At 41.7% G+C, this 288358-nt stretch overlaps 8 protein-coding genes and 2 long non-coding RNA genes across 16 annotated transcripts in view; 4 read left to right on the top strand and 6 right to left on the bottom strand.

Moving 5' to 3' along the window:
• LOC144071149 (A disintegrin and metalloproteinase with thrombospondin motifs 20) overlaps window positions 1-14948 on the bottom strand; it is a 99612-nt gene extending 84664 nt beyond the window's left edge. Inside the window, exons 1-3 of the mRNA XM_077596006.1 lie at window positions 14613-14948; window positions 14156-14520; window positions 5153-5321 (exon numbers count right to left, since the gene is read on the bottom strand). Coding sequence (XP_077452132.1) covers window positions 5153-5321; window positions 14156-14520; window positions 14613-14703 — 625 coding nt within the window. The 5' untranslated portion in view covers window positions 14704-14948. The remainder of the gene's footprint in view (window positions 1-5152; window positions 5322-14155; window positions 14521-14612) is intronic.
• A 12554-nt stretch (window positions 14949-27502) lies between these two features.
• On the bottom strand, window positions 27503-41162 carry LOC144071151 (uncharacterized). Its single transcript, XR_013299563.1, has 3 exons — window positions 41033-41162; window positions 40906-40957; window positions 27503-28128 (listed from the first exon to the last, which is right to left on the bottom strand). It is a non-coding gene; the product is annotated as an uncharacterized LOC144071151 (long non-coding RNA).
• On the top strand, window positions 40791-47584 carry irak4 (interleukin-1 receptor-associated kinase 4). The gene is made up of 11 exons (XM_077596007.1): window positions 40791-41163; window positions 42127-42272; window positions 42373-42540; window positions 43558-43703; window positions 43772-43836; window positions 43897-44011; window positions 44079-44188; window positions 45956-46142; window positions 46255-46317; window positions 47181-47345; window positions 47429-47584. The coding sequence occupies exons 1-11, from the start codon at window positions 41003-41005 to the stop codon at window positions 47483-47485; spliced, it is 1383 nt and encodes a 460-aa protein (XP_077452133.1). The 5' UTR covers window positions 40791-41002; the 3' UTR covers window positions 47486-47584.
• Window positions 47585-48219: 635 nt separating this feature from the next.
• Window positions 48220-62791, bottom strand: twf1a (twinfilin actin-binding protein 1a). 2 transcript variants are annotated; one of them, XM_077596005.1, is made up of 11 exons: window positions 62741-62791; window positions 60288-60474; window positions 59807-59916; window positions 57953-58033; window positions 57691-57869; window positions 56285-56380; window positions 56106-56210; window positions 51987-52112; window positions 50822-50972; window positions 50611-50732; window positions 48220-49215 (listed from the first exon to the last, which is right to left on the bottom strand). In XM_077596005.1, exons 3-11 carry the CDS (start codon window positions 59829-59831, stop codon window positions 49045-49047), a joined length of 1056 nt encoding a protein of 351 aa, XP_077452131.1. In that variant the 5' UTR covers window positions 59832-59916; window positions 60288-60474; window positions 62741-62791; the 3' UTR covers window positions 48220-49044. The 2 variants fall into 2 exon arrangements, with proteins under 2 accessions (XP_077452131.1, XP_077452130.1); XM_077596004.1 differs by lacking the exons at window positions 60288-60474; window positions 62741-62791 and having other exon boundaries at window positions 59807-59935.
• On the top strand, window positions 60716-96931 carry tmem117 (transmembrane protein 117). Its single transcript, XM_077596003.1, has 8 exons — window positions 60716-61078; window positions 62773-63091; window positions 69432-69564; window positions 82327-82426; window positions 85721-85821; window positions 87343-87502; window positions 93322-93451; window positions 96023-96931. Exons 1-8 carry the CDS (start codon window positions 61004-61006, stop codon window positions 96664-96666), a joined length of 1662 nt encoding a protein of 553 aa, XP_077452129.1. The 5' UTR covers window positions 60716-61003; the 3' UTR covers window positions 96667-96931.
• A 2407-nt stretch (window positions 96932-99338) lies between these two features.
• nell2a (neural EGFL like 2a) lies at window positions 99339-184552 on the bottom strand. Its single transcript, XM_077596002.1, has 20 exons — window positions 184100-184552; window positions 183824-183952; window positions 171350-171500; window positions 169945-170118; window positions 168341-168437; window positions 164497-164569; window positions 163152-163234; window positions 161639-161767; window positions 157941-158043; window positions 154572-154663; window positions 151829-151934; window positions 150128-150256; window positions 130099-130224; window positions 118000-118122; window positions 116628-116723; window positions 105886-106026; window positions 104574-104767; window positions 102590-102766; window positions 101360-101584; window positions 99339-99972 (listed from the first exon to the last, which is right to left on the bottom strand). Exons 1-20 carry the CDS (start codon window positions 184149-184151, stop codon window positions 99931-99933), a joined length of 2442 nt encoding a protein of 813 aa, XP_077452128.1. The 5' UTR covers window positions 184152-184552; the 3' UTR covers window positions 99339-99930.
• A 3013-nt stretch (window positions 184553-187565) lies between these two features.
• On the bottom strand, window positions 187566-190065 carry szl (sizzled). Its single transcript, XM_077597021.1, has 4 exons — window positions 189543-190065; window positions 188822-188988; window positions 188603-188695; window positions 187566-187881 (listed from the first exon to the last, which is right to left on the bottom strand). The coding sequence occupies exons 1-4, from the start codon at window positions 189842-189844 to the stop codon at window positions 187571-187573; spliced, it is 873 nt and encodes a 290-aa protein (XP_077453147.1). The 5' UTR covers window positions 189845-190065; the 3' UTR covers window positions 187566-187570.
• Window positions 190066-193110: 3045 nt separating this feature from the next.
• mov10l1 (Mov10 like RNA helicase 1) lies at window positions 193111-204942 on the bottom strand. Of its 4 annotated transcripts, none has more exons than XM_077596457.1 (27): window positions 204742-204942; window positions 204548-204671; window positions 204280-204467; window positions 203294-203453; window positions 203073-203185; window positions 202793-202980; window positions 201570-201710; window positions 201189-201446; window positions 200910-201107; window positions 200230-200344; window positions 199983-200160; window positions 199828-199898; window positions 199632-199723; window positions 199515-199570; window positions 198458-198531; window positions 198142-198220; window positions 197887-198062; window positions 197466-197618; window positions 196870-196991; window positions 196687-196786; window positions 196419-196565; window positions 195911-196084; window positions 195689-195838; window positions 194967-195074; window positions 194600-194740; window positions 194431-194522; window positions 193111-193275 (listed from the first exon to the last, which is right to left on the bottom strand). In XM_077596457.1, the coding sequence occupies exons 2-27, from the start codon at window positions 204633-204635 to the stop codon at window positions 193248-193250; spliced, it is 3390 nt and encodes a 1129-aa protein (XP_077452583.1). In that variant the 5' UTR covers window positions 204636-204671; window positions 204742-204942; the 3' UTR covers window positions 193111-193247. The 4 variants fall into 4 exon arrangements, with proteins under 4 accessions (XP_077452583.1, XP_077452582.1, XP_077452584.1 ...); XM_077596456.1 differs by having other exon boundaries at window positions 204548-204668; XM_077596458.1 differs by having other exon boundaries at window positions 198142-198217; window positions 204548-204668.
• A 23-nt stretch (window positions 204943-204965) lies between these two features.
• On the top strand, window positions 204966-228035 carry nuak1b (NUAK family, SNF1-like kinase, 1b). 3 transcript variants are annotated; one of them, XM_077596461.1, is made up of 8 exons: window positions 204966-205014; window positions 205418-205499; window positions 217131-217251; window positions 221431-221582; window positions 223206-223271; window positions 223352-223471; window positions 225777-225909; window positions 226299-228035. In XM_077596461.1, exons 3-8 carry the CDS (start codon window positions 217179-217181, stop codon window positions 227372-227374), a joined length of 1620 nt encoding a protein of 539 aa, XP_077452587.1. In that variant the 5' UTR covers window positions 204966-205014; window positions 205418-205499; window positions 217131-217178; the 3' UTR covers window positions 227375-228035. The 3 variants fall into 3 exon arrangements, with proteins under 3 accessions (XP_077452587.1, XP_077452588.1, XP_077452586.1); XM_077596462.1 differs by lacking the exon at window positions 204966-205014 and adding an exon at window positions 205062-205077; XM_077596460.1 differs by lacking the exons at window positions 204966-205014; window positions 205418-205499 and adding an exon at window positions 206894-208049 and having other exon boundaries at window positions 226299-228034.
• Window positions 228036-232596: 4561 nt separating this feature from the next.
• On the top strand, window positions 232597-263358 carry LOC144071937 (uncharacterized). The gene is made up of 5 exons (XR_013299776.1): window positions 232597-232724; window positions 234224-234361; window positions 250546-250674; window positions 253817-253894; window positions 263236-263358. It is a non-coding gene; the product is annotated as an uncharacterized LOC144071937 (long non-coding RNA).
• The last annotated feature ends 25000 nt before the right edge of the window (window positions 263359-288358 follow it).

The following is a 288358-nucleotide window of genomic DNA, read 5'->3' as shown; positions in this document are numbered from 1 at the left end:
GGCCATGTTCGCGCAATTTTTCAATTATCGCGGCCATGTTTGCACGATTTTTCAATTATCGCGGCCATGTTTGCACGATTTTTCAATTAGCGTGGCCATGTTTGCGCTATTTTTCAATTATTGCGGCCATGTTCGCACAATTTTTCAATTACTGTGGCCATGTTTGCGCAATTTTTCAATTATCGCGGCCATGTTTGCACGATTTTTTAATTATCACGGCCATGTTTGGTCTACATTAACCGCAATATTCAAGGGATTACCGCACCTGGAGAATACCCACGCAAGCCCGGAAAGAACAGACAAACTCCACACAGGAGGACCGAGACCAGGGATCAAACCCAGAACCCCAGACCTGTGAGTTCGACGCGCTAATCACTCAACCAACTTCTTTAAAAGTCCACCTTGAAAATAACTTCCTAATAATTTACCACTCACTTTCTCTTTTAAATCAATCTCTCAATGGGTAAATAGATTGAAGTCCACTTGAGCCGACACAAATTGAAGTCTTAAGGACTGTATTGTGCGTTGTGTAGTTGCTCAAGTTTTTATTAGTTTTTAAGCAAATAAATCATATCAAAGCCAGGTTAACGCGACCATGCACTACATAAAACACACTTGTACAATCGCTCTGGATGTCAAAGCGGCAGTTAGGACTGCCAACGGAATCGGGACTAGTTGTGTACTCTGAAGCGTCCCAAGATGAGACTCATCCGTCTTATCAGATCGGGGCCCCCCTCCAGATGTGCCGATTAAAATGAGTCCTTTGAAGGCCACACGGAGCCAAAGCGAGCAGACCGATCCCGTCTTTGTCAGCGACGGAGTGCGCTACACGCCGCCACCGTGAGCGGGGGCAATGTAAACACTGGCCCGACGGCTTGTGTCGCTCGGGATAAACAACATTACGAAGGGCGCCTGCGTCCGGTTCTGCTATTGTTGAAGAGCTCGTAGTATTTCAATCCTGAATACAGTATTTAAGCCATTAATACCTCTATTTACTGTATTTTCTCGCATATTAGCCGCCTCCACGTATAAGCCGTACCCTTAAAATTGCCTTAAAATCGTTGAATTTGACAATTTCTCTCGTATAAGCCGCCCCCTGATTCACAATTTTCACCTCCATATTCATGGTTTTAATAGTAAACAGGCTATTTAACAAAACAAATGGCTGAGTGTTAAGACCTACCGTATGCATGCATGTACATCTGTGTATGTATGTATATATGTGCTTATTTTATATATATATATACATATATATATACACATATATATATATATATACATATATATACACATATATATATACATATATATACACATATATATATATATATATATATACATATATATACATATATATATTTACATATATATACATATATATATTTACATATATATACATATATATATACATATACATATATATACATATATATACACATATATACATATATATACACATATATACACACATATATATACATATATACATATATATATATATATACATATACATATATACATATACATATATATATACATATATATATATACATATACATATATATATACATATATATATATCAGCAACACACTTATTTATTTATATATTTATTCATGTATTTATTTATTAATTAACTTACTTATTACCTATCTATTTGTGTCTAAAATGTATTTTACTGTGTCTGTATTCTCACCCTCTTGCTACTGTGACAACGAAATTTCCCGAATACGGGATGAATAGAGTTATCCAATCCAAATGTGTTACTTTGAAGGGAAAATTTTAAGATAAGTAGTATTTCAGAACTAATTTATGAATCGAAAGGATCACCTGCTGGATTGCACATTATTTGGATCAATATCACAAGGAAGTTACATTCAAAAAGGAAGTCATGTGAGCAGTACAACCAGGAAGTGTAAACGTAGCGGTCTAGTTTGTCATCCCTAGGTAAGATGGCGGCATTTTATGCAAAATACAGTTTATTCTTTTTCTTGAATTTCATTCATAGATGTCAAAATAAATTTTGCTTAGCGTTTAATCTGTTTATCTTTTCTCTATTTTGAAATAAACGACCGTATCGGCCGCATTGTCTCGCGTTATGGCTTTTCGTGCATGTCAAGTCTAATTTGTGTGCATATAAACCGTACCCTTGATTCAGTCATCATTTTTAATGACAAATACGGCATAATACGGTAGTTTTCCATCCAGATGACATCCATTGCTTCACGGTTCATTTGAAAGAAACCAATCGTACCTGTAGGAACGGCATACCCATCACCCCACCATTAAAAAACACATTTTTCTCTTCTTTTGAATGAACTTTTCAAGAAAAATTGCACACGGTGAGGCCGTGTCAGCCAACACCTTGCGGCAATTAGGGAGCGACTAGCAGAGAACCTCCACATTTCTCATCTGTGTTTACCGCAAACAGAGCGAGTAGCCGAAAAGCCCAAGCACATGACGGAGGTCAGTCGGAGTTGTTTAAATTGACAAAGCACACAAGGAGCAGCAGCGCGCAACAATGGTCCAGCTCCAGACAACAAGCCAACGAAGCAGCTTACACACACAAGATTTATGGCCTCCCTCTCACAAAGAGCGTCGAGTGAGGTCCTCCTCGCCGGCGATGAGCACGGCAACTGAACTTCCCTTTGGTCACCCTCTCTTTAAGAGTCCTTCACCACCCAAAAAGAGGTTCACGTGGCTGGAATTTGCACGTTTAATTACGCAAGTGTCTGATGAAAATCTGCCACAATGGCCGCCTTTACGTAAATAGAATTCATTATGAAAGTTAACAAAAGAAATGGCTCACTGTTAAGACAAACCATATGTATACATCTATTTGTATGTATATGTATGTGTATGTATTTGTATATGTATCTGTATCTATCTATATCTATTTCTATATGTTATATATATATATATATATTTCTATATGTATGTGTATGTATTTGTATATGTATCTGTATCTATCTATATCTATTTCTATATGTTATATATATATATATATATATATATATATTTCTATATGTATATGTGTGTATATATATATTTCTATATGTATGTGTGTGTATATATATATACAGATAGATTTATTTATACATATATATATACATATAGATTTATTTATACATGTATATATATATATATATATATATATTTCTATATGTGTGTATATATATATACATATAGATTTATTTATACGTGTATATATATACATATAGATTTATTTATACATATATACATATATATATCCCTATAGATTTATTTATACATGTGTATATATATATATATATATATTTCTATATGTATGTGTATATATATATATATATATATATATATATATATATATATACATATAGATTTATTTATACATGTATATATATATACATATAGATTTATTTATACATGTATACATATATGTATATATATTCATAAAGATTTATTTATTTATTTCAGCAACACGTGTATTTATTTATTCATATAATTATTTATTTAGTTATTTTTCAATATATTTATTTATTACCTACTTATTTATGTCTAAAATGTATTTTTCTTTGTCTGTATTTTCACCCTCTTGCTACTGTGACAGTGAAATTTCCCAAATACGGGATGAATAAAGTTATCTAATCTAATCTAAACATCATTTGTTTAGAACAGGGGAGTGGTCACACTCATTTTAGTTCCAGGGGTACATTCATGCTAACCAAAGCGATCGTGGGTCGGATCACTTTATTTTTCAAAGTAACACATTTGTACTCCCTATTAAAACCATGAATATGGAGGTGAAAATTGGAAATCGGGGGCGGCTTATGCGAGGGGAAATTGTCAAATTCAACCATTTTAAGGCCATTTTAAGGGTGCGGCTTATACGCGAGAAAATACGGTAATCAAGATTTGAAAAAGGCCGAGTACAAGGACATTGATTGGTGACAACTGATATAAGGACGAGAAGATCCCACACCTGGAAGACCTTCAAAATAAGAGCCCCCCAATGTGACCTCGGTTTGGACACAAAGTTCTTCATGTCATCCCATATCAATAGATTTTCAGATTGCCCCGAAATCGATATGCCGAACTTTGCGAGCACTTTTTACTCATTAAAGCAGGGGTCGGGAACCTTTTTGAAAGAGAGAGCCATAAACAATTACTATTTTCAAATGTTATTCCTTGAGAGCCATACTCACCATTTAAAAGTCAAAATACATGAAAATGTGCCAATTTTTTTAGCCATTTTAACACTTTTAAAGTACAAAAAGTCTTTGAATTCTTTTGACAACATTTTTACGCTGTTGCTAATCATTGAATATCAATGAGTATCAATGAGAGAATAGATGCAGAAGACTCTAATGCAGGGGTCGGGAACCTTTTTTGATGGAAAGAGCCATAAACAATTCATATTTTTTTAAATGTTAATCGTTGAGAGCCATGCTCCGAATTTAAAAGTCAACATACATGAAAATATGTGCTTTTTTTTAGTCACTTCACCACTTTTAAAGTACAAAAAGTCTCTGAATTCTTTTGACAACATTGTTACGTTGTTGCTAATCAATGAGTATCAATGAGAAAATCCATGCAAAAGAGTGAAATGAAAAACAATGGTACTCGGATGATTCGCCTAAAGACGTTTCGCCGACGGACGTTTGACAGACGGACAGGTCGCCGAATGGACGCTCCACCGAACGGTCATTCGGCCGAACGGCCGTTCGGCCGAATGACCGTTCGGTGGAACGTCCATTCGGCGACCTGTCCGTCTGTCAAACGTCCGTCGGCGAAACGTCTTTAGGCGAATCATCCGGCCACGAAAAAAAATGATTATAAGGCGCTGGGGTAGTGTCAATGCCATAATACCAACGTAACGCTCCTATTCCTGCGCTTTCCCACCAGTAGTTTCCATAGTTTACCTCACAGGTTAGTGGAGAGCCATATGCACCCATCAAAAGAGCCATATGTGGCTCCCGAGCCATAGGTTCCCTACCCCTGCATTAAAGTGATTGCGTTCCCGAAAGAATGACTCCACCCGTTCAGCGAAGTAAAATTGCAAGTGGCTATAATTTACATTTGAGGGTGAGGTCACGTCGCGGTGAGTGAGTGAGTGAGTCAGCCAGACGGCGGTTACGGGCAAGGAAGGCAATTATTCCGTCTGCCGTCTGTTACCTGAGGTCCAACATGGCTCCTTGTCGCCCTCGCTCGTGCCGTTGCGCTTCCTCTCGTGGCGGTACACCAGATGGGGTTTGTGATGCTCGTCCTCGTAGTCTTCCTCCCCGTCGGCGCTCAGGAGAGGCTCCAAGAAGTATTCGCCGTCCGCCGTGGTGAACGTGCCGATCTGGAGCGGGACGAGAAAAGATCCATTGAGTTTTGTGGAAGGTTCCAGTAGGAAATGTTTAAAAAATGTTCAGAATTCATTCATTTTCTGAACTGCTTAGAGTCACAAGGGTCGCGGGGGGTGCTGGAGCCTATCCCAGCTGACTGCAGGTGCGAGGCGGGCGACACCCTGAATTGGTGGCCAACCAATCGCGGGGCACGAGGAGACAAAGGACAACCAATCATAGGCGATTTAGAGTCTTCAACCAGCTAGTTTAGCATCTATGTTTTTGAATTGTGAAAACCCACGCAAGACCGGGGAGAGCATGCAAATCCCACACAGTGAGGACTGACCTGGGATTGAACCCACAACCCTAGAACCGATGAGTGGTTAGTGCACATGTGTCAAAGTGGCGGCCCGGGGGCCAAATCTGGCCCGCCCTATCATTTTGTGTGGCCCGGGAAAGTCAATGATGAGTGCCGACTTTCTGTTTTAGGATCGAAATAAAATGAAGAGTATAGATGGGTATTAAATTTCCTGATTTTCCCCCTTTTAAATCAATAATTGTCATTTTTAATACATTTTTTTCTGTGTTTTTAGTTCAAAAATCATTTTGTAAAATCTAAAAATATATTTAAAAAAAGCTAAAATAAACATTGTTTTAGATCTATAAAGAAATGAATATTCAGGGATTTTAATCCAGTTCTTTTAATCCATTTATATAAAAAAATCTAAATATTATATCTAAAATGGTCCGGCCCACGTGAAATGGAGTTGACGTTAACGTGGCCCGCGAACCAACCCGAGTCTGACACCCTTGGGTTAGTGAATCAGGCTCAGAGTGCTGGGGTCAAGGGTTCGATTCCATGTCGGTCCTGGATGGCTGGAGTTTGCATGTCCTCCCAGGGTTGGTGGGTTTTCTCCGGGTACTCCAGTTTCCATGTTCCAAAAACATGCATGCTAAGCTAGCTGGCTGAACACTCTAAATTGCCTGGCGCTAGCCATGATGGGTTATTTTTCTAGTTGTGCTTGCGAACGGGGTCTTCCAAAACCTCCGTGAAATCTACAAAAAGGGGATTAGAACCGAAAACCGACGTCCGCGCAGACCAGGAGAAAAGATTTGTGATCTGGCCCGGTTTTAACCGTCATTGATTTTGCAGCTCAGGCCCCCGCAAAGCTTCTTAGCTCATTGAGCCGCGAAGGCACGCCGCGAAGGCACGCCGCTGTTTGCACGGCCATTCCGTGCGCACACTTTAACAGGATATCGCACGGCGGAATGTTTCCTTAGCGGCGTTATCCCACAGCCCGGGGTGCCAATCGGATGCGGAAAAACGCCACTGTGTTTATCTTCCCGTCTTTCTAAGAGTGGAGGATTAGTGGGAGGGGGCGGGGTCAGGAACAGTGACACGAAAACCTGGAAAGCGCAGCGTGCCTCGAGTGCGACGCGTGTTGAGGACTTCTGAAAATCTGATGGAAACGAAGGCCAAGTTAACTGCAAGATCAGGGAACCTAGGGCTCGCGAGCCGTATGTGGCTATTTGCATGGGTGCATATGGCTCTTCGCAAACCTGCAAGCCAAAATGTACCTTGTCACAGTAATCCCTCGAATATCGCGGTTAACGTAGACGAGACATTGCCGTAATAATTGAAAAATCGCAAAGTAGGGTCACCCCGATTATAAGTAATAATAATTAAAAAAAATAAAATTCTTTAGTGTGGAGTCCTATAAGCAAGACTGGCTTCTGCTTACGAGTTTTCAGCTTGGATTTTCACATTTTTATGAATTAAAAAATAATAATAGCAGAAAAAAAATCACAAAGTAGTGACGTGAAGATGCGATAATCGAGGGATTACTGTAATTATCATTTTTATTTCATTAGATTCTCTTGTGAATGCATACTCTTAATAAGCAAAAGCATAACAATGTTGTTAAAATAATTCTAAGTTTTTTTTGTACTTTAAAAGTTGAAGTGATAGGAAAAAAACATATTTTTGGATATTTTGACTTTTAAATGCCGAGTATGGCTCTCAAGGAATAACATTTAAAAATAGGAATCGTTTCTGGCTCTTCCTGTCAAAAAGGTTCCCAACCCCTGTTTTCGGTAATGGTTTGGTCCGGTTTCTCCTGCCTTTGGGTCCTACCATACTCAAGAATCAGGGGGTTCAAACTCATTTTTGGCACCATTGTCTTTCCAACTAGGATGCCAAAAATAATCGATGCATAAATTGACATCTTTTTCCGATCGTACTGATCGACAGATCATTTTTGGACATTTAAATGAGTACAAATCGTCTGCAATTACTGATTTAAAATGAGGGAAAACAGAAAATATCCCCTATCTTCATTTGAATTTGATCATAAAACAGAAAGTTGACTTTCTCGGGCCACACAAAATGATGCGGCGGGCCAAATTTGGGCCGCGAGCCGCCACTTTGACACCAAGATATCCAGAAAATATGATTGGACGCTTGCTTGTGTGCAGGAATGGGCCCTGGTATTCACTCACTGTTGGACAATTTGGAATATTTAATTTACTGAATGTGAATTTTTTTTATATAATAAATAATATATAAAAAGGACAAAACTGCACTTTTCTATTGAGGCAAATGTGATACTCGAGATACAAAAAAAATACGGGTAAATTGCATCAAAAAGTTATTCGGCGTGAAGAAATAAAGTGCATTGGGAGTTTTGACGACTGCAACTTAAAGAGTATCAATGATTTATACGTAGTGAGTGCAAGTAGATGTTTACCTTTATCTTGTAAATCACTATCTCTTGCTAGTTAACTTTAATCGCAGGATTCTGTCGGTGGAAAACGGAAGCCGCTTTGTTGTGGGTTGGTTGATCAGGGTTTCAACATTTACCAGAAGAAAAGAGGAAATCATTTAGTGTGAGAAAAAGGTTGCTGTTCAAAAGTGGGTGCTGAACTGGATTGGACCGCCCAAAGGGGGAGGACCTTTGACCCTCGTTTGGGGGGTTCCATTTCAAGCTGCCTCTGTTGCTTGACCTATCAATTATATTGGTGGAAAAAGTCAATAGAGCTAAATAGAACTTTAGAGAATGATTAAAAACCCGGGGAAAACGCTCCGGTGACGAAGTGGTTAGCGTGTCGGGCTCACAGTTCTGGGATTCTGGGTTCGATCCCAGGTCGGTCCTCATTGTGTGGAGTTTGCATGTTCTCCTCAGGCTTGCGTGGGTTGTCTGTGGGTGCTGCGGTTTCCTCCCACATCCCAAAAACAGGCATGCTAGGCTAGCTGGTTGGACACTAAATCAAGGGTGTCAGACTCGGGTTGGTTTGCGGGCCGCATTGACGTCAACTCGATTCCATTTTAGATATAATATTTAGATTTTTTTTTAAATAAATGGATTAAAATAACTGGATTAAAACCCCTGAATATTCAGTTTTTTATAGATCTAAAACGATGTTTATTTTAGCTTTTTTATATATTTTTAGATTTTACAAAATGATTTTTGAACTAAAAACAGAAAAATGGATTAAAAATGTCAAATTACTGATTTAAAAGGGGGAAAATCAGGAAATGTAATATACATCTATACTCTTCATTTTAATTTCCTAAAACAGAAAGCCGGCACTCATGATTTACTTTCCCGGGCCACACAAAATGATGCGGAGGGCCAGATTTGGCCCCCGGGCCGCCACTTTGACACATATGCTCTAAATTGACAAAGCGTAGCGATCATTGGTTGTCCTTTGTATCCATGTGCCGTGCCATTGGCTGGCCACTGACCACAGTTCTAGGGTTGTGGGTTCAATCCCAGGTCGGTCCTCACTGTGTGGAGTTCTCCCCGGGCTTGCGTGGGTTTTCCCTGGGTACTCCGTTTTCCTCCCACATCCCCAAAACACGCATGCTAGGCTAGCAGGTTGAACGCACTAAACTACCTCACCCCAGCTACGATTGTTTATATTTTGTCTCCTCGTGCCCTGCGATTGGCTAGCCGCCGATTCAGGGTGTCTCCGAAGTCATCTAGCCTGGGCTCCAGCACCCCCTGCCACCCTTGTGAGGATAAACAACTCACAAAATGAATGAATGAAACCGAGATAAGTACATATGGTATTGTACTAAATCCAAAAATAGCCAATAGCAAAATAGCCCATCGGCGTTAGCACGCAAGTGAGCCGTGATCTTTACACAGCGGCCCACCGCTTAACACCCGAACGGGAACGGCCTGGTTTATCAGCGGGTTGAACTGGCCACACACTTCTTTTATAGCGAGCGGTCAGCGCCTCCCGAGACCTGGCGTTGGTTTCCCACGGTGGCGAACAAGCCGAAAGGTTTTAACTGGCCGCTTGTCTCCTCATCCTTCACGCCTTTGCTTCTCTTTTGGGGGGGGCCCATCCCGACACCCCCCGAAAAGGCCACCCCGTTTCTCAGCTTTTGAGTAACTCTGGCGAGAAAAGGCAAACCTGCTTCTTTTTCTTTTCCCCCCTCCCAGAAGCAGTCCTTTGTTTCAGGGCTTCATTATTCCTTAATGACCTCACCCCAACAACAAAAAAATGCGGGCCTCGCCATTTAACGATCAGATCGGGGACACATTTATGAGCCGATCGCCTCCGGCGGTGCCGTCTCTCCATTGTGCCGTCATTCTCGATGAGTGACGATGCGGATAACCGACAGAGATTGCTTGAAAAAGGATCCAAAGATGTTTGGATAAGCCAGCCCATTCATCAAAAGGGCTCCATTAAAAGCTGATTAGCTCGATCAATTTAGCGTAGCTCAGCTTCGCAAACACGGAAATCACTCGGTGGAGCGTCTCATTTCGCCCGGTCGACTACGATTCGTTCCTCTGTCGTTGAAGGTAATCTATTCTCGGATTCACCAAAAACGCACCACCACTGTCAGATATTTTTTTTAAAAAACAAACGGCTGAACTGGAACAATACGGTACTCGGACGTTTGGTCGCCGGACTTTTGGTCGCCGGACTTTTGGTCCCCGGACGTTTGGTCGCCCGGAAGGTTATTATTACCATTTAAAATTGTTGCTCAAATTGCCTAAATACAAACTGTGAATTATTATTTAGACATACTTAATTACTGCCCTATTAATTATTAGGCTAAAGAAAAGCTCCAAATTTCTCGGACTTTTATTGTTTTTTGTTGGAGAACTTGTTAAGACTCTGACGGACGTAGCTTCTTAAAGGGACAACGCATGCACATACAAACTCTTCTACACTCACACGTGGGCTCAGTGAAACTACTCATGGCCATTGTTGGCTTTTATTCATGCGTAGACCGTGTTGTTTTACCTTGTGTGGTCGCCGGACTTTTGGTCGCTGGACGTTTGGTCGCCGCACGTTTGGGTCCGGGCGACCAAACGTCCAGCGACCAAACATCCGGCGACCAAAAGTCCGGCGACCAAAAGTCCAGCGACCAAAAGTCCGGCGACCAAAAGTCCGGCGACCAAAAGTCCGGCGACCAAAAGTCCGGCGACCAAAAGTCCAGCGACCAAACATCCGGTCACGAACAATACTGTTAAACATGCAGATGCCACCTGAGTTGACCAAATCTTCCAACACAAAGCTCCTCCTCCACTGCAAGATTTTGCACCCAAAAATTCCAAGACATCAACAAGGGCTGGCTCTAGAGGTGACTGTGTACTTCCCTTCAAAAAGTCTGCTAAATTAGCCAAAGCACCTTTGTTACTGGAACCTGGAACTCAATATCAATTAGCATACGTGAACATCTGAACCTCATCGGCCAATCATCTTAAAGCCTGACTGTTAGACCAACAAAATTGCCAACAGAATGCTGTCTAAAACTGCAACTTTTATGAACTTTAAAAAATATAATAATATTAGTAGCAAGCAGAAGACAGGGGAGTGGCTTTTGCTTGTAAATTTCAGCGGATTTCACATTTTTATGAACTGAAAAAATATAAATATACATTTAATAGCAGAAAAAAATGAGGGCTGTTGCGTTCATGGACATTTCTTTTCTCAGGAATATACAGTAATCCCTCAATTATCACAAATTCACTACTTTGCGATAATCGAGGGATTACTGTATATTCCTGAGAAAAGAAGTGTCCATGAACGCAGCAGTCTTCCTCCGTAAAATGTCAATAAAACGAAGTAACATAGCCATTAGCCAATGTGGAGGGAATTCAAGCCTAGCACAACAGCTGAACATTTATTGGGAGTTAAAAAGAGGTGTGTCTAATGAATGAATGAATGTAAATCTCCTGGGTTATTTTCAACACATCTCCGTGCCTGGATCAGAGTCTGAACTCTGATCCTGATTACTGGTTAATCCGGATTTTTATGCTACTGTAATACTAAATATAGTCCATTACTGAAATTGGTAATACGGACATAATTGACAATTTTTCTGTATTCCTTTTTGTTCTTTCATTCAATCATTTTCTGAAAAGCTTATCCTCACAAGGATCGCGGTGGGGTGCTGGAGACGATCCCAGTTGACAACCCAAATTGCTGTCCAGCCAATCACAGGGCACGAGGAGACAAATGACAACCAATCATAGCTAGGGTTCGGAAATTTAGAGTATCCAACCAGCTAGCCTAGCATGTTTTTGGCATGTGGGAGGAAACCAGAGTACCCAGAGAAAACCCATGCAGGCCCGGGGAGAACATGAAAACTCCACACAGGAGTAATGACCTGGATTCAAAACCAAATCCCAGAACTGTGAGGCCGACGCACTAACCACTTATCCACCGAGCCGCCTCCTATTTTGTTTTTGTTTATTTATTTTAGTTTTCATTCTGGAAAAAAATAACTTTAAGTTGGATCCCCATTTCATTGCTGCGCTACGCTTGAAATGACTTTTATAGGAAATTCGGCAATTCTTTTAGTTAGTTAGCTTAGTTCCAATTAGCTTTTAGTTTCTCTTTTGCATTGAATTGATTGCTTTTATTGTCATTACACAAGTATAATAAGATTTAATGCTGACTAAATGAGGTAACCGATCGGTTATCGAGAGCTTTTAGCGCAAAGCATTCCAAATCCAAGAACCATAACTAATGTAGAAATGACAAATATGTATTCTTATTTTTTTCCGGTGCTCCCCGAAAGCGCAATCTTGGCAAAGGGCGAATGTGTGCCATTCCCTTTTCTATTCATCCCAATGCTGTTCGGGATCACTGAATTATTGGCAAAAAGCGGACAAACTTGATTTGGTCACAATGAATGGGAAGCGATCTGGCCACAGATCTCTGGACCACAACACACCCACACTGGCCCTCGATCATGCGCACCCAAAGGGGGGGGGGGGGGTCTGGAGGCTGGACTGGTACCCCCACAGTTGCTTCTGGTGGATGTGAAGACCGTGTCAAAGTGCTTTGAGGACTTCGAAGGTACAAAAGCACTTTACAAGCCCATTTAGCCCCAAAAAACTAATGATGGGATTAAGCCGGAACCTGCAGTGGTTCGTCGGACCACCAAAATACAACAAGGACCATATCATTTTATAATATTCAAGATAAATTTGAGGACAGAGCGAGAACTTTACTAGAAATAAGGCAAACTAAACAACAAAATCGACTACTATAGTCAGAACATTTTACCAATGTCGCGAGTAAGTTGGTGATTTTTACAGCTGATGGGAGAAAGACTGGTCACCGCTCAATTGTATGGCGTATATTGGCGACATCCAAGTTAGATTGGAACAATTTAATAGTTAATTTAACATGTGTTAGGAAACCACTGGAAAGCAAAGATATACAAATAGTTGGATATCATCCACCGGTTTAGGAGTACTATACATACTTTTTGTCATATATTTCTTGCGCTCTATGTTCTAAGAATAAAATTACCCCGTTCTGTGTATAAATAGTCGATGAAGCCCCCATTACACTACAACAAATTGCAACAATCTCCTCACAAAGATTTAAGCACAGAATCTCTTGACTTTGAGGCAAGCTTAAACAAGGTAAACCATCAAGGAAGGAACAACACTAAAGCACCAACAATAAAATGTAAGCCAATTCATACTTTTAGTACTTTTGCTGGTGTATTCATGCCACCCAAGTATAGTCACAAGCATTCATTTCTGAGCCGCTTATCCTCACAAGGGTCGCAGGGGTGCTGGAGCCTATCCCAGCTGACTATAGGCACCAGACAGGGGACACCCTGAATCAGTGGGGAGCCAATCGCAGGGCATGAGGAGACAAAAGGACAAACCATCATAGCTAGGGTTAAGCAATTTAACCAGCTAGCCTGGCATGCCTGTTTTTGGGGAAGTGGGAGGAAACTGGAGTACCCGGAGAAAACCCACACAGGCAATTTAGCATACAATTAGCCTAGCATGCCTGTTTTTGGGATGTGGGAGGAATCGAGAGTAATCGGAGAAAACCCACACAGGCAATTAAGCTTACAATTAGCCTAGCATGCATGTTTATAGGATGTGGGAAACCGAAGTACCCGGAGAAAACCCACAAAGGCAATTTAACATACAATTAGGCTAGCATGCATGTTTATAGTATGTGGGAGGAAACCAGAGTACCCAGAGAAATCCCACACAGGCAATTTAACATACAATTAGCCTAGCATGCATGTTTATAGGACCAGAGAAAACCCACGGCAGCCCGGGGACAACATGCAAACTCCACCCAATGAAGATCAACCTGGGATCGAACCCTCGACCCCAGAACTGCGAGCCTGACGCGCTACCACTCTTTCACCACACATTACTTGATGTCATAATTGACATTCGATTGTGGATTTCAACATATATAGTGAGCAATGTAATGTTAGTTACTTCGTTTTTTGCTCATATGTGGGTAAATAGTAGTGACAAACAACCTGTTGCAGTGCAAGTATTGCGAAACTGCAAGTTAGGAGGGGAGGGTGGGTAGCTAGTCAGTGACACTAACTCACCAAGCCGGTGCACAGGCTGAAGACAGCCGGCTGCTCCTCCCGGGAGTTGACGTGTCCTCGGAAGAAGCAGTGGCGAATATCCGCAGCGGCGTTTTCCTCCTCCTCCGAGCGACTCCCCCCGGGCGCTCCCAAGTGCGTGACCGCGTAGGCGGGCGCGATGAAGTCCGACGAGGCGCTCAGGTTCAGGTGGAAGCGTTGTCCGAACGCGTCGATCCGATAGTGGCGCCGCGGGGCCGACAAGCCGTCGTCTAAACTCCGCCGCCGGCGCCGCTTGTAGTGCGACGCGTGCGGGAAGGACTCGCCGAAGTCGTTGACCCGCAGCGGCTGGATGATTTCGTACGATGACAGCTGCCTCACCAAGACTTCTGGAAAAGCGGACGGGTTCGGTCAGGCCGGCCGGCGGTGGCTCCTCTCCAGGGGCGCACTGCCCGGGGAAATGGAACTCACGCACTCGTACCTTGTTTGGGATGCAAGCGGTACTGCGCTGCGAGCCGCAGCAGCGATGACAGATGACACGCGAGTCCCACCAGCCAGATTGCACGCTGCATGGTTCCCACGGCGCTCGCTCCTTTTGCGCGGCGGCCCCTTCGTCGAGCTCTCTCCCACCCCCCCGGGGCTCCCTCGGTCGCCAGCCAGCCAGCACCCCCGCTTCCCTCTCACCTCCGGCCGGCTTGTCAGCGGCGGCGGCGGTGGCGGCAGGTCGCCGGATCGACGACGGAGGCTCTTCGCTGCAGCGCAAGACCGGCGTCGTGCGCGCGCCTCAATCGCATGGCCGACCCCCCCCTCCTCCTCCTCCTCCACCCCCCGAAAAAAAAAGTATCAAGCCAGACTATTTATTTATGACACATGCATCGCATCCCACCCACCCCCCAAATACACGCGCGCACACACAGGCTTGTGTTATTCCCTTCTCCCCTTGCAGGGAGTTAGTTCGCCGCCCGGTGCAAGCAAACTGGAGAGTGCGCTCTTCAGTGAGGGGAGGGAGGGAGGGCTGCCAAGTATGCTCTCCCTCGGCCATCCCCTCCACGACCACCCTGTGCAAGCCCAAGGCGCACACACATACGCACACACACACATAGACAAGCCAAAAACCGGGGAAGCAACGCCCCCTCCGGCCCCACAAAGCCATTGGAGAGATAGAAGGGTGCCTGTAACCCAAGGGTGTCAGACTCGGGTTGGTTCGCGGGCCGCTTTAACGTCAACTTGATTTCACGTAGGCCGGACCATTTTAGATATAATATTTAGATTTTTTTATATAAATGGATTAAAAGAACTGGATTAAAAGCCCTGAATATTCAGTTTTTATAGATCTAAAACAATGTTTATTTTAGCTTTTTAAATATTTTTAGATTTTGGTTTAGACAAATTCATTCATTCATTTTCTGACCCAGTTATCCTCCCAAGGGTCGCAGGGGGTGCTGGAGCCTACCCCAGCTAACTACAGGCACCATAAATTGGTGGCCAGCAAATTGCAGGGCACAAGGACAACCAATCCCACACTTACCTAGGGGCAATATAGCATATATAAAGCTTAGCATGCACGTTTTAGGAAAACCGGAGCACCCAGAGAAAACCCACACAACCCCAGGAGATAACATGCAAACTCCACACAGCAGGACCCACCTGGGATCGAACCATGGGCCCCAGAACTGTGCCGCTGACGCCCTGACCCAAGGGTTCGCGGGCCGCTTTAACGTCAACCTGATTTCACATGGGCCGGACCATTTTAGATATAATATTTAGATTTTTTTTTTTATAAATGGATTAAAATAACTGGATTAAAAGCCCTGAATATTCAGTTTTTTATAGATCTAAAACAATGTTTATTTTAGTATTTTAGCTTTTTTTTAAATATATTTTTAGATTTTACAAAATGATTTTTGAACTAAAAACTGAAAAAAAATGATTAAAAAATTACAATTATTGATTTAAAAGGGGGAAAATCAGGAAATTGAATATACATCTATACTCGTCATTTTAATTTGATCCTAAAACAGAGAGTCGGCACTCATGATTGACTTTCCCGGGCCACACAAAATGATGCGGCGGGCCAGATTTGGCCCCCGGGCCGCCACTTTGACACATGTGCCCTAACCTCTCAGTTGAGTAAAAAAAAAAAAAACATTAAAGGCAAAAAAAATACAAATTTGATGCCAAGTGACTCCATTTTTTTCCAGATTCCGCTGTTTTTATAGACTGTACTCGGGCTCTTAATAATAATGAACGGTTGGGGTAGAAGGGCTGTTCCAGATGTGCAGCATGTCAAGAATAATAAGCACCGCAGGGTTGTGGACTCTTTGGATCGCATACAGCAAACAGGTGCCAAGGACTCCAAAACCATGTCTTGGGCTCTCTTCCAGTCTTTACTAACAAGTTGACATCCCCCATGGCACACTTTAAAATGAACCACGTGAGTACGCCGGAGCTCGTTTGCTTTGTTTTGACTATCGGGGACGCTTATCTGTCAATGCGCTCTTGCGTGTCGCCCCTTCTCGAGGGTCTCGACACAAGGTTTCGGAGTCGCGTCTTTATCTCGTTAAAGACTTTCTCGGAATCCTCCGATTCGGGGCGAGGTTGCGGTAGGGAAGGTTTCGCGCTGGTTTTGTGTGGATTGAAGACGAAGGGTTGGGAATTGGACTTTGTCGTTTTTCGGGTATGGCTGGAAAGAAAGATGAAATTGCCACGAGATAGAAAATAGCCTGTCATCTGTGTTTTGGTGGGCGGGGCATTCAAGGTTCTTTGGTTTTAGGATGCTCAGACTCCAATAAGCAATGTATATTTGTCCAATAAAAGGAGAATTAGTACTTCTGGAACTGTTTTTTGGGGGGACTGTTGACAATGCACACTTGGATTTGGGTTTTCCCGAAATCAAGTGACCAATCGTATGACGCAGTATTGATTGGACTGATCGCCAATCAGTCGATGAATGATAGGCAATCAAGACTTGAGCTGGTTTAGTGAAAGTTGATAGTACAAAAAAAAATGACGAATTATGTTACACTGAAAAAAATGGCTATTCTTGCTATTCTAGCAGCATTTTTGGGGGGGGTTATGTTTCTAAAATCTTATTTTGTGGTTGGCGATTTGGTTATTTTCTACAAATGGTGAACATTTACCAAAAAAGATGGATCGTGATCCTGTTTAAGGCGGTAAAGTTATTAAAAAATGGACTGCATTGATTGTAACTAGAGCTTCAACAGTCAGTATTCCAAATAGGAATGGCGTCCCAGTTTTGGGTCATCAGAGGATCGGTCGGCATGAATGGAAGTCCATGAAGTTGCTGTCACGCTGGAAGCCACCATAACAAACCATCACAATCCCATTTCTGGGCCAGTTCAGGTGGCTCTCACGGTGCAACGATCAAGGAGTTCAGCCACCTGAGACTTGTGTTGGCTTGCAATTTGGAGATGAAGCTAAAGCTAAAAACGCTTCCGCTCCCCCTCAAACCAAGACTTAATGAGCTGTAAAAAAAAAACTCCTCTGTGGTCTTGAAAACACAATCATCTGTCAACCATTTTTCCTGAGCACCATAGACAGCTGTTAAACATGATCGTCCAGCCATTTTGGTGATCAATCATTGCCAAATAAATACAAAAAAATACAATGGACAAAAACGAAGCTAATTCTATTTTGTCACCTTCAATTGACAGCAATAAAATGATGACATCATCAATCAAACAGCCAGATAATTGTGTATTTCTCAAATAATGAGCATTTTAGATGAGATTGGTCGCCGGTCTTTTGGTCGCCGGTCTTTTGGTCGCCGGTCTTTTGGTCGCCCCGACCGCGACAACGGGCGATCAAAAGATCGGCGACCAATCGACCGGCGACCAATCGACCGTGTACCAGGTAAACAACTCTAATCAAGGCAATTAAAAAAAACCTTAAACAAGCATGTACAACAACAAAAAAATTCAAAGTTAGCTTTGAATGTAGCAACCTCTCGTTGGGATGAATTAGCCCAGAATAAGCTTGCATAACATCACTCGAAATAAAAGTACAAAGGGAAACATTGCTATACTTAACAGACTTAACACAAACAAGAAACAAATGGACTACAATGTATCAAATACGATATTGAAATCAATCACCCCCGAGAGCAAAGTAGAAAATCAGCAGACCATGACCCAATCCCATGTGGACCACCGGTCGCTTGGCTCTGACTTTTTAATAACGTGTCAAGGAAGCCTCAAATGCAGAACCACATGGTCCCGTGAGCAGAACCCTGCGGGACACCACATCAGAGAAGCTCCACGTCTGACGTGAAGTGACCCACGGAGACCGCTAAAAGTTCTTCGAGACCAGAACAATTGCCACGGCAGAACACAACTGTCAACTAAGGAATGATTCAAGGAATCTCATTAAATCTATACCACCAAATAAATTCTCCCAAGCAGAGAAATATGCTTATAAAATCCCATTATTCAGATATGCGGCGTAGCCAAAGGCAGATTCGCATTTTAACGCTCGATTAAAGTTTACAGATGCTAGAAGTGTTATGTGGAGTACATTTTTGAGCTTTATAAACATGAACAAATGTATGTAGAGCACTGAAAAGATGTACCGTATTTTCTCGCATATTAGCCGCCTCTGCGTATAAGCTGCACTCTTAAAATTGCCTTAAAATCGTTGAATGTGACAATTTCTCTCGTATAAGCCGCCCTCTGATTCACAATTTTCATCTCCATATTCATGGTTTTAATAGGGAGTACAAATGTGTTACTTTGAAGGGGAAATCTTAAGAAAAATCATCGCACGTGCTATTTCTAAGATCATTTATGAATCTGTGTTCTGAAAGGGTGTTGCCTGCACGTAGACAAATTCAAAAAGGAAGTCATGTGAGCAGTACAAGCAGGAAGTTTGTCCGTAGCGGTCTAGGTTGTCATCCCTAAGTAAGATGGCGGCGCCCTGAGCGAGCCATGGCAGGCACAAGTACGTTTTTTTTTTCACGTTTTATGAAAGATACATTTTTCTTCTTGAATTTTGTTCAAAGACACCAAAATACATTTTGTTTATTGTTTTATCTGCTTATATTTTTTTCTATTTTGAAATAAATAACCGTATTAGCCGCATTGTCTTAAGTTATGGCGTTTCGTCTTAGTCACCTTGTAGTTTCGTGCATGTGAAGTCTAATTTATGCGCATATAAGCCGTACCCTCGATTCCGTTGTCATATTTTTTAGCGACAAATACGGCATAATACGGTAGTTTTACAACCATTTTTTTTCTTGAAATTTGTTCAGATGCCAAAATAAATTTTGTTTAGCGTTTTATCGGTTTATCTTTTCTCTATTTTGAAATAAATGACCGTATCGGCCGCATTGTCTTGTGTTATGGCGATTCGTGCATGTCAAGTCTAATTTGTGAGCATATAAGCCGTACCCTTGATTCCGTCATCATTTATTTTAGCGACAAATACGGCCTATATGCGAGAAAATACGGTAGTTCTGTAAAAAAGTGGAAAATTTGAGTCGGCTTTGTATCTTGGATTGAAGCATTTGAGCTTCAAGAAGCCACTCGGCGACATTGTTTGCTCAGGATTCATTAGCTGATGCCTGTTGATAGCTACTTACAAGCCACTTTGAAGCCCTTAACACCACATGTGTAGCGTCTGTCACTAAAAACTTTTAACAACATGATCCCGCATGTACGATACGCCATTACTAAGTCGTCCCTCTCGCAATTTGCGGGCTCTGAGCTCATGTTTTTTTTTTTCCCGTCCTCGTACCATATGTTGGCTATTTATATGGACTTGGCCAATAGGGACTCTCCGCCAGCGGCGTGTTTTGGTTAAAGGACAGGTTTAAAAAGGGGGACAAGACGACGCGATGTCGTAAAACGCAAAACAAATGGAAGGTATCGCGTGACGGTATCTATAACGCTGAAAAATGATCAGTCACTGTAAGGGGGTCGTACCCTAAAACCCTAAACCCTTAAAAAAAGACATCACTGTTAGGAAGAGAAGACGGTCCAAACACCGGCTTCACGCTGGGCGTTCGTATTCGCTACGATGTTTGCGCCAAGTTATGCGACGGCCTGTCAAGATTCCTTTTCACCGGGGAATTGGTCGCTCTTTGCTTCTGCAGTTGTCCATTCGGAATCTTACAGCTGTTCCCCATTGGCCGATATTAGCATGGAAGCTTTCCCGCATTGGTTAAATATAAGCGCTATGACGCTACATTTTTAGGTCGGTTATGTCTGGGAGAGGTCTCATTTGATTATGACTGATTTATTTTAGAAAGGGACAGTACATATTAATGAAAAAAACACATTCCGGTTAATGAACATATATATGTAAATATGTAAGTGTATAGCTGAAGGCTAATGACCATTTTTAGTCCCTTGTGTAGGTTGAAGATAAACGATGACACACGCTAACAAGTAGCAAAGTTTTAGACTGCGTTGTGATCGCAATTTTGTTTGTCTAACATCCAGGCTTTAAGATGATTGGCCAAGAAGTTCAGAGTTGGGAGTTGACATATGCTAATTGCTATTGTCTTCCAGGTATGTGAGCATTAATAGAGAAGGTGCTTTGACTACCGTATTTTCTCGCTGTATTTGTGGCAAATAAATGATGACTGAATCAAAAGTACGGCTTATATGCGCACAAATTAGACTTGATATGCACGAAACTGCAAGGTGACAAAATGCCATAACGCAAGACAATGCGGCCGATACGGTCATAAAAAAAAAAAAAGAGCGTATCTTGCATAAAACGTGAAAAAAACCTGACTTACTTGTGCCTGCCAGTGGACTCGGACACTCTTCCTGGTTGTACTGCTCACATGACTTCCTTTTTGAATTTGTCTACGTGCAGGCAACACCTTTTCGGAATGTACAATCCAGCAATCGATTTATTTAGTATCTCAGAAATACCTCGTGCAATGATTTTAATTAAGATTTTCCCTTCAAAGTAACACATTTGTACTCCCTATTAAAACCATGAATATGGAGGAGAAAATTGTGAATCAGGGGGCGGCTTATACGGGAGAAATTCAACAATTTTAAGGTAATTTTAAGGGTAAGGCTTATACGCGGAGGCAGCTAATATGCAAGAAAATATGGTAAATGCACACTTTCTGAAGGGAACTACACAGTCACCTCTAGAGCCAGCTCTATTGTTTTAATGTTTGCAGTGGAGGAGGAGCTATGTGATGGGAGATTTTGTAAACTAAAGTGGCATCATAATATTTAATAGATTAGATTATATAACTTCATTCATCCCGTATTCGGGAAATTTCATTGTCACAGTAGCAAGAGGGTGAGAATACAGACACAGAAAAATACATTTTAGACATAACTAGGTATTAAATAAGTGAATACATAAATTAAAAAGCCTGTTCATGCAAAAGATTTGAGGCCTTGTTTGCCAGTGTACAAAGTTTGGCTTTCCCTGTTTTGGCAGTGAAATACTAAAGATTTTAGAGGAACACTGAAGTGCTAATGTGGAAGTGGGACTGTTATGCTTTTTTTCGGGGGGGTTGGGAGGGCAGGGGGGCTTTTTCAGTGGTGTTAAATGGCATCAGCCTTGGTGTGGGCAGCTGCCTCGTGTTTGGGTTATTAACAGCTGTGAATTTTTCAACTGGCAGCTATACATAAGATTTAACAGGAGCTTCCCGCTAACTTGCTATTTTAATCGCTTCCTCCGTGCTCGGAGACGATACGAACCGTTCCAATTGGCTTGATATGACATTAACAACGTTCACATATAGTACGTTATTTGAATGAATATTTAGAAAATAATAACCTCTGTGAGCAGCAGTTAAAATAATTTAATAATGGTGAAGACGATGACTGTGTTTTTGTCAGGTTCTAATCCAACCTTTAACGTCAACTTGACCATTTTAGATATAATATATATATATATATATATTTTTTTTTTAATAAATGGATTAAAAGAACTGGATTAAAAGCCCTGAATATTCAGTTTTTATAGATCTAAAACAATGTTTATTTGAACTTTTTTATATATATTTTTAGATTTTACAAAATGATTTTTGAACTAAAAACAGAAAAAATGGATTTAAAAAAAATACAATTATTGATTTAAAAAGGGGAAAATCAGGAAATTTAATATACATCTATACTCTTCATTTTAATTTGATCCTAAAACAGAAAGTCGGCATTCATCATTTACTTTCTCGGACCACACAAAATGATGCGGCGGGCCAGATTTGGCCCCCGGGCCGCCACTTTGACACAAGTTTTCTAATCTGTTGTTGTAGTTATTTGGTTTTACGGCACGTCCTATAATATATAAAGAAATTATTATTCGATAACTAATTACTTAATATTTTGGTTCTAAACTAAATTCCTGAAGCTGTCCTCAAGAGTATTGAAATCACAAGAATAATCTTTATTTGCATTTGTGTATAAAAATCTAAATACGGTTTTTGCGGACACAGCCATTTAGTTTCACTTCATTTTCACTATCGTCGCATATTTCCGATGTAAACATTTATTTTACAGCCGCAATCCCTCGCCGTTGTTTAACTTCACCCCGTCGTCACGGCAGCGGCACAAGTCCCGCCTCTAAAAATAGTCGGCGACCCGATCAAATGTTCTCGTTCTTGATATAAACTGAAATTCTGGAGTGGACTCGGTGCTTAGGACGGACACAAAAGGACACTCTGTTCAGTCTCCAGTGAAGAGGACGCCGTCTAAGCGGGCCTTCAACGTGTCCGAGGTGTCCCGCGATGAAGACCACGGGGAAAGATGGCCGCCGTGGGTGGGAGGAGCTGATAACCTGGCCTGGCTGATAGCCAGATCCCTAAAATTAGGGTTGCGTGATAAGATGGCCTCAGACGTCACGCTACGTACACCGTGGGCAACCAATCCCGTCGGCCCGCTATTTTGCTGATCGCCAAAAGTTCGACATGGCGTCGTGATAACTGGTGGTTGTGTTCGCACCACAGATAGCGACCTGAACTGGACACAATCAGAACCTCCAGAAAAACCGTTCAGTCCATGTAAGCGTAAAGTGGCGCAACACTAAAATCTATTGTCGGCTCAACTTGGGATTCATATCAGTCCCTAACTAAATTAGACCTTATCATATTTCTATATTCTTATTTGAGTTGTAAAATATAGTACTAGGTGGCCCAGTGGACGAGTGGTTAGCGCGTCGGCCTTACAGTTTTTGGGGCGTGGGTTCGAGCCCAGCTGGGTCCTGACAGTGTGGAGTTTGCAAGTTATCCTCGGGCTTACGCAGGTTTTCTCTGGGTACTCTGGTTTCCTCCCACATTCCAAAAACATGCATGCTAGGCTAATTGTATGTTAAATTGCCTGTGTGGGTGTTCTCCGGGTACTCCAATTTGCTCCCACATCCCAAAAACATGCATGCTAGGCTAATTGTATCTTAAATTGCTGGTGTATTTCTCCAGGTACTCCGTCTTCCTCCCACATCCCAAAAACATGCATGCTAGGCTAATAGTATGTTAAATAGCCTGTGTGGGTATTCTCTGGGTACTATTTTTTGCTCCCACTTCCCAAAAACATGCATGATAGGCTAATTGTATGTAAATTTGCCTGTGTGGGTGTAATTTGGGTACTCCAATTTGCTCCCACATCCCAAAAACATGCATGCTAGGCTAATTTTATGCTAAATTGCCTGTATGGGTTTTCTCTGGGTACTCAGTTTTCCTCCCATATCCCAAAAACATGCATGCTAAGCTAATTGTATGTTAAATTGCTTCTGTGGGTTTTCTATGGGTACTTCATTTTCTTACCACATCCCAAAAACATGCATTCTAGTCTAATTGTGTTACATTCCCTGTGTGGGTATTCTTTGGGTATTCCAATTTGCTCCCACATCCTAAAAACATGCATGCTTGGCTAATTTCATGCTAAATTGTTTGTGTGGGTTTTCTCCGGGTACTCCGTTTTCCTTCCGCATCCCAAAAACATGCATGCTAGGCTAATTGTATGCTAAATTGCCTGCGTGGGTTTTCTCCGGGTACTCCGTTTTCTTCCCACATCCCAAAAACTTGCATGCTAGGCTAGCTGGTTGAACTCACTAAATTGCCTAACCCTAGCGATGATTGTCCTTTGTCTCCTCGTGCCATGCAATTGGCTGACCACCGATTCAGGGTGTTCCCAAGCCTGGTACCCGCAATTAGCTGGGATAGGCTCAAGCACCCCCTGCGAGGATAATGGGTTCAGAAAATGATTCAGTGTTCTGCTGTTCTTTTGCAGTTTTGTACAGAATAGTGGACCTTTTCTCTCCATCTGATAGCCAGGTTGTCCTAACATTTGGGCCAAATTGGAACCAAAATGGAGCGTGTCCCTACTCCAAGGCCAGGTAGCGGCCATTGTTCTCCGTGGTAGCTTGGGCGGGGAGTTGTGTCAACAGCTTGAAATGTCGGGGAAGCGGCAGAACTTCTGAGAAGAGCGCTGATCAAAGGCGCCTTGACATGAAACCTGCGTGACGCGGATTTGCACGTGTGTGTCCTACGAGGAGATGACAGACACAGATCTGTCTGCTGTGGTTGCTTCAGCGCCCCCAGCGCCCCCTGCCCCCGCCTTTGCCTTTCTATCCTTTTTTTTGGTGGCATTTTTAATGGCTGCTGTTTGCAAAACAATGAGAGCCCACCTGCCCACCTGCCCTCTCCCCTGGCCTCATCTAGCACCCCCAACTGCTCTCCTCAACTGGATACTCACACACAGAAAACTTCATTACGAGTAACAGCATGAGCATTTTTATTTTTTACACAAATGACCTAAAGAATGAAGATGTGTATTCTAGTGTAGTAGTTTTTTTACGCAAATGTGTATTCTAGTGTACATGCTGTTATTAATGAAATCAACTCAAATCACATTTACTAATTTAGCCCTCAATCATGTCTTAAAGGGATTTGTAGGCTTTTTTTAAATAAAAAAAACGTTTTATTCAGAATAATGAAATGATTTTTGCTATATATATTTGTATTAAATCTAAAAATATTGAATCTTATCTGAAATATACATCTAACATGGGCAACACGTTTATTAAATAAACAAAGGTGTTTATTTAATAAGCGTGTAGAGTAAAAAGTAGACTAAATTTTAAAAATGTTGATGATAAACTATTTTTTTTTAACAATGTCAATACATGAAAAAATAATTACATTTGTAGTTCTACTTACGAAATTAATTGGTTCCAAGACGTTTTTCCTAACTTGAAAATTTGGTAAGTAGAAGTGTACTTTATATGTAAATTCTGTAATTGGCTCCACGGTCCTCACACAACTGCCAAATAAACACTTTAAAATTGGTCCAATTTTGTATGAAAGATGTAAGGAAACGATTTATTAATGATTTTTCGATTACCGCGGCCATGTCTGGTCTCATTAATCGCGATATTCGAGGGATTACTGTACAAAAAAGCTAAGGGAGGGGCCTTGGAGGAAAAAAATGTGACAGTGAATTTGCACATTCTCCCCAAAAAAGAGGCTTTCATTGACAACACCATTCTTTTTTGGGGTTGGAAGCCCCCTTTTGACTAAAAAGACACGAGGACTAAAGTAAATGTCTATTTTCGCTTCCATCAAGTCCGATCCCGAGGTGGCGGGACCACCCGTTCGTTCTCTTGTCCTTATTCACACGCCTGCCCGGCTCACTGCTCCTGGTCAGGTTAAGGGGCGGGGGGTGGGTCGCAATGGCGACGGTGACAACGGAGGGGGGTCATTTGGAAGGGGGCTTTAGTCCCGCACTCTTTGCAGGCCACAGACTGGACCAGGTCACTTCAAAGTGGTCTCCTGCCGTGGGACGCTTTGATTCGCCACTGGGCTTCGGTGAACAATCGCGGGGCGACCGAGAACCCCCCCCCCGAGGGGGCCGGTCAGGTGGGGTGGGCTCATTGCGGGGGTGACGTTGACTTAGACAGTGACGGGAACGATGGGGGGAAGGTTTGTTGACAGGGGAGGTGACACGTGTACACCAATCTTGAAAAATCCATCACCAAAGAAGATTGGCGTATTAAACTCAGCTGTTTGTCATCATTAAGTGAGAGGTCACGCTTAATTTCTTACGCGACCGGTCGTACGTCAATATTAGGGTGCGATTGGATCAGGATTTAATGGAAATCGGGTACAATTGCGGCTTTTTTTAAGGATTTTTAATTTAAAAAATGTTTTGCTATGGTAGTTAAGCTAACAAAATGATAAGTATAATGCAAAAAATGATAGATATACAGATTATTTATACATTTATTCATGTATTTATTTATTAACTTACTTATGACCTATCTATTTATGTCTAAAATGTCTTTTGCTGTGTCTGTATTCTCACCCTCTTGCTACTGTGACAATGAAATTTCCCGAATATGGGATGAATAAAGTTATCCAATCCAATCAAATCAGTGAAGTAAAAAATATTGTATATACTGTGACTCTTTGCCCTTTTTCATTCTATATTAAAACACAAATTCATCGAGGCTCATTCAAAGCAAATACAGTCGTACCTCTACTTACAAAATTATTTGGTAAATTGAAATTTTTGTAAGTAGAACAGTACAGTAATCCCTCGATTATCGCGTCTTCACTTGTCGCAAATTCACTACTTTGCCATTTTTTCTGCTATTAATTTGCATTAATTTCAATTATCGCGGCCATGTTTGGTCTACATCACATGTGTCAAAGTGGCGGGCCGGGGGCCAAATCTGGCCCGCCGCATCATTTTGTGTGGCCCGTGAAAGTAAATGATGAGTGGCGACTTTCTGTTTTAGGATCAAATTAAAATGAAGAGTATAGATGTATATTAAATTTCCTGATTTTCCCCCTTTTAAATCAATCATTGTCATTTTTTAATCCATTTTTTCTGTGTTTTAAGTTCAAAAATCATTTTGTAAAATCTAAAAATATATATAAAAAAAGTTAAAATAAACATTGTTTTAGATCTATAAAAAACTAAATATTCAGGGCTCTTAATCCAGTTCTTTTAATCCATTTATTAAAAAAAAAATCTAAATATTATATCTAAAATGGTCCGGCCCATGTGAAATCGAGTTGACTTTAACGCGGCCCGTGAACCAACCCGAGTCTGACACCCTTGGTCAACATTAACCTCAATATGAGGGATTACTGTAGTTTATTTATAAATTCTCCATATTCGTTCCACTGTCTGTTTTGACTCACAGTTGAAAATGTTAGCTCTTTTTGTCTAAATTGTTCGCCACCCCTGGCCTATTTCTTTAAAAAAAATTGTATATAGCATACCTGTCAACCTCTGCCGATAACTGCCCTTATAAATGATTATGATTCCCCTTACAAACCCCCCAAAAACCTTACAAACACCGTACGACTCGTCGTACGGTGTTTGTAAGGTTTTGGGGGGGTTTGTAAGGGGAATCATAATCATTTATAAGGGCAGTTATCGGCAGAGGTTGACAGGTATGCATTTGTTGAGTCTTAGTTCCACTGCAAATTATCATGGTTGTCTTCAATCCACTGTACTATGTCATAGCTTTGTACATACGTCTTTGAGTTGGATACGAATCAAAGGGGGGGGCTCGTTTATAATGACTGTGATAGGATCCTGCTAAAGGACTGACTTGACAGCCCCCCCCAGCGAATGAATGAGGCCCACCTGAGCTGGCTCACTCTTCAACGTCTGCTTCGTATTAAGTGCTGACAATAAGGCTGGCGTTCTGGGAATCGCCACGTTTTGAGCGGCCAGACCGCCTATTCATTGTGTCCAATGGGATGACCTAATCACTTGGCAGCTCATCAGTCAAAGTGAAACTCATAAATGAAGCCCCCCATCGGCCCCCCACTCTTTCCTCTCGACTGCTTTATTGTATTTGGTTGTGCATCCTAAAAACGTTTGCTTTTGACAGATTGGAGGATTTTGTGTAGTTCGATTACCTGGTAGAAGGGGGGGGCGTGGCCTCAAGGGTTCCGAGAGTACCATGCGGTTTTTCGGTGGTCTTTTTTTAACGATCCGGATCGGCCAGAAAGCCATGGTCACGTGATGGGAAAATGAACCATTGAGGAGAACCTGCAAAATGATGACATGGAAAATTAAACATTGAAAGTGGTAAGCAAACTTCATAAAATAGATTTAAATTTAAATTCTAGGATGAGTGAAAATTAAAGTTGCAAAAAAACGTCGACTCAAACTTATCTTTCTTGGATAAAAGGTTCAATTAAATCATAAAAGTAAATGTCACTTCTAAGTGTTTTTTTTAGAAAATTACGTTTACCGGTGGCGGCCCGACTGTTCTGGGATCGTGGGCTCAATGCCAGGTCGGTCTTTACTGTGTGAAGATTTGCATGGGGCTTACGTGGATTTTCGATGGTACATCGACGACCAATTCCCCGCCATTCATTCATTCATTTTCTGAACCGCTTATCCTCACAAGGGTCACGAGGGGTGCTTGAGACTATCGCAGCTCACAACAGGCTGGGGGGGACGCCTTGAATCGGTCCCCAACCCATCGCGGGGCACGAGGCGACAAAGGACAACCAATCATAGCTAGGGACAATTTATCAAACAATTAGCCTAGCATGCATATTTTCAGGATGTGGGAGAAAACCGGAGTACCCGGAGAAAACCCACCAAGCCCAAGGAGAACATGCAAACTCCACAGAGTTCGGACCCACCAGGGATGGAACCCAGGACCCCAGAAGTGTGAATATACCATTAATTTCTCTAATGGACCGGCACCTGGCTCATGGTTTTCGGGGACCGCTGAATACAATTATGCGCCGGCACCCCAAATACTGACGTGGACAAATTTCATCTGCAATGGCGCGTGAATCTCCAGAAGACGTAATGTCGATAGCCAAGAAAGAATGGCGGAACCTCCTCCCAGGCCGTCCCCCTATTCACCAGAACTGGGCTTCATATTTTATTGTGGGGGTCCATTGACTTTGTCCCTTTCAGGCTCCTTCTAATCCCCGGCCGGGTCTGCGTCCTCACTGGCTAGGCTACAGAGGGGCTATTATTCGGGGCCTTATTACCGCGCCCCTCGCGGCTTATCTCCTTCCTGGTGACAGTCTTTTCAAGCCTCCCCCTAATGACCTGGGGAAACTCACATGCTCAACTTCCCAGGGCCGCGGGGGCCTCGGTAACTTTGGAGAGGGCTCCAGGGGGGGCTGGGGGGGCATGGAGACGGGTCCCGTGTCCCACTGCAGGTGACCGTGCAAAAGAAGGCATCTTCTCCCCCCAAAAAATGTCCATTTCTTTGGACATGCTCTTAAATCCCGGCCAGGAAAAAAGATCTAAAGTCGATTACTGTATTTTCTCGCATATAAGCCGCCTCCGCGTATAAGCCGGACCGTTAAAATGGCCTTAAAAATTGTTGAATTTTGCAATTTCTCGAGTATAAGACGCTCCCGGATTCACAATTTTCAGCTCCGTGTTCGTGGTTTTAATAGGGAGTACAAATATGGTATTTTGAAGGGAAAATCTTAAGAAAAATAGTATTTCTGAGATTCTTTATGGATTGAAAGGGGTACTTGGACGATTCGCCAAAAGACGTTTCGCCGACGGACAGTTCGCTGAACGGACGTTTCGCCGAAACGCTCGCCCCGCAACCCGGATCGCGCGTGTACATGTTTTTCAACCTTGGCCCGCGGGCCATTTACGGCCCGTTACAGATAACATTCATTTAGGAATAACAAGGGCATGTACTGCGCCCCGCTGGACATATTTCTAAATACAAGTACGTACTAAACTACAATGTGCTGCCAATTTTTTATATTTTTTTATTTTATCCTTGCGTTTAAAGTAGTAGCCATTTGGAGATCACGCAATGTAATTTATCAAAGCTGGGGATTGATGTCGGACACTGAGAAAAAAACAACACTAGAAGACTTATGTGAAATTCTAAGTGCCTTGGACAGACTAGAGGGCTTAGAGAAGAATACCTGAAAATGCCATGGAACTTCAACACTTTTACTTCTAGTTGAATTTTAAATAATTTCCCATTATTTTAGGAAATCTATATTCAAAATGATTTGCTGAGAACCTTAATTCAAAGATTAATCTCAACATTTTCTATGCTGGTGTAAATTTTCTGGAGTAGGATTTCTGGATTTACAATTTCATTACAGTAGTACTTACTGTTACTACTACTTTATTTACTCTATTTCTTCTGCCACATACTGTTCTGCGCGATCTCTTGTCTTGCATTATTTCGTCGTTGTCAACTTGCAGTTTTGTGCACGTCAAGTGTAATTTGTGCGCATATAAGCCGTACCCTCGATTCTGTCATCATTTTTTGGAGTGACAAATCCGGCTTATATGCGAGAAAATACGGTAAGTTAAGTCATCTGCTGGCCCCCGTCATGATCTCCTGAAAGACTTCACTATTCTTGGCTTTTTTGTTTCTTGGGGAATTGCATTTATTAGAGAGAAAGTTCATTGTGAGGCCCGACTCGGGCTTGAAAACAGCACACTCGCCGTTGGATGGCGGCCAATGGGTTGCTTTTTACGGCGGAACCTCCGATGTGGAATACTATCGGTTGATCTTGGTTGATTTCCAAGTCTTTCTCATTTCAGAACTTTGGCGAGGGGGGAGGAACGGGAATCATAAGCGTCATCAAACTGTTTTTACTCCGCAGGCAATCGGACAAGTAGCATTTCGACGTTCGTCACGGTTAGAAAAGTTCCACTTTGGTGTAATAAAACTAAAAATAACAAGTGTAAGATGGCGTCCCAGGAAGTGAGGATGGATGATCATGAGCAGCCACAAAATACACGGCAGGGGCTTGTTAATGACCTCAAAGCATTTGGGACCTCGGTAAGAAAGAAAACAGTTGCGAACGCCGCCTAATTCAGTGGTTCTCAACTATTCAGGGTTTTGACAAATGGCCAATTGCCCAACGTGGTTTTGGGGCATTTCTAGGTGACTTATTGTTGTTTTGGGCTTTTCCAAGTGGTTTACTTTTGGTTTTGGGGCAGTTCCAGGTGACTTATTGTTGGTTTTGGGCATTTCCAAGTGGTTTCCTTTTGGTTTTGGGGCAGTTCCAGGTAACATAATGTTGGTTTTGGGGCATTTCCAGGGGACTTAATGTTGGTTTGGGGCAGTTCCATGGTGACTTATTGTTGGTTTTGGGCATTTCCAAGTGGTTTACCTTTGGTTTTGGGGCATTCCAGGTGACCTAATGTTGGTTTTGGGGTATTTCCAGGTGACGTAATGTTGGTTTGGGGCATTTCAAAGTGGTTTACTTCGGTTTTGGGGCATTCCAGGTGACTTAATGTTGGTTTGGGGCAGTTCCAGGTGACGTAATGTTGGTTTTGGGGCATTTCCAGTAGACTTATTGTTGGTCTGGGCATTTCCAAGTGGTTTACTTTGGTTTGGGGGCATTGCAGGTGACCTAATGTTGGTTTGGGGCATTTCCAAGACGTTTACTTCTGTTTTTGGGGCATTCCAGGTAACGTAATTTTGGTTTTGGCCATTTCCAAGTGGTTTACTTTTGGTTTTGGGGCATTCCAGGTGACCTAATGTTGGTTTGGGGCAGTTCCAGGGGATTTAATGGTGGTGTTGGGGCATTCCAGGTGACCTAATGTTGGTTTTGGGCATTTCCAAGTGGTTAACTTTGGTTTTGGGGCATTCCAGGTGACCTAATGTTGGTTTCAGGCAGTTCCAGGTGACGTAATGTTGGTTTTGGGCATTTCCAAGTGGTTTACTTTGGTTTTGGGGCCTTGCAGGTGACCTAATGTTGTTTTTTTGGCATTTCCGAGACGTTTACGTCTGGTTTTGGGGCATTCCGGGTGACCTAATATTCGTTTGGGGCATTTCCAGGTGATGTAATCTTGGTTTTAGGTTATTTCCATGTGATTTACTGCTGGTTTGGGGCATTTCCAGTTGACTTACTGTTGCTTTTGGGGCATTTTAAAAATCCTTACTGTTGGTTTTGGGACATTTCCATGTGACTTAATGTTGCTTTTGGGGCAATTCCAGGTGAATAGGAACCAATAAATGAAGCTTGTACATTACAACATTGCTCCTTAAGAATGGACAAGAAATTGGATTGTCCTGGACAAAAGAGCTATTCTCTGTAAAGACCCCCAGGACACGTGACACAGGTGTCCGTCTGACTTCCTGCTTCCTCGCGTCACGCAGGCCTGGCGTTCCCTGAGGTCTTTTGGCGTCTCTGACTCATAAAACACAGTGAATGGCTCCTATTAAGTAATGAGTTTAGTGAGGCCGGTAAGGTCAAGCCCTGGGGGAGGTAATAAGGGTGGGAACTTGCTGAGTGATGGGAGGACTGGGAAGACATTGGTTGAAAATGTCTGCCATACGTCTGTGCCCTGTGGTTGCCGTTTCAATAGTCATTCATTCTATTTCTGAACCGCTTATACTTACAAGGGTTAAGGGGGGTGCTGGAGCCTATCCCAGCTAACCACGGGCACCAGGTGGGGACACCTGGAATCGGTGGCCGGCCAATCACAGGGCACGGGGAGACAAAGGACAACTAATTGTAGCTAGGGTTAGGCAATTCAGAGTGTTCAACCAGCTAGCCTAGCATGCATGTTTTGGGGATGTAAAGTTTAGCTGCATATATTGATATTTTTGCCTTGATATGTTTTTGCCTATGTCATTAGTGCATCATTCTTTTCATTTAATTACAAGAAAACCCGGATCCCGGTCCCTGCCGACTGCGCTTCCATCAACAAGGTTAGTAAAGTGCAAGAAAGAATGCAGAGTGAAGCGAACACGACACCCTCGAGGCGAGACAATGATGTGTTTGCCGAGAGAACGGCCGGCAAACTGGGAGCTAATCAACGGCGACCCCCCGCCAGTTCAACAAAGTTATCTGGCCGCTGCCAAACAGGCACCGGCAAAAGCAAACACGCATTTTTACACACTGGGTTTCTGGAAGCCATCAGTTTTGTGGCAATCCGGCTGGCCCGTGTAAAAAATGGAATTTATTCCGTTTTTAAAAAGAAGAATGGGATTATGTATATATTATATTGACTTGCACAATGGACAACTTTTTTTGGAGTCAACCAAATTGAAAACAATGAAAAAAGAAAAACTGGAGTAAGAGTTGCATTTTAGGGAGGGCCTTTTTTTTTTAAATTATGAACCAAGAATAAACATACGTTAAAGTATTAATAATAACACGGTGACGAAATAGGCAGCTGTGAACTCTGGTTTTCCAGAGAATTATAGCGTAACAAAACAACAACATAACAGATGGTCATTCATTGGTCAGAGAAATAAAATAAAAAAATATATATGTATATATATATACACATATTTACATTTTATTTCTCTGACCAATGACCAGCTGTTCAGTATTAGTCACAGGCCCAAATTATGGAAAAAAATTAAAAGGGTGACTTATAGTCCGGAAAATACGATCGTGATTACCTTCATAATGCTCTTCTATGCGCAACCTTCCCCAAGAAGGAAGCTTATCTCGCTAGTTGTAGCAATGCGAGCTAATACTAGGTAAGATGGTGGCGCCCAGAGTGAACAATGGCAGGCACAAGTGAGTTCACAATATGTTGTTTTTCTTGAATTTCATTCATAGACATCAAAATAAATGTTGTTTAGCGTTTTATCAGTTTATCTTTTCTTTATTTTGAAATAAATGACCGTAACGGCCACATTGTCTTGCGTTATGGCGTCATGGCTCCATAACACTATGACGCCATAATGGCTTTATATGGCGTCATGGCGTTAGGGCGTCATGGCGTTAGGGCGTCATGGCGTTAGGGCGTCATGGCGTTAGGGCGTCATGGCGTTAGGGCGTCATTGCGTTAGGGCGTCGTCATGGCGTTAGGGCGTCATGGTGTCAGGGCGTCATGGCATCATGGTGTCATGGCGTCAGGGCGTCATGGCGTCATGGCGTTAGGGCGTCATGGCGTTAGGGCGTCAGGGCGTCATGGCGTTAGGGCATCATGGCGTTAGGGCGTCATGGCGTTAGGGCGTCATGGCGTTAGGGCGTCATGGCGTTAGGGCGTCATGGCGTTAGGGCGTCATGGCGTTAGGGCGTCATGGTGTTAGGGCGTCATGGTGTTAGGGCGTCATGGTGTTAGGGCGTCATGGTGTCATGGCATCATGGCATTAGGGCGTCATGGCGTTATGGTGTTAAAGCGCCATGGTGTTATGGCATTTCGTCTTTGTCACCTTGCGGTTTTCGTGCATGTCAAGTCTAATTTGTGCGCATATTGATTCAGTCATCTTTTGCGACAAATATGGCATATATGTGAAATAATACGGTATTTACTGGTCAATGACGTGTGTTTTTTTACCCTCAAAAGTAGGTTTCCATAGTTACACCGGACCGTAAACAACGTTCAGAAGACTCCATTTCTGTCCTTGGTAAGATTTTTGGGACGTCACATGGATGGTCTCGCCGAGGCTTGATCGGGAGAACTTCCAGGCGTCTCGCAAACTATTCACAAGGCATCCTGACAAGTCGGCAGATCCGAAAGGGCTGCGGGTGCTGATTTTCCTACTCCGCAACCTCTGGCGTCAAATCCGAGGGAGGAGAAGGATGGCGGATAATAACGGAAAGTGTTTTGACATCCAGCTTTAAGTCATTATTGGATTTAGATAAGAGGGGAATTCCACCCGATGCGAGGTAAAACAAACAAAGAGACGAGATGGCCGGCGATTCCAGCGCCGACGTAGCCTCGGGCCGCAATTTCACGTGGAACGATGAAAACACGCCAGTTGTCGCGGCGCTAATTTCACCCGCCGGCCGGCCTCCCTCCCCGCGGGGTCGACGTTAGGGCACCCCGACGCGAGGCATTGATGTCAAGTACGTCTTGCGTATTTCCAGTTGATTGTTTGCTGTTGTGCGCGGCTAATGCTAGGCAATTACAAGTTCTCCTCCTTGACGCGAAACAGACTGTGACCGAACATGTTGGACATCCTGCCTCGCTCGCTCGCTCGCTCGGCTGTTGTGTTCTCTAATTTTGAAAAAGGTAACGTGTAATCACGCTTGCTTGTTTTCCGCCAAGAGGTCAATTGGAATCTTGGAGCGTGGAAAGAAAAATCGGGTTTCGGCACGTACGCCGAGAAGCGGATCCGTGGCGACGCTTATCGCTGAAGGCGGTTTATTTTGAAGACCTGCTTTATTGTGGTTTAAGGTCCGTTGGAGAGGATGCTAGCCAAGTTTGGTGCATTTTTACGTCGTCATTGGGCAATTTGTAGAGTTTTTACTCCAATGGACAACTTGAGTCTCACATATTAGATTTGGTTAGTGGTTAACGCATCGGCCTCACACCGCTAGGGTCGAAGGTTTGATCCCAGGTGGAGTTTGCAGACTTGAGTGGGTCTTCTTCAGGTCATAGTGCGTCCATTTTGGCATTGGCGTTCTGGACAATGGCGTAACGCCAATTCAGGTTTTGGATTAAGAAAATGTTGTTGTTTTGTTAAATAAAATAAGAACAGTGATTTGGTGTCTGAGTGGTTGGCGCATCGGTCTCGCAGTTCCAAGGGTCATGGTTTGATTCCAGGTCTGTCCGCAGTGTGTAGAGCACATGTGTCGAAGTGGCGGCCCGGGGGCCAAATCTGGCCCCGCTGCATCATTTTGTGTGGCCCGGGAAAGTAAATGATGAGTGCCGACTGAAGAGTATAGATGTATATTAAATTTCCTGATTTTCCCTCATTGAAATCAATAATTGTCATTTTTTAATCATTTTTTTCTGTGTTTTTAGTTCAAAAATAATTTTGTAAAATCTAAAAATATATTTAAAAAAGCTAAAATAAACATTGTTTTAGATCTATAAAAAACGGAATATTCAGGGCTTTTAATCCAGTACGTTTCATCCAATCAAAAAAATCTCAATATTATATCTAAAATGGTCCGGCCCACATGAAATCGAGTTGACGTTAAGTGGCCCGCGGACCAACCCGAGTCTGACACCCCTGGTGTCAAGTTTGAATGTTCTCTTGGGCTGGCGTGGATTTTCTCCAAGTACTCTGGTTTCCTCCCATATTACAAAAATATGCATGCTAGGCTAGCTGGTTGAATGCTCTAAATTGCCTAACCCTAGTTATGATTGGTTGTCCTTTGTCTCCTCATGCCCTGCGATTGGCTGGCCATTGATTCAGGGTTTCCCTCACCTGGTGCCCGAAGTCAGCTGGGATAGACTCCAGCACCCCCTGCAACCCTTGTTAGGATAAGCGATTCAGAAAATGAATGAATGAATGTGGCCGGTTACTAAAAATATCTACAGAAACCTCACATATGGAGAAAAAATAATCCCAACTGTTAAGCAGATAACCTAGTCAAGCACATAAAGTTTCAAACAAGTCACTGCAGAACAAAGATGGACCCTCATGATAAAAAAAGCATTTAAAATACAGGGCCACTGTTTCTTTAAATGTTTTTCCTCTGTTCTGCTTGTTCAGCAACATTTTTCACCCACGATTGACCAGGAATCGAACAGTCTTAGAGCGGCAATAACAATCACTGCCACCCTACCGTCACATGTTATTGCTTGCGTTTTAATAAATAGCCTCGAAACACACACACAAGTACACACACATACATGCAAGCTGTTTCTTTCCATCACACTTAAAATATATGAGCCATAAAAAGCCTGGCCAGTATCTCTCTCCTTCTCCATCACTTAGCTCTGGCATCTGTCCGAAACGCCCTAATTTGTCAACTTTAGCCCCCCGAGGAGAACTCGTGCGGCAGTTGTGTATTTACGGAGAGTTTTTTAGCTTTACAAGCACCCGAAGGCATTCCCCCTGATTAGGGCAGGACATCCATCACTTTTTGGAGCAAAATTGAGTGCATAAGGTTGGCTCCAGTACCCCCGCTGATTTCCATTATGATAAGATAAGGTTAAAAAGGCATGACAATGCTTCCTTAACTGGTTTCGGCTTGTTTACTGGTTTCCTTACTGGAGGTGGGTGACAGTTTAGAACATGGGTGTCAGACTCGGGTTGGTTCACGGGTCGCTTTAACGTCAACTTGATTTCACGTGGGCCGGACCATTTTAGATATATTTAGAGACTTTTTTATAAATGCATTAAAAGAACTGGATTGGTCGTCTGACAATACCTTTAAAATAATTTCAACAATAATCATAAATTGGACTCTGTATTTAGCATTGTAATCGTTATTGTAATTAACTGGTGTATATTTTGCTTTCCATGAAGTGTTTCGTATTTTTTGGGAAGCCTAACAAAGGCTAATGACTAGAGCTAAGACGCTAAAATATAATTTTAATTCTCTAATTAGCTTTTTTTAAAAATGTTTAATTATTATTTTTAATAACTATTAATTGCTGTTGTTTTTTGTCTTTTGGTCATACCAACAAGGAAAAAAACACAATAAAACCTTTCTTCGCTAAAGGGGCATTTAAATTGTTCATTCATTTTCTGAACAAATTATCCTCACAATGGTCCCAGGGGGTGCTGGAGCCTATCCCAACTAAACTCGCTAGCCTAGAAATTTAGCATACAATTAGCCTAGCATTTATGTTTTGGGACTGTGGGAGCAAAAACAACCAATAGCCTGGGAAGAACATGCAAACTCCATATAGGAGGACCGACTTGGGATCGAACCCACGACCCCAAAAGTGCATGGCCGAGGCGCTAACCACTCATCCGCCGGATCGCCATGATGGCAACTTGAGTACAACACGACAAGGAAACTCTAAAAAAGATATTTGTGTCTGCTCTAGAGACACAGATGACAAATATCATGCCCCGCCCCAAAAATTGAATGGTACATAATATACAGACCACAACTATTTGTCAATCCTAACTCATCATTCCAGTACTTTCTTTGAAGAACACATCAAGGAAATCCCATTGTGATTTCAATCTAACAATGGGCCTTCACTCATATACATGTTTTATTATATTTGAGTCAATTCTGCAGGTCGCAGAGAGGTGTATGTAGGTACTGCCCTCTATGGGTGACAGGGGTGACCTACAACCACCTTTGAATTGAATTGAATGCTTTTATTGTCATTCTAGTAGTATAAGGAGATTTAAAGCTTTCACCACAAAGTGCACAAATGACAACAACAAATAGACAAACTAATAACCAATCAAGAATAACAATAACACATTTTATCATATATTTTGATGGAAACGCAGTTATTCACACCAATGGCCAGAATGATCTCGATTAACATAAAAAATTCTAAAAATGAGCACGAGCAATAAACAAGTAGTCAACAACATCAGTAGGGATGTGCACAAATAACAACAAACAGTATTAGTCGACATTGAATAAAAGGTCGACATTGAATAAGTGGTCGACATCGAATAAGTGGTCGACATCGAATAAGTGGTCGGCATCGAAAAGTGGTCGACATCGATAAGTGGTCGACATCGATAAGTGGTCAACGTAGATAAGTGGTCAACGTAGAGAAGTGGTCAACGTAGAGAAGTGGTCAACGTAGAGAAGTGGTCAACTTAGAGAAGTAGTCAACGTAGATAAGTGGTCAACATAGATAAGTGGTCAACGTAGATAAGTGGTCAACATAGATAAGTGGTCAACATAGATAATTAGTCAACGTAGATAAGTAGTCAACATAGATAAGTAGCAAACATAGATAAGTAGTCAACATTGATAAGTAGTCAACATAGAAAGGTGGTCAATATAGATAAGTGGTCAACGTAGATAAGTTGTCAACGTAGATAAGTAGTCAACATTGATAAGTAGTCAACATTGATAAGTGGTCAACATAGATAAGTGGTCAATGCAGATAAGTGGTCAACGTAGAGAAGTGGTCAACGTAGAGAAGTGGTCAACGTAGAGAAGTGGTCAACGTAGAGAAGTGGTCAACGTAGATAAGTAGTCAACGTAGATAAGTAGTCAACATAGATAAGAAGTCAACATAGAATAAGTGGTCACATAAATAAGATAAAGTACAAAGTGACTAAAGTGGTTAGCGGTAAGTCTTGATTAAGTCCTCCTAGGTGCAGAAGTCCAGTTGAGTATGGTGGCGGCTCTGGGGAAGACAGTCTTGAGTGTGTTTGTCTTGGCTGTTATGGTCATGTAGCGCCTGCCACAGGGCAGTAGGTTGAAGAGGTTTTGTTTAAAAAAAAATATCCTAAAACTGGAATACCCATCTGCACAAAGCTGAAGGAGAGATGGACGTAAAATCAGGAAATCAGAGGGGCGATCCCGGCCTTCTTCTTCTTCTTCATCTCGGTCGAACCAACGCGCTTCTTCCTACTATCCATTTGTCCCGTTTACATTCCAAGGTGCAAGGCTGCTAATAAAGCCAGCGAGCAACCCGACTTGTAATTTATTGCCAAGTGTAAAATGTGCTTCTGAAAACTGGAGCACATTCTCCAGAGGAGTGAGTACACACATACCAACCATCAGGATGAATTTGGGCTATTTCAAAGGCTGAGGTGTGTTGGGGGTCATTTTTTTTCTCACTTTCTTCTCTAATTGGGGCCCTGCGTGATGACTGGATTGTTTGGTCCTCCTCGGTATCTTATTGCTAAGAGTGTGGAGGGGCATCACGTTACTTCCTGTGATTATTTCCTCCTGCCGGGCTCCTTGGTGCTGATTTAAGCCACTCTGGCACTTCTCCTCCCTCCGCCCTTGTTTCCGAGCTGCAGGAGATTTTCTTTTCTTCCTTTATTTCGCATTTTCACGGGCGACGTGATCGATATTTTGCGATCACGAGGCGGAAATTGATCACGTTAAACAGTTCGGAAGAGGCCCAAAAATCGGCAATTTACCTTTTTACAAATTTTATGGTGATTTTTCTGTTTGTTTCTGTGAACCGTGAGCTGTGGAGCAAGTGGTTGGCATGTCGGCCTTGCAGCTTTGGGGTCCTGGGTTCAATTTTTTTATTTTTATTTTTTCCCAAGATGACATATGTACCGCAAACGCACGTAATAACTTTCATCAAGTCACACGAGGCACACCTACGCCACTTTTATGACACCCAGCTGAGTGTTGAATGAGCTCATAAGGCCAGGTTGATGTGTTTGAAAGAAGAATAAGAGGATATGCACACTAATGACTATAATTATACTCTGAAAAAAATAGCCTAATAGCAGTTTACGTAGTGATGTCTTTGTTTCATGTAGCTTAATTCTCACCATGTGCACCTTGAGGATGTAAAAGAAAGGCTTTTAAAAGTGGGAGAGATTGGACAATTTTGGTTTAAAGCCTCATGAATGTCTTTTAAATGAGCTTTTTGTAATTGGGGACGGTGTCATTGACGACAGCATTAAAACTTTATATGAAAGACCGTTAAAAGGGGAGTGCTACATGGCATTATAACGTGGTTATATTGTTTAATGTTTTTTAGCACTTTTTTGTCAATCTGTTCATTATAAATGTTTCCTGATAAGCCTCAGTTATTTGAGTTGACTGCTGACCTATTTATTGATTTTTAAAACATTATTATCTATTGAATACTTAGCAGTTTGTTTGTTGTGGTGATTTGTGCACTTGCCAACTTATGTTGACTATTTATTCATTTGTCATTCATTATGTATGTGTTATTAGTTATTATTATTTATTAGTCTATTTGTTTGTTGCTGTTATTTGTGCCTTTCGTGGTGGAGCTTTAAATCTCAAGTTGTATATTAATGACAAAATCATTCAATTCAATTACAGATGTAGTTCTCATCTTATCCACTAGATGCCACTAAGGCACAATGTCGACCGCAACACACCGGTGCCCAATTTACAATTCCCAATCGACACAATTTCAAAGCCAAACATTTCCAAACACTGCTAAAACACCGACAACACACAAAAACGTCCTAACAGTTACTTTACGTCATCCGATCACTAAATCAGCGAGGTGATCCTTTTAAAATCGACATTTCCGTGTTAAGAACGAAAAAAGGAGGAGGCAACTCACGTGTTTGGAGGAAGTTGCTCAATATCGGAAAACACACAGTCGTCTGGCATGCCTGAAAAAAAAAACATACTCATGAAGCTCCACTTTTCGATATAAAATGAACGATTCGGTGACTCGTTCGACCTACATTCGTAAACTTGGTTATAGGACTCTTTGCCGGGTGGCTGACTTTTTAGACCCTCAAGACAGATGGAAGGACGTCATCATTTGCATCCGGAAGTCCAACGGCGACTTTCGTTACACACAAAATCATGTCAGGTGTGTCTTTTGTCACTAGCTCTGTAGTATCTATATAATCTATTATGTATTTGTCTATGTATCTGTCCACCCATTGTTTGCTCGGCTAGGATACCTCCCTATATCATAATCCATAACGTAACTTAGTCGCAAAAAGTTATTGTTTAATTCTAATATGTTCGCTCATTATAATGGGGATGATTAAAAAGAAAATTCACTCAGAGCAAATTTATTCATTCATTCATTTTCTGAACTGCTTCTCCCACAAGCTTCAGTGGCCGGCCAAAGTGGCGGCCCGGGGGCCAAATCTGGCCCGCTGCATCATTTTGTGTGGCCCGGGAAAGTAAATTATGAGTGCCAACTTTTTGTTTTAGGATCAAATTAAAATGAAGAGTATAGATGTATATTACATTTCCTGAGATTCCCCCTTTTAAATCAATAATTGTAATTTTTAATACATTTTTCTGTGTTTTTAGTTCAAAAATCATTTTGTAAAATCTAAAAATATATAAAAAAGCTAAAATAAACATTGCTTTAGATCTATAAAAAACTGAATATCCAGGGCTTTTAATCCATTTATAAAAAAAATCTAAATATATCTAAAATGGCCCACGTGAAATCAAGTTGGCGTTAACGCGGCCCGCGAACCAACCCGAGTCTAACACCCCTGGGTTAGACCATTTAGTGTTCAGTTAGCTCAGCCTACATGTTAAGGGATTGCATGCCAATTGCCAAGGACGGACCTGGGATCAAACCACATCCCCAGAACTGTGAGGCAGTCACACCAACCACTCAAACACAGAACCGCCCATAAATGGAAGTTTAAAAATATATGTATTTTCGAAAGCCTTTTAATCCAGGTACCGGAAGCCAATTGCAATAATTAGTCTACATTTGAGTTTGATGTATTTAAAGGGACAGTACATATTAATGAACATAGATGTCAATATGTTGGGTTTTTTTGTGTTGAATGTGTGCTTGCAGGCGGTTTGAGAACCTTGTCGCTCAGGGTAAGAGCCCCACGGTGGAACTTCTGCATGACTGGGGCATGCTCAACGCCACAGTGGGAGAACTGGTGGACATTCTCCTGAGTCGCCAGTTACTGGCGGCTGCAAGCGTCTTGTTACCTGGTAGGAGTCTTGGACCGCTTCTATATTAGAGAAAATCGTCATCGTTATTGGCATTTTCAGAGCAAAATTGATGTTTTTTTAAATTCCCCCAACACAATAGATGCAGTGCTTTCCATGGCGACGACTCAAGCCTTTCCTCCGACAGAACTCCACTGCAAAGGTGTAATCTGGTGCCCAGGTGAGCCAGAGAAGGTGAACGTAGCCCCCGTCGTTGATGTCCTGCAGACGCCAACTAAGCTGCAGAACGAGGAGCCGGATCATGAAAAAGGTTGGAATTGTGCATTTTTTTAAATTATTTTTTTTATGTGCGCAATGCACACTCAAGTAATGAATCTAATGCAATACATTGAGTTATGCAGTAATTTAGTAGTACGACAGACATCGTTTTGCATGAATAGTCCATTTAAATTATTATTTAATTTTAATTTGGAAATACTTGGTTTCAATTATTCAATTCATTTGAATGCTTTTATTGTCATTATACAAGTATAATGAGATTTCAAGCTTCGCCATGAAGTTCACAAATAACAACAGATAAAACAATTATCAATAAATAATAAATATTTAGTCTTAAGTACAGAAGTGCACAAAGAACAAACAAGCGGGCAAACAAACAAAATCAATAAATAATAATAATAATAATTAGTCAACACCATAAGTAGGGAGGTGCACAAATAACAACAAAGAAAACAAACTCAATAAATAATAATAAATAAGGAGGGAAGTGCACAGATAAGAACAATAAAGCAAAAAAACACAATCAATAATTAATAAAAATAAATATATAACATAAATAAGTAGGGAAAAATTTACAAAAAAGGGGTAGAATAAGTTACCAATAAGTAACAAATGTAGTCAACATAAGTAATTTGCACTGTAAAAAGTTCCTCAATGTTGGCAATAATTGCATTAATTCAATTTTTCTTTGTAAATAACCAAAAAGTTAAATACAGTCTTCCCTCACTTATCGCAAATTTTTTTTCTGCTATTTTTTTTTTTTTAAGTTCATAAAAAAGAAAATCCACGCTGAAATTCACAAGCAGAAGAAAAAAAGGTAGTTATAATAGGGGTGAGCCTCCTTTGCAATTTTTTCGCTTATCGCGGCCATGTCTGGTCTCCATTAACCGCAATATTCGAGGGATTACTGTACAATCTCAAATTAAATCTCATTATATTTGTATGACAATAAAAGCAATCAAAAAAAGATACACGAGTGCATTTTAAAAACAATTATTTGTCCATCAAAGACGCTCAAATTGTCTTCAACTCATTCCACATTTGTCAGGTTCAGGCCCAATTTTTTCCTACAATCAACTGAGGGAAATCACCGCAAACTTTGACGGCGGCGGTCGACTCGGAGAAGGAGGTTTCGGCACCGTCTACAAAGGTTTTCTGCGGGACAAACCCGTCGCTGTAAAAAAACTCAACATGGCGAGTTAAAAAAAAAAAAAAAATCTTACCTTCCAATGGCCATTCAATAATCGCAATTTTTTTTGCAGATCGATGGCATCTCTTCCGACGAGCTGCAAATTCAATTCAACCAAGAAGTCCAAACGCTGACGGCGTAAGTTCGCAAGCCCATTTCGGACCCAAGAAAATCCACCGTAATGCTATTTTTCGACAGGTTGAAACATGAGAACCTGGTGGACATGGTTGGCTTCTCCTGTGATGGACCGGTCCCGTGTTTGGTGTACGCCTTCATGGCGAACGGATCCCTGCTGGACAGGTTGGCTTGTTTTGTAAGTGTCGCCTTCTCCACGCTCTTAAACGTGAAGAATTTGTCATGTTGAGGTCTTCGTCTTTTAGGGAGGAAGTCCTCCGCTGAGCTGGCGACAGCGGTGCTTGATCGCTAACGGTACGGCGGCGGCTTTGGAATATTTGCACAGCAAGCATCATGTCCACAGAGATGTGAAAAGGTGCGTCAACTTGTTATTTTGGTTGAAGTAAAGCAACCTTGTTCATTTTACTGGATTCCTGACCAATTGCCATATTTTCTCGCATAGAAGCCGTATTTGTCGCTCGAAAAAATTGTGTGCGGTCGATTGGTCGCCGGTCTTTTGGTCGCCCTGACCGCGACAACGGGCGACCAAAAGACAGGCGACAAAACAAGGTAAAACAACACGGTCTACGCCTCAATAAAAGACAACAATGGCCATGAGCAGTTTCACTGAGCCGACATGTATAAGAGTGTAGAAGAGTTTGTATGTACATGTGTTGTCCCTTTAAGAAACTACGTCAGTTCAGTCAGGGTCGTAACAAGTTCTCCAACAAAAAACAATCAAAGTCCGAGAAATTTGGAGCTTTTCTTTAGCCTAATAATTAATAGGGCATTAAGTATTACTAAATCGTCATTCGCAGTTTGTATTTAGGGAATTTGAGCAACATTTTTAATGGTAATTATCAATAACCTTCCGGGCGACCAAAAGACCGGCGACCAATCGACCGTGTACCGAAAAAATGATGACTGAATCGAGGGTACGGCTTATATGCGAATAAATTAGACTTAACATGCACGCAAGTGCAAGGTGACAAAGACCAAACGCCATAACGCAAGACAATGTGCCGATACGGTCATTTATTTCAAAATAGAGAAAAGATAAACAGATAAAACGCTAAACAACATTTCTTTTGACGTCTATGAATGAAATTCAAGAAAAAAAACTTGCATAAAATGTTTAAAAACTTACTTGTGCCTGCCATTGCTTGCTCAGGGCACCACCATCTTATCTAGGAATGACAAACTAGACCGCTACGGACAAACTTCCTGGTTGTACTGCTCACATGACTTCCATTTTGAAAATGTCTACGTGCAGGCAATCCTTTCGATTAATACCACGTGCGATTATTTTTCTTAAGATATTCCCTTCAAAGTAACACATTTGAACTCCCTATTAAAAGCATGAATATGGAGGTGAAAATTGTGAATCAGTGCGCGGCTTATACGAGGGAAATTGTAAAATTCAACAATTTTAAGGGTATGGCTTATACGCGGAGGCGGCTTATATGCAAGAAAATACGGTACTAAGATTTAGTTTTATCCTCCCAAGAATAAACAATAAACAATAAACATTGACACTATAAAAGTATACTTACTATAAACAGTCATTGTATTTAATAGTAACGAGTACTAGAAAAAAAGAATGAAACTGTTTGTCATCCTTTGCTGATTTTCAAGTCACAAGACTGAAATTTGGAGGTTCAACTTAAAGATGACGACTGAGTTGGCGCAATGTTTCTGCCAATTTGCTTCCAGGCTCTTCACGCTCAAATAAGCAAACAATACCTAAAAATGTCAACAAAAATGGCAAAATGTCATTAAATGTGAGCTTTGCGTGAGTCAGCGATAGCACTGCTCATTCATTTTCTGAACCGCTTATCCTGACAAGGGGTTGCGGGGGGTGCTGGAGCCTATCCCAGCTGACTTCGGGACACCCTGAATCGTGTCCAGCCAATCGCAGGGCCCCTGGAGACAACAAACAACCAATCAAAGCTGGGGTTAGGCAATTTAGAGTGTTCGCTAGCTAGCCTAGGAAACTTAGCAATTAGCCTAGCATGTTTTGGGGATGTGGGAGGAAACTGGAGTACCTGGAGAAAACCCACCTAGGCCCCATTGGATCGAATCCAAGAACTGTGAGGTCAACATGCTAACCAGGTAGCTCATTCTCTCATTTTTTTCCCCGCAGTGCCAATATCCTGTTGGATGAAAACTTGGTGGCCAAAATGTCCGACTTTGGCCTGACGAGAGCCTCGGCAAAGCGGACGGCAACGACCATGATGACGGAAAGGATCGTGGGTACCTGCGCCTACATGGCGCCCGAGGCGCTGAGGGGGGAAATCACGCCCAAATCCGATGTCTTCAGTTTTGGGGTGGTAGGCTCTTGACTTTTGGACTTTTGCACCGTAAACACTAAATGTGCCAGTTTGAAATTTGACGACAACCGTTCATTGGTGTTTTGAACGTGATTGTCACTGGTTTGTACAGGTGCTGTTAGAATTATTGTCCGGGCTGTCACCTGCTGATGAAAACCGCGAGCCTCAGCTTTTGGTAAAATACATTCAGGCTATTACCGTATTTTCCGCACTAAAAGGCACAATCATTGTATGAAATTCCCTTCAGCACAGTTGATTCATAACACATCACCTAACCACTACTACTAAAGCGCCATTTAGTGGATATATAACACAATCTCCCACCACTACTACCACCACCACCACCACTACTACTACCACCACCACTACTACTACAGCTTCATTTGGTGAATGTATAACACAATCTCCCACTACTACTACCTCTACTGATGCCACTACTACTACCTCTACTGATGCCACTACTACACTACCTCTACTGATGCCACTACTACTACTACCTCTACTGATGCCACTACTACTACTACTACCTCTACTGATGCCACTACTACTACTACCTCTACTACTACTACAGATTCTTCTAGTAAATGTATAACAGAATCTCCCACCACCACTACTACTACTACTACTACCACTACAGATACCACCCCCACTAATACTACAGCTCCTTTTAGTGAATGTATAACACAATCTCCCACCACTACTACCTCTAATGATGCCACCCTCACTACTATTACCACATCTCCATTTAGTGGATATATAACAATCTCCTACTACTACTACAACAGCTCCATTTATTTAGTGGATGTATAACAATATCATACTACCATTCCCACCCACTACCGATACCACCGCCACTACTACTACAGCTTCATTTAGTGGCTGTATAACACACGACTGCACCTCATACACAAAACCAATTTTGAGATAGGCCATTCATTGAAGATGCACCTTATAAACCAGTGTGCCTCTTTGTACGGAAAATACGCTATCTTAACCGGACCGATTTGGTCCAATGACGACATTGCCACCCCGCGACAGATGGACATGAGGCACGACATCGACGACAAAGACGAAGAACTCACTCTGGAGGCCTTCGTAGACCAGAAGATGAGCGACTGGGACGGGAGCCAGGTGGCCATCGTCTACTCTCTGGCCGCCGGCTGCCTCCACGAGAGGAAGAACCGACGGCCGCTGGTCACGCAAGTAAGACGGAGCGCTTCTCAACGATTGGCCGATGCCACGATTTGCGAGAAAATATGAAATGTGGATTTTTAATTATCTTTTAGGTGCTGTCCCAGCTCAATGGTTTGGTCAAAAACCGAGCAAAGGAGTCTTACGCCTAGGACTGAAGGTGACCAAGTATATTATCAACGAGTATATGCACACAATGTACTCAGGAATGAGCTTTTATTTTGGAGGGCCACACTTTTTAAGCTTCTTAGTCCATTATTAACTTTTAGGAATCCGAGTAATTTGCCACACCTAAAAAAAAGTTTGCTTACTTGAATTGGACAAACCAACAAAAAACGTTTTTTGATCTTAGTCTCAATAAATGAAGCGATTAACCTGCAAAAACATTAATATGCCCCAAAAAATTGTTCCTGAGAAAAAAAACTAAAAAAGGTTTTAGTGTTTAGTATTTGTGGCAAAAAAACTAAATCACGAATCCTGGTATAAACAAATGTCGTTTAAATATTTAAATTCACATAAATAAACTTGTATATAAAATAATTTTGCTCATCCCATGTGAAAAATTGAATGACATCTTGGTTGTAATTTATTTTGTTTTTTGCTGTCACTGGGAATTTTCTACTTTGGAGAAAATACTAATTTTTTAATAAAAAGGTGTGATAAATTGTCTGTTTTTATAATATCTCTTTACCTCTGGATTATTTTGTCGCTTTCTCCTGATCCTAAACGTTGACATTTATAGACAGGAAATCAATTTCCACTGGAAAAACCTGCAATTTTTAAAAAAATACTTGATTTTAAGCCTCTGAAAACGACTTTTTCCAATCACGTCATCGAATCGGGACATCCCAGCTCATCTTCCATCAAAGGACATCCATAAAACACGTGCAATTGAAATATTTTATTCTTTTTAAAAAGAAAAAGCGTCTGTAAGAAAACAGATAAGAGCCAACATGATATTCTATTTCTAACAAGACGGCCTATACGAGGGAATTTCCCCCCCTCGGCTTCAAACGTGAGGTGAGCTCGGTAATTGGACAAGTAAGTGACTGTGGCAACATTTTTGGATCGATTTCAAACATTCCCTTTCCTATTGGCTCTCTCTGGAATTCCGATCCCTCGAAACGTGACTTTTTATGAATGATAAATTTCGTGAAAGTCCCCGTTACATCACCACTAAAACATACACATACACACGGCTACAAATACGTACATTTACAGCACTTGCATAGAAAAATAAGTTTCTCAGCAGATGATTTTTTTTTCCTCCTCTATCCATGTAAACCAGTTGTATAAAACAAAAACAAAGAAAAAAAATGTGATATAAAAATGCACTGTTAAAATGGTTTACTTTACATCTCTGCTTTTGGAGCACCCATAAAGTTGTGCACAGTTAGCTATGCTAAGCTAAGACTAAAAAGTGATCGACGTTGAAGGAATGCGAGTTGGGAATTTAAGGGGGCGGAGCTAAAACGTGTTATTTTGGTGCAAGATCACGCTAAGATGCTAATTTTGGGAATGTCATCGGGTGAAAAAAATGGCCGTCCATTTGGCGAGCTGCAAACGGAAAATGCCGAAATTTGTGCATAGCTGGTTTTGTGGATGGGAATGAGAGGTTGTCGTCTTTTTTTTTTCTCTTTTCCCCGCGAAAAAACAAGCAAATACGATCACCTCCGTCTGGAGAATGTTCCACCGTGGAACGGGGTCGGGTTTAGTCGTCGTCCTCGTCGCCCTCCGCGGGCGTTCGGGTGATGCGGCGCCCGCCGCGCTTCCCTTGGGGGCCTTTGGGCTTGGCGAAGGCCTGCTTGTGCGCGTGCTGCTTGGGGTGCACTTCCTCGTACATGAACTCGCTGGTGAGTTCGTCTCCGTTTTCGATTTGGAGCTGGTGGGCAAACGAGAGGGTGACGTCATCGCACGGTAACGCGCTCGTAACATAACATAAACACATTGAAATGAACTTGGATGACAATGCAGACACACTAAAATAAATTTAATCTAACTATACACTAAATTTAATTCTAATTTTTGTTTTACATTTTGATACCTTTCTTCTCCCGGGTCGCCTCCACCCTGACTTTCAGATGCAACCTATCGAGGGTTGTTTGCTTTTGTCTTCCCTTCAAAATATTCTCAAAATGATACACACAAATGTCCTCACAATAGGATAATGCACGACCACTTGCCAACGAGAAGTAGTGTATACTCCTATCGTATTAGCGATCGCTCCACCATTCGCAGTGACTAACAGGGAAAAAAATACTGAAAAAAATGCAAGGCTTCGCCCATTGCTCATAGCGACATTACATGAGGGAGTTGCGACGGGAAAGACAGTGGCCATGATGTTCTTATGAGCAGCCAATCGCGTCCACCGTCTGCTCGTATATCAAAATTTGTCTCGTCTCTCAAGATAAATATTTGCTCAAAATTTTGCTCGTATCTCAAATTGCTCGTATGTCGAGGTACCACTGTATTTAAATACTATAGCGCATCAACAAGCAATGTACCAAGACAGTCAAGCTGTCAGCGTCATATACAGAATCTTGAATTTAGTGCTTACCGATTGGGCACCCCGAGGTATTACTGTATGTCAATTCACTCGTAACTCAAATCAATCTTTCCTCTATAGAAAAAGTACCGTATTTTCTTGCATATACTCCGTATTTGTCGCTCAAAAAATGATGACTGAATGGAGGGTACGTCTTATATGCGCACAAATTAGACTTGACATGCACGAAACTGCAAGGTGACAAAGACCAAACGCCATAACGCACAGGTGTCAAAGTGGCGGCCCAGGGGCCAAATCTGGCCCACCGCATCATTTTGTGCGGCCCGAGAAAGTAAATCATGAGTGCCGACTTTCTGTTTTAGGATCAAATTAAAATGAAGAGTATAGATGTATGTTAAATTTCCTGAAATTTTCCCCTTTTAAATAAATAATTGACATTTTTAAATCCATTTTTTCTGTGTTTGTAGTTCAAAAATCATTTTGTAAAATCTAAAAATATATTAAAAATAAGCTAAACTAACATTGTTTTAGATCTATAAAAAAATGAATATTCAGGGCTTTTAATCCAGTTCTTTTAATCCATCTATATAAAAAAAATCTAAATATTATATCTAAAATGGTCCGGCCCACATGAAATCGAGTTGACGTTACCCTTGCCATAACGCAAGACAATGCGGCCGATACGATACTCGTATGTTGAGACACTTGTGTCAAGGTATTACTATACGTATTGTTGTTGTAGTGGTTCGTGAATCGTGAAATGCGGCTCACCTTTTTGTCAATTTCTATCATCAGCTGGTTTTCCACCATTTCCACCAAAGGGTTATTGCAGCTGGAATAAAGCATTCTCTCTCGGATGCTGCACTTGTAGCCGGGCATGGAATAAATAAAGACTGTATGAAAGAAAGGGGGAGGGATTTTGAGCGCGGTGGAAGGCTGGACCGGCCCGCCAGGTGGGAAAACAAAGTGAGAGTGGACCCACCCGTGGATTCCAAGCAGTCGCCTTCGTGGGAATGCTTGTAGAGGAAGAAGTGGTAGCGCGCAAAGTCCTTGGGGATCCTGGACGGCAGGTCCCGGAGTTCCGTGGCTTCCGTGCTGCATAAGCAGATCAGCTCCTGATCAAAGTCTATTCGCTGGTGGACCAGGTTTTTAAAAAAAAAAACACACAAAAAAACAGGCAGATTTGTAATATTTAAGGTTTCAGGAGAGGAGAAATGTTTTTTGTTTGATTTAAAATGATAAAGTCATTTTTTTTCAACATAGCGGACTGGTGTGGAGTGGTGAGCATGTGGGCCTCACAGTTCTGGGGTCCTGGGTTCGAACCCAGGTCCGTCATCACCGTGTGAAGTGGTGAGCAAGTGGGCCTCGCCATTCTGGGTTCGAACCCGGGTCTGTCATCACCGTGTGAAGTGGTGAGCATGTGGGCCTTGCAGTTCTGGGTTCGAACCCAGGTCCGTCATCACCAGGTGAAGTGGTGAGCAAGTGGGCCTCGCCGTTCTGGGTTCGAACCCGGGTCTGTCATCACCGTGTGAAGTGGTGAGCATGTGGGCCTTGCAGTTCTGGGTTCGAACCCGGGTCCGTCATCACCAGGTGAAGTGGTGAGCATGTGGGCCTCGCAGTTCTGGGTTCGAACCCAGGTCCGTCATCACCGTGTGGAGTTTGCATGTTCACCCCAGGCTTGCATGGGTTTTCTCCGGGTACTCTGGTTTCTTGCCACATCCCAAAAACATGCATGCTAGGCTAATTGTTTGCTAAAGCGCCTAACCCTAGCCCTGTGCCCCGCCTTGTGACCGAAATCACCTGGGATAGGGTCCAGCACCCCCCGTGACCCTTGTGAGGATGAGCGATCCTGAAAATGAATGACTTTGAGATGTGTATGGCCGTTATGAACACAATTTTCTGGCGGTGACGTGAGAAGCGATTGTTTTGCCATCAGAGAGAACAAAGCTCAAAGACACAATTAGCATTTTGTACCGGGGACTTACTCTTCTTCTCGTGACCACACGCCGCACAAAGGCCTTTTTTTGGGGAGGACCCAGTGACAAAAAACCATTGTGAGCGCCACTACACAATGTGGCCAAAGAGAAGCGGACAAAAGGCAAATCGCGTCCAACGAGAGGTCGTCGTATTCAGCGCGGAACGCTCACCAGTTGCACGTAGTTGATGTCTTTCTCCTTGAAGCGCTTGAGTGCCGCCATGGCGTCGCGGTGCATAGGGAAGGCCACACCTTGGAGGGTCTGGTGTTTGCTGTCCACGCTAATGTCCGTATCAACCTAAAAAAAAAAAGAATGAAATTTCCTGAATACAGGATGAATAAAGTTATCTAATCTAAAAAAATGAAAAAACAAATTAAAAAAAAAAAAAAATCTTAAAGTGCACACTCGATATTAAGGCCGGGCGATATGGCCTAAAATTATCATTTCTGATTTTTCAGGACTATAAAGCCCACCAGAATATAAATTGCACCATCAACATTTTTTTTTATACTTAAAGCACATCTAAGAGCATTTTGTGCGGCCCAAGTAAAAGAGTGATTATATATTTATTTATTAATCTATTTATTTGCTTATTTTTTATTCATTTATTTATTCAATTTATTTATTTTATATATTTTTTAATTATTTTATTTATTTATTACCGGACCTATACTTAAATGTATTTATGTCTAAAATGTCTTTTACTGTGTCTGTATTCTCACCCTCTTGCTACTGTGACAATGAAATTTCCCGAATACGGGATGAATAAAGTTATCCTATCAAATTCAAATAAATGTCATAGATGTCAAGGCAATATTTCCTGTGTTTCCCCTTTTTAAATCAATAATTCCAGAAGATTTGTACTAATTTGAATGTCCAAAAATGATCCATCAATGAAGCGGTCAATTCAATAATCGATTAATTTTGGCAGCCTAATTGGAAGACATAACGGCCCTCCGGATGGAATCAAAACTACGACGTGCCAAAAAAAACAGTTTGACAACCCTGATCTAAGTCATCAACAGACGACGCAATGCACCAAAAACTTCTTTCAGAATGACTGCATTGCTCCCCCCCAAAAATGAAACAGGGATTTTAATGATCTCAAAGTCCTTGCCTCGCTCACTGAAGGCCAAAAAAAGTTCACTTTAAGCCAAGTTTGCTTCTATTTTCAAATGATCGGGCAGCCAATTAAAGGAAAACGCCAGGCCAACATTATTTGAACCCCTGCTGAAGCACCCTTGCCAAGCAATGGACAGCAGGTGGTAGCATGTCCATCTGCTGAAGTTGCCAACAATCTGAATAATACAGTAATCCCCCGATTATCGCGTGTTCACTTATCGCAAATTCACTACTTTGCACTTTTTTACACTATTAATTATTATTATTTAAATTTAAGTTCATAAAAATGCGAAAATCCACGCTGAAACTCGTAAGCGGAATACACTCTTGCTACTAGGATTTAGAACTAGAAAAATAAATTAAAAAGTAGTTATATATTTTATATTTTACAAAATGTTTTTTGAACTAAAAACACAGAAAAAATAATTAAAAAATGACAATTATTGATTTAAAAGGGGGAAAATCAGAAAATGTAATATACATCTATATTCTTCATTTTAACTTGATCCTAAAACAGAAAGTTGGCACTCAGGATTTACTTTCTTGGGCCGCACAAAATGATGTGGCGGGCCAGATTTGACCCCCGGGCCACCACTTTGACACATATGGTCTACATTAACCACGTTATTCGAGGGATTATTGTACTTTGTACATCATATTTCCTATCTTTATTCAGTGGAACAAACGCAGCACTCACTTCCCAGTATGTGCTTGCTTAGCTTGATTTCGCCATGCGCTGTAAACATTTCCTTATATGGTGAAAGACAAACGTCCTCTTGTATGGGGTTTCATTTTTACGCGGGTTTTCTCCGGGTACCTCGGTTTCCTCCCACGTTCCAAAAACATGCATGGTAGGCTGATTGGACACTAAATTTCCCCTAAGTGTGAGCATGAATGGATGTTTGTCTCCTGGTGCCCTGCAATTGGCTGGCATGAATGTAGCCCGCGAACCTGACTGAGTTGGACAACCTAGAACACGTGTCAAAGTGGCGGCCCGGGGGCCAAATCTGGCCCGCCGCATCTTTTTGTGGCCCTGGAAAGTAAATCATGAGTGCCGACTTTCTGTTTTAGGATCAAGTTAAAATGAGGAATATAGATGTATATTACATTTCCTGATTTCCCCCATTTCAAATCAATAATTGTCATTTTTTAATCATTTTTTCTGTGTTTTTAGTTCAAAAAACATTTTGTAAAATCTAAAAATATTAAAAAAAAGCTAAAATAAACATTGTTTTAGATCTCTAAAAAACGGAATATTCAGGGGTTTTAATCCAGTTCTTTTAATCCATTTATTTAAAAAAATCTAAATATTATATCTAAAATGGTCCGGCCCACATGAAATTGAGTTGACGTTAACGTATATTAAATTTCCTGATGTTCCCCCTTTTAAATCAATAATTGTCATTTTTTAATCAATTTTTTCTGTCTTTTTAGTTCAAAAATCATTTTGTAAAATCTAAAAATATATTTAAAAAAGCTAAAATAAACATTGTTTTAGATCTATAAAAAACTGAATATTCAGGGCTATTAATCCAGTTCTTTTAATCCATTTATAAAAAATATATAAATATTATATCTAAAATGGTCCGGCCCACATGAAATCGAGTTGACGTCAATGCAGCCCGCGAACCAACCAGAGTCTGACACCCTTGACCTAGAAGATTCTCTCTCTCTCTCTTGCTTGCTTGCTTATTCCGCCATTCTAATGATTCAGCATTCTTTAACAATTCCTGCGGGGCAAGCACGCCACCGCCGCCGACCTTGCGCTGTTCTAGAAGGACGAGGCGCTCCTCCACTTTTGAAACACAACACCGCAGAAGTGTTTAGCGGAAATGCCGTAGGGAATCGGACCTTGGCTATTTAACAAGTGCACCACGCCTGATTTTTTTCTTTGGGGACACTGAGCTAACATTTAGGAACATCATACCCGTCAACCTCAGCCAATTACTCCACTTAATAATCGCAATTACCCTTACTAAGCGATTGAAAAAACCCATCCAAATCCATTGCGGCACATATCTACTCACATAGGGCGCACTTAAAAGTATAACATTTTCTCATAAGTGGATGGGGTGCCCAATCAGTATGCACTAAATTCAAGATTCTGTATATGACGCTGACAGCTTGACTTCCTGGGTACATTGCTTGTGATGCGCTACAGCAAGGGTGTCAGACTCGGGTTGGTTCGCGGGCCGCTTTAACGTCAACTCGATTTCATGTGGGCCGGACCATTTTAGATATAATATTTTGATTTTTTTATACATGGATTAAATCAACTGGATTAAGGGCCCTGGATATTCCGTTTTTTATGGATCTAAAACAAGGTTTGTTTTGGCTTTTTTATTTATTTTTAGATTTTACAAAATGATTTTTGAACTAAAAACTGAAAAAATGGATTTAAAAAATTACAATTATTGATTTAAATGGGGGGAAATCAGGAAATTTAATATACATCTATACTCTTCATTTTAATTTGATCCTAAAACAAAATGTCGGCACTCATGATTTACATTCTTGGGCCACACAAAATGATGCAGTGGGCCAAATTTGGCCCCCGGGCCGCCACTTTGACACCTGTGCGCTATAGTATTTGTATAGTGGTACTTCGACATACGAGTGCCCTGACATACGAGCAATTTGAGTAAAATTTATTTGTTTTTTTCCCCGTTAGTCAGTGCGAATGGCGGAGCTTATTCGCTAATTTGAGAGGAGTATACACTACTTCTCGTTGGCAAGTGGTCGTGCGTTATCCTATTGCGGGGACATTAGTGTGCATCATTGTGGGAATATTTTGAAGGGAATACAAACTCAAACAACCCTTGATAGGTTGCCTCTGAAAGTCAGGGTGGAGGCGGAGCCAATTGAGCCAACCCGGGAGAAGAAAGGTATACAAATTCAAAACAAAATTAGAATTAAATTGAGTGTAAGGTTAGATTAAACTTATTTTGGAGTGTGTCTGCATCATAATCCAAGTTCAATTAAATTTGTTTATGTTACGAGCGCGTTGCCGTGCAAAAAGTCTCTCTCAAGGTACCACTGTACTTAAAAAAAACTATTTTTCCCATACAAAAGCTGTTACATGGCGTACACAATTTGAAACGATCAAAATACGGGGAAAAAATGTATAAATTGACTGGTATGGACCATGCTGGGGGACAGAGTGATTACCTCATGTAGTTTAATCTGCCTCAACTCTTCTTCAGCTGCAGTGAGCGGCAGCGGGGCGGCCTGCGAGATCAGGTGTTTCTTGTAGCCGTTGAGATTGATCTCATCCTGTGGGACAAAAATAGGAGTTAGCAAGAGAGAGAGCTAACCCAGAAAAAAGCTAGTGACTTGTCCAATCTGACCTTTGTGGTGGCAAAAATCTCATCTTTGATGTGGCCTCCCCCAAACTCGCTCTTCAGTGTGGCTTTGGTGGCGGCGATTAGCATTTTATTCCTCACCTGTTAAAGGAACAAGTACATTTTCATTTTTAAAAGGAATTATGTCTCCAAATATTTGCATCAAGTTATGTTACGTTTGGAAATAAATATTTGTATTGAAACACCATGGGAAATTTGATAACACATTTTAACCCAAACCCCCTAACTCGAACCCTATAAAGAAAATGTACTTTGCTCAAAATATTTCAACCACGGTTAACTTAAATCTCTGCTTACTTTTCCGACCGCCAGATTACCAAACTACCGTATTTTCTCGCATGTTGACCGCCTCCACATATAAGCCGCACCCTTAAAAATGCCCTAAAATCATCAATTTTTAAGATTTCTCTCGTATAAGCCTAAGAAAGTGAGTTTTTTCACATTTTATCCGGAGATAGTTTTTTTTCTTGAATTTCATTCATAGACATCAAAATAAATTTTGTTGAGCTTTGTATCTGTTTATCTTTTCTCTATTTTGAAATAAATGACTGCATTGGCCGCATTGTCTTGCGTTATGGCGTCATGGCGTTATGGCGTCATGGCGTCGTCTTTGTCACCTGGCATTTTCGTGCATGTCAATTCTAATTTGTGCGCACATAAGCCGTACCCTGGATTCACTCATCATTTTTTAGCAAAATAAATTTTATTGAGCATTTTATCTGTTTATCGTTTCTCTTTTTTGAAATAAATGACTGCATCGGCCGCATTGTCTTGCGTTATGGCGTCATGGCGTCTCGTCTTTGTCACCTTGCATTTTCGTGCACGTCAAGTCTAATTTGTGCGCATATAAGCCTTACCCTGGATTCACCAATCATTTTTGGTGTTACAAATATGGCGTATATGCGAGAAAATACGGTACTACACCTTACTGTGATATTTTTAATGGAAAGATCCCATTTCTAAGTACAAACAGCCTATAAAATAAGAAATAAATTTATTTTTAGTTTTTTCTTTGCTTAAACTTAAAGAAAACACAGTAGAACTGCACAGTTAGACGATGTGAAATGTTTTTTTAGCGAGTTCAAACAAGCCTGAGCTTGCACTTTTTGAGCAACAACGCCAAGAATGTTAAGCTCTCCCTCGCTAAGCTAGCCGATTTGTCCTCGTAACACATTGCTCAGTCCGCTCAAACATTTTATTCATTATTCTCGGGGCTGTCCCGACTGAAACCGGTTGAGCGCCGACTCGATTAAATAACCATACGACTAATCACGGTCAAATAACACAAAAGCAAAACATTTTCCCTGGGGACATGGAACGGAAACCCCACCCCTAAATATGTTTAGGGTGGGTAAAATAAATAAATAAATAAAAAGGAATAGCGGCCTTACGTCAGAGCTGTCTGGAGACCAAGAGATGAAGATCCATTCATAACCCTGGTTGTTGCTGGAGTCCAATCGGTAGAGCAGATAGCAAGGAACGGAATCCTCCACCAGGGGCAGCACCAAGGCATCGTACTCGTGGTCCCACTTCTTCGAGGCTTTTTTGCTGGCGGCCAACGTCAGCTGCTCTGCAGAAGCAAACGTAGCTCAAACGCCGCAGTTCACGATAGTTCACGAGCGACGACTGCCGGATCTTCCATCTTGTGCTTACCATCCTCGATAATGATCTTCAAGACTCGGTACTCGTCGCCGCTTTTAGCGCTGGCAAAAATGTCCTTCACGTCATTGCCCGCTGGAAAAAACAATGTCCAAATTAACTTAAAACTAAATAACTGAGTGTCTATGCGTTGCCTGTCCGCTTGTCAAGTAAAATATTTTGAAAAAAGCATGTGACATGTTCACAAATGTAGATAGCGGCACCCCAAAATTAGATGCAATCCTAACTGTAAATGAAATTTAAAATGGCCGCCAATTTGAGCAACAATCTTCCTAATCAAATGAAAATAGAACAGTCCAGACAAATACTCTAGCCCACAGGTGTCAAAGTGCCGGCCCGGGGGCCAAGTCTGGCCCGCCGCATCATTTTGTGTGGCCCGAGAAAGTAAATCATGAGTGCCAACTTTGTTTTAAGATCAAATTCAAATGATAGATGTACATTACATTTCCTGATTTTCCCCTTTTTAAAATCAATCATTGAATTGTTTTAATCCAATATTTTTTCTTTGTTTTTTTGTACAAAAAGCATTTTGTAAAATCTAAAAATAAATATATAAATATTTTCCGTTTTCCACTTTAATATTGAACATAATTTAAAAAAATGTTTCCATTTGTAATGAAAGATCATGAAAAGAAATGTTCCATTACAAAGAAAAAAAAGCTCAAATAAACATTGCTTTAGATCTATAAAAATTGACTATTTAGGGGTTTTAATCCAATTAAAAAAATCTAAATATTACATCTAAAATGGTCCGGCCCACATGAACGTTGACGTTAATGTGGCCCGCGAACCAACCCGAGTTTGACACCCCTGCTCTAGCCTGTAAATCTAAATACAAATCGCACAAAATTAGTTCACTAAAGTGGTTTATTTGACAAAAAAGAAACCAAACTCAAATTGGTCCACAGAACAAGATTATGAGAAAATTAAGCAATTATGAAGATCAACAGCTTTATTTCAACTTACAATTGCTCGATATTGCATAAAAATAAGTACTTTCAAAAAAATAACGCACTTGTTTTCAGGCCCCCTGTTTAGACTTCAAAATTAGTGCAAATTTTGGTTGCAGAATAAAACCCATTTAAATCAACGATCAAGCTAGGTTAATTATACTTCCAGAATATGGTTATTATTTCACTTGCCACTAATTACCGGCATAAAATGATGACTTAAAAAAATAGGAATACATTTTTTCTTGTGCACATTGGTCGGGGAATCACTCAGGTACTCTAAACTTTAATTATGTAAACAATCAACTCGCTACTTCATCAAAAAGTATAAATACATGAGCTGTTTTTACCGTAATACCAGGTCCAATGACATGTCCTTCCATAGATTTAAATAGTGGTTAGACTTTGGCCCAATCAAAAGGACGAGTTTGTACAGCAAAACAAGCATGATCATGACTTATTATTATACCGGCTATATTATATATTCGTATATAAAATGTATTTAGCGAAATTTACAAGATAATTGACCTAAAAAATGTGGAACCGGCCACTAAGGCAAGAAAAGTAAATATTTGACTGCCTGTGATTCAAGGCGTCACCCGTTCAATCTGATGGAGAACCGGTCATTACATGAACCAGTTTAATCAATTCTCTAGTGGATCAAACAATATTTAAAATAAAAAAGTAGAAGCATGGGCGCCTGTTGAATCGAATTTAATTTTCCCGGAAAATGTCTCATCACACAGGAAGCTAAACTGAAGCTAGCTAGGAGGAGCTATTAGCGAACTTGGGGCTGGGATCCTCACTTCCATTACTTTTCGCCAATGGGCGAATAAACGATATAAGAATGGAATACGGTTGCTGTGGAGCAGACACGGTTAAGAGCGATGAAACGTACCTTGAATGCCCGTCTGGTGTGACATTGTGTCTGCGTCTCGCTGGGGAAAGCCTCGAGCAGCTGATCAGACGAAACCAGGGAAGCGAAGAAGCAGGAAGTGAAGGGTGGCACTGTGGACCCGCCCCAGAAATGACGTAATTTAAATCTGTTTAAAAATGCAACAAAAAATGACGCTACACCACATAGTGATACATATTACGTATTTCAAATAAGCGTGTCGAAAATTAAAAAAATAAAAGAACACTACCTTTGTTTTGGTTTTGTTTGTTAATTAAATCGAGAACTACTATAATGACGTGAGGTGGACATAAACGCAACAAACCCGAATCGAACGTCTTGTTTGAATCGGAAGTTTAACTGTCTGTGCTTTATTATTCATTCCGAGAAACCACAATGTTTGTGTGTATTTACAAACTTAAGCATAAAATAGGATGGAATGAAGTAAGTAACCAAAAGAGAGACAGGTGATGGGAAAAACTACCTGTCAAGCTGCCTTGCTGACGTCAGCACACTTCATGAATTTCACAGGACAGGATGTGAGAGAATTAACTCGAGTAAGTATATATTATGCCTGCTGAAAAACAAATATTTTAGAACAAATTCCAACATTTATAGTGTATACACGTCCAAGAACAACGACTTCAGCGGTGGCTTCAAACGTCTTCATCCTGTAAAGAGAAGCCAAATGCTTGTTAAAGCTGGATAAATGATTTAACATTGTTTATTATTATAAAATCACATTTTTTAAATTAACGCTTTGCACCATGGCATACTCAAAATAGTATTGTTTATAGTATAAACAAGTAAGTTTGGTGTGATCTTTATAACAATAACCCTATTAGTATGTTGTATTAAGTCCCAGAGGAAGTGGCTCAACGGTTGCCTTTTATTTTGCCTTCGCGTGACGGAAGTGGCAACCTGGCAAAACCTGTCCAACTTAACCTCAGCGTGTTGGCACGCAGGTTTTTGGTTACATTCCATTTCGTTGATGCTACGCTTGGTTTACGGTCCTCCAACTCTTTGCCGCATTCCCATCCCAATCCTTGCCGGGCATCAGCACCTGCCGCCGGCCTCGCCGCGAGACAAAGCACCGGTTCTTCTCCCCATGCCGGTCATGGATGCTCGGGTGCGATGGCCGGTTCGGGTATGTCGGGAGGTACGACTCCCGCTCGGAAGCCACAACAGGTCTCGAAATAGATGATCTCGAGTCTCGAGGGGGCCGCTGGAGAAGTCATGTGGCCGCCTGGGCGAGCGGGGACCGGCGTCGGTAAGGTGCGTTCAGGTGCGCGCATACATGCACCCGTCACCGGGCGCACACCGGTGCAAAGGTCAGCCATCTTATTTGATGCACTGATATTTAAAGTTGCTGGGACTAGGCTTTGTAATTGTTATAAACTATATATCAGAAATATTAGAAATATAGCTACATCTGGACTGATGTTGAAATATTGAAATAGTTTGCATGGCATACAGAATCTAATCAATTTATCAATCTACTCCGTCCATAGTCCAGAGGCCACTTTAGCAAGTCTACATGCAGAAAGTGATGACAGTGCAAAAGTCTGCCTTTACGAACATAAGCTCCGTTGTAATGACATTCATTATCTACGGGATTTCCTATTGTGCTCAGCATTGCACTGTCAAAAGTACTAAAAGTCCCACGCAGGAACATCCTTTGTATATTTTATTGTCACGGGAAAAGTTAGTCCACTGTGTGCCCGCAATAACTTGTTTTGGAAAATTATCTGGTTTTATGTATGTATAATAAATCCCACTGGTTTAAAGGAGCGCTTGACATAAACAACTTCAGCTGTCCTGTTGCAGCCGCACTAAATGGAAGAATTACCGTATTTTCTCGTATTTACGCTGTATTTGTCGCAAAAAAAATGATGACTGAATCAAGGGTACGGCTTATATGCGCACAAATTAGACTTGACACACACGAAACTGCAAGAAATGTCATAACACCAGACATTTCTTTTGACGTCTATGAATGAAATTCAAGAAAAGAAACATATTTCGCATAAAACTGTTACGATCACGCTGCGTCGCTGCGTCGTCGCGGCGCGATCGGGGGTATATGGGGGACCCAAGCGCAGGAGACGTGAGTTGACTCGAACCAGTTCACTTCAAACTACATTCTTTAATGAATAAACAAAGGTCTACAAATCCACAATGGCCAGGAACAGAACGGCAGCATACTACGCGCACGCACAAACAAAAGAGACGATCCGGCAATGGTCCTCTGACACATTGCTCCTTAAATAATAAAGCCAGGAAGCAATGAGCAGATTGACTGCAGCTGCTTCCCTGACGGCACGTCAGGAGGGACAAAACAGGCCACTCCTGACAAAAACATGAACAAAAAACTCGATTGTGCCTGCCATTGCTCGCTCAGGGCGCCGCCATCTTACGTAGGGATAACAAACCCGACTGCTACGGACACACTTTCTAGTTGTACTGCTCACCTGACTTCCTTTTTTAAATTTGTCTATGTGCAATCCAGCAGACGATCCTTTCGATTCATACAGAATCTCAGAAATTTCACGTGCAGGCAATCCTTTCGATTAATACCACGTGCGATTATTTTTCTTAAGATGTTCCCTTCAAGGTAACACATTTGTACTCCCTATAAAAACCATAAATATGGAGGTGAAAATTGTGAATCAGTGGGGCGGTTTATACGAGAGAAATTGTCAAATGCAACAATTTTAAGGGTGCGGCTTATACGCGAATGCGGCTAATATACGAGAAAATACGGTACACGACCACGTTTATTGCAGCGCATCAACGTGTCCCACTGTGTGGCACGGCTCAAGTTTCCGGCCCAGGGTTATTTTGGGAAATCAGGGTATTGGCGTGAGGTCCAATCCAGAGCAGACTGTTTTAATCTGGCGCCCCCTCGTGGCAAACCGTCAGTCTGATGTCACTCACCTGATGGCGAGATGCTCTCTCTTGCCTCCCAGGTGTGGCGCGGGTGGTGGCGGGCGGCCTGGCGCAACAGGATGGAGACCAGAAGTCGATTCCGCTACTACTTCAAGCACCCGTGGTCACGCATCGTGGTGGCTTACCTGGTCATCTTCTTCAACTTCCTCATTTTCGCCGAAGACCCCGTGTCCCACAGCCAGAAGGAGGCACGGATGGTGGTGGTGGGGAACTGCTTTTCCTTCCTTTTCAGCAAATACCCTGGAGCGGGGTGGAGTTTCCTCAAGGTGATTTGTTGGATGCTGGCCATTTTCAGCGGTCTGCTGGCCGGGAAGTTTGTGTTCCACCAACTGATTTTTGGTAAGTCATGCACGATGGAACGCGGGTTCAATGCGTAGAAGCCCCGGCTGGCTCGGTTGCTTTTCAATGACCTTTTCTTCACAGCAGTCTGTGTTGACACAGTAAAAAAAAATCCACATTTAACACATGAGTAAAGTACGAAGCCAGGACATGCGACATAAATTATACAGTAATCCCTCGAATATCGCAGCTTCAACTATCACGGTTTCACAACATCACAGTTTTTTTTTTCTGGGGGAATTTATTTTGTTAAATACATTTTTTTTGTAAGTTCATGAAAATGTAAAAATCCAAATGTGAAAATACACGAAATTCGCAAGCGGAAGCCACGCTCCTTTCCTCCGCTTGCTACTAGAACTCAGCACTGAAGAAATTTTTAAATTTTTTAAATTTATTTATCTCATCTCTTTCTGAACCGCTTTATCCTCATTAGGGTCGCGGGGGGTGCTGGAGCCTATCCTAGCTGACTCAGGGCCAGAGGCGGGGGACACCCTGAATCGGTGGCCAGCCAATTGCAGGGCACGATAAGACAAACAACCAATCACTCATAGCTGGGGACAATTTAGAGCACTGGTGTCAAAGTGGCGGCCCGGGGCCAAATCTGGCCCGCCGCATCATTTTGTGCGGCCCGTGAAAGTAAATCATGAGTGCCGACTCTCTGTTTTAGGATCAAATTAAAATGAAGAGTATAGATGTATAATACATTTCCTGATTTTCCCCCTTTTAAATCAATAATTGTCATTTTTTAATCCATTTTTTCTGTGTTTTTAGTTCAAAAATTATTTTGTAAAATCTAAAAATAGATTTTAAAAAGCTACAATAAACATTGTTTTAGATCTATAAAAAACTGAATATTCAGGGCTTTTAATCCAGTTCTTTTAATCCATTTATTAAAAAAAATCTAAATATTATATCTAAAATGGTCCGGCCCACATGAAATCGAGTTAACGTTAAAGCGGCCCGCGAACCAACCCGAATCTGACACCCTTGATTTAGAGTGTCCAATCATCCTAACATGCATGTTTATTGGAATGTGGGAGGAAACCGGAGTACCCAGAGAAAACCCACACAGGCCCGGGGAGAACATGCAAACTCCACACAGGTGGACCGACCTGGATTTGAACCCCGGTCTCTGACTGTGAGGCCGACACGCTAACTACTAAATCACCCGAGCACCAAAACATTACAGAAATTTAAAGCTATAGCCAAAAAAAGAGAATAGACTGAAAGGACAGGTAAAAAAATAATAAGGATATACATATATACATGTATTTGATACTTTGAATGATAAAACAAGCGAGTGGGATTTAGGGTCACCTTCAGTTTTTTGCTACCAGCTGTGGCCTTACTCATCTGTCACTGTTTTTGTGCGGGTGTGTGTGTGTGTGTTCATGGATCAGACCACCTCTGCCTATCTCTCACCCCCGCTTACACTCCACTCCGGAGGCAAACAACGCTACAAATAAAGACAATAAAAACTTGGCCCGACAACGCACTCTCTCAGCTGCAGGACTGCTTTTCCCGCACCAACTGGGAACTTTTTGTACACGACAACCTCCAGGACTACACGGACTCTGTTCTTTCTTACATAAAAAACTGCATCGACAACGTCACTATAGATAAACGAATACGGGTTTTTCCTAACCAAAAACATCGACAACGTCACTATAGATAAACGAATACGGGTTTTTCCTAACCAAAAACCCTGGATGACCAATGAGACACAGGCACTCATCAAATGCCGTAATTCCGCCTTTAGATCAGGGGACAAGATAAAATATAGCGCTGCCAGAGCTGAGCTGAAAAGAGGCATTAAAAAGGCCAAGGCAGCATATACCAAAAAAATTGAGGAGCACTTCACAGAAAATAACCCAAAGAAGATGTGGCAAGGAATACGACATATTACCAACTACAACAACAATACTATGTCTGTTAATGCAGATGCCTCACTAGCGGATAATTTGAACCGTTTCTTTGCCCGCTTTGAGACTGACAAATCAGGCCCAGTCTCAACACCCCCACCACCACCCTGCAGCAATACACTGACGTTCCGGGAACAGGAAGTGAGACTGGTAATGCGGTCTGTGAACACCAGGAAGGCTGCGGGCCCTGACGGAGTACCTGGGAAGGTGCTCAAAGCCTGTGCTGACCAGCTGGCTGGAGTCTTCACAAATATTTTCAATTGTTCCCTGCAACTATCCATCATTCCATCTTGTCTGAAATCTGCCACCATCATCCCTGTCCCCAAAAAGCCAACCATTGGCAGCATGAATGATTATAGGCCTGTTGCCCTCACGCCTGTGATCATGAAGTGCTTTGAAAAGTTGGTAGCCCGCCATATCAGGAATACAATCTCTCCCTCAATTGACCCTCACCAGTTTGCTTATAGGGCAAACAGGTCCACTGATGATGCTATTGCCATTGCTCTTCATACAGCACTGAGCCATCTGGAACACCCTGGGAACTACGTGAGGATGCTCTTCATTGACTACAGCTCAGCCTTCAATACCATAAAACCGGACATTCTGACTGACAAACTCTCCCACCTTGGACTATCCTCTTCAATCTGCTGCTGGATAAAGGACTTCTTGACCAACCGCCCACAGACTGTTAGACTTGGTCCCCACCTCTCTTCCTCCATTACACTAAGCACTGGCTCCCCTCAAGGCTGTGTACTGAGTCCTCTTCTGTACTCCCTGTACACCTACGACTGTGCACCCACCCACCAGTCTAACGCCATCATCAAATTCGCTGACGACACCACTGTGGTCGGACTCATCTCAGGAGGGGATGAGTCGGCTTACAGAGATGAGGTCAACAATTTGTCTTCGTGGTGCTCGGTGAACAATCTCACACTGAACACCACGAAAACTAAAGAAATAATCTTGGACTTTCGCAAACACGGCACAGATCTGGCCCCACTCCTCATAAATGGAGTATGTGTAGACAGGGTCCAGTCCTTTAAATTCCTGGGGGTCCACGTCACGGACAAGCTCTCATGGTCTACAAACACCACGGCAGTGGTGAAGAAGGCTCAGACACGACTCCATTTCCTCAGGGTACTCAGGAAGAACAACTTGGGCTCCAATCTTCTGAGAACCTTCTATAGGACCACTGTAGAGAGCATCCTGGCGTACGGCATCACAGTGTGGTACGCTGGAAGCACGGCGGCAGACAAAAAGGCCATGCAGAAAGTGATTAACACTGCCCAGAGGATTGTCGGCTGCTCTCTGCCCTCACTTGAAGACATTGCCAGCCCGCGTTACCTCAGCAGAGCCAAGCACATCATAGGGGACCCTTACCACCCTGGTCACAATCTGTTCCAGCTGCTGCCCTCTGGCCGACGCTATAGGTCCCACAAAGCTCGGACAAATAGGCTTAAGGACAGTTTTTTCCCCACATCCATCAGACATCTAAACTCGCGCTAACATACACACATTCCCTTCTGCGGCATATGAATAGATGTTTGGTTGGTGATCTGCCTCCTGCTAGCTGACTTGAAGGAAGGTAAGTGGCAGACAGTGTGCGGTAATCGAGAGGTAAGCGACCTGTATGTAATCGAGAGGTAAGCGACCTGTATCCACAACAGCGGAATGACAAATTACAAGTCCGTAACTTACACTTATTTTGGTCTCTTGCCGATTTAACGTAGCTTATGGAGAAGCACCATCAATTTCGTCACACGCAGTTCTGCGTGTGATGACAAGTAGGCTTTTTTGTGTTGTGGTAATGACGACATGGCCTATGTCCGATTATTATTATTATTATTATTATAACATCTGACACGCATAATTGCTCCCCTCTGGCTCTCCACGGTTTGTGTTATTTCCTCAATTTTTTCCTGCTAATTCGGACTAAGCTTATGTGTCATATGTGTTCCCCTTTCCCCCCCCCCAGTGGGTGGTTGCTATAAATGTCATCTCGATCACTGCACGCCATCTTGATTCCATATGTAAATGTTTGAGGAGAACATTTAGCCTCAGCGGGGAGTCTATTCGAGATTTTACACATAAATATCGGGGGTTCATGCCTATTTTGCTTCTAATTGGACGTGAATCTAAATAAACGGCCAATCCCAACACATCACACCAATATTATCAGTTTTATTCGACAGAGCTCATTGATAGATTGGATGCATTCTCTTCATCGCCACCAGGTGGAGACAATGCACTTTTATGTATCCTGGCCACAATTTAAAACGAGTTGTGTTATACCAGCCATGGGCAAACTACGGCCCGCGGGCCATATACGGCCCGTTAGGCTTTTTAATCCGGCCCGCCGACGTTGTCCAAATTATAGTAAAAATCAATGACCTCATTCATTTCCCTTTACCATGCAATACCATCGTTTCCCCGATAGATGGGACACTAACTCCAGATTTTGATGTGCTGGCAAAAAAAGGGAGAACAACAACACATTTCTTTTTGGGGGCGCCGTGACTCAAGTGCAAGCATGGGCTCACTGCCTTAACCACCCCCTCCAAACTCCACTTTTTATTATTTTTTTAAATACACATTTCTTTACTATTTATTTTTGTCGTTCACGATGGATGGATTCTGAAGATAGACAGCATTCATGCCGTTGTAAAAGCGGGACTCGCTGGCAAAGGAGGCAATTAAGTTCAGCCATGCAAGGGAATTCAATTATGCAACAGTGATGAGCCCTGAAATACCACACAGCAAGACGTATGGTCTGAATTCCACGCCGGTCATTTCTGGTTATTGGAAATTGACCCGAGGCCACGGGAATTGGGCGACGTCTATTTTTACGGCCTTCCCCCGAACGTAAATAAATTGCGGTCCAATTATGGCGTGCGGCATTCACGACGAACATCGATAGGTAAGGAAAAAAAGCCTAGGATTGGATGTCGTGGCGCTAAGAGGGAAACCGCTGAGCGTATCCGTGAGCTGCCTTGCTCGACGAGCGGGTAACCTTCAAGCCCTTGGCTGCCGTTTATTAAGTTATGGAAGGATAAATGGCAGCTTGGGTAATATCACGCCCTCCAAAACATTCACAGATGGTTCTTGTTTATAGCATCGCAAAAGTGCTCATTTTCTATCAGCGGTTTAGCATTGTTTAGTTAGCATTATTTTGTTTTTTCTAAAAGTAGCATGCCATAATGTCCATGTTATTGTTGTACAAAGGTTGGTGCTAATGCTACTAGCATGGTTTATCAACTCATTTAGTCAAATTGCTAAGTATCGTGATGCTAGCTAGCCCTTATTCATAGTTATCCCCCATAAACTCACATAATTACAGACACCAACAGAAAAACGTGACTCAAAATGGCTGCGTTATTTGTATAATAAAGAATTTTAACTTGGCGCTAATGCTACGAGCATGGTTTATCAACTCATTTAGCCAAATTGCTAACTATCATGATGCTAGCTAGCCCTTATTCATAGTTATAGCTAGTTAGAGTGTCCAATCAGCCTAGCATACATGTTTTTAGAATGTGGGAGGAAACCGGAGTACCCGGGGGAAACCCACGCTCGCCCGGGGAGAACATGCAAACTCCACACAGATGGACATGACCTGGATTTGAACCCCAGGACCCCAGAGCTGTGAGGCCCACACGCTAACCACTCGTTCCGCCCTTTATTTATTTATTTTTAAACGTTAAAAAAAAATGAAAATCCACAATGAAACGTATAAGCAGAAGCCACTCTTTCTACTAGGACTCAGCACTTAAGAAACATTTTTTATTTTATTTTATGTATTGTTTTAATAAGGGCGACCCTACTTTGCAATTTTTCAATTATCGCGGCCATGTTTGCTCCACATGAACCGTGATAATCGAGGGATTACTGTAATTACAAACAGCAACAGAAAATGATTTAAAATGACTGAATTATGTTTTTTATAATAAATCATCTATTGTTCCCACCAGAAAACGCGATTGTGCTACTACACATTCCGCTCAGCTGGTCTGGGATCAGAAACAATGTTCATTTCAGCCAGAAAAATGCTCAATTCCTCAAGTCATTTCATCCCATTGGACAAAAAATGCCACACGTCATGAACGTTTGAATGATTCTTCTAATCGACCTTAAGTCATAAAAAAAGAAGCATGCTAGCATTATTCCCAAACGTGATTTTCCCCATCAGAACTGATGAAGACACCTGGGATGTTGGAAGACAATCACTCCCGCATTGTGGAAGTGACACCTGAAAGTGGTCCTTCGTCTTCATTTCCCTCCCAAAGGCCACGTGTCCAACCGAGCGGGACATTATCGATCCTAGATAATTCATTTAGTTTCATCTCCGTGCGGCGTGTTAGTCGCTTGACGAGGTCTTTGAGCCGCCGCTGACGTTCCCGTGTTTCCCTTTTCACCTTTAGGTCGCTACCTGCGTCTGAAAGTCTTCCGCGAGGACCACGGTTCTTGGATGACCATGTTCTTCAGCACCGTCCTCTTCCTCTTCATCTTCTCGCACATCTACAACCTTTTTCTGCGGATGGCCGGCAGCATGGAGTAAGTCGTTTGAGAGTTATTTTCTTATTTTCTTAACTTGATGGAGTCAAATGTTTCATCTTAACTGGAAGGCTATTTTTTTTTAGCTGTAGCTTTTTAACTAAATGCAATTGGATTGTGAGAGATTAGCTTCCCCAACGCAAATGTATCTAGGGTGTTCCATCATCAGGCCTTGATGTCGTTGTTCGTCTAAGGTGATTGGCCGAGAGGTTCAGAGACGGGAGTTGACGTATGCTAATTGCTATTGAGTTGCTTTCAGGCACGAAAATGCTTAGGCTAATTTAGCACTAATTTAGCTAATTTGGAACAAATGAGAGAATTTACATATAAAGTACACCTCTACTTACAAAATTTTCAAGTTAGGAAAAAAGTCTTGGGACTAATTAATTTTGCAAGTAGAGGTTTGTTTGGCTAATTTAGCATTCTTTCTGAAGGGAACTACACAGTCACCTCTAGAGCCAGGCTTTGTTGATTTATTCAAATATTTGGGGGCAAAATCTTGCAGTGGAGGAGGAGCTATGTGATGGAAGATTTTGTAAACTGCAAATTTAACAGTATTGTCCCAGTTCAGGTGTTTGTGTTTTTTTTAATATCTGACAGTGGTGGTGTGTTTTTGGTTTTCGTCCAATACTTTTAGAAATTGCTTATAAACGGTTTCAATTGGTTTTAGTGTTGTCTTGCAGGCCGATGACAAACTTTTTAGACAGTAAATCATGTAATATGATCATTGTGTCTGGTGGCAGTAGCTCTGTCCACTCTTATTCGTTTTTTTTGTGTGTTTTACAGCCTTTCTATCTTTTTTTATTAGCTAGGTCTACAGTGTCTTCTGTGTCTGTGCTTGCTACTGCAAACAAGGAAATTTCCCGAATACGTAAATAAAGTAATCTAATCTAATCTAAAATACAGTTTTGTTGACTCAGGAGTTAGACAAATTGTATTTATAATTCTATTCCGAGTGTTTTTATCCGTCGTTTAAAGACAAGTTGTGAGTCAAGAGTGAATTCTTGGACTACATTGATTTTTTTTTTATGTTGGACTAAAGTCAGTCCATCTTTCTTTCCCTTTTAGCTACTCTCATCTGCTCCGAAGTGGTTTTCCTAGCGGATGAGTGTCTGTTTTTAGAAAGCTTTCTTTTAAACGCCAACTCTTTGTTTCCTTCAGGTTTGATCTGGTCTCAATTCTGGTTCTGACACTACAAAAATGCCTTTTTAAAAATAAGCGTTATCAGTTCAAAGCACATAAGGGCTCGTACTGGATAGCTGGGAATTCCTTTTTTTTGCCAGAGGGCCGGGTTTTTATAATCAGTCCATCTATCGCCCCGTTTCCTGCGGGTGACATCGGCAACCACCTTGTTTATCCAGATAACTGCAGCCTTGGGGAAGGTCCGCCAAGATACTAAACGTGGCTTGCCCGAGGAAAATCTCTCCTTCGGAGCATTCGTTTAGCGACCGCTCTCGTTCGGGGATCCGACTTCCATCCAAAAAAACACCCGCGGAAACGGGGCGTGGCTCCGACAAAGTTTGTTTTGACATTCAGGTGCTTAGATGCTTGTTGACTTCGATGCCCTTGTCTGGTTTGATGTGGAAAATATGTGTTGGACGGAGCAGGAAGGAAACGGAGTGTGAAACTGGACACCGTTTCCGCCATCTTGGCTCCTACTTTGCACCTGCGGGTGGAGAACGTTGACTCGCTTTTTCCCATTGGTCGTTTGTGTCGTTCAGACTTTTCATGGCTAGGATGGATTTTTCTAATCCCGGCGGGATCCGTTGCTATAATCAGTCCATCTGTCACCGGGGTCTTTTTTCCGCGGGTGGTATCAGCGTCCACCTTGTCGCCGAAAAGCTTGGAAAGACGGCAGCCCGGAGGCAAATCCCCATAGACGCGACGCGACACGGTTAAGGTAGATTTTTAAAGAGGATTAAAATATTGTCGAGAGAGAAGGAGGCGTTTCGGGGTTGCTAAGGTGATTTTTTTAACAGGTGGAAATATGGCGGGTTGAGTGGTTGGCATGTTGGACTCACAGCGCTGGGGTCCTGGGTTCAAATTCTCGTTTTGCTGGTTTTCCCTTGGCTTCGGTGGGTTTTCTCTGGGTACTCCGGTTTCATCCCACTTTGCAAAGACATCCAGATAGGCTGATTGGAGACTCTAAATTGCCCCTAGCTGTGATTGGTTGTCCTTTGTTTCCTCGTGCCCCGCGATTGGCAGGCCAACAATTGCCCGATGTCGGCTGGGTTAGGCTCCAGCACCCCCTGATGAATTCAGTTTCTTAGTTTTGGAATGTTACCCATGCATTCTGTTAGTTTACCTGTTTAGGAGGAGTCAAGTGGGTGGAGTCTTTTTTTGTCAGTCCTGCACAACAACATAAACAAAAACAACAACAATGAATGTTAGTTTACTCCATAAAAATTTAATGAAGTCTTCCCAGGCCTGTTTTTTAATTAGCTCTGCTGTGATTGGCTGACCACCGATTCAGGGTGTCCCCCACCTCTGGCATGAAGTCAGCTGGGATAGGCTCCAGCACCCCTAATGAGGATAAAGCGGTTCAGAAAATGAATGAATGTAAATATGGGTTGAATCACAAAAAAATGTAAGCTGAATAGAGTGCTTAAATGTACTGTATATAGCTTTAATTCAATCATTCATTTTCTGAACCGCTTATCCTCACAAGGGTCGCGGGGGTGCTGGAGCCTATCCCAGCTGACTTCGGGGACGAGGTGGGGGGAAGAAATATGCAAACTTTCACACAGTGAGGACAGAACTGGGATCAAACCCAGAATCAAACCGAGAATTGTGAGGTCGAGGCCCGAACCACTTCATCACTGGACCACTCTGTGCCTTTAATAGTTACCACAAATCCCTTGCATAAATAGATAAACAACTATTCATCATTCATTGTAAATAATTCAATTCAGGGCAATCGACACAACAACAACAACACTAATGTGCCGCAACCAATGGTGTAATTAAGAATGTTTAATATACTAGTGTAGAATGTTTAAATTAGGAAAACAATGAGATGCCTGCTTAAATATCTGCATCCATTTCACTTCTATTTATAGTTTTTAATTTTAGGCGTGTGCACATTGCACGTGCAGGGATTGTAATTCAGATATTAGCACTGATTAGCATTAGCATAACAATTTCAGACAAATTTGACCCATGTATAAAAAAGCCGCAACCAAAATAGACCACCTGCACCAATCTAACAATACAATTCCACTCATTCTTATGGAATCCTGCGCTACCTAACATGTGCCAACAGGGGGTGCTGTGGTAACGACAGTGTACCCTCCCTGCTTTTTTATCTTTCTTTCCTGGCAGTTTGTACGGCCAAAACACATTAGCGTTTTCATCTCGCTTTTGCTGTGACATGTTGGAACAGAGTTCACGCCTCACCTACGTGACCTCAAAAGACGGGGGCTGGCCTACACTGGCACGGATGCGCGAGTTTAAAAAAAAAGGTGATGGAGGCGGAGCTAAAAAGAATCAGATGAGTCGGAATGTAGTGAAAAGTTAAGTCTTTGGAACCTTATCCAAAACTGGATTTGCATCGAACGCCCCCTCCCCACCCCGCCAACGCCAACTCGTCCCCGTGCCTGCAGCGAGGCAGGCGCAGCACAAAGGAAAAGTTCGACAAAGCTTAATGCCCGTTGGCGGCGCCCGCTGCGAGAGCGGGTGTTCCTTTGCATTTATGCGCCGCGAACAAGCTGCAGAGAAGGCTTTGAAACAGAGTTGTTTTTTTGGCACCACATCATTGGCAGAACCATGATACAGGGACCGAGGGGGGGTCGACAAGTGGTCCGCACCGTGCCCACCGCTCCCTCGAGGTAGCGGTGGCGTGGGAATGGGAACGTGACCCCCAAGCCGCAAGCCACCTGTCGCCTCTGTCGTCAAGCGCCGACGGTTGTTTACAAGGGTTTTGTCGCATTAGTTCAGTCATTTTCTGAAACCGCCGCCGGGGGAGGGGGTGCCGGAGCCTATCCCAGTGGACTTTGGGCCGGAGGCTGAATCGGTGGCCGACCAATCGCAGGGCACGAGGAGACAAAGGGCAACCATTTGCTCGCACACTCATAGCTAGGGGCAATTTAGCATATAATTAGTCTAGTATCCATGTTTTTGAGATGTGGGAGGAAACCGGAGTACCCAGAGAAAACCCACGATTTCAAGGTGCGGCCTGGCGGGTGAGTGGTTAGCGCGTCAGCCTCACAGTTCTCACTCTAGCTATGATTGGTTGTCCTTTGTCTCACAATTCGGGGGTCCTGGGTTCGATCCCAGGTCAGTCCTCTGTGCACTTTGCATGTTCTGGGTTTTCTCCGGGTACTCCGGGTTCCTTGCACATTCCAAAAACATGCATGCTAGGCTAGCTGGTTGAACTCTTAATTGCCCTTAGCTATGATTGGTTATTGGTCTTCTCGTACCCTGCGATTGGCTGGCCACCAATTCAAGATGTCTCCTAGTTGGTTGGGAGCTATAAAAATAATGATTATTAATAAACGATCTGACCTTGCAGATGAGTGGATAGCGGGTTGGCCTCACAGTTCTGGGGTCCTGGGTTCAATCCCGGGTCGGTCCTCCTGTGTGGCGTTTGCTTTTTCCCTCTTGGCTTGGGTGGGTTTTCTCTGGGTACTCCAGTTTCCTCCCACATCCCCCCAAAAATGCTTGGAAACTCCAAATTGCCAAACCCTAGCTATGATTGGTTGTCCTTTGTCTCCTCGTGCCCTGCGATTGGCTGGCTAACGATTCAGGGTGTCCCCCGCCTGGTGCCCAAAGTCGGCTGGGGTAGGCTCCAGCACCCCCCGCGACCCTTGTGAGGATAAGAAGTTCAGAAAATGAATGATTGTAAGCATTCCCCATTTCCAAAGAGCTAGCTCGTAATGTATCGGCTCGCTAACGGAATAAACGGCATCCGTGGGTGTTCCAACAAAAGAACATTTTTTGTGTATTTACTCATTGCGTATGTCGAGGCAGAAGAATTAAATGGAGCGGGAATTCTCCGGGTTGCGTGTGGCGCGTCAGTCGTGTGTTAAGCGACATTATTAACAAGCACCTCTGGGTCAACAGCTATCAACTTGTTACCCGCCGTGTGTCATTTTAGGAGGCAAAAGCAGGCAGTTGTGACTCCCCGGGAAGCCAAAATCCACGTGACGGCCATTTGCATTTTAATGTAACTGTCAGATTGAGAGGTGGGAGGGAGGGAGGAAGGGAGGTATAGGCATTGGTGCGAAACCGGGCCAGCGTGACCACCACCACTTTGATGGCCCTGACAAGCATACGGTTAAATCGCTCAATCCCGTTTTTCCATTTCACAGTGCCATTATCAGCCAAAATCGGCTTCTAATTAGTCTGCGTTATTTAATTAAAACGGCCCGACGTGAGGCACACCCATTAGTCATGATTCATTTAGGGGAAGGAGGCCTACACGACAGTATTTGGGAAGGACGACAGCAGCTGTTGTGGGGAATCACTATTGTAATGCTAATTCGTATTGCCGATAAGTTACTGTATTTTCTCGCATATTAGCCGCATCCGCGAATAAGCCGCACCCCTTAAAATGGCTTTAAAATCGTTCAATTTTAGAATTTCTCTCGTATAAGCCGCCCCCTGATTCACAATTTTCACCTCTGTATTCGTGGTTTTAACAGGGAGTACTAATGTGTTATTTTGAAGGGAAAATCTTAAGAAAAATTATTACATGTGGTTTTTCTGAGATACTTTATGAATCTGTCGGAAAGGGTGTGGCCTGCACGTAGACAAATTCAGAAAAGGAAGTCATTTGGCCGAAATTGACTCAAAGCATACCTGTCAACCTCTGCCGATAACTGCCCTTATAAATGATTATGATTCCCCTTACAAACCCCCCAAAAACCTTACAAACACCGTACGAGTTGTACGTAAAGTAAATCGTGAGTGCCGACTTTCTGTTTTAGGATCAAATTAAAATGAAGCGTATAGATGGATATTCAATTTCCTGATTTTCCCCCTTTTAAATCAATAATAGTCATTTTTTAATCCATTTTTCCTGTGTTTTTAGTTCAAAAATCATTTTGTAAAATCTAAAAGTATATTTAAAAAAGCTAAAATAAACATTCTTTTAGATCTATAAAAAACTGAATATTCAAGGCTTTTAATCCAGTTCTTTCAATCAATTTATTTAAAAAAATCTAAATATATCTAAAATGGTCCGGCCCACATGAAATCAAGTTGACGTTAAAGCGGCCCGCGAACCGACCCGAGTCTGACACCCTTGATCTATACTCTTCATCTGAATTTAATCCTAAAACAGAAAGTTGGCACTCATGATTTACTTTCCAGGGCCACACAAAATGATGCAGCGGGCCAGATTTGGCCCCCGGGCCGCCACTTTGACTTTGACACGTGATATAAACTGTACCCTGGCTTTAGCCATCATTTTTTTTTGAGTGACAAATATGTAAGAAAACACGGTAAGCGCCAGTTCGAGGTGTGTTTTTTGCTTTTATCGGGCGAACGGGATAAGCAGGGCGGAAAATGATTGGGTGGGGGGGAGCGTCTGCGATGTTTGACAAGCGCGATACCCCCAGCGGGATTTAAAAGCCGTCGTGGTATTTGCTGTTGTTAAGCGCCATCCTTTTGTGTGCGTGATTGCCGTTACGGCTTTAAGCCGGGGCTAATGCGCACACAAATGAATTCAATTGGCTGAATGAATCGCACGTTTCGGAATGTCGGACTCCGCCTGTTGCGTGGAAAAAGATCCTTATCCGCCCTCCCCGTAATACTTCAAAGCTTACGAACTCAGGAATTATGGATTTTAATAAGACGCATAGGAGAGTAAAATTGTCATGGTAAAGCGGCAATGTCACGGAGACTTTGCCAGAGGACGCTGCAGTTGGATTCTTTAATGCTTTTATCATAAGCCGCTTTCATCGGGATTGGCTTTTCCTCGTATGGGCGGAGCCACAAAAATCAGGTGACCGCACGCCAATCGTTGGTTGATCTCGTCGTTGGAAGACTCGGGGGGGGGGGGAATGTTTCTGACTCTCGTAAACAAAATTCCGCCACTAAGACGGCGAAATAAAGCTCATTAAATATTAAACACGCGATTCGTTGACTTTCGAGGCATCGGCATACTCCAATGTGGGTATTCGCGTCTGGGAATACGCTGTGTTTTGAGAAGCGGCGAGGTGACACGTTTTCTTACCTTGTTATTTCTTCCTGCTGCTTTCTGGGACAGCCGAGGAGGGGGGCAGGGGGTGCCGTAGTCTGTTCCATATGTCACTGCTACATTCATGTCTAACAGGGGCAAACAATAACCATCATAACCTTGACATTTTCTTAGATTCCAGGAGAAATATTTGCTTCTATACTCATTCATTTGCCCATTCAGAGTGTTCGCTGCCTGGTGCCTGCAGTTAGCTGGGATAGGCTCCAGCACCCTCCGCAGCCCTTGTGAGGATAAGCGGTTCCGAAAATGAATAGTCATTATATAGTACAGTAACGAGGAAGCTAACATTAGCACATGTACGTAGAAACACACATCTAAAAAAACTTCTAATTATTAATTAGATTAGACTAGACTTGACTAGACTAGATTAGACTAGATTGACTGGACAGACTGGACAGACTGGACAGACTGGACAGACTGGACAGGACTGGACAGGACTGGACTGTACAGCACTGGACTGGACTACAATGGACTGGAATGGACTAGAATGGACTGGAATGGACTGGAATAGACTGGAATAGACTGGAATAGAATAGAATAGACTAGACTACTCGTTTTTTTAGGAATAACATGCATCTCATTATTTTATTTAAATATATATATATATATATCTGACGGCAACGGCGTACAAAAGAGTTTTTGTTGTTGTTGTTATGGGAGGTTCCAAGTGGGAGTAAAGCAGGCCGCAACGGTGCCGGGACAATTTCAAAATAAAATAAGCATATCTGCAGAATCTTTATCGCCAAGTAGTATCTTGTCCGCCAGCTTTCTGTCAAAGCCGAAGACTGACAAAGGTTCCCGAATGTCACATGTTTCATGTTCTTCCTTTTGTCTGTCATTCCAAAGTTACACGACTTTAAGGCGAGAGCACTGAAGCACAAAATGTCATCTTGGCACTGTCACATGTGGATATCAGATAAGAACTGCATTTGAGAATAGCAGATGGGGGGGGGAGGGACCAAAAAAATAAAAGACAGTCTCTGGTTTGGCGTGAAATGGAAATCTGTCTTTCTAATACTTAAAGCTTGATCGTTCAGAAAGGATCTTGCAGAAGTCGATTTTCTTTCAAGGTAGTCGTTACCTTCACCAAAAGTGACACGTCTACTTTCCGTCTTTGTTTCTGGATGGATGTTTCTAATGGAGAGTGAAAATTGGAAGTATGTATCTCATTCCTGTCAACTTTGACGTTTTTTGATCATTTCAAATTGTGTATGCCGTATAACAACTTTGGCACGGGATTTTTTTAAGTACATTTTTTGGTAAAATCGATCTGGTTTTACCCATTTAGATTAGATTATATTAAAATTAGATTAAAATTAGAAGATTAGATGAAGATTAGACGAAGATTAGACGAAGATTAGACGAAGATTAGATCAAGATTAGATCAAGATTAGATTAAGATTAGATCAGATCAAGATTAGATTACAATCAGATTAAGATTATATTAAAATTAGATTAAGATGAGAACAAAATTAGAATACAATTAGATTAAAATAGAATTAAAATTAGATTAAAATTAGATTAAGATTAGATTAAAATGAGATTAAGATTAGATTTAGATTAGATAACTTTATTCATCCCATATTCAGGAAATTTCATTGTCACAGTAGCCAGAGAGTGAGAATACAGACACAGAAAAAGACATTTCAGACATAAATAAATAGGTCATAAATATGTGAACAAATAAATTTCAACTAGCACCTGGATTGTCTCGGTCACTGGTAGCTGACGAAAACGTCATTGTTGATTGCTAATGTTGTCATGCTTTAAGCCCACTTTTTCACTATATAAATATAGCGCGTTAGCAAGCAATGTACCCAGACAGTCAAGCTGTCAGCGTCATACAGCGACATCTACACCATCTTGAATTTAGTGCACTGACTGATTGGGCACCCCATCCACATTGGAGATTTTTTTAAACTTTTAAGCGCCCCCTAGGTGACTAAATATGTGATGTGTGTGGTTTATCATCGCTTAATGAGGGGAATTCCAATCATTAATAAGGGGAGTAATTAGCCAAGGTTGACAGATATGACATCTTACCCCCAAAAATGATATTGTTACCCTGTCTTTGGGTTAATTGACTATTTCCTTTAGTAAGAACACACCTTGTTGATAGATTTATGTTTCTAGAGAAACATTAGTCCTCAGTGTTGTATAGCATAACAGTGTGTGTGTGTGCCAGGCTGCCAATGCATTACAAAGCAAGCGCTAGCCAAGGTCGCTAACGTTTCAAATGACTTGGGCCATTTCCAGAAGCAGCGGTAGCACGAGGTCACCAGCGTGGTCACGGTCACTGACGACCAGACTGAAAAGTCTCTTTGGTAAAAGTCAGCGAGAAGGCATTTACGTGCAAAACGGATAATAAAATAGGAATAGAAATCAAGAGTCGTTGATGACACGCTCTTGGTAGGCGCTTTCACAACCTTTGTTATTGTCAGCAATTTCATTCGCCCCTCAGACCTTGGATTTCCTCTTTAACTAATGAGAAAATTCAAGTCATCCGCAAGAGTCTTTTAAAGACGAAGGGCAGTGTGCGGGTTGTTTGATTACAGGGTGTTGTAGTACAAAAAAATTACATTTTTACATCACTGTCTCTTTGGGCTGGAGGCGAGATGCAGAACTTGGGCTCAAACTCATTATTTTTTGCTCTAATGACTTCACAAAAAATATCTAGTCAATTCTTTAAAGACAGGAATGGTCAGCCTTGCGGTTCTAGGGTCCTAGGTTCAAATCCAGCTTAGTCCACCGATGTGGAGTTTGCATGTTCTCCACTGGCCTGTGTGGGTTTTCTCCGGGTACTCCCGTTTCATTCCAAAGATGTGACATGCAAAGACATGCATGCTAGGCTAATTTTTAGGCTAAATTGCCCCTAGGTATGAATGGTTGTTTGTCTACTGGTGCCCTGCGATTGGCTGGTCACCGATTCAGGGTAACCTAAGTTTGCTCCAGTACCCCCCGCGACCCTAATGGGGATAAAGCGGTTCAGAAAATGAATGAATGAAAAATGAATGCTCCAAAAACTGGAACCCCAATCAATTATTTATTTATTTATTTACATATTTATGACCTATTTATTTATGTCTAAAATGTATTTTACTGTGTCTGTATTCTCACCCTCTTGCTACTGTGACAGTGAAATTTCCCAAATACGGGACAAATAAAGTTATCTAATCTAATCTAAGACTTTACGTTTCACAAATATAGAAGCAACCTCTGAACATATGGATGTATTTATGTATTTAAAGTAGGGAATGACAGAATTAGGAGGCAGAATTCAGAAAAGTAAATGAATAGCAACATTTGGTTGTCAAATGGTATTGGTAATGTCCGTAGCCGCCATACACATGCTAATTGCTTCAATGCGGAATGTTCAAAGCCGCTGAAATGTCCTTGAATAGAACGACGGGAGCAAGCGTGGTAAACCTGATAACATCCCGCAGAGGATCCGAACTGGCCGAGCCAACGTTGGCATCGGCGACGACCCTGGCGCAAGCCATTGAGCCGCGGGAGCCATTTTTCTGGCCGATTGTTCATAACGCTACTGTACAGTAATGTTCCATCATACTGGAATGCTATTAAATTTCAGTCAAACCCAGGAAAAAAAATTATCAACATATTTTCTCGCATATTAGCCACCTCCGCGTATAAGCCGTAGCCTTAAAATTGCCTTAAAATCGTTGACTTTTACAATTTCTCTTGTATAAGCCGCCCCCTGATTCACAATTTTCACCTCCATATTCATGGTTTTAATAGGAAGTACGAATGTGTTGGTTTGAAGGGAAAATCATTGCATGTGGTTTTTCAAAAAGGTAGTCAGGTGAGCAGTACAACCAGAAATTGTGTCCGTAGCGGTCTAATTTGTCATCTGTAGGTAAGATGGCGGCGCTCTGAGCGAGCAATGGCAGGCACAAATAAGTGAGTTTTTTCATGTTTTATGCAAGATTTTTTTTCTTGAATTTATTCATAGACATAAAATACATTTTGTTAAGCGTTTTATTGGTTTATCGTTTGAAATAAATGACCGTATCGGCCGCATTGTCTTGGTGTTTCGTGCGGTACCTTGACGTTTCGTCGAAAGACGTTTGGTCGACTGGACGTTTCGTCGAAAGACGTTTGGTCCCCGGATGTTTGGTCGACCGGACGTTTGGTAGAACGGACGTTTGGTAGAACGGACGTTTGGTCGCCAGGTTCGCGCGTAACAGTAACAACCCGGCGACCAAACGTCCGTTCTACCAAACGTCCGTTCTACCAAACGTCCGTTCTACCAAACGTCCGTTCTACCAAACGTCCGTTCTACCAAACGTCCGTCCTACCAAACGTCCGTCCTACCAAACGTCCGTCCTACCAAACGTCCGTCCTACCAAACGTCCGTCCTACCAAACGTCCGTCCTACCAAACGTCCCTTCTACCAAACGTCCGTTCGACCAAACGTCCGGTCACAATTTCGTGCAAGTAAAGTCTAATTTATGCACATATAAGCCGTACCCTTGATTGAGTCATCTTTTTTTTTTTGTTACAAATACAGCTTATATGCGAGAGAATATGGAAAATAAATAAAGACCCCAGGATGCTCAATTGAATTTGTGAAGGAGAGAAGGTTAGCGACAGGCTAGCCTTTTCAGATTTAAAGGCTCTCGGCAGCATTTCCAAGGGTATTGATTGAAATTTTGGTGCAGTTGAAAAACTCCCAATGGGATCTCAACCGTTACACAATCAGCGGCAAGGCAAGAAATAGCTTACAGGTTTAATGTCCACCCCAATCAACGTGTGTTTACGGCCCGACCCGAGAGAGATGAGATCTTTGTCTTTACGTTAAGCGAACCGGTCGGATCTGGGCAATCGCCAACACCGTGATTTACAACGGTTCCCTCACGGGTACTTTCATGGGAAAACAATCTTGTCCTGGAAAATTCATTATTTTTCCGGACCTTTAAAGGAAGTTCTGCTACACCAACAGTCACTTTCAGACACTTTTTCAGCGTCTGATTGGTGCGTAAAATATATATATATATGGCGTTAGGTGACAGTCAAGTCCAGCGTGCAGAAGAAACCATTGTTAGTGGTCTTGGTCGGGGGTAAACAGAGATGAATGGAGCTATTGACTTCAAATGCAGCCTAGCCGCTGCCCCATCCATTATTTTCATGACCTGTGGAGACTGTAAGAAGGGAAGGTACCCACCTGCCCCAGCGCAGCTCGAAGACGGCCAATGGGATTAAGAGAGGCTCCTCCTCCTCCTCACTGGCATCAAAGTGACCCATTTCATGACTGTCACCCCGCCAGCCCCTCAAAATGTTGAGTTGGCGGAGTGTAACGGCTTTTTAGCAGAATGCTTGTCATTTTGTAGCGCTGCGAGACAAGAAGTAAAAGGAAAATCATTTTAAAAGTCAATAAAAAATGTCAAATAGAATACAATACACTGGCAGGTGCTAGAGGACCATAACAGCCAAGACAAACAGACTCAAGACGACGGACTCTTTTCTTAGTTCTTCCCATCTGCTGTCTTTGATGGCCTTCTCGCACGTTCCGTCAAATTTATTAGCATTGTGTTGTGTTGCAGGTCTCACATTGTGACAGATTACATGGGCATCAGGAATGAGAGCCTGATGAAAATGGCCGCCGTGGGGACATGGATGGGGGACTTTGTTACTGCATGGATGGTGAGCTTCAACATGCTTTATATTAGATATGAAGAAATGATTATCTACGTTACTGTTCCTAGACTTTTTACGAACCACTACTACTACCACCACTACTACTACCACTATTACTACCACCACTACCACTACTACTACCACCACCACTACTACTACTACCACCACCACTACTACTACTACCACCACCACCACTACTACTACCACCACCACTACTACTACCACCACTACCACTATTACTACATCACTACCACTATTACTACCATCACTACCACCACCAATACTAATACTACCACCACCACTACTAATACTACCACCACCACTACTACTACCACCACCACTACTTCTACTACCACTACCACTATTACTACCACCACTACCACTATTACTACCACCACTACCACTATTACTACCACCACTACCACTTCTACTACCTCTACTACTACCACCACTACCACTAATACTACCACCACTACCACCACCACTACTACTACCACCACTACCATTACTACCACTACTACCACCACTACCACTACTGTTACTACTACCACCACCACCACCACTACTACTACTACTACCACCACTACTACCACCACTACCACCACTACCACCACTACCACCACTATTTTGGATCCTGCTGCATTATGTATATCATCAGCGTACGGGCAAAGTTGGCTCCTTGAAAAGTAGTTCTTTGAGCCAAAAAGTTTGTGCACCCCTGACTTATTTAATCAAACACTCTGATTGTTATGGACAATTTGGGTCATTAATCAACCTAAAAAAAAAATCAAATCCACAACATCACGCTACAACTGTGAACCACTGTTTACTATTTAAACACTTACTTGGCCTGGAAACAAGCCAACTGTGACCATAAAAAGCGAAAATGTGTTTAGGGACCAAACCCGTGTCCCCGACAAAAATGAAACCAACCAACAGCAATCAAAATAGGACCATATCCATTTAAGGTGTGAATAATAGATGTGAATGGTTTGATTCCTATTTGCGCTTGGCAGTTATTCCGCCAACTCTGCTGCCGCGTACTGTAATCATCATATTGTCTCATGAGAGAGAGGACATGAACGCAACATTAGCTTGATTAAAGTTAAGTTGAATCCGACCGTGCGGGGCTAATTGGGGAGATGAATTGGACCTGTTATGCGAGCCTCATTGAATCCCTTTTTGAATTAACGGGTTCGTACAAATGACATTCTCCCGCTCAGCCCCAACATTACATTTTTTGCCTCCCTGCCTTTTACCCATTTTAGACAATTGGCCTTTATTAAGCAATGCCGTTACGGAGAGTTAGGGAGTACTCCCAATAAATCATTGAAAGCTGTAAAAAAAAAATCACATTCACAAGCATATAAAATTGACATTGCATGTTTTAGCATAAGGCGGCCCGTTGGGCAAGTGGTTAGCGCATTGGCCTCGCTGTTCTGGGCTCGTGGGTTCGATTCCAGGTGGGTCCTGCAGTTTGCATGTTCTCCCCGGGCTTGCGTGGGTTTTTTCCGGGTATTCCGGTTTCCTCCCACATGCCGAAAAAAAATGCATGCTAGGCTAACAGGTTGAACATTAAATTGCCAAAAACCCGAGCTATGATTGGTTGTCAATTGTCTCCTCGTGCCCAATGATTGGCTGGCCACTAATTTAGGTTACCCGAAGTCAACTGGGATAGGCTCCAGCACCCCCCACAAGAATGAGCGATACAGAAAATGAATAAATAGCGTCCACTGCATCCTATGGAGACCACTTTAGTCCGATTGCAGACCCTGCGGCCAACGCGTTTTTTTTTTCATTGGGAAGAAACAAGGAAACAGCCGTCTCCTCTTTTGTCAACAAAATGGAGAATTGATTTCTTTCTCCCGTCCGCGGGAACACAGCTGAGACAAGTTGAGAAGCTCTTGGGTCGCTCTAATTAGTATTCTAGTGCGCACACTGCAGAGAAAGACAGGCCACGGAACGGGAGAGCAGATATACGAGGAAGAAGAAGAAGAAGAAGAAGAAGAGAACTTGACGTCTGGCCAGAGAGGAAGAAGAGCGCGTCAGGCCAAGTCCAAATCTTATTCTTTCCAATGTTTTATTTTTATTCTTTGGACTGCATACCATGAACTCAACTAGCCATTTTGAAGATGACATCGGCGGATTATTGCGCCTCTGCGTCACTTTATGTATCACAGTTATTATCATGCTTATACATTACGAGACTATATCGAATTGAATTGAATGCTTTTTTTGGTCATTTTACAAGTAGAAGGAGATTCAAAGCTTCAACACGAATTGCACAAATAACAACAACAAACAAACAAATAAATAATCGATTAGATTTAAATTAAATTAGATTAGACTAGATTAGACTAGATTAGACTAGATTAGACTAGACTAGATTAGACTAGACTAGATTAGACTAGACTAGATTAGACTAGACTAGACTAGACTAGACTAGACTAGACTAGATTAGACTAGACTAGACTAGACTAGACTAGACTAGACTAGACTAGACTAGACTAGACTAGATTAGACTAGATTAGACTAGATTAGACTAGATTAGACTAGATTAGACTAGATAAAACTAGATTAGACTAGATTAGACTAGATTAGACTAGATTAGACTAGATTAGACTAGATTAGACTAGATTAGACTAGATTAGACTAGATTAGACTAGATTAGACTAGATTAGACTAGATTAGACTAGATTAGACTAGATTAGACTAGATTAGACTAGATTAGACTAGATTAGACTAGATTAGACTAGATTAGACTAGATTAGACTAGATTAGACTAGATTAGACTAGATTAGACTAGATTAGACTAGATTAGACTAGATTAGACTAGATTAGACTAGATTAGACTAGATTAGACCAGATTAGACCAGATTAGACTAGACTAGATTCGACTATATTAGGCTAGATTAGATTAGGCTAGATTAGACTAGTTTAGATTAGACTAGATTATATTTTATTCATCCCATATTTGGCAAATTCACTTTTTTGCAGTTGCAAGAAGGTGAAAACAGATAAATAATAACAAATAACAACAATAGATAAGTAATAAATATACCTATATCAATAAAATATAGTACACTTAAACACACGCATGATCATAAAAACCTGATTTTAAAAAAGACAAATAGATGAAGAGTAACACTTACAGCACGGTGGAGATCCCGGGTCCTCTGGATTCTGACCATCGCGTGTGGAGTTTTCGTGTTCTTCTTCCTTTAGCAATCATGTAGCGAAGCAAAAGCTATTTCCCAAAGATCAACTGTTCCTCAAGTTTTCTTCCCATGATTCCTGCAGGTAACGGACATGATGCTTCAAGATGAGAATAGTTACCCACACTGGGGGAAAGCTGCCAGAAGCTTCTGGAAAAAGGGCAACAATAGGATTGTCCTCTTCTGGTAAGAAGCCAAATATTTTCATTCTAAAGAAGCGCTGACAGTAGGTCACGTTTGAAATTGTTGGGCAGCGGGTGTGCATGGACACGGACAGATCGTCAATAGCCGTGTTAATCATCCATCATCTGTGTCGGCACCTTTAAATTAGAAGTACACAGGGAGAAAAAAAAATCGATGGACATTACAAGGTCACTGGACAATTCTTGGTCTGTCTTTCTATTTTTTTTCTCCGCCTTCATCATGACCTTTGGGTTAGCGCTTAGCAAACACTCCAAACCTCCGGTGGCTCTGATAGTTCCAATCGAACAAGTCAAGCAGGTGAATGCTATTCTGTTGTGGTCTGGTCTGGTCTGATCTGTTCTGGTCTGTTCTGTTGTGGTCTGTTCTGTTCTGTTGTGGTCTGTTCTGTTCTGTTCTATTTTATTTTATTCAGTTCTTCCCTAGTCTGTTCTGTTGTATTCTGTTCTGTTTTGGTCTGTTCTGGTCTGGCCTGTTCTGTTCTATTTTATTTTTATTCAGTTCTGCTCTATTCTGTTCTTGTCTAGGCTGTTCTGGTCTAGCCCGTTCTGGTCTGGCCCGTTCTGGTCTGGCCCGTTCTGGTCTGGCCCGTTCTGGTCTGGCCCGTTCTGGTCTGGCCCGTTCTGGTCTGGCCCGTTCTGGTCTGGCCCGTTCTGGTCTGTTCAATTTTATTTTATTCAGTTCTGCTCTATTCTGTTCTGTTCTATTCTATTCTTTTCTGGTCTGACCTCTTCTGGTCTGGTCTGGCCTGTTCTGTTCTGGTCTGGTCTTTTCTGGTCTGTTCTGTTTTGGTCTGTTCTGGTCTGTTCAATTTTATTTTATTCAGTTCTGCTCTATTCTGCTCTATTCTGTTCTATTCTGTTCTATTCTGTTCTGCCCTGTTCTGGTCTTGTCTGTTCTGTTCTATTTTATTTTATTCTGTTCTATCCCTATTCTATTTTATTTTATTTTATTCGGTTCTATCCCTATTCTATTTTATTTTGTTCTATCCCTATTCTATCTTATTTTATTTTATTCTGTTCTATTTTATTTTATTCTGTTCTGTTCTTTTCTCTTCTATTCTATTTTATTCTAAGCTATAACGTTTAGGAGTCTTGCCCTTTTCGAGCACCAGGTTGCATCTATATTTTTGTCCTCCATGTTTTTTTCGTTTTCATGACATTGTGTTTTTACAAACACATCCATAGCGTTGCGAGTGTGCCATTTTCCACGCACAAAAAAAGAATGACTGAACATTACGATGACAACATTATCGGGGAAGCCTTCTGTGCCACTTAATGTGACGTTTATAGTCGCGCCCGTGTTTGGAAATTCAAGCCCAATTACACTTGATTCATCTCGTCAGGCGCGCTATCTACTCTACTGTACGTCGGAGCGCCTCATTCATCTTCTTAACTCGGTTGTGAGAAACGCGCATCTGGTCTCGTTTGGTTTTGGCCGGGAAATAAATGTTACTTTCAAGGTTGGCTCGCTCTCTTAATTTCATTCGCCAATCTCTTCGGGCAGGATCGTGCTGGTCTCGCTAACGTCGGTGGTGGTTTTGGTCATCGTTACCGACTGGATCTGCTGGGACAAACTGAACAGGGGTTTCCTGCCCAGCGATGAGGTCTCCAGGGCCTTCCTGGCCTCCTTCATCTTGGTCTTCGACCTTCTCATTGTCATGCAGGTAGGAGCTCTCCCCGGTGGCTAATTAAAAACAACACACACACACACACACACACACAGACACACACACCAGCACAAAAAAAAAAAAAACTGAGTCGCCGTGACGTCTCTTTTCGGCTTTTTTCTCGGCGCGATGTTCTCCCCGCCCCCTCCCCCGATTGATCAATGAGGCGCTGCCGCAAAGAGCAGACAGCCGAGTGTTTGATCATTCTCAGCTGGCGTGGATGCAAATACGGAGAAACCTCGCTACTTTGCGCTTCGGTTATCGCTGTTTAACAACATGGCAGATTTTTTTTCGGAGGGATTTTTTTTTAATCATTCATTCATCTTCCATACTGCCCGTCCTCGTAAGGATTGCCGGGGTTGCTTGAGTCTAACACAGGTGTCTTCGGGCGAATGGCAGACGACAGCCTAGATTGGTCGCAGTCATTCGTAGGGCACACAGAGACAAACATCCATCTGCACGCTTAATCATACTGAAGCCTGCGGGAATCGAGCCCGCGTCTGCCCGCAACAAAGTCAGGCGAGTGAACCTCTACACCACATGTGTCAAAGTGGCGGCCCGGGGGCCAAATCTGGCCCGCCGCATCATTTTGTGTGGCCCGGGGAAAGTAAATGATGAGTGCCGACTTTCTGTTTTAGGATCAAATTAAAATGAAGAGTATAGATGTATATTACATTTCCTGATTTTCCCCCTTTTAAATTAATAATTGTCATTTTTTAATCCATTTCTTCTGTGTTTTTAGTTCAAAAATCATTTTGTAAAATCTAAAAATATATATAAAAAAAGCTAAAATAAAATTGTTTCAGATCTATAAAAAACTGAATATTCAGGGCTTTTAATCCAGTTCTTTTAATTCATTTATAAAAAAAATTCTAAATATTATATCTAAAATGGTCCGGCCCACATGAAATCGAGTTGACGTTAACGCGGCCCGCCAACCAACCCGAGTCTGACACCCCTACTCTACACCATGAGACTTATTATTATTATTATTATTTCTTTCATAAATGTGATTATGAATAAAAATCCACGCCGAAGTGCTACTAGGACTCAGCACTGAAGAATATATTTGTTTAAAGTTCATAAAAATCCCCCCGTGAAACCCCAGAAGCCACTATTGCTACTAGGACTCAGCACTGAAGGAAAACAAAACATTAATTAATTTATTTTTTTATAGGGGTGACCCTACTTGGCGGATTTTCACTTTTCCCATTAACCACGATAATCGAGGTATTACTGTAGACGCAGACACGCAGACACGAAAAGACGGAAAGACGATTTATGGTCCAGACATCCGTGCAGGCGGCTGTTGTTTACGCCGTTGCGACTCGTCACCCGACGCGAACCCTCGGTTCTGCGCAACGAGATGAGTCGCCTTCATTTCCTTTTTATGATGACTCACAAGATTGGACACACAAAGCCACTGGGGTACACACTAACGTCTTCCTCCCATAGGAACATCAATAACGGTCTGTCTCAGTGTGGTTTATGAATATGCAAATGTGTTTGTCCGGGTAAAAACAACAATTGTGAGAAATGGCATCCAAGTGTGAATACTAAGTATTAGTATTAAGATCATCGTTACTTATGTTATTTAGTTTCCCCCCTTTTCCATTAGGCAGTACTAAAAAGCTATTTACCACATGTATATGTATAATATATATATATATATATATATATATATATATATGTATATATATATATATATATATATAATATACTACTGTGACAGTGAAATTTCCCGAATATGGCATGAATAAAGTAATCTCATCTAATATCGAATCTAGTATCGAATCTAGTATCGAATCTAGTATCGAATCTAGTATCGAATCTAGTATCGAATCTCCAATCTAATCTGTAATCAAATCTAATCTGTAATCAAATCTAATCTGTAATCAAATCTAATCTGTAATCAAATCTAATCTGTAATCAAATCTAATCTGTAATCAAATCTAATCTGTAATCAAATCTAATCTGTAAACAAATCTAATCTGTAATATAATCTAATCTGTAATATAATCTAATCTGTAATATAATCTAATCTGTAATGAAATCTAATCTGTAATCTAATCTGTAATCTAATCGGTAATCTAATCGGTAATCTAATCGGTAATCTAATCTGTAATCTAATCTGTAATCTAATCTGTAATCTAATCTGTAATCTAATCTGTAATCTAATCTGTAATCTAATCTGTAATCTAATCTAATCTGTATTCTAATCTGAAATCTATTCTCTAATCTAATCTCTAATCTAATCTCTAATCTAATCTCTAATCTAATCTATAATCTAATCTATAATCTAATCTATAATCTAATCTATAATCTAATCTCTAATCTAATCTCTAATCTAATCTCTAATCTAATCTCTAATCTAATCTCTAATCTAATCTCTAATCTAATCTCTAATCTAATCTCTAATCTAATCTCTAATCTAATCATTAATGTAATCTATAATCTAATCTAATCTATTTACTAAGAAGATGAGTGGTTACCGCGTCAGACTCACAGTTCTGAGGTCCTGGGTTCGATCCCAGATGGCTCTTCTCTATGTGGAGTTTTTGTGTTCTTCCCAGGCTTGCATGGGTTATCTCCAGGTACTTCAGTTTCCTCCCACATTCCAAAAGCATGCATGCTAGGCTAGCTGGTTGAACGCTCTAAATTGCCCCTAGCTATGATTGGTTATTATTTTTCTGGGGTCCTGAAATAGAAGTTTCAGATTTTATTCGTAAAATGGAATTTTTAAACACACTCACCAGATTGTTACGCAAACTAGCATGTTTAATTTTGTGTGTTTTTTCTCTTTTTGGATCCGATTTTATATTCTTTCTCGCACGCAGTGCTATTTTTCTTCAGGAAAACGTATCGCAAAAATGTCGTCGGTTCGGCGCTGAAGTGGATTAATGACATTTTTACTTTTTTTCTGTTGCGGAAAATGTCATAGATTGGCTAAATTGAATTTCAAGTTTGGTCACCCAACTGAAATTGAACTTATAAATCAATGTATGACTCTCAAATGAAAAATAAATATTCCTCCTCCGTGCCTCTATTTGTTCACCGAGAAAGAATTTTTCCAACTGTGTATTGCATTGACAACATGCAGAAAAAAATTAAATAAATAAAAAAATCCCATCTTTCAACACTACATTCTTCATATTTGACTAAGTTTAACGAGCAAGCATAGGCCAAACAGGGGACACGCTCTTTATTAATTACTCCCAAGAAGCCAAACACATTCCTGATTAAAGTCGATGCTAATTCACATAGCCTCTAGCGCCAGCACGCAAAATATTCACACTTTCCACTCATTAATTCCTCGTCCCGCTTCAATAAACGGCGACCCCGGCGTGATTGATTTACGGCGCCCTCCACGGCGCCCCCTAGCGTTGACCAACACGCATCTCCACGTTCCCGCCGAGCATTCGGCGGTTCATCCAAAGTTAATCCACCCTGAGAAAACACTTGCGCTGTTGTTCTCAAGCTAATTAGCGACGTGTTTGAGATTCCTGCCTTCGAGCCACGTTTTTACACTTCTAATGTTGCGGGTGCGAATTTCATGCTAAATGTCCGACTCACTTTTTCGTGTTGTGTGTCTGCACGGTCAAAAAAAAACAAAAAAAAAACTCGGTGGGTTGACTTTGGTCATCTATTGTCATTGACTACTTATTATTATGATTTTTTTTGTGGGAAGAGCTTTTAAATGCCACGCTCGTTAGCGCTTTGCATGGCACACGCTAGGCGACTGGTGGACTTAATTAATATCTTTGGGAGCATTGTGGAGTGGCGCCATGGGCGCTCGCTAGCTTGAGCTCGTTGTTGAAGGTCTCCCGAGTGTGGCCTGATTTATACAGATTGTCTTCCTATTGGCTAATCCACGTGCAGCCCAGGGTGGAAACCCATAACAATCCCCAGTGAAATATTTGGAGTATTCATTTTTGTTTGGGTGCGGCCGGCGGATGAGTGGGTTCGATTCCAGGTCGGTCCTCCTGTGGGGAGTTTGCATGTTCTCCCTAGGCTCGTGTGGGTTTTCTCCGGGTACTGTGGGTTCCTCCCACATTCCAAAAACATGCATGCTAGGCTTGCTGGTTGAACACTCTTAATTGACAAACTCTAGCTATGATTGGTTGTCCTTTGTCTTCTCCTGTGATTGGCTGGCCACCAATTCAAAATGTCTCCTAGTTGGTTGGGATAGACTGCGGCGCCCCCCGCGACCCATGTGAGGCTAAGCAATACGGAAAATTAATGTGTTTATTCATTGATAAAAAGCCATAAAAATGATTATTAAACGATCTGACATTGCGGATGAGTGGATAGTGGGTTGGGCACACAGTTCTGGGGGCCTGGGTTCGATCCCGGGTCGGTCCTCCTGTGGGGAGTTTGCATGTTCTCCCTGGGCTTGCGTGGGTTTTCTCCGGGTACTCCAGGTTCCTCCCACATTCCGAAAACATGCATGCTAGGCTAGCTGGTTGAACACTCTTAATTGACAAACTCTAGCTATGATTGGTTGTCCTTTGTCTCCTCCTGTGATTGGCTGGCCACCAATTCAAAATGTCTCCTAGTTGGTTGGGATAGACTGCGGCGCCCCCCGCGACCCATGTGAGGCTAAGCAATACGGAAAATTAATGTGTTTATTCATTGATAAAAAGCCATAAAAATGATTATTAAACGATCTGACATTGCGGATGAGTGGATAGTGGGTTGGGCACACAGTTCTGGGGGCCTGGGTTCGATCCCGGGTCGGTCCTCCTGTGGGGAGTTTGCATGTTCTCCCTGGGCTTGCGTGGGTTTTCTCCGGGTACTCCAGGTTCCTCCCACATTCCGAAAACATGCATGCTAGGCTAGCTGGTTGAACACTCTTAATTGCCGAACCCTAGCTATGATTGGTTGTCTTTTGTCTCACAGTTCTGGGGTCCTGGGTTCGATACCAGGTCAATCCTCCTCTGTGCAGTTTGCATGTTCTGGGTTTTCTCCGGGTACTCCGGGTTCCTCCCACATTCTGAAAACATTCATGCTAGGGTAGCTGGTTGAACTCGTAATTGTCCTTAGCTACGATTGGTTGTCCTGTCTCCTCGTGCCCTGTGATTGGCTGGCCACCAATTCAAGATGTCCCCTAGTTGGTTGGGATAGACTGCAGCGCCCCCCGCGACCCTTGTGAGGATAAGTGGTATGGAAAATGAATGTGTTTATTCATTAATAAAAAGCTATGAAAATAATGATTATTAATAAACGATCTGACATTGCGGATGAGTGGATAGTGGGTTGGCCTCACAATTTTGGGGGCCTGGGTTCGATCCCGGGTCGGTCCTTATTGTGTGGAGTTGCATGTTCTCCCTGGTGTTGCGTGGGTTTTTTCCGGGTACTCTAGGTTCCTCTCACATATCAAAAACATGCATGCTAGTCTAATTGGAAGCTAAAGTGCCTAACCATAGCTATGATTGGTTAATAAAATTAATAATGAGTAATAAGTGATATATTTATGGCCAAAATTGTGATGTCCACATGTGAGTGAACGCCAAGTCTATATCAAGATTTATTGTATTTATTAAATGATCAAAAATAGCCTTTGCCACTGAAAAGTAGTTGTTAGTAGTCTCTTGATGTATATTTAATAAGATAAAGTTGTAATACAAGATGTGGGATTTTAGCTTTGTAAAGTGGAGAGTATTGATTTTTCGGTAATAAGTCAGCAAAACTGCGCTTTAATGAATTAATTTTTGAATTTGAAATATGGAAATACCCCCAAGGAATGTTTTCATTGTTCTCCTAAGCCACAAAAAATATATTTATATATTTTATAACACATTCTGTGTTGTGTGCAGGACTGGGAGTTCCCTCACTTCATGGGCAATGTGGATATAAATCTGCCCGGTTTGCCCACCACCGAGTTCAATATCAGGCTTCCCTTCTGCAAAGATGTCATCAAAGAGGAGTATCGCATTCACATAACAGGTACATTCCATTTTTCTGATTTTTTTGTTTTCGATCGGCTGGTCGCCCTGCTGGAGAAACCCGGCCCCTCCCACTAAATCACATGTGTCAAAATGGCGGCCCGGGGGCCAAATCTGGCCCGCCGCATCATTTTGTGTGGCCCGGGAAAGTAAATCATGTGTTTTCTGTTTTAGGATCAAATTAAAATGAAGAGTATAGATGTATATTACATTTCCTTTTAATCCCCTTTTTAAATCAATAATTGTAATTTTTAATCCATTTTTCTGTGTTTTTAGTTCAAAAATCATTTTGTAAAATCTAAAAAGATATAAAAAAAGCTAAAATAAACATTGTTTTAGATCTCTAAAAAACGGAATATTCAGGGCTTTTAATCCATTTATAAATTTAAAAAATCTAAATATTATATCTAAAATGGTCCGGCCGGCGTGAAATCAAGTTAACGTTAAAGCGGCCCGCGAACCAACCCGAGTTTGACACCCTTGATCTAGATCACATGTGTCAAAGTGGCGGCCCGGGGGCCAAATCTGGCCCGCCGCATCATTTTGTGTGGCCCGGGAAAGTAAATGATGAGTGCCGACTTTCTGTTTTAGGATGAAATTAAAGTGGAGTATAGATGTATATTAAATTTCCTGATTTTCCCCCTTTTAAATCAATAATTGTCATTTTTAATCATTTTTTTCTGTGTTTTTAGTTCAAAAATCATTTTGTAAAATCTAAAAATATAATTAAAAAAAGCTAAAATAAACATTGTTTTAGATCTATAAAAAAACTTAATATTCAGGGCTTTTAATCCATTTATTAAAAAAATCAAAATATTATATCTATAATGGTCCGGCCCACATGAAATGGAGTTGACGTTAACGCGGCCCGCGAACCAACCCGAGTCTGACACCCCACCCACTAAATAATCACGGAGCGATTCCCGTTGGAGCCCCCGACGCAACGCTTATCTAGGAGACCCGGCGGACGAGATGTGATTGGTTTTCCTTTAAGCTCATTAGGAGAAAACCTCGGCGAGCCCCATTTACTGGCGGGAAGCCGCTGCCCGCTCGCTATCAGTCAGCGGGGCTAATCTAATGATCTTATTAAGAGGAGACGGAATAGACGGCCAACAGCTGAATCACTGCCGCCTACTTACGGCATTTCATATACAGTCGTATCTCTACTTACAAAATTAATTGGTTCCAGAACTTTTTTCGTAACTTGAACATTTCGTAAGTAGAGGTGTAATTTATATGTAAATTCTGTAAATTTGTTCCATGGTCCTCATAAAAAGCTACCAACTCCTTTTGTATAAAAGATGTGAGAAACAGACAAAAAAAATGGGAAACATTTTTATTAATGGAGTGAAATGCATGTAAACAAAAATTCATGCAGTAGTACAGTAGAGTAAGGAGGAAGCTAACGTTAGCATATGAACATGTGCGTATGAACACATCTAAACAACTTCAACTTTATGAAGGCTAAACAATTTAGATTTAAATAGCTGGCAATGCTAGTCCATATGGAATTATTCGTTGTTGTTGTTGTTGTTGTTGTGGGAGGCTTCAAGCAGGCTGCAATGTTACCGGGACCATTTCAAAATAAAATAATGGATGCCTTCACATTTTGGGCAATTTCGTAACTTGGATCTTTTTTTAGTATGTCGGGGCGGCCATTTGCACATTAAAGGGTTTCCTGACCTGAAAATTTTGTACCTAGAGGCGTCCGTAATCAAGGGTGCTGTGATTGGCTGGCAACCAGATTGGGCGTAAAGTCCCTCCTGCCCGCTCTTCGCTGGGATAGGCTCGTGAGGGGGGGTGCTGGAGTCTATCCCAGCTAACTATAGTAATCCATCGAACATCGCGGTTAATGTAGACCACATGTGTCAAAGTGTCGGCCCGGGGGCTAAATCTAGCCCGACGCATCATTTTGTGTGGCCCGGGAAAGTAAATCATGAGTGCCGACTTTCTGTTTGAGGATCAAATTAAAATGAAGAGTATAGATGTATATTAAATTTCCTGATTTTCCCCCTTTTAAATCAATAATTGTAATTTTGTAATCATTTTTTTCTGTGTTTTTAGTTCAAAAATCATTTTGTAAAATCTAAAAATATATTTAAAAAAAAAAAGCTAAAATAAAAATTGTTTTAGATCTATAAAAATCTGAATATTCCAGGTTTTTAATCCAGTTCTTTTAATCCATTTATAAAAAAAAAATCTAAATATTATATCTAAAATGGTCCAGCCCACGTGAAATCAAGTTGACGTTAAAGCGGCCTGCGAACCAACCCGAGTCTGACACCCTTGATGTAGACCAAGATGGCCGCGATCATCGAGAAAACGTGAAGTAGGGTCATTGGTGGCCAACCAATCCCAGGGCACAATGAGACAAAGGCAATTCATCAGCTAGCCTAGCGTGCATGTTTTGGGGACATGGGAGGAAACCGGAATACCCGGAGAAACCCCACGCAAGGCCGAGAGAGAACATGCCAACTCCATACAGTGACAGTCCACCCGGGGATGGAACCCACTAACCCAGAACCGTGAAGCCGACCCACTAACCCCATTTTCATCACGTGTCTCCTCGCAGGTAAATGGTTCAACTACGGCATCATCTTCTTGGTGATGATTTTGGACCTGAACATGTGGAAGAACCAGATTTTCTACCAGCCCTACGAGTACGGTCAATACGTGGGCCCCGGCGAGAAGATCTACACGGTGGAGAGACCGGAAACCCTGGACCGGTTCGACCGCGGCACGCTAACGTACGAGTGGCGGAAGTCCAACGTGGACTCGGACACCAACCGCACGTTCTTGCACGAGGACATGTTCCTGTACAGCCGTTTCGTGGGCGCCGCCATGCAGCTCAAGTGTCTGGCCATCGTCCCCAGCCTGATGGCCTTCTTCGCCTTCGGTTTCTTCGTGTGGCTTCTGGGGCGGTTCGAGGACGGTCCGACACCCGTGGAAAACCAAGACAAGAACTACGAGAGGATGAACAGGAAGTCGCCGTCCGGGTACAGCCGGCAGACGGCGACCACGCCCGAAGAAATGCCCCACGTGGAGTCGCCGTCGGGAAAAACGGCAGCGACGGACGAGACGGCGACGGCCAGGACGACCGCGATTGACGTCGAGCCGCGCCGAAAGACGAACGTCCGGCCGGATAAGCCGTTCGTCGCGTGGCTCAACGTGGAGGAAAGAGACGTCTCGCTGTACGCCGGCCATCCCTCGTCGTGACTGGGTTACATTTCTATGCATATTTTCTCACTGCAGGTTTTGAACCCAAATTTTTTGGCGGTGGATCTTTTCAAACTCCACTTGGCCACAAAGATTTGGGGAATTTTCCGTATTCGGTGCCTTAAACGAAGACCTATTTCTTGAACTGGCCGCGGGTCGTCGTAGCACATCAAAACACGTGCCTTTATCTTTTTTTACAATCATGGCGACTTAACCCGGTTGTTGCCAATGAGTGACAATCCAAAGGGAAACCTAGCATTTTACCAAAGAGAAATTGAGTTGACGTTAAAGCGGCCCGCAAACCAACCCGAGTCTGACACCCCTGGGTTAGGCAATGTAGCATCCAATTAGCCTAGCATGTGTGTTTTTGGGATGTGGGAAGAAACCGGAGTACCCGGAGAAAACCCACACAAGCCCGGGATAACATACAAGTTTCCACACAGTGAAGGCCGAACTATATATTTATTTATTTAAATTATTCTTAAGCGGCCCAGAAGCTCTGGGGTCCTGGGTTCAAATCCAGGTCGGTCCACCTGTGTGGAGTCCAAATGTTCTCCCTGGGCCTGCGCGGGTTTTCTCCGGGTACTCCGGTTTCCTCCCACATTCCAAAAACATACATGCTAGGCTAATTGAATGCAACATCGCCCCTAGCTATGATTGGTTGTCCTTTGTCTCCTCGTTCCCTGCGATAAGTCAGCTGGGATAGGCTCCAGCACCCCCCTGCGACCCTAGTGAGGATAAAGCAGTTCAAAAAATGAATGGATTTTATTCTTATGTGATGATGCAATTAACCTTCTTAACCTGACGAGTGAACCATTTTAAAATGTTAGCTCATTCATCGCCATTAACGGTGACTGGCATGAAAGGATCACGTTTCATTGGCCTAGAGGTCCAATCCAATTTGACAGGGACGTCGGCAGCGATCAAAAGGTGGATGGTCAGGGTCATTGGAAACCTTGAAAATTTCTTTTCATCTTTTTCAATCTTTTTTTGTTTTTGTTTGACAGTCTGAAGACAAGCGGCATGGAAAATGAAAAAAACAATACTTAAAGATGTCCAATTTATGAGCTGATTTGTTCTGGCCAAATATTGACATTTCACGCACCCTCCCTTAATTATTAGTTTTTACCATTATCCAAAACTAAAATACTATACGTGTGGAAAGAAATGTCATTTTTCACATGAGATGGTCTTCCTAATGCTATTGAGAAACTGTACAGGGAATATTTTGATCTAGTTAACATTGCTCAATTACAACTTAAGCAAACGTATTTTCTTAATCATTTCTCCTGTATTTATTCCATCTGAAAATATCATTGATCAAATCATTTCTTACTTTGCTTTTCCTTTTTTTTTTTACTGTCGCAAAACGGAGACGCGAGTGTCCTCTCTTTGTTCCCTGGTTTGGCGGCGCCCATTTATTTCCATTAAAAATTGTCCTTGGAAAAAAGTATTTAGTCGCTTTGTCAAACATCGCCTTGTGACTCCATTTCAATTTTTCTCCCATTTCAGCTGTGAGCGAAATTCAAATTTGAATCCATTTGTCACGACCTCCCAAAGAAAAGCGTCTAATTGAATCACAAACGTATTACTCACAGACACGAGTGCAATAATAGAATTTGCCTTTGCATTCATCCAAATGACGACACACTTTGCGTATTCTTGAAAAAGAAGTCAACAATTAACCAATCGATGGATAAAAAAACGCTTACGCCTTTCGAGGAATGCCAACGCGGCTGATTAAATATTGACTTGTGTGCTGTAAAAGCACTTTCATCATATTTTTGAAGGAGATATATTTACAAAAAAGTGCTTTAAAGGAGCATTTTCAAGGATTTGGATGCACCAATGAAAAGAGAGAATCCCGTTTACCCAAATAAAGAATAAAAACTCACTCAGATCCACATAACTTTTGAAGTTGTAGCCCAAAAAAAATCAGGTATGTGATCGACGTCATCAGCTTTCTTAAAAAAACCTAAAAAAAACAAATAATGTCATCACAATAAGTCCAGGAGCCACTAGAGGGCGTATACCTAAATCAAAACATAGTATGTAGACATTTTAGCAGTGGCGGTCCGTGCATTTCCTAGTGACGCCTTCAGCTAAAACTATTTTATGGCTATAAAACCTCTACTGCAGCTACAGCTGCGACACATAAAAAATAATCAATAATAACCTCATACAATTGAAATATTATTTAGGAATATAGCCATATTTTACTCACCAAAAATCCTTTTTACCTGTACACAAATCCATCCTCCTTTCTTTCCTTCTTTTCTATCGCCATCAAAGCTAATGCTGAAAGTCGAGCCTATCCTGTCGTATTTCTGGCATATGTTTTTATTCCATTTAGTGCTGAAAATGTTCGTTCCCAGTTTGCTTGCTTGCTTTGAAGTTGTCCTGAATGGGTGGAGAACCAATCTCAAAGCACAAGGAGAGGAAGGACGACCAACCGTAGCTAGAGTTAAGCATATTATCATACAATTAGCCTAGCATGCATGTTTTGGAGATGTGAGAGGAAACCGGAGCACCCAGAGAAAACCCATGCAAGCCCAGGGAGAACATGCAAGCCCACCTGGGATCGAACCCTCGACCCTGCGCTAACCGCTCAGCCAATTTCAGAATGAGTAATTTTTCCTGTGAAATCCAAAAGAAAAAGATAAAAGACAAGATTAATGGAAATACTTTATTTCACTATCACGCACTAACAAGCTGGGAAAGAAAGACAAATAAATAAATAAATACCCAAAGAAAAGGGCGATAAAAAGCTACAAAACACCACGTGATACAGACGACCGCTAAGTGGCTAAACGAGTGTTAGCATTTAAGAAAAAAATGTTTGGACATCAAGCACAGTCATGCCAGTTAATATTTCTATATTACAAGATTTGTGTGGATGCTCGGAACAAAGAGTGAAGGCCCTCATCATCATCATCATCATCATGTTAGTTGTCCTACACGTTTTAGTAGAAAGACGACTGTTAGTTTTCTCTTTATTATTATTATTTTTTTTTTTTATGATCGCACCAAACCTGCTGGCATTTACGATGAAACAATAACAATCAATTTCCCGCCTCCAGCCGGCCGCTCTAAAAAACAAGCTAGACGACGTCAGCGTGGAGACATTCAAAATGTGGCGGTGTGGGTGGGTGGGTGTGTATGTTAGTGTGTTTTTCCTTTTTTTTTCCCCCCTGCTTCTTTTCCCGGATTCTTTTTTTATTTTACATGGAGAAAGAATGCTGTACAGGTGCCTTTCCAAAGCCACTAGAGGCACATGGGGTCCACTGAGCAACAGGTGTGTCCATTCTGTCAAAACACAAAGACGGGAAAAAGGACACCTTGGTCGGTCAAGCGTGTCTTGGAACCAACAAAACACAATGTCGCGCGTCTATTTACAACGGTTGGAGTTCACAGAAATGGCAGCCGTTTCACATCTTGTTTCACGACTTCACAACTCATCTTAAAGACTGGCTGTTAGACGGACAAAATTGCCATCACAATACTGTCTGAAACTGTGCTACTGTGTGTAGACATCCTTCTTCCCATTAACTGTCAGACTCTAACAAAAGAAATGGCTGAATATTAATACCAACCATATGTATGTACGTATGTGTATATATATGTATGTGTATTGTATATGTATGTATGTATGTACGTACGTACATACATACATATATATATATATACACACACACACATACATACACATACGTACATATATATATATACACATACGTACATACGTATGTACACATACGTACGTATGTATGTATGTATATATATGTATATATATATATATATATATATATATATATACACACACACACACACACATTAGATAACTTTATTCATCCCGTATTCGGGAAATTTTATTGTCAGGGTGAGAATACAGACACAGTAAAAGACATTTTAGATGTAAATAAATAGGTAATAAATAAATACATTTAAAAAAAGACAAAATAAATCATTAAATAAATATATAAATAAATGAACGTGTTGCTGATATATATATATATATATATATATATATATATATATATATATATATATATATATATATATATATATATCAGCAACACGTTCATTTATTTATATATTTATTTAATGATTTATTTTGTCTATTTATTTACATCTAATATGTCTTTTACTGTGTCTGTATACTCACCCTGACCATAAAATTTCCCGAATACGGGATGAATAAAGTTATCTAATCTTATCTAATCTCATCTCAACTAATCTCATCTAATCTCAACTAATCTCATCTAATCTCATCTCAACTAATCTCATATCATCAACTAATCTCATCTCAACTAAACTAATCTCGTCTCAGCTAATCTAATCTCATCTCATCTCAACTAATCTCATCTCAACTAAACTCATCTCATCTCAAGTAATCACATCTGATCTCATCTCAACTAATCTCATCTCATCTCAACTAATCTAATCTAATCTAATCTAGGTCCTCGTTTACCTTCAACCTGCACAAGGGACTGAAGATGGAAATTAGCCCTCGGCTACAACCTTAAATATTTGCATATCTGTGTCCATTAACATGACTATGAATTGATTGTCAAGTTGTTTTTTGTCTTGTTTGGTTTAAATCGCGCGACGAGTCCTACTTAAATGCGTGCAATCTTGTATCCGCGAATGTTGTTCCTTTTCGGGTGGGTGCGTGCAATGGTGGGTGTGTCACCTTGCACTGGCACAGGGTGCACTCGGTGCCGCGTTTGACCCAGGAGGAGCCGCTGAAGCGCGACACGCCGTGCTCGTCGGCGCACGTCTTGGTGATGTCGTTGCGGACGGCGTCGGCCTGGCACGGGTCGCCCACGCAGCGCGGGCAGCACTCGCCCTCGCCCACCGCCGTGAACTCGCAGTCCGTCGGCGGGCACGGAAGAGGCCAGCAGTCCACCTGCCCCTGCTGCAAAGGGGAGGTTCGTTGTTATAACAATGCCAACTAAAACTTATTATTATCTCACCTCATCTCATTTTCTGAACCACTTTATCCTGACTAGGGTCGCGGGGGGTGCCGGAGCCTATCCCAGTTGACTTCGGGCTAGAGGCGAGGCTCTTGGGAGCAAAGTTAAGTTTTCGCCAGCCGTTTTCCAACGCGCTCTTTTCATGACGGCACCGCTAGATCCACGCAGCGGGACGCGTTTTGATCATGGGTCAATTCCTCGCCGTCCGCGCCCCCACACCGGCGAGTCTTTTCGCTCGCAAAGAACGCCGACGCGTGGGGGGTAGGGGGGCCTACCCGTTTGCCCCGCTGAGGCCAGCCGCGGTTGGCGCGGAGGTATTTGGGCTCTCTTTCTTTGACGCCTCCGCGGGAGCCGGAGCTCGCAGCGGCGTGTCTTTTCTAGAAGCGCTAGGCGACGGCGTCTTTCTTCCCCGCTCGTGTCAATGCGTACCGTTAGCGTAGCACACGGGGCTAGAGACCTTTTTTCCTAACGCCGGCAAACAATAGGGGTCTTTTAGCAGTGAATGTTTGTCTTCAAAGAGTCCTCAAAAGATGCTTTTTTTTTTGCAAAATTGGATCCATTCCCAACAAACAGGTTCATATTCATTGGATTGTCTCACTCAAAGTGCACTGAAGCAGACAGGAATGATTAACACAGTCCAAAAGATCATCAACTGCCCCTACCTACCCTGTCCAGCATCTACAAATCCCGGTGCCTTAGAAGGGCAGAGAGCATCATAAAGACAATACGCATTCCACCACTTTAAGCTGCTGCCCTCTGGAAGGCGCTACAGAGCCATAACAGCCAAGACAAACAGACTCAAGGACAGTTTCGCCATACTCAAGTTCTGCACCTAGGAGGAGGAGCTAATCAAGACTAATTGGCTGCTATTGACTTTAGTCACTTTTTGTACCGTCGGAGCACAAAATCGCACAACGGCGTGGAAGGGTACGCTATCCGTCACTCACCAGGCACTGGCACTGCTGGCAGTTCTCCACCCAGGTGTCGCCGCTGCCCAATGTCAGCGCTCCGTTTTGGTGCAGACAACGGCTGCTCAGATGCGGGTCGCACTCGGGGCAGCAGAACAGGTCGGCGTTGGGGTTGTCGCAATCGCACACCATCCTGCGACACATCACTCGGCCGGCCTGCGCCATGACAAAATAACAGAGCAAACGTAAAAGATGACATCAAATTTGGACAAGCTGGAGCAGATTGAAAAATAAATAACCCCCCAAAAAACAACATTAAAAACCTCCCACCCGCATTTCCACACAACTCCCGCCCCATCTGTTACACGTCGGCTCATTCTTGACATCTCGGTGACGTTCGACCTTGGCGCCGCATTTTGCGCTCGGGATATCCAGCTGTGTTGGCCTCTTGGCGAACAATAACATGTTTACACGGCGTGCTCGGCGCGACTAATTTTGATGGGCAGCCCGTCCGTCTTTCCAATCAATTAATACAAGTCATCATTTCAGATGGGAGCCGCTCCGTTGTCGTGGAATGAATAATTTGCTGCTTGATCATTCGCAACCGACACTAATCCCACCTTGCCGGCTTCTACTTTCGACAGACGTGGTAACATCGCAAAGTAAACACTCATTTTCGGAAATACACTCAGACCTAGCGGCAATTTAGAGTGTTCAACCAGCTAGCCTACATAACATACATACATACACACACACACATATATACATAGACATATACATAGACATATATATATACATATACATACATATACATACATATATATACATATATATACATATATACATATATATACATATATACATATATATACATATATACATATATACATATATACATATACATATATACATATATACATATTTACATATATACATATTTACATATATACATACATAAATACATACATATATACATACATATATACACATATATACACATATACACACATATACATGTATATACATACATATATATACATATATATATATATATAGATGTGTGTATATATACACACATATACACATTTACACACACACATATATACACACATATACACACATATATATATATATATATGCACATATGCATATACACACACATATATGCATATATATACACATATACATGTATATATACACATAAATACATTTAAAATATATATTTATAGCATGCTAAGCTAGCTGGTGGAATGCTCTAAATTGCCTAACCCTAGCTATGATTGGTTGTCCTTTGTCTCCTCGTGCCCTGCCATTGGCTGGCCACTAATTCTGGGTGTCCCTCACTTGTATCCCAAAGTCGACTGGGATAGGCTCCAGCAACCCTGGTGACCCTTGTGAGGATAAGCGGCTAAATGAATAAATATATATAAATAGCAATCTTTACTGCCACAGGTGATATTAAGATTTAGGGGGTTTGAACAAATCAGAAGCCGTAAAAAAAGACTTGCAAGTCTTCCGCTGTCAATGGCAGCCATTGAGGGGAACCATAAAATGTGTGGGTAAGACGTACACTTTTCCCCATGAGTTTGTCACCCATAGACGAACATTCCATTCAAAGCGAGCGGGTGGCATTACAACGCAATTCACCAACTTTGTTCTTTTGGCGCCGCACATTGTTTTAAATGTCAGCGATTGTTTCGGCGCCGAGGACAGAAAGGGACGAAACACGCTGGCATTTGCCGCTGATTGCCCCGGCGGGGGACCACAAATCATTCACGTGTCTTTGCTCACAAAGAGACCAATGTCCCCCCTTCAGCGGTTTGACACCCAGACAATAAAAGACGTAACGTCACCGCTCCAATAAGCAGACCTAATCAGGAATCCTCAAGGTCATCATTTTGACCCTCCGCCCCGCCTCCTTGCCTCCTCGGTCCAATCGGTACTTCACCTGAAGTGCGTCTTCGATACGGCGCAGGCGGACTAAAGACATTTTTGTCTCCTGTGGTCAAAAGTGAAGTCGTACCTGGCAAGAACAGACGGAGCAGCGGTCGCTGTCCAGCACCCAAATCTGGCCGCTGTGCTTGACCTTGTCGTCGTGGACGCAGTCGCCGGTGCAGTTGTGGCCGTGCGGGCAGCGGCAGTCGTAACCTCCGTCCAGGTTGAAGCAAACCGTGTCGTTGGCGCACGTGTTCCTGCCCGTCTTGCACTCGTTGATATCTGCGTGGAAGGAAAGACGTCATGACCAATGTTCCCTCTAATTTTTTTGTTTGTCTTACAATTTTTTTTCATTTTTTTTGTCTGTTTCTTGCATCTTTCATACAAAATTGGGAGACTGATCATTTTTAAAGGGTTGAGTTGGTAGTTTTTGCAGGACCGTGGAATGGATTACGGAATTTACATATAAAGTAGTGATCTACTTACTAAATATTCAAGTTACGAAAGAAGTTTTGGAACCAATTTATTTCATAAGTAGAGGTACGACTGTACTTTTATCCGAGGTACCCAGCTGGTTTTTCGGTTTTTTTTTTTATCTCCCCCTCTCGGACTCAAAGTGACTGAAGCAAGATGGGGTCAACGAGTGGCTGGGCGCCAGCGCCGTTGTTACAGGAAACGATTCCATGTCCGTCAAAAACGCTGTGCTGAGTTTTGACAGCTGACAGGGCTTTAAAAGCGGCCATTTCTGGGGTTTGGGTGAATTATTTGAAATATTTCCCAAATGGAAAATGAACGGTTTATCCTTTAGAACCAGTCAGTGTGTACTGAACATACTTGAATGTTTAACAAAACTCTGTCATGGGCGATATTTCAGTGGCGGGCCATCAGGGCCTTCAAGGCCTTCTGTGCTGGCCTAAGAAATATCTGAATCCTAAATTATATTTTGTCCATCAATACTTATTAAATAATTCCAAATGGTCTGTTAGCTTCCTTTCATTGCTTTTCCCCCTGGTTGCACTGCTTCCAGATGTGTGTTTTCATATTGAAGCATTTAACCAATCACATTTCAGCCATTATTTGTTGCCAGGGTCAGAAATCTGCCTCAAGGCCTTCACAATCACTTCTGCGGGCCCCAAATAAATGTATCGCAATTTTTAGTCGCAAATTATGGGTGCGCGCTATACACAGGTTCGACTCTACTTGAATAAATACGGTATATAATTAAGTGCTTTTTTTTAAAGACAGCTGGACCTTTTTCCCCATTTAAAGTGATGAAATTGACTCCAGAAAAGGAAAGGGGGCGCCACATGCATCTGATCTCACCACAAGCACTCGAAATGTGATCCATCCCACATTTCTAGCGCTCGCGACGCGGTCCTTGCGCGATCGGGCCTACTCACCGACGCACGACTCTCCGTTGGCAGAAAAGAAGCCGTTGTCATGGTAGCCGTCGCGGCACTCGCAGTGGTACCAGCCGGGCAAGTTGACACAAGTGGATTTGCTATCGCACTCCATGAATCCGTCCGCGCACTCGTCGATATCTGAGGAGGAAGGACGTGACGTGACGAGTTAGAGAGACAAACACGATGTTATCCCTCGCGCCGGCCGAGTGGCTTGTCCGTTGGCGTTGGGAACAGCTCTGGCGTGGTGACCGTCACCGTCCGTCAAAATTTGATAGCAAAACGTGCCTCGCATTTGACTGAATTTCAATCTATCGATTAAAGCGCCTCTCTGCTGTCGCGACGCAGATGGTGCGTATCCTAACGGACAAGATGGGAAATCATTCGCTTATACTCACAAGGGGGGGTGGGGGTGCTAGAGCCTATCCCAACGAACTACAAAAACCAGACAGGGCACAAAGGGGCAACCAATCCCAGAAAACTCAATCTTAAAAAACACCCCCTTCACATCGCCAAAGCTGCGGTCGAATGCAACAAAGTAACAAATAAATAAATAAATAAACAGACAGATCAATGCGATGCAGGCCGACATTTAATTAAACTAACGGATCCACATGAGAAGCAAAGGTGGGGAGATCAGGAGAAGCAAAGCCGGCAGGCTCAGACATTTGCGCTGATTAAATCTGTCTGCAATTCTGCTTTTTTTTTCCGTTCTAATAACTGTTCACCATGCCTGATGCCCCAACTCATTATAATAATGGCAGCGTGTGGCACGCGACCTTCCCCGGCGTGATGCCCCGCCCCCAACCCCACCCCCCACCGGTCTGGCCCGCCGCCCCACAGCTAATGGCATTAAGATCCATTGGCTAATGAGCTCCCAGGCTTTTAATAGAATTTTTTGCAGCAGATTAAGTGTTGATCAAATGTGCCGACGATTTAAAAAGTGACTCGCGTTTATTCGGGAAAGCAGCGGGAAGAGAGGAAAGGAAAAATAATGAAAAAAATACAAATTGTGCACACACCTCCAGAATAAAAGGATGCATGATCTCATCATGGGCTAATTTTAAACCGCAGCCGTGGTTAAAAATATGCTAATTGTTTTATTTCCGGCCCGTGTCGGGGTGAACGCAACTACAAAAGCGGCGCCGTTTGCTTTTTGATGGAAACTGAGTGCAAAAATGACGTAAAATTGGACTTCTTTAAATTTTTTGTAATGTTAGCTAGCGGTTAGCGACATGTCTTGACCACACAATTAATTGACTGATTGACCATTTTTACATGGTTTAAAAGTTACCTTTATTTTTTCCATTTTCTTTTTACAAATTTTGATGTCATTTTAAAATGTTCCCTTTCTACCTCAGCTGTCCGTCACTGTCAAGCCGAAGGTAAAAACATCGTCGTTACCTTTCCTGAACCCGGCGCTTAAGAATTTTTTGCCGTTTTATAGCACGCTCGCTTCTTATCTGGTCCTCTGATCGTCTCCGACACCCCGCGTCACACTTTGTCCACCTTATCCTTTCCTGGCAAAGTTAAAGATTTCCTTTCTTGCTCTCCTCTGTGGCCGTGCCTTGACTGACAGGGTTGCTCCGCAACATTTTGTGCACAAGTCATTACTGCTGCGACCGGTCGCCTTCCCTTCCACTCGCCCAATTTCCATTTCCGCAGAGAAACGCCTGATAACCCCGGCAGGGAATTGTGGGGGAAGCTTTTTCCTGGCGGCGACGTCCAACTTTGAAATAGGAAAGTTGCTGTTCTACCTGTATTTAAAATATTCATGTCGAGGTTCGGTATGGTGGATGAGTGGTTAGCGCTTCGGGCTCGCAGTTCAGGGCTCCTGGGTTCGAATCCAGGTCGGTCCACCTTTTGCTGTTCTGCCTGTATTTAAAATCTAAGTATTCATGTCGAGGTTCGGTACGGTGGTTGAGTGGTTAGCACTTCGGGCTTGCAGTTCTGGGCTCCTGGGTTCGAATCCAGGTCGGTCAACCTGTGTGGAGTTTGCATGTTCTCCCAGGGCTTGCGTGGGTTTTCTCCAGGTACTCCAGTTTCCGCCCACATTCCAAAAGCATGCATGCTAGGCTAGCTGGTTGAACAGTCGAAATCAGTGGTCCCCAACCCCCGGTCCGTGGACCGGTACAGGTGCGAGGGCTACCTAGTTCCGGTCCATCAGAGTAAAAAATATTAACGTTTTCAATCTGGCGCTCCTACTTGAAATGAGAAAAGTTGTTATTATAATAACAAGCCTGCTTGTTTAGAACCAAAAGACAATTGTTGCGCTATTTAAAAAAATATCTTTTTACACACTTAAAGAAATGCAATCACTCGTCTATTAGGATCCGACAGCAGTTTTTCACCAACATAAAAAAATTCAACTCTCTACGTTACACCGCGTAACATAAATTCTATAATTTTTATTTTTTAAAATCTTTTTTAAAGCCATTACCCATGTTGGAAAAAAATTGCAAACAATTGTTGCGCTTTTTAAAAACTACTTGTTTAGAACCAAAAGAAAATTGTTGCGCCATTAAGAAAAATCTCTTTTGAAAAATGGGTGTTTAACAAATAAAAGTTTGAGTTTACACAAGAGAAGGTGAAGAAATGCGTCTATTAGGATCCAACATCCGTGTCTGGCCACCATAAAAAAATTTAACTCTCTACGTTGCACGGTTTGGACAAACGTAGCGAGAGAATCTTAACATACACACACTCACACCCATAAATCACGCTTTTTACAAGGATTATAGATAATAATGATAAATAATTGCTTTCATGCTTGGGACTTGTTTATTGGGGTTTTTTTTTGTCGTCATATAACCGGACAAATTGAAATCCGTGAAGAACATGATCTGACTTTATGACGCATAACTGAAGAGTAGTTAGTGTGCTCCGGGAAAGGAAGTTTCTTGGAGTCAAAAAATGGAGAGCCGAGCTAAGAGTGAGAGTTGAAAATAACGACCGCGAGAAGAGCTGAAGCGGAACGGAGTAGACGGAGATGTTCGCAAAGTGACAGAATGGGAATTGTGGCGCGTGGCGGGTCGGGGGTCAGGCCAGTTTCCTCCCACCTTCGGGTGCAGCTGGCAGGAAGGGTGGCGCCGGCTGGATGAACATGGAAAAGCTTTCACTCAAAGTCCAAGTCCATCCCAAGCCTTTTTCTTCTTCTTCTTTTCAATAGCGGGACAGCTTTTAGAGGCCTCCCCAGAGACCACGGCAGACTGAAGGGGCCCGTCGTCATAAATTAGACACTCGACTACAAAAATAAAATGCTGGCCTCGGAGCAGTTTCCAATTGTTATGCGGTACTGTGTCTTTTGTCCGTCAAATTATGTCTTGAGGACGTCCAGGCTTTCGACTTGCAAAGGCTCTTGTGTGATTGTTTGATACCATTTTGTGTGGGTCTCGTGTGTGTGGCTGACAGACAAGATGTCATCGAGTGTGAGACTTTATCTATAATCCTTATTAAGTGTGATTTATGGGTGTGTGAGTGTGTATGTTAAGATTCTCTCGCTACGTTTGTCCAAACCGTGCAACGTAGAGAGTTGAATTTTTTTATCATGGCCAGAAACGTCTGTCGGATCCTAATAGAGGAGTGATTGAATTTCTCCCATAAGACACCCATTTTTCCAAAAGAGATTTTTCGTAATTGCGCAACAATTGTCTTTTGGTTGTAAACAAGCAGTTTTTAAAACGTGCAACAATTGTCTTTTGGTTGTAAACAAGCAGTTTTTAAAAAGCGCAACAATTGTCTTTTGGTTGTAAACAAGCAGTTTTTAAAAAGCGCAACAATTGTCTTTTGGTTGTAAACAAGCAGTTTTTTAAAAGCGCAACAATTGTCTTTTGGTTCTAAACAAGCAGTTTTTAAAAAGCGCAACAATTGTCTGCAATTTTTTGGAACATGGGTAATGGCTTTAAAAAAGATAAGAAAACAAAAAATATAGAATTGATGTTATGCGGTCTTTAAATCAAAACATTGAAAGAGAAACACAAAGTCAGCATTTATCTTGAATGACTGGAATTTTACAACGGCATTACAAGCTCTAGATTTGCTCCGCTTCATCAAGATAAGTGGCCTGGAGGAGCTCGTAAAAACTTGAAGTAGACTCCGCTTTATGGCCAAGGCACTTTTCAAGGTGCTTTTTTTTTCAATCGTCCAAGTTCAGTGTTAAAATTGCAGCTTGAAAGCGCTGTCCTTAGTTTGCCTCTCTCGTCTCTGACGCCTTTAATCAGCGGCTTTTTGAAAGGGGATGGCAGAGGTCGCCATATATGTCAACGACAGCTTTTTGATTTGACGGAGCTGTGTTTAGCCTACTCGCTCTCGAGCTTTGTCAGACTTTAGTTGAACTCGTCTTCAGGTGAACTCTTCGGTTTTCATAAGGATTTAAGCGACCCAGAGTGACCCGTGTGCTGAAATCAAAAGATATTTTATTTTTTGCGACTGCTCCCTCTGCATGTGTTCGTACCTGCTGAGTTCAAACCGCTTTTTTAAAGGTTTTTCACGACATCAATGCTAGTTCTGCAAAAGCGTCTAACCTTTAGTATTGGGAGTTAGCATTCTGCAGACATTCATAAGGCTACTCCTTTGCTTTGGTTAACTGCATAATGTCTAATTCTCTTGTTTTGATCTTTCATGGGGAAATAAAGGTGAATTCGGAACAACTTTTAATAGAGTTGAAAAGTGCTGCCTGTCCACAAGTTAGCTACCGCTATAGCTAGCACAAATTTGTGCAAAGAAGCTAAACAGATGTCAGATTTGTTTGCCGTCTGAGAAGCGTTGCTTGTCCACAAGGTAGCTAACCACCACAGCTAGCACAAATTTGTGCAAAGAGGCTAAAAAGATGTCAAAGATTTGTTTGCTGTCTGAGAAGCGTTGCTTGTCCACAAGTTAGCTAACCACCACAGCTAGCACAAATTTGGGCAAAGAAGCTAATAAGATGGCAGATGTTTTTATCATTTGAAAACCACTGCCTGTCCACAAGTTAGCTACTACTATAGTTAGCACAAATTTGTGCAAAGAAGCTAAAAAGAAGTCAAGGATTTGTCTACTGTTTAAAAAACACTGCTTGTCCACAAGTTAGCGTCCACCATAGCTAACACAAATTTGGGTCGAGCAAGGTGAAGTCTCTCAAGGTTTCTTCTGCAGATGTTTTCATCCTCTTTAGAAATAAATAACTCGCACGTAGGCGACTGTCTAGTCTAGTAAACGGGTAATATGAGGTCGAGATGAAAGAGGAAGGGCAAAGAAGCTAATAAGATGTTAAAAGTAAGAGGCGTTTGCAACCGTGTTAATGAGTCTTGGAGGCCTTGAGGAAAACCACGCGCAGGCTAGCATCAAAATGCCACAAACAGTTGCCCCGGGGGACGCCATTTGCATGAGAATGGTCGATCCCGAGACGACGTGAAGATTAGAAGGGCGGTTTGTCGAAAGGGAATCATATATTGTGTTCACTTTTCACATCACGTGTCGCGACAGATGAAAACGTCCCCGTTGCCACCTCCCACCTGACGCCCGGCTCGTGAATATTTCAAAGCCGCAACTCGTCGCCACCAAGGGGAGGGGGCGGCGGCTCTGACGCTTTAAGCTCAAGTGGCTTGTTTAAGCGCTGTGATTATGTATTCATTATTTATTTAGCCACGGCCTCACAAAGCGCTCCATCCATCACTCATAATTAGCGTGCCTTAATTAGAAGCCGCCAATGGCGAGAGCTGTCGTTTCGTTGAGCGAACCTGCTGCTTTTTCACTCGGCGACACGACTCTCGTAAGACGGCCATTGAATTTGGATTGGGAGGAGCCGCTAGAATAACATTGCTTGGATACTGTTCAATTTTCGTGTCCGCATACGGACATTTTGGCTCAAACTGCTTATTCTGTGCAACCGTGGAGTTTTATGGACTGGCTTTCTGGTAATAAGAAGTCTGACAGAAGGAGGTTTTACAGAGAGTACGGAGCAGAAAACAAAAATGGCAGCATTAAACTGTGTATAACTATCTTAGTTTGTGTTTTGTGTACTGTACTGTTAAAACTGTACTAAAAAAACAAGCTATATATGGAATATACCATTTCAGATTCCTATTATTACGTAGAAAATCTGGGAAAAGCTAAAAAAAAATCCTAAATATTAACCTAATACTGTCATACCTCTACTTACGAATGTCGCTAGGTACGAATGTTTCAGGTTACAATTTTTTTTTATATGCAAATGAGTGACGAGATACGAAAAAGATCCAATTTACGAAATCCCCCTTATATGTTATTTTGTTTAGAATTCCCCTTATTAAGCGATTAAAAATGGTACAATGCCACATGGCACATATTTTTACACACACATATAGGGCGCACGTAAAAATCTAAAATGTACTACAAAATGGACGGCTTTCGGCTCTGTAACGGGCTCTTGCCGCCATCTGGCGAAAAAACTAAAATGGCAACATGACTTGGCTATCAAATAATGTTGTATTTATTTTCCTTTTAAAAATGCATCCAATTGCTTTGAGCAGAATGTTTAGGGTCATTATTTAGCCATACAAGCTGTTTTGTAGAAATATAGAGCTTGGATCATATGCTTAAACTAAAAATGAAAAAAAAATGTTTTTTCATTTCTTCTCAGTGATTAAGATTTTTTTTTACCTTCTTTATGCATGATTATGTTTTTTTATTTTATTCCCCTCCTCAATTTCACTTATTCACAAATATGCAGCCCAAACACAAATAAAAAATGATTGAAAGAAAATGTCATTAATCAAATGAACGATCCATATTGGTAGGGAACTATATTTAAATAAAATGCAAATTGAAAAAAATATATAAAAAATATTTCTTGATGAAATAAAATGAAGGAAAATAGCCTTTAAAAATTCATTATTGTAATAAACTGAAAAAACATGAGTTCAAATAAATGTGGCCCATGTATATTATCCACAGAGATTTTTTTTGTTGAGTTTAGTGACTGGACGTCCAATCAATTTTTGGAACCCTAGTTGAAAATGATTGGACGTCTTTTTCTGCCAATTGGTGTTCAAGATTGAAAAAAAATCAATTATCCGAATACTGTGGCGCAGTTGATTAAATATCTTTGACTCCTAAAAGTGAGTTCCACATTTTTGAAAAACTTGAGCGTCTTCACGGGGCTTATCCGTTTTGCTTTTTTGCCGTTTTCCTTCAAATTCACTTTGTTGGTCTAAAAAAGACAAAATCGTCACATTCAATTACTGCGGTACCTTTGTAAAAAACAGTTCTACACGATGTTGAAATTACCAATTACGTGATGTATGGCTAAAAGCCTTGCTATGTAACTACATGTTAATAAAGCAGTCAAATAGAAAGCATAATATTTCCCCTTGGGAGTGCACAAGTGTAAAGTGGCTGGAAATTACCCCCTTAAAACCCAAGCGTTCTTTGTTATTTTTTATTTATTTTTTTCCTGAGTGTGAGATTTAGCTTCAAACTGTTCTGAGTGATTTATAATAAATTTAGCCTTTGCGAGGATAGAATTAACATCAACAAACTGCCCATGGCAGAATACTCGAAGGACGGCCCATCGAGCGTCAACAGTAAAAAAAAGTACAAAGACAGAATTGGCAGCGAGATAAAAAAAGGGAACGCCTGATAAAAAATAAAGAAGCGAGTGCAATCAATCCACTGCAAGATTGTGTACTAAAAAAATCCAACACGTCAACAAGGGCTGGCTCTAGAGGTGACTGTGTAGTTCCCTTCAAAAAGTTTGCAAAATTAGCCAAAGCACCTTCTCTCTTCATACCTGGAAGTCAATACCAATTAGCATACGTCAACTCCCACCTCTGAACCTCTTGGCCAATCATATTAAAGCCTGGCTGTTAGACCAACAACATTGCCATTACAACCCTGTCTAAAACTGTGCTATGTTTGTGTGTATATGTGTTCTCGTTTACCTTCAACCTACAAAAGGGACTAAAGATGGAAATTAGCCCTCGGCTACAATCTTACATATTTACATATATATGTTCATTAACATGAACATCACATAGCTCCTCCTCCTCCACTGTAAGATTTTGTACCAAAAAATTCCAAGGCATCAACAAGGGCTGGCTGGCTCTAGAGGTGAATGTGTAGTGATTGCTAAATTAGCCAAAGCACCTTCTCTCTTCATACCTGGAACTCAATAGCAATTAGCATACGTCAATTCCCGTCTCTGAACCTCTTGGCCAATCATCTTAAAGCCTGGCTTGCCATTACAACGCTGTCTAAAACTGTGCTACTTGTTAGCGTGTGTCATGGTTTATCTTCAACCTACACAAGGGTCTAAAGATGGAAATTAGCCCTCGGCTACAATTTTACATATTTCCATATGTTCATTAACATGAATATGTTCATGAAAACGTGCCGTTTCTTATTAAATAAATCAAATTCAAGCAACGAGCTGGCATCCCTTCACTCAAGTGCGGCCGGAAGCGTCACCACTCCCGACTTGACTTTCTATTAAGGCGGCCATTTGTCTTTTGAAGGACGTTCCGGCCGAGACGCGAGAAAGCCGATGATTAGACTCGGCCGGCCAAAGGAGATTTTGGCTTCCACGTGTGGCGAAAAGCACACGCTGGAGTTTCATTGGGTTGTCGGCGAGGCACCTTGGTTGGGTTGGTGGCAGCCTTTGGGTGGTCATTTTGACTGAAATTGCAGGGCTTTGCTCTCTAATAGACACGAGTGTCCACCACGTATGCTCCACTTAGTGTAAATGCCTGACCTTAAATAGACAGCTCTTTTCCTCCCCCGGCCCACTTAGTCGCACTTAATACTTCTATGGAGTGACCTGGTTTCGCAGGATACTGTACCTATTGCGCCGCAACCCGAATTTGTACACAGGAAGTCGGAATGCTTTGTCAACTATCACTAAAGCAGTAGAAAGATCATGAAGCAAATATTAGTATTTTTGAAAAAAAAACAGGCCCTAGACATTAGATAATATGTGACAAAAGTACCGGATTGACCTGAATATAAGACGACCCATTTTTTTCAATACTCGAGTTTGGAGAAAAAACCTTTTGAACACCAAATTCATTTTTTATACATAAAATGAGTACATTTGAAAGAAATGAATATAAAAATATATTCAATCAAATCATGGAAAAACTGTATCTTGAATACATTACGTCACACATTTGTCATGAGAAATGAAGTTATAATTGTTTTTCTGAACTGTTTGTCCTTAAGAGGGTCGCAGGGGTGCTGGAGTCTATCCCAGCTAACTACGGGAACCAGGCGGGGGACAACCTGAACCTGGACAGCCAATCGCAGGACACGAGGACACAAAGGACAACTATTCACGCTCACGCTCATAGCTAGGGGCAATTTAGCACACAATTAGCCTAGCATGTATGTTTAGGGGATGTGGGAGGAAACCAAAGTATCTGGAGAAAACCCACGCAAGCCCGGGAAGAACATGCAAACTACACGCATTGAGTACCGACCTGGGATCGAACCCACGACCCCTGAACAGCGAGGCCGACGTGCTAACCACTCGTCTGCCGGGACGCCACTCACAAACTCTGACTTTAGGATATGTTGGAAAGGAGATCATTACATCATTGCATTGTGTTTACATTTTACAACTTAGATTTAAAAATCAAACTTCAACAACTTGGGTTCGGAACGAATTGCTGCTACGCTAATACTTTCCGTAATTGTTTGCCACCATTGACGACTAAATTTGGGGGGATGATTGGGAATGAGATATGGTGCTGGCCCTGGCTGTCGGACTTAAGCACCCGATAAGGATGAACTCCACTTTGATTAATGTGTGATATAAAGTAATACCCATACTGCTGCATGTGCAGTACAAATCCTCCATGGTGGCAATAAAAGGGCTACGAGGCCATTACTCAGCCAAGGTGGACGCACACATACACCCACATAAATGCTGATGAATGGCCAATAAGCAGCACCTGCATTTATTCATCAACTGTTTAGTGTAGGGGTGGCTAACCTTTACCTATGCGGGTAGAATTACACTGCGGTAATTGAACTAATGTGTACCATGCTACGTTGAAAGTTTACCTTCGTTTTCGCACACCTGACTAGAAGCCGCACGGTGGGTCGCAGGGGGCGCTGGAGCCTATCCCAGCTAACTACGGGAATCGGTTGGGGGACACCCCGAATGGGTAGGCAGCTAATCGTAGGGAACGAGGAGACAAAGGACAACTAATCATAGCGAGGGTTAGGCAATTTAGAGTCTTTAATTAGCTTAGCATGCATGTTTTGGGGTTGTGGGAGGAAACAGGAGGGTGGTCATTATTTGTGGTCATTATTTGTGGTCATTATTTGTGGTCATTATTTGTGGTCATTATTTGTGGTTACTATTTGTGGTTACTATTTGTGGTTACTATTTATGGTTACTATTTATTGTCGTTATTTATTGTCGTTATTTATTGTCGTTATTTATTGTCGTTATTTATTGTCGTTATTTATTGTCGTTATTTATTGTCGTTATTTATTGTCGTTATTTATCGTCGTTATTTATTGATTACTTATGTCTCTGTTTGCTTGTTATTTGTGCACTTTGTGGTGAATCTTTAAATCTCATTCTACTTATATAATGACAATAAAAGCATTCAATTCAATATTAGCTCACAGGTTAGCGGAGAGCCATATGCGGCCATACAAAGAGCCACGTATGGCTATCGAGCCATAACTCTAACCTCGTCCAGGTGTCAAGTTAGTCAATTACTCGAAGGATTGCGGTGATGAATGTCATAGCAGAAGGTGAGTTGAACATCTCTTACCTGTCTCGCATCTCTTGCCAGTAAATCCTTGCGAGCAGGCGCAGTTGTTGGGCGAGAGGCACGTTCCGCCATTATGGCACAGCCCGTCGCACACAGCTGAAAGAACAAGCGAGAGTGGAGGAGGAAAAAGACAAGAGCCATTACTCACGGAGATGAATGGCCATTAAGTACGCAATTAGACTAGCGGCGGCACATGTACTGTATTTGCATACGCAATACGAGCTAATTCTCCGACGTGACCAACGATATTATTTCCCGTGATGAATGTCTCTCGTCAAGGTTGACGGCGAAAAGTTCATTACGCGCGCTTTGGCCGTCTGTTAATGCGCGTGAACGAGTGAGTCAATGGAAGGCGGGCGGAAAACGCAGACGGCGCGTGCCGCGAGCCCCGTTAAAAAATATATCAAAACTTCATTTGCGACGAGCTTCAAAGTGCTGCATCTTTGGAAGTTCACGCCCCCGAGCGTAGGCTGTGAAAAGTGCGTGTGCGTGAAAAACGGCGCAGGTCTTCTATAAACACATTTTTTATCATATTTATCTCAAGAGTGAGCGCGCATTTCATTAAGAGGATGCGAGAGGTTTCTGGGGACGTTGTGGTACCCCCTCTAACACGCTTCTAAGAGACCTCTCAGGCACATAAAAGACACATCCAAGACACATCCAAGACACATCCAAGACACATCCAAGACACATCCAAGACACATCCAAGACACATCCAAGACACATCCAAGACACATCCAAGACACATCCAAGACACATCCAAGACACATCCAAGACACATCCAAGACACATCCAAGACACATCCAAGACACATCCAAGACACATCCAAGACACATCCAAGACACATCCAGGACACATCCGAGACCCCCCCAAGACACATACAAAACACCTCAAGAGACATCCAAGATGCATCCAAGACCCACCCAAGACCCACCCAAGACCCATCCAAGACCCATCCAAGACCCATCCAAGACCCACCCAAGACCCACCCAAGACCCACCCAAGACCCATCCAAGACCCATCCAAGACCCATCCAAGACCCATCCAAGACCCATCCAAGACCCATCCAAGACCCACCCAAGACCCACCCAAGACACATCCAAGACACATCCAAGACCCACCCAAGACCCACCCAAGACCCACCCAAGACCCACCCAAGACCCACCCAAGACCCACCCAAGACCCACCCAAGACACACCCGAGACCCATCCGAGACCCATCCGAGACCCACCCGAGACCCACCCGAGACCCACCCGAGACCCACCCGAGACCCACCCAAGACCCACCCAAGACCCACCCAAGACCCACCCAAGACCCATCCAAGACCCACCCAAGACACCTCAACGGCGCTGATGAAAACAAAAGAGCGTACCTTTGCAGACGGTTCCATTGCCGCTGTAGCCCGGCTTGCACGAGCAGCTGTGTCCTCCCACCATGTTGAAGCACAAGGCATTCTGGTCGCAGTCGTGGAGACCGCTCAGGCACTCGTCATGCTCTGGGAAGGACAAAAAAATTGCATTTTCCTCACGCGTACAAAGCTGACAAATGTTTGCTCACATTGTTGGATGAGATGATTCCTAAGTGAGTCAACGGGCCCGGGTAACACCTGAGGATGAGTCATTTGCGGCTCCTCGCCTCGCCATCTATTTGAGAGGCGGCGCTTGGATTTGTTGTGATTGTTTGGAAGCTGACGGAATGACAAATGAGGCGTAAATGGATTTTTTAATGCGCGCTAATGTATCAATGGAGACATCTGTTCGGTTTTGTCATTTCCACGATGAGCCGATGGCTTCTAAATGCAGATGTGTTGCTACGCTGAATTTGCACCGGCTCGTAGCTGTCGAGACAAGCATTTTCAGCCAAATCACAACAGCTTACACGGCTTTACGTAAGACAATACATCCTAATTAGGATAGATCCCGCATATTTGGGCGCCAGGGCGGGCTGAGTATACAGTACGTCTATATTTAGTCCAATTCTCCAGCGCGCAGACGTCCTCAAAATGAACTGGAAAATACAACGCCATTTGCTCATACACTCCAAGTAAATGAAAACCTTCACACAAACACAAGCAGGAAGTGTGTCTGTAGCACTATAGCAGGGGTGTCAGACTCGGGTTGGTCCGTGGGCCGCGTTAACGTCAACTCGATTTCATGTGAGCCGGACCATTTTAGATATAATATTTAGATTTTTTTTAATAAATGGGTTAAAAGAACTGGATTAAAAGCCCTGTATATTCAGTTTTTCTATAGATCTAAAACAATGTTTATTTTAGCTTTTTTAAATATATTTTTAGATTTTACAAAATGATTTTTGAACTAAAAACACAGAAAATTACAATTATTGATTTAAAAGGGGGAAAAATCAGGAAATTTAATATCCATCTATACTCTTCATTTTAATTTGATCCTAAAACAGAAAGTCGGCACTCATGATTGACTTTCCCGGGCCACACAAAATGATGCGTCGGGCCAGATTTGGCCCCCGGGCCGCCACTTTGACACCTGTGCGCTAGAGTGTTCACAAAGTCTCTGGGTGCAATGATAGCATGAGATACACATTACGCAGTGACTTTTTTCACGTTTTTTCTGCTTATCTTTTCTCAGTTTTGAGATAAATGACCGTATCGTCCGCATTGTTTTGCGGTATGGCGTTTGGTCTTTGTCACCTTGTAGTTCCGTGCATGTCGTCTTTTTATGCGCATATAAGCCGTAATCTCGATTCAGTTATTGTTTTTTGTCCGAAAAATGCGGCTTATATGCGAGTGAATACGGCAAATAATAAACTTGCAGGTACCGAAGCTTGATGATCTATCAAAAGCAAGTCTTAGTAAAACTCAGGGTAGCATTTATTTTTAAGGCTTGCAGATGGCCTCATGCAAAGTAATCGTGTTTAGTCGCCGCCCGCAGCCACTTCTTGTGAATATTTTAACGATTAAAGGGGGCTCCATGTTGGATTTTTCAACAGAGAAGGAACATCATTCTGAAAGTGGCCTCCAGTGGGTTATAAATGAAACATTGAGAAGACGGACTCCAAGTCCTGGTTCTCGGATACGTACGTCTACATTCATTTGTCCGTTTATTTGCTCATCAAGTCAAACATTTGTGTCATTTCTATGTTTTACCGCAATGACTCCAATGACTATTCAGATTTAAAACAATTTTCAGTCTGTTTCCGGGCAGCTGGGAGACCTGGGAGAATAATCTGCACCCATTTAATGAACACTTATCCTTCGAGGCCTCCACCATGTTTGCTTCCAAGGTGAGCGAGATGTTTCTCTTGTCTTTTGTAATCCCCGCAGCGGCGCCGCCGTCTTTTATCTTTGGACCCAAAAGCAAAGCTTTAAAGTGATGTCAAAGCGTTTCAACCCTCTCCTCGAGCAATGAAGTCCTTTTAATGTACGTACATCCTTCACGTGCCCCTGAACGGTCGCGGACCATCGTACCTCCGAGGCGCACAAAAGCAGAAGGCGCCTCTGCTCGCCGCGGAGATTTGCACAAAAATTGCTTTTGGAGATAAGGACATGCTTGGCAAGCTGGGATGAAAGGCGAGCTTTGACCTTCCCCTTGACAAACTCTGCAAACTTTACTATTTGTTTCATTTTAGTCATCATTTGAGGAACAACAACATTTTAAAAAGTACAATCAGGTGACGGGAAACGCCGCGAGACGTTTCTGGGGACGTTGTGGTACCCCCTCTAGGACACCTCCGAGACACATAAAAGACACATCCAAGACACATCCAAAACACCTCTAAGAAGCATCCAAGACGTATCCAGGACGCATCCAAGACGCATCCTAGACGCATCCTGGACGCATCCTGGACGCATCCTGGACGCATCCTGGACGCATCCTGGACGCATCCTGGACGCATCCTGGACGCATCCAAGACGCATCCAAGACGCATCCAAGACGCATCCAAGACGCATCCAAGACGCATCCAAGACGCATCCAAGACGCATCCAAGACGCATCCAAGACGCATCCAAGACGCATCCAAGACGCATCCAAGACGCATCCAAGACGCAGCCAAGACGCATCCAAGACGCATCCAAGACGCATCCAAGACGCATCCAAGACGCATCCAAGACGCATCCAAGACGCATCCAAGACGCATCCAAGACGCATCCAAGACGCATCCAAGACGCATCCAAGACGCATCCAAGACGCATCCAAGACGCATCCAAGACGCATCCAAGACGCATCCAAGACGCATCCAAGACGCATCCAAGACGCATCCAAGACGCATCCAAGACGCATCCAAGACGCATCCAAGACGCATCCAAGACACATCCAAGACGCATCCAAGACGCATCCAAGACGCACCCAAGACGCACACAAGACGCACCCAAGACACACCCAAGACACACCCAAGACACACCCAAGACACACCCAAGACAAATCCAAGACACACCCAAGACACACCCAAGACACACCCAAGACACACCCAAGACACACCCAAGACACACCCAAGACACACCCAAGACACACCCAAGACACACCCAAGACACACCCAAGACACACCCAAGACACACCCAAGACACATCCAAGACACATCCAAGACACATCCACGACACATCCAAGACACCCCCAAGACACCTCTGAGACACACAAAAGACACAAAACACATCGATGGTATTGGTAAATTGGTGGAAGAATATTAAAGGATTTCATCACTCAAAAGTTATTTTACTCAACTTTTTATTTGGTTGGTTTATGTTTTTGTCCTTAGTTATTTCCACGTCTAAAATTAAAAAAAAAAAATCAGGCCTAGATAAATGATAAAATCGTATTTAATTAAACTCATGTTCTTTTAATTTTTAGCTAGTGTCCCACGACTCAAATGTCTTGTTTTTATGGTCACATTTTTTGGTCTAAACGACAATATAAAGTTTGTACATCTACTTACGAATAACTCTAGGTACGAAATTTCAGGTTACAAAATCGTAAATGTAAATGCATTGCCTGTATCCGTTATTTTATTTTGAAATTGTCGTGGCAAGATTATTTGCGGCTGCGTTTACTTCCGGTTGGAGCAGCTATATTTAAAATTATTGGAGCGAATGAAATAAGTAAGCAGGCCCTGTGATTCTTCTAAAAACAGAAGAGACGAAAGTGACGTATTGTTGGCGGATATTGAAAGGCAATACGACCTTTTTGCATGCTTGTTATTCATTTAATGACATTAATAAATATTTTTTTATTTCATTTTTCAGTGTTTCTCACATCTTTCATACAAAATTGGGACACTAATCATTTTTAAAGGGTTGAGTTGGTAGTTTTTTGAAGACCTATGAAGGAATTTACATATAAAGTACTGCTCTACTTACAAAATCCACAAGTTGCGAAAAAAGTTTTGGAACCAATTAATTTCCTAAGTAGAGGTTCCGACTGTATATTCTAATAACACGACTTTAGTATGTTTCACGCGGACAAAAGACATTTTTATCGTCATTTCTGAATTTTCCTTGGTTATTTTACAACTTAATTGCTTTAACTTTATCCCACCTGAGACGACATAATGTAACTTTTTCTTTGCGGTCCATTTTATTTCCAATCTGTCCCTGACTCAACCTAAGCGGGGACATGGCCACCGCGGTCTAAATTTAAGAGCGCAAGGGACAGAGGCGTTTGGACCACTGGCAAGGTCACGCCGAATGGACAATGCAAGCTAAGTCTTTCTCTTCCCTCTCTGGGGTTCAGTGTTTGACTTTAGTTGGGTATTTGACGATATTACACGCCTGCGCTGGGAGCCGGGAAGTAATTGCTCTTTTGGCTTCTGCTTCGGCTTCTCCAGGCGCCGACAGACAAACAATCAATTATGTACAGTAAGTCAGCGGGGATGCGAATTGGCCTCTTTGACTGACTCTACCCTCGGATACGTAGCGCAACCTTGAGTTACCCCGTTGACGACAGTCTTTTCTCCTTTTTAAAGAGCAGAATGACAGACGGAACGACAAAAGGAGAGTGTTCTTGGGATATCATCTATATTCAGCAGAGTAGAACTTTGAAATGTCCACTAGATCAACAAGCAGTGACCTCACCAAAAAATAGGAACCAACCAACCCATAAATGCCCCGAAACCAAGGGTGTCAAACTCGGGTTGGTTCACGGGTCACATAAACGTCAACTTGATTTCATGCAGGCCGGACGATTTTAGATTTTTTTTAATAAATGGATTAAAAGAACTGGATTAAAAGCCCTGAATATTCCGTTTTTTATAGACCTAAAACAATGTTTATTTCAGCTTTTTTATATATTTTTAAATTTTACAAAATGATTTTTGAACTAAAAACACAGAAAAAAATAATTTAAAAATGACAATTATTGATTTAAAAGGGGGAAAATCAGGAAATTTAATATACATCTATACTCTTCATTTTAATTTGACCCTAAAACAGAAAGTCGGCACTCATGATTTGACCTGGAATTGGCCTCACATCAAGAGGACCCAACCCATTAATGTCATACCTGTCAACCTCTGCCGATAACTGCCCTTATAAATGATTATGATTCCCCTTACAAACCCCCAAAAAACCTTACAAACACTGTACGACTCGTACGGTGTTTGTAAGGTTTTGGGGGGTTTGTAAGGGGAATCATAATCATTTATAAGGGCAGTTATCGGCAGAGGTTGACAGGTATGTTAATGCCCCTAAATCATCCATCAGTGACCTAACCAAAAAATAGGAACCCCCAAATCCATAAATGGCCCTAAACCAACCATAATCATTTATAAGGGCAGTTATCGGCAGAGGTTGACAGGTATGGTGACCTAACCAAAAAATAGGAACCAACCAACCCATGAATGCCCCTAAACCAAGAGGAAGTGACCTGGAATTGTCCTCACGTCAACTACTACCCCCTAAATGGCCCTAAACCAACAGGAATTGACCTACAATTGGCCTCACACCAAGAGGACCCAACCCATAAATGCCCCAAAATCAACAACCAGTGACACTGCCAAAAAGTAGGAACCAAGCAATCCATAAATGGCCCTAAACCAGCAGGAAGTGACCTGGAATTGGCCTCGCATCAACAGGACACAAAATCTATGAGGGAAATGGTAAAATTCAACGATTTTAAGGCAATTTTAAGGGTACGGCTTGTACACGGAGGCAGCTTGTATGTGAGAAAATACGGTAATTCAAAATAAAAACTTGCATTAATGTAAGTGAACTCCGGAGTAAAGAGACTGAGTGCTTTGGATTGGACGCCCGCAGACTTCCATCCACACCTCGTTCAATGCACGGAGAAGCGACCGCTCAAATTGGTATCCCGGTCCGAGTCCCCTGCGGAGCTTTTCTACCTGTTCTTAGAGGTAACAATTGGATAAAAGTAAAAGGTATTGAGCCCGACTTGGTTCCATTCCCATTTTGGATGCACCCCGGAGTGTACCGTGACCAGTCACCGTGTCCTCTGAAAGAAATGAAGAATTAAGAGCCAGCTATTCTACCCAACAAAACATCTCCGAGCGCCACTAACGAGAACTCCGGCGCCCCGCCGAAGCAGCCATTCGACTACTTTTTAATCTGCGCCGCTAGCAAATTTGATTTCCGCACCCTATTTGTATTCTTCATTCCCCAGATTCTCGATGGAGATTAATCCCCCCCCCTCCAACCCAGTGGATTAAATTGTAACTGCATTGTAGCATTCAGACTCCATTAAAAGACCTTCAAGTCGAGTTGCGCGTCTCCCGGTGAAAGTCAACGCGGGATGTGTGATTAAACCCGGCTAATACTTGGGGCTGGGTTTTGTGTCATGACTCATACACCCGCGTCGATCGTATTACCGTCGTAATCTCTGCGCCGATTTATTAAATCCGAGACATCGAGCAGCTGGCGTCGGATCGCCTGATAACAAATACGCATTCGACGGGAACAATTGGGAAAAAATGAGTGGTCGAAAATAACGATCTGAGTTTGATTTATTGAATAAAGAGGTTGAGAGACGGCAGTTGACGTATGCTAATTGCTATTGAGTTCCAGGTATGAAGAGAGAAGGTGCTTTGGCTAATTTAGCGCTCTTTTGTGGTAGCTCGACATACGAGCAATTGGAGATACGGGTAAAATTTTGAGCAAATATTTATCTTGAGATACGAGACTAGCGGCTGCGCCATTCCGCTTTGCATTTCCAAGGAATCGGACACCCTGAGAAAGACTCCAAAGGGAGCAGCGGTGCGGTGTCTCCGAATCGACTGAGGAAGAAATATTACCGCCATGAGAGTGGTGAGACAGAGAGATTAAAAACATCCTCTCCGGTTGCGTATCGACATTTTGCGTTCGCATGATTTACGAGCATTTTTTTTTTTACCATCCTCGATCGCTCGGACCAATTAGCAGATTGCAAAGTCAGCCGAAACAATGCGGCGAGCAAAGAGGATTGCGTTGACGGTAGTAGTTCATTTCGTGGATCAGTGTTTACGTACCGGATTATAGGGCCCATTGGCGGATTTAATCCCAGACCAAACGGCACGGAACCAGAGATGGCTTGTCCCGGGGTCTGGGTCTGACCCCACGGTGGGTTTTACACCAAGACGGCAGGTCGCCGGTTCACTTCCCAGCGTGATGGCGAGTCGATCGGCTAGATTTGAGTTTAGAAAAGCACCCCCGACTCTTCGGATGAAGGTCAACAATCCCCATCTTTATCTTTTACGAAAAACGGAGATTAGTAAGCAATCCATTAAAGGTCGACGCTGGATGGTAGACTCGCGGTGTGTGATCCGTAGTGCCGAATTTGTGTGTCCTTGTTCACCCGGAGATAACCCGACGTCACGCTTCCCCCCGAGGGAGGGAATTTGACGGGGCGCTTGATGGCTCGGCGAAGACGGGAAGGATGCGAGTTTGCAGTGCTTTTCAGACGACGGCGGCTTTAGAATTACGGAGTGAAATGGCGGTTTTACGGCAGAATCCGATATTTAGAGCAAGGTTATAGTTTCTCTTGAGTCTCGATTGTGACGTTGGCCCTGCTGCCTTGCTCAACGAAGGTTTTTCTCTAAAGGCATCATAAAGTGGGGCAGTTTGTGAGCCACTGCCACATTTTACGGAGTTTCTGGCCAGTTTGTGAACACACTTTTGAAACACGCCATTTGTAAAAGGGGTAAAGAAAGAACACAGTTCTGGTTTAATAGATTAAGAGCAATTAAATCCTTATAAGTGAAAACTAATGCATTTTTTGACATTAGAGGGAGCCACAAAATGAATAACAAGTGTCATTTTGTTTACAAAATGCATGTTTTTCCAAAAGTCCCATATCAGAAAGATGATTTTTTTGGGGGGGTTCCAATAATGCTGTATTTGTGTGTTAACACAAGCATCTTTTTCAAATATGGCCATTTTTTAAACTGCAGATGACAACTCGTGGAGAAATGCCAAGGTTATATACATTTAATTAAATTGGAGGGGAGCCCGCAGAGGCCACTTAAATGCTAACTTTTGGTATTTTTATGATCCTTCCATCCAGCACTTATGTTGTTCGGGGTCGTGGGATGTTGGAGTCGATTCAAGCTGAGTCAGAGGGAAGGCGGAGTCAACGTAAAACTGCTCGACCATCAGTCATATCGTAATCACGTTCAAAGTATGTTTACTCAGTGAAAATTGAACATATAGTAGGGCTTTTAAGTCATGCAGATGAACGTACGTATGAACAGTAATCCCTATATTAACGCGTCTTCACTTATTGCTAATTCACTACTTTACAAATTTTTTTTGCTATTAATTTTTTATTATTATTTTTAAAGTTCATAAAAATGTGAAAATCCAGGCTGAAACTGTACTGAAGAAAAAAAAGGTAGTTATAATAGAGGTGATCCTGCCTCGCAATTTTCCGATTATTGCGGCCATGTTTGGTCTACATTAACAGCGATATTCGAGGTATCTGTTTATCGTTTCTCTATTTTGAAATAAATGACCGTCTCGCGTTCTGGCATTTCGTCTTTGTCACCTTGCAGTTTCGTGCATGTCAGGTCAAATTTGTGCCCATATTAGCCGTACCCTGGATTCAGTCATCATTTTTTTGAGCTAATACGGCTTATATGCGAGAAAATACAGTAACTGCTTCAATTAGAGCAAGGGTGTCAGACTCGGGTTGGTTCGCGGGCCGCTTTAACGTCAACTTGATTTCACGTGAGCCGGACCGTTCTAGATATAATATTTAGATTTTTTTTTTTATAAATGGATTAAAAGAACTGGATTAAAAGCCCTGAATATTCAGTTTTTATAGATCTAAAACAATGTTTATTTTAGCTTTGTTTATATATTTTTAGATTTTACAAAATGAACTAAAAACAGAAAAATTGATTAAAAAATTACAATTATTGATTTAAAAGGGGGCAAATCAGGAAATTTAATATACATCTATACTCTTCATTTGAATTTGATCCTAAAACAGAAAGTTGGCACTCATCATTTACTTTCCTGGGCCACACAAAATGATGTGGCGGGCCAAATTTGGCCCCCGGGCCGCCACTTTGACACATGTGCCATAGAGCCTGAGAAATATGTAATTTAATTGTAATTTTATTTTAGGGGTGTCAGACTCGGGTTGGTTCGCGGGTTGCTTTAACGTCAACTTGATTTCATGTGGGCCGGACCATTTTAGATATAATATTTACTTTTTTTTTAATAAATGGATTAAAAGAACTGGATTAAAATCCTTGAAAAATCATTTTTTTATAGATCTAAAACAATGTTTGAGCTTTTTTAAATATATTTTTAGATTTTACAAAATGGTTTTGAACTAAAAACACAGAAAAAATTGACTAAAAAATTACAATTATTGATTTACAAGGGGGAAAATCAGGAAATTGAATATACATCTATACTCTTCATTTAAATTTGATCCTAAAACAGAAAGTCGGCACTCATCATTTACTTTCCCGGGCCACACAAAACGATGCGGTGGGCCAGATTTGGCCCCCGGGCCGCCACTTTGACACGTGAATTAGAGTCTGAAAGGTGATTTTTGCTGTACCTCGCCTTATAAGACATAGTTGAATTGCAGTATGCTTCCAAGGAATAGAAAGAATCTTTATAGAAAAACAAAAGTTGGGTTGACAATTTCAAGCCCTGTTGTTTGTCTTAACTCCCCCAATTGCAGTTTCCCGACCGACTTTGATCGGAAATAACTACATCGGCACGTCTCAAGTTGCCCGTCAGTTTGTCTCCTCTAATTCCACAACGCACACACCGCAGTGTTTTTCCACACACACCTGGTAAACACTTCCCGTACACAAACAACCACACTAGCAATCCTCAAAACCAATTGGAAAACACTTGAGTTTTCACAGACATTTCAAAACAAGAACGAATGCGCGATAAACTTCAGCTTCGGCGCAGGTGCTTTATTCACTTTTAGCTTGAGCATTTTCTTACTCTGTTTATTGGCACGGCCTCACGGTCCAATGTTAACTGGCATTGAGGGGGTAATTAGTTGTCCTTGTATGTGCAACGAGGGGGCCTGAATCACTAGCGGCTGGAGAGCTCTTGCATCTTAAGAGGGAATGGATTTACGCGTCGCCAGCAATTCTGCACTTCAGCCGAATTAAATTTCCGAGTGGGGAAAAACTCCCCAAAAAGGCAGCAATGGCTCACCTCGAAGCAGCGGGGGAGGGAGACTGAAATCCGACGCTGTTTGGACGCTAACAAAAATTTCTGACCAGGTGGAATCGGTGTCTCTGGTATTGACGTCTTATCAAATCTATACTAGTGATTATTACGTTCATTTACTGTATTTTCTCGCATATAAGCCGGATCCACGTATAAGCCGTACCCTTAAAATCGCTGAATTTTACAATTTCCCCTCGTATAAGATCCCCCCTGGTTCACAATTTTCACCTGCATATCCATGGTTTTAATAGGGGGTGCAAATGTGTTACTTTGAAGGGAACATTTTAAGAAAAGTAGTATTTCTGAGATACTGTATCAATCGAAAGGATCATCTGCTGGAAGGGGTGTGGCCTGCACGTAGACAAATTCAATAAGGAAGTCATGTGACCAGTACAACCAGGAAGTGTGGCTGTAGCGGTCTAGTTTTCACCAAGTCCCTTGGTGCAATAATTGCATGAGATACACATTAAATAAGAGTATCACGCCAGTGTTGATAATACCTGTAGCATCACTAATTAGATATAGAGAGGTAGAGAGGTAGAGAGAGAGAGAGAGAGAGAGAGAGAGAGAGAGAGAGAGAGAGAGAGAGAGAGAGAGAGAGAGAGAGAAAGAGAGAAAGAGCGATGGATAGAGATACAGAGATATATAGAGATTTAGATATAGAGATATAAATATAGAGATATAGATATATATATATATATATATATATATATATATATAGAGAGAGAGAGAGAGAGAGAGAGAGAGATAGATATAAATATATATATATATATAGAGAGAGAGAGATATAAATATCTATATACAGAGATATATAGATATATAAAGATTTAGATAGAGATATAAATATATATATATACATACATATATATATATATATATATATATATATATATATATATATATATATATATATACATATACATATATATATAAATATATATATATATATATAGAGAGAGAGAGAGATATAGATATAAATGTATATCTATATATAGAGAGATATAGATATAAATATATCTATATAGAGAGAGATATAGATATAAACATATCTATATATAGAGATATAGATATAAATATATATGTATATATAGTGATATAAATATATATCTATGTATATATTTTTTTTATTAGTTTCTTTTTGCATGGATACTGTCATTGATACTCATTGACTAGCAACAGTGTAACAATGTTGTCAAAAGAATTCAGAGACTTTTGGACTAGAAAAGAGGTAAAATGACAAAAAAAATGCACACATTTACATGTATTTTTACTTTTAAATTCTAAGTGTGGCTCTCGAGGAATAACATTTGAAAATATGAATTGTTTATGGCTCTCACTGTCAAAAAGCTTCCAGACTCCCGTCATAGACTGAAAAAAAAATAAGAAAAGCAGCCAATATGGCAGCACAAAATGTCGGCAGATGTGCAGCTGCCAGACTTCCTCAATTGCAATCCGCTGTTCACGAAATATAAAAAAATCCTACTTTTTCCCACAGATGGAACATTTAATTCCAATAGGCCAACAAAGTTATCATCCAATAAGTCTATTACAGTATACAAGCACAACGAAAATACCAAAAGGTCTTCACCACGTCCCCCAAGTTTAAACCCGGCAGGATTACCAAGCCGTTCATTCGCCGATTTCCAGCCTCCCTCTCCAAATGTCACGGCGCCGACTTTTTCTTTCCACGGGGTGCTATTTTGCTTTCTACTAACATAACGCTAAGCCCTTTCCCATCTAGCACAGAGTCGTTAAAGCTTCCTTTCACGGGTCACTTGCTCTTTCAAATACCCCAAAGTGCAAACGTGTCAGCGAGCACTTGTAATGGCATTCCGGACAGCCATTAAAAGGCAGCGAAGGAACTCACCTGTGCAGGAATAGTCATCGATCCTGATGTAGCCCGTATGGCAGATGCACATGAAGGAGCCGGGGGTGTTTACACACATGGTATTCTCCCTGCAGTAGTGTTTCCCTTCGGCGCATTCGTCAATATCTGGAAGAGAAGCAAGCAATGGATTGGATTGTGCCGAGTATTTTCTCGCATATAAGCCGTACCCTTAAAATGGCCTTGAAATCGTTGAATTTTACAATTTCTCGCGTATAAGCCGCCCCCTGATTCGCAAATTTCGCCTCCATGTTCATGGTTTTAATAGGGAAGACAAATGTGTTACTTTGAAAGGAAAATTTTAAGAAAAATCATCGCACGTGCTATTTCTAAGATAATGTATAAATCGATTGGATTGCACATTCCGAAAGGGTGTGGCCTGCATGTATACAAATTCAAAAAGGAACTCAAGTGAGCAGTATAACCAGGAAGTGTGTCCGTAGCGCTCTAGTTTGGATTGGATAACTTTATTCATCCCGTATTCGGGAAATTTCGTTGTCACAGTAGCAAGAGGGTGAGAATACAGACACAGTAAAAGACATTTTAGACATAAATAGATAGGTAATAAGTTAATAAATAAATAAATACATGAATAAATATATAAATAAATAAGCGTGTTGCTGAAATATATACATATACATGTACATACACACATGTACATACACATATATACATACACACATATATAAGCACATATATACATATAGATGAACAGATAAAAACACTAAACAAAATGTATTTTGATGTCTATGAATGAAATTCTTGTTCAAAAGTGAACTATATGCGAGAAAATACGGTAATCTTTAATGTCAAAGTCAAATTGTGTTCCTTCGTATTTCCTAAAGAGGATTGTCAAATGACCTTCATGCGAGAAATGGTTGAAATATTGAATAACGGATTACAGGCATTCCATTTCGAAGGTCACATATTGTTTTGAATCGATATTTTGTACGACGCGTGGTAAAGTTGAGCACTTTGTCATTGATTTAGCCTCCACTTTGTCTTGTCAACTTTACCAAAGGCGGTTTGAATGGCAGATTTTTTTCCCTGGAAATGTGTTATATTTAATACGTGTTACCAAAGAAAATGTCACTTTGTGGAGTTTTAGACTTTGGCAAGATAGAAGTGTTTAAAAAAGGGCAGCAATTGTGAGCATTCCTGGAATGAGTGTGAGCTTCATTTTTCCCGTTTCTTCAATGGAAACACAAACAAGTTTTCTGATTTGTGTACCGTATTTTCACGACGATAAGGCGCACTGCATTATAAGGCGCATCAACAATGAATGACACATAGCGAACGTGAGGGTGGAGGCGTGGCAAACCGCCAACCCGGAAAACGAAGGTAACAAAAGAAAGATTACAACAAAATTAGAATTCAGTTTTGTGTAAAGTTACATTAAACATATGTTTGAGTGTCTGTATATATTAATCCAAGTTCATTTAAATTTGTTTGTTCCGTTTACGAGTGCGTTGTCGTGGGAAAAAAACGAACCCCCCCCCCCAAACGTCTCTGTCTCCCGTCGGCGAAATCGGGCCAATTTTAGTTAGATTAAACACATTTTATCACTATTAAATCACTAGTTATGTGTTACTTTGTTAATAGATGGCGAATTAGAAGAAATAAAACATTTTTTCCAATCCAATATCCTGTTTTTGGTGTTTTTTCAGAGGGCTGGAACGAATTAATTTGTTTTCCATTCATTTCAATGGAAAACGTCCGCTCGAGTTACGAGAATCTCGTCATACGAGCTCAGTTCCGGAACGGATTAAGCTCGTATCTCGAGGTACCACTGTATATATGTTCATTAACACAAATATAAATATGTTCATTAATATGTGCTGTCCCTTATTAAATCAAACTCAAACTAACGCTGCTATTTGTTCCAAGGAAGACAATTGAGAAATAGAGTTTGAAGCACCCAATCACGGATCACCAGCTTGTTCCTCTACAAGAGGAGCTTCAGGATTGGATGCTTAGACATGGGACCAAATGCAGATGGCGCGTGCCTCATGGCATAGTAACAATGGCCGACCAATCGACTTCAACACACTCGTGGACGTTGGCTTGGTAACTTCAAAACGCGAACTGCTCAAAAACCAAAGCACACACTTTGCTGACACAGTTTGAGTCGAATGTAATTCAAAGTTACGGGTGCTGCTTTAAGAATTTCATTAATAGTTTGGCCTTCTCGCACTCACAAATCCCTTTTTTTTCGGTTGCCTTAGCAACAGATATGACTTGGCTCCAAAACAGCACGCCTTTGCACCAATCGACAAGATTGCTAATGCTATCGAAATTAATCTCCAAAAGTGTGATACAAGTAGATGCAAATGGGGAAAATTACATTTGCAAAAACAGACATGGTGTTGGGCAGGGGTGCCAGACTCAGGACCTCGAGAGCCCCTATCGCACATGTGTCAAAGTGGCGGCCTGGGGGCCAAATCTGGCCCGCCGCATCATTTTGTGTGGCCCGGGAGAGTAAATCATGAGTGCCGACTTTCTGTTTTAGGATCAAATTCAAATGAAGAGTATAGATGTATATTACATTTCCTGATTTCCCCTTTTAAATCAATAATTGTAATTTTTTAATCAATTTTTCCTGTGTTTTTAGTTCAAAAATCATTTTGTAAAATCTAAAAATATATATTAAAAAAAGCTAAAATAAACATTGTTTTAGATCTATAAAAAACTGAATATTCAGGGCTTTTTATCCAGTTCTTTTAATCCATCTATAAAAATAAAAAAATCTAAATATTATATCTAAAATGGTCCGATGCGCCACCGGGTCGCCCCAGATTGGATATAAAATGTAAAAAATAAAAAAAAATAAAAAACTGACAATTTAAATCAAAGTGCTTGGAGGATTCACAATGCACTCGTGTTACCGAATTTATCCGGTTTATGGTGCAGTTGAATCAAATGCGGAAGTAAGATGGCGATGGTGTGAATTTCGAGGCATTTCAATTGGAAATGTAGTACGTTTCCCAAATGGTTGCTTCAAAATAAGACTTTGGTGACAATTTGCAGGATTTCCGTAGTTTAGGGAGCTTGTCCGGAGTAAACTCCTGAAAGTTGGCAGTTCTGTGTACTGGCGACCAGTCTGCCTTTCGCCCAAAGTCAGCCGGGATAGGCTCTGGCAACCTTAACGAGGGAGGACGCACGGTACGGAACTTGAACCAATGATACGAGGAGCCGTGCATCCCCCGGGGTCATTTGCTATTGTCCGGGTCGATATTCGGTAAAAGCCGTGAAAGGCAATCTCCGCAGTGCTCGCCATTCCTAATCGCGATCAATCCGTCATTCGTTCTTTTGATTCCGCGGCCGCCTGGAGACATTCAACCTGGAATGCGGCCCGTGCTTTTGCGGCGCCCGCCCGCACTTGGAATTGAATTCCAATACATTTGCGGCGGCAGTCTCTCAGCACGCGTGTCCTTTTCCGACATCGCGTGAAGTAAACGCCGGCCGGCAATGGCGCCACTCGGCTGTTTCGCAGATTCGAGCCGCGCTGTTGAAAAAGCCTCCGGAAAGAAATACATCCCAGCGACAACATCTGCGGCTATAAAAGGGAGCGTGTCCTTCAAGGAATTCGGCCTGAATGAACTACATCGGCGGCTTTGGAGACACCTGTCGCTTGTGCGAGTTGGGAGAAAATTGGAACTAATGCGAAGGACAAGTGTCAACGATACAGTAATCCCTCAATTAGCGCGGTCAATGTAGACCAGACATGGCCGCGATAAATGAAAAACAGCAAAGTAGAGTCACCCCTGTTTAAAAAATTATTATTATTATTATTTTTAAATCTTGAGTGCTGAGTTTTAGTAGCAAGCGTAGGATAGGGGAGTGGCTTCTGATTGCGAGTTTCAGCGAGGATTTTCACATTTTTATGAACTTACAAAAAAATTTAATTAAAAAAAAAATCCGCCAGTAAAAAATATGCGACATAGTGAAGCCGCGAAAGTTGAAGCCGCGATATTTGAGGGATTTCTGTAATTTTTACAAAAAACAAACAAAAAATATATATAAAATTTATTTTTAATTGTATTTTTTTACTTCATTGCTGAGTCCAAGTAGCAAGCGGAGAAAAGGGGAGTGGCTTCCGCTTGTGAATTTCAGCGTGGATTTTCACATTTTTATGAACTTACAAAAAAATTTAACAAGTAAAAAAATCCGCCAGTAAAAAATCTGCGACGTAGTGAAGCCGCGATATTTGAGGGATTACTGTATGTTTTATATATATATAGTCCTAGTAGCAAGCGGAGGACAGGGGAGTGGCTTGCGAGTTTCAGCGTGGATATTCATATTTTTAGGAATTTACAAAAAAAATGTAATAACATTTTTTTTTTAATCTGCGATATATTTAAACAAAAAAGAATATTTAAAAAAAAATTACTTCATTGCTGAGTCCTAGTAGCAAGCGCAGAGGACAGGGGAGTGGCTTCCACTTGCGAGTTTCAGTGTGGATTTTCACATTTGTATAAATTTACCCCAAAAAATTCTATGAAAAAAATATTCCCCCAGAAAAAAATCTGCCATGTGGTGAAGCCGCGACATTCGAGGGATTACTGTAGATTCAGCCAGAGAGGGGAAGAGAAAGGATGGCAAATTGCAAACAATGTCGCTCTGGGGGAAATTGACAGTTTACAAGTGAGAAAGTAATGGGAAGGGCAAAACCACAGAAATACATTTTTTTTTTAAAATATGTCCTAAAGCAGGGTTGTTGAAACTTTTTCAATAAATCCACCATTTGCGTACCCTTTTGTTGATCTTGAGAATGAAGAACGATCTAAGAAATTGTACTTGTTAAATGTTAAAATGACCATGAAGTTAGAAAATATGAGAAATGTTGAAGGTGAAGCAGCTAGCAAAGTAAGAGTTAAAAAAAAAAATAACAGTAAAAGCGATTGTCCTTCCTTGGAGGGCAAAAGCGTGGATTAAATGTGGAAGATTGAAGTAGAAAACAAGAATGACAAATTGAGGACTCTGTCACTGTCCTCTCAAGAAATCTGAGGCATTAGCTTTTTGAAGGTGAACGCCAATAACAGGAAAGAATAAAAGCACCAAAATGGATGGGCCAGAAGAAAAAGGGACAAAAATGTGGTGTCATTTGTCAGTGGAGAATCCTGTCATCAGACTCGGGGTAAAAATTGAGGGTTCGGTTTGGGAAGTGCAAAACAACACGGCCGAAAAAAGCGAAAAAATGTCTAAATTGTTGATTTGACAGGAAAAAAATGGACGGTGGAGGACCTTGAAAGAAGTGGAGAGTTTTTAAGTGACACTTGATAGGGTGAAGACAAAAACCAAGCGACCGGAGAGAGATACGATTTGGATGAATGGTTGGGAGAGTTGACAAAAAATGAAGTGGACAAAAAGATTGGCCTAAAGAAAAAGGGTAAAGGACAGATTAAAGTTAAAGAAAAGAAAATGTCCAACTGAGGACTTTGTAAGGGAATGTGGTGCAAACTGTTAAATTCAATGAGAAGAAGATCCAAAACACTTAAAACTGTCGGGAAAGCAGTATCTTTTTTGTTCAAAAGACTAATATATTTTTTAAGCAGTTAAATATCTCCTGCTTAATTTGTCAACGCTGATGTTTTTCTTGATATGTTTACGTTTGAGATTGAAAATTGTTTCCCTGGTTAAAATTGGGTTTTTGTGCTATTTTGAACAGGCACGAATTTAAAAAAAAATATCTGTCTAATTTGTGGTTGTGTAGACTTAAATATCATATTGGCCCGAATATAAGACGACCCCCTCTTTTTCAAGACTCAAGTTTGAAAAAAAAATCTTTTTGAATACCAAATTCAAATTTTATACAGAAAATAATGTCAGTTCATCTGAAATAAATGATTATAACAATATATAGATGAGAAAAAGTATGTTATTTTGCCTCATTCAAATTATGCAAACACTGTCTATCACACCTTAATAAATGAACGTTTAAATATGTAAACTTGAGTGTAATCACATTTGTAAATGAATGGCTGCTGCTTTTTTAAATGTAAATTAAGCAATCTATTGTGGCAAAACAACAAAATTGCAATAACCATCAAAGTGTTCGTCATTCATCTTAAACATATCTGGCGCCAACTAGTGTTGTGAATGGGTACAATGCCCAGACCGCGATTTTAAGACGACTCTTTTTCAGTCTTATTTCAATGCAAAAAAACATCATCTTATATTCGGGCCTATACGTTAAATGCAAATTTGAGTGACAGTTAGCCAACCATGCTAATGCAAAGCTAGCAGATCTCATCAAACATGACATATGGAACATATGCAAATGGCCCAAAGAAATGCATTTTAGCAGCAAAAATATTTTTGAAGATGGCGTTGAGGCCAAAAAAATGAATAAAAATAAGCGAATCGGAGGTGAGCAAACGGTGACTTTGACGTCTCGGATGAAAGAAAAAGATGAAAATTCCAAGAGCAAATGTCAAGGAGCTTCACTTGCACTTGGAGGCACGATATGTCACCCAAAAAGGCAAAAAGTCAGAAGGAAATTCACTCTCCGCTCTCCTCAAGTGCGGCAGTAACCTTCAGCCCAGATCCGGAGGTGACGGAGCCTTGGTGTGATTGGCCGAGCTCGACGGAGGCCTGATTTAGAGCCTCGTAACCATAAGTCATCCCACATATGGTGACAGCGCTTAGCTTTTCTAAAACAATATATTAAAGGGCTGAGGTGATTGGGGAATTGGCACAGAGACAAATTGCTGTCCATCCATTAGGCCACTCCATTTTCTCGATTGGCTCGTCACGTGGACGGCGGAGAAAGCCGACCAGCAGTCGGCTTTTAGCGCTTAGCGGACAGAGGGGGCGGGGCCAATCCGAAAGTCGTATCTTGACGTACGACTGACCCAGTTTACGTTTTTTGGCGTTTTAGGAGCAAAAATATTGTTTGAAAGCGGCCATCACCATTGAAACTGGATTCCATCAAATTCCCGAATCTGGATTTGACGACCATATAGTGTTCGAACAAGACCCAAAATGGCCGCCTTTTAACAGCCGGCAATAAAGGAGCTTTGGACGAAGATGGTAATTGTTCTGACATTTTCACTTTCCCCTCTCCGCCTCATTAAAGTAATCCCACTGGATGTAAATATGGTTTTATCCATCTTCATTTGCATTGCATGTACTACTACTAGCTTGCAAGAGCGCGACTCGCTATCTCGTGTCCCATAATGCACCCCAGCGAGGCCTGGCAGAAGGGAGATAACACTACCACTGCTGTTGGATATCACACAAAGAAGCGAGATTTTGGGCCGTCAATTTGCAACCCTCATTCAGTCATTCGTTATCATCTGAACCGCTTATGGCGGGGGGTGCTGGAGCCTATAACAGCTAACCACCAGGCAAGGGACACCGGACGTTTGGTCGCCCGGACGTTTGGTCGCCCGGACGTTTGGTCGCCCGGACGTTTGGTCGCCCGGACGTTTGGTCGCCCGGACGTTTGGTCGCCCGGACGTTTCGTCGCCCGGACGTTTGGTCGCCCGGACGTTTGGTCCCCGGGCGACCAAACGTCCGGGCGACCAAACGTCCGGGCGACCAAACGTCCGGCGACCAAACGTCCGAGTAACCCTTGAATCAGTGGCCAGCCAATCGCAGGGCACAACGAGACAAAAGGACAACCAATCAAAGCTATGGTTAGGCAATTTAGCATACGATTAGCCTAGCATGAATGTTTTGGGAACGTGGGAGGAAACCGGAGCACCCGGAGGAAACTCACGCAGGCCCAGGGAGAACATGCAAACTCCACACAGCTGGTCGTGACCTGGATTTGAACCCTAGACCCCAGAGCTGTGAGGCCGACGCGCTAACCACTCGCTCCACCGGGCCGCCCGCATTTTTTAGTCATTTTTTTCCCAAAAATTGTTCAAAGCGAAACAAAAGCACAAAAACAAAGCAAACATCTTCGGCGCCAATTTGGCAAAGACGGAGCAAGATGACTGAGTGAGTGGGCGGAACGTGTTGGGAATACGCATTGTGAGCAGCGTGCGCTAAATTGTCTCAATAACGCGCGCTCGCTGTGATCAAATAATACAAATGTGCTCCTCGAATCGGAAAAAGACAGACGATTTGCTGTGTGTGTGTGTGTGTGTGTTTGTGTGTCTATTTACAGGTGTGTTGCATATTTTAAAACAAGGGTATAAAACTCAGATTGGTTCGCGGGCCGCATTAACGTCAACTCAATTTCATGTGGGCCGGACCATTTTAGGTATAATATTTTGTTTAAAATCGGATTATAAGACCTGGATCAAAAGCCCTAGATATTCAGTTGTTTATAGATATAAAACATTGTTCAGTAAGGGAAAACGTCTTTTAATCATTTTTCATTTCAAAAGAAAACAAAATATTGTTGAAATAATGTTCAATCTTAAAGTGGAAAACAAAATATTTTTATATTTTTATTTCTAGATTTAACAAATTGTTTTTTGAACAAAAAATACGAGAAAAAAGTGGATTAAAAAATTGCAATTATTGACTTAAAAGGGGAAAAAAAAATCAGGAAATACCTCGACATACGAGTGCCCCGACATACGAGCAATTTGAGATACGAGTAAAATTTGGAGCAAATATTTATCTATAGATACGAGACAAATTTTGGTATACGAGCATATTGTGAGGAGATTTGTGTGCATCATTTTGGGAATATTTTGAAGGGAAGACAAAAGCAAACAACCCTCGATAAGTTGCATCTGAAAGTCAGGGTGGAGGCGGGGCCAATAGAGCCAACCCGGGAGAAGAAAGGTATCAACATTTAAAACTAAATTAGAATTAAGTTTAGTGTAAGGTTAGATTAAATTCATTTCTGAGTGTGTCTGCATCGTAATTCAAGTTCATTTAAATTTCTTTACGTCATGTTACGAGCGCGTTGCCGTGCAAAACGCCAAGTTGGCCTTTATTGATTTTCCTTAGCACATTTTTCCCCGTTTTTTTATGTCGAGTTCTCCCTGGAGATACTGCAATCCTCCTCATATGTAGAACATCGCCTTAATTCCGATTCAAATGACATGAATTAGGTTGTTATCGACAAAGTTCTAATTGAATTTTTCTAACCCAATTATCACTGCGTGGAATTCATATAAATGACCACGTTAAGCTCCCGGAATGCCTTTAAAAGCACGTTCTTCCATCTTCTACATGTGAATGAAGGTTTTTTTTGTCCATGTGGCATTTGCAGTGGACAAATACTGGGGGGGATCGAGAAGGGGGGGCGGGGCACCGTCTGATAAATGTCTGGAACGTCTGTTTTGGGTGACATTTCAGCTGGGTCACACAGGTGAAGTGTCAGCAAACATAACCAGATGCTCGCAATATGTCAACACTTGCTTCTTTGTGTGCCAGCGCGTCATTGGACGGCTGATTGGTTTTTGGAATGGGCCGGACTCTTCTCTATGCACCAATTAACCCCCACGTCACCTCGTGACATTCAAAAGATAGCAGAGACAATCACGTCGGGGTTGGCTTTACATATGGAAAATACGCCCACGTGTTTTATTGTGAAAATATTTCATCGACAATGGGCTAGATGTGCATTTGCATTTGAGCTATTATGTCGCGATGCCATTGACGGTGCGAGACGTCCGGTCCAGGTGGAGAATTGAAATGAATCGAGTTTGATTTCTTTAATCAAGGGACAGCACATTAACGAACATCCATACCTCTACTTACGAATGTGTCTAGGTACTAACGTTTCAGGTTACAATTTTTTTTATATGCAAATGGGTGACTCGAGTTACGAAAAAAAATATTATTTATCACCAAGTGTACAAATAATAACAACAAAGATACAAATAAATAAAAAGTAAATAAAGAAGTAGTCACAACATAAATAAGTAGGGAAGTGCACAAATAACAACAAACTAACGAACGAACAGATAAATAATAAAGAAGTAATAATAAATAAATAAGTAATACATAAATAAGTAATTGACATAATAAATTAGTAGTCGACATAATCAATCGGAAAAAACGTATATAGTCATACCTCTACTTACAAATGCCTCTAGGTACGAAAGTTTCAAGTTACAAATGTTTTAATATGCAAATGAGTCACTCGAGATACAAAAAAGATCCAAGTTACAAAATCCCCCAAAAAGTAAATGCATTTCCTTACCCGTTTTTTTTTTTTGAATTTCCCTTATTAGGCGATTAAAAATTGTACTAATTCAACCCGGATCATATTTCCCCCCACACACAAGGCACACGTAAAAGTATAAAATGTACTACAAAGGCTTTCGGCCCTTATAGAACAGGTTCTTGCCGCCATCTGGCAGGCAAACACTGGTTACAAAATTCCCCCAAAAGTAAATGAATTTCCTTATCCGTTATTTTATTTTGAATTTTCCTTATTAAGCAAATAAAAATTGTACAAATGCAACGTTGCACATATTTTTACACACACACACAGGGGCACACATAAAAGTCTAAAATGTACTACAAAGTGGACGGCTTTCGACCCTGGTAGAACGGGTTCTTGCCGCCATCTGGCGAACAAACATGGGTATTATCTCTATAACGGCCGCAGAGGGAGATGTTTCAGTGGCGCAGGGCACATTTTCATATGCTTTATTTATTTTAAGACATTAATAAATCATTTCCTTATAATTTTCTATGATTTTTGTGTTTCCTCACATCTCTCATACAAAATTGGGACACTTTGACCCATTTTAAAGGGTTTAGTTGGTAGTTGTTTGAGGACAATGGAACGAATTAGAGAATTTACATATAAAGTACACCTCTACTCACGAAATTTTCAAGTTACGAAAAAATCTTGGGACTAATTAATTTCTTAAGTAGAGGTACATTTGGCTAATTTAGCACTCTTTTTGAAGGGAACTACACAGTCACCTCTAGAGCCAGCCCATGTTGATGTGATTCTATGAATCCCTGTGAATTGCAGTGAATGCCATATTTAATATAAATATATTGAAATTAAATTTTAAGCAAAAACCTGTTCTTTTTTTCAATTGCTGGACTTACAATTTCAAGTTATGCCAACTTTTTTTTGTATATAAAAGTTTTACCTTTCTGGGTCAACAGAATTGATTTTTGGAAGCCACTTTGCTTCCAATTTCATCACCAGTTCTTCTTTTATCTTTGCCCTTATTTATTTACAAAATAAGTCAGAAAAAGAGCAAGCCTGTGGCGTGAACTGCTCACAAGGCGACGGAAATGATGTCGCCCACATCGAGCGCATGCTGTTTGCTAACATTTTGACTGCTTTCCTGTCGTTTGATGATGCTTCAGATAGGCACATTACACAGCGGGGACGCTACGCATGTCGCTAAGCTAGCATACCCAAATGTTTTCTCGTTTTAATACACAGAAATCCTACAAAAACAGTCTACATGCCGCTTCCCCATATGCCACAAATGTTTTTCATTATGGAACTGTTGTAAAAATGAGAATTTGACAAATGCACTGTTGGAAAATGAGTTTTAAAGAAGCGAAAAATGCTTGTAAACAGCATGACATGGCACATCACTCACGTCAATTGTGTCTTTTCTCTCTTGTCGGTGAAGATAAACATCCTAAGTGGAACATCGGGGGGAAACAAACAAAAAAATGGAGGACCCGTCACCTGGCCGGGAGTCGGCTAAAATACGCGGGGATGAATAATGGTATTATCTCAACGTGTTGAACTCTCCTGATGCTTCAATTTGGACACAATCACACAAGCTGTCACTTCTCCTCCGCTACCCGCTTTTTCTAATTACGCGTCAAAAACGAGCATCGTCGACACTACTAAATGCCACTGAATTGTTTCTCAATTTAAATAATCATTTTTTGGAGCACTTCCTCTCACAAGGGTCGCGGGGGTGGGGGTGCTGGAGCCAATCCCAGGTGACTACAGGCACCAGGCAGGGGACACCCTGAATTGGTGGGCAGCCAATCGCAGAACACGAAGAGACAAACAACTATTCACGCTCACACTCATTAGCTAGGGCTAATTTAGCATACAATTAGCCTAGCATGCATGTCTTTGCAATGTGGGAGGGAACCAGATCACGCTCACACTCATATCTAAGACCAATTTAGCATATAATTAGCCTAGCCTAGCATGCATGTCTTTGGAATGTGGGAGGAAACAGCAGTAGCCAATCGCAGGGCACAAGTAGACAAACAACCTATAATTCATAGCTAGTGTTCAAACAGCTAGCCTAGCCTAGCATGTTTTACCAGCTAGCCTAGCATGTTTTTGGGATGTGGTAGGAAACCGGAGTAGCCAATCGCAGGGCACGAGGAGACAAAGGACAACCAATCATAGGATTAGGCAGTTTAGAATGTTCAACCAGCTAGCCTAGCATGTTTTTGGGATGTGGTAAGAAACCGGAGTAGCCAATCGCAGGGCACGAGGAGACAAAGCACAACCAATCATAGCTAGGATGTTCAACCAGCTAGCCTAGCATGTTTTGGGGATGTGGTAGGTCGGAAAACACCCTACCCAGAGAAAAACCCTGCAAGAGAACATGCAAACTCCACACAGTTAAATGTTAAAATGACCAAGAAGTTACAAAATGTAACCCCTAATCCTAACGCAGACCCACCCGGGATCGAACCCTCGACCCCACAACCGTGAGGCCGATAACCACGATAACCACTCGTCCACCGGGCTGCCAGGTTCTGTACGTTTGATGTCCAAAATAAAATTGAAAACATCCCTTGAACCTATTTTTTCCCGTTTTTTATTTATTTTAAATGTATAATCCCTCGGATTCCGCAAGAACCAGGAAAAGCTTTCATAAGCATACATGATGCAATACCGTCCAAGTATTATTATGACAAGTTTTGTGCAAGACTGCTCCGTTCCAATGTTAACGCGGTCTTTCCAAGCTCAGTTATGTCTCGATTTTTATGGAAAGAAAAATCAAGAAAAAAAACTGCAGATGACGCCACATTGAAATGAAAATAAATATCTCATAGCGCAAGAATAAAGCCAGAAGTTCAGAGTCTTGGTCTGAAAAACTGTCATATTTTTTGGACCCTGAACCGAACGTTTGACATTTGATTTCCCCTTAAATAAAACTATAATTACAATCTGGAAATACAAATATTGGGTTCCAAATGCAGTCAATTGATAGACTAACTTGAATAACAAACTTTCAACTTTACAAAGCATGATTGCATTGAAACAGATTTTGGGTTGCATGATGATTTATTCTGCATAGCTTTAGCATTTTAGCGCGAGTCTGACCCGCAAACTGTGTTCACGCCAGTTTTCCCAATTGTGTAACAAAGCTACTGTATTTATTCGAGTATAAAGCGCAAACATTTTTGTACCAAAAAACTGAAGCAAAGTTTGCGTTATACACGAATCCCGGTGAAACACTGCCCTCTGCTGGTGAAAAAGTTCCCTCCGCAGCCGTTATGTAAAATGGGAGACGTAAAACCTGTCTTTGTCCGCCAGATGGCGACAATCAACCTTGACCAAAGCCAGCCCTCTCCAAAAATAGCCTTCGGCAAGTTTATAGTAGGATTAAAAAAAATTAAAAGTTTCTCCAGGGAAACGAGTCCGCCCAGGGGGCGCTATCCTCCCTCAAGAAGAATGACATCAATTGATTGGTGAATCTGATGATGATGATGAAGCAGACTTTGAAAATTTTTAAATATTATGATGAATTCGACTGAGGATTTAAAATTGTAAATTCCATTTGAGAATGGTGTTCATATTGCTAGTACCGTATTTTCACGACTATAAGGCGCTTTGTATTTTTAGCCGCAGTGTCAGTAACGAGTGCTATTTCTGTATTTGACACACACAAAGGACGCACCGTTTTTATAGACGCAGCCAGGCATGGCAAAACATACACCAGCTTAAACATACGGACACACGCTAAAAACACGTTTTTAAAAAGGCAACGGAAGCAAAACAGAGTTGGGTTGTACTTCATTTAGCCATTTTACAATGTACTCACGTCATCATCACCCACAAATCCATCAAAGTCCTCATTTTCTGTGTCCGAATTGAACAAATGTCCAAATGAGTCATCAAAAACGCTGAGTTTTATATGTTCGTCCAGGCGGCCACAATCCATTCGCAAATAGTAGCTAGCTAGTAGCTAGCATAACTATTCCGGCGCTTTTCATCGTGATAACAATTTTAGTATTGGTCCATATATAAACGCACTGGATTATAAGGCGCCCTGTCTATTTTGGAGGAAATGTAAGACTTTTAAGTGCGCCCTATTGTCGTGAAAATACGGTAGTTTGTTTTTCCAGGTTTCCGTACCATATGTTGTGAATAATTTTTTTGTCATGGCGACATGTGTTCAGCCTTTGCCGGTACAATCCTTGGTATGAGGTGACAAAAACTGAAAAAAAAAACAATTTTTAAACCAATTCTTAGTCACAAATTATATTATTCAAATACATATGGTAATGAAAGCATTGCTAATCAAGGTCAATTTTCCCCCATTTTCTATTGGAAAAATTCAAAACGGCATGGCTGCCCTTCAGTTTTTTTCCATTTTTTTTAACTCTGCAGAAGTAAAATGTCAACTTTCCCCAAATCCCTTTGTGGCCTTTAATTGGTCCCCCGTCCCGCCGACATCTTCCTAAGACAAGGCCGATCGCAGCCCGGTCGCTCTTTGTTTTATCTACCGTTAAACCTGCACCGCCGGGGCGGGCCTTTGTTGCGTGACCCATTCCATTACCCGCGTGAGAGCGGCGCCTCCGACATCAACACTCGAGAGCGGCGCGATTCATCTGGAGAGGCGACGGAGTTTGGCTGCGAAATAGGCTGGCGGGGTTGCCGCTGATTGTTTGCGCCTGCCCTTCTTTCACAAGCAATTTATTTCCCTGCAAGTCATTTGCGACATGATTGCGATCTGCTCCCCATCTAATCTGGAATAACTTTGGCAAAATATCCTGTCCACGGAGAACCGTGGACCTCATTTCGATAGGACGCTGATTGAAACCCCGCCCCCGTACTCTCCGTTCTATAGATGACTTTGCAATACTGCGGGGAGATGAGATTGGAGAATGTTTTGGATTGAAAACAACAAGGAGATGATGAAACGCTTTTTTCGTGAACGGCCAAGACAGACGCCGGCTCTTTAAAACATTCCTGGGTCAGAGATGCGCTCGAAATAGCCCATGACATCACTTATGCGTAAATTTTTCATAGCAGCGGCAGTAGGCGAAACTCCAGGGGATGCGAGCGCAGCCTTGGAGAATTTATGCGGGAGTGCGTGAGCTAGCGAGCGAGTGAGTGAGTGAGTGCATGTCCATTTGCATGCGTTCAACATAAATGGAACGTCGTCTTTGCTCCGACTAGCCTCGTATGACACGCCTACCGTTTTATTTATTACTCGAGTGGCAATAGCGCAAGAAACGAGGCAGTCGCAAGGTATTCTGAGCTGGTTAGTTTATGTACGATTTGTTTTATCATGGGAAATCTGTTTTTTTTAGGGTGTTTTGGTTTTTTTATGTTAAGATTCCACAGAGTGGTTAGCGCATCGGTCTCGCAGTTCTGGGGTTGTGGGTTTGAATCCAGGTCGGTCCACCGGTGTGGATTTTGTATGTTCTTTTTCTGCTAGCGTGGGTTTTCTCCGGGTACTCTGGTTTCCTCCCGCATCCCAAAGACATGCATTTTAGGCCAGCTGGTTGAACACTCTAAATTGCCTAAACTTAGCTAGATTAGTTGTTTTTGTTTTTTCCTTGTGCTTGTTATTTTTGTGGTTAATGTGTCGTGTTCACCAAGTTTCTGGCTGCAATAATATTTCTTTAATAGTTTTATCTCTATCTTTTCTCTATTTTGAAATAAATGACCGTATCGGCCGCATTGTCTTGCGTTATGGCGTTATAGGCGTTATGGCGTCATAGGCGTTATGGCGTCATGGGCGTTATGGCATTATGGCGTTATGGCGTCATAGGCGTTATGGCGTTATGGCGTCATAGGTGTTATGGCGTCATGGCGTTATGGCGTCATGGCGTCATGGCGTTATGGCGTTATGGTGTCATGACCTCATAGCGTCATGGCATTATGGTGTCATGGCATTATGGCGTCATGGCATTATGCCGTCATGGCGTCATAGGCGTTATGGTGGTGTCATGGTGTCATGGTGTCATAGGTGTTATGGCGTCATGGCGTCATGGCGTCATGGCATTATGGCGTTATGGCATCATGGCATCATAGGCGTTATGGTGTCATGACCTCATGGCGTCATGGTGTCATGGCGTCAGGGCGTCATGGCATTATGTCGTCATGGCATTATGGCGTCATGGCATTATGGCGTCATGGCATTATGGCGTCATGGCATTATGGCGTCATGGCATTATGGCGTCATGGCATCACGGCGTTTCATCTTTGTCACCTTGCAGTTTTGTGCATGTCGTCTTTTTATGCGCATATAAGCCGTACCCTCGAGTCAGTCCTTTTTTTCGTCCGACAAATGCAGCTTACATGCGAGTAAATACGGTACTTCTACTTCTACTGATCAGCAATGTTGAAAGTAAAAAAAGTCGGGGAAATTGGCGATGAAATTGTGCAAGTCACTCAGCGAGTCTTTTTCAAAAGTCAGTCTGCCACTTAAAAGGAAAGTCTGACTGATTTGCACACGTAAACACGCTCATTGTTTTAAATTGAATGGCAACCTTCAACCTCCCAACACCAATCCTCATTAGTTTGAAAGCAGATAACATCCGCAATTACGCCGCTTTTCCCCAAGATGCCGTAATTATCTCGACAAGTGGAAGCTTTTTACACCTATACTGTTTTGTTTTGCACCTAAACGTGCCCCCAAACGCACAATGGAGGAAAAGCGCTACGCGTGCGACTGTCAAGTTCAACTTTGATGACACGTTTTCTCATTTAGAAAACAAAAGCGGGTTTTTCCATGACGACGTGATGTTTAACGCGTATCCGGGAGACGCCGCGTTGGAGATGCTGTCTTAATAATGACATTTTAATGTCTTATCTGGCAATGGTGGGGAATCAAAGGCAAAGTTTTGATGTCATTACAGTATAGAATGTTTTTTAAATAGATTGTTTTGCTTTTTAGTCAAATTGTCATAAAAACATGATGCGAAAAGTACGGTTGGGGGCTCACCCGAGGCCCATTCACGAAATAATACTTAATAAGGTCCAGTAAGAATTTAACAATGGTGAGTCCTGTCGTATTTGTGACATTAAATGATTTATTGTCTTTATCATTTCATTTATATTAGATTATTTCAGCTCATTAAATTGGTTGGCGACTAATTCAGGGTGCTCCAGGACCCCTGCGACCTTTGAGTATAAGCGGAATGGAGAATGAGTGGGTGAATAAAATTGGAAAGCAATCTTAAGATATAGTAACTGAAAAATACGAATAACACTTGAACGCATCACATTTTGCTTTTACCTGCCAAGCAAAGTTGCGAATTGGTGAAGAATGCTGAACATTTGCCGTATTTTCTCGCGTATAAGCCGCACCCTTAAAATTGCCTTAAAATCGTTCAATTTGACAATTTCTCGCGTATAAGCCGCCCCCTGATTCACAATTTTCACCTCCATATTTATGGTTTTAATAGGGAAAACAAATGTGTCACTTTCATGCGAAAATCGTTCATGTTAACATTTTTTAGAGCGACAAATACGGTGTATATGCAAGAAAACACGATATTATTTAGCTTCCATCTAGAATATGTGTCAAAGTGGCGGCCCAGGGGCCAAATGTGGCCCGCTGCATCATTTTGTGTGACCCGGGAAAGTAAATCATGAGTGCCAACTTTCTGTTTTAGGATCAAATTAAAATGAAGAGTATAGATGTATATTCAATTTCCTGATTTTCCCCCTTTTAAATCAATAATCATTTTTTTCTGTGTTTTTAGTTCAAAAATAATTTTGTAAAATCTAAAAATATATTTAAAAAAAAAAAAGCTAAAATAAACCTTGTTTTAGATCTATAAAAAAACTGAATATTTAGGGATTTTAATCCAGTTCTTTTAATCCCTTTATAAAAATAAAAAAATCTAAATGTTATATCTAAAATGGTCCGGCCCACATGAAATCAAGTTGACGTTAAAGCGGCCCGCAAACCAACCCGAGTCTGACACCTCTGATCTAGAATAAAGAAAGCCAAACTTCAAGATAAATGTTTGGATGTTTTGTTAAAGATGATCCTTTATAGGAAGAAGAAAAAAAAAGAAGTCCATGAATGGCAGCGGTCAAGATGAATGTCAACGTGTCCAAATTTGCTACGTTGAGACATCTGGCCCAGACTGATGCTAAGCTAAAGCTGCCGCATGCGGTCTCTAAATCACAAATTAATCAACGGAACGAGAGGACAAACGGCGACCTCTCCAATTCTGTCTGCGGAGAACTGCGCGCATGTTGTGGGCACAGATAATGAGAGGATTAGCGCCTCCTATCTCAAAAGGATTACGCGATACATGCGCAACTTCAGCAAAATGTTTCCAGAGGCATTCTGCAAAGTCTGTATGTCTTTTAATTGTGACCTTTAAAAGATGCGCAAAAAACACAACAAAACCATATCGAGTTCAGCAAATGACATTAGTATTCGTTCTTTGCACCTACAAACCTGTACATGTAGTCGTACCTCTACTTACAAAATTAATTGGTTCCACGACATTTTTCGTAACATGAAAATTTCGTAAGTAGAGGTGTACTTTATATGAAAATTATCTCATTAGTTCCACGGGCCTCACACAACTACCAACTAAACCCTTTAAAATTGGTCACAGTGTGCCAATTTTGTATGAAAGATGTGAGGAAACATCAAAAATGAGAGAAAATTATAAGGAAAGGATTTATTAGTGTCTTAAAATAAATAAAGCATAAGAAAATGTGGCCTGCGCCGCTCAAACATCTCCCTTCGCGGCCGTTATAGATGTAAGCTTTAACACCCGTGTTTGTCCGCCAAACGACGGCAAGAGCCCGTTCTACCAGGGATGAAAACCGTCCACTTTGTAGTACATTTTAGATTTTTACGTGTGCCCTGTGTGTGTGTGCGAAAATATGTGTCACGTTGCATTTGTACGGTTCTTAAATGCTTAATAAGGGCAATTCAAAATAAAATAATAAATAAGGAAATGCATTTATTTTTGGGGGGATTTCTTAACTTGGATCTTTTTTGTATCTCAAGTCACTCATTTGCATGTTAAAACATTTGTAACCCGAGACTTTCGTACCTAGATTCATTTGTACGTAGAGGTATGACTACATACATTTTTTCGGATTGATTATGTCGACTATTAATTTATTATGTCGACTGCTAATTTGTTATCTCTACCACTAATTTGTTATCTCGACTACTAATTTATTATGTCGACCCCTAATTTATTATGTCGACTACTTATTTATGAATTACTTATTATTACTTCTTGATTATTTATCTGTTCATTTGTTCGTTTGTTGATATTTGTGCACTTCACTACTTATTTATGTTGTGAATACTTAATGTTAACTACTTATTTATTTACTTTTAATTTATTTGTATCTTTGTTATTATTTATACACTTGGTGATAAAGCTTTAAATCTCATTATACTTATATAATGACAATAAACGCATTCAAGTCAATTAGCTTTTTTGGGCAAACGAGTGGTTGGTCAAACCAATATACTGTTTACTAATGAAGAATGATGATGGTGACGTGACAACATGCTTTAAGGTACAGCTTGAAGTCTTCTATTAATATTGAACATAAATGTGCTTTAAAAAAATATATATATATATCTTAATTGGTATAAGGGAATTTGACAGAGTGCCCCTGGCTAAATGCCCCCTAGCGCTAAAATGTCTGGCACAAATCTCTCTTTCTACTTGACATATTATATCTGGTCAGAGAAAAAGCAAATATTTGAATGGGCAAAATACTACGATAGATTTTTTATCCTCATGACAACTCATTTATGATGTTAAAAACGGACCGTCAACCCGCATGCTTTCGTAACGTTAGCGTCGGCGCCATGGTGACGTTTGTTGTTGATTTGTTCACCCTCAAAGCCTCAGAGGGCACAAGCACCCCCGGCTCCAAACGCTTTTATCGATCGGTGAGACGTCCTACCTTGGCAGTAGGCGTTATCGTCCCGCAGGGGCCGGAAACCTTCCTTGCAAACGCAGCAGCGGCCGGCCTCCAGGTTGACGCAGTCGGAATGCTCCGTGCAGTCGTGGCCCTCCGAGCAGAAGTCGTGACCTGCAGAGGGCGCCGACGGCGAGAAAACAAGATCGATAAGCAGATGGCACTTAATTCCGACCTTCCGCGTGGAAATCGGCGTTGCGGGATTACGCCGTGATTTTCTATCTCGTCAGCCGCCATCGATCCGTTTGGCGGTGGTTGGAAAACTCGCCTCTGGCCGTCGAGATTTCCAAGATTGACGCCGTCAGGAAATCAAGAGTGGCGAACAATGGCGAAGGGTCCAAAATGTCAACCATTTACATACGGTGCGTTAAGGGAAAAAAATCCAAACACCACACAGTGAGGACCAATATTCCCTCTGAGATGCGCGCGTGCGCAATTGCGCACTACTCTCGTCTTCTCCGCGCACAGCAAATCATATGGCGCGCACAAAATAAAATCCAATTTTTTGGTCTTCACCCCCCCCCCCCCCCCATGATGGCGCCGTTCACGCGGCAGCAGCTCTGTCCACTCTTATGTTTTTCGTGTTTTACAGCCCTTCTATCTTTTTTTAAAATTACATTTAAACATTTCTTAATACATTCCTTTTTACTTTACTGTGCAAATAGAAGAACAAGTGGGGAAATCGGGTGAGAACTGTCTAAATCTGCTGTGTGTGGCTGTGTGCGTGCGTGTGTCTAGTATGTGTGATCGTTTGTCTTCAACCTACACAATGGACTATAAATGGAAATTAGCCCTCGGCTACAATCTTACATATACATGTTCATTAACATGAATATAAATATGTTCATTAATATGTGCTATCCCTTAATAAATAAATCAAAGCAAAATCATAGAAAAATATTGCATATAAATGGAAACTTGACTATCTGAAGTGACACGTTCAGCAGAAAAGTCATTTGAACGAGAATGAGAAGTGAGAAGGACAGATGTGTAAAATAAGGTCAAATTTAAGTCGGATTTGTGCATATTCTAATGGCATTTATGAAGATGTTTTATTCATAGATATTTTTTCATTCATTTTCTGAACTCGCGGGGGGTGCTGGAGCCTATCCCTGCTGACTTTGGGCCAGGGGCGGGGGACACCCTGTATCGGTGGCCAGCCAATCGCAGGGCACAAGGAGACAGACAGCCATGCACACTCAGACCCATACCTAGGGGCAATTTTAAAGTGTCCAATCAGCCTACAATGCATCTTTTTGGGATGTGGGAGGAAAACGGAGTACTCAGAGAAAACCCACGCAGGCCCAGGGAGAATATGGAAATTCAACACAGGTGGACGGACCTGGATTTGAACCCAGGACCCCAAAGCTGTGGGGCCGACGCGCAAACCACTCATCCGCCGGGCCGCCCATTCATAGATATTAATCATTATATTTTATTATTACTAAAAATAATTTATGTGTAGTAGACATGCACCTGCTTATGGCAGGTGTGATACTGGTGTGTGCCCATAGCGAGCAATGATGATGTTGCTCACACTGGTACTCAGTGTGCTCAGGGAGGTTGTCTTTCTGCCCAGACAAACAAAAAATTAGAGGGAACATTGGTGAGGACCCACCTTGGAGTCAAACCCTCGACCCCAGAACAGCGAGGCATACGCACTAACCACTTTCATCATCGACTTACCTCGACAAACGTTGCAGCATCTGTCGCTCAAGGAGATCTGCTCGGACTCGGGACACGAGAGTTCCGGGCAGGCTTCGCCGGGGACGACTCGACGCATGGTCCTGTCCTGTGACGGGCAGAAGAGGGGGCGCTTGAGCGACTTGCTCTCATTTGCCACGGCGCCCTGGATGTAATTACGCTGCTAATTATTCACCCTATATGCATTTCCTCTCGCTATTCCCCGCTCGCCCTCCTTCCGAAAGCAATTATTTGCCCGGTCAATGGTGAATCTTTTCCCAGAAATAGTTCTCTGTCTTTCCCAACGGGCTTTGTGACGCAACAGCGATATTTCTAGAAAAGTCTTTGGCGAGGACTATAGTCCATAAGTATAAATTCTCCCAATCTGGTTATTATACCCGTCAATTGGCCAATTGGTTCCCTTGTTAATGATTGCAATTCCCCTTATTAAGTGATAATAAACCGTACAAATGCAACGCGCCGTAGTTTCTCGCATATTAGCTGGCTCCGCTTATAAACCATACTGTATTTTGCTGTTTAATATACCCCCCCCCCCCCAATTAATATACCCGGGTATATTAAACGGCAGGGGTATATTAAATGGCACACAAACGGGAAGGTACAATGCACTACGCACTCTTTATGCCGTGACGGGGTGCATCACCGTTTTACAGACTAAAACTACTTACTGCTCAGATTAAAACGCATTCATAACCGAACAAACTAATTTAAATTAACTTGGATTAATATATACAGACAGTCAAACATTCGTTTAATGTATTAAATGTTTAATGTATTTCATTTTAGTATTAAACATCATAACCACTAGTTATTTGTTACTAGATGGTGAATTACAACCAATAAAAAAATGTTTTTCCATTGTAATGTCATGTTTTGTGGTGTTTTTTTTTCAGAGGGTGGGAACGAATTAATTTGTATTTAGTTCATTTCTATGGGAAACGTTGATTTAAGATACGGGTAAATTGACATACGAGCTCGGTCCCGGAACGCATTAAGCTCGTATCTCAAGGTATTTAAGGTGTATACTTCATTCCGATCGTCTTTTTAGCAAAATAAAAGTGAAAGCATTTCAAGTCGGCCCTGGCGACCTTTGATGTTTTTAAAAGCGCCACTGGGAGAAAAAAAATGAATTTTGGGACAACGCGGCTGTACTTAAATGACTCCAAAAGGTTTGTTGTGTGTTTTGATTCTCCCAAAACCTTTCAAGTGTCTGCAAACAGTTTCGCGCAAACACGTCAAAATGGCGTGCCGCCGTGCGGGGAGGAGATGAGTGGCGTGGCGAGCATCTGTCGGGGGACTGACTCTGCTCCTTTGATCTGCCGGGGGACCGCTAGTCGCTTGAACGGGGGGCCGCGGATGGGCGAGGTGGGCTAGGGGGACCGAGCAGCTGTCGTAAACAGACGCTTGCGACGGAGCTCGGCGGGGGTCGCCAGTTGATACAATTAAGTTTTGTCAACTAAAACCCACTAATCCTGTTTTTTGGTTGTTCTTATGATGGATGAGACGGCGCCTGTTCAAGATTGGGACGTGAAGTTAATTGGCGACAAATTCAAACAAACTCCGTTACGAGTGTTGTGAATAAGCGGAAAATGAAATGTGATTTGAGGAAAAGTAGCAACAATGGCGTCCGTGGGCCGGCGTTTTCTTTCAAACGTAAACTTAATTAACGGAAGCGGGTCAATACCAACCTCAAAAGACGGGGACGGTGGAAGAGATCAATAACATTTAGAGCAGGGGTGTCAAACTCGGGTTGGTTTGCGGGCCGCGTTAATGTCAACTCCATTTTATGTGGGCCGGACCATTTTAGATATAATATTTAGATTTTTTTTAATAAATGGATTAAAAGAACTGGATTAAAAGCCCTCAATATTCAGTTTTTTATAGATCTAAATCTATGTTTATTTTAGCTTTTTTTAAATGTATATTTAGATTTTACAAAATGTTTTTTGAACTAAAAATACAGAAAAAATGGATTAAAAAATTACAATTATTGATTTACAAGGGGGAAAATCAGGAAATTTAATATACATCTATACTCTTCATTTTAATTTGATCCTAAAACAGAAAGTCGGCACTCATGATTGACTTTTCCGGGCCACACAAAATGATGCGGCGGGCCAGATTTGGCCCCCGGAACGCCACTTTGACACATGTGCTATATATACAATAACACCTTGAGATACGAGCTTAATGTGTACCGAGACCAAGCTTGCATGTCAATCCATAATTGATAAAGATCAAAAGCCTTTGTTGTCATCATACACAGCTGCGTATAACGAAATTGGTGGTGCTACTCCACAAAGTGTGTTTTCCCAGTAAAAAAACATAAATAAGTAATATAAAAATATAAAAGTCACATCTTGGCAAGGTAAATTCTAAAATATTGCACAATCTAAGATATTGCACACCCCGAAGTTATTGCATTATTTTTAATTTGATCCTAAAACAGAAAGTCGGCACTCATGATTGAGTTTCCCGGGCCACACAAAATGATGCGGGGGGCCAGATTTGGCCCCCGGGCTGCAACTTTGACACATGTGAAGTCTAATTTGTGCACATACAAGCCATACCCTCGATTCAGTCATCATTTTTATAAACAGTTTTTCAATACTGCAATTGAAGCCAAGCACGAAATAAGCAAATGGCAAAATGTCAATTGAGGAAGTGGCTTTGTTAAAAGAATATATTTATCAAGTCAGAGGAGATAAAAAATGAATGGGTGTACCTTGCACTCAAAGAGCAGACACCTGCCCGAGGAGTCGCGCACAGCCTTTTGATCGCCCTCCACCAACTCCCTTCCACCGAACAGGCAGACGGCTGTATGATAAAAAAAAGGAAACAAATATGAATCATTTAAATGCAGCAAGTGATGAAGACCACATTTGTTTGGAAGCCATTAAAAAGATGGGGATGATTATTTTGAGGTTCATTCTTCTTTTACGTGAAGGAAGTGGAACACAATCCACCATTAGTAACCGTAGACTTTCTCTTGCATGTGAATTTGTTGATACTTATGCCATTTACATTTGATGAGATTTCAATACTGAAATCGTATATCGTGACTCCAGTTTTTTTTAACTAGGTCTACAGTGTCTTCTGTGTCTGTCTTGCTACTGCAACCAAGAAATTTCCCGAATACGGGATGAAATAAAGTTGTAACCTAACCTAACCTTATTCCAGTCCGACTGTTATATTGATGATGTCCAGCCAATTAACAAAATAGTTTTTTCAAGTGATTTTGGAAAGTCGACAGTGTGACAATTTTCCAATGACACTAACGATGTCTCCAAACGATTACGATTCTTGTGAAAAAGTTGGACGAGGAAGAATCACCATACTCGAGTCAGACAACCAATCATAGGTTAGGGTTAGGCAATTTAGAGTGTTCAACCAGTTAGCCTAGCATGCGTATTTTGGTCCAAGGAGAACATGCAAACTCCAGAAGGTGAGGACTAACCTGGGATTTGAACCAGAGACCCTAAAAGTATGAGGCTGACGAGCTAACTACAAAATAAAAAGCAAGAGAAACTATCTGGTTGCCCTTGACGACCCTGTATGTCATCAAATATTGTTATATACATATATTATTGTCTTATTTTCTTTCTTCTGACATATGTCCAAAATGAAACATTCAAAAGATAAAAAAGCAAAACAAACAAAAAAATACAGACACTCCTCAACTTACGAACGCAATTGGTTCCGAGCGATTGTTCATAAGTTGAATTTGTTTGTAAGTTGATTTAGTGCTATATTTTGTATTATAATTTATGTTTAAGGCCTATATAAGTATATTGAAGGTTTATATAAGTGCATTTGTATGTTTAAGGCTTGTATAAGTAACACGCATTGGTTTGTACTGAAAAAAAAACATTTAATAAAATGGAGAGAATATGTACAGTACTGTAGAGAGAGAGATAGATTTATGTATTAGAAACTGGCCAAAAGAAGCGACCTAATGACGATTGCACAGTTTTCTTCTTTTTTTCATCATAAATGATGCAGTAGCACTGTATGGCATCATTCAATTGATTTGCAAACTTTGTGCAACGTTCAATATTTGGGTCCTGCTGCTCGATCTTTCTGTTTATAAATGGTACTGAATGTGCAACGCTCACCACTTTCTGACGCGCATCAAGCTTCGTTATTATTGCCACTCGTTTCAAATGAAATGGCTTGACTCTTCCTTGCAACTCCCTCAATAGAAGCCTTTAGCTTTTTACCAACCATATTCAATATTGGATGCATGAGATATTTAATGATACAAATGAAAAAGGTTCTTTGCACACTGGAGATACATTCACGCACTTCCGCATTGCAACGAAGAAGGTAGATGCTGGGTGAGCTGAGCTCTCACAGCGCCAGGCGTCGGTATTAGCGGCGGAAAGAAGTACTACTCCGAAAAAGACGCGAAATACAAAATTGGACTTGCGAACATTTTTGGACTTAAACGCAATTTGCAGACATGTTCGTATGTACCGTTGTTCGTAAGTTGAATGTTCGTAAGTAGGGGAGCGTCTGTACTCATCATTTGAAACTTATTAAACTGAGGTTGCAATGCATTTTTGGGTTCTGGCAAATATTCCGTACTGAGTTTGCGTGCTATTTTCCCATTCCTTTCCAACGCCGTGGTCATATCGATAAAGCTAACAAGCTGCCATTTGCCGCCTGCGAGGGAAATATTGTTACTTTTAAAGACGGACAGGTTGCCCTATTTGCCTTAACATGGCTTTAATTTGGGTTAATGGCGTAAGAACGGCAGGGTGAGGAAAGCTAATATCCTGCAGAATTCCATTTTCACTCGAGAGGGGAATTGGGAGCTGGCGGATCGTGAGCTGCTTCATAACAGTTCGCTCCCTCCTTCCCTCTGAAAAGAAAAGACGACTAAGAGTAAATATTGACACAACGTATTGGATAGAAAACCAAAAGCGCACCACCACTGTCAGTTATAAAAAAATAATTTAAAAAAACACAAACGCCTGAACTGGGACCATACTGTTAAATATGCTGATGCCACCTTAATTTCCAAAATCTTTTATCACAAAGAGCAATCACTGCAATATTTTTTACCCAAAAATTCCAAATTATCAACAAGGGCTGGCTCTAGAGGTGACTGTGTAGTTCCCTTTAAAAAGAGTGCATTTAGCCAAAAGCCTCACATACCAGGAACTCAAAAGCAATTAACATACGTGAACTCCCGTCTCTGAACCTCTTGGCCAATCATCTTGAAGCCTGACTGTTAGATAAACAAAATTCCCGTCACAACGCCTTCTAAAACTGTGCTACGTTTATGTGTGTGTTTGTCTAATGTGTGTCATCGCTGAACTTCAACCTACACAAGGGACTAAAGATGGAAATTAGCCCTCGGCTACAATCTTACATATTTACGTCTATATGTTCATTAACATGAACATCACATAGCTCCTCCTCCACTACAAGATTTTGTACCAAAAAATTCCCACACATCAACAAGGGCTGGCTCTAGAGGTGACTCTGTAGTTCCCTTCAAATAGAGTCCTAAATTATTCCCGGAACTCAATAGCAATTAACATTGGTGAACTCCCGTCTCTGCTCCTCTCGGCCAATCATCTTAAAGCCTGGCTGTTAGAGCAACAAAATTGCCATCACTAAAACTGTACTACTTGTGTGTATATCATGTGTCATCATTCATCTTCAACCTACACAAGGGACTAAAGATAGAAATTATCCCTCGGCTACAATCTTACATATTTCCATCTATATGCTCATTAACATGAATATGAATGTGTTCATTATTATGTGCTGTCCCTTATTAAATCAATCCAACTCCAACTCAACGTCAGGGTTTCGTGAAAGCTGCCGTTTAAACGGAACGATAAACGAAAGACCGTCTGTGTTTTGAAGGCCGCTGGTGTTGAATATACATGGCAACGTTGGAGATGCGCCGTTACGACGTAGCTTAGCAACGCGGCAGAAAGCCAGTCAATAATAGCCGTGGCGGGAGGCGGGAGCTCTCGCAGTCAAGCGTGCGCTACGTTTCGCGGCTGTGTGTGTGTGTGTGTGTGTTTGTGTATGTTTGTGGGTGGGAGGTAACCCGGGTTAAGCACGTTCCACTCACGCTGACACTCCTTGCAGCAGGCGCCCTTGACATAAGCCGCCAACGTGCCCGCCGGGCACTGGGAAGGTGGGCAGGAGATGGCCTCGCACTGCACCGTGCCGTTCTGATGGAGAAAAAAAAAGGAGAAACACGTGTTGGTAGAATAACATTTGAAAAACAGCTGGGGTGTTATTTTTGGGGGGGTGACACAGTCGTTTAAGTTCATCGTTAAGTCATCTCAAACACGGTCAACTCGATAAATAAAATAGACTGACAGGATGTTCGTTATGCTGATGTGAGAGTGATTATTAATTGTATGATAATCATCTACATCAAGGGTGTGTTTGCGGGCCGCGTTAACATCAACTCGATTTCATGTGGGCCGGACCATTTTAGATATATATATATATATATATATTTTTTTTTAAATCGGATTAAAAGAACTGGATTAAAAACCCTAAATCTTTTTTTTCATAGATCTAGAACAATGTTTATTTGAGCTTTTTTTTTTCTTAGTAGAGGAAAATGTCTTTTTAAAGGGATGTACAATTAATAGATGTATTCCTTGTATTGTTTTATAATTATATTAAAGTATAATTATTAATGAATTTATCAGTTATGTTCAATATTAAAGTGGAAAACAGTGAATATTTTTAGATATTTATTTTTAGATGAAATGCTTTTTGAACTAGGATTAAAAAATGCAATTATTGATTTAAAAAAAGGGAAAATCAGGAAATATAATACACATCTATATTCTTTGTTTTGAATTTGATCCTAAAAGACAAAGTCAGGACTCATGATTTACTTTCTCGGGTCCATACAAAATGATGTGGCGGGCCAGATTTGGCCCCCGGACCGCCACTTTGACACCTGTGATCTACATGATAATAATCACACAGGAATGAGGTGAATTCGGTCTTAACTTGAGCTGATTTTTAATCATAGAATTGTGTGCTTTAATTGGAGACTTTGAATTTTCATACGTGGGTATTTATATTCAAATCGGGTAAGTTGAGAAGGAATAAAAGTTAGCATATTTTCTGCACTTTTTCAAAGTTGGCCTAGGTCTCCAACTTATATTTTTTTTTACTACCGAAAGCCTGTTATGTTGTTTTTTTAAAGGCTGTTGTAATCTAAAAAAAACCTTGTTTTAACGAATGCCTTTTTAGCTATTTTTCTGTGACTAAAGCGTATATTTGTTCTTGGTTTGAGATCCAACGGAAAAAAAATCCTTCCCAAAAATGTGACATATATACCCATTTTTTTCCTATTCATTGTGAATTCTTTGAGTGGCACGACTTTAGTCCAAATATTCCACTCTATTCTTTCCAATTTTTAAGAGTGCAGCTAACTATGTTGAACATTATGGCCAAAAGCTCCCTAAAGATGGTCAGTCATCATTTTAATGAAAATAAATGCCTATCAACCCCCCCAAAAAATCCTTAAAGGGAAAGACAACACCTGATCGCTCAAAGTACACAAATGTAAATTTTCCTCAACTTGTAAGAAACGAATGTCCAACAAAAATCACATCCAAAATGCAAAACACAAACTCATATCTCAGGGCAAGACTACATTCAAATCTCAATTCATATTGTAAATCTTCAATATAGTAGCTTACAATCTAAATTCCGAGCATCGCCTGAATATGTAATTTAATTAAACGCTATCTCTTAATGCGTTTGGGCCTATAATTAGCACAGCCTTCACGGCTAAAGGCCCGGCGCCGGCAACATCTATGAGCCCGCTATGCCTAATTGATAACATCTTCTTGGCCGACCTTTGCATTTGAAAAGGTCGTGGCTAATTGTAAAGAACATATCTTGCCTAATTCCGTAATTGCGGCGCGACGGTTGCGGGTAAGCGAAGCCCTTCCATTGGCTGAAAGGAGGAAAACAATCCCCAATGATGATGTCTGTCAGAAGCAATTAGGCGAGCGTCGTTTGAAGATAAGCGATTTCCTGGTTTTAGTAAAGCGCGATCTAGAGCTGGGCGATAAAACAATAACGCTAATTATTGTGAAATATTTTTTGTCAAAAATTATATTTAAAACTTTTGAGTAAAAATGTGATCATTTTAAACTGTAATTACAGCACCTGACCACCACAGAGAGCAGTGGCGCTGTTGCGACATGAACGCTAGTTGCAGACCAACGTGAAGGTGAAGAAGAGGATGGCGAGCAAACATGTTTTTAGCATGTTAGCAATAGAGGCTAACACGGAGCATGTACGCAAAAGGGCTATAACTAGGCTAAAATAAGCAATTGAGATGCAGGATAACACCGAGCCGACCCAGTAAAAGATCCAAGTGAATTCTCGCTGGTGTTTTCTTTCTTTTTCTTTTTCTTTTAAACTTTTTATCTCGGGTTAAAATGGGTTAAGTTCATCCAACTTTTTTATTTTATTTTTATTTTTCTGCAGGTTTTATTCTTCACTTTTTATAGTGTAAGGAGGGAGTGGTCTTATCTTTACTGCACAACAAAAATACTTTTTAAAATTGTATTTTATATCCTCTTATAAATTAAGGTAACATAGTTAATTTCATAAATAAGGAGGAACGTCATTTATATACTTATTCACAGAAGTTTAAATTTGAAAGAAAAATGATGGGATAGTTATCATGATAATTATCGATAAACTGATATATATATATATATATATATATATATATATATATATATATATATATATATATATATATATATATATATATATATATTTAATCGTGATAACAATGTTTGTCATATCGCCCAACTCTAGCATGATCTATAGTTTCATGATCAAAAAGCAGGATGACTGACAGGGGGCGGAGTTTACTGATATGCTACAAGTGCCACGTCGCTAACTGCTCCCATTCCGCTTATTATCTTGGGCAATTATTCCCACTTTCCTCAACGCAAAGTAGACCCCGGAGAAGTCTGAAGCGGCACTAAGCGGTGTCGCCGACACTCCCAACTAATCTGGCGGCACTTTTTATGCGTTTGAGGTTTGTAATACATCTCGCCACGGTTGCTAAGCAACCGTTTGCACGTGAAAAGTGGTGCTGATAACCAAAGACAAGACAATACGATACTTCACAAGAATGGGTGGCCAGCCAATCGCAGGGCAAAAAGGCAACTCATGATAGCAATGGGCAATTTAGCATACAATTAGCCTAGCATGCATGTTTTGGAGATGTGGGAGGAAACGGGAGTACCTGCAGAAAACCCACACAAGCCCGGGAAGAAAATGCAAACTCCACACAGTGAAGACCCACCTGGGTTCGAACCCTTGAGCCCAGCACCGTGAGGCCGACGGGCTAACCACTCCACCACCGGTCCATATTATACATTGTTGTACTAAGTTCATTTTGTTTTCTTGTCATCTATGTTTTGACCGGTTCGTTTATAACAAACAATGGTGGGTTTTTTTTAGGTTTTTGTCACGCTGAAACATGTCAGCTGATTAAAACTTTTTTTTTAAAAAACGCCATTGTCTGTTATAAACAAACCGGTCAAAACATACATTGTATACAATGTCAAATGCAGAAGGTCCCCACCTTGTGAACTTTCTAAATGTGGCTCGTTTTTTTTAGCTAGGTCTACAATGTCTTCTGTGTCTGTCTTGCTACTGCAACCAAGGAAATTTCCCAAATACTGAATGAAATAAAGTTCTAATCTAATCTAAAAATATTTGTGATGTGTACACACTGACGAATGAAAAGGTGAATGTCCTTACGATGCACGTGCAGTTCCTGCAGCCGTCCGTCCAGGCCTCGTCCTCCCGGTAGAGCACCCCCTTGACGCTGCAGGTCCTCTCACAATAGCAGCCGTCCAGCCCATTCATCTTCTCCTCCGCCTTGGACAGCTGCTCGGGGAAGAGGAAGACAAAGACGAAGAGTAGGAGTCTCCTTAATGGCTGGATTTGGACGGCCAGTTTAATCACATGGTTAGTGACAAGGGGACATTTTGCTGCTTTTCTTATTCACATCTACTTCATTGTGTTTTCCTATCAGAATTTGTATGGGAACCTATTGAAATATATATGCATATTTATTGGTAACATCAATTTGCATTTTTTTTTAAATGTTGATTTGGTCTGAATTTTTTGATGACACATTTCCACCAAAATATGTCATTCAATCACCCCCCCCAAAAAATTCAAGTCATTTCTATAAGTGAGGTTATATCTAACTTATATTAGACATGGTCTTAAAGCATACCACCGAGATGACTTCAATCCGCTGGCGAATGAAAATTCATTTTACATCTTGGCAAGTATATAAATAATAAATATCATGCGAGAAAGTGGATTGCATTTCCACGGCAGACGTGAGCTTTGACCTCCATCCATCATGCACCCCCTATATACCAGGGGTCGACAACCCAAAATGTTGAAAGGGCCAGATTGGATGAAAAAAAAGACGAACAAACAAAAAATGTCTGGAACCGCAAAAAAAAAAAAAAAAAAAAAGCAAAGCATCATATAAGCCTTATTATGAAAGCCACTCATCCTGTATATTAGCCTACTATCAAAATGACTGATTCCTGAATTTTCTCGCATATAAGCCGCCTCCACGTATAAGCTGTACCAAATGAGTTTTTTTCACGTTTTATGCAAGATAGGCTTTTTTTCTTGAATTTCATTCATAGACATCAAAATAAATTTACTTTTGCGTTTTATCTGTTTATCTTTTCTTGAAATAAATGACCGTATCGGCCGCATTGTCTTTCGCTATAGCGTTTGGTCTTTGTCACCTTGCAGTTTCGTGCATGTCAAGTCTAATTTGTGCGCATATAAGCCGCACCCTCGATTCAATCATCATCTTATTTAGCAACAAATACGGCGTATATGCAAGAAAATACAGTCAATGTCTATTTTCCCTGCAGTGCATTCATTTAAAAAAAAAAAAAATCAAAAGAGCCACAAGCGGCTCTACGGAGGAGGTGGGGTCCACGTGCGAGACTGGCTGCCGACCAATCACAGGTCAGACATATGAACTTGCAACCTGGCTAAGATTTGACCTGGTAGATGTAAATTTAATTCTCTAAATTCCCTGCGGGCATTTCCAGAGTTTTACGGGGAATGAATAAAGGACGCCGTGACCTTCAGCTCTGACCTCCGATGGAGTGGGCATGCTGGTGCGCCAGGGGTATTCGCAAGACATTTGTAAAGACGCCCTCGAGGCACGTAAGAAAAAAAAATATTAGGACAAAGAGAGAAGAAGAATAGCAGCTGTTCATTTATTTACCTTACTGGATGTTTTAGCAAGGACGTCCTGCAGCTCCATAATCTTCTGTACAAGTCCGTGGAAATCATTGCAGGTGGGACATGCTAAACGGTGAGATAAAATGATGTCAGCGTTGATATTCGTGCATTTGTTAGGATGGTGCGATTAAAGGTAGGTGATAAAAATGAGATCCAACACAGGACATTGGATCAACAATAGAATCATGAAAAAATGATGATCCTTGACAAATGCGTTTTGTCACGGTTGCGTGCTGGTGACCGAGCGAGTTTAAAGAGACAACAATTTGAACTGTTTTACGCGTGAAATTGTTGAAACGGAAGGGTGACATGCCCTGGATTAGTTGTGTTATCTCTATCTGCGTTGTTTTTTTATTTGAGTGGAAATGGCGTTTGGAAGTGAATTGGTTCTGCAATCGGTAAGTAGGTCTTGAAATTGTCACAAAGTGGCGTAATATGCAAATTCAATTTTCGCCTTCAATCTGCTTGTCTTGTGCTTCATTTGTGAGCCTTAACCACCGGATAGCAAAATTCATTCATTCATTTTCTGAACCGCTTTATTGTCGTCACGGGGGTGCTGGAGGCGGGTTAGGGTTAAGGTTTTCACGCACAACTTAATTGCATCACCACATACCCATAGAATTATGGTGACTACTACTTACCTATTATGTTGACTACTTTTTTAGTGATTTATTTTCTTATTGTTATTTATTGATGTATTTTCTTATCATTATTTATTGATTATTTATTTTCTCATTGTTATTTGTTGATTATTTATTTTCTCATCGTTATTTGTTGATTATTTATTTTCTCATGGTTATTTATTGTTTATTTTCTCATCGTTATTTATTTATTTATTTTCTCATGTTTATTTATTGCTTATTTATTTTCTCATTGTTATTTATCGCTTATTTATTTTCTCATTGTCATTTATTGATTATTTATTTTCTCCTCATTATCTATTGATTATTTATTTTCTCATTATTATTTATTGATTATTTATTTTCTCATTGTTATTTATTGATTATTTATTTTCTCATTCTTATTTATTGATTATTTATTTTCTCATCATTATCGATTGATTATTTATTTTCTCATTATTATTTATTGATTATTTATTTTCTCATTGTTATTTATTGATTATTTATTTTCTTATTGTTATTTATTGATTATATATCTATCTGTTGGTTGTTGTTGTTATTTGTGCACTTTGCGGTGATGCTTTAAATCCCGTTTTACCTGCATAATGACAATAAAAGCATTCAATTCAATTTAAAAAATATACCACGTCAACTATATGTAAATTCATTTTCAAATTGAAGGGAAAGCAAGTTCTACGAAGCACTCACTTCTGTTCAGGTCTGGACACTGGGCGATATATCCTTGAGGCATGACCAAAATGTCAACATCCTGCATCACCCCCTGAAAACATACACGCACGCACACGAAGAAAAAAAGTCAAAAAGTAAAAGCAGTAGGAAGAAATGTGTTTTCTTCACTCTGATAATAAAATCTCCCCGGAATAATCATCCCCACGGCGGGAGGTCGGACGGCAGTGACGGTGGTTGCAAATTCCATTTGGGTGGTTGCAAATTCTATTTCGCCACTCGCACTCGCACTCGCACTCGGAATGGATGGCGAGCTGTAGCAAGCGGCCTGTGGCCAAACTCTGCAAATAGAAGTTCTCACAGACGGAAGTCATAAAACTACGTCTCCATGGTAACCACGCGTGCCTCCACCACTTCTAATTTGCCTTCATCCAACAATTCAGTGGCTCGTGTGTCTTCGTTTCTAACGTAAGCGTTAACGACGCCACCAATCAAGCAGGTCACATGACTGCACAAGATTATTTGAGTATTTTCCAGAGTTGAAGTGTCCTGGCCTCATGTTTTATTTTTGTTTTTACCTGACAGAAATGCACTTTCATTTGCTGTGGGCCAAAAATATGTCTACATTTTCTCATCTGGTGCGCTTCTCTTCTTGTAAACGACAAGCAAGGATCATTTCTTGTGGCTGAATTTATTGCCAGTCACTTTTTTACTGTCAGCACATCATCTAATTCCTGATTCTTATTCACATCAACATCTGATTCATGATGTTTTCCGCTTAGATTAACGTGAGTACACATTACATCAATACAGCACAATAAAACTCAGTTTTGCTCCCTTTTGCCTTTTTTTCCAACATACACGACATTGCGGTAGTGGTAGCATCAAACATGCACGACATTGCGGCAATGCTAGCGTCAAACATGCACGAGATTGCGGTAGTGCTAGCATGAAACATACGCGGAAGTGCGGTAGTGCTAGCATGAAACATACGCGACATTGCGCTAGTGCTAGCATGAAACATATGCGACAGTGTGGTAGTGCTAGCATCGAACATACCCGACAGTGCAGTAGTGCTAGCATCAAACATACGCAAAGTTGCGGTAGTGCTAGCATGAAACATACACAACATTGCGGTAGTGCTAGCATGAAACATACGCAACATTGCCCTAGTGCTAGTGTGAAACATACACGACAGTGCGGTAGTGCTAGCATGAAACATACGCGACAGTGCGGTAGTGCTAGCATCAAACATACGTGACATATTGGTAGTGCTAGCATCAAACATACGCTAGCATGTGTGCTAGCGTATGTCAACTACTGTAATGTTGTGCTAGCATGAAACATATGCTACCATGCATGCTAACTTAAGTCACACTAGCCCTATTATGATGTTGCAGTAGCATCAGACATACGCGACATTGTGATAGTGCTACAATCAAACATACACTCGCCTGCGTGCTAGCGTATGTTATGCTAACACTACCATAATGTTGTGCTAGCATGAAACATACGTTCGCCTGAGTGCTAGCGTATGTCATGCTGGCACTACTGTAATGTTGCGCTAGCATAAATCATGGGCTATAATGCATGCTAGCGTATGTCATGCTAGGACTACCGTAATGTTGTGCTAGCATGAAAGATATGCTCGCCTGAGTGGTAGCGTATGTCAGGCTAGCACTACCGTAATGTTGTGCTCGCATGAAACATTTGCTAGCCTGTGTGCTAGCGTATCTCATGCTAGCACTACCGTGATGTTGCACTAGCATGAAACATAGGCTAACCTGCGTGCTAGCGTATCTCATGCTAGCACTACCATAATGTTGCTCTCGCATGAAACATATGCTTGCCTGCGTGCTAGCGTATGTCATGGTAGCACTACCGTAATGTTACGCTAGCATGAAACATAGGCTAACCGGCATGCTAGCGTAGGTCATGCTAGCACCACTGTAATGTTGCCCTTTTGAGCCAAACTGCCTTGTGTATAGGGAAAATACTAATATTTCACCCGCAAATGAGACAGCGCCCTTTAAGCGGAAAATACAGTAATTACTGTGAGAGGAACTTTTACCTGAGCCATTTCGTCTTTAATTAAAAGTCATCTGAGTTCAAGCAATGAATGGACCGCTGACTATTTATTTCCACACGACTTCTAGACATAAAAAGTGAAGATTACATCGCAAATAACTTTCTGGAGATTCTCTCAACAAAAAGAAAACTCAGCGAGGCCTTGTCAAACGTACGCTCTATCACTGTCAGGGAGATTAAAATAGTCAAAAATATTATGGCGTTATTCCAGTCAGATGCGTCGTGGCGTTACACTCTGGTGCCATTGTCGGTCTGACTTCGCCTGGAGTCGGATTCATTTTTCTCTCATCAATCACGGAATAACCAAAGCGTCTACGATCTTTTTCTTTTGTGTAAAAGTCCACGGGAGAGCGGTGAAACAAAGTACAATGTTGACAAGACTCACAGCTCCACAAAGCCTTGACATTGGCAGCGGTGCCTGCAGCGCTGATTGGTAAATCGTTAGTCTCCCGGAGAGCTCCGCGAATTGAGCGCCGCTCGACCGAGAAACCGCCGCTTAAGGTCATGTAAACCAGACGGAGGTCCGCGCCCGGGAAATGCGAGCCAACGCTGGGCCGCGTCTTGGCCGTGCGCTTGATTGATCAACAATACCGCGGAATAAGGCTAATGAGTGCGGTCCGGAGGCTATTTAACAATTTTTTTCTTCCCCCCCGAATCGACGGGTTTGCCGATGTAATTGCGGCGGGCTTTGTTGCATTCGAAAGGAAAAGGGAAATAAACAAAGACGATGAAAGACGGGACGAAGGTGGAATTAAAAATGGCGGGGCCGTGAGAAACTGTGTACGGTCGATTGGTCGCCGGTCTTTTGGTCGCCCCGACCGTGACAACGGGCAACCAAAAGACCGGCGACCAAAAGACCGACGACCAAAAAAACGGCGACAAAACAAGGTAAAACAACACGGTCTACGCATCAATAAAAGCCAACAATGGGCATGAGCAGTTTCACTGAGCCGACGTGTATAAGTGTATAAGAGTTTGTATGTACATGCGTTGTCCCTTTAACAAGCGACGTCAGTTCAGTCAGGGTCTTAACAATTTCTCCAACAAAAAACAATAAAAGTCCGGGAAATTTGGAGCTTTTCTTTAGCCTAATAATTACTAGGGCATTAAGTATGACTAAATAGTCATTCGCAGTTTGTATTTAGGGAATTTGAGCAACGATTTAAATGGTAATTATCAATCATCTTCCGGGCAACCAAAAGACCGGCGACCAATCGACCGGCGACCAATCGACCGGCGACCAATCGACCGGCGACCAATCGACCGGCGACCAACCGACGGTGACCAATCGACCAAAAGATCGGCGACCAAAAGATCGGCAACCAAAAGACCAGCGACCAATCGACCGGCGACCAATCGACCGGCGACCAACCGACGGTGACCAATCGACCAAAAGATCGGCGACCAAAAGACCAGCGACCAATCGACCGGCGACCAATCGACCAACCGACGGCGACCAATCGACCAAAAGACCGGCTACCAATCGACCGGCGACCAATCGACCAACCGACGGCGACCAATCGACCAAAAGATCGGCGACCAAAAGACCAGCGACCAATCGACCGGCGACCAACCGACCAAAAGATCGGCGACCAAAAGACCAGCGACCAATCGACCGGCGACCAATCGACCGTGTACCGTGAGAAACCTTGGCCATTAAATCCGTCGTGAATAAAAAGTAAACATGGCGGAGACGATTCGTGAAAGAATGTGGAGGCCACTTGGCGACATGAGTTTGATGGCGGAGCGAAATGTTAAGTTGAAAATCCGCGCTCACCTTGAAGAATCCGTGAGCGGAATTCCGCTGTCCGAGCCAGAAGGAGGCGTCGTCTGGGATATCCGTGTTGGGGGCCTCCACCACCCGCTCGTAGATCCTATAAAAGACAAAGTGGAATTGAAGCGCTGGGACCGAGTTATTTCCCACAGGCCGACGCTGGCTATCTTTGCAATAGATCGCTCCCCTGGTTTATAGACTCCAGATTAAAGGTAAAACACTTCCCAGCTTTAAGTGAATAGTGTTGAGTTATTCAGGACGGGAACACTTTAAGACCGAGTGACGGGACGTGTGATCGCGTGTGGTCACGTCACCACCGACTCCCAACTAAGTGCTCGTGGTAGGCATGGTCACGCCACAACGGCGCCATTGGGGCCCGTTAACACGATAGGAACAAATATTTGCCGATCTTCTCACATCTATCAATTCTCTCTCTTTATCCAAACATACTTTTATTTACAAAATGTTGCTGCTGCAGTCAGGTTGCAAATTTACCATTCGAGTTTGACTTTGATTTATGTAATGAAGGGACAAAACCTATTAATGAACATGTATGTCAATGTGTAAGATTGTGCATCCCGGTGGTTGAGTGGTTAGTTCTGGGGTCCTGGGTTCAATCCCAAGTGGGTCCTCACTGTGTAGAGCAGGGGTGTCAGACTCGGGTTGGTTTGTGGGCCGCTTTAACGTCAACTTGATTTCACGTGGACCGGACCATTTTAGATATAATATTTAGATTTCTTTTTTTTATAAATGGATTAAAAGAACTGGATTAAAGGCCCTGAATATTCAGTATTTTTATAGATCTAAAACAATGTTTATTTGAGCTTTTTTTTTAAATATTTTTAGATTTTACAAAATGATTTTTGAACTAAAAACAGAAAAAAATGGATTAAAAAATGACAATTATTGATTTAAAAGGGGGACAATCAGGAAATGTAATATACATCTATACTCTTCATTTGAATTTGATCCTAAAACAGAAAGTCGGCACTCATCATTTACTTTCCTGGGCCACACAAAATGATGCGGCGGGCCAGATTTGGCCCCGGGCCGCCACTTTGACACAAGTGGTCTAGAGCAAGGGTGTCAGACTCGGGTTGGTTCGCGGGCCTCGTTAACGTCAACTCAATTTCATGTGGGCCGGACCATTTTAGATATAATATTTAGATTTTTTTTAATAAATGGATTAAATGAACTGGATTAAAGGCCCTGAATATTCAGTTTTTTATAGATCTATAACTGTTTATTTTAGCTTTTTTTATATATATATTTTTAGATTTTGCAAAATGATTTTTGAACTAGAAACACAGAAAAAAATGATGAGAAATGACAATTATTGATTTAAAAGGGGGAAAATCAGGAAATTTAATATATATATCTATACTCTTCATTTGAATTTGATCCTAAAACAGAAAGTCGGCACTCATCATTGACTTTCCCGGGCCACACAAAATGATGCGGCGGGCCAGATTTGGCCCCTGGGCCGCCACTTTGACACGTGGTCTATATGAACCGCGATATTTGAGGGATGACTGTACACGCCCACATGTCCGAACTTTGAGGTTACGTTGTGGGTTGAGTCTTCTGCAAAATGTCATAATGTTTACCTATTGCAGTCCACGTGTAGGATGACATGAGAGGCGCTGACGGCAACAGAGACTTTGTGCCACTGGTCGTCGGCCAGGCTGTAGGGAAAAACCTCGGTGTGGGCCTGTCGTCCTTTGGTGCGGTAGTGGAGGCGGACCTCGCTGCGTTGCCCACTGCTCTCCAGCTCCAGGTACCTATCGAGAGGAAACCGTGGTACAAAAGAACACAAAAAAACTGTCTGAAATTTAGGATTCGCTCTCAGCACGGATCCGATCGGCAAGCTGTTCCGTTTTAATCAACGGTCGTCAAGCGGAGTATAAAAACATGGCACTTAAGGGTAATAACAACCAAACAATGGCGCTGATCATTTATGTGAGCATCAATAAACATTGTTTTTTTGGAAAAATGGAGATGATTTCTCACAGTCGTTGACTTTATGCGTTCGGGAAATGAGATGCAAGTTTTTCCGGGAAGGCTACCGTATTTTCTCGCATTGAAGGCGCCTCCGCCGTACCCTTAAAATGGCCTTAAAAAAAAACGCTTCCGTGACCGGACGTTTGGTCGCCCGGACGTTTGGCCGCCCCGGACGTTTGGTCGCCCCAGACGTTTGGCAACATGACAGAGAGTTTAATGTTGAAACCAGCTCTCAAAATTATATTCATGAGAGAGAGAGAGTTTAATATCTAAATATCTACTGTTGAAACCAGCTCTCAAAATTATATACGTCCGGGAGACCAAACGTCCGGGAGACCAAACGTCCGGGAGACCAAACGTCCGGGAGACCAAACGTCTGGTCACGGTAATGGCAGGCACAAGTGAGTTTTTGCACGATGCGGTTTATTTTTTTCTTGAATTTCATTCATAGACATCAAAATAAATGTTGTTAAGCATTTTATCTGTTTATCTTTTCTCTATTTTAAAATAAATGACCGTATCGGCCACGTTGTCTTGCGTTATGGCGTTTGGTCTTTGTCACCTTGCAATTTTGTGCATGTCAAGTCTAATTTATTCGCATATAAGCCGTACCCTCGATTCCTTCGTCATTTTTTTTAGCAACAAATACGGCGCATATGCGAGAAAATTCAGCAATCGCTGGCAAAGAAGCTCATTAGCAACTGACTTTAATATACAAACTAGGGCATTACGGCGAATCGGGGTTCTGATTACCCGACTAACATCGGCCCGCTGACTGCGGTTAAGGTCTCATCCGTTTTCTGTACACGATAGCGAGCTCCGCTCATTGACGGACTGTGAATAATACATTAGCATAGCGGATGATTTGTTGTGTTTACCCGCCCGCCGTGTAAAACATGGCCAAAAGAGCGGCAAATGAAGACATTCCATCAATAACGAAGTGACGGCGCTGACACAAGCTAAGCTAGGACCGTAAACCGCGTGACTTTTGAGAGAACGGCGGGTGCCAACCTGTTCTCCGATTGATGGATGGAGAGGATCACCCCCGAGTTGAGGCGCTCTTGCTTGAGGGTCACCAGCACGCTGAACTCATTCTTTCCTCTCAGCTTGCGGACGATTTGCTGCGAGACCCCGGCGGGAGCTTTCACTTCTCTGGAAGAACCTGCGTAGGTTGCAAAATAGGAACAGAGATGCACTTGAAACTTGGAGAGAAAAAAATGCTAATTTTTGAGAGCTTAGACTTTTGTAAAGATTCAATTCATTTTTAGTATGCTCTCTTTATGCTATACAGCAGGGGTGTCAGACTCGGGTTGGTTCGCGGGCCGCTTTAACGTCAACTTGATTTCATGTGGGCCGGACCATTTTAGATATATTTAGATTTCTTTTTTTTTTATAAATGGATTAAAAGAACTGGATTAAAAGGCCTGAATATTCAGTTTTTTATAGATCTAAAACAATGTTTATTTTAGCTTTTTTTATATATTTTTTAGATTTTACAAAATAATTTTTGAACTAAAAACACAGAAAAAAATGGATTAAAAATGACAATTATTGATTTAAAGGGGGGAAATCAGGAAATTTAATATACATCTATACTCTTCATTTGAATTTAATCCTAAAACAGAAAGTCGGCACTCATCATTTACTTTCCCGGGCCACAAAAAATGAGGCGGTGGGCCAGATTTGGCCCCCGGGCCGCCACTTTGACACGTGCTATATATACAATAACACCTTGAGATACGAGCTTAATGTGTACCGAGACCGAGCTCGTATGTCAATCCATAATTGATCAAGATCAAAAGCCTTTGTTGTCATCATACACAGCTGCGTATAACGAAATTGGTGCTGCTACTACACAAAGTGTGTTTTCCCAGTAAAAAAAAAAAAAAAAAAAGTAATATAAAAAATATAAAAGTCACATCTATAAATTCTAAATTATTGCACAATCTAAGATATTGCACACCCCGAAGTTATTGCACAAAGCAAAGAGCCGCTGCACCCGTACGCGCCGCCATCTTGGATCATTTGAAGGGAAAATCATCAAACCTAGAAAAACATAATGGTAAATATTTGACTGTGACACAGTGGATAGCGAATGTGAATTTTGTTTTTCACGGAAAAATGCCAACATATATTTATTTGAATTTTACTGGCGATAAAAATTGCAAATGCTTATGATGGTGACTTAAATAATTCTGAATTCATAAGTGAGGAATCAATGTGAATACAGTAATCCCTCGAATATCGCGGAGAATGTAGACCAGACATGGGCGTGATTAACAAAAAAACGCAATACATGTTTTCGCGCCTATACAGAAATACAAGTACAAAAGTGTATATTTATTAAATACTACAGCTATAATCATATCAAGACTAATGTCATTAATATCTAAATACAGTCGAACCTCTACTTACGAAATAAATTGGTTCCCGAACTTTTTCGTAACTTGAAAATTTCGTAAGCAGAGGTGTACTTTATATGTAAATTCATATAAATCCAAAAAAACAGGTTAATGTCGAATTTTAGTCCAAGTCCTTTATCTTCTTGTGGCCACATCTGGTGTACATTATCCGTGATATTCGAGGGATTACTGTATTGCACGATTTTTTTTTGTCGAAAAAAGGTGGCTATAGCCCCAGTCAAGAACGTGTTGGTGTCGTCAAATTGGCCGAGAAGAATAGATGAAATGTGTCTTGGATCTGAGCAGACAGGTCATCTTTTACAGCCTAGCGAGATGGTGGACTGTTATTCCCAACGGGGCGCCCCGTTCCGCTTTCCCAAATCTATTCCGACTTCCATGCGACTTTAATGGAGACATCAATAAATGATGAATTTGGCGGAAGCCATCGGTTCAACGTGTTCGCTCCCTGCCACGAGATGCATGCGAGATCCCTCGGCTCGCTGGGGCGCTAGGGGAAGTTCGCGTGGCGGCTCCTCATGCGGAAGGTGAAAGCAGCCAATTAGCGCAATTGGAATAATAAAAGAGGAAAAAGACACATTGGAGAACGACACAGCAGTTATGAGATTATCCGCATTTGTTAGTAAGCGTTGCTGCACGCTGAATGACTTGGTCAGATTTGGGAGAACGGTCAAGCAGTTTGTGGTGTCTAATGACTTTTGGAATCCAGGATCCAATTATTTCGGTTTCTTTTTTATTAGGAAAAAATAAAATCTATGTAGAATAAGTTGAGCCTGGAACTAGGAAGGGTGGACTGTTTGGATTAGCAATTGTTTTGGACAAATGCGGTTCAACAATGTTTTTATTACGTTTGGTAGAAGTGTCAGAGTCAATTGGTTTTGGATTGAGAACCCACTTGGGTGAGAATCCAGACAAAATAAGTCCAGGATCGAGAGAAATGTGAACTCGAACTCAGGTACAAACTACCATATTTTCTCCCATATTAACCGCCTCCGCATATAAGGCGTCCCCATTAAATGTTTGAATTTTACATTTTTTTGCATATAAATTCGCCCCCTGTGTCACCATTTTGACCTCCATTTTCATGGTTTTAATAGGGAGTACAAATGTGTTACTTGGAAGGGAAAATGTTAAGAAAAATCATCATACGTGGTATTTCTGAGATACTGTATGAACCTAAAGGATCGTCTGCTGGAATTCCAAAAGCGTGTTGCCTGCACGTGGACGAATTCAAAAATGAAGTCAGGTGAGCAGTACAACCAGGAAGTGTGTCCTGAGTGGTTTAGTTTGTCATCACTACACAAGTGAGTTCTTTCCCATTTTATGCAAGATACGCTTTTTTTTCCATTTCATTCATAGACGTCAAAATTAATATTGTTTAGCGTTTTATCTGTTTATTTATTCTCCAATTTGAAATCAATGACCGTATCGACCACATTGTCTAGCGTTATGGCGTCATGCCGTCATGGTGTAATGGCGTTATGGCGTCATGGTGTTATGGCGTCATGGCATCATGGCATTTCATCTTTGATACCGTGCATGTCGAGTCCAATTTGTGCGCATATAAGCCGTACCCTTGATTCAATATTTTTTTATTTGTTACAAACACGGCTTATATGCGAGAAAATACGGTAAATCACATCAATCCCACACCGTTTGACCACTGTAAAGGAAGCAATCCGACGTCAAGTATACCAAAAACACTTGATTTAGCTCGTATAACTAGAGCACCATGGGATATCTGTTTCAAATATGCATTTCCTAGCAGGGAACCAAAAATGGACCAATGAGAGCAGAGCCAAAACCAAAACACAACAGTTCAACACACCTGCTTTTCTAGCCCCAGTTAAATATATTCCAATTTTCAGCGCAGTGTCATTGATGAAGATGGGCCAGATGGCCCGGTTATTGCGACAGGAATTTTAATCTGCCGCGTCAACAGATCCCGCTTAAAAGCTAAATGCGAATGACCGCTATAGCCACTAAGCTGGGAAATTGATGGAAAATACTTCCTGTCGATTTCCCCGGGCCCAATCGATGTTTCAACACAATTTAGAAGCCTTTGCGAGCCACGCAGGGCGACGGCGTCGAGCGGGACAATACGCGGCCTTCGGCCTGTTGCCGCGTTGCCATATGGTTAACAAACCTAGCGTTCTATGACACTCGAGAAACGAGCACGGCGGGAGCAGGTGTCGGGGCGTGTCTACGCCGTGCCAAGGTTGATGGTTGATGAGGAGAGGGGGGTGGGCGTGGAGAACTGGGCGGCGCCCCGGCTTGGCAGCCGCGAGCTTTTGATCTATGAGGGGTTGACTTGCATCAGCGGGTTGAGAAAGGAAAGGGGGGTCGGCTCAAACGGGACTTAACGGGGTCAACGAGCGCTGGCAATTTTTTTATTGAGTTTGAGTGATGAGAATGAAACCGAGGAATCTAGTGCGGGAACAATTACATTAGATTAGATAACGTTATTCATCCCGTTTCGGGAAATTTCACTGTAGCAGTAGAATATAGGGTGAGAATACAGACACAGGAAAATACATTTTAGACATAAATAGGTAATAAACATGTTGCTGAAATCTATATGGATATATATATATATATATATATATATATATATATATATATATATATATGTGTGTGTGTGTGTGTGTGTGTATATATAAATATATAAGAAGTCGATAAAAGAGCAAACCGTTGAAGCTTGACTGCCGTATTCGGGCAAAATGCCAGCCGCCACGGAGAATCATAAGCTAACGAAGGATTGTCAAAGACCATCTTTGGTAATTAGTGGTGAAATGCAGTGGTTGGATGGCGAAGCTCATGTGAACCAATGGACTAATCTGTGTTGTCCAGTGATTGACTGGCGATCAGTCCGGGGTAAATCAGGCCTTTCATCCTTAATGGCAGGGGTGTCAGACTCGGCCGGGTTGGTTCGCGGGCCGCGTCAACGTCAACTTGATTTCACGTCGACCAGACCATTTTAGATATAATATTTAGATTTTTTTTAAATAAATGGATTAAAATAGCTGGATTAAAAGATCTGAATATTCAGTTTTTTATAGCTCTAAAACAATGTTTATTTGAGCTTTTTTAATATATTTTTTTAGATTTTACAAAATGATTTTTGAACTAAAAACACAGAAAAAAATGGATAAAAAAATGACAATGATTGATTTAAAAGGGGGAAAATCAGTATAAATAGTATTAATTCAAATGAAGAGTATTAATATACATCTATACTCTTCATTTGAATTTGATCCTAAAACAGAAAGTCAGCACTCATGATTTACTTTCCCGGGCCGCACAAAATGATGCGGCGGGCCAGATTTGGCCCTTACAATTTAAAAATATATTTATTTATTTTGATCTACCTGGCATTAGACTCTATGAACATGTAAGTGAGTGTCAAGAAAATCCACTCTCGATTCATGCTGACTTCTGACATGCCAAATTCAAAAGAACCTAGCTAAGAAAACCGACAGGGGGAGGGATCAAAATGTTATTGTCATGTAATCTACCAATAGTATACCTTGGCAATCTACCAATAGTCCTTTGGCGATGTACCGGTAGATCATACTGTACGTTGACGGACTGTCATCTGTCCTACATGAAAATATTTGGCGTTTTGCCTTTTTATTGGCTGCTCCAATCACAAATATGAAAACCCCTCCCCTCTCCATCTCTGCGTACAGGCTAATGTAAGTACAGCTAACTCCCACCACGCCCGATTGGCGGCTCTCTCCCGATCACCAATTGAAATGTCTATCGGCAGAATTTGACCATCTGCTTTTTACAACCCCCGTGGGGAGTGATCTTTACCGCCGCCCTGGAAGTACAATTTCCCGCGCGATGACAGTGAATGTTGCCGTACATATTAGTTTAGCGGCTTCTATGGTAGCTAACCCGTAGTTTCGGTCTGGCTCTAAAAGCTTTGGGCTCCGGTCTAATCACATAACTTCAGGGTGCTTTAAAGGGAATACTCGGGATGCAATTTTCATCCGCTACACTTCTAATCTCACACTATCCGATGCGGTCTTACTTCTGGCTGGCTACCGGCGCCTCCCATCGTCGACACGTGCTCACCATGGCACGAGCTCGCCCGTTTTGCATTTAGAACAGGTGCTCGGCGGCACAGCTTGACAGTCCAGATACGCTGGGCTTTGGAACAATCCTTTTCTCACACATTGCTTCTTTCTGCCTCTACCGACATTTACGGCACCGGGCTTTTGTGCTAAAAAGAGAATCCCGTGTAGCTTTGGGTTTTTTTTCCAAGAGGAATAAGCTTACCAACAGTAAGGACAAACTACCATATTTACTAGCATAAGCTGCACCCCTAAATGGCCTTAAAATCATTGAATTTTACAATTTCTCGCATATAAGCCGCCCCCTGATTCACAATTTTCACCTCCATATTCATGGTTTTAATAACGAGTACAAATGTGTTACTTTGAAGGGAAAATCTGAAGAAAAATGGCCTTAAAATTGTTGAATTTTACTATTTCTCGCATATAAGCCGCCCCCTGATTCACAACTTTCCCCTGCATATTCATGGTTTCAATAAGGAGTACAAATGTGTTACTTTGAAGGGAAAATCTGAAGAAAAATGGCCTTAAAATTGTTGAATTTTACTATTTCTCGCATATAAGCCGCCCCCTGATTCACAACTTTCCCCTGCATATTCATGGTTTCAATAAGGAGTACAAATGTGTTACTTTGAAGGGAAAATCTGAAGAAAAATGGCCTTAAAATTGTTGAATTTTACAATTTCTCGCATATAAGCCGCCCCCTGATTCACAATTTTCCCCTGCATATTAATGGTTTTAATAAGGAGTATAAATGTGTTACTTTCTTTGAAGGGAAAATCTGAAGAAAACTCACCTTAAAATCGTTGAATTTTACAATTTCTCGCGTATAAGCCGCCCCCTGATTCACAATTTTCACCTCCATATTCATGGTTTTAATAAGGAGTACAAATGCATTACTTTGAAGTGAAAATCTGAAGAAAAATCATCGTGATTGGGGAGTCACATCGCTGCTGTTAGCTGTCATGCTAACCAGCTATACAAAGGCTACTGATTGGCAAACATAATAGTCTACCATAACATGAAGAGGATATTTGAGCACCATCTTTTCAACGTACAATACGCCAGGTGGCTGTAAACGCTTCAAAAACAACAACAACCACGCACATTATTCTTCACCACACTTATTTTCAACTTTCTGGTTCCCACTCCGATTTTCCAGCCCACCCATTTACCGCCAACTCGAATCACCACCCACTTAAAGAGGCCAAGCGAACGCCACGACCCAACCGGCAGCGGAAAATCCATCCACGCAATGAACTCGGAGAGCGCGGTCTTCATTGCGTTATGCCAGCCGTTCTAAAAATAACGGCAGATATTTCCGACGACCTGTTTTGTGTGTCAACCTGAGCGAAAAGACGAGGCTTTGCGTAGGATGCTTCGGCGAGAGAACATCTCTCAAGAGCGATTACCGTAATGACCAACTACCTCCAAACCCTTCATTTACGTCAACTCGCATCCAGGTGCAGGCACCGCTTTGGACTAGCCCAGAGCTCTTACCGCTAGGACGGCCCAGTGATATATATATAATGCATAAGCACACATACAAGACTAGCGGCTATTCCAAGCCAATCCGCATTTACCGTGCCGACCTGCCCGCTGTGCCTCCACTCTCCTGGAACAAACACTAAACGGAGCCAAGGGCACCTCCAGGAGTGCTTCGGGCAGCAATTGTTCCTCAACCCTCGCCGTTTCGCCTTCCTCGATGACCGCCTAGCTTGACATTCACCCACGCAATAACACACAAAGCGGGGAAGACGGCGGTCGCCCAGCTGCGCCACCGCCCCGAGAGGGTGGAAATAATGCCGCGGCGGAATGCATGATTAGGCTGGGCTCGGAAGGCGGCCGGCTAAACAGACTTTTGACCCCAGGGTGGTGGGCCTATAATGTCACCGAGCAGTTTGGAAAGGTTGTCAGACTTGTGTGTAGCAGCCACGAAACAAACAAGAAGACGGCGGCATTTTTTGGCATAAACAGTCCATCCGACAGGAAAAGACTGCAGGGGGTGATCAGAAGATCATCAACTTCCCCTACCTACCCTGTCCAGCATCTACAAATCGGTGCCTTAGAAGGGCAGAGAGCATCATAAAGACAATACGCATTCCACCACTTTAAGCTACTGCCCTCTGGAAGGCGCTACAGAGCCATAACAGTCAAGACAAACAAACTCAAGGACAGTTTCTTCCCAAGAGATGTCACCATATTCAACTCGAGTTCTGCACCTAGGACCTAATCAATACTTATTACTACTACTTATTTATTATGTTGACCACTTATGTATATCTTACTATTTATTGGATATTGATTCATCATTACTATATATTGATTATGTATGTGTTTGTTTTTGCTGTTGTTGCATCCATGTTGTGTTTTCAACAAATTGGCGCTGAACATCTCCAAAACCATGGAACTCATCCTGGACATCTCACGGAACAAGACCGCTCCCCTCTGCTGATCTCACTTGGATTACTTATACATTTGTTTCTTATTTATTGATTACTTATTTGTCTGTTTTGTTTGTGCACTGTGGTGAAAGCTTTAAATCTCATTATACTTGTATAATGACAATGAAAGCATTCAATTAAATCTATATATCTAGATATATATGAAGGATATCCTGATATACTTATCCAATTGCGATGAGTTGATCATTGTTATTTGATTTTTAGGATCATCTAAGTTATTGCATCGCAATAGAAGATAAACAATCTTTAACCAGAAGAAAATAAATCACCCAAGTCCAGGCTGGCAACCTCCACTTTGTCCAAACTTCTTTAAAAAAATACCCTTTAGCTCACATAGCTCAACACAGCAGCATCAGCTGAAGCGGCACTTTCGATTTTTGAGTAAAAATCTTTAAAGAAAAGACACAAAAAAAATCAAAAAATTGAAGGAAATTATTTTCACGTATGTTCTAACCTTGACTATTTTTTTCAGTAAGAATGACCAAAACACCAAAAGTCGACATTCCCATCAATGCATTATTTTCCAAGCACAGAGAATGGAGTGATTGCTACACACACACACACAGGATTTTTTTTCACAACGAATTTCTCTCTTCCCATCCATCTCTCTTCAGAGTGAATGCTGTCAGGGACACACACACACACACACACACACACACACATACACTGAGATGCAGCCACATAGAAGCCTTGACAACGGCAAAAAAAGGATGCTCTTGTCATGTGTGCACCTTGCATAGGTTTGGTCCACACGTTGGTAGGAAGACAGGAATTAATAACGTGTACTATGGGGGGGAAGGGATGCGCTGTTGGGTGTGGCTTGTGTGCTTTTTCCTAATAATGAGACGTATATGCCTCCATATTAAAAGATATGGAGGGAGTTTGGGCTCATGATTGGATTATTTGGTCGTCATGTAACCAACCGGAGGGCTTCTTTATGAAGCCCGGACAGCTACTTGAAGAGCATCAATCGGGGGGGCGGGGGCACTCCACATCTGCGGCACCCCTGCCCACCCCCACCCAGTGCATTCCACTTACTGGCGCTAAAACAAAGCAAAAAGGTAAGCCCTTGTACGTACGCACTCGAGCTACTACACGAGAACCTGCCTTCCACGTGATCTTTAACCATACTCATGGTCTTTTGGTCGCCGGTCTTTTGGTCGCCCGGACCCAAACAATGGGCGACCAAAAGACCGGCGACAAAACAAGGTAAAACAAGACGGTCTACGCATCAATAAAAGCCAACAATGGCCATGAGCAGTTTCACTGAGCCCACGTGTGAGTGTAGAAGAGTTTGTATGTACATGCGTTGTCCCTTTAAGAAGCGACGTCCGTCAGGGTCTTAGCAAGTTCTCCAACAAAAAACAATAAAAGTCTAGGAAATTTGGAGCTTTTATTTAGCCTAATAATTACTAGGGCATGAAGTATGACTAAATAGTCATTCGCAGTTTGTATTTAGGGAATTTGAGCAACAATTTAAATGGTAATTATCAATTACCTTCCGGGCGACCAAAAGACCAAGTACCCTTTGACACAATCAGAAGGGCTGCAACCGCTGGACCAATCTATCACCCGAGTCCTGCCGACATGATTTGGCTGAAACGCAAATGAAAAACACAACAACAATACTCCTTCCACCTACCCAAAAAAATATTTATGCCTAATAAACACCCAGTACTCTGTAGATGAGTACATCGACACCCCTATAAAATCTAGCGAGGCTCCAACGTCCTCTCTTTCTTCGCCTCCAGTCAGAACAGAGAGCTGTCTTCCTTCCCTTCAGGCAGTCAGCAGACAAGCGTCTCACGGCGCAGCCATGGAAATATTTTGCCCGCAATCTAATGAGCGCCGGAACGTCACCGCGGGCTTGTCTGCCGGTGCCGGACGGCCGCCCGCCTTGGACATCCATCCATGTTGAATCAGCACAGCTGCCAGACGGACGGCAATCTCACTTCCTTCTCCTTCACGTCCCGTTCGCTCTCCATAACTATTTCCATCACAAACGCAGGCCTAGCTCTGGTGCCGCACTGGTGAACTAAACTCAGCCATCCTAAACAAAACACTGCCTTTCTATGGGCGTTTGTTTCCTGAAGATGCACATAGACCACATGTGTCAAAGTGGCGGCCCGGGGGCCAAATCTGGCCCGCCGCATCGTTTTGTGTGGCCCGGGAAAGTCAATCATGAGTGCCGACTTTCTGTTTTAGGATCAAATTCAAATGAAGAGTATAAATCAAGGGTGTCAGACTCGGGTTGGTTCACATCTATACTTTTCATTTTAATTTGATCCTATAACACTCGTGATTTACTTTCCCGGGCCACACAAAATGATGCGTCGGACCATATTTGGCCCCCGGGCCGCCACTTGGACACGTGGTATAGATGTATATAAAATTTCCTGATTTTCCCCACTTTAAATCAATAATTGTCATTTTTTAATCCATTTTTTCTGTGTTTTTAGTTCAAAAATCATTTTGTAAAATCTAAAAATATATTTTAAAAAAGCTCAAATAAACATTGTTTTAGATCTATAAAAAACGGAATATTCAGGGCGTTTAATCCAGTTCTTTTAATCCATTTATTAAAAAAAAATCTAAATATTATATCTAAAATGGTCCGGCCCACGTGAAATCAAGTTGACGTTAAAGCGGCCCGCGAACCAACCCGAGTCTGACATCCTTGACATAGACATTGAGAGTAAATGAGAATTTTAACAAACAAAAAAAAAGTGTTCTTTTCGCATCCAAAGCTACTCTTCCCCTGCATTGACGATTGTTTTCAGTCTCCAAAAACCACATCAAACAGCCCCCCTTCATCGAGATCCCTCGCTTGCTGCAGATTAGAAGATATCCGGCAGTCAAAAAAGGGAGACAAAAAAAAAAATGACTTTCCCGAAACGGCATTCTGGCTGTAAGGCGTCTACGAAATCTTTCTAGTCAACCCGGTCATGGATCTGAATGCCTAAAAATAAAAAATACATAGTCTTCCTTTCTGTTGCTGTTTTTCTTTTTCACCGATAGCTTTTTTTTATTCCTGGATGCTCTCTTGAAGAGTTTTATAAGCTCAAACTTGGAGCTGATAAACATTTTGGGGATTTCATCAACCTGGATTTTTTTAATAATGGATATTTTTGATTCAATCAATGCACATTGTGACGGTGTGGGAGTAAATAATAATACAAAAGCATTGATAACAACAAAGGCTAGCCAATCCAGATTTGCATTTCAATCACAAGAAAATCATACAGGACTCATATTGAACAGCCAAAAGTGAAATGTATCCAAATAAGTTCAAAACTGGAGCAAAAAACAACAAAAAATGATGGGGATTGAGAATATGGAATATTATAGTTCCTAGAATCTATCAATTTGAGCATCAAATAGTATTATTTATTGCATGGCTACATCAAATGTACTGACTTTTATATATTTTTCAGTCTTAAGTCGTGTATTTGACCTGAAAAGCGAGAGGTTCCACATTTATTTTGCCTTTGTACAGTTGTTGTTGTTGTTTTTTTCATTTCAAATGAGTTCTGGATTTCAACATATGTGCATAAATTTACATCACATACCACAAAAGCGTCCATACCGGCAAACAAGTCAACTAATATTGTTTGTGTGGGAATCTGGGATAAGGTGAAACAATTGAAAGTACTTTGAAAATATAATTTCAAAGAAAAGTTGACTATGGAGAAACAAAGACAACTATTTTTTTTAAATCTAATTCCTCACAGGATTATAAGACTGCATTTATTATCTTGTCTGTCTTGGTGTTTGGTTGAAACTTTAAAATGAAGCTAAAAATGGAATACTTCTTCAAGTAACAACTGTTATTTTTGTTAGCCCCGTTTTCTTCGTATGTTAGCCACAAGCTAGCAAATTAGCATATGCGGCAAAGATACGCACCTGTAATGAATGGACTACATTTGTGTTTTTTTTTTTTGTTTTTTGTACTTTTTAATATCAAAGTGCTTTAAGTAACCACACTCGACCAATTCTTTTTCAATTCCTTCGTTTTTTGGACAAGGGCGCCTCACTAAAATGCTAATGCTAAAATGCTACACTGCTGCTCGTGACACAAGCTAGCATTCAATTGATTTTACTCAACGAGTCAAAGCAAAACAACTAATCGCAAATAATGACAAATATCTTGTAAAACTCCCGTAAATGTATCTACTACTATATCGATGTAAACACAGCTTATAATAATAAATTCCACTTAAAGTAACATTTCCTCCATTAATGTCACGTGACTCTTTAATCATTTGAACCTGGGTTGAGATCCAATTTCTTTCTTAGTGTTTGGGGAGTCACTTTTGTCTGATTTTTCAAATGTATTACATTATTGAACTTGGTAATGTCTTAGAATTGAGTTAACCAGCACCGATGTCGACTTCAAGTGTTTTTATGAACAATTTAACGTACACAAAGCCCCTTGCAAGACAGCGAACCATCCAGAACGAGTTCGTAACATTGAGATAAACCAAATAAAAGTCAAAATTAATGTCATAGGCATCACCATACCTTGAAAGTGGAACGCTCTTGACTCTCTATGGAAGCCTTGGACCTGATTAACTCCATCAAATCCATCTCCGGGCTTGATTTCCTCCAAAACACTGACGCGAAGATCAGGGTCGACCCCAAAACCTTGCACTAATTAGCAGAAATACAAACGTACGTAGTTAATGCGACTGTCGAACACTTATTATTTTGATTTTATTCCATTTAAAGAGGTCTAACTTGACAAATCCATTGAAAAAACATCTAAATGAATGATATTTGCAACATGGATGTCCTTACCTGAGAACGCGTCGAACATGCAGGCAACCAGAAATAGCTGTAATAAGCCCATGGTGAAATGTACGTTTTAAAAGAACATTTACTCCATACTTCGCTCCACTTGTGGTAAATAGAGTACGATGGTCGCCGTTTTGTTAGAAATCCAGGTTGTTGAGCGGGGGCATTATCCAAACTTTACATCGCCGGTGTGGAGGGGAAGTCAGGAAAAAAATGGCAGAGGTGCACGTCCAATGTGGTAATTAGCACTCCATGGAGGGCGTGGATCTCATTATAGTTGTATGGTGAGATTTTTTTGGGGAAAAAAAGCATTCAATGTGCTCGGAAAAGCGCAGGTGGATGCGCAGAAGATGCACAAAGGGAAATGTGACGCTGCCTTCCAGCGGCTCAACAGACGGTCCTGCCGCGGCGTGGAGAGAAGGGAACCGCTACCGCCCAGGGAGGAGGGGAAGGCGGGGAGCGGAGGAGGGGAAGGCGGGGTAGGAGGGCTGGAGAACTCCCTCTACTGTATATAATTACGCGAAGAAGCCAAGGAGGGTGGAGAAATTGCGCCCTCCAGTGGTGGGATAGTGTAAAATACCCACGCTCTGATTCGAATACTACGTACGTATATGTACAGAAAATAATATATTACTTATTAACCCTTTGTTGGTTGCTCAATTAACATTTAGGCTGCCAATGACGGCACGAAACGTCCAATACAAGCTTTTTAATACATAAAAATACATGTTTATTTTCATGTTGAGTAATTTGAAATAAAATAATGGAATTGAATTGAATTTTGTTGGCATTTTACCAGTAGGAAGTAACAAAAAAACTTGAATATTTTTTTCATTTCATTTTTATTTCATCTTGTGAACCGCTTTATCCTCAATAGGGTCGCGTGGGGGTGCTGGAGCTTATCCCAGCTGTCTTCACTGTGTACGCGCTATTTGATCGAGCTTTACATCTTAAATATAGCTCAAAACAGTATGATCTCAATTCAATGTTCTCCATTGAAATTGACTTAGTTGGTCTCAAATTAGATTAGATTAGATAACTTTATTTATCTAATTCACGGGAAATTTCATTGTCACAGTAGCGAGAGGGTGAGAATACAGACACAGCAAAAGCCATTTTAGACATAAATAAATAGGTAAGAAGTAACTTAAAAAATAAATAAATATCATCTTTGTGTACGCGCTGTTTGATCATGCTTTACATCATAAACATGGCATTCGGTGTTCTCCGTTGAAATAATATCCATTTTGCATTGTTTGTAGCATATACTTTCTGTAAGCTAGCAAAAGTTTGACAGTGGTGAAAGAGCATTTGAGCCATTGATCACTAAGTTGAGGTCATTGCGCATTCCAAGCTCGTTTTTACAAATGACCATCAAAGTGCCTGCTGGAATTTGACGTTTTTTTCAGGCATCCCATCGTTACTTTAATCCTTTGACAAGTGGTCGTCATCGGCTGTCAGTTGAGCTCCGTCAATCTGACACCTGGCGATAAAACAGACGAATCTGGGCCGCCCGTCAAACGTCGTTTTATGGACTCTGTCACTATATGACCATTGTGGCGTTTGTCTACTTTTCTCAAAGGGAAGAATATTGCTCTTCTCTGACGCTCATAAATTCTCCGCCAGATGGAGAGACCAGAAAATGTTTCTCTATCGTGTTCAGAGGCCAATCGAAATGGACATCGGACTTCCGCCAAAAACCCGAATGTCCTGGAAAGACTTTTGTCGGAGAAGTCCGTCCAGTGATTCTGGGGTGGCTTCCAGATCTCCTTTTTTTCATCAGAACCACCCAATTATCGTGTTTTCGGATGTCCGGGCCACTCCACATGGTTTTCCACTCACGCCAACGTTGCTCGGCGTTTTAAAAATAGATCGCCAGGGTGCTAGAGCAGGCCGTGTCTTAGCAGATCTGCATTTATGGGACGGCCCTTTGCGCTCTATGCGTTATTAACACGATAAATACATTAATTTTAGGAGACGAACTATTAAAGCGAGTCCATAGCCAAGAATGAAAAACCTTTTGAAAACTGTGAGCAACTTCTGTTAGCATAATGCTATAATTAGCATCAATTTCATATTTTTAATCATTAAAGCCATGACTTTAAGGAGGAAATGCTAGACACAAAATTGATGGATCATGGATGGATATGCATATTAATGATTCAATCATTAGCAACAGCGATTTAAGATTGTCTGAATCGTAAATATTAACATGTCAAACATTTTTTTTCCCCATAAATCCTGGCAATCTCGTTGATTATTCCTACCTAGAGGAAATCACAATGTGTCATCGGTGATTTATTTTTAGAAGATGCCCACAGGCAACTAATGTGGTCCCTAGGGTACTTCTAGCCACAAAAAGTATGATATGTTATTATCTTAACATCATTTATAACTGACAATTTAGACTGTAAAGTGTGAATGTGTGTTTGCATCAATATATCATCCTATAAACTCAATTATGAAGTCATTTTTTTGGCCATGTTGTTTTGTGAAACTGCAAAATGATTCTAATTTTGAGATGTCGTTTTGATAAAAACACATTAAAACTGATTTGATTGTCTTGAATGAATTAAAGCTGATTGAATTCAATGTGTTCATCATTTTTGTATTAAATTGTTAAAGGTTCTTGAATCGACTCATCCCATAATATCATTTAATTATCCCAGGAATTGATAATGTATTATCGTAGTAGTATAATATGAAATATTTAAGGTTTATTTAGTCCAAGAAATAAATGAGTACACTTGAACGGTAAATTTGATGGTTGTCAAACAGTGCCCTCTGTTGTGAAAGATGCGCCATCGCAGAGGCTGTCCTACCCATGATTGATTGCTTCAAGTGACGTTAGTTATGGGATTAGTATAGGATTAGGATTAATTAGAAAGCATTTAATTACGACAACTATGCCAAGAGTCACTTTGTCTTCTATGGGAATATTTTTATTATAGAAATAAAAAGAAAATTAAAATATATAAATAAATATTCAAAAATTAATTAAAGCTCTCCAATCCAATACAAATTTTCTAAAAAAAAAATTAATTTGATGAGGTTTATGATGAACGTGATTATTTTTCTAAATACCACAACATACTTTTTATTACTTATTTATAATTTATCCATTTGTTTGTTATTTGTGCACTACTTGTTGACTAATGATCTTATGTTGACTACTTATTGATTATGTATTGCTATTTGTCTGTTTGTTTGTTATTTATGCACTTCATGGTGAAGTTTTCAATCTAATTATACTTGTATAGTATTCAATTTAATTTGAGACATTCAACATCTTTCATCTGGAAAAAGCCGTATAGAAAAAATGCGACCCACGTTGGTAAACACGAGTCCACCGTGCTGTCAGGAAAAAAAATGTACAAAGACAAGACCGTATCGAATAATCCTTTATTGTATATTCTTAAATAGTCAATAGAATTTCGAGTCAATATACATATGTACAGGTCGGTTCAGGTTTGCTCAACAGCGGTGATGCTTCCACTTGCGCGTGGCCAAGGCGATGTTGGCGTCTTTCTTGCGCCAGGGGAAGAGGCGGGTCACGGCCACGGTGCCGTCGGGCCGCAGACGGCCCGTCAGCACGTACGGCTGCAAACGCCCCGGCCGCACCATGGCATCGGCGCAGCGCAGGTTGATGAGCAGCCACTGCTGCAACAGGTGGCGGGTGTCGTAGGGCAGCAGCGGGCCCTGACGGATGAATTCCACACGACCCTCCACTTCGAACTCGGGTTCGCCCGTTAGAATGCGCCTGCGACGGATCCTTCCTGTCACGGCTGTGGTGGGAAAAAAAAAGAAGTGACTTGACTGAGAAAAAAACAAAACAAAAAGGCTGACGTTTGCAAATGGGCACTTATTACAGTAATCCCCCGATTATCGCGACTTCACTTATCACAATTTTTTTTCTGCTATTAATTTTCTTTTTTAAAAAGTTCAGTGCTGAGTCCTAGTAGCAAAAGTCACCTCTGATTATGAGTTTCAGCATGGATTTTTACATTTTTGAATTAATTTTGTATTTATTTATATATTTATGTTCAAATAGGGGTGACCCTACTTTGCGTTTTATTCTGATATATTTTTTTTTAACTTCAGTGCTGAGTCCTAGTAGCAAAAATGGCTTCTGATGACGAGTTTCAGCATGGATTTTCACATTTTTTTTAACTTAATTTTGTATTTATTTATTATTATTTTTAAAATAGGGGTGACCCTTCTTTGCGTTTTTTTTTCCCGATATTATTTTTTTTTTAAACTTCAGTGCTGAGTACTAGTAGCAAAAGTAGCTTCTGATGACAAGTTTCAGCATGGATTTTCACATTTTTTGATCTTAATTTTGTATTTATTTATTTTAAAATAGGGGTGATCCTACTTTGTGTTTTTTTTCTGCGATTATTATTTTTTTTAACTTCAGTGCTGAGTCCTAGTAGCAAAAGTGGCTTCTGATGACAAGTTTCAGCATGAATTTTCACATTTTTCTCAACTTAATTTTCCGAGTCTTACCAAAGTCATGTTGGCAAAAAGCATCAAGGACCGTTTTCATGGCGGGAGCTTCTTCCACTGCAGGACAGTTTTGACATGCTGCTTTGGGTAAGTCTGCAAAAAAAAGGGGACAAAATGTATGACTGATCAGAGGAAAACAACAACAAGAATTTCAACATAAACTACAGGTCATTTATGTCTAAGAAAAAACACCAGTGGCGAGGTGGAGCAAACGTTTACCTTTGGCAAATTGTCCGAAGTGGGCGTGCGGAGAGAGGCACATGTCTTCCTCAGCGGGTAAGCGGTCGCAGTCCAGGGCTTGGGGCCAAGGGTGCCCCTGGCAAGCCAGAACCGGGGCGCAGCTGTCCCTCACGGCCACGCACAGGCTACGGCACGGCTGGATGAACCTGAAAGCGGCGTCACAAAATCTCAATTAGCCTTCGAAACACTAAGTCACTTTTTGTACCTGACTATTTATTTATTTATGTCACCACTTATTGATCTCTCTTATTTATTATGTTGACTATTTATTTCTTATGAGTGCACTTCATGATGGAAATGGAAATTAGCCTTCTAACCACTTTAGTAACTTTTTGTACCGGACTATTTATGTTGACTACTTATTTATGTTGACTACATATGTTGACTTATATATTAATTATGAGTGCTCTTCATGGTGGAAATGGAAATTAGCCTTCTAACCACCTGAGTCACTTTTTGTACCTGACTACTTATTTATCTCACCACTTATTCATCTCTTCTACTTATGTTGACTACTTACAATGTCGACTACTTATTGATTATTTACGCATGCAATTCATAGTGAAGCTTTAAATCTCATTCTACTTGTATAATGACAATAAAAGGTAGGTACTATTCAATTCAATGGACATTTCTGAAATAAATCAATCAAAATGGAAGTCAATATCCGAGGAGAAGGAAACGGAGGGAGTTTACGTACGTGTCCAGGCAGACGGGAGCGATGAGAGAGCAGAGGAAGGCTTGGGCCTGGGGGTGGCAGCCCGTCTGCAACAGGGGTCTCCAGTCCTCCGAGCGGGGAACCACTTCGGCCTCCAGGTTGCTGTGGCCCAGGAAATTGGGCAGCCGCATCTCCGAGTAGCCCACGTCTTGGCACACCTTCATCTGGTTGGGGATGGTCACGCATCGGGTGGACTGGCCCAGGTCAAAAGCCAAGGCGGAGAGACTCGAAGCAAGGAAGAAGAAGAAGAAGTAGGAGGAGAAGGAGGAGAAAAGCGCATCCATGTTGGGAGCACTGGCCAGGAGTGAAGCGGAGGATCCCGCCGTGGCCTTTATATAGCGTCGCGAGAGCCAGCCCCGACAGTCTCCCAGTCTCTTATCAAGTAGCTATCAAAGACGCCGAGACCACGTGTTTAGAGACGAAGGCTTCTTTTTTTTTGTCGTGGCTGCAGACGGAGAGGGGGGCGTGTGGACAGGGAGTAGGGGGCCCTGTTTGAAGGGCTGGAAGACAATGGGACAAACTTTGGCCTGAAAACAAGCAGAGGAGCAGAAGGATGGGACGCCATTGCTCGATTGCTGCTTTTGCTTTGGCTGTCAGATTGGATGTTCTCATCATAAATGGAGATTAGAACTTTATTTCATCCCGTATTCGGGAAAATTTCCTTGGTTGCCGTAGCGAGACAGACACATAAGACATTGTAGACCTAGGTGAAAAAAATGGAGCCACACACAGGAAGTCCACAAGGTTTAGGCTGAAAACTAGTACGGCTGAAGGGAAATACAAAAACAATCATGTCGGGAGCCACTTGTGGCTCTTTTGATGGGTGCATGGGGTTCTGAGGTCAAATATGGAAACCTCTGATTCGAGAGCGGGGTCCCTAACGGACCAATAGGAGCGTCACGTCACCACTGTGGCGCCAATGCTACATTGAGCGCTGCTCATTATATACATTTATTTGTTATTATAGCTTTCTGCATGCATATTCATTGATTAGCAACATCATAACAATGTCGTCAAAATAATTCAGAGACTTTCTATTTTAAAAGTGGTGAAATGACTAAAAAAAGGGCACATTTTCATGTATTTTGATGTTTCAATTCTTTTTCGTTCGTTTTCCATTTTAATATTGAACATGATAAAAATATATTTTGTTTCCTTTTGAAATGAAAAAAAAGCTCAATAAACAGTTTTATTTCTATTTAAAAAAACGGAATATTTAGGGCTTTTGATCCATTTCTTTTAATCTGATATATATATCAATAATATATCCAAAATGGTCGACACCCTTGCTCTATTGGGTTTGGAACGAAAAGCCGCCCTTTGGACACCCGTGTTTCCTAAAACCTCCCACCAAAAAACCCTTGCAAATCTATCCATGGAGCACCTCCAAACCAGGAAATCCATTTAAGTTTGGAATCTAGCCAAATGCCAGCCTTCCTTGACAAGTGACAGGTTAAACAACAACTTAAACAAGGCTTTTTTTCAACATGATTGTGTATTTCAGCAACGCCAAGACAAATTTTGCATTTGGTGGCGCATCATCCAACCTAACCACCTCCTGCAAAAATCCCAAAATGATAACTAGCCACCACATGTGCATTGGACTTGCAATTCCAAAAACCAAACAGTACGCGGGAAACAATGCTATCTCGACTCCAAGTCAAATCAAATCTAAACCAAACCCCCTTTCTTCCCACTTGGAGCCTCTGCCGTCTCCATTTGTCTTTGATCTGCCCAGTTTTGCCGCTCGCCGCCGTTTAGCGGCACGTGAGCGACTCGCTAGTCCCGGGTTAATTGCAAGACAAGCGTGTGGGTGGACATCCCATTGAAATGGATGAGCAGCCATCGCGATCCATCCATAGAATAACAATAGCTCATTTTATCTAAAGTTTGATGTCGTCTCGAGGCCTCATGCCTCCAGGCTATTTTTTTTTAAGGACTTTCCCCTCGCAGACTAATTCGGACTTGACTTTAACGTAGCCCAGCTCCGCCCCGCCTGTCCTGGGCCTCTGTTTTATTGGCGACTGGCTGGTTCCAGCTTTGGGTAGACGGGTGAAGCCTGTCAGAGGGGAGCTAACCTAGCAATTAAATTCACAGACTAATTTGAGAGAACAATGGCTCCACATGTTTTACACGCTCCCCCTGCGAGCAGCCCGGCAGGGGGGTGTTGTCAGGCCTAATGGCCGCCCGGTAGACACCCAGTCTGTCGTGGTAATGCCTTACTGCACTTAAATAGGACTACTGAGACTTGTCTAGGCGGCTAATGATAGCGTGATCATTTCTAAATTGAAAATGAGTGGTTTTGAAACAAAGTGAGACCATGATCAACTGCAACATTTAGCTGGTTATGATGTGAAAGTTTATGGTAGTATTCCCTTTTAAAATAATTGAATAATGTTGAGACCTAAGGATTGAATTCAAGGGAAAATTATTGTATGTATTATTGCATTACGAGTAATTAAAAGTTATTTTAAATCTCACTGTACTTGTATATCTGGGGTCCTGGGTTCAAATCCAGGTTGGTCCACCCGTGTGGAGTTTGCATGTTCTCCCTGGGCCTATGTGGGTTTTTTCTGGGTACTCCGGTTTCCTCCCACATTCCAAAAACATGTCAACTAGGTTAATTGTATGCTAAATTGTCCCTAGCTTTGATTGGTTGTCCGTCTCCTTGAACCCAGCGATCGGCTGGCCCACCATTCGGGGTGTCCCAAAGTCAGCTGGGATAGGCTCCAGCACCCCCCGTGACCCTAGTGAGGATAAAGCGGTTCACAGAATGAATGAATGATTTTACTTGAATAATGTGTCACGACAATAAAAGGTATTCGATTCAATTTCCGGGTAATGGTGTCCATTATGCAAAATATAAAGTATCATGTTAGCCAAACGTTAGCATAGTTCTGGGGTCCTGGGTTCAGATCCAGGTCGGTCCTTCTGGATGGAGTTTGCCACCAATTTCATTATACGCAGCTGTGTATGATGACAATAAAGGCTTTTGATTTGATTTTTGCATGTTTTCCCCAGGCCTGTGTGGGTTTTCTCCAGGTACTCTGGTTTCCTTCCACATTCCAAAAACTAGGCTAGCTGGTTGACCAGTCAGTGCGGGAACGTGGCCAGGTCACCCTTGCGAAAGAGATTTTGATCTCAACGGGTTTAAATAAATAAAACATGAACATTTTTGGTCAACAGGGTTGCATGAAATAAAAGCAGTCCCCTCCTCCCAAGTCACTCATTAACTTAACCCCCAACACACCCCTTCCTTTCCAACCCACTGGGCTCCAGCGGGACTGACAGTGGCGGTGCAGACTGTCACTCACACTTAATTGTCACATCCAGTCTCCAGTCTCCGGGACGTTGCGGGCAGACGCCGCCACGCCGAGACGCGCTCGCAAAAAAAAAAAAAAAAAAAAACGCTCGGGAGCCTCTAACGAGGTAAGTAGACTTATAATTTCAAGTAAATACACCAAGCGGCCCAATAGTCATTTAAGTTCCGGAAAAAGAGAGCGATGACGTCTTCGCCAAGCGTGCAAGCTTAATAAACACAAGCGCGGGGTAACATTTTTGAGAGCTAATATCTTTATTTGTAGCCACCGAGCGTTTATAAAGCAAAAGGCTGGTAGAGGTGAAGTGGATCACTCACTTGGAAAGCCAAGAGGGACCAACCTCGGAACTCCCGTGCCAAAATGTGGATCATTTGGCGTTGTCATTCAACGCGGCACTGTGGAGGCAAGGATAGAGATTTAGTTGTCGTTATGTGTAGTACTACTCAGACTACTTGGTACTTTAGTACAATATTAAGACGTGGAATGGGCAAACAAGCAACAACAAAAAACGAACTAAACGTGTGAAAACAAGAAATCTATCCATGTTCAGCTATACAATTATTGCACCATAAAAAATTGACTTGGACCATTTAAAAAAAATGATAAAGTCAAACATAACAAGGTAGTACCACCAGTTGCATTAAAGTTGTATTTTTGGTGGACACTGGATGGAATCAGAACAAAAGTGCAGTCAAAAAATTAGGCTGATAAAAAGGTTCATTGTAGTGAAAGACCCAAAAGGAAGAAATATTGATATCATACCCAGTACAAACATTCAGTAGTGTATGTTAAAAATATAATAAAAGGTGCAAAAACAATATGCAATTACAACCAATATGTTTAAGTCCTTGTTTAAGTGACGAGGAAGCTTTTTTTCCTTTTTCCTTTTTTTAAAGTGTTATTTCAGCTGTCAGTCTCTTTAACAAAACAAATGGCTGAGTGTTAAGACCTACCGTATGTATACATGTACATCTATGTGTATGTATGTGTGTATGTTTATATATATGTATGCATATGTATGTATGCGTATATATATGTATATGTATATATATATTTCAGCAACACACTTATTTATATATTTATTCATGTATTTATTTATTAACTTACTTATTACCTATTTATTTATGTCTAAAATGTCTTTTACTGTGTCTGTATTCTCACCATCTTGCTACTGTGACAACGAAATTTCCCGAATACGGGATGAATAAAGTTATTCAATCCAATCCAATATCTACTTTTTTTCTATAAAGACAACTTGTCCTTATTTCATTGTCATATCATCAACTTATACGTTTTTCCCGAATCTTATACGTTTTTTGATCATTTCAAATTGCGCCCTAAGTGAGTAAATATAGGCTGGGTTGTTTACACGTTACTTTTAATTGCTTAATAAGGGAAATTGAAATCATTAATAAGGGGAGCAATTGGCCGAGGTTGACAGCTATGCATTGTGGCCTCATTACATTTATGTAGAATGTACTAGATATAATGCCATCTTTAATCATATCCCTATGTAATTGTAAGATTCTCATAGGATGGAATGTACTTACATTTGAGAGTCTCGAATGGCAGGCGGGGGGTCACAGCCTAGATAGCCGCCATTGGTAAAACAATAGTGAAGCAGTGCCCTGAAACATGTATCCTGGGGAAAAAAACACATTTACACTATAAATGATTAGAAATGGACCTGATAGTAAATATTTTTTTCTGAGCACGAACCCTAATGAGAAGGTGCGGGTTTCCAACAATGATAAGCAAAGCCCTGGCGCGCGTGATGGCCACGTTAAAGCGCTTCGGGTTGGTCAGAAAGCCCAGCGCGCCGGGTAAATCGTCACTCGATGCCGATTCGTTGGAGCGCACCTAGACAAAAAAAAACATGGAAAATTAACCACGTGCCTCCATACTCCAATGCTTGTCTTTATTAGATTAGAACTTTATTTCATTCCATATTCAGGGAATTTCTTGGTTGCAGTAGCAAGACAGACACAAGACACAGAAGACATTGTAGACCTAGGTAAAAAAAACTGGAGCCACACACAGAAAGTCCACAAGGTGGGGACCTTCTGCAGACTGAGACTGAGGTTACCGTTGACAAAATGATGACCAGGAATTCTTGTCCTTGGAACTCCTCCACAGAGCCAACTTTGATATCGCAGAGGCCCACTTTAGCCAGAAGGCTGCGGATTTTCTCGCACTGGACAAGGTGGGAAGAAGGGGGGACTGATTATTGTTTCATGTCAGATGATTCTCACAGATTTTTTTTCTCTAAAATGGTAGACAGTCAATGCAGCGTATGAAAAAATACTGTCTGTAATGGATCTGGCATCCTCACATCGGGACCGAGCCTCTTTCAAATGTGGATCAAAATCATTGATACAAAATCTCAGAAATACCACGTGCAATAATTTAAAAAAAAGATTTTTCCTTCAAAGTAACACATTTGTACTCCCTATTAAATCCATGAATATTGAGGTGAAAATTGTGAATCAGGGGGCGGCTTATACGAGGGAACTTGTAAAATTCAACCATTTTAAGACAATTTTAAGGGTGCGGCTTATACGCGGAGGCGGCTAATATGGGAGAAAATACGGTAGCCTTATTATATACGGTATTTATGTAATGGTTTACTTACATGTTGACACTCATCATTATCAGATAATATGTAGGTTTGATGAAAATTGACAGCCAAAACAAAATCAGATCGAGGCAACCATTCGAAAGTGAGCACTTGAACCTCAATGTAATGTACTTTAATTAACTTTAAGAAGAAAAAAAAGGTTGAAATGGGTAGGAAGATTGCAATTTTACCTGTTTTCTGTAGGGGGCGATGATTCCTATCTGGGAAGGATCCACGGGGTTGTAGAACTTCTTGGTCAACTGGCAGCAGTACAACATGACCTGCACAGCTTCTGATGGATTGAACCACGATGGGCTGTGACCTTCCCTCATTTCTTTCCCCTGGAAGAGCGCAACAGATATAATAATAATAAAAAAAACATCTGGGCATGCTGGATCTTTGTCTTTTCTCACCCGAACGCCATGAAAAAGGAGAGGGAAGCCCTTTTTAGGCAGCGTTGTCCACTGACAGAGGGATTCCACCACATCTTTTGGGGCTCTGACCCGCAGTTCTCCATGGTAGAAAAGCTCAAAGGGTAACGTTAGCAGGGCTTGGTGAGAGCGGTAGTTGTAGATCAGCTTGGTGACCTAGAAATTTCAATCATATGCATTTTCCTCCAAAAATTAGCTACTGTATTTTCTTGCAAGATACGGTTATTTTTTGTCTTGAATTTCATTCATAGACATCGAAATACATTTTGTTCAGCATTTTAATCTGTTTATCTTTTCTCTATTTTATAATAAATGACCGTATCGGCCGTATTGTCTTGCGTTATGGCGTTTGGTCTTTGTCACCTTGCAGTTTCGTGCATGTCAAGTCGCATATAAGCCGTACCCTCGATTCAGTCATCATTTTTTTTGTGATGTACAAATACGCCGTATATGCGAGAAGATACGGTATGTTAGTGAAGCGTGTACGCACCAGTTTTGGGTTGTATCCACACTCATGTCTGGCGTAAAGTGGACTGGCCATGAGCCTCTCCATCAGGGACAAACCTAGACCGAAGGCTCCCGCTATCTTGGACTTTATGACCGGGCCAAGTTGCCGTGGGTCTCCGGCCAAGACGATCTGAGCCGGTACAAAAAAAAACAGTGAATGCTTGAAAACAGATAGAAAAATGAGGAACACAAAAAAATTAGGGAAGAATTTAAAATAAAAATGCCCTACACAAACCCTACAAGGCACTGACCTGTCCATCGCTTTCCGAGATAAAGCTAATGGGGATCATGGATTCCGGTTCTGTTGCCTGACCAGCCTCATCCAGGAAGACATGAGTAAAATGTCCGACTCTGAAGACAAAAACAAAAAATAAAAAACGCTTAAAAGCAATGTTTGAAATGGAGTTGAGGAGCGAAAAAAAAAAAAAACGTACTGGATCCCCAAATTGTAGAACATGCCAGCACTGGAGCAAGTGCTCACCACCACGCGGTGAAAGCAGGCACGGCACAGGTCCTCGCCAGCCTTGGAGTACGTCCTCAGAGAGTCGGGAATATTCTGCACGAGTCGCATACGTTACACGTCGGTTACTTCGTGTGCGGTCGATTGGTCGCCGGTCTTTCGGTCACCCGGACCGCGACAACGGGCGACCAAAAGACCGGCGACAAAACAAGATAAAACAACACGGTCTACGCATCAATCAAAGCCAACAATGGCCATGAGCAGTTTCACTGAGCCGACGTGTGAGTGTAGAAGAGTTTGGATGTACATGCGCTGTCCCTTTAAGAAGCTACGTCAGTCAAGTTCTCCAACAAATAACAATAAAAGTCCGGGAAATTTGGAGCTTTTCTTTAGCCTAATAATTACTAGAGCATGAAGTAGGACTAAATAGTAATTCGCAGTTTGTATTTAGGAAATTTGAGCAACGATTTAAATGGTAATTATCAATATCCTTCCGGGCGACCAAAAGACCGGCGACCAATCGACCGTGTACCGGTTATTTGTAGGCGAGAATGAGCGGCGCTTTGGTACCTTGTCCGGTCTGGAAGAAGCATTGATACGAGCCATGCTTGCCGCGTGCAGATGGCCGCTGGCGTGCAAACGGAGGCAGATGAGGTCTGCCGCACTGTTGGAGGGCGTGCACACAAGGATGCGGGCGCTGGGAAGAAAGTGGTACACCTGCAGGTGGAACAATTGTTCATAAAAGAGCGCAGGGTCCAACTTTCCATGAAATTTTCAAAACGTGGCGATTCGGAAGCGAAGTCATTAGCGCGTCATTTGTGTCAAACACTAGTGTCAAACACTAGCTATGATTGGTTGTTTGTCTCCTCGTGCCCTGCAAATGGTTGGCCATACATTCAGGGTGTCCACCAACTGGAGCCCAAAGTTACCTGGGTAGGCTCCAGCACCCCCCGCGACCCTTGAGAAAATGAATATTTGTGCTCGCCTGCAGTATGACTTCGATGAGGGTGATGGTCTTCCCGGTGCCAGGTGGTCCAAATAGCACGTATGGGATAGGACGACATTCTCCAGCCAGGATTCTCTTTACGGCTTCCTTTTGAGCAGGATTGAGGTCAGGGTTGAAGAAGTGGCCCGGTCTTGGGGTGGGCTTCGGAGACTCGGTGCCATCTAGAGAAAAGAATACAAAGATTTTGGAAAAGGACGCAAACCCGGGGCGATTATTAGGGGTTATCTTGTGCATGGGTACCTTTAGTTTGGGTGGATTCTGATTTGCTGGTGACTGAAATGTTCTGGGACTGTCTGTATTCCGGTTCTGGGGCCTGCTTCTAATTAAAATTAAGAAATCAAATACTGTGTACATGCCCCGGGGGAGCGGAGGTGGTTTTCGTTTTTTGATTGGTAAAACCAATGTACGCAGTTTCAAGGTTATGACAGGCGACCGATGAAGTACCGTATTCTCTCGCATATAAGGCGCCTCAATTACGACTTGAGAAATATGCCGTCAAAAAATAAATAACTCCGCCCTCGTGTGAGAGAGAAATATAGTCAGATATAATTCAGACCTTAACTGCACTTTCATCCGACCACTTGAAGGTCCATTGAGGTGTCTGAGGACAAACTTTGTTGGGGAAGAAAACTGCAAAAAGATGCGGGAGATTCATTAAAAACGGAGGGACAGTGTGATTTCCAACAAAATGTTGTAGAGACTGTCATTTTTTTTTGGGTAGCTACTAAATGGATGTCAATTGGTAATTATAAAATCGAAAAGGTTTTCCATGGATAGATAAATCAATTTCAACTAATAGCCAGTGCAAGAGCCCCCCCCAAAAAAGTCATAAAAATAGATTAATCGTTCTTCAGGTGGTTTAAGTTGCCGGTGCATGTGATTGATTATCCCTGGTTTTGTGGGTGCTTGAAAGTTCAAGACATAACCTCCAAACGAATGGAAATTTGATCTTAGATCAGCCCGTGTTCCGCCAAAAAACGTTTTTTTTCCCTGTTAGTCAGTGTGAATGGCGTATATACTACTTTTGTTTGGCAAGTGGTCGTGCGTTATCCTATTGTGAGGACATTTGTGTGCATCATTTTGGGAATATTTTGAAAGGAATACAAAAGCAAACATCTAGGTTTCATCTGAACGTCAAGGTGGAGGCGGGGTAAAACAAAATTAGAATTAAGTTTAGTGTAAGGTTAGATTCAATTTATTTATGTGTGTGTCTGCATCGTAATCCAAGTTCTTTTCAATTTGTTTACGTTATGTTACGTGCGCGTTGCCGTGCAAAAAGTCTCTCTGTCCCCTCCACGAAATCCGTCTAATTTTAGTACTATTAAACACATTTTAGTACCATTAAACCACTAGTCATTTGTTACTTTGTTAATAGATGGCGAATTAGAACAAATAAAACATTTTTTGTACAATTCAATATCCTGTTTTTGGTGTTTTTTCAGAGGGTTGGAACGGATTAGTTTGTTTTTAGTTCATTTCTATGGAAAACGTTCATTTGAGTTACGAGAAAAATCGACATACGAGCTCAGTCCCGGAACGAATGAAGCTCGTATCTTGAGGTACCACTGTACTAATTCAAAGAGCGAATACAATAAGGGCAGACGTCAACTTACTCTTGACAAAGGATTTGATCTGTTCGACTGCGTGGTGACAACGCCTTGTGGTAGTTCTGGAAATGAAAAGAGGAGAGTGAGGTCACAGAGCAAGAGAGAGATTGTAGACTTTCCCACCTATTGTAACAAAACTCCACATCCAGAGGCTCGCCGAGGTAGGCGCGTTGAAAATCTGAGTTGACCTTCAAACTCGCGTCTTCGTCATTGATCTAGGATTACAAACAGACGTCAGATGACTCCTTTCTCGTTTTTTTTTCTGTCCGAGTCGCAACTGAAGACTCCAAAACCAAAATCTTCCAATGTAGATCTTCACCTCGACAACAAAGCTAACATACTCCATCACAACACCGTCGCTCCGAGGACTCTTCAATAGAATTTTGTCACCTGTGTATAGCATAAAAACAATTCAGATGATACTTTAGACAAAAATAAATGATTATTTCGAGTAGTTCTAGCGTGATAACGGGCCTATGGTGAGATTGGGCCTGCCCTCGGCCATGCCGAGGATCTCCAGGTGAAGGTAGTTGGCTCCTTTCCTGAGGAGCGCTCCTTGTATAGCAAAGTCTTCTAGTTCATTCTCGGCATGAAGCTCCTCAAGCCATAGGAGTGTAGAGAAACGGGCCTGCGCATTGGAGGCTGACAGTACCTGATGAAAAGCAGAAAGGCGTAAAACAAAACAAAAACAAAATATTCGCTATAGAATAGAGAAACAAACTTCTCCTAAACAGGGTTGGACGACCAGGACGTCCTTCTTCCCGGCCACGCAGGTCCTCAAAGACAATGGCACTGCATAAGAAGGTATAAAGGATGGTAGACGCCGGTTTGGAAGCCTGCAAGCGGGAAAGTAGATCATGTTCAAGTTGTTCAATGTTTTGAAACACGTCCTTTGGTCATTGGGTTAGCGTAGCGGCTAACTTTCAGCCTATGTCTCCAGTTCGTTTTGACTACGACCAAATTAAACCAAGTACCGTATTTTCTCGCATATAAGCCGTATTTGTAACAGCAACAAAATGTACGGAATCAAGGTTACGGCTTATATGCGCACAAGACTTACAGCGTTGCTATATTCTTTTTCACCAGGAGATGTCGGCAAATTAACATGTACTATTTGTTGGTTATTTTCTGTTTTGCAGTAAGAAAACAACCATTACTTTATGAATGACTAACTTCCTTAGGATATTGACCCTAATAATGTGTTCGCGATAGACCAAGTATCTCGTAAATAGCACATGCGATGATTTTTCTTAAGATATTCCCTTCAAAGTAACACATTTGTACTCCCTATTAAAACCATGAATATGGAGGCGAAACTTGTGAATCAGGGGACGGCTTCCATGCGAGAAATTGTAAAATTCAACGATTTAAACTATTAAAAATGGGTCATAGTTTTGATACCTGAGTATATCGTGAGGAGCATTGATGGTGATTACTTGAGAAGGCGCCACCCGGGCGGGCTTGGCGTCAACTTGACGGTAAGGAGCGTGGGGCATCAGCAGACGCTCGTCATCGCTACACACCGTCATTTCCAGTCGCCTGCCGATGTCGAACGAGGAGAAGTGCAGCAACAGCAGTTCGGCGCAACTCCCCATGCTCCTGAGCAGATCCCCAAATGCGACACGTGAGGTTTTTTGTTTTCCCCACATGCCTATAACTGAGAACTTTAGCCCAACTGACATTGCTTGGCAACCCACTACAACAGATTGCCGCTCTCCTGGACGAATATCCGCCCCTCTTTCTTCTCTCCTCACGTTGACGCGAGGCGCCGACTCCTTGCCGGCTGCCTGAATTCCTTCCGCGGTGGGAACGGGACAGGAGTCGGACGGGGGTTGCTCTTTTGGATCCCGTTTGAGTGTCTTCAGAAAGAACTGTTGTTCAGAGTCCCAACCGGCAAAGTTGCAGAACTTGAGGTGCTGTGTCTTTGAGCCTTTGTTCCTATTTGGGAGGCAGAGGGAACGAAGATAGATGTATCCAAAATCCGATCTGTGCGACCACTCACTAAACGGGAACTCAACATTGAAACCACCGGTTGGATTTCTCCCTGGTCTCCTCACTTACTGTATCCAAAGCACCAGCTCCCTGGACTCTCCAAGCATCAAATCTCCAAATTGGCCATAAGAAGTGACCTCCAAGCCCTCTTTGTTTTCCATCAAGCTTTCCAGTGCAGCCATTGGCGGGTGTATTGGGGATGTTATGAAACTGCAACAAAATAAGTGTCTGATCCGTCAAAACTACAATTGTTGACTGTTGAGCAGGACTCTGAAAGACTGTTGAGACTGCAGTAATACCTTGAGATACGAGCTTAATGCGTGGTGGGACTGAGCTCGTATGTTAATTTACTCGTATCTCAAATCAATTTTTTCAAAATAAAATAACTAAATACAAGTCAGTCCGTTCCCACCCTCTGAAAAAAGTACAATAAAATAATATTAACTATTAATATATAATATAATAAATGATATATAATATAACATCAATAAAATTAATAATTAAAAAACAAATTACAATGGAAAAACGTTTTTAACTCTTCTAATTCACCACATACCCTCACAAAGTAACAAATATCTATCTAGTGGTTATGATCTGTAATAAAATGCGACAATATTTTGCACAGTACTGTACGAGTTCTAACCTTTGAGACATACGGTAGCGGCTAATAGCGGGAGAGAGACTTGACGGCAACACGTTCGGCTCACTACACTTTTGTGACACTACGTAACATAACATAAACTTTAACTTAAATTAACTTTGCTTACTATACACACTTAAAAATGGATGTAACCTTGTTGTGCTATAACCGAGGCACAGGTGTTAATGTATTCCGTCTCCTTTGTCCATATAAAAAGAAGCCCCTCCCTCTCGTCATGAATATCACTGCACAGCTTGAAAAGGATCACCTAAGGGCCCACATTCTATGATGCACATCTCAAATTTTCCTCGTATCTCAGAGCAAAAAAATGTTCAGAAGTTTCCTCGTATCTCAAACTTATCGTACGTTGGGACACTCGTATGTCAAGTTATGACTGTGCAGCAAAAAGTTAAAATTCGTCCCTCGGAGCCCACACTTGAATTATGACTCTACTCCATAGAACTGGCCATTAAAAAAATGACGAGAAAAATGATATTAAGTGAGCACCAGTCCAAAACTTAACATTGTAGTCTTATGACAATCACAAATTTGATGTCCACACACGTGGATGCCAGGTCCCAGGAGGTTAAATGTAACAAATGATGTTTTGTTTGTGCAATCTGATTCATTCAAAGGAGGCAGCCATCCATACCCCTCTGCGCATGGAGTCATGCACACGGCCCTCCACTGGTAGCGGGACTGGTTGCTCTCCAACATCACCAGGTTGACCAGATGCCCCAGCAAAGGCCTGTAGTGGGCGGGAAGCATCAGCGACTCCAGGCAGAAAAACACACGGTGTCCCACCACACCCTCGTTTTCGTGAATGCTGGTCACGTGCACCTGTAGACAAAGTGTGGAACAATTGAACCACCAAAAACTTGACATGAAATGGATTGCTAAATAATAAGAGTAACAAAGAGGCAGCTAGCTACCTGATTAAGACGGCAATAGCGTAAAGGGGCAACAGATTGAGCCTGAGTGGATCGTTGGGTGGGATGAATTACATAGGTTGCTTGGACCCAGTCTCCTCTCATGGGCTGGTAACCTAAACCCACACAGAATGTTGAAGATAATGTCAACAACAATTTAAAATACCAGTGCTAATGTTAAAGTATTTTTTTAAACATGCTATGATCGAAATCCATCGTGAGACCTTCGCATAGACTGGAGCTTGAGAAGTAAGTCGTCTTGTTGATTTGGCCACCCTCGCCGTCATACGACGTGATTGTACCGATGAGAGGTCGCGGCTGGGCACATTCTTCTTCCAAAGATGTTCCTCCCATGATCTCCCATGCATCGGAACTCTTCACCACCTAGATGCATGCATTAGTTCAGACCGGTACTCGGACGATTCGCCGAAAGACGTTTGGCCGACGGACAGTTCGCCGAACGGACGTTTCACCGAAACGGGATTCGCGCGCTCGCCCCGTCCCCGGATCGTGTGTGTACATGTTTTTCAACCTCGGCCCGTGGGCCATATACGGCCTGTTACAGCCCCCCGCTGGACATATTTCTAAATACAAGTACGTACTACAATGTGCTGCCAATTTTTTATTTTATCCTTGCGTTTAAAGTAGTAGCCATTTGGAGATCACGCAGAACAGTACGTGACAGAAGAAATAGAGAAAATAAAGTAGTAGTAACAGTAAGTATTACTGTAATGAAATTGTAAATCCAGAAATCCTACTCCAGAAAACACTCGTTTTTTTGGGTGGATCGAAACACGACTTCTAATGTGATGCGTTTTCATACAGCATTTCAGTGTTAACACATTAGCTGCCAATGACAGCTCTAGGTGTCCAATCCATCTTGACTGGGGGAGGCTGGCACCAAATGATTGGGGATAAATTAACACTATGCTTCAAGTGACACAATTTAGATTGAAAAGACCCCCAAAATTTTGAGAAAATGGAGTCCCTATCATATGAATGGATATTCCAATGAATAAACAAATGCTATGTTAGCTCTAAAGGCTGGGCTCGGGGGGAAATTTAATATACAACCAGACACTTATTTAAAAGATAATATTGAATTAATTGACAGACATTTTATTTTTCCTTTTACATGTTTTTTTTAACAATTATTTTATACAACAACGGCTAAATACACACTGTACATGTGACGTATAGTGGCGCTCACCCTGAGGGCTTTCCATCCGCCTTGGGCGCCGTCTCTTACGGCTATGCCGTTGACCAGGTCCCCCACTTTGAGGGGCACCCCACCCAGGACCACATCATTCGTGAAATAAATGGCGTCATCTATTAGGCCGTGGTCCATACTGAATTGGGTCACCACGCCGTCGCAAAGCTGCCGAATGGTCTCCGAGTCTGCACGGTCGAGCAATTAAAGCCGAGTAAGATGCTAGCTAACATTGCCAAATGTTGTGGGGAAAGTAAAGCCAAGTTACCCGTTAAAACACCATCTGCATCCACCTGTGCGATGCTCCACAGTGGGGACACTAGCTTGGACAGCATGCCTCTCACGGCTGAAAGCATGTCGGCTATATTTTGGTCCAAGTTAACGTCAACCTGGTGGGAGAGAAGTTTGTGGTAAAATCGACAAAAAGAAGGAACAACTAAATACTAAGCGCGTTAGCCCCACCTGCTAGCTTGGACGAGTGGGATGCTAATTAGACACCGTTTTGCCAAAGTTTATATTCACTAGTGAAGTTATGATATCTATATATACAATAACTCTCTCGGCTAATTTAGTTCACAAATAGTGATGTTGAGAGATATGCTAAAGATGTGGAGATTGTGTTGGGAAAAAATGTGTTTAGGTCTGATTTATATGGGGAGGGGCAACAAATGATGACGTCCAATCCGAATGCCTCGCTGCATCATGTGACTGATTTACAAAATGGCTTCGTCACAGGTACTGTATCAGGATGCGTTGTTTGATAACAATACTACAAACCTTCCTGGTCCTGAATTCAATGTATGTTTTTTTTCCGCAGAGTACTGGTTAGTTGAGAGTTTAACGATAGTTTAATAAGTTCACCGGTCGCGCAAACTACAGTACTGAACATGTATGCTAATTAACGCTAGCAGGTGCTAGCTAAAATTGACAAAATTGGCCTTTGTCTTAAGATGTCTTATCTCATTACATAAAGCATTGTCATCAAACCTCATTTCTGATATCTACCCCACAGATTTGTGAATCATTGGAGTGTCATAAACAATGCCTTAAAAGTTTATTTATTTTTTACCATATATAAAACCCAAAACAATTCAAATCATTTTTTATTCTAAATGTTGTTGTTTTAAATATCTTTTAGCTCACATCTTGCAAGTACAGCCCCAATCAACTTCAGCATTGGGAAAAACAAGTGCAAGTAGTACTACGACCTTCCGGCAAAGGTAAATAGAGAAACTTTAATCATCTTCATTCTCTTTAAATGTCATTTGCCTCCAAAAATAAAAATAAAAGTCCTATTTGTACAAGTGAAATGTTCTCATATCTGTGGGGAAAAAACATTTTCAAAATAACTAAGTATACTCTCAAGATTAAAGCTGTTCGATAGAATTACACAGGTTTTTTTTCAGTTGTTTTTCAATGTAAAAGTTATAATCTTACAAGAAAAAATGAGACCAAGTGTAGGTTTTATCAACGTTTATTGTTTTTGTTTTACAAGAATAAAGTACATACCTGGTTTCAAGATGATATTTATTAGTTTAGATTTAAGTCCTGATTTTTCGTCACGAATGGTTGTAATGTTCACAAAAAGTCGGGCCCTATAGTTCTTAAAAGTTGTTACTTGACCAGAATAAAGCAAAATGGACACAAACAATTGAGTGGTTTCATCAAATCCAGCGCCATCTTTAAAACGCCACCAGGTGGCGACATTGATCTGAAAAAAATCCTCCTTCCTCTCACAATCCCATTTTGATCCACTTTTTATGTTCAGTGGCTCACTTCTAACTTTCCCACATTCTCACCAACGGGCAATTAATTTTAGAGTATTCAATGAACATCATATACAAACCTCAAACCGGGAACCCCACAGTTTAACACTTAAGCTTTAAACCCTGAGGCTAAATCGCTTACCCCTTGAAAACGAGAAATTTCAACGTGTAAATATATGTATATACTATTTTGTTACTGGAAATGAATACTTGATGAATATTTCTTGCAAATCCAGAAAGTGACGGGCTGTCTAGCGTTTGAGTGGTTGGCGCGTCGGCCTCACAGTTTTGGGGTCGAGGGTTCGATCCCAGGTGGGAGTTTGTATGTTCTCCCCGGGCTTGTGTGGGTTTTCTCCGGGTACTCCGGTTTCCTCCGACATCCCAAAAACATGCATGCTAAGCTAATTGTATGCTAAATTGCTCCTAGCTATGAGTCTGAGCATGAACGGTTGTCTTTTGTCTTGTGATTGGCTGATTCGGGGTGTCTCCGAAGTCAGCTGGGATAGGCTCCAGCACCCCACGCGACCCTTGTGCGAATAAGCGGTTTCAGAAAATGAATGAATGAAAGAAATGATTATTGATTGAAGCACTAGAAAAGTTGGACTTTAGCATTCAGGTGTCATGAGGTTCACCTGGATGATGAAATTTCAATATTTTTTAGTCAATGCTCAAATGACATCAAACATCCCTGATTTTTCTTGAGCATGTGCAGTACATTTTTTTGAAGTTTAGGAGACCACTGTTGAGGAAAAAGAGTGAGTAGGGGGGGAAGAAGGCTGGAAGGGGAGTCGTCGGCCACGCCCACTTTGCAGCGGTTTCGGGGATGGGCGCACAAAGGAGGAGGAAGAAGCCGGAGGAGAAGGAGGAGGAGCCCACCGGCTTCGAATCGTTCCTTCGTTCACGTTGAGTCAAAAGAAAAAAAGGCGAGAGAACAGCAGGACGATCGAGAGAGAGAGAGAGAGAGAAAGAAAGAGAGAGAAAGAAAGAAAGAGACGCGCAAAGGAAGGAAGGAAGGAAGGGAGGGAGGGAGCCAGTTAGCTAGCGGCGAAAGCACCATGGCAGTATCGACAGCGTCTCCGCTCCCCATCGCGTCCGAGAAGCGCGCACGTCAACTCGGCTCAAGCCCGGCGCGCAGCCCGCAGACGCGCGGCGACACGCAGCTGAGTCCGGACGAATGAGCAGCGAGCGGGCAAACATGAGGGTCATCTTCATCCAAAACGCCGGTTTCGTCGCAGCTTTCTCGCCTCGTCGATGTGAGTCAGTGATGTTGGCAGCGTTCGGGAGGAACACAGATGATGCGAGCGGAGCCCGAATGACACACGGACAGACCTTACTAGTCGATTGACGAGTAGCCCATCGGATAGCGTTATTATGAGAGGCGCATGATTGACTAGATAGAATCTTAAAGCGGAATGATCAGCTCAAGTAATAGTAGAATACCTTATTATATCACGATATCCTTAAAAAATGAAACTAACCTTATTTTTGTAGATTTTTTTCTATGCTAAGTAGATTTTTTTTATTTTTAAATTTGTATGACAGTAACCACTGTCTTTTTTTTAAGACAATCTGGATTTTTGGATGAATATGACAAGTAGCTTCTGCGTTATTCCTTGTAATTTATTTATTTATGACTATTATTAGACCTATAAGTATTACAGTATATTAATTTCTTATTGCTAGTTAGCGGGTGACTTATAATAATACCACGCGCTTTAGACAAGTGAGATGGAGACCGCGTGCTTGGCGCCCCGAAGGGGTGCGAGCCGCGTAGAGACCCCCGGAGACCCAAATTGCGGGGTTGAGCCCCGTCCTTCGCCGCCACCGGCCCAACGCTCGCCCGAGGAGAGCCCGGCGGGCGGCGATGGCGGCCGCAGGACCCCCGGCGTGAAGAAACATCACCACAAGCACAATCTGAAGCACCGCTACGAGTTGCTGGAGACGCTGGGGAGGGGAACGTACGGAAAAGTCAAGAAGGCCATTGAACGCCACTCGGGCAGAGAGGTAGCGCATCACCCTTACATCACACACAATACACTTGACCCACGTGTGTATCTCTTGTCGTTGGAATGGAAAGTCATTTTCTGAACCGCTTTATCCTCACTGAGGTCGCGGGGGGTGCTGGAGCCTATCCCAGCTGACTGGGACACCCTGAATTGGTGGTCAGCCAATCGCAGGGCACAAGGAGACAAACAACCATTCACGCTCACACTCATAGCTAGGGGCAATTTAGCACACAATTAGCCTAGCATGCTTGTTTTTTTGGAATGTGGGAGGAAACCGGAGTACCCGTAGAAAACCCACGCATGCCCGGGGAGAACTTGCAAACTCCACACAGGTAGACTGACCTGGATTTGAACCCAGGTCTCCCACTGTGAGGCCGACACGCTAACCACTCATCCGCTGGGCTGCCTGGAATGGAAAGTCACTTTGTTGTATTTCACTTTATGTACTTGATCGTTTTTCAAACCAATGTTTACTTTGACGCATTAACGTCAACTCGATTTTATGTGGGCCGGACCATTTTAGATATAATATTTAGATTTTTTTAAAATAAATTAATTAAAAGAACTGGATTAAAATCCCTGAAAATTCAGTTTTTATAGATCTAAAACAATGTTTATTTGAGCTTTTTAAATATATTTTTAGATTTTACAAAATGATTTTTGAACTAAAAACACAGAAAAAAATGATTAAAAAATGACAATTATTGATCTAAAAGGGGGAAAATCAGGAAATTTGATATACATCTATACTCTTCATTTTAATTTGATCCTCAAACAGCAAGTCGGCACTCATGATTTACTTTTTCGGGCCACACAAAATGATGCGGCGGGCCAGATTTGGCCCCCGGGCCGCCACTTTGACACCCGCCTGTGACCTAGCCCAACTCTGTTGTTGTCTTTAGTGCGCATTTCCATTCCCAATCACTGTTGTCTCCCCACACCGACTCCAAAGTACCCTTGGGACCAACTGCACACCCGCCTCAGCCTAGGCAGGGCCCCCTTTACCAGATGCTAAAGCGCAAACCAGACTACAATCCCTCTCTAAACCCCCCCTAGATCCCACCTACCACAACCTTAAAGATGTTTGCATTTGTAGCCCACTTGTTATACAACAGAGAGGATGCAATGCAATCCATTTCTGAGAAATGACTGCCTCTTTGTTTTGTTCCGAGGAAACACAAAGTACCATAAACGGGGGTTCCATTGTTTGTTTACGGAAAACACGTTACCCTCACTTGACGACGGTGTCATCACATTGGAGACGTACGACATCCTCGCGGAACCGTACGTCCGATTATTTCCGTGGGTGGCAAAATTTGACCCCGCATGCCCGACCGACCTGGCAGGACATGAGGAACTTTCCATGAGCTGAGAATACCAAGGGCATGGGGAACTAAATATAGGTCACCAGCGTGTTGTCTCCCCAACTCTAACCGTCACCACCACCAATATTTAGTAGCCCCTGGCCTTCTCCCTACGTGGTTGCGTTTTGTTTTGTTATCGACGTTGCTGCAGTTTCACCGTGACATGTTTTGTTCATTACGTTGCGCAACGTATACTTGTGGTATCGCATGCAGATAGTGGGTGAGCTCATGCTTGGCTAGCAGGGAGCCGGAATATGATTACCGTATTTTCTCGCATATAAGCCGTATTTGTAACAAAAAATGAATCAAGGGTACGGCTTATAAGCGCACAAATTAGACTTGACATGCACGAAACGCCATAACGCAAGACAATGCGGACGATACGGTAATTTATTTCAAAATAGAGAAAAGATAAACAGATAAAACGCTCAAAAAAATTTATTTTGACGTCTATGAATGAAATTCAAGGAAAAATAAACCGTAACTTGCATAAAACGTGAAAAAACTCACTTACTTGTGCCTGCCATGGCTCGCTCAGGTCGGCGCCATCTTACCTAGGGATGACAAACTAGACCGCTACGCAGACACTTCCTGGTTGTACTGCTCACATGACTTCCTTTTTGAATTTGTCTACGTGCAATCCAGTGGACGATCCTTTTGATTGACACAGTAGCTCAGAAATACCACTTCAAAGTAACACATTTGTACTCCCTATTAAAACCATGAATATGGAGGTGAAAATTGCGGCTTATACGAGAGAAATTGTAAAATTCAACAATTTTAAGGCAATTTTAAGGGTGCGGCTTATACGGGGGAAATTGTAAAATTCAATGTTTTTAAGGCAATTTTAAAGGGCGGCTTATACGAGAGAAATTGTAAAAGTCAACCATTTTAAGGCAATTTTTAGGGTACGGCTTATACGAAATAAATTGTAAAATCCGACCATTTTACGGCAATTTTAAGGGTACGGCGTATACGAGAGAAATTATAAAATTCAACGATTTTAAGGCAATTTTAAGGGTAGGGCTTATACGAGAGAAATTGTAAAATTCGACCATTTTAAGGCAATTTTAGGGGAGCGGCTTATACGAGAGAAATTATAAAATTCGACCATTTTAAGGCAATTTTAAGGGTACAGCTTATACGAGAGAAATGATAAAATTCGACCATTTTAGGGCAATTTTAAGGGGGCGGCTTATACGAGAGAAATTGTAAAATTCAACCATTTTAAGGCAATTTTAATGGTGCAGCTAATATGTGAGAAAATACGGTACTCTAATTAAAATATCAGATTGGATTTTCTTCCAACAATAACTGCATGAAACTCAGCAACTGAAGAACATCTCACGTGACAGATAGTACGTCCGATTGAATCGTGCCTGACCTCCGAACCCAACGGTGTGTAGGGTGTTGTGAAACTGTTACGTCACGGAAAGGCCAGTCGACCCTTAAAGAAGGACGACCCGGGAACATTGACAAAAATGCAAGTGATCCTTTGTCTTCTTTAATCTCCAAAGCCATTCGCCGAAGCCGAGTGAAGCGCCATTAATCAGGACGATCACATTGACACACGCCCATGTGTTTATACACGGTCTGGATTTCATTTCACGCTTTTATGGAGTGGTGAGACAGGCGCTCGCGTGTTAATATGGCGACTGCCGTCAACCGCAGGAGTTGAAAAGGTTGCGGTGATAGCGAGAAACCGATGAAAGGAACGGTCACAGCGGGGAACTGGAGTGACAGACCGACAACCTCTGCCAAGGCCGACATCAAATCTTTAGCTCGTTGCTTAGCGCATTTAGCCGCCGCGCCGTCGTCCATATTGTAACGTTAAACATTTCAAGGTCCCGCAAAGTTTAAAAGGTCTGCTCTTAGGGGTTCAAATAAGGTACTTGCAGTATAGTGTTTCACGTGGACTGACTTGCTGGGATGGGAACAAATCCCAGTCTTTGCCACCAATCATTGATTAAATGGGCACCACTGCCTTTTGTTATTAGTCATCTGGTTTAGTCTCCGCCTCCTGCAGTTATCCCGAACATGAAAGACAGTCTTTAAAGCAAGGGTGTCAGACTCGGTTTGGTTCGCGGGCCGCTTTAACGTCAACTTGATTTCATGTGGGCCGGACCATTTTAGATATAATATTTCGATTTTTAAAATTTTATAAACAGATTAAAAGAACTGGATTAAAAGCCCCGAATATTCAGTTTTTATAGATCTAAAACAATGTTTATTTTAGCTTTTTTAATATATTTTTAGATTTTACAAAATGATTTTTTAACTAAAAACACAGAAAAAATCGGTTAAAAATTTACAATTATTGATTTAAAAGGGGGAAAATCAGGAAATTTAATATACATCTACACCACATGTGTCAAAGTGACGGCCCTGGGGCCAAATCTGGCGCGCCGCATCATTTTGTGTGGCCCGGGAAAGTAAATCATAAGTGCCGACCTTCTGTTTTAGGATCAAATTAAAATGAAGATTATAGATGTATATTAAATTTCCTGATTTTTCCCCCTTTTAAATCAATAATTGTAATTTTTTAATCCATTTTTTCTGTTTTTAGTTCAAACATCATTTTGTAAAATCTAAAACTATATAAAAAAAAGCTAAAATAAACATTGTTTTAGATCTATAAAAAACTGAATATTCAGGGCTTTTAATCCAGTTCTTTTAATCCATTTATAAAAAAAATCTAAATATTATATCTAAAATGGTCCGGCCCACATGAAATCGAGTTGACCTTAATGCGATCTGCGAACCAACCCGAGTTTGACAACCTTGATCTATACTCTTCATTTTAATTTGATCCTAAAACAGAAAGTCGGGACTCATGATTTACTTTCCCGGGCCACACAAAATGATGCGGCGGACCAGATTTGGCTCCAGGGCCGTCACTTTGACACATGAGCTTTAAAGAATGCAGCTTCTGAATTGTGTCGGGGGTGCCGATGTTGTGTAAGTGACCATTGTGAAGATTGCAGTGTTGCCAAATCCAACTTGAAGCTAGCTTCATAGCTCTTTAACTTCATGAGCATTGCCCTACTTTTTCCAAAATAATAAATAGACGACAACAGACTCGATAAAATACAAAGGTTCAACTTTTACCCAAATCTGGATCAAAATAGGATGTGTTCTGGATTCACTTTTTCCAGTCTCAGAACAATTGTTAACTGCGCGGGAAACACCAAGCAACAAACCACAGGTTTTTAGCTTTTTGCTAACACCCGACTAACCAGAAAGGTGATCGACCAATGACATGACTGGTGGGTGATAGGGTGAAACCCCTCAAGAACCCCCCCCCCGAAGAAGAAGCTCTCTTCAAAGCATGAAAGCGTTAGCTTGATACGATCTTAAAGCATCACATGACATCATCCCTCAACAATGGAGAGGTACGGAAAGGGAAAACGCTGACATTCCTCGGCCGTTGATGAGGTATTACGATCTCTGCTTGGTTTGGGAATACATTTCTCCACCAGAGTGACGGCCCCGTTCCTCCCCCCCTCGCTACAAACCGTGACTCAAGCCCAACACAATACGTAGCAGACGCCAGAGACTTTTGGAAAACACGGGGATGAGCGAAATGGCGATCCATCCCTCATCTGTTTTAATGGTCTGAGAACGAACAAGAAGATTTCAGTCAAGTGAAGAACTAACTTTCACTTCAAAGATTACAATCACCCCAAAGTTTTTGTCCAAGGAAAAACAATGTAGTACAATAATTTAAATAACTAGGAATCACTCTTGACTCTCAAGTTTCCTTTAAACGACAGATTTGAAAACAACACAGTAAATAAAATTCTTAATACAACTTTTGCATGGCAACGTGCTCGTAACATAACATAAACAAATTTAAATGATCTTGGATTACGATGCAGACACTCAAAAATAAGTTTAATCTAACCTTAAACTAAATTTAATTCTATTTTTTTAAAATTTTTGATACCTTTCTTCTCCCGGGTTGGCACTATTGGCCCCGCCTCCACCCTGACTTTCAGATGCAACCTATTGAGGGTTGTTTGCTTTTGTCATCCCTTCAAAATATTCCCAAAATGATGCACACAAATGTCCTCACAATAGGATAACGCACGACCACTTGCCAACGAGAGGTAGTACGAGTCGTACGGTGTTTGTAAGGTTTTTTGGGGGTTTGTAAGGGGAATCATAATCATTTATAAGGGCAGTTATCGGCAGAGGTTGACAGGTATGCTTTTGCAAACTGGGCGGGGGGTCGGGTTTCCAATACCGGGCAGGAACCATTGCGGACCCCGGCCGGGGGTAGCGCTTGTTGACTGAGTGACAGCAATAAGGTTCCACTTAAGGACAAGAGGAGCCGTGTTAGCCAGCTGGCAAGTGAAGGGTCTGCGGTCCTGTTTAATGATCCACAACGGGGTCAGGGTGGGAGAACATGAGGACAGACAACAGATACCTGGCTCGCTCTCAAGGCCCTTTTGTGGGCCCGTATACGCTCGCTCAACCGCTTAGCATTGTCGTGTCGTCGAACTGGTATCGTTGTGCTTCTAGACGGAGTACTCTTTAAAAAAAACACTTTTTTTTTTTTTGACTGGTCGTTACTGAGGTATTTCCTAAATTAGCCAATTCCTGATTTAATAAAAGCAGGATGACTCACCTTCTGCTATGCCGCATTGTAAATCTAATTAGCTTCCAAGAAAAAACAGAGGAAAGACAAACAACATTTACTCATTGTGAAGATAGTAAACCTGACCCCGCCCCCTTGGGGCTCCGTGTTGTTTTTTTAATAGTATCATTGCTTTGGATTCTATGTAATCAAGGCCTGCCCTGGAAGAGAACCATTCCGGTTTGGGGTTATTTTTGTTATTTTTTATTGATGTACACGGTAATTAGCTTGGCACTGGCTACTGCCTGCGGTTTGGGCCGAGTGGAATACAAAGCCGGGGCTCTTCGCAAGATAGCAGAGGACAAAAGTTTAAACTAACAAGTGAAAAGACTCATCAAAGGAACGCAAGAATGTCCAGGCTGCAATTATAGTCAAGAGTGCAACTATGTATTTGATGGCTTTATTTGGAGTAGCCTCTCATTTAAGGCGGGGCTAGAGGTCGGAGGACTGACACGCACGCAGTACGCATGGTAGCATTGCCAGCTCGGCGTCCATATTGGCGAGATGAGTGGGAATCCATCCTCCGTGCAAATGTTCCGAAAGTAGGCTAAGGCTTCTTTTTTATCGCTTTCCCAAAATGGAACAACTATAAATACCTTCGTATTTTCTCGCATATCGCTAAAATGAATGACTGAATCAAGGGTAAGGCTTATATGCGCATAAATCAGACTTCACATGCCAAAAACTGGGATGAAACATCCTAACGCAAATTTATTTTGACGTCTATGAATAAAATTCAATGACCAAAATAAACCGTATCTTGCATAAAAAATAAGAAAATTCACTTACTGCCATTGCTCACTCAGGCCATCTTACCTAGGGATGACAAACTAGACTGCTACGGACACACTTACTGAATGATTTTTCTTAAAATGTTCCCTTCAAAGTAACACATTTGTATTCCCTATTAAAACCATCAACATGGAGGTGAAAATTGTGAATGAGGGGACGGCTTATACGAGAGAAATGTCAAATTCAACGATTTTAAGGCCATTTTAAGGGTACGGCTTATACATGAAGATGGCTAATATGCGAGAAAATGCGGTATTTGGAAAGAGGCTTCATTTTTAAGTATGTAATTCTTTTTTTATTGTTTGATCTGCTTCGCATATATTTCACCTAGAAATAAATGGTGGGGCGGCCTGATACATTTGTACTCCCTATAAAAACCACAAAGATGGAGGTGAAAATGCTGAAGCAGGGTGTGTCTTATACAAAGGAAATCGTAAAATTCAACAATTGTGAGGCAATTTTCGGGTTGGTCAATAGCCGAGAAAATACGAAAATCGAGGTCATTCATTCGCTAATGTTTTGGGTTTAATCTGGTTGTCATTCATTTCTGATTGTACGACTCTGTTAAAGTGGGGGTAATAAATAAATAGTAAAATAAAAGCCATGAATTATAATACTACTACTATTTAATTAAGACTTACTACCAAATACATAGAACCCCAATTAAAGGCATGCTAAAGTGATTGATTTTCACATTTGTACTCCCTATTGAAACCATGAACATGGAGGTGAAAATTGTGAATCAGGGGGCGGCTTATACGAGAGAAATTGTCAAATTCAACGATTTTAAGGCCATTTTAAGGGTATGGCTTATACGCGGAGGCGGCTAATAAGCGAGAAAATACGGTAAGTGTAGGTAGACACTCACTGGTGAGGAAACAGGGTGATGTGTTTTTTTTTTAACCTTCATGACCTTGTCAAAATAAACGTAGCCTTCTCACTTCATTCTTGTTCTAATACTCAGCTGCTCTCAGGTCGACAGTTATGGAAAGTCCCCTTGTGATTTTTCGTCCCCTCTCATCTCAAAAGGATGACGCCGACTACCTGTTTAAATATAGACGGCGTTGGTGGGAGGGGGGCAGGCACCTGGAGAACAAAAAGCATGTCACCATTATAGGGCAGCGCCATCATTTTGTTCCATATTTGGAGTAAGGCTGAGGAAATTACATGGTGTGGACGACTGAATCATCTTGCATCGGTGTCAGCGTCGTCTGATTGGCTCCGAGAATGCCATGGCGTGACAAAAGGTCTACTCGGAAGGTGGCCTAAAAGGTTTAAAAGATGCTAATGTCTTGAGTTAATCAACCAAGAAGGACAGTAAATAGCAGTTACTTCACACGTTCCAGTGTAAAGTTCGTTGATAAGATATCTGCTTGGTTTTGCTGTGGTGCTACGTATATTTGGATTTGTGGGGGCTATCACAATAGAGCAGGAAAAGTCATGAGTCAACTTTTTTAGACAGAGAGTGCCAGATAAAATGATGTTTTTAAACTGTGATTGGGCAGATTATTAATTTTGGTAGTTACAAAAAATGTCAATAGGTGGAGACAGTAATACCTTGATTATCGCGGTTAACGTAGATCAGATATGGCCGCGATAAATGAAAAAATGCAAAGTAGGGTCACCCCCATTTAAAAAAATATAAAATATATATTTTTTTAAATATATATTTTTATTTTATTTTTTATTTTTACTTCAGTGCTAAGTTCTAATTGCAAGTGGAGGACAGGGGAGTGGCTTCCGCTTGCGAGTTTCAGCGTGGATTTTCACATTTTTATGAATTTACAAAAAATAAAAAAATCCCCATAAAAAATCAGCAATGTCGTGAAGCTGCGATATTCGAGGGATTACTGCATTACATTTTTGGTCATTTAGGGCACAATATCAACATTTGGTATACAAATGTGGTCTACATGACTCAAAAGGCAACATCAACGTATTAATATATGTTTTTATTTTTGATCATTATGCATTGATAAATGAACAAAATGTCTCAAATGATTCAAATTAAACCGAGCGGAGCAAATAAACATAAAAAGCCAAATGAAAAGCATGGCTTTATATCTGACCTCAGTGACCTTTGTCCTTTTCCAATCCTCTATCATCTACCATTGCAAATTTGAGTTAAATAGGCTGTGATGTAACACCCCAAATTTTGTCCCTAGTGCAGACAGTCGTTGGCCTCTGTGTGCTTTAGGCTCCTGCACCCCCACGACCCTGGTGACCTTTTACCTTCACCGTAGCCTATATGAATATGGATATTTTTCTTCTTCTCTCTGCACAGGTGGCAATCAAGTCTATCCGGAAGGAGAAGATCAAGGACGAGCAGGACATGGTTCACATCCGCCGCGAGATCGAGATCATGTCGTCACTCCGTCACCCTCACATCGTCTCCATATACGAAGGTGAGCGTCCGAAAATGGCACACACGTAGGCGAGGGCGCGGAAATACAATCGCACGTGCACTATCGTTATGTTACGAGCCGTAGACGTCGCTTAGAAAGAACAAGTTTTGTGCCCGCACCGCTAAAAGTATAGGAGGTTCGGCGGCGTTGCAAGGGATTGCCTCTCCCACATCTGAGAGGTCTCGTCCCCCCGTCTTGATCTCGGAGCCAGACATCTGTTGACGCTTAAAAGACAACTGCAGCTGGGAAACAGGCTGCACTTGCGAAGGTTGCACGTGTGCCTTGTGGAACTGTGTGTTAGTGTAAGCGTGTAAGTGCGTAAGTATGTGTGTGTGTGTGGATGTTTGCCGATATGCAAGCTTGTGTATGAGTTGGATTGACCCCATTATCTTGGACTGTGCTCTGTTTGACGGCTGTCCATTAGCAATGCTGAGAGAGAGAGAGAAAGAGGGAGAGCTTGAGAGTGAGAGAGAAAAAGAGACGGAGAGAGAGAGAGAGAGAAAGACAGAGAGAGAAAAAGTGAGAGAGAAAAAGGGAGAGGGAGAGAGAGAGAAAGACAGAGAGAAAAATGGAGAGGGAGAAAGAAAGCGAGAGAGAGAGAGAGAGGTAGAGAGAAGGAAAAAGAGAGAGAAAGAGAGACGGAGAGAAAAAAGTGAGAAAAAAAGAGAGGGAGAAAGAGAGAGAGCGAGACAGAGAGAGAAAGAGTGTGAGAGAGAGAGAAAGAGAGAGAAAGAGAGAGAGAGTGTGAGAGAGAGAGAAAGAGAGAGAGAGTGAGAGTGAGAAAGAGAGAGACAGAGAGTGAGAGCGAGAGAGAGAGAGACAGATAGAGAAAGAGAGAGACATAGAGAAAGAAAGAGAGAGAGAAAGAGAAAAAGAGAGAGCGTGAGAGAGAAAAAAAGAGAGGCAAAAAGAGAAAGAGAGAGCGTGAGAGAGAGAAAATAAGAGAGACATAGAGAATGTAAGAGAGAGAGAGTGTGAGAGAGAGAAAATAAGAGAGAGAATGTAAGAGAAAGAGTAACAGAGAGAGAGACAGAGAGAGACAGATAGAGAAAGAAAGAGGGAGAAAGAGAGAGAGCGAGAGTGAATAAGAGAGAGAATAAGAGAGTGTGAGAGAGAGAAAATAAGAGAGAGAGAGAGAGAGAGAGGTTGGGGGTACCTTAAGAAAGACCTTAAGTGTTCCCCAAGCGAAGTCATGTCAGCAGCAGCAGCAGCAGCAGCAGCAGCAGCAGCAGCCATGTAGCCCAGGAAGCCAAGAAGTCTTTTGATATGAAGACCTTGAAGACAGGTCATGCTCATTCCACCAGTATCTGTAAAACCACATTTCTCATTGCCCACTTATAAAAAAAAAGGCACATACATTGGTATTTTAACAAAGTGCTGCTAAAGCATAGCGTGGCCGTTTCTGGGGCCAATTCTCAAGCACATTACGACACTTTGGTTCCAGCACGCAGTGGAAAAGGAAAGAAAGCTTTTACACGCAAACGCTGACATTTGAAATTGAAAGCACTTTTTCAGGGTCTGCAAAAGCACAGTCAAGTCTCAATCACATTTGCATGTGAACCAAAAAAAGCCACGAGTCGTATAACATATTGTATGTAACGCGTGTCTAAAAATACACCACAATGCCTGGCAACCACTTTTGTGCCAGGTTCCAAACTGGTCCGACTTCTGTCCTTTTGTCACGTTTCAAAGTCCTCGGGTTGTTATCTGTTGAGCTCGTACAAAAAAAAATAACATCGGCAGTGTTTATCATGGGAGCGTGACAGCTGGGTACAGTTTATATGTGCACAAATTTGATTGACATTCACGAAACCGCAAGGCGACAAAGAGCAAACGCCATAACGCAAGACAATGCGGCCGATACGGTCATTTGGTTCAAAATAGAGAAAAGATAAACAGATAAAATGCTAAGCTAAATTTATTTTGACGTTTAGGAATGAAATTCAAGAAAAAAAAGCAACTAAAACATTAGTCGCCTAATTTTGGTTGCGTTAAAAAGCTAGCGCCTTAAGGGTTAAGCAGTTAAAAAGTATCAAATATGTGACAAAAAAACAATTAATTTATTGTTCTGTCTGATATATAAAGCCAAATACTCCCTAATTTAAGAAAAGCATGAGCATGAAGTATCAAGAATAGACTCTGTTTAGAGTTTAGTTTTTTTTCTTCATATGTTTTCAGTTCCAGTTTTAATACCACATGTCACCACTAGTTAAGGCGGGGTGTTTATTTGTTTGGCACATTTTACGGTGTCTGGCTTCTCTTTGCACTTCAACAATAGTTCTTATTCACTTGTCAGGGCGGGATCAACAAAGCCTTCTTGATTGACAGTTTAGTATTATTTCATTCATCTTCTGAATCGCTTATCCTCACCAGGGTCGCGGAGGGGTGCTGGAGCCTATCCCTGCTAACTATGGGCACCACCTGAATCGGTGGCCAGCCAATCGCAGGACACGAGGAGACAAAGGACAAACAGTCATAGCTAGTGTTTGACAATTTAGCGTACAGTTAGCCTAGCATGCATGTTTTTTAGGATGTGGGAGGAAACCGGAGTACCTGGAGAAAACCCACCCAAGCCCGGGGAGAACATGCAAACTCCACACAGTGAGGGGCGACCTGGAATTGAACCCTCGTCCCCAAAACTGGGCCGCCCTATACTTGTCAAACGCTTTGTTAAGGACAACCAATCACGGCTCGGGGGAATTTAGAGCGTTGAGCTAGGTAGCCTAGCATGCCTGTTTTTGGAATGTGTGATGAAACCGGAGTACCCGGAGAAAACCCACACGAGCTTGGGGAGAACATGCGAACTCCACACAGCGAGGACTCACCTGGGATCGAACGCTAACCACTCGGCCGCCGGGCCGGTCGACAGTTTAATATGATTTCGAAATCCCGAGTTAGGTAAGGCAGCTAAATAGTCCAGCAACAGGGGTCAAAGGTTAACTGGAATGTGGCCATGGAGCAGCAGGTCAGGTCATGTTGCATGTGAGGCTCCGTCTGCCAATCAGAAGCTCCGCTCGGAAAGAGTAGAAACATCTAGTCTGGGACTTCCTCATCGTCCAGACAGTCACAATCGGGCGGCATTACCCTCATTTTTGCAGAGGATTATATCTTTTAAACGGGCTAGGGCTATGAAGGTGCGGGGAAGCCGAGCCCTTCACCCCCATTGACCTCGTTGTGTGCGGAAAACCAAACTGCGAACTACTACGGAGCAACGTGAGTCACCGTGTCGCGTTGGTCTTTGACTTTAACAAGTCACCAAATGACAGGCCAGCGAAAGCATGACGCGGCTTCGTATTGTTTGATGTGTGCCACAGAAACAATGTGTTTGGATTTCCACCAAAGTGGAATTAAAGGCTGGCTCACAATTCAATGTGTGGACTCGATGGGGGAGCCGCTCATCTCTGACTCACGTATTCGAATAGTCCTTCGTGAACGCTATCGGACCGACGGCCGCCAGGGAATGTGGGAGTGAGTTGACAAATGTGGTGACGCCATGTCGATGCGGGACGTGTCGAGGGCATCAGTCGACGCGGCGGCAGAGCGTCCGTCTGGGAAATCATTCGGCGGCTACGTTTTCGCCGTCCCCGGGGAACAATCTTGATTGAGTTAGCGGTCCCTCCCTGCTCTGTTCTGGCCAAATGCACGCGGTGGGCTTTAGGGGGCTCAACGGGGAGAAGTCTGCTCTTCCCATTTCACAGGGAAATGAGTGTCTTTGGTGTGTCTTTGGCGTGTCTTTGGCATGTCTTTGGCGCGTCTTTGACGTGTCTTTGACGTGTCTTTGACGTGTCTTTGACGGGTCTTTGACGCGTCTTTGACGCATCTTTGATGTGTCTTTGACGTGTCTTCGGTGTCTTTGATGTGTCTTTGACGTGTCTTCGGCGTGTCTTTGACATGTCTTTGACGTTTCTTTGGCGTGTCTTTGACGTTCCTTTGACGTGCCTTTGACCTGTCTTTGACGTGCCTTTGACGTGTCTTTGACATATTTGACGTGTCTTTGACCTGTCTTTGACGTGTCTTTGACGTGTCTTTGGCGTGTCTTTGGCGTGTCGTTGGCGTGTCTTTGGCGTGTCTTTGGCATGCCTTTGACGTGCCTTTGACGTGTCTTCGACGTGTTCGATGCGTCGTCCTCTGTTCTCAATGATGCCCCGTGACCCGATGTTTTCCCAACTCGCCCCCCAGTGTTCGAGAACAAAGACAAAATCGTGATCGTCATGGAATACGCCAGCAAGGGCGAACTCTACGACTACATCAGCGAGCGGCGGCGCCTCAGCGAGCGAGAGACGCGACACTTCTTTCGCCAGATCGTCTCCGCTGTGCACCATTGCCACAAGGTAAGGCACCCAAACATTCTCATTTTGCTCGCTCTCCGCCTGGGGCGTTGCTAACATTGGCCACGCACGTCCACGTTGGGCTGTGATTTAGACGCTTCGTCTGAGAGCCTTTACATGCTTTGCTTTTCTTGGCACATTTCCGCCAGAGAGTCATCTGTTTCTGAGCGAAGATGGAACGCAGGCCGCTTTTATTTTGGCTTATACGCTCTCATTAAAGCGCAACAGAAACACCCCCGCGTTAGCCCTGTCCTCGTCCGACACCCTCCCGCCCAAAGCCGGCCTATCTACCTCGAGAATTTGGCTCCAGCCATGGCCATGTCAAACGCTTTCTCGCGTATACGCCGTATTTGGCGCTAAAAAATGATGGCTAAATCCAGGATACGGCTTATATGCGCACAAATTAGACTTGACATGCACGAAAGTGCAAGGTGACAAAGACCAAACGCCATAACGCAAGACAATGTGGCCGATACGGTCATTTATTTCAAAATAGAGAAAAGATAAACAGATAAAACGCGTAACAAAATTTATTTTGATGTCTATGAATGAAATTCAAGACAAAAAAGGCTATATCTTGTTCTCCCTATTAAACCATGAATATGGAGGTGAAAACTGTGAATCGGGGGCATCTTACACGAAAGAAATTGTAAAATTCAACGATTTTAAGGCAATTTTAAGGGTAAGGCTTATACGCGAAGGCGGCTTATACGCGATAAAATACGGTAATTCCCCTTAGATTTGCGGGGCTCCGTCGGATGGGCTTCCCTCTTGCCTCGGCTAGAGATGAGGATGATTTCACGATGATGTCACGGCCCCCAGATAGGCGATTCCCTCACAAAGAATGAGCGCCGACCTTCAGCGGCTAATCTCAGAGTGGGCGGGGTCCATCATGACTCACCAAACGTTTCATTCGAGGATCGCCCCATTGGCCAGTATCGTGCGGGACGGGGCCCTCTGGGAAAAGGACTTCAACCACCGCCTGCTCTCAACCTAGTTTTGTTTAATCTCGCTATATTGTGAAAATATTATTTACAGAAGACAGGCTGGGAATTACAGGCCGGCGGAATGATGACAAAACCGCAGCAGATGTCGGTGTAGGTTTGACTTTAGGCTAAACTATCACTTATGGAACCAGAAGAATAACCGAGAAATTGCATGGGAACGATGAAACACGATGATCTGGAATTCCCAAAAAATAAGACATGGCTTGTCGCTACTTTGATTTATGAGTGGCCAAAATTTTCCAGGTCATGAGCCGTTTCCTTTTTTCTTGCAGGCTAAAATTTGAAAGTACAGGCTAGCAAATATCGTTAAATCTGAACCACGTGAGCAGCATAAAATGACAAATTAATGCTAATTTTATCCGATGCAAAGTGATTTATTTCACTATTCCGGATTTAGATACTCTTACACTGGCCAAAGATTTCTATGTTCAGAACAGCGTGGTTTTCCCAGCATGCAACGGTACAATTTTGAAGTTTAAAATGCAAAGGAACCTTGAAATAAGTTGATGTTCGGGTGTCGTTGCTTCGTCACTTATTTTTTGTTCTGTGAGTTTTTTTGCAGAAAACTATCAATAGATGTCAAATAGGGCCAACCCATTTCTGTCTTTTTTTTTTTCAGAACGGAGTGGTTCACAGGGATCTGAAACTGGAAAACGTGCTACTGGATGAAAACTGTAATATAAAGGTAAGTCAAGAAAATTCTCCACTTTACAAGCGACGGATTAGCGCCGACGTTTTCTCATTGTGTCTCGCTCATTCGCGCAGATTGCTGACTTTGGCCTGTCCAACCTCTACCACAAAGACAAGCTGCTTCAAACTTTTTGCGGCAGTCCGCTTTACGCTTCGCCAGAGATCGTCAACGGGAGGCCGTACCGCGGGCCCGAGGTGAGCGCCGTTTCTCCAAAATGTCTTTGGAAAACCAAAAATGTCAGATATTTAAAAAAAAAAACACAAACGCCTGAACTGGGTCAATACTGTTAAATATACAGATGCCACCTTAGTTTACAAAATCGTCCTACTCAAAGCTCCTCCCCCAATGCAAGATTTTGTACCAAAAAATTCCAATACATCAACAAAAGCTGGCTCTAGAGGTGACTGTGTAGTTCCCTTCAATCAACCTAAAATTGGACTAATTGAATTTCATTTTATTTAGCGTGTTTTTTAAAAATCTGTCGTTTAAAGACAATTTGAGAGTCAGGAGTGATTTCTAGCTATTTAAATTATTGGACTACATTGATTGTTTTTCCTTGGACGAAAACATTCTCTAATTTGTCGGTCTTTTTGAGAAATACTTACAGACAGTCTTAGATATGTTTAAGTGTCGTTGGGATTTTTCAAGCCACATCTTAATTTAATTTCGGTTTACGGCTTCCCCGATCGGACTTGTTTCTGTGTCACTGTCATCTAAAATATTGAGAAATCAAAGAAACTAGGACTAAATACAATAGGACGGCTCCTCCCGCCACAAGTATTTTGCGCAAGCACAGTATGTACCAAAGGACTCGCCTTCCATAAAACAAAAGACCGGAGTCAGCTTTTCCTTTCAAGTCATTCAAACCCAAGCGTCCCACTTAAGTGTAATTGACTATAATTTCTTTGCGAGTGCTCAAAAAACCACGGCTGTCCAATCTCAATCGAAAATTACACGTCCACGCTTGAGCTGAGCCGGCCGCAAATTGCTGCAAACGCAATGCCGAAAATAGCGAACAACAATGGAGCCGCACGCTCATTCGCCCTCGCCAACCGACCCAGCGGAGAGAGAAAGCGTTCTCGGTCCAAGTCCGGAACCTCGGAGGAAGTTTCCTTACTGGGCTTATCTAATTTCCTCTTTCTAGACCTCGTGCCAGCCCGACTTTGGGAGAAGAACATTCCTCTAGTCTCCCTGCCTCCAGCTCGATACTGTCCAGATGCAGTATAGTGGTACCTCGACATACGAGCAATTTGAGATACGAGTAAAATTTCGGGCAGATATTTATCTTGAGATACGAGACTAATTTTGATACACGAGCATGCAGCGGACGCGAGAGGCTCCTCATAAGAACATCATGGCCGCTGTCATTCTGTTTGCAACTCCCTCGTGTAATGTCTCTACGAGCACTGGGCGGAGCCTTGCATTTTCTTCAGTCACCCCCCTCTAATTTTAGCACTATTAAACACATTTTAGCACTATTAAACCACTAGTTATTTGTTACTTTGTAAATAGATGGCAAATTAGAAGAAATAAAAAAAAAAATCCAATCCAATATCCTGTTTTGGGTGTTGGAACAAATTAATTTGTTTTTAGTTCATTTCTATGGGAAACGTTCCTTTGAGTTACGAGTAAATCGACATACGAGCTCAGTCCCGGAACGCATTAGGCTCGTATCTCGAGGTACCACTGTACTTGAGCCCAAACAAATGCCAATCGGGGAACGGCAGCCAATCAGCAATGGCGTCACCGCCCGGTCCCATCGATCCGTTCCCACGCTCCCACGTCATTCCCCGCAACCTCGTCACCCCCCCTCCCCCGGACCCCAAGTCTTACATAACCGCGTAGCCGGTCGGAAAAGCCACATGGCATTATGTCGGCGGTCACAAAGTACTTGTTTCCGCATGGCGGAGCAAGCGAGGGGAGCGGAAAGGATTTATCTGCATGGAAACGATTCATTTCCCAGCAGCGCGCCGGAGCTCGTCAAAAGACTTTAGCCAAAGACGTGCCGGTGAAGCATCGCAGCGCCGTCAAATTTCTCCCAGCCGGCGAAGGAGTGCGGCGGAAAAGCCATTCCGCCACTTATTAACGTCAAGCTAATCTCTGGGACGTAAATCAGGGCTCCGTTGTGATGCGAGGCAGAGCCCAGTTCTTTCCACAACATTTATTTTTATGCCATGACTCATTAATCACCTGAAGACCGCTAAGTCACAGTTGCATAACATAACATTCCATAGACTAGCCAAATTCATAGGTACAGTGTTTATTTTTTTCCTGGATTAACTATTAATAATTTGGCGTTGATTACCTGTGTTTTTTTGGAAGGGTTTAGTCCCTGTCCTTATAAATAGCGAGGTGTACTATCTATGTTTTTTACTGGATAAATTTTTCGGCCGTTATGGCGGCCTGGTGATCTGGAATTGGCTCCAACACCCCCTAACCTTGAGCCTTGTGAGGAGAAGCGGTTGAGAAAATGAAGGCACTTTTCTGCTGTTTCTTCAGGTGGACTGCTGGGCGCTGGGGGTGCTGCTGTACACGCTGGTCTACGGAACCATGCCGTTCGATGGAGGCGACCACAAGAACCTCATTCGCCAGATTAGCAACGGCGAATACAAAGAGCCGACGCAATCCTCAGGTACGGAAGATTGCCTCGCAAACATGGGAATTGATCCAAAACTCACTCGAAATACTTTGCTAACAAATAACCTAGCTAGCACTACCTCTACCTTAGGTCTGGATGCAACACTATTATATACTCCAGTGCACCTGTGTCAAAGTGGCGGCCCGGGGGCCAAATCTGGCCCGCCGCATCATTTTGTGTGGCCCGGGAAAGTAAATCATGAGTGCCAACTTTCTGTTTTAGGATCAAATTAAAATGAAGAGTATAGATGTATATCAAATTTCCTGATTTTCTCCCTTTTAGATCAATAATTGTCATTTTTTAATCACGGCTTATACGCGGAGGCGGCTTATATGCGAGAAAATACGGTAAATGTTCATGTTGAATTTTTTTTTTTGGTCTAGATGCTCGGGGATTAATCCGCTGGATGCTCATGGTCAACCCCGAGCGCCGAGCCACGGCGGAGGACATCGCCAATCACTGGTGGGTGAACTGGGGCTGGAAGAACAGCGTGTGCGACTGCGACCCCCAGCGGGACCGCGGCGGCTCGCCCATGCTGGCCCGCTTCATCGACTGGCAGAACCGCACTGAGCCACGTGGTCCTGTCACCGCGCCCCACCTGATCCGCCAGAGGCCCAAAAAGTCCAAAAAGGAAAACATGGAGGAGAGCGTCCAGGCCCACGGGGGCGGCGAAGACAAACCCGGACTGAAGAGACCCAAAGGCATCCTGAAGACCAGGGCGGCGGGGGATCGCCCGTCGGCCGGCGCCGAGGAGGTCCACGTGTCCGGCCCCGATCGGGCGGAAGGCGGAGTCGGCGGCGGCGAGGAGGTCTCCAGTCCGGATCGAGAGGAAGAAGAGACCCCTTTTGGGGGAGGTTCGCCGGCCAAGATGGTGCCCACCCTGCCCAAAAAAGGCATTCTAAAGAACAAGCAACAGCGGGAATCAGGGTACTACTCCTCCCCCGAGCGTAGCGAGTCTTCCGAGCTCCTGGGCGGAGTCGGCATGACCCTCGTGGCCACCTCGCCGCCCAAGAGGGTCATGGGAAGGAAGGGGATCTTGAAACGCAACGGCAAGTACTCCACCTACAGCGGGCCCCCCTCGGCGGCGGCGCTGGCGGCCGGCGGGGCGCTGGGTGAGCCCGTCCACCCGTCCACCGACTCGGGACTGTCGCGCAGTCAGAGCCGGCCGTCCAGCATCGTCGGGGAAGACGGCTCCGCCAAGGCCGCCGAGTGGCACCCCTCCACGCCGCACTCGCGGCCCAAAATCCGGGCGTGCCTGTCGGCCGAGAACCTGCTGCACCTGGCCAACCTGGCGGGCTTTCAGCCGGCGCCCCCCGCGCTCCAGGGTCCTAAATTCGGCCGCTGCCCCAGAAGCAAGGGCTCCCCGCAGGACAATGGCAGCTTCTCGTTGCTGGGGGATCTGGAGGACGTGACTCGGGTGTACCAGCAAGCCCTGGACATCAGCAGCAACCTCGCCTAAAAGAAGCGTCACTTTGCCTGTTTGTGTGTGTGTGTGTGGTTATGTTTACGTTTACAAGGCATTAACGACCAGTGTGTTACTGCGATACATCTTTTGTGAGGTTTTTCCAAAACGGGGCAGAAATCCTCATGGAATTGTCAGGCAAACGCACACACAAAAGTGCACTAGAAAAGTATAGTATTGCTGTCACGCTAAAATACAAAGCCAAGTGTGATGTAATGTCATGTAAACTTACATCATCAACTTTTACAATATACGTCAGTTATTTCAATTAGTTCATAATAGAGAACTAGAGTGGCTGAAGTCGTTTTTTATTATTCTATAGGGCAAGGTGTCATGTAGTAGTGGTGGGCTAAGTCCAAACTGTTTTTCCCTTTTTTCAAAAATTAAGAAAAGACGATAAAGCACATATATCAAGAAATTTCCCGAATACTGGATAAAATAAAATTCTAATCTCATCTAATCTAATAATCTCAACAATGCAGAAGCACAGGCATTCTAACTAAAAATGCTAAGTGCATTAGCATTCCAGCTAAAAATGCTAAGTGCATTAACACATTTAACATTCCAGCTAAAATTGTTAAGTGCATTAATGCACTTAGCATTCTAGCTAAAAATGCTAAGTGCATTAATGCACTTAGCATTCCAGCTAAAATGCTAAGTGCATGCACTTAGCATTCCAGCTAAAAATGCTAAGTGCATTAATGCACTTAGCAATCTAGCTAAAAATGCTAAATACATGCACTTAGCATTCTAGCTAAAATGCTAAGTGCATCCACTTAGCATTCTAGCTAAAAATGCTAAATACATGCACTTAGCATTCTAGCTAAAATGCTAAGTGCATCCACTTAGCATTCTAGCTAAAAATGCTAAGTGCATTAACACACTACCCCAAAGTGAAATCTCCCTAGAAAGCTCATTTCCATTTGACTTGAACGACCAAAATGGAGACTATCAGTGTAAGGCTACCTCCAAAAGGTTGCAGACTCCCAAAAACCTGTTTTTTCTCATCCTTCGGTCCAAGTTTACACATCTCAAAATCCTTTTGAGAGTCTTGTCTACACGCCAATGCGACGCTTCAACAAAAGTAAATAATACCGACGCTTTGTCTCCTTTTGTTTTCGTGACAGCAATACAGTGTACACACACACACACACACACATACACACACTCGAGTACACTTCTCAGGCCAGTGGAAAATACTGTACGTCAGGGCTTTGATGAACACAACCACGCACACGCAACGCCACCCAAGTGTGCTTCTCTCCTGCCGTGTCCACTTTTCAACCTCGCTGCGTTTCCACGGCAACACTCGATGGGAAGCGCCGGTCCTCCCCCCCAACCCTACCAAAAAAAAAAAATTGGGTCGATGGTTTACAAAAGCACCTTAAAAAAAGCACACAGGCTTCTGTGATCTTGACTTCCTTTTTTTTATGATCTCTTTTTAGTATAGCCAGGATTTTTTTAAAAAACAAAACAAAAGAAAAATGAATCAAACCAGGGTCTTATTCCAAAACTTGCTGATTTATTTATTAATATTTGCATCGCTTTTTGTTGTTGTTGTTGTTGTGTAAAACTTGACGGGCGTTTCCTGTTACTGGAGTCCAAACTCGTTTCTGTGCGGAATTTAAAAGGGGAATTATTATTATTATTAATATTCAAAGCAACACTATATAGTCGTCTGTGTTCCGGGTTGGAATAATTCTGAAAGGGATATTAAATTCTATGCATTAGATCGATAAAAATGCTCCATCCATATTAAGCCCCGCCCCTTTTCCGCATGGCAGTTGACAGGGAATATGGAGGAAATGATTGTATTTCAAATGCATCATAATTTCCTGCAAAACAAGCCAAATTGTGTTTATTTTATAGTTGTTTTCTTTTGGAATGTTGGTGAGGCTGCCCCTACAGGACTGGAGGGGAACTACATGTTATCAGCCTTGTGTCTTTTTGTTTTAACTTCAGGATTCATATGTGAGATGGGGTGTTTTTTTTCCCAAAGTTGGTTCATTGTTTGACCCAAAGTGCCGCCATTACGGCTCAAGCAGCGATGCGCAACCAAAGGTGGCGTTTCAACTGTTCTGCCATGCCATTTTGAAACAAAACCTAAGTGGGAAATCGATGATTTTTAATTTTTATTGTCATCTTAATGCTGAGATGTAGAATGGGCTAGCGTCATATTTGGCTTCCTTGTCTCGAGAGTTATTCAAACGTTTACTGCCGAAGTTCAGACATTGGTCAAATTGATTCATATTCATTTTCTCAACCGCTTATCCTCTCAAGGGTCGTGTGGGGTGCTGGAGCAGCTAACTATGACCAACTAGGTGACATCCTGAATTGGTGGGCAGCCAATCGCAGGGCACGAGGAGACCGGTGGCAACCAATCATAGCTAGAGTTAGGCAATTTAGCATACAATTAGCTTAGCATGCATGTTTTTTGGGAATGTGGGAGGAAACCAGAGTAACCGGAGAAAACCCACACAAGCACAGGGAGAAAGTACAAAAGCTAGACAGTGAGGACCCACCGGGGATCGAACCCACAACCCCTGTGAGGCCGACGAGCCGCCAAATCCATTTATACATAGAAAGGAAAAAAACTCAATTTCCTAAACTGTAGATGATAAAAATGTTTTTTAAAAAATACAGTAATCCCTCGATTATTGCGTCTTCACTTAATCACGAATTCACTACTTTCTGCTATTAATTATTTTTGAAAAAAAAAAAGTTTTTTTAAGTGTCCAAAACTGTAGATGATAAAAAAAGTTGTGAAAAATTACAGTAATCCCTCGATTATTGCGTCTTCACTTATCGCAAATTCACTACTTTGCGATTTTTTTCTGCTATTAATTATTTTTGAAAAAAAATGTTTTTTTAAAGTTCATAAAAATGTGAAAATCCACGCTGAGACTCAGAAAAACCTACAATAGGGGTGACCCTACATCGCGACTTTTCAATTATCACGACTATGTTTGTTCTACATGAACCGCGATATTCGAGGGATTACTGTAAACATGCGTTAGCCCACTCTAGCTCTCAGTGCTTATTTTTCTCATTTATTTACGCCCTGACAAAAGCTAGGTCAAGCTAGCAGGTGGTTTGTTTAAACCCGCTGCTCACCAGGCCAAATGTCGGACTACGTTAAGCGCGGGTGGGGGCGTCGCCCTTCCACTGTTTACACAACGGACAGATTTGCAAAGTTATCGTTTGAAAGAAATGTCGATTTGAGGGAAGAGACGGAAGTGAAAAAGAGAGGAGAGGAATATTTCGGGATTGAATTTTTGTAGATGGACTTATCGTAAGGTGCTAATGGATTAGCCAAAGTTAGCTGGAAAGTAGACCGAGTGTCTTTGATGTCATTTGCATAGGAAATGTGTAAATAGTGGATTCATTGAGGCAAAAAAAATGAAAATAATTTCAAAGGATGTGCTGGGAAAATGTGTGGCGATGGCGAGGAAATCAATCACGTGCTCAAGGAATGTTGTTTATTTTAAAGAAGTCTCTGCGCTTTAAAAACAAACCAACATCAAAGACACATTGCGTATTGTATTGCATTCTACTATTGCCTTTTTTGTATTTTTTTTAAATATTATTAATGTTAACTGGATTTACAGTGATCAGATTATACTATGTTAGTATTTTTCTTTTATTATCCTTCAGTTTTTGATTTTACAAAATTTAATTACATTCAATTAGGTCAGTTTTTTTAATCGAATAAACCAAAAATAAAAAATAAACAAATTATTTACCAAAGCACACGTGTCCAAAATGCTGGAAAATAATAAAGACAAACGTGTGATGATGAAACTGGAATATCATTGGTCAGCGAACAGGAAGTGAAGTCATAGGAAAACTTGACTGGATATTGTTATGACAATAATAAGAATAAAGTAGTATTATGTTATTTAAGTATTCTTTTTTTTTTCAATGTGGCTGATTACTCTTGTTGCCATGATTTGTATTTTTTTTGTTTTGTTTAAGGTGTGTGTGCCTTTGGTATCTTTTGTTTTAGATTTTTTTCTGGAAAATGCAAATGATTATCAATGTGGTTTTATACTTGTATTTATTGGTGATCAAGCCATTTTTGGTGAAACAATATTTTGTTTCATTTCATTCAACTCATGTAAATGTCATTTTTTGGGGGGTCGTGTTTAAGCACAAAATCCGCAGTGCTGTAACAACAAAGTACAAATTATTAAACGCATCTGGACATTATAATGTTGTATTGCCTTTTTTAAAATGTCCTTAAATGCCCCCTTTTTTCCCAAAAGGAGCACAAAAACAAACACATTTTCTTTCCTTATTTAGAAATACTGTCGTCCTTTTTTTCCTCTGCTGTTTATTCCTTGTTATTCCTTTTAATAATGGCTCATTATGTGCAAAAAACAACTTTTTGTTTTAAATTCCTCTCCTGAAATTAGCCAATAGCAGACAATTAATTAAATCGATGATATAAGAGGAAGTCCACTTTCTTTCCTAAGCCAAAGAAAGAAAGAAAAATAAATAAAATTGTTTTCTTAACTTAGGTGGCAAATTTAGGTCTGGTTCTGCCACTTTAAGAAAATGAAATCATCATAAGCAAGGACATTTCTTAGGTCAAAGTTCAAAACCCCTCTTTTACCTTTTATGGTATATTCCTGCTTAAATAAACCTGTATATGGGCGGTCTGGTGGATGAGTGGTTACCACGTCGGCCTCACAGTTCTAGGCACCTGGGTTCAAATCCAGCTGGGTTCACCTGTTTGCATGTTTTCCCCGGGGCTGCGTGGGTTTTCTCCGGGTACTCCGGTTCCCTCCCACATTTGGAAAACATACCTGCTAAACTGACTGGACACTCTAAATTGGCCCTAGCTATGATTGGTTGCCCTTTGTCTCGTCGTGCACTGCGATTGGCTGGCCACCGATTCAAGGTGTCCCGCTCCTCTGGCCTGAAATCAACTGGGATAGGCTCCAGCACCCCCCGCGACCCTAATGAGGATAAAGCGGTTGAGAAAATGAGAATACTTAATACTCCCATGCCAAATACATTTCCCATTTCTATATTTCTATGACCTATGAGTGATTTTTTTATGAAAAGGTGTCACAATACCCAATCAAAAACATGTTTAATATCTTTAAATATGTTTCCCTTGCCCATGTTGTCTTAAGTACGTGCTCACAAACATTTATCAGTATATTATTAGATAAAATATACCGATGTGGGAACTATTCAGAGGTTTGCCATTATAGCTGGGGACCATTTTACCAGTGCACATGGATTTCAACTGTTGCAATTAAGCACCTGCTGTTGAGAAGACGATGTAATAGATTACAGGGGAGTCTTAAACAGTATATCTACAATTTCTCCATAGAAGGTAAAGTGTAATAAGTGTGTTTTGGGGGGCTTATTTTTCGAAAATGATCGTTTAAGTGGTGGGTCACCTTTTGCCAGCTGAAGCACATTCATCATTGCTGTAATTACTCGTTGCCCACATCGACACCGTGTTTGCTTGCTTAAATGGAGCCGGGCTATTTTTTTTTCTTTCGTCTAAATGTTCAATCATCAAGTTGCAATAGCAATTAAATCTTTAAACTGAAATGTAAAGCAGAATGGAAAATACATCGCTAGCTTGCATGTACCGTTTGGAATGGTATTGATACATTAGTTTCTCAATCTAGCTAGTTAAGTTTCACCAAGTTTGCTTGTACGTTGTTGATTAAAAATGACTCTGTAAGTGGCATCAAGTATCAATTTTGTGAACCGAAATGTTGGATTACACACTGGATACGGTCTATTTTTATTTGTTTCACAGTAAGGAACACAGTGAGTTATAGACTATTGAGGTAGCTTTTTTTTTAGCTAGCCCGTTTCTGTTAGGTAGGATCCAAAGTTAGTTTTTCATGTGTTATGTTGAATTATATTTAATGCCAGATATTTATTCACGTCACACGTTTTTAGTTATGTTTTCATGTGACACGTCACAAAACATCCACGATGTTGCCTGTTGCTAATGTTAAATTATATTATTGCCAGATATATTTTCATGTAACATGATATTTTGATATATTTTTATGTGACACGTTTTTTTAGATATATTTTCATGTGACACGTTTTTTTTAGATATATTTTCACGTGACATGATATTTTGATATATTTTCATGTGACGCGTTTTTTTTTATATTGTTGTGTGACACGTTTTTTAAGATATATTTTCATAAAACACATCGCACACAAAAACAATCATAAAATAGCCGTTTTTGTTAGCTAGGATCCAACGTTAGTTTTTTTGCTTATGTTGAATTCCTTTAATGGCATTAATATTTTCACGTAACACTTTTTTTTAACACATTTTCACGTGACATGATATTTTGATATATTTTTATGTGACATGTTTTTTAGATACATTTTCAAGTGACATTTCATACACAAAACATCCATGAGCTAGCCGTTTGTTGTTAGCTAGGATCCGAAGTTAGTTTTTTGTCTTCTGTTGAATTCCTTTAATGGCATATATTTTCATGTGACACTTTTTTTTAGATATATTTTCATGAAACACTTCACACACAAAAACAATCACTGCCCATACAGTTAACGAAAATTGATAGACCACATTATTGTAGGCCAGGCAGCAGCACACATGTCTACAATTAATGTCCACGATACTAGAGCAATTTTTGCGTCATTAAAAAAGTGACAGAGTCAAACAAACGGCGGTGGATGACACCGGGCGGGGAACACGGTTCAAGTCTGGGCCCTCGGAAGAAAAAACACGGCCTGTTTTTAGGATTTTCTTTCAAGGAGTCGTACGGGGGGGGGGGGGAGAAACACTGCTGCCGCTCCTGTCGGCTTAATTTGATCCACATTTTTTTGCAGGAGGTGGCTGGAAGCGCTGTGGTCTCTTTGAGGCGCTGATGATTTGGACAGCTTTGCGTTCTTTGCACAAGTGGCACCAGCATGCAACGCCTCTTGGAACAAAACGCCGTGGTGCAGTCGTCAAAAAAGCAAAATACAGTAAGGAACTGTTTTTATGTGTAGTAGTGGAGTCCTCAATCCAATGTAGTCTATGAAGTACATGGCAACATTTCACACAACTCATGATATATTGTTAGCAACAATGCTAACACAACTCATAGAATAGCTCCATTTATCCTGTAGTAGTCCACATGAGAAATAATAAGTAGTAGTCCACATGAGAAATAATTAATAGTAGTCCACATGAGAAATAATTAATAGTAGTCCACATGAGAAATAATTAAGAGTAGTCCACATGACAAATAATTAGTAGTAGTCTACATTGGATTGGATTGGATTGGATAACTTTATTCATCCCGTATTCGGGAAATTTCGTTGTTCCAGTGGCAAGAGGGTGAGGATGCAGGAATAGGAAAGGCATTTTAGACATAATAGATAGGTAATAAGATGACAAATAATTAGTAGTAGTCCACATGACAAATAATTAGTAGTAGTCCACATGACAAATAATTAGTAGTAGTCCACATGACAAATAATTAGTAGTAGTCCACATGACAAATAATTAGTAGTAGTCCACATGACAAATAATTAGTAGTAGTCCACATGACAAATAATTAGTAGTAGTCCACATGACAAATAATTAGTAGTAGTCCACATGACAAATAATTAGTAGTAGTCCACATGACAAATAATTAGTAGTAGTCCACATGACAAATAATTAGTAGTAGTCCACATGACAAATAATTAGTAGTAGTCCACATGACAAATAATTCGTAGTAGTCCACATGACAAATAATTAGTGGTAGTCCACATGACAAATAATTAGTGGTAGTCCACATGACAAATAATTAGTGGTAGTCCACATGACAAATAATGAGTAGTAGTCCACATGATAAATAACGAGTAGTAGTCCACATGACAAATAACGAGTAGTAGTCCACATGACAAATAACGAGTAGTAGTCCACATGACAAATAACGAGTAGTAGTCCACATGACAAATAACGAGTAGTAGTCCACATGAGAAATGATTAGTGGTAGTAGTAGTCCACATAATACTACCATTGTGTATTAGCATCAAGCTAGCTGGCATTTGAAAAATGAACTAATGTGACTAATTTTACTTAGCTTTACAGTTGACTTCGACTGGAGTGTAATTAAAAAATCTGAACAAAAAAACACTTTAATTTTGAATGCACTTTAATCCAATGTGTTACAATGCAACTTGAAGGAGGTTCGTAATACTTTGTTACTTTAAGAGTCTGTCAGTCATGTGTAAGAAAAAAGGCAGTATAAACATGTCTCTTAGGCAAGAAAAAAAAACAAGAGCGGAAAATGAAGAAAAAAAAGAACTTTGAGCAGCTGCACTCGTGACATTGATATGATCTGAGTTTCAAAGGAAAGCCTTTTTTTCCCTTCTTTTTCATGTCTTCAAGAAAATATGTCTGCTTCACTTTTTGACCTTTTAAAATAAAGTCCATCTGCACGGAGCCTCTCCACGTCTCCCATCTCCCGCTGCCATCTGCAAAAGGGTGAATTTTGGAGGAGACCGAACCCAAATCGGCCCCCCTTGTTTCCGACTAGCCTCCCAGCTCCTTTTAATGTCACTTTTCCACCGCGTCGTCGTGCACATGACCATCATTTACGAGAGATTGGGACTCCCTTGCGCTCTTTTAAAAGTCATCAATTGTGTCTGATTTGCAGTACTTTTCTCTTGTAGTTAACTCCGCCTCTTTCCACATTCTGCAGGCGCAATGCAATAACATTTTTTATTTTTTTTATGACACGGGTCAATGACATTTCATTACATTACTTTACTGGAGGAGTCATTGTGATAGTCAGGCTTTGATGTTCTATAATACTCTGTAGAATACTGGATTTTCTCGCATATTAGCCGCCTCCGCGTATAAGCTGTACCCTTAGAATTGCCTTAGAATTGTTGAATTTGACCATTTCTCACGTATAAGACGCCTCCTGATTCACAATTTTCACCCCCATATTCATGGTTTTTATAGGGAGTATAAATGTGTTACTTTGAAGGGAAAATCTTAAGAAAAATCATCGCACGTGCTATTTCTGATATACTATATGAATCAAAAGGGTGTTGCATGCAAGTAGACAAATTTAAAAAGTCCGTAGCGGTTTAGTTTGTCATCACAAAGTAAGATGGCGGTGCCCTGAGCGAGCAATGGCAGGCACAATAAGTTAGTTTTTTCATGTTTTATGCAAGATACAGTTTATTTTTTTCTTGGATTTCATTCATTGACATCAAAATAAATGTTGTTTAGCGTTTTATCTGTTTATCTTTTCTCTATTTTGAAATAAATGACGGTATCGGCCGCGTTGTCTTGCGTTATGGCGTTTGCTCTTTGTCACCTTGCAGTTTCGTGCATGTCAAGTCTAATTTATGCGCATATAAGCCGTACCCTCGATTCAGTCATCATTTTTTTTCAGCGACAAGTACGGCGTATATGTGAGAAAATACGGTAAATTTGGTCCAATTTTCAAAACCCCCTTTGGTATCCGGGGAAAGTTCCGGCTCCATCTGTGCAAATGGGGCAAAAAGCTGCCGACGCTTCGGCAGGACGTTCCAGTGCTCTGGTTTAGTTGTAAATGGAGCTGGCCGCCGTTCACCGCAGGAAAAACAAACCAAAGGTTTTTCAGCCCCCCTAAAAAACTTAGCGAGCCGACACTTCACGCAGAAATGAAGAACTACTACAATACTACTATGACTCTTAAAAAAAAACCTCAATCATAATGCCACTTCTTGGATCGCTAATTCTGCGACTCATATCCCGGAAAATACGGTAATTTATCGACTTCATCGGATGGTGGAAGACATTTAGTGGTTGTAAGGATACCTGGAAAAATGCACGAAATATTTCTTCCCTGGCGAACTAGCGCACAGTTTTTTTATTTTTCATGCTAGGCCTCAGTTACTGTCAAAGTTTCCTGGTTCACATCCCCGCTGGGTACCTTTCCCCCGCGATAACATTGCGAGTGGATACGGGGTTAAAACCAAAGACCCTCCTTTTTCCTGCTCGGCGTCCAGACCGCTATCGTCCATCCTCCACGCCCAACGCTCCCATCCCTCGCTCTTTCTCCGCACGGACTATTTTTAGCGGCGCTGCTATTCTGGAATCCGCCGCTGCCTGCCGGGTGTCTGGGCGGCCATCTCTTCAGGAATGTCTGGCCCCGTCTCAAAACCGCTGCACAGTCGCCGCGTAGCCAAGGCGGCCGGCTGGCCTGCCCGCTGCTCCGGTTACATCCATAAGTCGGCGGGTAGAAAAGAAAAAGCGCCTTTCTGTGTTCTGTCGCGACTGAGCCTTCGTCCCGACTCCTCTTCTTCACCTGTTTTTCCACTTTTTGCCTTCTTGTAAAGCTTCTTTCTACAAGATACATCATCAAAGTGCCCTGGAATTCCCATAGTCTACTTAAATGTGGTTTGGTTCAGTTCTGCGACTGTCTGACTGGCAATTCTACGGGAAGAAACCCAAGTAAGACACGTTGATTTGTGTTAAAAAAATATTTTTTTGGAAAGGCCACAGTTGACAAAAGTCTAACAACATCCCCAGACAAACTTCTTGAAAGACCAGTCTGCGATGGATACCAAGCAGGCAATGTTACCTCCAATAAAATGCTTTAATTGTGGTTTAATGACTCTTTCAGATATAATTGTCACTTTTTTGTGTTACAAAACAAACATCGGGAAGTACCACTGGAACTAAAAATATTTTGAAACTGTCCAACTTGTAAACTAAGCAGTGGTTTAATTAGTTGTTTGGGTAAACGCTGCCTTCACTGACTGCTTGGCAAGTTCGTTTTCATAGACCGAACATAAGTTACCGTTTTTTCTCGCATATAAGCCGCCTCCGCGTATAAGCCATACCCTTAAAATTGGCTTAAAATCGTTGAATTTTACAATTGTATGAGACACCCCCGTGATTCAGAATTTTCACCTCCATGTTCATAGTTTTAATGGGAGTACTAATGTGTTTGAAGAAAAATCATCGCAGGTGGTATTTTTGAGATTCTGTACGAACCGAAACGATCGTCTGCTGGATTGCACATTCCTAAAGGGTGTTGTCTGCATGTAGAAAAATTCAAAAAGTAAGTCATGTGACCTGTACAACCAGGAAGTGTCTGGTTTGTCATCCCTATGTAAGATGGTGGCGCCCTGAGTGAGTTTTTTCACGTTTTAAACAAGATACGATTATTTATTTTCTTGAATTCCATTCATAGACGTCAAAATACATTTTGTTTAGCATTTAATCTGTTCATCTTTTCTCTATTTTGAAATAAATGACCGTATCGGCCGCATTGTCTTGCGTTATGGCGTTTGGTCTTTGTCACCTTGCAGTTTTGTGCATGTCAAGTCTAATTTGTGCGCATATGAGCCGGACCCTCGATTCAGTCATCATTTTTTGACGTGAGAAATATGGCTTATATGCGAGAAAATACGGTATATTTGTCTCCGTTGGAAAAGAATTTTGATGGTAGCTAGCTAACGCATTGTTGGGAAGCTAACATTTGCATTTGTCTATCTGTGATGGAAGTCTTTTTTGGTTTTTATCCCATTTTAAAACATTTGCTCAAGTTTTACGCTTGGCATTCGGACCCAAGTCTTTTTGTTATGGTGCTATCGTAAATGTGGAATTTTAGCATTTGGGACAGAATGCTCTGTACTCCATGGAGGTAGTAAACAATTTTCCAGAAGGTCTTTGAAGAGAGATGCTAAGAGAAGTAACATTTTGTGTCATATTTTGATTTTTTTACAGTAAATAGGTGATCAAAGCATTTTGGGACAGAGTGCTCTGTACTCATTTGTGCTAGTAAACAATGTTCCAGAAGGACTTTGAAGAGAAATGCTGAGAGAAGCAACATTTTGTGTCACTTTTTACAGTTTTCTTTACAACTGATTAGCCACAAAGAGCTGTTGATGGTTAAATGAGCCGTCCTACCGAAGCCCCAAAGCTATATTCTTTGTCGATGAGTGAACGTTGGGTTAAGTCAGCAGGAAATGAATGCAAGTCAATGCAGCGCTTCCATATTTTGGCGTGTGCGTGTGGTCCGCAAAGAGAAAATAAGCACGCCTAATGGGAAGTTTTTCCTGTCCGGCCGGCCGGGATCAGGCTCCACTGCTATTCAAAGCAAAATTGTTCGCAGCCAAAGGAACGCCACCTGTTGCTAATGATTGCGCAGATCCGCCGGAGACCAATCTTGTCGGGAATCGCTACTCAAACCAACGGCATCATAGCCAAACAATGCGATGATAAAATACAGTCCAACTGCAAGTATTTTTTTTTAAGTCAACTCAATATTTGGTCTGATCTCGCACTACCATACCTGTCAACCTCTGCCGATAACTGCCCTTATAAATGATTATGATTCCCCTTACAAACCCCCAAAAAACCTTACAAACACCGTACGAGTCGTACGACTCGTACGGTGTTTGTAAGGTTTTTTGTGGGGTTTGTAAGGGGAATCATAATCATTTATAAGGGCAGTTATCGGCAGAGGTTGACAGGTATGCACGACAGAAATAAATAATGAAGAGAAATTAGCAATTGGGAGCTAGCGCAGGAAGCTAATGCAACAGTTGAGTGTCCTCTGGTCAAACAAAATGGACTTGAATACAGAGTATGGCACAATCAAATTTATTGAGTTAGAGGTGGGCGATGTGAGGAAAAAATGTTAGCACGATAAAAAAAAAATCTGTCTATTAATGATTATCACGATAACTATCAACATCTTTTTGTTTCAAATTTGAAACTTCAAAATTATGTGATTAAATAAATGACTCCTCCTTAATCAAATATGAAAATAACTTATCTTACACTATTAGAAAAGAGAATATGAAATGATTTTTAAAAGTATTTTAGTTGTCATGTTGTGAAATAACTCCCCCATTACATTATGAAAAGGAAAGAATAAAACCCGCAGAAATTTTGACAGGCGTCTTTATTTTTTATAAATTTGCCTTCACACCCAAAGTTGCTGTGCATTATGAAATAAAAAAAATATAATCATCACCCCTGGCAAGCAGACTATTTTCAGCCTCTCAAAAAGAAACCGTAAATTTACCTCACAATTCACTTTGGTCTTTTAGTGGGTCGGCTTGGTGTTGTCCTGCATCTCATAATTGCTAATTTTGGCCATGTTATTGTCCTTTTGCATTAATGCTCCGTGTTAGCCTCTGTTGCTAACATGTTAAAACAGGTGTCCTCTTCTTCTCCTGAGCGTTGCTCTGGAACAAGCGTTCAGTTTGCAATAGCGCCCCCATTCTCTTTGCTGGCCAGGTGGTATAATTGCAGTTTAAAATTATCGAATTTTTTATCGAACGTTTTTAACATTATTGTTGACAAAAATGACTTCACGATAATTATCGTTTTATCGCCCAGCTCTACTTCGAGTTACGAAAATCTCTTTAATATCAACAGTTAAGGGTGCTAGCGGTTGAACACTGATTTATTTTAGGGTCCAATTTTTAGGGCTATGCACCACTCCTTTGAATGTGAAGTTTTATCCGGAGTGCCAATCACGTCAAAGCTGTCAAAGCCGTGCACCCCCTTGCTGATAAGCGACCCCAGCCCAAAACATCTTGTTTTTATTAGCGTTAGTCCAAGCCGAGTTTGAAAAGTGAGCAGTCAGCGGTGCTAGCGCGGACGCGAGCTAATTGGCGTTGGCTCCCATAACGGGGGATGTGGGTTTCGCTCCCGGACGCCGTTCGGGGCCTCGGAAGGGGACCGGGCGGAAAGCCGCGAGACGGACCAATCAGGTACCGAGCGTTGCGAACGGGTGCAGAGGGTGCGAAAGGAAGAGGCGAGGGAACGGGATACGGACTGGTTTATGGCCAAGAGTTGTCAAAAGTATGCGGGCCGGCCGATCTGGGACGAGTTCCCACCGCCACGAGGTTTTTAGCACCGCTGGTTTTTTGTTATCCTTCAATTTGCCTTTCTCCGACGTCTTGCGCATCAAGTGGAAATGCGGCAGAGAGCTAGCTAGATGTGAGGATTTGAGGATGTGAGGATGTGAGGATGAATCCTCCAGCTGGCTTGCATTCCTCTGCTTTCCACTTGTGTGTCTGCTTCTTTATGGGTCACTGTTTCGCTGATCCCATTTTTTTCTTCTTCTGGTGTTCCTCTTGATTTCCATTCGTAACCTTGAAATCCCTTTCTTCATTTCAACGTTAATTCTTGGCCAAAAATGGTGTTGGCTAGCAATACAATACAACCTTGAAGTGTGTTGTATGACCAAGTCTTGTCACTCATGAAAGAATATGAATAGAAACTGACACTGAGTTTTACATACCTGTCAATATCGGCCAATTGCATCCCTTATTAATGATTGCAATTCCCCTTATTTAGCGATAATAAACCGTACAAATACTACGTGGCACATATTTACTCACCTAGGACGCACTTAAAAGTCTAACATTTTCCCCAAAATGGACAGAGTGGCCATTCAGTATGCACAAAATTCAGAATTCTGTAGATGTTGCTGTACAACCCCGACAGCTTGACTGTCTGGGTACATTGCTTACTGACACGCTATATTTACATAGTGAAAAAGTGGGCTTAAACCATGACAATATTAGCATTCGATGATGATGTTTTCGTCTGCTACAAGGGATCTCTCCTGATTTTCCCCTTTTTAAATCAATAATTGCACATTTTTATCCATTTTTTCTGTTGGTGTTTTTAGGTCAAAAGGCATTTTGTAAAATCTAAAAATAAATATATAAACATATTTTCGGTTTTCCACTTTAATATTGAATATAATTTAAAAAAAATGTTTCCATTTGAAATGAAAAACAAATGATTATTAGATGTTTTCCCTTACTAAGAAGAAAAAGTTCAAATAAACAGTTGTATATCTATAAAAAACTGAATATTTAGGGCTTTTGATCCAGTTCTTATAATCCAATTTAAAAAAAATTAAAAACAATCTAAATATTATATCTAAAATGGTCCGGCCCACATGAAATCGAGTTGATGTGATTGCCGCCCGCGAACCAACCCGAGTTTGACACCCTTGGCGTACACAATGAAATGATCCAAAAATACGGGATAAACGTATAAGTAGACGTGGACGGTATGAATATATACTGAAGAGAAACACCAGTGGAAAGACCAAAATTCTGGAGAAGTGCAGTTGAAGCAGCGGACATGGTGGACGGACGCCACAGAGTTCCTGCCGTCCCTGCCTTTCCCACAGTGTGTCACTTCAAGCGGAGCTTATCGTCCATGCCAACTGAGTGGCGGCTCCTCATGTTTCGGTGGTTGATAAGAGCAGGGCTGTGCTCTCCTCTGGTCCAGTTTCCTCTTCTGCTTCCCAGAGGCTTCAGGTTCTCACGGAGGCGGTGTGGGGTGGGAGGGTTATCACATAAAAGACAGATGTCACTTATCCAGGTATGCGTTGCACGCTGGGAACTTGGTTTTATCCTCACAACAGTATAGTAACAGTACCTTGATACTCGAGTGGGGCAACATAGGAGGAATTTGAGATATGAGGAAAATTCCGAGCACATTTTTGACCTGAGATACAAGACAAATTTGAGATACGAGCATACGATGCGGCCGCTAGGTGGTCCTTTTCAAACTAAAATAAACATTGTTTTAGATCTACAAAAAACTGAATATTCAGGGATTTTAATCCAGTTCTTTTAATCTATTTACATAAATAAAAAAAATCTAAATATTATATCTAAAATGGTTCGGCACACGTAAAATCAAGTTGACTTTAAAGCGGCCCGCGAACCAACCCGAGTCTGACACCCTTGCATTACGCTCTTATCTCAAGGTATTACTGGATTATGCAAAGTTAGACACCCACAAGAGGCGACAAAAACTTTTGATTGTTAAGCTCACATCTGAAGTTCTAATTTGAAGCTTTTCTGAAACCCAAGAAGGTGCGAGTCCAAACCCAACGACCTCCTACCTTAAAACCAGGGTGGTCCACCGTCCTCTTATATCTCATCTTTTTGGAAGAAGAGGAAGAAGAGCAACTTCCCAGGAGCATGTGGGGCCCACCATTGACTCTCCTATTACCTTGGACACACACAGGCGGGCACATAAAACAACTCCAGCAGACAAACGCTAATGAAGTGCTAACCACGGAGGTCCGGGTCTTCTGGCGTTCGAGGCAACCAAGCGTTCCCTTCCCCAACCAGCCGCATCCGAGTTTATTCACGATGGAATGTCGTCAACATGGCGTGAAAATATCCTCTGGTCCAAAGCATGCTGGTCTTTATGGTGAGAGAATTAGAGACGGCCCGTTTGGGAATGGAGATGACATGACGGATGAACATCTGCCAAATGCTTCGACTGTTGTTTTGGTTCCCGCTTTGCAGTAACTGTATACATGGTATAAATCAGCATTGCCTCATTTTTTTTGGCAAGTTTCTGCTAGAAATTATTGCTGGATTTCCGAGAAGTATTAGTTATCAAGCTCAAGCATTCGAGGTACCACTGTACTACTGCACTTCAGATTATAACACGATAGCTTGCCAAATTCACGTGCACTGCTTCAAAAAAGATGTTTTGTTCAAAAACTATCTACAACTACTCTTATCCTTCTAATTGTCAGAATTCAAAAAAGATGTTTCGATGATAGCGGGCGGAACAACGTCCAGCGATGCGATACGATCCTAAAACTTTCGGGGTGTCCCAACTTCAAAGAGACCCAGCTGACAACTTTTAAATCAAATCCACAGACCCTCAACAATCCGTTTCACACGTGTCCAAACTCACGGAGGACACGTAGCGTGGATCAGGCAGGGTGGGAAGCCTCGAGTGGAATGGCCAGCATTCCTGCCCGCTGAGGTCAACGGTGAATCCCAAAATGTCTTCAATATGATGTTACAAAAGACGAAACTGGACCGTGTGAGAATGGATACGTTTGGAGCGAGGTGGTCCCGGCGCCGACTAATGGAGGTCAACCTTATATTAACCCGTACATACCGTCCGAGTCAAATTTTCATCTCTTTTGAGATTTAACAGCAATTAAAGGACTCTATTTTACAAGTAGAAGCTGGACAAAGATTGTCTACAGTACACCGAGGCTGTTTTTGGTTAATAGTTAAAACTACGAAAAAAATGGTGCAGACTTTGTTACAGTAAAACTATTTGTCATTATTGTGATTGTTTTTTTTTAGGGAAAACTGATGGTTACAGTTTTAGAACTCATACCTGTCATCCTATACGTTTTTCCTGTATTTAATACGTTTTTTTGATCATTTTAAATTGTGTATGCCATATAAACACTTTTGTACGGGATTTTTTTGTAGGTTTTTTTTGTAGATGCGATCTGGTTTTACCCATTTTGGCTCTAATCCGGATCGTTTTGGTCACTGGTAGCAGACTGGTATTCTCTACCTCGGTCACAGTCTGCAGAAGTTGCCCATCTTGTGGAAGACTTCCTGTGTGTGGTTGCAGTTTTTGTCCAACTTTACAACGTCTTTTTGAGTCTGTATCCATTTTTGCTACCGCAACCAAGATGGCGCCATTCAAGTGGCAGCCGGTGGAGGTAGCTCCGTCCACTCTTGCTCGTTTTGTGTTTTTGCTGCTTTTCTGTCTTAATGATTTGATTTGGTGATTCTTAATGATCCCATTGACTTCAATTTGCTTTGTACTTTGTGCTTTTGCTTTGTTGTTCTGCAGCCTTTGCAACTGCACTGTCTAACTTAAAACTATGCCTTTCCTGTATCTGCATTCTCACCCTCTTGCTACTGTCACAATGAAATTTCCCGAATATGGGATGAATAAAGTTATCCAATCCAATTCAATCCAATGCCTACTCTGCCTTTTCACTATATAAATATAGCGCCTCAGCAAGCAAGTACCCACTACCCACACAGTCAAGCAGTCAGAGTCGGCGTCTACAGAATCTTGAAGTTAGTGCACCGACTGATTGGGCACCCAGTCCACTTTGGAGAAAATTTTCAAATTTTAAGTGCGCTCTATGTGAGTAAATATTTGTCGCGTTGCATTTGTACGTTTTTTTATTGCTTAATAAGGGGAATTGCAATCATTAATAAGGGGAGCAATTGGCCGAGGTTAACTGGTATGAGAACTGCTTATTTTTACGTCATATTTGGTTGTTTTTTGAAGAATAAGGTTTTGAGCAAAACATTTTTCAGTTTTTCCCCAAAAACAAGTGCTGTAAAACATATGAACATTCTCGGCCTTGTAGTGTGTGAGTGTGTGTGTAAGGAAAACAAGCAGTACAGTATTTAGGTTTAAAGGACTTGTGTGGAGGAGCCCACCAAGGTGAGAAAGTTCAGGTCATGTTGACCATAACCAAAGCTTCCTAACCTCAGATGTTGGGCGATGCCTCGCCGAGGCCTCCTCCTCGCTGCCTGTGTGGCAAGAACCCACTTTTGATAGCATTCTTCTTTTCCCGCTGTGGGACAAACTGTGGTTTCTATCACGCCCCGAAGCTCCTCACTCTGAAGGTTGACCGTTTATTTAGACGTCCGCGCCGGGAAAATAACGTTTACGTTCAAGGCCGGGTCACGTGAACCCTCAAGCGGGTGGGACGGTTCATGCCTGGCCTTCGTGGCCTTGGAAAGGAGGAAAGCCGGGCCCCTCTTCTCAAGACCAGACCCCAATGCTGACGACAACGGTCACGTGGAGTATGAAAAAATCTTTTCCTGTTGTTGGTTGAAACTTTTCATCTTCGGAACGACCCTCAATGGCTGTTTGGTGGGGGAAATCATCCGAAATATTCGTATGATGTCACCTCGAACCCATGCCGTGTACCCGGCGTCGCGGTTTTACTAACTGGCGCAGGCTGGAGACCCCCAGAATCGGTGGCCAGCCAATCGCAGGGCACAAGAAGACAAAGGACAACCAATAACTGTGACTGGACGCTTCGTCGAAAGACGTTTGGTAGAACGGACGTTTGGTAGAACGGACGTTTGGTAGAACGGACGTTTGGTCGAACGGACGTTTGGTCGAACGGACGTTTGGTCGAACGGACGTTTGGTCGAACGGACGTTTGGTCGAACGGACGTTTGGTCGAACGGACGTTTGGTCGAACGGACGTTTGGTCGAACGGACGTTTGGTCGAACGGACGTTTGGTCGAACGGACGTTTGGTCGAACGGACGTTTGGTCGAACGGACGTTTGGTCGAACGGACGTTTGGTCGAACGGACGTTTGGTCGAACGGACGTTTGGTCGAACGGACGTTTGGTCGAACGGACGTTTGGTCGACCGGACGTTTGGTCGACCGGACGTTTGGTCGAACGGACGTTTGGTCGAACGGACGTTTGGTCGAACGGACGTTTGGTCGAACGGACGTTTGGTCGACCGGACGTTTGGTCGACCGGACGTTTGGTCGAACGGACGTTTGGTCGACCGGACGTTTGGTCGACCGGACGTTTGGTCGACCGGACGTTTGGTCGACCGGACGTTTGGTCGACCGGACGTTTGGTCGACCGGACGTTTGGTCGACCGGACGTTTGGTCGACCGGACGTTTGGTCGACCGGACGTTTGGTCGACCGGACGTTTGGTCGACCGGACGTTTGGTCGACCGGACGTTTGGTCGACCGGACGTTTGGTCGACCGGACGTTTGGTCGACCGGACGTTTGGTCGACCGGACGTTTGGTCGCTGTCAAATTATGACAGAGAGTTTACTGTTGATATTTTGATATTAGATATTTAGATATTAAACTCACTCTCATGATTATAATTTTGAGAGCTGGTTTCAACTGTAATAACCCGGCGACCAAACGTCCGTTCTACCAAAAGTCCAGTCGACCAAACGTCCGGGGACCAAAGTCTTTCGACGAAACGTCCGAGTACCACCAATCACATGCATAACTAGGGCATATTTTGAGTGTTCAACCAGCTAGCCTAGCATGCATGTTGTTGAGATGTGCAGGAAAACAGGAATACCCGGAGAAAAGGCAAGCCCGGCAAGAACTTGAAAACTCCACACGGATCGAACTCTTGACTCCAGAACCATGAGGCTAACAAGTGCTAACCGCTCATCCACCGGGCCGCCAAGCTAACCAGCTAGCCGCATATTATTTCCCAAGGAACTGAGAAAACAGAAGCTAGCGATCCGTTATGAATGAAGCCTTTTTACAAGTACTTCTGATGACATTATTACGATAACTTGGTGGATTTCAACTGGAAATCCGAGCTAAATTTGTACGGTGCGCTAAACACACCAGGCGCGCTGATCACGAGACAAACACACACAGTCCAGAGTCCTCAGTGAACCCAACATACATGGTCCAGGAATGTAGCAGGAAACCAGAGTTAACCCACATGCTAGCTTAGGGACAACATGCAAACTGCATTCAATTGAATTAAAGCCAAGGCTGAGATTTGAAAGCGGGACTTCCAATCGAAAACTTTTTTCCCAAAACCCCACGCTGGGAGGAGAAGAAAAGTGGAGTGTTGCGATGGGGAGGCGAGGTCGGCCCGTTTGAACATTGGTGAGTCAGACCGGAGCAATGAGGGAGTCGACTTTAGCAGAAACCGTGAATGGAGCCGCTTGTCGATGTGGGTCACCGGGTTGCCCTTGCCGACGCTACAAACCACAGCACAGGAAGTACTAGTCAACACGCCATCCTAAACGGTTGCGCCTGAGTGAAAGCAGTATTTCCATGTAAAGACAGTATTACTGTGTTTGAATAAAAATCATCCGTGCTTGGTGTTTTTTCCCATATGCTGTATTTGTAACAAAAAAAATGATGACTGAATCGAGGGTACGGCTTAAAAGCGCACAAATTAGATTTGACATGCACGAAAATGCAAGGTGACAAAGACGAAACGCCATAACGCAAGACAATGCGACTGATACGGTCATTTATTTCAAAATTGAGAAAAGATAAACAGATAACACGCAAAAATATATATATTTTGAGGTCGATGAATGAAATTCCAGAAAAAAACATATCTTGCATTAAACTTGAAAAAACTCACTTGTGCCTGCCATTGCTCGCTCAGGGCGCCGCCATCGTACCTAGGGATGACAAACTAGACCGCTACGGACACACTTCCTGGTTGTACTGATCACATGACTTCCTTTTTGAATTTGTCTACATGCAGGTAACACCCTTTCGATTAATACATTATCTCAGAAATAGCATCTGTGATGATTTTTCTTAAGATTTTCCCTTCAAAAGTAACACATTTGTCCTCCCTATAAAAAACCATGCATATGGAGGTGAAAATTATGAATCAGGGGGCGTCTTGTAAAAGGGAAATATTGAAATTCTACGATTTAAGGCAATTTTAAGGGTACAGCTTATACACGAAGACGGCTAATATGCGAGAAAATTCGGTATTTTAGAAAGAGGCTTCATTTTTAAGTATGTAATTATTTTTTGTTGTTTGATCAGCTTCGCATATATTTCATCTAGAAATAAATGGTGGGGCGGCCCGACATATTTGTATTCCCTATAAAAACCACAAAGATGGAGGTGAAAATGCTGAATCAGGGTGTGTCTTATACAAGGGAAATCGTAAAATTCAACTATTTTACAGCAATTTTAGGGTTTGTCAATATCCGAGAAAATACGGTAATGGAGGTCATTGATTCGCTATTCGTTTTGGGGTTCATCTGGTTGCCATTCATTTCTGATTGTACGACTCTGGTAAAGTGAGGGTAATAAATAAATAGTAAAAGAAAAGCCATTAATTATAATACTACTACTATTTAATTAAGACTTACTACCAAATACATAGAACCCCAATTAAAGGCATGCAGGGGAGAGGAAGCTAAAGTGATTGATTTTCCTTCAATTTCAAGCCTGTAATGAACATTTCCCAGCAGGAGGTCAACTCCATCCACAAAAGAACTTTAAAATGAAATTGGGCCTAAAGCGCAGAATGACCATTTTGACATTTTTTTTGTATTTTTTTTTGCACACACGAGCTTTCCTGTTTATGCAGCTGCCTTCTACAGGGAGAATTCCAGATAAAAACGCCCGTTCACAGATGGAAATAGCGCTCCCGCTATGAAAGGAGCACCTGGCGGAGGTCAGTCAGTAAAGCAGTTGAGTGCTTCTGACCCCCTTCGGGACAAATTAAAAGGGGGAAAAACAGGAGTTCCGGTAATTGGCTTGGCAGCTTTGCAAAAGACGCCAGTGAGTTGATTGCTCGCCGATGCTAGATAACGAGCTAAGCTACTATTTTTCTGGCTACTCACTCCATCACCTGTGGAATTGAAAGCTTGAAACTCGAATAGCCACTTGTGCAACATTTATTTGCTTCGGAAGTTCGAACATTTTGGACATTAGTCCTCCTTCTATTCGATGAAAACTGGACCAAACTGGTATTGCACATCCGTTATTGTAGACCAAGGGTGTCAAACCCGGGTTTGACGTTGGCCGGACCATTTTAGATATAATATTTAGATTTTTTTTTTGATAAATGGATTAAAAGAACTGGATTAACCGTCCTGAATATTCCGTTTTTTATAGATCTAAAACAATGTTTATTTTAGCTTTTTTAAAATATATTTTTAGATTTTACTATATATATATATATATATATATATATATATATATATATATATTTTTTTAGGGTGAGCTAGAGATAGGCAATTTAGAGTGTTCAACCAGCTAGCTTAGCACGCTTGCTTTGGAGATTTGGGAATACCCAAAGAAAATCCACTCAAGTCCGAGAGAACATGCCAACAGTGAGGACCTACCTGGGATCGAACCCTCGACCCCAGAACTGTGAGGCCGACACTCGCCTCTCCTACTTTGCGATTTTTCAATTATCGCGGCCATGTTTGGTCTACATTAGCCGTGATATTCGAGGTATTACTGTATATATTTATTCCATAACGTGTGTTCTTAGCGAGAGGAAAAAATCATTTTGTAATCAGATTTACAAGTGTTTGATATGTACAAATGCTCCTTAAAAAAGCCTTTTTTTCTGAGACATTTCTTTTGGAATAAAAAAGTTTGGAAACAGGAAGTTTTAAGCTAGTTAGTCAAAGTACTGTTATATCGCATGTGGCTAAATAGCAGGATTTGGGGTCACTTGTATGGCAATGACATGGTTTTTCCTCAATTCACGGTCAGTGTACCATCACCGTCATTTTGAAATCGCATTATTTCAAGGTCAAAATACCGCACATGATTCACAAATGGGTCACAATCAGTCTTGGAAAGCGCCAAGACAAGAAAATCCCTGGAAGCGCTGCCCAGGTTTGGCTTTCCTCGCTCAATGTCTTCTTTGTTTTTGTGCTCCGCAGGCTCGCCAAAGATGAATTCAATTGTTTTCTGGCTTCGTCGTGACTGAACCAGAGACGTTCAAAAGTCTTTACGTGTTCGGGAGGAAGGAAAGAGAACGAGGAATGTTGTACGGTCAAAGCGTGTCTTTGGTGAGTTGGCGGACATTTGCATTGCTTCTTGTTGAGATAATGTTCAAAAAAAGACATCTTTGTTGCGTGTGTAGAGGCTAATTGGCTTAAGGATGCGATTCAGTTTGAGATTTTTTCATTTCCATTCAATTGAACAAATTTGCTTCTAAATGAAGTCATCTAAGAAAGACCTTTTTTCAATTAGAGAGAAAAGAGGTCATTTTCGTCATATGAAGGGAAAAAGGCAAGAAACATAAACAGTGCTTTAAATAGTTTGTCATCAGGATTGTTTTTATTGGGACCAAACTTGCGACCACTCCTTTTCCGTATCCCTCGAACACTTTTGTGGAAATTTACCAATCACCAAAAATACCATCAGATCTGGGAAAATGTGCAGCTCAGCAATTGGTGTGTATTTTAATTAAATTTCAGGGTTCTAGATTAACTTTTTAAGGCACCCGTTTTACCTACCCTAATTTTATGTTTACAGGATCACCATACAAAACATCCCTGTCAACTTATACGTTTTTTGTTCATTTCAAATTGTGTACGCCGTATAACACTTTGTGCAGGATTTTTTTTAAAAGTATTTTTACCACTGTAGCTCCGCCCTCCGCTCGGCTAGAGAATGCCCCTCCCCAAATCTTCAGGTAAAATAGCTTAAGCATCTGTTTTTCCTTTGCAGGGCTAAACGAGCGAAGCAAAATATATTTAAAAAGAGAAAGAAGGATGAGCTCATCCTTCTCCTTCGGCTGTCGCATCATTGCACAATCCCAGATATCCACATTTGATTGATGGCCGAGCTTGACGAACAACTCAATTTGACAGCTAAAGACAAAGAGAAAAGTCACATGTGGAATTGCGGGGCCGGGGGTGTCGGAGCGGGGCTTCCTGGGAGATCACAAGCTGGGAAATAATGAATGGCTGGCGCTTCTCGATGATTTCTTCTGGCACAAATTGATGAGCGGGTGTCACTGGATCACTGTTGGCTTTGCGCGGGATTTTTTCGCCCTTCACACGCGCACGAGATGATGGCTAATTACACGCGTCAGTCAGTGCACATCTGCCTTAAATAATGAAGTGACTTCATCCCAAAAGTGCCGTCTTCCAACTCCAACATCCTCAAGTCACACGTTGCCGATGAGGAAATTTAAGCACAGAGTGTTCGTACGAGAAAACGCGTTGATGTTTACGAGATTCGATGAACTTTGACGGAATCTGTTTACGAGGCGTGGTTAATAGTTGGGATTTGGTAGAATTTTATTTTTCGTCCTTGCTTTATTTACAGGGGCCATTCTTGAGTTTTTGGTACCAGTGCTTTAGCTGGTATGGACTACCGTATTTTCTCGCATATAAGCCGCCCCTGCGTATAAGCCGGACCCTTAAAACTGCCTAAAAATCATTGAATTTGACAATTTCTCGCGTATAAGCCGCCCACTGATTCACATTTTTTTCCTGCATACTGATGATTTTAATAGGGAGTACAAACTTTGAAGGGAAAATCTTAAGAAAATTCATCGCACATGGTTTTTCTGAGATACTTTATCTATCAAAAAGACATTATTAGGGTCAATATCATAAGGAGGTTAGTAATTCATCCAGTAATGGCTGTTTTCTTACTGCAAAACAGAAAAGAATGAACAAATAGTGAATGTTAATTTGTCGAAATCTACTGGTGAAAAAGTCGGTACAAGGTCGATTGGTCGCCAGTCTTTTGGTCGCCAGTCTTTTGGTCGCCCGGAAGGTAAGTGTTAATGACCATTTAAAGCGACCAAAAGACCGGCAACCAATCGACCGCACACGAAAAAGTATTGTGCGCATATAATCCGTACCCTTGATTCAATCATTTTTTAGTTACAAATACGGCTTATATGCGAGAGAACACGATACATACCTTTCAACTTATACGTTTTTCATGCATTTATACGTTTTTTGATCATTTCAAATTGTGTACGCCGTATAACAACTTTAGTACGGGATTTTTTTAAGTACATTCCTCAACATTTTCCTTCTGAGTTGGGTAATACATCAAAACATTTTGCCCCTTTTTTCCACGTTTCCTCCCACATTCCAAAATCATGCATGCTAGGCTAACTGGTCGAACACTCTAAATTGCCTAACCCTAGCTGCGATTGGTTGTCCGTTGTCTCTTCGTGCCCTGCCATTGGCTGGCCACAGATTCAGGGTGACCCTCGCCTGGTACTCCAAGTTCAAAGGCTTCAGCACCCCCTGTAACTCTTGTGAGGATAACCGGTTTGGATGAAAATGAATCAATTTCAGTTATGTCTACCCTGGATAATAGCTGGTCGAATTGTTGAGTGAAATGAGAGAGGACGGTGATGCCAAAACAAAGCGAGCGCTTAATTGCCCGTCTGTGGTCCAAACAAATGGCGAAAACGCCCCAATCGCAGTGTTTGATCTTAATGAGATGGCAAGGACACAAAGACCCCCGCTAAGGAGGTCATGTTGTCTTGTCCCTTGGCAATCGAACTTAATTGATTTCCAAGAATCTTCTTACGACGCGGTCGTGTTGTCAAGGTCCTTTTACGTGAATGGTCTTTTGTTTAAGTCACAGGTGTCAAAGTGGCGGCCCGGGGGCCAAGTCTGGCCCGCCGCATCATTTTGTACGGTCCAAGAAAGTAAATCATGAGTGCCGACTTTCTGTTTTAGGATCAAATTAAAATGAAAAGTATAGATGTATATTAAATTTCCTGATTTTCCCCCTTTTAAATCAATAATTGTCATTTTTTAATCAATTTTTTCTGTGGTTTTAGTTCAAAAATCATTTTGTAAAATCTAAAAAAATATATTAAAAAGCTAAAATAAACATTGTTTTAGATCTATAAAAAACTCAATATTCAGGGCTTTTAATCCAGTTCTTTTAATCCATTTATTAAACAAAATCTAAATATATCTAAAATGGTCTGGCCCACATGAAACCAAGTTGATGTTAATGCGGCCCACGAACCAACCGACTCTGACACCCTTGGTTTAAGTGATCATTTCATCGTTAACCGGATAATTATTGTCATTTCATAGAATTATCGAATTGATAAACCAAATCTTTGAAGTCCCATTGGCGACAAGACTTGAATTTTAATCAGCTACACACACAATGTATATAAATAAACAAATATACCCATTTTCTGTCTATCACCAACAGCCAACGCCAAACCGACCGACGATGAAATTTGCCATAACGAGCACACTGGACGGAAAAAGAACGGGTAATCCGGCTAAGGTATGTACTTGCCATTTTCCAAAGTTGTGTTTACGCAGGGGCGAAATGGAAGAAAAAACCCCACACACACCCATGCAATGACAAGTGGTTCTGTCACGTAGTCGCGAGTTAGCGTTAACATAAATGTAACGGCAAACACGTTGCGGTGCGCGAGTACACGAGGGGTCGCCTGAATGCATCATGGTGGGTTCACTTCATCACCTACCAACAAAAAGGACACACACCACACACACACACACGCACACACAACACACAAACACACATTTTCTGGGGAGCTCAATGCGTGCAAAGACTTCATTCATCACTGTCACTTGCTTTGTGTAAGAGTTAGGCCACTCCCACCAGCGCACACCCCCGTAAAAAGCACATACTATTGAGTCCGGGAGAAAAAAGTGGGGGTAACCACTTAGCCAATGCACTTAGTGAAGCATTAATTACCCCCACTTGAAGTGAAGGTTAACTCAACTTAATGGACTCTTTCACCACATGTACACAAGTGGCTTTCATGTACTGTACATGTCTGAGGATTGGTCGCCATGTTAACTACTCCCCCGTCTTGTTTTTGTCAACGGAATTTCGGACTTGGAAATCGGAGGCTCTGTTTTGAATTTTTAGAATTATTGGATATATTATGATAGTGTGTGTGAGGGTTTTACCGCATTTTCTCGCATATTAGCTGTATTTGTAGCTCAAAAAATGACTGAATCGAGGGTAGGGCTTATATGCGCACAAATTAGACTGGACGTGCACGAAATTGCAAGGTGACAAAGACAAAATGCCAAATTATTTTGACGAAAAAAACATATAATGCATAAAACGTAAACAAACTCACTTGTGCCTGCCATTGCTCGCTCAGGGTGCTGCCACCATGCCTAGGGATGACAAACTAGACCGCTACGCACACACTTCCTGGTTGTACTGCTCACATGACATCCTTTTTGAATTTGTCTGCGTGCAATCCAGAAGACGATCCTTTCAATTCATACAGAATCTCAGAAATACCATGTGCAATGATTTTTTTTAAAAGATTTTCCCTTCAAAGTAACATATTTGTACTCCCTATTAAAACCATGACTATGGAGGTGAAAATTGTGAATCGGGGGAGCGGCTTATACGCGAGAAATTGTAAAATTCAACGATTTTAAGGCAATTTTAAAGTATGGCTTTTGAGTGGAGGTGGCTAATATGCCAGAAAATACGGTAATTAGTGTTTTACCGTCCTGTGAATGACTAGAGCAGGGGTGTCAGACTCGGGTTTGTTCGCGGGCCGCTTTAACGTTAACTTGATTTCGCGTGGGCCGGACCATTTTAGATATAATATTTAGATTTTTTTTTTTTTTAATGGATTAAATGAACTGGATTAAAAGGTCTGAATATTCCGTTTTTTATAGATCTAAAACAATGTTTATTTTAGCTTTTTTATATCTATTTTTAGATTTTACAAAATGATCTTTGAACTAAAAACTGAAAAAAAAGATTAAAAATTTGATTTAAAAGGGGGAAAATCAGAAAATTTAATATACATCTATACTCTTCATTGTAATTTGTTCCAAAAACAGAAAGTCGGCACTCATGATTTACTTTCCCGGGCCACACAAAATGATACGGCGGGCCAGATTTGGCCCCCGGGCCACCACTTTGACACATGTGGACTAGCGAGTCCAGTCCTTGGGGTTCGCAAAGTTAGCCTCCAAGCGAGGACAAGCGCAATCGACAATAGGTTGGCCTATTAACGTGCAATCTTAAACGCTTCCATTAGCTAAAGTCCATTCTGTAATTCCCTCAAGGGGAGTCAGGCAAGCCCTTCTGATTGGCCCGTGAATGCAGACTGGGGCCTGCCACTAATGGACCTTAAGTGTTCCTCTCATCTGGCCCACGACAGGAGCAGGAATGCTAATGTGTCATTATTATTACTACTAGCGTGCCGTGGCGTGGCGTAGCGTGTCTTAGCCAGCTGAGCTTTGAACGGCAGGCACAAGAATTACAGTGCAGCCCGACAACTTGTCATGGCAAAGTTCGGGTATTATTCATCGTCGTGACGACGGGGGTGCCTCATCTTGTGCAGGCGGTGACCGTGCCGCTAGATTTAGTCAGGCCTGCGTGAATTAGCATGTTGATTGATTTGTATCAAATCTGGGTTCTTTGCTTTAACCCAGGGGTGTCAAAGTGGTGGCCCGGGGGGCAAATCTGGCCCGCCGCATCATTTTGTGTGGCCCTGGAAAGTAAATCATGAGTGCTGAGTTTCTGTTTTAGGATCAAATTAAAATGAAGAGTATAGATGTATATTAAATTTCCAGATTTTCCCCCTTTTAAATCAATAATTGTAATGTTTTAATCAATTTTTTTTCTGGTTTTTAGTTCAGAAATCATTTTGTAAAATCTAAAAATATATTTAAAAAAAGCTAATATACACATTGTTTTAGATCTATAAAAACGGAATATTCAGGGATTTTAATCCAGTTCTTTTAATCAATTTATTAAAAAAGGTGTCAAAGTGGCGGCCCCGGGGCCAAATCTGGCCCGCCGCATCATTTTGTGTGGCCCGGCAAAGTAAATGATGAGTGCCGACTTTCTGTTTTAGATCAAATTAAAATGAAGAGTATAGATCTATATTAAATTTCCTGACTGTCATTTTTTAATATTTTTTTCTGTGTTTTTAGTTCAAAAATGATTTTGTAAAATCTAAAGATATATAATAAAAGCTAAAATAAACATTGTTTTAGATATATAAAAACGGACTACATAGAGCTTTTAATCTAATTAAAACAAATAAAAATATTATATCTAAAATGGTCCGGCCCACGTGAAATTAAGTTGACGTTAACATGGCTTGCGAACCAACCCGAGTTTGACACCCTTGATCTAGATGGTAAAATGCAGTGGACATTTTCAACCTGTTGTTGGGATTATTGCATTTTTGTTTTTCTTTTTTCTAGACCGCTTATCTTTACAAGGGTTGCGGGGGGTGCTGGATTAGTCTTTCAGAAAATGAAAGGAGCAAGCTAGCTGTTGACGCGTTTAAATCTAAAGCAGCAGAGAATGAGTGGCAGCGCTACAAAGGCAAAAAAAAAAAAGCCTCCCAATTGAATTATGTTAAGTGGCCTCGACTCAAAATGTCTGTTTCAAATTGCGCCTGTTTCAACTCACAAAACAGCCCTTTTTTTCGGGCCAAATGCAACATGAGCTCACCCAGATCAAGACTTTTTTAACAGACAAAAGGCAGCCGTCAACATTCGCCCTTTCGCGCCAACGTTGGCCAATGAACGGCGACGCTCGATTAGCTTCGTCGGATTCGTTTCTTGCAAAGAATTCTCATTTTATGTATTGAGGAACCCACATTTTTTGGTCATATTTCTTATTGGATTTGTTTATGATTTTATGTGCCCCGTCTGGTTAAAAAAAATGGAGTCAGGGGAAAAACAACTGGCATTTTTTTGGATTGCGGCATACCCAATTTTATGTGTGCATGTGGTGACCCATCCTTGTCCTCATGCACAATAGAAAAATAATAACATAAATAATGTTTTATTTCTGAGCCACGCAAGAATTGCTTTGAAGGAAGTGGAGTGAAATGGAGGTCATTTCAGGGCTTGTTGACAGGAAGAAGTTGATTGACAAGATGGCGGAGAAACTGCTTTACCGTTGGGAATATTTTTGTTTTGCCTGACTAGCAACACCGGTTATGATTTGCAGACTTTATTTATTCCATTCAGTTTACTTGAAATATTCTTGGGAAATCGTGAGGCCGTTGTAAAAAATGTTCTGAAGCTTTGACGTAGTCTTCAAATCAAAGTGAAACTTATCTACGTGTGGGAGGCCGCTTTCAGAATGTCATGAAATAGTGTTAATAAAGAGGAGATAAATTACAAAGGATGTTTTTCTGGCTCAAAGAAATAATTTAATGTGAATTACTTTATTTTTCAAAGAAAGATTTATTTGTAAGAATCTTTCGCAACAAAATACAATTTAAAACATTGTAAATTAAAGAAAAACCTTGAGAAAATTTGACATTGTCCAAAAAAATATCACAAAAAGATTTTTCCTTCAGATTTTGCTATTAGCAGGTTTTGCTAACAAAACTTTTTTTGATAGACGCGTCTCAGTTTTTGCAAATTTTTCTACCTCCATTTTCCTTTCGCTTTCATTTGACCTTCAATCTCAGTAGTCTTACAAAGTGAATAAATCTTGTTTCCGTTTACAAGAATGCATATTTTGATGGCTCCACTGCACTCTTAATTAAATAATGTTCCACCGACTGCAATTAATAGATAGATGATATTCATTTTTATCCCTGTGACATTATTTCCAGCTATAATTTGAATGTGTTACTTTGGATTATCGTATTTTCTTGCATATAAGCCGTATTTGCAACAAAAAAAGATCGCTGAATCAAGGGTACGGCTTATATGCGCACAAATTAGACTTGACATGTACGAAAGTGCAAGGTGACAAAGACCAAACGCCATGACACCATGACACATAACGCCATGACGGCCTAACGCGATGACGCCATAACACTAGGATGCCATGACGCCATGATGCCATAACGCCATGACGCCATGATGCCATAACGCCATGACGCCATAACGCAAGACAATGCGGCCGATACGGTTTTTTGTTTCAAAATAGAGAAAAGATAAACAGATAAAATGCACAAGAAAATAAATTTTGACATCTATGCCTGAAATTCAAGAAAAAAACGTATCTTGCATAAAATGTACAAAAAAACCTCACTTGTGCCTAACATTGCTCGCTCAGGGCACCGCCATCTTACCTAGGGATGACAAACTAGACAGCTACGGACACACTTCCTGGTTGTACTGCTCACTTGACATCCTTTTGGAATTTGTCTACATGCTGGCAACACCCTTTGGGAATGTGCAATCCAGCAGACGATACTTTCGATTCATAAAGTATCTCAGAAATACCATGTGCGATAATTTTTCTCAAGATTTTCCCTTCAAAGTAACACATTTGTACTCCCTATTAAAACCATGGATATGGAGGTGAAAATTGTGAATCAGGGGGCGGCTTATACGCGAGAAATTATAAATTAGATGGACACAGGCGCAAAAACTGCAAATTTTGGATGGCTAGCAAAATCTGACAGAACACCGTTCGGTCCTCAAAGGCCATTGGGAGTGGCCATTTTGTATTTTTGGTCTCCAGCAGAGCCATTTTAATCAACTGATTGCACGTGAAAGAAAGGTGTCCGTCCTCTTCAAATGAAAAGTGGCCTTTTATGGAATAGTTTTCTTTCAAGGGAATGATTGTGCATTGAAACAATGGCATACTTGGATGATTGCTTGAGCTGGGCTCGGCTTAAAAGGATACCTCGACTCCAGGCAGGCTTACGTATTGCCGCATTTGATCAATAATTTGCAGCCGATGACCGCAGGTAAATAAATGATTGTATACTGCGATGACATCAAGACCGCCAGACTTTCTTTGAGCCACATTGACAAGCGTTATGAACTTTGACGGCTCCAAATGAGCGCACCGTTCCTCTAATGTGGACCAGGGGCGAAGAAGAGGTCGGGGGTGGGGGGCTCGCTTCGGAAACTTCAAATGTTTTCAATTCAGCCAAACGCTGACCCACACCGCAGTCTTGCATGCACACCCACGCACACACACACCATAGACTCCAGTGCTTTATTAAATTTCCCATTTCAAAGGCAGTTCACAAAAACTAAAAGGCCTTGCGACGTACACAAGACACGGTTCGAGTTCTTCCGGGAAAAAAAGTCAAGCTCTCTTCAACTGGACATTTTCACTGAGCAGTGTTCAAACTATGGCCATGGGACAACCAATCATAGCTAGGGTAAGGCAATTTACAGTGTTCAACTAGCTAGCCTAGTGGGACCAAACCAGAGTACCCGGAGAAAACCCTCGGAACATGCAAACTCCACACTGGAAGGTCCAAACCTGGAATCGAACCCTCGAGCTCAGGACTGTGAGGCCGACACGCTACCCGCTCAGTCGCAGGGAGTACTGGAGCCAATCCCAGCTAATTATGGGCACCAGACGGGGAACACCCTGAATGGATGACCAGCCAATCGCAGAGTACAAGCAGACAAAGGAAGACCAATAATAGCTAGGGTTCGGCAATTTAGTGTTCAACTTGCTTGCCTAGCATGCATGTTTTGGAGATTTGGGTGGAAACCGGAGTACCAGAAGAAAACTCACATCATCCCAGAGAGAACATGCAAACTCCACACGGGAGGGCCAACCTGGGATCGAACCACGACCCCAGAACTGTGAGGCCGACATACTAACCACTCTTTCACCGTGTTATTTAATTTTTTTTTTACAAAAAGCCATAAAACACACAATGAAGATGTGTGTTTAAACTGATAGAGCCCCAACCAAGTCTGTTTTCATCATTTCAACCCCCCACCCGGCTTTTTCGACTCCCCTACTTATGCTGTCAGTCTGCCCACTAGGCCAGCGATTTCTGGACGGTCGCCATCGCGGAGACCACTCATTCCGCACCAAAAAAGACGGAACTCGCCCGAGCCATTCGGCCTTAAGACGGCAGCTTGCGAGCAGACGCTCACGGGAGGTTAGCCGAGGCGCTAAACGCTTCATGCAGCCGCCACACCGGATCTCAATAGGTTTATTGTCTTTTAAAGATTGCTGTAATCACTTGGAATGAAGATTCAAACATCAGATAGTTGGAGAATGCGAGACGCTTGCCAAGTTTGGACTTTTTGGAGGACATTCAAATGATTTCTTCTGTCGGAGCATGTTTGTTTTTAATATACCCACGCCGTCCAAATTCTTGGTACTCGACAGAAAGAAGAAAGAAACAAAGAAAAAAAAGAAAAATTCTGCAAAGGTTCCCTCAAATGTAGTGGCAGAAATAATAAATACTTTGCTGGAGATCCAACGGATGAACGGTTAGCACATCTGCCTCACGGTTTTGAGGTTGCGGGATCGAAACTGGATGTAAACAATCCTACTGGATGTTTGCCCTTAGGTTGTGTGGGTGTTCCTTCGGGTACAGTACCTCTACTGTCTTCCAAAAATGCGCCCGCTGGGTTTATTGAAGACCAAACGGGCCATACAGGGCCCAACTTGGCTTTTGCTGACAATGGGCCCATTCGGATGATTTATGGAATCGAACCTTCATTCCTTCGCATGATGCGGCACGAATCCAACTTTGACAAATTGACGACGCTCATGCATTTTACTGTATTTTCTCGCATATATGCCGTATTTGTCGTTGAAAAACATGATGACTCAATCAAGGGTATGGCTTATATGCGCACAAATTAGACTTGACATGCACGAAACTGCAAGGTGACAAAGACCAAACGTCATAACGCAAGACTATGCAGCCGATGCGGTAATTTATTTTAAAATAGAGCACGTGTGTCAAAGTGGTGGCCCGGGGGCCAAATCTGGCCCGCCGCATCATTTTGTGTGGCCCGGGAAAGTATATCATGAGTGCCGACTTTCTGTTTTAGGATCAAATTCAAATGAAGAGTATAGATGTATATCAAATTTTCGTTTTTTCCCCTTTTTAAATCAATAATTGCAATTTTTTATCCATTTTTTTTCTTTTCGTGTTTTTAGGTCAAAAAACATTTTGGAAAATCTTAAAAATAAATATATAAAAATATTTTCGGTTTTCTACTTTAATATTGAATATAATTTAAAAAAAAATTGTTTCCTTTTGAAATGAAAAACAAATGATTATTAGATGTGTTCCCTTACTAAGAAAAAAAAGTTCAAATAAACAGTTTTAAATCTATAAAAAAACTGAATATTTAGGGTTCTTATAATCAAATTAAAAAAAGAAGAGTATAGATGTATATTAAATTTCCAGATTTTCCCCCTTTTAAATCAATCATTGTCATTTTTTAATCCATTTTTTCTGTTTTTAGTTCAAAAATCATTTTGTAAAATCTAAAAATATATTTAAAAAAAGCTCAAATAAACATTGTTTTAGATCTATAAAAACCTGAATATTCAGGGCTTTTAATCCAGTTCTTTTAATCAATTTATTAGAAAAAAAATCTAAATATTATATCTAAAATGGTCCGTCCCACGTGAAATCAAGTTGACGTTTAAGCAGCACGCGAACCAACCCGAGTCTGACACCCTTGATCTAGGCTGTACCGTAGATGGAGACGCCCTGTCTACAGAAACAGCTGTCCAGGAAGTCTGGCTGAAATCTTTTGGGGGAAAAAATGGTGAAAGAGATACGAGACGGGACAAGACAAGGAGGTGATAAATGGAGGGAGAATTGGCAAAAGGAAGCCGACAGTGGCAGAAACCTTGACAAGGAGGTCTGCGGGGCGACACCAGGGGCGAAGCCCATAAATCTTCGGCGCTGGATTTAGTAAAGCTAGTCGAAGAGTTCCGACAAGACAGGAACACGCGGGACAGACGGAAGCACTTCAACGTTTTATGGCTTCCTCAGATATGAGTGACACATGACCTGGGAAAATGTGAAGGCCGCAAACCTTGTTTGAGTTACCGAGCTATTTTCTTTCTCTTGGAATAACAGACGGCATGCCGCTGAAAGTTCACGGTTCCACGTTAATACAGTTTCAAGGCCTGGGATTCGAAGTTGATGTTTACTCGTGGGGAATTTTTTTTAAACCATATTTTCTCGTATATTAGCCGGCTCCGCGTATAAGCCGCACTCTTAAAATTGCCTCAAAATTGTAGAATTTGACATTAAGCCGCCCTATGATTCACAATTTTCACCTCCATATTCATGGTTTTAATAGGGAGTACAAATGTGTTACTTTGAAAGGGAAATCTTAAGAAAAATCATCGCACGTGCTATTTCTAAGATAATTTATGAATCTGTGTTCCGTCAAAGTGTTGCCTGCACGTAGACAAATTCAAAAAGGAAGTCACGTGAGCAGTACAAGCAGGAAGTGTGTCCGTAGCGGTCTAGTTTGTCATCCCTAGGTAAGATGGCGGCGCTTTGAGCGAGCAATGGCAGGTACAAGTGAGTTTTTTCACGTTTTATGCAAGATACAGTATATTTTTTCTGGAATTTCATTTAGACGTCAAATTTTTTTTTAATCTGTTTATCTTTTCTCTATTTCAAGGGTGTCAGACTCGAAAATAGATTAAAAATGACAATTATTGATTTAAAAGGGGGAAAAATCAGGAAATGTAATATACATCTATACTCTTCATTTTAATTTGATCCTAAAACAGAAAGTCGGCACTCATGATTGACTTTCCCGGGCCACACAAAATGAGGCGGCGGGCCAGATTTGGCCCCTGGGCCGCCACTTTGACACATGTGGCCTAGATGGAGAGGCCTGCCTGCGGCGACGGGTTCTTCTCAACACCTCTGTCTCCTGTCTTCACAGCGAGCTTCACCCCGGAGTGACCCGGGCGCCGCCAAGGCCGCGGAACCACCCACGTACAGTCCACGTGGGCTAGATCCTCACACGCCGACTAGACGGTTTCGACCTCCTGATCAAGGTACTCAACCCAAACGTAAAAAAATGAGCGTACATAAAATGCGTTGCCTTGGAAATTCAAATTTGATAACATGTCCCCAACATGACCCCAAATTTGGCTAGCTCCCTGTAATTTGAAACCCTATGAACTTCAAGTCGTAGCACTTGCCTGAAACTATAAGCCTTGTTTGCAATCTAGATGCTAATTTGACGCTAGTTTTCGATCACTAAAACATACCTGTCAACCTCTGCCGATAACTGCCCTTATAAATGATTATGATTCCCCTTACAAACCCCCCAAAAAACTTACAAACACCGTACGAATGTACGGTGTTTGTAAGGTTTTTGGGGGGTTTGTAAGGGGAATCATAATCATTTATAAGGGCAGTTATCGGCAGAGGTTGACAGGTATGCTAAAATGAAATCCTATCTCTTGCCATAATTTTCAACCCTAGCAAAGTAGGCCCAAAACAGTAGGCAACTCTATCCCAGCTGTAAAAGCCTATTTCCAAACCAATTTCAATTCCCACCAGATTCCCCAAACCTAATTTTCAATCCAGTTTCAACCCCCGAATTTTCAAACCGTGACCCTCATTTGAAACCCCAATCCTTTTCCCCCCCCCCACTTATAAATCTCAGACTTCTTGGAAAGACATCAATTAGCATTTCTATTTATGAAATTACATCTTTAAAAATGACTTGTTTGTCTATAAAACCAATTTCAAGGGAAAACCCGGGACAAAAAAAACGTACACTCGTACATTCTGCACTTGCGGTCGAAATAATTGAAATTCAAAATGTATTTTTGCCCCGATATTAAAACCACAAGACATAACACTTTAAAAGGACACATTTCCCAACACTAAGACAACAGTCTACGTCAATCTTGTCTGCAGTTCCACTCCGTCGGCTAAATTAAACTCACACGGCGTAAGCCATTTTTAAAAAATGATACCTTCTAATAATTCACTATTTCCTCCATCGCCATTTCTGGGAAATAATGAACCTTCCCTGTTTACTTAGCTGCCTTCAAGCCCCCCCTAAAAAAAATTCCAGGATAATTGTCGAGGCAGGTCAAACATAACATTCCTGCCAGTTTCTACCAAAAGGAGCAACAACGAAATGACAGAGTTGGGACTTAGTAATGGCCGACATTGGGACCGACATATGATAAGGGAACCGTAATAGCCTTCAAATTATAATAAAAAAATAAACGCTGGCATGCAAAATAGCCGCAAAACAGTTAGTGAATCTTCCTCCCACTTCTGACATTGTGGGTTTTTAATCTGGTTTCTTACATTCCTGTGGTCAGCCTGCAGGTTTTTCAATTTATCTCCACCAGGTACACCTAATCCCAAATTCTGCAGACATGAAAAATACATGTTGAAAGAACTGACGTTTGTGTGTTGGATGCTGGTGTGAATGTGGGTTGTTTTTATCTGAATGTGAAGTGGTGACTAGAACGGATAACTAGCTATCTATCGACTCTGCATGTCGTCTAAAGTCGGCTAGGATAGATTCCAGGCGTCGTACTAAGGAACGGCGGTACTTGAAATGCACGGAAGGATAGTTTGAAACCCTTGTCCTAGCTTGCAATCCGAGAATCCGAGACGTAAACCTGAAAAAACTGTTTCCAAGTCGTCATTTTAAATGATAACCATGTCTTGATATCGTAATTTGAGACAATATGCTAGTTTTATACCCCTGACATCCAGACAGTAGTTTAAAACTCTGCGAAATGAAACTCTTGTTCACATTTTTCTAGACCAGGGGTGGCCAAGTCTGGTCCTGGAGAGCCCCTATAGGGTCTGTTTTCCATCTCTCCCTCCACCAACACACCTGAATCAAATAATCTGGATTGGTATCAAAATTGTAGACAGCTTGCTGATTGGTTGATCATTGGATTCGGGTGTGCTAGAGGCGGGAGATATGGAAAACAGACTGGACTGGACCGGACTTGGCCACCCCTGTTCTTTTGAAATCCAGATTGTAAACCCAAACTGCAGATTTAGGCCGTAATTTGAAATGCTAACATCGGCTTCAAACGCTAATCTGAAACTCTACAGCGTCTGTGTCTTGCGTGTCGCCCACCGCAATGAACGAATGAACGGAGACGGCAGTTTGCGCCCCACTTCCTATCTGAGGACGAATTGGAACGGCCACTTAATGCCGTCACCGCAACCTAACGAGGCGGTTTTTCGCGGCAGCGGCGGCGGGCCTTTAGCCCTACCCTCTAATTCCGCATCCGCTAGCCAGCCTGCGTCACGAGTGCGTTGGTCCGTGTACGCCACGCCGCCCGCAACGCCGTCAAACAAGCCGGAGCGACTGCTCCCGCGAGATGTGTCGTTCCAAAGGAGCATCAATCAACCGGTAGAGTGCGGTTCGCCAATTTTGGGGGGGGCCGGACGGAGGAAGCGCTCGAACGCAAATGAGTCAGGCGTTCCGTTGTGATATCGTCAATACATTTTTGCCCTATATGGAAGAGAAGGACATTGACGGGATTTGCCTTTTGTACTCGCCGTGATGTTCTTGGCAGTTGAAAGTGGTCCAGAATTTTGGACTGTGCCACGCTTGCTAATGATAGGCTAGCTTTCCAGAAAGTTCAAGACACTACGGGTATAGCGGCTTACGGGTGCATCGAGGACGAACATGCGGGAACAAACTTGGACGATACCTTGGCGTGGCGAAGTATAGATGCAATGACGGCCATTTTAAATTGGCCAGATCCCCCCGATGTCAAGTCCTCCTGTAATAACACTCCTCCATTTCCTAGATCCCTCTAAACCAGGGGTGTCAAACCGGTCCTCATAGGGCCGCAGTGGGTGCAGGTTTTCATTCCAACTCAACAAGAGGATACCTTTTGCAAGTGTAATCAGTTAATTAAAGTCAGGTGCAACTTATTTTAGAAGACACCTGATTGGTTAAAATGTCGGCACTGCATCGGTTGGAATAAAGACCAGGACCCACTGCGGCCCTCGGAACAATCGATTTGAGGCCCCTGCTCTAAATGGACATTTTTGACCTTGAAAACAATCCTTCCTGTCTCGCCACCGATCCGTCGAGAAGAACTTCCCCCCTGAATAACAGCGTTAAAGTCTTCCCTGGGCTTTGAATACAATTTGGTACGGACCCTAACCTCCACGGCATATGTTGGACCGTTTCCTACTTTTTGTTTATCCTTCCTCAGAGGCTAGTAAAACGGAAACGAATCTCCACCTTGAGAGGTGTCTTCGGGGAATTTCACAGGTACCGTCCCTCGTTTCCACCAAGAAACGCGGGAATGTGTTGCCTTCACTGCAGTTTTTTTGTTCCCCGGGATTTACGACCCTCCTGACAACATTTCCCAGCATCCAGCAGCCCCGGCCGGATCCGTTTCTGCCCCGCGGGTTCGCACTCGGGTGCTTCCTCAGCAGAAATAGGTGAAGCAAAGAACGAAGGAATGTGTCTTTTCATCAAGACCGGCGCTGCACGCCTGTTTCCAAGGGGCAACGTGATTCCTCTAACACAATAAAGGGGAACATTGCTTCCAGACACCAACCCGCTTTGCCAAAAAAACAAGATTCCGGGAGATGTAACATGACCCACGTTGATTAAATCCGACCTGGCCGTCGCTCGCCAGGTCTCTGTTTACCTCGGAAAGCCATCGCCGCGAGTCCCCGCGTGCCTTGGCGTTGTCGACGGGGGTGACGGAGAAGCACGGGTGTGGTGGCGGACATACTGCGCATTCCGAGCTAGGCCGTAAAACCCATTGTGCGAAGTGTGGGTTAAAGACGGGATGCGTTGAAGGACACCTGGGGGCGAGAAAGTGGGACAGTCGGGACTCGGCCTGGTTGCAGAGTTGCTGACAGTCCAAAAGTTTGGGATAGATTAAGCGGACTTTGCCCCATTTTGCAGTCGGGCCAACGCAAAGTAGGTTAAGCTCCCATTCGGACTCCAAAATAGACACGTTTGCCCTATAAAGGGGGACGACGTCAGTCTTGTGGGCAACACAACTGATCCAGTAAGACCATAGTTTCCAAGCGTATAGAATATTTTTGGTCAAACTGTTGGGATTTTTGCGCCCGGGCACAGCCGGTGGGTACGCCAGGTTCTCGTTTATTTGGGTTTGGAAAGCTTTCCGACGGATCGGGCTCAGCTTCTGGCCAAACAAAGCCGCCGAGACAGATCCAAAGCAGATAGCGAGTCGCTAGGCTTGTAGAAATTGTAGCAAAAAACATTCCGAACGGAGCGCAGACTGTATATTATTATTATGTGGACACCCTGACCCACTTCTTGCCATGTTGTCTATCACGCTCAACCCAAAATATCTCAAATGTGCCGTATTATTCGGAGGTTGGTTCACCGCAGTGGGTTTAACCACTAATTTGAGTCAAGGTATAACGTATTTATTTTATTTTGAGGATTTGAAATAGTTCTCTCTGCTAGGCGAGTAATGTGTTTATGATATTCTTTTGTAAAATATACAAAATATACGTTAACTTCAATAAACGAAAGGTAAGTATGCTAAGGCTTAGTTAGCATTTTCACCGATTTTTTTTTAAACATTTATTTTATTTTGAGGATTTGAAATAGTTCTCTCTGCTCGGCGAGTAATGTGTTTATGATATTCTTTTGTAAAATATACAAAATATACGTTAACTTCAATAAACGAAAGGTGAGTATGCTAAGGCTTAGTTAGCATTTTCACCGATTTTTTTTTTTAAAAACATATTTATTTTATTTTGAGGATTTGAAATAGTTCTCTATGCTCGGCGAGTAATGTGTTTATGATATTCTTTTGTAAAATATACAAAATATACGTTAACTTCAATAAACGAAAGGTAAGTATGCTAAGGCTTAGTTAGCATTTTCACTGATTTTTTTTAAACATATTTATTTTATTTTGAGGATTTGAAATAGTTCTCTCTGCTCGGCGAGTAATGTGTTTATGATATTCTTTTGTAAAATATACAAAATATACGTTAACTTCAATAAACGAAAGGTAAGTATGCTAATGCTTAGTTAGCATTTTGACCCATTTTTTACGTAGCGATATCACTTAACATATAATTTCATGGAATTCCTTGCCTACTTTGATGAAATAAACTGACTAAATCTACTCAGTGAAAGTAGAAACTAAAATTTGTAAGAACATTTTAGCCCCAATAGTGCCAGAATGCCAGATACAACGCTACAGTTTACGCTAATTTCTAGGAAAGACATTGACTGCGCCTTAGCACACAAAAAGTTGGTACGTAGTTGTTTTATTTTTATTTGACACCAACAAAAGCGCCGTACAGGTGCTTCCAGTTGCATTTTTTTTTAAATTTCAAATAATGAGCGCAGCTGTTTCCCCTTGGTTGTAGCCTTTGGCTAACCGAAGCTAATTAGTTGCCAGTAGAGGCCTCTATATGAGAGAGTGGTGGAAGCCGAGATGCGAATCGTCATTTATGATGCTCTCTGCCCTTCTAAGGCATTGAGATTTGTAGATGCTGGACAGGGTAGGTAGGGGACAGTTGATGATCTTTTGGACTGTGTTGCTCACACTTTGCAGTATTTTCCTGTCGGCTTCTGTGCCGCTTGAGTGCGTGTTTAGGAGCGACATACGTGCTTAAAAAGACATTGCAGGGGTAGGGTAGGGTACGGTACAGCGCCCTTTAAGCCCAGCTGAGTTGCGGCGAGGTTACGGTGAATTCTGAAAAGGAACAAAGGTAAAACACGGTAAGCGCTTTAAGCTTGGGGCCTTTGTGGCTTTAGCCGTGGATTGCTTTGGACGTAAAATGTGAAATAGAGAGGGCCGGTGTACAAAGGGATTCCTCAAATGCCAGCAGACATGGATAGAGCGCCTCGGGCCAGGTAGCTCTCCAAAACATCCTCCTCGCTTATCATACACGTGCGCAGCTGGTACGCAGCTGCGGCTCGTACCTAGGTATGTACGAAAAATAAAAAAATCAGCATTTGCTTCCGTTGTTGGGAAAAGGTGTCGAATTCACTGGGTGGAAATTTTGCGAAATGAACTCTTGGCTGCGATGCACCGTAATTGACCAAGCAGATCTGCTCTAATAACCAAGCCTTTTTAAATGAATGGGAATTCGGGCCCCATTTATTTTGAATTTGAGACTTTAAAACATGCAAACTCCACACAGTAAGGACCCACCTGGGATCGAACCCTTGACCCCAGAACCGTGAAGCCGGCGCGCTAACCACTCTTCCGCCAGTCCGGCTCTTGTGATATTATTTATTTAGTTCATGAATAATGATGATGTCTCTAGAGCCAACTTATACTACACAAAATAAGAAATCTGTAGAAATTTGTCTTTAAAAAAAATGGTACTTCTGTTTTTACATTTCTCAACCGTAGTCGACGTAGCTTACCGTGCCCATGCCTGTAAACACATTGGCCTTGCGTTAGCACGCCTACAAATTAGGCACACATTAGCTCCATTGCATCATCGCAGTCCGTTCGAAAATTAGGCGACCACTCACCAAAGCGTGCTGGAACGTGAGCTCTTGTTTTTAGGGCACTTTCCATTCACACGATGGCGACTTGGCATAAGTATGGACATTAAAAATAGCTCCGTTTTGGGGGAAACACGTGCTTTGGCTGTACTTTAGTTTATTAGTCATTAGGTTTGCAAGGTTACGGAAACGGGGAGGGGAGGAGGGGGGGTCTTTAAGAGCACTGTTGGGAAATTCTGAACAAAAAAACATTCATATGTGAAGTTGAGGCCTTTTAACGTGCTTAAAACTGTCCGTGCAGTAATAATTCTTATCTTGTAGACATAACAATGTAGAACAACTGAATTGCTGGAATTCCTTTCTGTCTTGGTTATGTCACATATTTCAGCTGGTCACTGTTTCCCATGGGAAATAGAACAAAACAAATATTTGACAGTGTTTGAGTTTGATTTATTTAATAAGGGACAGTAGATATTAGTGAGGGCGGCCCGGTGGAGGAGTGGTTGGCACGTCGGCCTCACAGTGGGAGACTTGGGTTCAAATCCACGTCGTTCCACCTATTTGGAGTTTGCATGTTCTCCCCGGCCCTGCATGGGTTTTCTCCGGGTTTTCTGGTTTCCTCCCACATTCCAAAGACATGCATGCTAGGCTGATTGGACACTCTAAATTGCTGAACCTAGCTATGATTGGTTGTCCTTTGTCTCCTCGTGCCCTGCGATTGCGATTGGCTGGCCACCGATTCAGCCCCGTCTCTGGCCTGAACTCAGAAAATGCAACGAAATGAGACATATTAATGAACATATTCATTTCATGTTAATGAACATATATATGTAAATATGTGGGATTGTTGCCAAGGGCTAATTTCCATCTTTAGTCCCTTGTGTAGGTTGAAGATAAACGAGGACACATGCGAGACAGACACACAATTTTGTTCGTCTAATAGCCAGGTTTTAAGGTGATTGGCCAAGAGGTTCAGAGACGAGAGTTGATGTATGCTAATTGCTATTGACTTCCAGGTATGAAGAGAGAAGGCGCTTTGGCTAATTTAGCACTCTTTTTGAAGGGAACTACACAGTCACCTCTAGAGCCAGCCCTTGTTGATGTGTGGGAATTTTTGGGTAGAAAATCTTGCAGTGGAGGAGGAGCTTTGTGTTGGATGATTTTGGAAACTAAGGTACCATCTGTATATTTAACAGTAATGTCCCAGTTCAGGTGCTTGTATTTTTTTTAAATATCTGACAGTGGTGGTGCGTTTTTGGTTTGTAGTTTGTCGTGTGTAGTCGATTGGTCGCTGGTCTTTTGGTCGCCGACCAAAAGACCGGAGACAAAACAAGGTAAAACAACACGGTCTACTCGTCTATAAAAGCCAACAATGGCCATGAGTAGTTTCACTGAGCCGACGTGTGAGTGTAGAAGAAAGAGTTTGTATGTACATGCGTTGTCCCTTTAAGAAGCTACGTCAGTCAAGGTCTTAACAAGTTCTCCAACCAAAAACAATAAAAGTCCGGGAAATTTGGAGCTTTTCTTTAGCCTAATAATTACTAGGGCATTAAGTATGACTAAATAGTCATTCGCAGTTTGTATTTAGGGAATTTGAGCAACGATTTCAATGGTAATTATCACTTACCTTCCGGGCGACCAAAAGACCGGCGACCAATTGACCGTGTACCGTGGTTTGTGACATTCCTGTTCCAAAACATGCACGTATAAACATTTTAAATCAGTCAGACCTAACGGCCGCTCTTTTGATGACCAAAATTACTACTGTATTCTTAATCCCAATGATGACAAACCTTATACCTGGATTGATATTTCATACAAAATACACATGAACCAATGAAGGGAATCGGAAGAGCACTTCATTCCATCATCACTAAAATTGAACTCTTCCAAAATAAACCACGGGACCGTCGTCCCACACTCGGTGGCTCGATCCCACCGCAAAACATGTGTCGAGTCGGGGACCAAATGGGCAACGCCGTGTTGTGATTTTTCAATTTTTTTGGCGAGCGGGAGGCGGATGGATGTATAATCCATTCCAGGCTCCGCTACCTTTCGGCATCAATCCTCTCCCCTTTCACTGAAACAATAAACGGAGAAAGAACTCGTATCAGAACACCTCCTTTGTGGAACCCGGCCCGCTCGGCCCATAAACTTCAACCTTCTCGTCACCTCTGTAACGAGTCGCCGGGGCGCCTTGGGCTGGCTCACACCCCCAAAATGGCAACCCTAAATCTCGACCTGGCCGTGATTATGTGATACGCCAAGCCCCGAATGAGCACCTCGTATAGAGAGATGTTTTTAACGGCCTTTCATAACTCAGATGAGACTCGGGAGGGACGCCGCTGCGTTCCGCCAGGCCCAGATGGAAGTGGATACCAGTTTTGAAAAACAAAAAGGCCCTTGACATTTTTTTTATTCGCTTCCCCGCCCAAAAATGCTTTGCCCCTTTGAACAGTCATTCCTAGAGTGAAATACAACACGTAGTATAATTGACTTTCATGTGCGACTGTTTGCATTTTTTTTTTTTTTCCAAAAAGAAGAAAACACGAAAAAAGCCGCTGTGTAACACCACGCAGATAAACGCTTATACAGTGGTGCCTCGAGATAAGAGCTTAATTTGTTCCGGGACTGAGCTCGTATGTCGATTTACTCGTAACTCAAATGAATGTTTTCCATAGAAATGAACTACAAACTAATTAATTTGTTCCAACCCTCTGAAAAAAGACCCAAAACGGGATATTGGATTCGCCATCTATTAACAAAGTAACAAAATAACTAGTGCAATGTGTTTTCTGCAAAAATAAAAATAAAATTAGCGGCAAGAAAACATTTTAATGTAATTCTAAGCATCATAATCCTTCTGTTGTACATACTAGACTCAAAATTTATAATTTACATGCTCCCCATATTTTGGGGAAATTAATAAACCAATGCAGTATATTGCCACATTTTATGCTTTCATTAAATTTCCCATCGCAAAAAGTACAAGGTGAAATATTTCAACTTTTTGGCCATATTATACAAGTGTCAAAGTGGTGGCCCGGGGGCCAAATCTGGCCCGCTGCATCATTTTGTGCGGCCCGGGAAAGTAAATAATGAGTGCCGACTTTCTGTTTTAGCATCAAATTCAAATGAAGAGTATAGATGTATATCACATTTCCTGATTTTCCCCCTTTTAAATCGATAATTGTCATTTTTTTAATCATTTTTTCTGTGTTTTTAGTTCAAAAATCATTTTGTAAAATCTAAAAATATATTTAAAAAGCTAAAATAAACAGTTTTAGATGTATACAAACTGAATATTCAGGGATTTTAATCCAGGTGTTTTAATCCATTTATATAAAAAAAATCTAAATATTATATCTAAAATTGTCCGGCCCACGTGAAATCGAGTTGACGTTAAAGTGGCCCGCGAACCAACCCGAGTCTGACACCCTTGATCTAGATGGTAAAATATTGGCCCCGCCTCTACCCTGACTTTTAGGTGCAACCTATCGAGAGTTGTTTGCTTTTGTCTTCCCTTCAAAATATTCCCAAAATGATGCACACAAAAGTCCTCACAATAGGATAACGCACGACCACTTGCCAACGACAAGTAGTATATACTCCTCTCGTATTAGCGAAGAAGCTCCGCCATTCGCACTGACTAACGGAAATAAATGCAACGCTCCGCCCAGTGCTTATAGAGACATTACACAAGGGAGTTGCGACCAGAAAGACGGTGCCCATGATGTTCGTCCGCTGTATGCTCGTATATCAAAAATTGTCTCGTAGCTCAAGATAAATATTTGCTCAAAATTTTAGCCGTATCTCAAATTGCTCGTATGTCGGGGCACTCGTATGTCGAGGTACCACTGTATGTTGCTTGTAACTCCCAATTTTTCTTCCCAAAAGCCCAGACAAAAAAAATAAAGAAAAACAAACACCGGAGCGATGGTTTACATCCCTAAAAAATAGTTTGTCACCACATCCTTAATCACCACTAAACTGTTTTGTATCCCAGTTTAGCCCCGATAAAGTCTCCATTTTTCCGTCAGTGCTAGTCTTTGTTTGCTGTTAACCTGGAATGCGCCCAACTTGTCATCTTTGCTGGCTAATAACGACATGATGAATGAGCGTTCCCTTTTCAGCGGTCTGATTACGCAACCCACAACTTTTGAAAAACCCTCATAAATAACATTTTTTAAAAATAAATGTTTTACCCTCAACTGTCTTTCGCTTCCCGTCAGAGTCTCAAAAGTCAAAACTCTCCAGAAAGGTCAAGTTAGCGTAGCGGCTCGGATTTCGCTCCCCTTGCCACGCACGGCCATTTTGTGCCTGGCGGTCATCGTATATACGTTTTGACACTACTTTTATTGTGGAGGGTGAAATGAAAAGCTGCTTTGTACCTTTTTTTTGTGGTTGTAGTCGCGATGGCCCCCCGCGTACCTTTAGAAAAACACCTCCTTAAATCAAGCTAAGAATAAACATAGCAAGCATGCGGAAATCCCCGCATCGTAAGACGTCCGCGTCCTTAAGGTCGTGATGGATGGCCCATTTAATGGCGGCTGGGAATTTTAGAAAGAACGGAGGTGCCCGTTTGCAATGGACGCTCGTGTGAATATTTCATTTCCGCTTCTGTGTGCTGGCGTTCATTCGAGGTCGCGAGTATTTAGGAGGAAATGTCAAGGAAAGTCGTTAAAGGTTGGAGTTATATGTGCTTTATTGGTGGAATGAATGGACAAGACGCGACGACCTGGAAAAAAAGCAACGTGGCGATGGAGAAATAATTAAAAAATATATGGCCAACTATTAAAAAAGTTGAAATATTTCAGCTTGTACTTTTTGCGATGGGAAATTTAATGAAAGCATAAAATGTGGCAATATACTGCATTGGTTTATTAATTTCCCCAAAATCTGGGCAGCATGTAAATTATAAATTCAGTGTGGAATGTACAGTGGTCCCTCGACATACGAGTGCTCCGACATACGAGCAATTTGAGATATGAGTAAAATTTCAGGCAAGTATTTATCTTGAGATACGAGACACATTTTGATATATGAGCAGACAGTGGACGCGAGAGGCTGCTCATAAGAACATCATGGCCACCGTCTTTTTTAATTATGTCCAATATTAAAGTGGAAAACGGAAAATATCTATATATGTATTTTTTGAGCTTACAAAATCCGCTTTAAACTAAAAACGCAAAAGAAATAAAATTGGATTTAAAATATTGCAATGATTGATTTTAAAAAGGGGAAAATCAGGAAATTTAATATATATCACATTAATATACATTATCACAATAACTGGACGAAAATCCCTGAATATTCAGTTTTTTATAGATGTAAAACAATGTTTATTTTAGCTTTTTTAAATATATTTTTAGATTTTACAAAATGATTTTTGAACTAAAAACACAAAAATGGATTAAAAATTACAATTATTGATTTAAAAGGGAAAATCAGGAAATTTAATGTACATCTATACTCTTCATTTGAATTTGATCCTAAAACAGAAATCATTTTTAATCATCATTTACTTTCTCGGGCCGCACAAAATGATGCGTCGGGCCAGATTTGGCCCCCGGGCCGCCACTTTGACACCTGTGCGCTACCCACTAGAATTGCTGTAAAGTGAATAGAAAAGTTTGGCCCAAATAGATGCGAATCATGAGGCATAGCGGCAGGGCGGGGCTAGCAGGTGTGAGCTTCTTTCTAGCCAGGGCTATGCACGCATGCAGCAACCGTAATCGGCACGCCAGGGTGCTAATGACAGGGTGCTGTTGTCAGACACGCAAAGAACTCCCACAGCTCGCACGCATGTCTTATCGCGCGGCGTTGCCCGCTACTCCACGCAGGTCGCCGCGAACAGCTGCACACGCTTATGTAATCCGCTCCCGTTTGCGCCGGCGGACCGACCCAAAGGTCAAAGCACGCTTGAGGACGATGCTAAAGTACAAAATCTAACTTCAATGCCTGTAATGAATGTGTTTTTTTAAGGCAACAAGCACAGGCCTGCTCTTTTATAAATGACATTAAACTATGGTTAAAAAAAAGAAATACCGTATTTACTCGCGTATAAGCCGCTTTTGTCGGACAAAAAAATGATGACTGAATCGAGGGTACGGCTTATATGCGCATAAAAACACAACTTGCAAAAAAACTGCAATTTGACGGCTTTGTGACACAATGACGTCACTTCAAAATGGCGCCCATGCGTGCGCTGTGACGTCACGATTCAAGCGAATGCCGATATGGTCATTTATTTCAAAATAGAGAAAAGATAAATAGATGAAATGCTAAACAAATTATTTAATTATAATTTTATTAATTTATTATTTAACATTATTTAATAAACACAAATGTAATGCAGTTCTTTTAATTAACACAATTTTCATTCAAATAAAAGAATAGGGTTAACTATATTCATCATGATTTAATCAATTTAATCCATAATTTACTTTGATAATGCCAATGCCAAAAATCTTTTAACCTTAACTTTATTTAAAAATTGTCATTTATTTCAAAATAGAGAAAAGATAAACCGATGAAATGCTAAACAAATTATTTAATTATAATTTTATTAATTTATTATTTAACATTATTTAATAAACACAAATGTAATGCAGTTCTTTTAATTAACACAATTTTCATTCAAATAAAAGAATAGGGTTAACTATATTCATCATGATTTAATCAATTTAATCCATAATTTACTTTGATAATGCCAATGCTACTCACAAAAAATCTTTTAACCTTAACTTTATTTAAAAAACAAAGAACAAAATCATGTAAAATGGAATGCCCAACATATTCATCATTAAACCCCAGTTCTTATTACCATAATTAACAATAATTACCTTTTGATAATACAAATTCTGCTCACCACAAAAAAATCTTTTAAGCTTAACTTTATTGGAAAAACAATTGTAATGTAAACTACATCATATAAAATGGAGAGCGTGGAGAGAAACCAACGAAGAAGAAAAAAAAAATACAAGTAGTTTACTTTTTTGTCCCTTGTGGTGATGTCAAGACATGTAATGAGGCAGATCGGGTCTGCAGTCTAGCCCGGATGCCATTACGAGATAGCCGTGTCACCCGCATGCTATTTTTAACCCCGTCCCTTCCCGCTCGAACCGCATTCGCATCCAGCCCATGTGGTTTTACATTTATTCCTTTCGACCCTGCCTGCAAATCATCTTTGCTCTATAAGTCTCGCTCAGATATCTTGTACTATTTCTTCTTTTCACACGGTTTGTACGCCACGTCGAGGCAGATTCGAATCATTTGGAAAGCCAATTGCCGACTGCAAAAGGTTCTAGCTCAGGGGTAGGGAACCTATGGCTCGGGAGACATATGTGGCTCTTCTGATGGGTGCATGTGGTTCTTCGCTAACCTGTGAGGTAAAATATGAAAATGCAGATTCCAAGGCAGTTCCCAAAACAAAAGAACATGAGAAAATAAAAACATGACTTGAAAAAAAACTGCAATTTGACAGCGCCGTGACACGATGACGTGACGTCACGACGCAAGCGAATGCCGATACGGTCGTTTATTTCAAAATAGAGAAAAGATAAACAGATAAAACGGTAAACAAAATGTATTTTGATGACTGAATGAAATTCTTGTTCAAAAGTGAAAATTATTAAAGTAATATAAATAATTGAGATATTTTGAGAGTAGAAGCAATATTTTAAACTTCCCAAAACTGCAGTTCCCAAAACAAAAGTCACATAAGAAAATAAAAGCATGAAATGCAAAAAAACTGCAATGAAAATACAGATTCCAAGGCAGTTTCCAAAACAAAAGCCACTTAAGAAAATAAAAACACGACTTGCAAAAAAACTGCAATTTGACGACGCCGTGACACAATGACGTCACTGCAAAATGGCACCCATGACGTGACGTCACGACGCAAGTGAATGGCGATATGGTTATTCATTTCAAAATAGAGAAAAGATAAACGGATAAAACGCTAAACGAAATGTATTTTGACGTCCATGAATGAAATACTTGTTCGAAAATGACAACTATTTGAGTAATATGATTATGTAAAGAATTTAGATATTTTGACATTAGAAGCAATGTCTTAAACTTCCCAAAACAAAAGCCCCATATGATTAATCCCTGACGTTACACCTTTTCCGGAAGGAGTATCAGCACGCCATACCCTTATCCAAGTTTAGTGAAAATTTCTCCGCTATTGCGTTATTACGCAAATCTCGAAGCAAACATGGCCAGAACGCCATCTCCTTGTACGGTCATTAACGAAATGAAACGGCGTTACCGCACATTGGGGCATGTTGACCCGAGTTCCGCCGTGCTTTATGTAACCGCACATTTAGCCGTCACCACCTTCGCTACAGAGCTGGTGAGGAAAGACCCCAAAGAAAACATCTGTCTTCCACGCATTTGTTTTGGAGAGTTCTCAGAGATATCAAGCCCAAACAAGGGCAACGGTGCATGGCAACAAAATGGTGTGTGTGGTGGTGGTGGTGGGGGGTGTATTTGCCAGACAAAAGTGTGTGTGTGTTTGTACTCCTTGGCAACGAGTAGTTTTTGGGCGGGAAGATGAGAGGATGTGGAGAGGACAGTTGTGGCTTGGCACGTCAATTCTGCATTGGAGCCTTTTTTTATTTAGTGAGAGTCACAGACAGAGGGATCATTATGGCTCCTGGAATAGCATAATTAGAGAGAAAAGTCTCCCTGTTTTTAGTTTTTTTCAAGGTCTTCCTGAGTCTCAGGTATTCCTTTTAGTTTTTTTCCTTCCCCAATTACCGTATTTTCTCGCATGTAGTTGTCACTTTTGAACAAGAATTTCATTCATAGACATCAAAATACATTTTATTTAGCGTTTTATCTGTTTATCTTTTCTCTATTTTGAAAGAAACAACCGTATCGGCATTCGCTTGCGTCGTGACGTCACGTCATGGGTGCCATTTTGAAGTGATGTCATCATGTCACGGCGCCGTCAAATTGCAGTATTTTTTGCTATAAAAAAATGATGACTGGACCGTGGGTACGGCTTATATGCGCACAAATTAGACTTGACATGCACAAAACTGCAAGGTAACAAAGACCAAACGCCATAACGCAAGACAATACGGCCGATACGGTCATTTGTTTCAAAATAGAGAAAAGATAAACTGATAAAATGCTAACCAACATTTATTTTGACGTCTAAGAACGAAATTCTAGAAGAAAAATAAACCATATCTTGCATAAAAACTTACTTGTGCCTGCCATTGCTTGCTCAAGGCCGCCATCTTACCTAGGGATGACAAACTAGACCACTACGGACACACTTCCTGGTTGTACTGCTCACGTGACCTCCCTTTTGAAGTTGTTTACGTGGAGGCAACACCATTTTGGAAATCCAGCAGACGATCGTTTTCAAAGTAACACATTTGTACTCCCTATTAAAACCATGAATATGGAGGTGAATAGGGGGCTTATACGAGAGAAATTTTAGGGGGCGGGGCGTCTGATGCGAGAGAAATTTTAACACCATTTTAAGGGTACGGTTTATACACGTACGCGGCAAAAATGTGAGAAAATATGGTAATTTCAAATGGTATAAAATTTGCATGAAACATTTCGTCATTAGATTAGGTTGACTCTGCGAGATTCTTAAACGGTCAACGGAGAGTGATTCCGCTGTCAAAACATCGTCCATAAAAGATCCGTTTTCCCGTGCGAGCTGGCTCTGATTAACAGCCGGAAACATTTTATCGGAAAGTCAAAACAAGGAAAATTGGACGGCTCTGGATTGGAAGAGCGCCATTAGGCCAGGATCAGACGTGGTAGCCTAATCGCGGCGGAATCTCGGGGAGGGAATGTTGATGTGATGGTGCGTGGCTGCGTACACACACGCTTTCGGAAGTGCTGGGAAAAAGGAAGTGCGGGTATTTTCTTCTGTGCTATTGCCAATTTTTCTGGTAACTATTTTTTTTTAGGGAATAGTTCTATTCATTCATTTTCTGGGGCCAGCTAGCCTAGCATGCATTTTTTGGGAATGTGGGAGGAAACCGGAGTACCCAGCGAAAACCCACACAAACCCAGGGAATACACACAGTGCGAACCCTACTGGGATCAAACCCTCGACTCTAGAACTGTGAGGCCGATCCGCTAACTACTTGGTGCAGACGGGTATCAGATTGGATTGTTTATTTTTTAATTGAATTGCTTTTATTGTCATTATACAAATTTAATTAGATTTAAAGCCTCACCAGGAAGTGCACAAATAATAACAAACAGACAAATAAATAATCAATAAATAACAATAAATAATCAATTAACAATAACAATTAATAATCAATAAACAAGTAATAAATAAATAAGTAGTGAAGTGCAGAAATAACAACAATAAACATACAAACAGACAAATAAATATCAATAATAATAAATATAAGCGTATTTATGTCAAACTAAATACTGAAGTTGTGCATTGGTTGGAAATAATGGAAAGGCATTGTTAACATGGTTAGCGCCATCTATTGGTAAAACCGAGAAATGCAACAGAATGTAGACTGAACTGAAGATTCTTGTGGGGCATCTTCAATGATATTTTCACTATTTGCTGCGGACCAATAAAAACGGAAGAAAACCCTTGCATGGTAAAAATGGAAAAAAAGAACAGTCAGCAGGAAAGAAAAAAAATTCACAAAGTCGCCGGTTCAACCAAACTATAAAAAAAATATTTTAAGCCCAGAAAACACAGAACTTTATTTGCACACACGTCATTTTATACAGTATTTGCGCACTACGCAAAAGTTGCTGGATGCTGAAATTGCGACATTTATTTCTTTGAACAAATTGTCCTTCAGTTATTAGTCGCTGTCATGCTAAGAGAACTCTGATTTTAAAGCCTAACCATGAAAAATTCCTCCTTGCGGTTCTTCGGGAAGCGTATCGAGCCAAAGCATAACTGCGCTGATTTGCGTCTCCAAAATTTCCGTCATTATGGCGATTCCCCGTGGAAAAGCGGCTGGTGCGTCCTCAGGGTCAGCCAAAGCGACAGGGGACGTTGCTTAGGAAACATTTCTTCCGTTTAATCCCGTTGGAGAAGCTCGTTCAGAAGTTCGCGGTTTCGGATTTCTCTCATTCGTCGTCTTCCCAGCTCGGAATGCAATCGTCCAATCGTGTCCAGACTTCTGCCACGGATCATCCCGTCTCGTTCTTTCTTCGCACACTGTTGTATGTTGACTACTTATCTATGTTGGCTACTTATCTATGTTGGCTACTTATCTATGTTGACTACTTATCTATGTTGGCTACTTATCTATGTTGGCTACCTATCTATGTTGACTACCTATCTATGTTGACTACCTATCTATGTTGACTACTTATCTATGCTGACTACTTATCTATGCTGACTACTTATCTATACTGACTACCTATCTATACTGACTATCTATGTTGACTACCTATCTATGTTGACTACTGTTGGAATTATTTTATATAAGTTATCCTGATTCTGGTATGACTGTCGAAATGTTAGTTAATAGAATGAGAGTGTCTTGGGCCCCTGGGGAGTTTTCACCTTATTCAACAAAGAGGAACTACCCAGGGGGGCCGACGCCTGTCTGTTTGTCTGTTTTGTGAGGGTTGCAAGATATCAGGAATAAGACTATAAAGATGTTATCTTGAAGGGGCATATGGTCATGAACAAAGAACCTTTTGTAACTGGGAGAGAACTATCTCTCCCTTGATCAGCTTGAAACTTCCTGTAACTTGGACACTCCCAAAACACAATAAGAGAATAGGCGAGGGGAGATTTTCTTCAGAGTGTTTTCGAAGGGCTGAGACGCGAACGGTCCTGAGAACCTCTCATTTTTTAAATAAAGTTAACTCAAATTCTCTGTGCTTTCCTTCTTCACAGGTTGGTGAAACAAATGTTTGGTGTTTGAACCCAACATTTAATTGGTCCTTCGAGCCGGATTCCAAGATACCGGACGATCCCAGCAAGTGAGCAAGATCCAGAAAAGTCTGTGGCCACAGCATAAAGATCCTTTTCGAGGACTGTTTCTTCCTTACGGGCTGGGGTCCAAAGGTTGAAGGGATACCGAGGACGCAGAGAATTGTGAGTAAATTTTATTTAAAAAAGGAATGAATGAGAAAAAAGGAATGAATGAAGGCGTAACAGACCCCTTTAGTTGGAAAGACTAATTAAACTCTGTAAAAGTAAAATTAAATAAATGAAAACCCTGAGAATCCTAGAGCCCTATCAGGTAAAATTCAAACAACAAACATCCGCGGCGTAACAGACACCCTTAGTTGCAAAAGACTAATTAAACTCTGTAAAGGATATCGGAGTCCAAGTTGTATTGAACAAACAATAACCAGAAATTCGTGGCGTAACAGACACCCTTAGTTGCAAAAGACTAATTAAACTCTGTAAAGGTTTGCGGAGCCTTGGTTGCGAATTAAAAGGAGTGAACGTGCAAAAAAGTGTGTATGGAAATACATTTTACCATTTGGTGATTTGTATCTCATATCAAACAACAGGAGACAAATGTCGACCTTTAGTGGATGTATGTAGACGCGAAACTCCGCCTGAAAAGGTTGAAGTGAGTTTACCACTAAAGGAATTTATCGACATCCTGTTGTCTAAACCCAGTGTTAGTGCACTATAGGTGCAAAGACCCACTGGGACTAAATTTTATTCAAAAATGGGTAAAGTACAAAGTAAAACAAGTAAAAAAGGGGAATTCCTCTCGGAACTTGCGTCTAAAGACTGGAAGATAGTTCATAGAGAGGATCCCGACGCGGTGGAATCCTTGCGTTATTGGGTAAAAAATATGGGTTCACTGGTAGACTAATAATAAAAGATATCCGTGAACTACAACAAAAAATCGAAGAATCGTGTAACAAAAAACGAAGTAAAATGCAAAAACGAGGTTATGATCAAACCAAAGCGTGGTTGCGAATAGCAGGGCAAATAGAAGAGGTTGAGAAAGTAGCTAAACAAAAAAGAGAAGAGATAACTATATTAGGCCTGTTAAAAAACAGTGGTCCCTCTTCAGCTCTCCTCGTGCGAGGCTCCACACGTAAGCAGGGAGCACGACGACGAGGGGGGGGAAAGGGGGCCTGCTGGTCGTGCGGCAAAGAGGGCCACATAGCCAAGGAATGCGGGGGCAACCCTCCCCGCGCACAGCGACGACATGATAGCGCACGACTAAAACAGGAGGTAGCAAAACAAATGGTTAACAAAAGTAAGGGGAATAGATAGATAAAAAAGGTGGTGAAGCCCCCCTTCACAGATGCGGACCCCCCTCAAGCTAAGCACACTCTTTGCAAACAAAAGGAGGGGGGGGGGGGGGGCGCCCATACAGTTTACTGCTCCCTTCACACCAAAAACAAAGGGCAGGAAAGACTACCACAAGAGAGACAGAGATAGTTGATAGTGTTATGATATATTAGTGAAAAATTATGGGTCTTTTATTAAACACTAAAATTTATATTAGGAAATGCCTAGTGAATGGTTATTTTCCCTGAATTATAATTGAGGTAATAGTGAGCACAGAAAATGGCTCTTATTTTAAATAAAACTGCCTTCTTAGAGCGGATAGGAATTCAGCCAGAGCTTTAACTATTGGGTTTTAGAAATATGAGAGTGATTTGCGATTTAGACTTAAGTATTAAGAATCATCCAAATTATTAATGATAGCAAACATGAAAACAATGCAGAAATGGCATTTATCCAAATTATTAGGTAAATTTAGATAAATTGTTTGTCTTTTTGTGTTTCTAATTGGCCGACCATCAAGATATAATCAATCAGATATCAAGGTGGAAAATGATTTAGAAATTTGAAATCAAATTTTTGATGAAAATTATGGAAAATTGTTTAGTCAAATGAAATTTTAATGGTAAAAGCAGCAGTACTCCAAACGTGAAATTTGAAGTGGAGAAACAAATCTGCTATGCAAAATTTAGGAGCACTGAAAAGACAGTGCTTGATACCAAATTCCAAAGTACTATTGATTTATTGTGATAATGGCATCCAAATTGTGTTAACAGAATAATTGACTGAATTGACAAAAGTTTCCATATTTCGTTCCGAAAAGAAAAAAAAAAAAATGGAAATCTAATTTAGTGGAATATACCAAACACCATTATTAACTACACGATTGGAATTGGAGGATGAGGCTAAACATATGTCTGCATAAAAGAAAAAACTTTAAAGAAACGCATTAATTTTGGGTTGGCAGAGGGAGATTGCATTTCTCAACAGGAAACATGATGAGCAACCCGGGATGAGAGTGCAAATGTTCCTGACCAAACCAGCAGACATGAAAATAGCGGATCCATTTTGTGCTCTGTAAGAAGGTTCTCTCAGTTGAAACGTATGATGAGACAGGTAAGATAAACTTTTTGACGTAATCAGATAAAATGGCAAGCACTCCAATATTGATTGGAAAGATTATTGCTCGGGGAGCAATGCTGTAAGCCATGAGGAAATTTTTATATTGGTTTTATTGTCTCCATATAAAAAAAGCGTTTCAATTGAGACTACACCTTCTTACAGATAGTTAAAGTAAACAATTGTGACTAGATCTTCTTACATATTTTTAAAGTAAACAATTAGAGAGAAAAGAGAAACTACAATGGATAGAAATGTAACTAGATTTTAATTTTATGCCTGACTATTGAGAAATATTGATTAAGAAAGTTTTATAGGAGCTGATTGACAAACTCCAATGGAATGTTACATTTGATAAAAAGACTACTAGTTTGGGATATTTTGAATTTCAAAAAACTGAGTTAATATGCAACGCAATACACATTGTTAAATGAATTTGGGACTTGATTAGTATGCATTTTAAAAGTAATGGGTTTTGATTGCTCTAAAGGATACAATTATGCTAAAAATATTGACCCTGACCAACAAGGGGTGATTACATTTTACTGGGTTCAATTCTATTTAGAATTATAAATGTGTGCATTTTGTTTCTGAATAATAATTGATGTGAATCTAAACTGTTACAGAGAACGGGAAAGCTGTTTTCCTGAGGAGAAAGCAGCCTGGTTTGCTTTTTGTATTTTTCCTATTCTTAGTATGATTAGTTAATTTGTGTAATTGTAGGAAAGAGGGAAAAACAAATATGGGTTTTGATCTTAACAAGGAAGCAGTGTTCAAAATAGAATATCAGCTAGCATGTTTAATTTTGACTAATAAGGTATTTAAATTTTCACAAACATAATGATGAATGTTAAGCACGTGTTAAAGACAACGACAGAACACAGCAGCATACACAACAACAAAACTGAGCCGATCTCAAGAACAGTCAGCAGACGAACTGTACAAAGCTAAAGGCCTACCGTACCTACCAAAAATGTATTCCATAATTGAGCCATAAATGTCTCAACAGGGGGGAGGTATGGTGAAGAGGTATAAATACCTATTTTAAAATTTTTGTAGGAACTGTTTAATTTGTTATTTTATTGATCTGTAAAGAACATGGGATCTCCAGAATCATCATGGAGCTCATTTTTCAAACAGCATAGTGCAAAACATGGCAAAACAACTGGTAGAACTAGCTCGAGATTAACACTTTTTGAGATAGTTATTGGAAGACCATTTCAACTTCCTTTATGGGAAGATGAAGGAGAGAAACTATCCAAAGAACATGTAAGGTGCCGTGATTTTTTGTCTATCTTGCAGGAGGTGGTGTAGCCAGGTGACTGGATCCTGATCCGAGTCATAAAAATGAAGTCCTGGTTCTCTCCACGATGGGAAGACCCATTCGTGGCCCAACTCACCAACCTCCACAGCAGCAAAGAGCACTGAAAAGTCAAAGTTGATTCAGGTCAAGGTCGTTCGAGACAGGTGACTCTGAGTGGACTAAGTCGGACGGTGTCAAAACCCTTGTCCGTGAAGAAACTCATCTGACGTCTACTCACCAGCCACGAGCACCCCTCACTTAACCCTGACCTCCCATAGACTTTGCACCTCTATACAGAAGCCACAGTGAAAGCTGTTGCCATCCACATCACAGTGACTGGACTGTCAGTGACAGCCTGGGCGTATCTGAACGCCCCGCCCACAGAGACTCGAGTTGGAAAACAAGTGCAGGAAACGTCCTGCCTCATCGCTGGAAAGGCAGAGCCAAGCGGTCCACTCTTGGACGGGGACCCAATCTACATCAACAACATCGGAGTTTCCTGCAGCATACCAGATGAGTATAAACTCGCTGACCAAATTGCACGACTCCAAAACAGGACGGAGGAAGGGTTTGCAGCCATCCATGAACAGTTGTCGGTGACCTCCTGATGGCGTTCCAGAACAGAATTGCTGTTGACATGCTCACGTTCATCCCTAACAACACAGCAGCTGACGGGAGTTTAACCAAGGCCATGGAGGGTCTTCGATCCCTCAACAGCAAGATGAAAGAACATTCTGGAGTCGACACCTCAATGTGGGGCGAATTTGGTAGCATGTTTGGCAGATACAAACAGTTGATTGTATCAGTTTTAATGTCAATCGCTGTTTATGCTGCCATTCTCACAACTTGTGGATGTTGTTGTATTCCCTGTATTCGTACGTTATGTCAAAGATTAACAACAAATGCCATAGAACCAGTCAAATCCGAAAGGTATGCCTTATTGACATCTGGAGGCGAACCACGGGATGACGACGACGCCGACGCATCTGGAGATGAGGAGGAAATGCAGTTCATTGGACTGCCTGACATGTTCCCAGATGCTAAAGACTATGGCATTGATTTTTGAGTGTAATGTTTTTTTCTGTTATTTTTGTGATCCTGTAATGTGAAAATCTGAATAGAAGAGGTTATGGATGATGATATTTTATAGCAGAATCCGGATAAACAGGAGGGTTATGTTGGAATTATTTTATATAAGTTATCCTGATTCTGGTATGACTGTCGAAATGTTAGTTAATAGAATGAGAGTGTCTTGGGCCCCTGGGGAGTTTTCACCTTATTCAACAAAGAGGAACTACCCAGGGGGGCCGACGCCTGTCTGTTTGTCTGTTTTGTGAGGGTTGCAAGATATCAGGAATAAGACTATAAAGATGTTATCTTGAAGGGGCATATGGTCATGAACAAAGAACCTTTTGTAACTGGGAGAGAACTATCTCTCCCTTGATCAGCTTGAAACTTCCTGTAACTTGGACACTCCCAAAACACAATAAGAGAATAGGCGAGGGGAGATTTTCTTCAGAGTGTTTTCGAAGGGCTGAGACGCGAACGGTCCTGAGAACCTCTCATTTTTTAAATAAAGTTAACTCAAATTCTCTGTGCTTTCCTTCTTCACAGGTTGGTGAAACAAATGTTTGGTGTTTGAACCCAACAACTACCTATCTATGTTGACTACCTATCTATGTTGACTACCTATCTATGTTGACTACCTATCTATGTTGACTAACTATATATGTTGACCACTTATCTATGTTGGCTACCTATCTATGTTGACTTACTATCTATGTTGACTTACTATCTATGTTGACTTACTATCTATGTTGACTTACTATCTATGTTGACTTACTATCTACGGTTGACTACTTATCTATGTTGACTACTTATCTATGTTGACTACTAATGTATGTTGACTACTTATCTATGTTGACTACCTATCTATGTTGACTACCTATCTATCTTGACTACTTATCTATGCTGACTACTTATCTATGCTGACTACTTATCTATGTTGACTACTTATCTATGTTGACTACTTATCTATGTTGACTACTTATCTATGTTGACTACTTATCTATGTTGACTTCCTATCTATGTTGACTTCCTATCTATGTTGACTACTTATCTATGTTGACTACTTATCTATGTTGACTACTAATGTATGTTGACTACTTATCTATGTTGACTACCTATCTATGTTGACTACTTATCTACGCTGTCTACTTATCCATGCTGACTAATTTATTGATAATCTGTTTGTTGTTATTTGTGCACTTCCCTACTTATTTTGTTGACTACTCATTCATGTTATTATTGATTGATTATTTATTTATTTGATTGTTTGTTGTTGTTATTTGTGCACTTAAAATATCGTCGTACTTGTATAACACGAAGAAAAGCATGTCAGATTTGTGCTCCGTTGAAAACAAATAGTCAAACGGACCTCTCTTGTTTTGCCAATTAGCCCCGAAGAAGTCAACGTCAACTCTTGTTTCTGTGCTTTATACATCAAGCTTGGATTCAACCGTGGAATTTAGAAGAGGGAGACAGAGACGGCGGCCGGGGTGGGGAGGGGGGTCTTGATCTGCCACGCTCCAATTGGTTCTGGCACAACCTCACTCTGGAATCTTGAATCTTTTCTTTTTTCTCTTTTTCCCAAAAAGTATGCCTCTGTACTGTGAAGTCATCGCTCATATACGTTCATCCTCCGCCCAGACGACGTTGGCCGGGCTCGAGCCCAACCTAAAAATACCGCGGCGCGCCGTCTTTTCTTTCATCTCGCCCCCTTTCGCGGCGCACGTGAGAGCTTTTCTTGGCCGATCTCGCGCCTCGAAGCCTTCTCGTAGGAACTCTCACCATTGCCAAACTTGCGCTGATTTACGGCTCCGAGCACACGCTATATACGCCTTTGCTCTTTTGAGCAAAGTGTTCCGTCCAGATCC

Source organism: Stigmatopora argus, chromosome 3 (assembly GCF_051989625.1).
Source record: "Stigmatopora argus isolate UIUO_Sarg chromosome 3, RoL_Sarg_1.0, whole genome shotgun sequence".
NCBI classification, from domain to species: domain Eukaryota; kingdom Metazoa; phylum Chordata; class Actinopteri; order Syngnathiformes; family Syngnathidae; genus Stigmatopora; species Stigmatopora argus.
This window is presented reverse-complemented; position numbering and strand designations above follow the sequence as displayed.

Coding starts and splice junctions, on each gene's coding strand:
- irak4 (XM_077596007.1), top strand. CDS start 41,003: ATGAACGATTCGGTGACTCGTTCGACCTACATTCGTAAACTTGGTTAT. Junction 41,164..42,126: donor TACACACAAAATCATGTCAG/GTGTGTCTTTTG, acceptor GTGTGCTTGCAG/GCGGTTTGAGAACCTTGTCG. Junction 43,704..43,771: donor CTGTAAAAAAACTCAACATG/GCGAGTTAAAAA, acceptor TTTTTTTTGCAG/ATCGATGGCATCTCTTCCGA.
- twf1a (XM_077596005.1), bottom strand. CDS start 59,831: ATGTCACACCAGACGGGCATTCAAG. Junction 58,034..59,806: donor ACACCAGACGGGCATTCAAG/GTACGTTTCATC, acceptor TGTTTTTTCCAG/CGGGCAATGACGTGAAGGAC. Junction 49,216..50,610: donor TGATAGAAATTGACAAAAAG/GTGAGCCGCATT, acceptor TTTGCCCACCAG/CTCCAAATCGAAAACGGAGA.
- tmem117 (XM_077596003.1), top strand. CDS start 61,004: ATGATCTCGAGTCTCGAGGGGGCCGCTGGAGAAGTCATGTGGCCGCCT. Junction 63,092..69,431: donor GTTCCACCAACTGATTTTTG/GTAAGTCATGCA, acceptor TTTCACCTTTAG/GTCGCTACCTGCGTCTGAAA. Junction 85,822..87,342: donor AATAGGATTGTCCTCTTCTG/GTAAGAAGCCAA, acceptor CTCTTCGGGCAG/GATCGTGCTGGTCTCGCTAA.
- nell2a (XM_077596002.1), bottom strand. CDS start 184,151: ATGGGCTTATTACAGCTATTTCTGGTTGCCTGCATGTTCGACGCGTTC. Junction 118,123..130,098: donor CGATGACTATTCCTGCACAG/GTGAGTTCCTTC, acceptor TGTCCTTCCCAG/AGCATGACGAGTGCCTGAGC. Junction 116,724..117,999: donor CAATGGAACCGTCTGCAAAG/GTACGCTCTTTT, acceptor TTGTTCTTTCAG/CTGTGTGCGACGGGCTGTGC.
- szl (XM_077597021.1), bottom strand. CDS start 189,844: ATGGATGCGCTTTTCTCCTCCTTCTCCTCCTACTTCTTCTTCTTCTTC. Junction 188,696..188,821: donor CTTCGGACAATTTGCCAAAG/GTAAACGTTTGC, acceptor TTTTTTTTGCAG/ACTTACCCAAAGCAGCATGT. Junction 187,882..188,602: donor TTTTTGCCAACATGACTTTG/GTAAGACTCGGA, acceptor TTCCCACCACAG/CCGTGACAGGAAGGATCCGT.
- mov10l1 (XM_077596457.1), bottom strand. CDS start 204,635: ATGCTTTCAGCCGTGAGAGGCATGCTGTCCAAGCTAGTGTCCCCACTG. Junction 201,711..202,792: donor ATGACTCCATGCGCAGAGGG/GTATGGATGGCT, acceptor ATTTTGTTGCAG/TTTCATAACATCCCCAATAC. Junction 199,571..199,631: donor GTGGAGTTTTGTTACAATAG/GTGGGAAAGTCT, acceptor TTTCATTTCCAG/AACTACCACAAGGCGTTGTC.
- nuak1b (XM_077596460.1), top strand. CDS start 207,774: ATGGAGACCGCGTGCTTGGCGCCCCGAAGGGGTGCGAGCCGCGTAGAG. Junction 217,252..221,430: donor CATCGTCTCCATATACGAAG/GTGAGCGTCCGA, acceptor CTCGCCCCCCAG/TGTTCGAGAACAAAGACAAA. Junction 225,910..226,298: donor AGAGCCGACGCAATCCTCAG/GTACGGAAGATT, acceptor TTTTTGGTCTAG/ATGCTCGGGGATTAATCCGC.